General features: G+C 47.7%; 3 protein-coding genes across 3 annotated transcripts; all 3 read left to right on the forward strand.

The window, feature by feature from the left end:
* The first annotated feature begins 96,375 nt into the window (after window positions 1-96,375).
* Window positions 96,376-217,762, forward strand: LOC141242833 (olfactory receptor 52K2-like). Its single transcript, XM_073668872.1, has 2 exons — window positions 96,376-97,309; window positions 217,746-217,762. Exons 1-2 carry the CDS (start codon window positions 96,376-96,378, stop codon window positions 217,760-217,762), a joined length of 951 nt encoding a protein of 316 aa, XP_073524973.1.
* A 10-nt stretch (window positions 217,763-217,772) lies between these two features.
* On the forward strand, window positions 217,773-218,732 carry LOC141242849 (olfactory receptor 52D1-like). Its single transcript, XM_073668874.1, has one exon. It carries the CDS (start codon window positions 217,773-217,775, stop codon window positions 218,730-218,732), a length of 960 nt encoding a protein of 319 aa, XP_073524975.1.
* Window positions 218,733-259,605: 40,873 nt separating this feature from the next.
* Window positions 259,606-260,559, forward strand: LOC141242865 (olfactory receptor 52D1-like). The gene has a single exon (XM_073668875.1). It carries the CDS (start codon window positions 259,606-259,608, stop codon window positions 260,557-260,559), a length of 954 nt encoding a protein of 317 aa, XP_073524976.1.
* Window positions 260,560-288,358: the final 27,799 nt, after the last annotated feature.

Genomic DNA, 288,358 nt, shown 5'->3' on the forward strand with positions numbered 1-288,358 from the left:
AAAGAAACTGGCCCACATGAGGACCGCGCCAGGAAAGGAAGACCAAGAGTTACCTCTGCTTCTGAGGATAAGTTTATCCGAGTAACCAGCCTCAGAAATCGCATGTGAACAGCAGCTCAGATAAGAGGCCAGGTCAATGTCACACAGAGTTCTAGCAGCAGACACATCTCTACAACAACTGTTAAGAGGAGACTTTGTGCAGCAGGCCTTCATGGTAAAATAGCTGCTAGGAAACCACTGCTAAGGACAGGCAACAAGCAGAAGAGACTTGTTTGGGCTAAAGAACACAAGGAATGGACATTAGACCAGTGGAAATCTGTGCTTTGGTCTGATGAGTCCAAATTTGATATCTTTGGTTCCAACCACCGTGTCTTTGTGTGACGCAGAAAAGGTGAACGGATGGACTCTACATGCCTGGTTCCCACCGTGAAGCATGGAGGAGGAGGTGTGATGGTGTGGGGGTGTTTTGCTGGTGACACTGTTGGGGATTTATTCAAAATTGAAGGCATACTGAACCAGCATGGCTACCACAGCATTTTGCAGCGGCATGCTATTCCATCGGGTTTGTGTTTAGTTGGACCATCATTTATTTTTCAACAGGACAATGACCCCAAACACACCTCCAGGCTGTGTAAGGGCTATTTGACCAAGAAGGAGAGTGATGGGGTGCTACACCAGATGACCGGGCCTCCACAGTCACCAGACCTGAACCCAATCGAGATGGTTTGGGGTGAGCTGGACCGCAGAGTGAAGGCGAAAGGGCCAACAAGTGCTAAGCATCTCTGGGAACTCCTTCAAGATTGTTGGAAGACCATTTCTGGTGACTACCTCTTGAAGCTCATCAGGAGAATGCCAAGAGTGTGCAAAGCAGTCATCAAAGCAAAAGGTGGCTACTTTGAAGAACCTAGAATATAAGACATAATTTCAGTTGTTTCACACTTTTTTGTTAAGTATATAATTCCACATGTGGTAATTCATAGTTTTGATGCCTTCAGTGTGAATGTACAATTTTCAAAGTCATGAAAATACAGAAAAATCTTTAAATGAGAAGGTGTGTCCAAACTTTTGGTCTGTACTGTACACCTCTCCATTACTAACCCCAAAACTATTACCCCACTTGCCACCGCACCAGTGCAAGTGGGAAGTGCCAGGAAAAGCGCCAGAATTGCACCAGGATGCGCCTTTTCTGAGGTGACTGTGGGCTGCTATTTTTAGGCTTGGGAGGGCCAACATCCATGGCCACTTCCAAGTCCGAGAATACCAACCTCCAGTTTTTCCACTATAGCTTGGCTGGTTATCAAAAATGGGGGTAAGCCCAAGGCGTTTATTTAAATTATTTATTAAAATAATTTAAAAAAAAACTCTATTTTTGATAACCAGCGAAGATAAAGCTGACAGCTGGGGGCTGCAGCCTGAAGCTTTTAGTTTTACCTGCGCTGGTTATCAAGAATAGAGGGGACCCCACCACATTTTTTTCTTTTATTTATTCATTAGATAAATACATATACAGTAAAATACACATGCACTAGACTAATTATCTCATTGACCTCTTTACTACAATGCACAGGCGCCGGCTGGTAAATACTCTCATCAGTGTATGCCTGCTCTCACTGCAGTCAGCGAGACCAGGCAAAGCTTGATGAGAGTAGTAATCTCATCAGCTGACGCCTGTGACTGGCAATAACCTTTTTACCGCTGGTCACAGCTGCTGTTGGCTCACATGCTGTCATTTGTGTGACGGAAACCACAGCCCTTTGACCAGCGGTAATGAACTTACAGCCGATCAGAGACGGTGTTTCCTGCACTGTCACACAGATGACTGCATTGGGAACATGGGGTTTGAGCTTATGTAACATTCTGGTACCAAAACCGAACTTTTTTTAAAGTTTGGCCAAACCCAATGGACCTGAATATCCACGGGTCCGCCCATCCCTTCCTGGCAGTATGATTCTCCAGGTCAGTACAATTGTGGAGATACCAAATAAGTATAGATTTTGTTTTATTTCAGTGGGGAAAAAAAAATCTGAAATTTGTAAAAAATTATGTATATATTTTACTTGTGACGTCATTTTGCCAGAGTTGTTCACTTTTTGGGATATGGACCTATGTGAGGGCTTGTTTTTTACTCCGAGATGATGCTTTTATTGGTACCACTTTGGGTTGGATACGTTGTTTTGATAGCCTGCTATTAAACTTTTGTGTGTTGCTGCAGCGTTTGATATTTCTGATATTTTGATTTTTTATTTCTCCTTACACCATTTACCAATTGAATTAATTTATTTTATATTTTGATCGGACTTTTACGAACGCAGTGATACCAAATATGTGTATTTTTATTCTTTGATTTTTAATGGGGGAAATGATGGATGATTTGAGTTGTTAATTTTTTTTATTTTTTTCTGATTTTTTTAAATTTTTTTATTTAATTTTCACAGTATTTGATGGTCTCCTTAGGGGACTTTAATATGCAATTGTCACTTCTTTTATACAAAGCAATGCCATAGTATTGCTGTATATAGCAAAATTCACGGTCTTCTATGAGCACCAGCCATATACTGGCTTTCACAGGAGTGCCGTCATGATAGGAACAGGGGTCATCATCAGCAGCCTGAGCAAAAAGAAAAAAATGCCAGATCACCCTTGTTTGATGCTGCAGATCTTGCACGGAAGCTCATGATCCACGCTACCATAGGGAGTCAGTCAATGCAGCGGAAAAAAGGATATGATCCAGCTCCCAATTCATGTTTCCACAATGTGTTAAAACTAGTGTTGAGTGAGCATGCTCGACACTGCTCGGTACTCGCCCGAGTATCACGCTACTCGGGATGTCGGCGAGCACCAAGCATTTCCAGGTTACTCAGGCGGGAACTCGGGTCTCCACCCTGCACGTTTGGCGCTCTTTACAGAGCCAATGAACATGCAGGGATTGCCAGCCAGTCACTGTAATCACGGGATCAGACAGTGTAGGGAGAGTACTGATGAGCTAGGGAGAGATTTATACTGCAAAATAGTTAGTGTAGGGTCTCTAAAGCCTGCAAAATCAAACAAACAGTCCTTCTCAGGGCTAATATCCATCCCAGATATCAGGCAGGCAGGCAGGCAGGCTGTATAGGAGACGCAGTGGTTATACCAGCAAACGCTGCATTACAGTCCTGTGTGCTCCTGTTGCTCAAGTTGCTGGATTTAGCTCCAGGTCTCAGGGGCCAGGAAAAATCCTTTTTTTTTTCATCTAAATCCTCTTTTTTTTTGTCCTTCAGACTGTACAAATACCCGTCTTATTAACCTTTTGGTGTTCCCCCCTCCCAAAAAAAATGTGCGTCTGTGAGTATTCAGACACAAATATGTCTGTTTAAAAGATTCTGGTTTAGGCCACATAACTATAACTGTGGTTTTGCAGTTCCACAGTTCAAATCTCTGTATTATCCACTTTTGGGTCTTTTTTACATAAAAAAAACAGTTTGAGTGTGTCGCTCACTGTTCAGACACAAATATATCTATTTAAAAAAGTCTGGTATACGCCAGTAAATTATAACTGTGGTTTTGCAGTTCCATTGTTCAAATCTCTGTATTATCCAGCTTTTGGTATTTTTTCCGTAAAGAAAAACAGTAATAGTGTCTCCCTGTCTGTTCAGACACAAATATATCTGTTTAAAAATTCTGGTGTAGGCCAGAGAAATAGAACTGTGGTTTTCCTCTTCCACAGTTCTAATCTACTCTTTATTACCCTTTTTCCATTGATAGTGTGAGTGTAAGCTATTTTACTTCATTTACAATGGGCAAGGCGCGTGGCAAGGAACGTGGAACTGGACGTTCTGGTGATGGTGCGTGCAGAGGACGGGGCTGTGGCCAAGGTGAAAATGTGCCACAACCGAATTACTAGGGAAGCACACAACAACAGCAATATTACGAACTCATCAATTTGAACAGGTTATTAATTGGATAGCAGATAATACTTCCAGTCACCTGGGCACCACCACCTCTGGTCTGTCTTCCACACGGTCAAGTTTTAGTAGCCGTGAGTCTCGACCGCATACTCCTCCTCTCCCGGATGCTACTTCCTCCCACCATGCCGAGTGTCATCAGACAGCAACTGATCCCACAGTTGGACATTCTGAAGAGCTGTTCACTGGTCCATTTCCATATTTGTGCCCCTCCCCTGCTCCGCTTGAAGTGGTGGAAGAGGAGATCCCATGTAGCGATGCCCAAATATTTGAACAGCCACGGCCACAGGAAGGCGACGCTGGCAATTTGTCACAAGAGGTGGACGATGACGAGACACAATTGCCACGAAGTGAGGAGGAGGATCGTGGTGTGGAAGTGGAAGAGGAGGAGGTGGTGGATGATCTAGTAACTGACCCAACGTGGCAGGAGGACACGCAGAGCAAGGCCAGCAGCACATAGGGGGAGGGTGGCAGAGTACCCCAACAGGCAGGAAAAAGCTGTGCGGTGGCCGCACACAGAAGGCGGGCAACCATTCCCCGTAACACCAACACGAGGGACGTTGCCAGTACAACCAGTAGGTCTTCCAGAGTCTGGAATTTTATTAAAGACTCTGCTGATAACCCCAAAAAGGCCATTTGTACCACTTGCCAGGCCAGCATCAGCAGGGGTGACAAAACTACCAGCCTGACCACCACCAGCATGATCAGGCACATCTCAGCAAAGCACCCGATTTTGTGGGGCGTACCCCAGGGTCCACGACCAGTGTCAGCGGGTGTCACCACTGCTTCTTCCGCTGTTGTGCGAGTAAGAGAACCCCCTGTTGTGCGTGCAAGGCAATCCTCTGTCCTGCAAAGATGCCCCCTCCTCTCAGTCTTCACTTGTTATGGCAGTTTCTCAAGAAACAGCATCAACGTCTACGTTCCACCGCAGCGTTCAATTGTCCATATGACGCGCCCCTGGGCCTGTGTCGCGCTGCGTTGCGCACGCGGGAGCTTACCCGGAGCCGGATCTCTTGAGGGTTGTAGTCTCGTGGCGGTGACCCGGTCCGTGCCCAGGGAGTCAAACTGGACGGCAGTAGATGTAGTACGACTACGCCACCCGTTGAATGCAGCTTATGGAGCTGCCGCTGCAGGACAGTCCGCTGAGGCCGGTGGATGGATGGTGCAGCGGGGATGGTATAACCCCCAACGGGAGGGGTATGGCCTCAGGGCAGCCGACGTGGATGATGGGGGTAGCAGGAACCACTCAGAGACGGTGCGGTGTAATTCAGGGTCTTTACTGGTAACAACGATAGACCCTCCCGGAGTACTTGCTAGCGAACGGGGCCTGGTCAGTCCTTGAGCAGATGGGATCTCCCCTGGCCAGGCGGAGTTGTAGGCCTCCCAAACTGACTGTACTCTTCTGGCTACCTTGCTAGAAGCGGATATAAGTAGCCCACGTCCCTGAGTGTACCGTGTGGTGCTCACCCGTATGGCCGGTGACTCGGGGCCTTCTAATGGCTTCCGCTCCACGATGGCGGTGCTGGTCCCACGCGTGTGACCGTGCCTTCGGGCTTCTTGGCCAGAGGACCTGAAATCCCCTGCCTGACGGATTCTGCTGCTGGGTAGGAATTAGTCCCCACAGCCTCGGACTCCGGGTCCGGTAAGAAATCTTCTCAGTCAGGGCGAGCTCTGCAGCTGCCAGCCCCTGACTCGTAGTAGTATTGCTCCCACTGAGCTTCTGCTGTTTCTTCCTATGCTGCTTCTTGTCTCTACTCTCCTTGACTGCTCACCCTGCTTCAGCCCCGGGTTTATATAGGGGAAGTCCTTCCCCTCCCAAGACTGGGCAGGAGGTGTGGCATGCACAGGATCCCTGACCAAAGGACCTCCCACCTGCTCTCAGACATAATATCTCTATCACTGTGGCAACCAGACCCCTGGGGTGTCACATTCCCCCCTAGTGAAATTTAGTACTCCGGGACTAAACATATTTTAGAAAAACATAACAAGATATAACAATAACAATACAATAAAGAAACACATAAAGGTGGTCACGGCATGTCCGTAACCGGGTGCAGTCTTTGAAGAAAGCAAGGTGTCCATTTCACCAAAACAGGGAGACGTAACCAGGTAGGGGTCTGTCCTACCCCGAGTCCTTAACAGTCTCTAGTCCATCCTGGGTTACGCTCCAACTATGTACAAGGATTCCCGGTAAATCCACCAAGGATTCCTAAAAATAACTGGAAACACAAAATTATACACAAGCAACAATACACAGATAAACATAAATAAAACAATTTATACACTTCAAATCCTCCAGCGTGCGGGTAACTGGCCCCTAGTGGCCCTAGTGGACCTACGGAGCTGACTGTCTGGCCCTGAACTACAGGGTGTAGGAGCTGTCAAGGGTAAACTGGGCAGCTGTCTACCGGCTCTTTGTCTCACTAGGGGTACGGCAGGCTCACTATAAGCAGAGGGTTGATCCTCCTGTTCTGCTTGTGTGGAGTCTTCTGCCTCCTGGACCGGCTGCTCTTCCAGCTCTACCTGTTGCTCCGTAGGTGCTTGGGATGCTGGTTGGAGGAAGGTGAGTACGGGTACCACAACTGCACCATTGACTTGAGTCCAAGACCGAGGGAAGTCCCCGAGCACAGTACTAACCATATCTTCCCTTTCCTCTACGGGTCGATGGTCTTCTTGTTCCTCTTCAGGGTTCCTCAGTTGTTCGGGACACTTCTTCAGGTGGTCCCGGGATACAATGGCTGTAGTTTCCCCTCCGTCTTTACTGATGGTACAAACCTTCGGGTTCTCGGGGCTTGAGGGCAGTACGGTGTACGGGTCCTTCTCCCACTGGTCGTCCAACTTGTGGAGCCGTCTCTTCCTCTTCAAGACCTGCTCTCCGGGTACCAGGGGAACAGCGGGAGCATACTGGTTGTAAGTTTTCTCTTGTCTTTCCCTAGCCTGACAGAGACTTCGCTCCACGCTCTCCTGTACTCTCCGGTACTGCTGCTGCCTCTCTGTGTCCCAGTCTGCTTCTGGTGAAGTGTCCTCGGGTGTCAGGACTCCCATTTCCAGGTCAACAGGTAACTTACCAGGTCTTGCCCTCATTAGGTAAGCCGGGGTACAGTTGGTGGAACCTACCGGGATGTGGTTGTATAGGTCCACCAGATCGGGCAGCTTCTCAGGCCACAGACTGCGTTCTTCCAGTGGCAACGTTTTCAGAAGATCCATTACCACCTGGTTCATTTTCTCACAAAGTCCATTAGTTTGCGGATGATAGGGTGTCGTCCTTATCTTCCGGCAGCCATACAGAGTGCAGAATTCTTGGAAGACCTCCGCTTCAAAGGCAGGTCCCTGGTCTGTCAACACTTGGTCCGGGTACCCGTGTGGACGGCAGAAATGCTGCTGGAAGGCTCTCGCTGCTGTTCGAGCTGTTAAGTCCTTGACGGGGACGACAACCAAGAATCGGGAGTAGTGATCCACGATGGTTAGTGCGTAGACGTAGCCACTTCTGCTTGGGGTCAGTTTTACATGATCCAAGGCTACCAGTTCCAACGGCTGCCGGGTGACGATGGACTGCAGGGGAGTCTTCTGGCTGGCACGATCCTTCCTTCTTAGGTTGCACGGGCCACAGTCTCTGCACCACTTCTCAATGGTTCCCCTCATGCCTACCCAGTGGAATCGCTCGCGCAGCAGGAACTCCAGCTTCTTCCACCCGAAGTGTCCAGCTCCGTCGTGGTATGCCTCCATCACCATGGCTGCGTCTCTTCGTGGCACCACTACTTGCCAGAGTAGTTCATGCGTCCGGGAGTTAACCATTCTGCGGCACAACTTCCCCTTGTAAAGGAACAGTCGACTCCTCTCCGCCCATAGTTGTTTGGCTTCCTCCGGAGCGTCTGGTTCAAGGCAAGCCTCCGGGCGAGTCAGCATCTCCTTCACCAGTCGGACGGCAGGGTCGCTGTCTTGCGTTTCCGCCCAGTTGTAGTGAGGTAAGGGGTTCAACGTAGCAGCCTGCTTACTCCTTACCCGGTGGGAGTACTGGATAGTCCCATGACGGTGGAACGCAGGGAGTTCAACTTCTTCCAGTCCCTCCGGATCTTCTCCTTCGTCCGGCAGGTTGGGCATCCTGGACAGGGCGTCCGCGTTGGTATTGGAGCGTCCGGCCCGGTATTTGATTGTGAACTCGTAGTTGGACAGACGGGCCATCCACCTCTGCTCCAGGGCACCGAGTCTTGCCGTGTCCAGGTGTGTCAACGGGTTGTTATCCGTGTACACGGTGAACCGGGAAGAAGCGAGGTAATGCTTAAAGCGCTCGGTGACTGCCCATACTACGGCCAGGAACTCTAGCTTAAATGAGCTGTAATTCTCGGGATTCCTTTCGGTGGGTCGCAGCTTTCGGCTGGCGTAGGCGATTACTCGTTCCTTCCCCTGCTGGATCTGGGACAGTACGGCTCCTAGCCCGATGTTACTGGCGTCGGTGTAGAGGATAAAGGGCTGGCTATAATCCGGGTACGCCAGGATTTCGTCCCCCGTGAGGGCCATCTTCAGCTGGCGGAAGGACTCTTCTTCCAGCTCCTCCCATTTGAAGGGCGGCTTCTGGTTCTTGGCCTTCCGGGACTGGCCTATCAGGAGGTCCTGCATAGGTGCTGCCTTTTTGGTGAAACCGGGAATAAACCTTCGGTAGTAGCCTACCAACCCGAGGAACTGCCGCACTTCTTTTACGCTGGAGGGGCTTGGCCATTCCTTAATTGCGGTGATCTTATCAGGGTCGGGAGCCACTCCGTCAGCGCTCACCACGTGTCCCAGGTACTGCACCTTTGGCTTCAGGAGGTGACACTTGGAGGGTTTCACCTTTAGGCCGTAACTCGCCAGAGCTTCGAACACTTCCGCCAGGTGTTTCAGGTGGTCCTCATACGTCTTGGAATATATGATGACATCGTCCAGGTACAACAGGACCGTCTCGAAGTTTCTGTGGCCCAGACAACACTCCATTAGTCGTTGGAAGGTTCCTGGTGCGTTGCAGAGTCCGAACGGCATGCAGGTGAACTCGCTAAGTCCCATCGGGGTGGTGAATGCGGTCTTCTCCCGGTCCGCCTCTGCTACAGGAACCTGCCAGTACCCGCTAGTGAGATCCAAGGTAGAGAAGAAGTTAGCAGATCTTAAAGCAGCCAATGACTCCTCTATCCTTGGTAAGGGGTACGCATCCTTGTGTGTGATACGGTTGATTTTCCGGTAATCTACACACATCCTCATGGTGTTGTCTTTTTTTCTGACTAAGACTAGTGGAGCTGCCCAGGGGCTACAGCTATCCCTGATCACCCCAGCCTCCTTCATGTCTCTAAGCATCCCCTTGGCATGTTGGTAGTGTGCAGGGGGTACGGGTCGATACCTCTCTTTTATGGGAGGATGGTCTCCCGTGGGGATGTGGTGTTCTACCCCCTTGACTCGCCCGAAGTCTAACGGGTGTTTACTAAACACTCTCTCGTACTCTTGAACCACCCGATAGACTCCCTGTTTCTGATGTGAGGGAGTGGAGTCAGTACCCAAATGTAGTTGCTGACACCAGTCCTCCTTTGTTTTCTTAGAGCCATTACCTTCCTCCGGGTGAGATGGAGGCAAGGGTTCCACAGATTGTATAGCATTTTGGTTAATGGTATATAATTTGGCTAGCGTGGCATACCGGGGCAGGTACACTTCCCTCTTCCCGATATTGATTATGCGAACGGGCACCCTCCCATGGCGTACATTAACCACCCCCCGTGCTGTCAAGATGGTGGGCCTACTGTCTGAGTAAACTGGTTCTACCATTGCCTGGTAATCTCTACCTCTCAGACCAATAGCTGCCCGGCACCAAATCATCATTTCACTTTTTGGGGGCATGGCAATAGGAAAAGGGTCACACATTCTTACGCTACCAATCTCACCGCCGGAGAGTTCCACCTGTTGCCGTCGCATCAGTGCCCGGATCTCTTTCTGGAGCACCCGCTGCTCGCCGGAGCTGGCGTTCTTGGCAACCTGCTGTAAAAGGAAAATCACCTCTACAAGACAATTTTCAATTACATTAGTTCCTAGAGTTATTTTTGGGTGACTCTCATGTTTGTCAATATCTACAATGATCAGTCCCTGTGCTGCCAGTTCGACTCTACCGATTTTGATGGTCACCTCTTTAAATCCGATCTGTGGCACGGGCTGGCCATTGCTGGCGATGATACTCAAGTCGTCGTCAGGGTAGCGGGTAATATCCGAGTCATTCCAGTACTGCTTAAAGAGCACGTACGGGATGGTGGTGACCTGTGACCCGGTGTCCAGTAGGGCACTCATGGGAATGCCATCCAGTACCACAGGCAAGACTGGACGTCCTCCCACATATCTGTCGCGCCAGTTCGATGGGCCTGGTGATCTTTTTCCTGGGGGTTGGCCCTCTACCCCAGGTTGTGCCCGTTTAAAGAACAGTACCTTGCCATATGTCCGGGTTGATTGCAGCGGCGGCAGATGGGTCGTCCGTCTTCGCTGTATCGGTCACTGGGTCTTCCTCTGGCCGGTGGGGTCCTCCTTGGTCGACGCCACGGGATGTCCTCCGGTCCGGATGCCAGCTGGATCTTCCCTGGGGTGGAAACCTGTAAAGACTGCACAGTTCGGGTTAGCGCAGCAACGCTCTTAGCTAGCTCTTGGACCTGATGGTGTAGGTCTGGAGCCGGGTCATTGTCCAAAGCCTGCGCATCAGCTCCCACAGGCCCTGCCGACAAGGGCGCCGCCTCCTGGTGGTAAGTGATAGCTGGGCGCCTGTGGGTCACAACGCCACCCGGTGCCGGTTCTCGGAGCACCCGGATGGCTCTGTCCTTGAACTGTGCAAAGCCCAGATGGGGATCCTGTAAGGCCATCGCCCGCAACTGGGTTCGGTGGGCATTACAATATAGTCCCTCTATAAATTGTTCGGTCAAGAGCCTGTCCTCGTTTCCCACTCCATCAGGGTCGGTCTGCTTAAAGGCCCTCAGGGCCTCTTGTAGGTTTAGTGCATAGTCCCTTATACTCTCATGCGCTCGCTGCTTGCACCCATAGAATCTAAGCTTAATCTCGGCTGAGGTGCGGGTATCAAAGGTGTCCTTCAGCCGGGTTAGTATCCCTGCGACAGTCTTCCTCCCAGGTGGCCAGGATTTTACTTCCCTTTTGGCTGCCCCGGTTAGTTGAGCCACCAGGATGCTCACTTTTTGCTCTTCTGTGAAGGGGTACACCTGGAAGAGGCTATCCAGCTTTTCTCTAAAGTCATGCAGGGTATGTGACTCCCCTGAGTACTGGGGTAGCCAAGCTGCTCCCGGGATATAGGGCATAACTGCAGCAGCGGTGGCGCTGGCGGGGGTTGAGGCAATGAAGCTCTCCTCCGCATCCGACATCTTCCTCCCCCCTAGTGGACCGTGGCCTACCTTGCGATGATCCTGTTCCGTAGGCCGCGGCTCCGCAGTAGATCGTCAGGGATGAGGACCTTCCGTCGCGCTCCGGTGACGTCGGCGTCTGCTGGGCTCCTTCCAGGACCTTACGCAACGTCCGGACGTGAGGCGGGGCTTCAGTTCTCGCGCGCTTTCGGAGTCCACGCCCCTCTTCTTCCCGCGCGGCGTCCTCAAGATGGCGTCCAACGGCGGGAAAACTCCACGGATGGCGGGAAGAAGGCTGAAGATGGCGCCGGATGGCGGGAATCTTCACAGATGGCGGGAAGAAGGCTGAAAATGGCGCCGGATGGCGGGAATCTTCACCGATGGCGGGAAAACTTCACGGATGGTAAGTTTTAAAAGTCTTTTTCAGGCACGCAGTACCCGGTGGTTGCGGGCACGAAATCCTGCCGACTACGCCAAAGTTGACGCGCCCCTGGGCCTGTGTCGCGCTGCGTTGCGCACGCGGGAGCTTACCCGGAGCCGGATCTCTTGAGGGTTGTAGTCTCGTGGCGGTGACCCGGTCCGTGCCCAGGGAGTCAAACTGGACGGCAGTAGATGTAGTATGACTACGCCACCCGTTGAATGCAGCTTATGGAGCTGCCGCTGCAGGACAGTCCGCTGAGGCCGGTGGATGGATGGTGCAGCGGGGATGGTATAACCCCCAACGGGAGGGGTATGGCCTCAGGGCAGCCGACGTGGATGATGGGGGTAGCAGGAACCACTCAGAGACGGTGCGGTGTAATTCAGGGTCTTTACTGGTAACAACTATAGACCCTCCCGGAGTACTTGCTAGCGAACGGGGCCTGGTCAGTCCTTGAGCAGATGGGATCTCCCCTGGCCAGGCGGAGTTGTAGGCCTCCCAAACTGACTGTACTCTTCTGGCTACCTTGCTAGAAGCGGATATAAGTAGCCCACGTCCCTGAGTGTACCGTGTGGTGCTCACCCGTATGGCCGGTGACTCGGGGCCTTCTAATGGCTTCCGCTCCACGATGGCGGTGCTGGTCCCACGCGTGTGACCGTGCCTTCGGGCTTCTTGGCCAGAGGACCTGAAATCCCCTGCCTGACGGATTCTGCTGCTGGGTAGGAATTAGTCCCCACAGCCTCGGACTCCGGGTCCGGTAAGAAATCTTCTCAGTCAGGGCGAGCTCTGCAGCTGCCAGCCCCTGACTCGTAGTAGTATTGCTCCCACTGAGCTTCTGCTGTTTCTTCCTATGCTGCTTCTTGTCTCTACTCTCCTTGACTGCTCACCCTGCTTCAGCCCCGGGTTTATATAGGGGAAGTCCTTCCCCTCCCAAGACTGGGCAGGAGGTGTGGCATGCACAGGATCCCTGACCAAAGGACCTCCCACCTGCTCTCAGACATAATATCTCTATCACTGTGGCAACCAGACCCCTGGGGTGTCACACATATCCCAGACCTTTGAACGAAAGCGCAAATTTGCAGCCAATGCCCCACAGGCCACAGTCCTAAATTCGCACATTTCACGACTGCTTGCGTTGGAAATGCTGCCTTTTAGGCTGGTGGAGACTGGAGACGGAATCCTTCCGCAACCTTATGGCGGTGGCCGTCCCTCGGTACTCGGTCCCCAGCCGACACTATTTTGCCCGCTGTGCCATCCCCGCACTACACAAGCACAAGTCCCAAAACATCAGCAGTACCCTCAACAATGCAGTTACTGGGAAAGTCCACCTGACAACGGACACGCGGACAAGTGCTTGTGGCCAGGGACGGTACATCTCCCTGACGGCACACTGGGTAAACATAGTGGAAGCCGAGACCCAGTTGGACCTTGGGACAAAACACATCCTCCCCACACCGAGGATTGCGGGCCCTATTTCAGTCAGAGTTGCCCCCACAGTGTGCAGCTCCTGCGCATCATACTCCTCCTCCTCCTCATGTTCAGCCTCCATCTCAGTTATCACCACATCAGGTACAAGCTGGAAGCACTGCAGTACTACCTCAGCCAAGCGGCAACAGACTATGCTGAAACTCATAAGCTTAGGTGATAAACCTCACACTGCTTGTGAGTTGTGGACAGCTGTGAAAGAGCAGGCAGACCTGTGGCTGAGACCGCTGAACCTACATCTAGGCATGGTCGTGTGTGACAATGGCCGTAACCTGTTGGCGGCTCTGAGGCGAGGCGAGATCACACACGTACCATGCCTGACTCATATGCTTAACCTCGTGGTTCAGCGGTTTCTTAAATAGTACCCCGAGTTGCCAGATCTGCTCGTCAAAGTACGCCGCCTGTCAGCTCATTTTCGGAAGTGAGCAACAGCTTCCGCTGCCCTTGCTGTGTTGCAGCAGCATTTCCAGCTTAAGGCACTCCGACTGGTGTGTGATGTCCCCACACGTTGGAACTCTACCCTCCACATGTTGCAAAGGATTTGTGAGCAGAAGAGAGGAGTTGTGGAGTACCAGCTGCAACAAGGCAGTCGATATTCAGGTCAGACTCCACACATAAGACCTCAGGAGTGGACCTGGATGTCTGACATATGTACCATCTTGACAAACTTTGTCCACCAAGATGGTGAGTGGCGATGACGCCATCATTAGCGTCAGCATCCCACTTGTCTGTCTTTTGCAACGCTCTCTGCAGAGAATTAAAGAGGAGGCATTGCAGCCAGAGTATGATGAGATGGATCAAGAAGCCATAGCGGGCGATTACACACAGCCCAGCCTCATCTCATCCCAACGTGCATTGGGGAACAATGAGGGAGAGGAGGAGGAGAAGGTGAGGAGGAAGAACTGGTATCATGCGCTGTAGACGGTAGTACCTGTACAACTGTCATACCGTCGGTTCAGCGTGGGTGGCCTGAGGACAGGGAGGAGGAGGAGGAGGAGGAGGAGGAGAGCATGGTCAGTCGTCATCTTGGTGAGGACACGGAAGTCTTGCCCGTTACCAGTCTGGCACGCATGGCTGACTTTATATTACGCTGCCTTAACCGTGACCCTCGCGTTGTCAAAATGTTGGGTGACAGTCATTACTGGTTGGTGACACTTTTAGAACCCCGCTACAAGGAGAAATTTCACTCTCTTATTCCTGAGGTGGAGAGGTCTACAAAAATTGGGCAGTACCAGAAGGCCCTTGCTGCAGAATTGTTAAAAAAATTCCCATCTGAACACTCTAGCGGCAGAGTTCACAGTTCGTTGCCCAACCAAGGCGTACAGGCGAGAGAGACGCAACTCCAATCCAGCAGAGGCAGGGGAACACTGTAAATGTTCTGGGACAGTTTTCTGAGACCCCCCAGCTTACAGGCCCTGATGCGCGGGGTACTCTCACAAGGAATGGAAAGTTTCAAAAGATGGTGAGGGAGTACCTTGCCGACCTTACCAACATCCTCCGTGATTCCTCTGTGCCTTTTAATTATTGGGTATCTAAGCTGGACACTTGGAATGAACTCACTCTGTACACCTTGGAGGTCCTGGCCTGCCCTGCCGCTAGCGTGTTATCGGAGCGTGTTTTTAGTGCCGCTGGGGGAATTATAACTGATAAGCGCACTCGCCTGTCAACTGTCAATGCTGACAAGCTGACCCTTTTCAAAATGAACAAGGGCTGGATTGGGCCAGACTTCTCATCACCATCAAATGACAGCACAGTAATATAAAGTCAAATCCACTCTGTTATTTCGGGGGGTGTATTCCCATGCACCGCTTCACACCCACACATGGGTATATGCTTCCTCTTTTCGGCTGTATTTTGCTCTTCTCCTTATCCTCAGCCTCCACCACCACTGTACCACCAGGGTGACCATTTTCCGTGTTACCAGCATTGCAACTTCCTCCGTCCTAATTTTTGGCAGCTTTTGCTTGGAAGTCATAGGCAAAGACTATGGGAGACCCACTCCCCAATAATGGGAATAAGGTTTCTAATATGCTGTACTGCATGGCTCTTGTTTGCCAGCATTGCAAGTTCCTCCGTCCTAATTTTTGGCAGCTTTTACTTGGAAGGCATAGGCAAAGACTATGGGAGACCCAGTCCCCAATAATGGGAATAATGTTTTTCATATGCTGTACTGCATGGCTCTTGTTTGCCAGCATTGCAAGTTCCTCCGTCCTAATTTTTGGCAGCTTTTGCTTGGAAGGCATAGGCACAGACTATGGGAGACCCACTCCCCAATAATTGGAATAATGTTTTTAAGATGCTGTACTGCATGGCTCTTGTAAGGGGCATTAAAACCGTCTTGTTAAGCTACTGTGACCTCCACGTCTCTTCCACGGCGCATTGATATTGTCTTTTCATTTCACTGCGACCTCCACCACTTTTCCAAGGGCCATTGATATTGTCTTTTTATTCCACTGTAACCTCCACCACTCTTCCAAGGGGCATTGATATTGTCTTTTTATTTCACTGTGACCTCCACCACACTTCCAAGGGGCATTAAAACCGTCTTGTTAAACCACTCTGAACTCCACAGCTCTTCCAAGGGGCATTGATATTGTCTTTTTATTCCACTGCGACCTCCACCACTCTTCCAAGGGGCATTAAAACCGTCTTGTTAAACCACTCTGAACTCCACAGCTCTTCCAAGTGGCATTGATATTGTCTTTTTATTCCACTACGACCTCCACCACTCTTCCAATGGGCATTGATATTGTCTTTTTAATCCTCTGTGACCTCCACCACTCTTCCAAGGGGCATTAAAACCATCCTTTTAAGCTACTGTGAACTTCACGTCTCTTCCAAGGGGCATTAAAACCATCTTGTTAAACCACTCTGAACTCCACAGCTTTTCCAAGGGGCATGAAAACTGTCTTGTTAAGCTACTGTGACCTCCACGTCTCTTCCACAGGGCATTGATATTGTCTTTTTATTCCACTGTAACCTCCACCACTCTTCCAAGGGGCATTGATATTGTCTTTTTATTCCACTGCGACCTCCACAACTCTTCCAAGGGGCATTGATATTGTCTTTTTATTCCACTGCGACCTCCACCACTCTTCCAAGGGGCATTGATATTGTCTTTTTATTCCACTGCGACCTCCACCACTCTTCCAAGGGGCATTAAAACCATCTTGTTAAGCTACTGTGACCTCCACGTCTCTTCCAAGAGTCATTAAAACCATCTGGTTAAACCACTCTGAACTCCACAGCTCTTCCAAGGGGCATTAAAACCATCTTGTTAAGCTATTGTGACCTCCACGTCTCTTCCAAGGGGCATTAAAACCGTCTGGTTAAACCACTCTGAACTCCACAGCTCTTCCAAGGGGCATTGAAATGTTGTTATTAATTACCTCTAACCTCCACGACTCTTCCAACAGGCATTGCATTTCCTCTTAATTTTAGTTAGCTTTTGCTTTTCAATGCATAGGCAAAAACTAAGGGAGACCTACTCCCCAATAATGAGTAGAAGGTTTTTAGTACGCTGTAATCGACGTCTGTTTCAAGGGGCATTGCAGTTCCTCATAATTTTTGGAAAGCCTTCCATTCACTGCTTAGGCCAACAGTGTACAGGAGACCCAGTTGCTATAAATGGAAAAAACGGTTTATTTAAGGCCCTCTGACCTCCATGTCACTTCCAAGGGGCATTGGAGTGCCTCGAAATTTTTGGTAGGCATTGCACTCACTGTATGCCCTATAACTGTGTAGCCGAACCGCTCCTTTTGGTACAGAAACATATCCTACAAGACTGGCCTGATATTGATGTCAATGGTCCCTGTTCCTCCTGCTCTTTTTCCTTTGCCACCACCTCATCCATCATTCATCACCTGAAGCTTTGTTTTAACAGGCATCATAGAACTGGCATAGTAGCAGGAAAACATCCAGCAATCTTCAGAGGACGTAGGATATGCGCCAAAACGCTGACCACCTCAGGCCTAGCCGCTACTACATACATGCGCTTGCATTCCAAGGAACAGAAAGCTATGGAGATGGATGGCCTCATGATCATGAATAATTTACTCATTGTGTAGGAGGCCGACCATTGCTACAGTCTACCTTCTGAACCTTGTGTTGAAGCCTGATTGACCCAGGACCCGCAATCCTCTATGTCTGGAGGACGTGTTGCATCCCAGTGTTCAACTGTGTCCCGGCTTCCACAATATTAACCCAGTGTGAAGGCATCAGTGAGATGGACCATCCCTGGCACATTCACTTTTCCATGTGTTTGTGGTTAGGCTGTCCTTCCCACTAAATGCACTGGGGAGGGCACAGGTAATGTTTTGGTATGCGCGCTTGTTTATAAGGCGCACTGGGACAAATAGGGACGGCTGGGGACCGAGTATGGACACACTGCTGCCCCCTAGCGGCTGGGGACCGAGCGTGGACACCCGGCCACCGGGCGGCTGGGGACTGGGTATGGATACCAGGCCGCCGACACAGCCATGACATGGTGGCCGGCGTCTTCCTCCACATGCCTAAAAGGCCCAATTTCAAGTGCAAGCAAGCTAGCAGTATGGTATTGCAGCCTGGGGGTGGGTGGGTGGCAGGCTGCATACTTGTGCTTGCATTGCAAGGAATGGGGGAGGTACAATTGAACACTGCCTTGGGATAAGGACTTGCACAGGGATAGTTGCAAGTCTGCATCTTCTGATGCGGCAAGGATCACTTCTGATGGGCACACTTTTAGGCAGTGACCTGGGTGTCAGAGATGCTTCCAGGGGTCTTCCCCATGCTGTTCCCATGTCTTTTCAGCACTGTATGCATGTGTCACACAGCACATGGCCAGATAAGATTGTAAAATGTTAAAATGACATTTCCCAGTGAATGCATTTGTCACGGTTGAAAGCAATACAAAAGTGCAAAGACGCATAAAAAATGCTACGTGTGAACATAGCCCAATATGTGGAGGAGTATTTTTGTTTTTGGTTATTTATTTTACCTTATACACAAGTCTTTAACCTGGAAAGGAAGTTCCTTAACATATTTCACAGGAAAACCGTTTCAGTTTAGTTTTTGAACGTTTTATTGTGAGCCCATAAAAGTAGCTTAATACCTCTGACCACGTTGTTGACAGCAGTGACCTGGGGGTCAGAAATGCTTCCTGGGGCGATGCCCATGCTGTCTCCATGTCTTTTGAGCACTGTCACTATCGTTTGGGCACTTTTTAGGCTTTCTACAGACTGTCGGAGGTGCAGCCGCAAAAATGCTCGGGTCTCCCATAGACTAACATTTGGCTCGTTGCTCGGGTCGAGCATCCGAGTATCACGGTGAGCTCGGCCCGAGCTTCAAGCACCCGAGCATTTTAGTGCTCGCTCAACACTCGTTAAAACCAATAGTCCTTTATTTTAAACATTTTAAAAATTAAGCGGAAATATGTCAAAATTAATAACAGGTGGTGAAACCTTTGAGGTAGAAGGGGGACTGTACGCAACCAGACCCGTTTTGAATGACGAGCGTTCTTAGGCTTTGGTATCCTGATGCTCATCTTTTCTTATGTTTTATGGCTGCAGTGGAGAAACGTTCCCCACTTTACTGTTAAAAATACAGCTTGGGGTACGGAACAGTGGGCAGGATGGAATAAGGACAAAGTGGAGTTGGCTCAGAAGTTGCACAGCGGAGCTCGAGTGGAACACTAGATGTTTTGAAGCCTTCAGGATAAATGACTCCAGTCAAGATTGGTCCCACCAGTTTTGCAATTGGGTATTACAGACCTGGACGGTTTCTCCTCTATTACAAAACAAATGGGTAACTGGCTGAAGAGTCAACTATGTCCTAGCCGGAGATATAGAACGGTTAACATTTTCCTCCATTTTCTATATTATTTAGTATTAACTAGTCTCATACTCTTATATATGGTTTAATGTTTTTCTTAAGGTTTCATATTTGGTCTCATATTTTCTTTGCTTTTATGCTCACAACAGTGTGCCTTTCTCTTCTCCGAGTGCTTGTAACATAGAGGGGTGAGTCTCTCAGTTCGGTCTCACTGCTGATCCTGCTATATGACTTTGAGTCAGAACACACAGGTACAAAACTGACGACATCCAACCCCATAACAAAGCGCCCGGTATGAGTGCCATGAGATCTCATTTGTGGCTTCCTCCATGTAAATTATGCCTGCACTTACTGACAATGAGGCCTCGCTGCAGCTACCCGCACAGCCAAGGAAGCAACGTACAGGAGATACACTCACACGGCTTCATTACCTTTACTGGTGATGCTACAGGCACGGTCCAGGGCACTCCAGGTGAAGGGCGCACTTGTGGACTCTCCCCAGTGAGCGGGTATAGGGCCTCCTGATCCGTTGCTTATTTCCCTAAGCTTCTGGACTCCTGGAGCTGGGCCTAGCTTGGTTATTGTCTCTCTCGGCACCTGCTGACCTGATGGTAGGGCCTTCTCTTTGGAGATCACGCTCCCTGGACGCTGGGACCTCTGTGACTCCTGGCTCTGGTACTACAATCAGCATTAGGTGGAACTGGGACCTGTAGTTCTCCAGGGGTTCCGGTCGTTCCTACTGGGTAAAAGGAATCCCTGTAGGCGCGGACCCGGTGCCTGGTATATAAATCGGTGTGAGCTAACTTTGCTCCTCTGCCCCCTTAGTTACACTCTCCTTTCCCTCTCGCCGTCGACCACACTCGGGGCCCTCACTACTTGGCAGCTGGCGTGCTGAGTCTTCACTGGTCTCTGAGCATCGGCACTCTCTCTGCTCAATGTGAGCTGTGTTCCTGTCTGGACACTCACAGACTGAACTCAAACTAAGACCAAGACTTAGCTGCCTGGCTCCACCTTCCCTTTATATATCCCTAATGGGCTCCATCTGCTGGTCTGAAGTGGAAGGTGGAGGTTTATGAATGTAGTGAGGGCCTCTTGTGGAGAAGTCCATCCATGCACCCTTCTGGGTTCTGTGGCACCAATGCGCAGCAGGGGCGTCACATTCCCCCCTAGTAAAACTCAGTGCTCCTGGACTGAAGCAATTTTCAAAAACAGGTTAACAATAACATTAACATTTCTTCCCTTTATGGGAGGCACATCTCTTGAACGTTACAGGTGTAAAAACATAATAAATATAAACACATATAGAGCGTCCTCAGAGTCTTATAAGTTAATGGTGTCCGATTCACCGGTAAAAGAACTTGAGGCTCATGAGGGACCCGCCTGAAAACCCTCAATGTAGGCCCTGGGCGTGGCTACAGGGCATAGGTGATCCAGGTGCTGGACCAGGTCTTTGGCCACGCCAAACGGGTTTTTGTTCCGTGGTCAACTAAGGGGCACTCCATGGAGTGCAACTACATACATGACAGTTTTTGGGCTGCTCACAGTCCTCAGCCACTGAGTCCTTTATATATATACCCTTACGGGTAACTAATGTTCATACAAATTGTCCATTGTAAGCTGAAACCAATAAATAAATACATGAAAATCACACAAGAATAACATATCCCAGGGGCAACTATTTATAATGTCAGAGTTTCTCTTCCTACTCTCTGTATCTGACAGGGGTCTGACCTTGCATGCTACGTGTTGACCTACGTAGTACTGGGATGCGTGTGGTACTGGTGTTTGCACTACCTCCCAATCTGTCAGTTCTAGGTGTGGAGGGACTGCAAGATTGACTTGACCTCTCTACGGGACTGGCAAGTGTACCATTGGCTGGGCCTTCTAGCTCTGCTCCAACCGGGGATCCTTCTTTCGGGGATTCTTCTTGAGCAGGCTCTTCTGGGCCACTTACAGGTTCTACTTGCTGTGGAGGGTCTTCTGGCTGTTGGTAGAAGGGGATCACAGGTATTATCACTGCTCTATCCAATTGAGGCCAATCTGCCGGGAAATCTCCTAATTCAGTATGTATTACTGCTTCTTTAGGCTCCTCCTGTACAGTGAGAGGCATTTCCTCATGGGGCTTTAGCAGACCTGGACACAACTTCAGATGGTCTCTAGATACCATTGCAGTCGTTCTTCCTCCGTCCTTGGTAATTAAACAGGTCTTCATGTTATCAAATCTTGAATTTAACACAGTGTAGAGTTCCCTCTCCCACTGGTCATCAAGTTGTGGTTTCTTCTTTTTCTTTTTAGCACAACTTCTCCAGGTGAAAAGGGTTCTGCTGGTGCACTCCTGCTGTACTGTGCTTCCTGCTTGTCTCTTACCCTATTCAGACTGTCTTCGACACAGGCCTGTATTCTCCTGTACTGCTCTTGTCGAGTCGTATCCCAGTCCTCAGTGGACATATCTGCTTCGGGTTCTACTGCACCAAGCTCCAGGTCCATGGGCAACTTTCCGGGTCTTGCTCGCATGAGATATGCTGAAGTACAATTGGTGGAACTCACAGGTATGTTGTTGTACAAATCTACCAGGTCAGGTAGCTTGTCGGGCCACTGGTTTATTTCTTCTAGCGGTAAGGTCATCAACAGGTCGATGACGATGTTATTAATCTTTTCACATAACCCATTGATTTGGGGGTGGTACGGTGTAGTCTGGATCTTCTTACACCCGTACAGATGGCAGAACTCCTTCAACAATTCGGCTTCGAAGGCAGTGCCTTGATCTGTCAGCACCTGCTCCGGGTATCCATGGGGCCTGCAGAAGTACGCCTGAAACATGTTCGCCGCAGTTTCTGCCGTCAGATCCTTGACAGGGGCGACCACCAGGAACCGGGAGTAGTCATCCACCATGGTCAGGGCATAGGAATATCCTGACCTGCTGGGTGACAGCTTGACATGATCCAGGGCCACGCTCTCCAAGGGTCGAGTTGTCTTGATGGGTTGCAGGGGTGCCTTCTGGCTGCTGTAGACTTTTCTTCTGAGGCTACAGGGTCCACAATCCCGGCACCATATCTCTATAGAACTGCTCATTCCAACCCAATAAAACCGACCTTTCAGCAGGGTTTCTAGCTTCTTCCAGCCAAAGTGCCCTGCTTGATCGTGGTAGGCCTCGAACACCATCTGGATGTCCGTCCTGGGCACTACGATCTGCCATACCATCTCATGGGTCCTAGGGTTGACGTACCTTCGGCACAGCGTCTCTCTATAGATGAACAGCCGGCTTCTCTCATTCCACAAGTTGCTTGGCTTGTGGAGACGCATCCTTCTCCAGGGAGGAACCTTCCTGGGTTATCAGTTCTTTAATATGGCTGACAACCAGGTCCCTGTCCTGGGTCTCCTTCCAGCTGTGGTGAGGCAAAGGGTTTAACGTCTTACCGCGATGCCTCCTGGAAGCTTTATGGTGGAAGGCAGGTAGCTCAATCTCCTCCAGGTCATCCACTTCTTCTTCAGTGTCCGACTGGTGAGGCATCCTGGACAGGGCATCGGCTTTGGCATTCTTGCGGCCTGCCCGGTACTTAATGGTGAACTGGTAGTCTGACAGCCGAGCCATCCATTGTTGTTCCATGGCTCCTAACTTGGCTGTTTCTAGATGAGTCAAGGGGTTATTATCAATGTACACAGTGAACTTACTGGAGGCTAGGTAGTGCTTGAACCGCTCGGTGATGGCCAAGACCAGGGCCAGGAACTCCAACTTGAAGCTGCTATAGTTCTCTGGGTTCCTCTCGGTCGGGCGGAGCTTCCTGCTTGCATAGGCGATCACCTTCCCTCGGCCATTCTGCTTCTGACTTAACACAGCTCCTAATCCCTCATTGCTGGCATCAATGTACAGCAGGAACGGTTGGCTGTAGTCAGTGTATGCTAGGATCTCTTCGCCGGTCAGGATCTCCTTCATCACCTGAAAGGATTCAGCTTGCTCCTTACCCCACTGGAACGGGGGGTTCCTGCCTCTCCCAGACTGTCCTACCAGGAGATCTTGCAAAGGCGCCTCTTTGTTGGTGTAGTCCTTCACAAACCTCCGGTAATACCCGACTAGTCCCAGGAACTGAAGTACCTCCTTGAGGCTCTTCGGCTCCGGCCATTTCCGAATGGCAGTGACCTTCTCCCTGTCTGGTGCTACTCCTTCTGGACTGACGATGTGCCCCAGGTACTGTACCTTTCACTTGAGCAGGTGGCACTTGGAAGGCTTCAGCTTCATCTTATACCGGGACATTGACTCAAATACCTCTGCCAGGTGCTTCAAATGGTCCTCGTATGTTTTGGAGTACACTATCACGTCATTCCGGTAAAGCAGTACAGTCTCGAAGTTGTGGTGTCCCAAACAGCACTCCATCAATCTCTACAACATTCCAGGGGCGTTGCAGAGTCCAAACGGCATACTGTTGAACTCGCAGAGTCCCATCGGGGTAGTAAAGGCCGTCATCTCCCTATCCTCCTCAGCAACAGCTACTTGCCAGTACCCACGTGAGGTCAAGGGTGGAGAAGTAATTTGCAGACTTTAATGCAGCCAAGGATTCCTCTATACGGGGCAAAGGGTATGCATCTTTGTGTGTTATGCGATTTACCTGTCTGTAATCTATACATATTCTCATGCTTCCATCCTTTTTCCTGACTAAGACCAGGGGAGCTGCCCAGGAACTACAGCTATCCCTTACTACCCCTGCCTTCTTCATGTCGTGCAACATCTCCTTCGCCTTCTGGTAGTGTGCTGGTGGTATGGGCCTGTAACGTTCTTTGATGGGCGGATGGTCACCTGTGGGTATATGGTGTTGTACCTCTTTAATCCTCCCAAAGTCAAGTGGGTGCTTACTGAATACCTGCTCGTATTCCTGAACCACCCAGTGTACACCCTGTTTCTGATGGACAGGAGTGGTGTCTGTCCCAACATGGAGCTGTTGACAATTCTCCACCTGGGTTGCCGGGTCATTATCCTCTACTTCGTCTGGTGAGGTTAAAGACTCCGCCGTGTGTATGGAGTTGTTATCTACGGTTTACAGTTTGGCAACAGTTGCATAGCGTGGTAATCTAATCTCGTCCTCCTCATAGTTTAGGAGGCGTACAGGCACCCTCCTATTGCGTACATCCACCACCCCTCTGGCAGTCAAGAGTGTAGGTCTATGTTCCGAGCTAAGGGTAGCTCCGTCTTTTGAGACCTATTGCTGCTCCACACCAAATCAGCATCTCACTCATCGGGGGGATCACAATGGGTATTGGGTCTGTCACCTGTACATTACCAATTTCACCACCTGTTAGCTTTACCTGTTGCTGGTACATAAGGGCTCGGATCGCTTTCTGGAGCACCCTCCTCTGCCCTGGTCTGGCAGTGTCAGCCATCTGTTAGAGCAAGAACAACACTTTTCCCAAACAGTTACTTACAATATTTGCGCCAAGTACCATATACAAGTCTGTGTCATCAGGATTAATCTCTACTACAATTAGTCCCTGGTCCTTCAGTTCCACTCTTCCCACCTTTACTGCCACATCCTTAATAGTGTTGAGCCACCCCCGTAGTGTTCGAGTTCGGTTCGGTTCGTCGAACACCCGTGTGTTCGCCGAACTGTTCGTCGAACTGTTCGTCGAACACCTTCGAACACCGTTAAAACCAATGGCAGGCAAACAAAAACACATAGAAACACATAGAAAACACCTTCAAAGGTGTCCAAAAGCTGACAAACTGCTCAGAAGACATAACTAACACATGGAAAAGTGACAAGTACATATAGTCATGCGAAAATAAAAGAGGTGGAGGAGTAAAAGGAGGGGGAGACACAGATATAGGCATGTCATGCCCTTCTAAAATCCAAAAAGTGAGAAGCCGACACGGCCAGTCCGCTCCTGCCCGTGCCACCTCCGTGTCGCCGGGTTTGTGCCAGAGCCGCGGTGAACCCTGACGGCCAGCCCCCCTCTCCCAATACTGGTGCCTGTCCGCTGGTGGGTCGAGCGAGCCCCCCTGTGGTGGAGGCAGCTCTAAGCTTTTTAATTTAAATTGTCTCTCTAATTTGAATGAATACACTTTAAATCCATTTACAAGGATCTATTGGAGGGCAAGTCTCATGCCAGCAGCCGCGGTAATTCCAGCTCCAGTAGCGTCCACTAAAGCTGCTGCAGTTAAAAAGCTTTTATAAGGATCGAGCTCGGCTGTCCACCGCAAGGCATCCTACTGCCAGTCCCAGCCCCCATGCCTTGGGGTGCCTCCTGATGCTCTTCACTAAGTATCCCATGGTCCCGAAGCATTTCCTTTGAAAAAATTAAGTGTCTAAACTACAGGTGGTGCAGCTTGCTTAACAGCCGGGATAATCCGCTTACTAGCAGACACTGCTACTAGGCACAAAGTATTTCCTGGGCTAGATGCAGTTAAAAATTTGTAATTAGATACTCTCGTTGGATGCTGAGAAAGCATTCCATAGAGTCTCCTGGCACGCCATATATGATTCTCTTAAAAAGCTTGGGGTAGGGGTCTAGGGGACCCTTTTATAGCCAAAATCACGGCCCTGTATCGCAATACGTCACCTAGGCTGAAGATAAATGGAACTGTAGCACCCTGAGGGCTCAGTTGCTAAAGACGTATTGCACCTCACCCAGAGGTGTGATATCTCACTCTCAGGTAAGGATGGAGTGTGGATCAGGACCCGACACCTGCATGCATTACACCACATTGCCGTGGGGCAGGGCGACCAATATGCCCCTGAGATGGGCACGACAGTCCCTGTCCCTGGCTGGAGTGGGGGGAGGGAACACTGAGGAAGGGGAACCCTGTAGTGCAGGAGCAGGGAGGAAGCAGTTCCTGGGTGCATTGAGAAGGGAGTATAAAAGGTGGGCACCATCTTAGTTCAGTGCAGAGAAGTCTGAGCAGAAGTGGCAGGGAGCAGGGGCTCTGCATGAGCTCTGCTCCGGAGGCGGGCCTAGTAACAGAGGCCCAGGCCTGGAAGAGGGAGAAGGAAGGAAGAGGAGCGGAGAAGGCTCCAGGAACGAGGAATGAAGGGATCCCAGGGGTGCGGACGGGCGAGTCGCCACCGCACGCCCGAATCCACCTGCGTGGAGGGGTCAGGCCAAAGGGGGAGACCGGTCCCCGAACTAGTGGAGGCAGGAAACGACCCTCAGCTAGAAACCGGAGGCTCTGACATTTTATGTGGCGCAGCCCCTCGCTACACCCGCTAGGAAGGCACCACACAGGGTCAGGGAAACTGGCGCCAAGTTTACCAAGAGGAGGCCCGAGGCAGCCGGACAGAAGTGTTGGTAAGAAAGGCCAGACAAAGGACACACAAAGGGGGTCCTGTGAAGTGCTCCAAAGTTATCTGGGAGTTGTCTGAGCCCCTCACCTGGTGAGCACAGTACGACGTGGGCAGCCGTTACCTGCAGACGTGGTCTGGATAATAAGAACTGTGAGTAAAGGCCCTGAACTGCATCACTGACTCCGTGTCGTTACTGCTGCTGCCCTGCACCATCACCCCCATCCTCCGCATACACTGCCCTGAGGCTATACTCCTCCCGTGGGGAGTTATGCTACGCTCTGCGTCAGAACATTTTCATCACCTTTCACAATCACCAATGGGACAAGGCAGTGATGTCCTCTGTCCCCTCTCTTATACATCCTAGTGACGGAGCACCTGCTCTCATCAATTCGCCATAACCCCAATATTAGGTGGATTGAGGTGGGAGGCACCGAGTACAAGTGCTCTCTATTTGCTGATGATGTCCTAGTATATATCACTCAATCACATATATCCATCCATGCTGTTATGGCTGAAATAGATCACTTTGTTTCATGGTAAAATTTTAAAATCAATGCAGCGAAGTCTGAGGCCCTCGATGTCTCCCTCCCCAAATCCATATAGGATTCCATCCAGTCCAACTTTCCCTTTGCCTGGCCCTCACAGGGTATCAAATACTTAGGAATTCCTATTCATAGAGACCTCTCCCATCTATGTTATCTTAATTTTGGGCCCTTTATTGAACAACTCCATACAGACCACGGTTGGCAAGTTAGAACTGTAAGATTCACTACGTGAACCACTGGTGTTTTGTGGAAAAGCACATGTACACTGCGTTCCAAATTATTATACAAAAAGTGTTTAGGAGTGATAAGGGAAGAATTTGTTTGTTTGTCAGTTAAACTCATTGATGGTGATGTGTGTCAGGGCTCTTTATATCACTGTAAGCAATTGCAGACACCTGTGCTAATTAGTTTGGCAGGTGTGTCCAATGAAAGGCAAGACTACTTAAGAAGGCTCTCTCACATTATTAAGCAGCCTACATTTTCTGCCAAAATGGGAAAGAAAAAGGATGTGTCGGCTGCTGAGAAGCAACAAATTGTGGAGTGTTTAGGTCAAGGCATGACTACAATCAACATTGTGCGATGATCAGGATGAAGTGTCTTGGCAATCAAGAAGTATGTAGCTGATTCACAGTACACACGTGTGCGTGCTGATAAGGGCAAATTGAGGACTCTTTCCTACAGGCAATTACGTCAGGTTGAAAGAGCAGCGGCAAAAGAGCCTTGTCATAGCAGCAGACAAGTTTTTGAAGCTGCTTGTGCCTCCAACGTCCCCCGAACAACAAGATGCAGGGTCCTTCAGAGGTTTGCAGCTGTGCATGCGCCATCCTGTCGACCTCCTCTATCCACTTCACACAAGCAGAAACGGCTCCAGTGGGCCAAACATTACATGAAGACTGATTTCAAAACTGTTTTGTTCACGGATGAGTGCCGTGCAGCGCTCGATGGTCCAGATGGATGGAGTGGAGGATGGCTGGTTGATGGACACCCCACGCAAACACGGCTACAGCGCCAACAAGGAGGAGGTGGAGTAATGTTTTGGGCTGGAATCATGGGGAGAGAGATTGTCGGCCCCTTTAGGATCCCTGAAGGCGCTAAAGATGAACTCCATAATGTATGTGGATTTTCTCAAACAGCACTTCCTGCCATGGTTCAAGAAGAAGAACCGTGTATTTCACAGCAAGATCATTTTTCTGCATGATAATGCACCATCTCATGCTGCACATAAAACATCTGCATCTCTGGCTGATATGGGCATAAAAGGGGACAAACTTATGGTGTGACCCCCATGCTCCCCTGACCTCTACCCCATTCAGAACCTTTGGAGCATCATTAAAAGGAGTGTCTATGATGGCGGGAGGCAGTTCACATCTAAGCAACAGCTCTGGGAGGGTATTCTGTCCTCATGCAAAACAATTGAAGCAGAAACCATCCAAAACCTGACAAATTCAATGGACGAGAGAGTTCAGAAGCTCCTTTCGAACAAGGGGTCCTATGTGAAAATGTAACATCACCTAGAATAAAGTTTTGAGTTGAAAACTGTTTGATTTCAGTTTCTAACAACCTGCTAATGCTTATAATTTCAAAAATGACCATTTTTTTGGTCTTTATTAAAATGAAAAGGTTGATCGAAAAGTTTGGGGGATCTAAGAGTGTGGCAACCCAGTAGTCATGATTACTTCGAATTCTGACAATATGAGGGTCATGCTGCAGGTAGTGCAGCAAGAAGGCACTTATGTGCCTTGCGCATCTCGGAGCCCCAAAATTATTTTCCGGGCTAGATGCAGCTAAAAATTATTTTTAATTTTAAATCTGGTGAAGCTTTAGTATAGATGGCCTAATAGGATCAGTGCTGCACACTGCTACAAAGCCCAAATTATTTTCCAGTCAAGATACAGATAAACATGATTAGTAATTTGAAAGCTTAAAACGGTTGGTAGGGTGATTTTAACCAATCATCAAGCTTTTACTCTCCCCAGGATGACACAGGGGTAGAAAAGTCGTTTCGGATCCATGATTTGTTCATCTTTATGAACGTGAGTCTGTCTACATTATCAGTGGAGAGCCGCGTGCGCTTATCTGTCAGCACACCACCAGCAGCGCTGAACACACGTTCAGACAGAACGCTGGCTGCGGGGCATGACAAGATCTCCAAGGCGTAAGTGGCTAGCTCCGGCCATTTATCCAGATTGGAAGCCCAAAAAGAGCAAGGGTCCAGTGACACAGTCGTGGCTTCAATGTTTACTTGGAGATACTCCTGTACCATCGTCTCTAGGCGTTGACTATGTGTCAGACTTCTTGTCTCCTGTGGCCTTGCAAAGGATGGGCTAAAAAAGTGGTGAAATGATTCCGCAAAATTGATGTTACCAGCAGATACTGTGGTTCTGTCACGGTTTGAGTGCTGAACACTTGACGGTCCCACGGTTGGCAAGTTGGAACTGTGAGATTCACTACGTGCACCACTGGTATTTTGTGGAAAAGCACATGTAAGATTCTGCAACAGTCTCTGCTGATACTCCTGCATGCGTGCATCCCTTTCTATGGCAGGAATAATTTCTGCAAATTTACTTTTGTACCGGGGATCTAACAGTGTGGCAACCCAGTAGTCAGGATTATTTCTAATTCTCACAATTCGAGGGTCATGTTGCAGGTAGTGCAGCAAGAAGGCACTCATGTGTGTTGCGCATCCAGGAGCACCAAGTCCCTGTTGTGTTGGTGGCGAGGTAACAATCATGCTTCCTTCCTCTGTCCTCTCCCCCCAACCTCGCACAACAGAAATGTGATCAAGGTCTCCCTCATCTGATGAGTCTTCCATCAGTTCGTCCTCCACTTCTTCCTGGGCTCCTGCACCTTCCTCACTAGTTTGGCTGCTACCATGCGCCCTGGTAAAACCATCTCCCCCACCCTCACATGCCTGCCGCCTTGGTGCTGCCGACCGTCTGGACCTTGCAGATGTTAGCCCTTCCGCATACAACTCCTCCTCCTCTACTTCCTCCACCTCCTCTTGTGCCACCACCTGACTCCGAATTCTGTTTAACATGTGCTCCAGCATGTAAATCACCGGAATAGTCATGCTGATAATGGCATCGTCAGCACTAAACATCTTCGTCGCCATTTCAAAACTGTGCAGAAGGGTGCATAGGTCCCTGATCTGAGACCACTCCTCCAGCGTGATTTGCCCCACCTCTGAATCTCGTTGGCCCAGGCTATACGTCAGAACGTATTGCACCAGGGCTTGTCGGTGCTGCCACAGCCGCTGCAACATGTGCAGAGTTGAATTCCACCGGGTAGGCACATCGCATTTTAGCCGGTGAAGTGGCAGGCCCAACGACTTCTGTAGAGATGTAAGTCGCTGAGCTGCGGGATGCGAACGGCGGAAGTGAGCACACAGCGACCGTGCCCTCTGCAGAAGGCCATCTAGTCTGGGATAGTGGGCTAAAAATTGCTGGACAACCAGGTTCAACACGTGAGCCATACAAGGCACGTGTGTGACATTGCCCCGGCGAAGGGCCGCACCCAGGTTTGCAGCATTGTCGCACACGGCCTTCCCTGGTTTCAGGTCCAGTGGAGACAACCATTCATGAAATTGGTTCTCCAGAGCTGACCACAACTCCTCAGCTGTGTGACTCACATTTCCCCGACATTTCAATGTAAAAACCGCCTGATGACGTTGAGCCCTACTGCCAGCATAGTAAGGAGGTGTGCAGGATCCCTTCTGCGCAGTTAGAAAGCTTGTGGCATGACCAGACAGGCTTTGGGTGCAGGTGGAAGACCGAGAGGAGGTTGAGGAGGCAGAAGCAGTGGTGGAACTTTGACATAAAGAGGATTGACGCACAACTCGTGGGGACGGCAAGACTTGGACAGCAGCCCCTTGTCCTGCTGTCACCATAGTTACCCAGTGCCCAGTCAGCGACATGTAACGCCCCTGTCCATGCCTACTCGTCCAAGTGTCTGTGGTGAAATGCACCCTGTCACACACAGAGTTTCTCAAAGAAGCGGTGATGTTGTGTGCGACATGCTGGTGGAGCGCAGGCACACCTTTCTTTGAGAAGTAGTGCCGACTGGGCATCTGGTACTGGGGCACTGCGACGGACATAAGGTCTCGAAAATCCTCTGTGTCCACCAGGCGGAAAGGCAGCATTTCTGTAGCCAAGAGCTTGCAGATGGTGAAATTCAACCTCTTAGCTTTCTCATGGCTAGGAGGAAATGGTCTTTTACTTGTCCACATCTGAGGGACCGAGGGCTGGCTATTGTGCTTAGACGGGGTTGATAAGGGTGTCCCCGGCAAACTGCCGGTCTGTGAGGAAGATGCAGGCGGACATGTTAGGTTGCCTTGATCCAAAGGTGGTGCTATCGATGTCGGACAGCGCTCAAGACCAGCTGGTGTTACCACCTCCAAAGAAAATGATGACCTGCCAATCACGCTGGCTGTTGCGGGTAAAGAGGTGGCAGGTCTGCGCCCCAAAACAGGTGTGACTGCTGTCCCCCCAGTCACAGAGGATGAAGAGGCCGCGGATGCACAAGATATGGCAGACGGTGGTTGGCCCGGCCGGCTAGACCGCATTGTAGCACACTGAGCTTCCCACTGCAACTTATGCTTCATGTCCATGTGCCGGTTCATGCATGAAGTACTCAAACTATGTATTTTTTGGCCTCTACTTAGCTTTTGCTGACAAATGTTACAGATAACACGAGTTGGGTCATCTTTATCGATCTGAAAAAATGCCCAGGCTATGCAAGGCTTAGCACCCATGCGACCTGCAGAGCCACCACGACTTGTGGTGAGAGGCAGAGTTGTGTTTGAGGATGCAGTTGTTGACGTGCTTCCAGTACTACGTCTCTGTCCAGGAAGGCGCAACCTGACCTCGTCGTCACTAGCATCTTCCTCCACCTCCTCTGCTGACCTCATCTCCTGGCTGACTGTGGGTTGACAGTAAGTGGGATCTCCGACCTCATCATCATCACCCTGTGCGTTATCACACCCGTCGTCCTCAGAGCCAACCTGTTCCTGCCCTGACAAAAAACTAAAGTTGTCGCTCCAATCAGGTATTTGAGTCTTATCATCGTCTTCCTCATTGTCTCCACCAACAGGAGTTACAGTTTGGGAATGAGGGTCTACATTATGGTCAGAACCTTCTGCGTCTGGTCCTGGATCCGACTCATAAAGATTCTGGGCATCAGTGCAGATCATTTCCTCGTCTGGATTCACAGAAGCGCTGGAGTCGACCTCTGATTCCCAGGCTATAGTATGAGTAAACAGCTCTGCAGACTCAACCATCTGTTCTACCTCATACTCAGACGGGCAGCTGGAGATTTGGGAGCTGTGAGGAAGCAAGTGCGATTTGGGTGACACCTTTGAGGACTGGAGTATTTGTGATGTTGAAGTTGATGTGGAGGAGAGCCCACTTAAAGGAGCACTTGATATCCGTTGAAGCACCTGCTGTTTTTGTGCCTCATCTGGAATTTGTAGCGATTGTCGTGGCCGTAAGAAAGGGATCTTATCACATTGTCCGCTAAAAGAAGTAGACATTTTAGTTTGGCTGGAAGATGGTCTTTCTTCTGCACCTACCCCACGGACACAACCTTTTTTCCCCTTCCCAACACGCCTATTCCCCTTTCCACCAGCAGCAGGCCTTTTTCCACTCATTTTGGTGGTTAACTAATTCACAACTCTGGAGTTGTTTGCACAAAAAAACAATGGATGGTAACCGAGCAGAGCTGAGTGGCCAAACTGTGGTATTAGGCCAAAACTATTGGCTGGGTTAGATGCAGAAAAAAATTATTTTTAATTTGCAACCTGATGGAGGTCAGTATAGATGGACTAATAGACCAAGTCCCACACACCGCTAGAAGCCCAAATATTTTTTCAGAGCTAGATGCAGAAAATTTTTTTATTCAATTTGCAACCTGATGGAGGTCAGTATAGATGGACTAATAGACCAAGTCCCACACACTGCTAGAAGCCCAAATATTTTTTCAGAGCTAGATGCAGAAAAAAATTATTTTTAATTTGCAACCTGATGGAGGTCAGTATAGATGGACTAATAGACCAAGTCCCACACACTGCTAGAAGCCCAAATATTTTTTCAGAGCTAGATGCAGAAAAAAATTATTTTTAATTTGCAACCTGATGGAGGTCAGTATAGATGGACTAATAGACCAAGTCCCACACACCGCTAGAAGCCCAAATATTTTTTCAGAGCTAGATGCAGAAAAAAATTATATTCAATTTGCAACCTGCTGGAGGTCAGTATAGAAGGACTAATAGAACAAGTCCCACACACTGCTAGAAGCCCAAATATTTTTTCAGAGCTAAATGAAGAAAAAAATTATTTTTAATTTGCAACCTGATGGAGGTCAGTATAGATGGACTAATAGACCAAGTCCCACACACCGCTAGAAGCCCAAATATTTTTTCAGAGCTAGATGCAGAAAAATTTTTTATTCAATTTGCAACCTGATGGAGGTCAGTATAGATGGACTAATAGACCAAGTCCCACACACTGCTAGAAGCCCAAATATTTTTTCAGAGATAAATGAAGAAAAAAATTATTTTTAATTTGCAACCTGATGGAGGTCAGTATAGATGGACTAATAGACCAAGTCCCACACACTGCTAGAAGCCCAAATATTTTTTCAGAGCTAGATGCAGAAAAAAATTATTTTTAATTTGCAACCTGATGGAGGTCAGTATAGATGGACTAATAGACCAAGTCCCACACACCGCTAGAAGCCCAAATATTTTTTCAGAGCTAGATGCAGAAAAAAATTATATTCAATTTGCAACCTGCTGGAGGTCAGTATAGAAGGACTAATAGAACAAGTCCCACACACTGCTAGAAGCCCAAATATTTTTTCAGAGCTAAATGAAGAAAAAAATTATTTTTAATTTGCAACCTGATGGAGGTTAGTATACCTAAGTCTTTTTCACATGTACTGTTGCTTAGCTCTATTCCTCCCATTCTGTATAAAAATGAAAAAAGCATATACAGAATGGGAGGAATAGAGCTAAGCAACAGTACATGTGAAAAAGACTTAGGTATACTAATAGATCATAGACTGAACATGAGTCAACAGTGTGATGCAGCAGCAAAAAAGGCAAATACAATTCTGGGATGTATTAACAGAAGCATACAGTCTAGATCACGTCAAGTCATTATTGGTCTTTACTCCTCTTTGGTCAGACCTCATCTGGAATACTGTGTACAGTTTTGGGCACCACATTTTAAAAAAGACATAGACAAACTGGAGCAAGTTCAGAGAAGAGCGACCAGAATGGTGACTGGTCTGCAAACCATGTCCTATGAGGAACGGTTGCAGGATTTGGGAATGTTTAGCTTGCAAAAAATAAGACTGAGAGGAGACTTAATAGCTGTCTACAAATATGTCAAGGGCTGTCACATTGTAGAAGGATCATCTTTATTCTCATTTGCACAAGGAAAGACTAGAAGCAATGGGATGAAACTAAATGGGAGGAGACACAGATTAGATATTAGAAAAAACTTTTTGACAGTTAGGGTGATTAATGAGTGGAACAGGCTGCCACGAGAGGTGGTGAGTTCCCCTTCAATGGACGTCTTCAAACAGAGGCTGGACAGACATCTGTCTGAGATGATTTAGTGAATCCTGCTTTGAGCAGGGGGTTGGACCAGATGACCCAGGAGGTCCCTTCCAACTCTACCATTCTATGATTCTAGGTCAGTATAGATGGACTAATAGACCAAGTCCCACACACCGCTAGAAGCCCAAATATTTTTTCAGAGCTAGATGCAGAAAATTTTTTTATTCAATTTGCAACCTGATGGAGGTCAGTATAGATGGACTAATAGACCAAGTCCCACACACTGCTAGAAGCCCAAATATTTTTTCAGAGCTAGATGCAGAAAAAAATTATTTTTAATTTGCAACCTGATGGAGGTCAGTATAGATGGACTAATAGACCAAGTCCCACACACTGCTAGAAGCCCAAATATTTTTTCAGAGCTAGATGCAGAAAAAAATTATTTTTAATTTGCAACCTGATGGAGGTCAGTATAGATGGACTAATAGAACAAGTCCCACACGCTGCTAGAAGCCCAAATATTTTTTCAGAGATAAATGAAGAAAAAAATTATTTTTAATTTGCAACCTGATGGAGGTCAGTATAGATGGACTAATAGACCAAGTCCCACACACTGCTAGAAGCCCAAATATTTTTTCAGAGCTAGATGCAGAAAAAAATTATTTTTAATTTGCAACCTGATGGAGGTCAGTATAGATGGACTAATAGACCAAGTCCCACACACCGCTAGAAGCCCAAATATTTTTTCAGAGCTAGATGCAGAAAAAAATTATATTCAATTTGCAACCTGCTGGAGGTCAGTATAGAAGGACTAATAGAACAAGTCCCACACACTGCTAGAAGCCCAAATATTTTTTCAGAGCTAAATGAAGAAAAAAATTATTTTTAATTTGCAACCTGATGGAGGTCAGTATAGATGGACTAATAGAATGATGCTATGCCCAAAAGATTTTACTTCACTAGGTGCAGTAAAAAAATTGGTATTCTATACACAGGTGGTATATCTTGCAACACAGATAGGCTACTCCACTGACTAACACACTCTGCAATAGGCCAAAAAGGATTAGCTTTGCTAGATTCAGCCAAATGCTGTGAAAAAAACTTGCACAGCACTGGCACAGACCTGCCTGGCAAAAACTGATAGGAACTGATGTAACCTAGTCCTGAAAAGGACTCCAATTACAATTAGTCTTTACTCCCACAATCTATCTATTTAAGAGCACAGACCTGCCTGATAAAAGTCGTAGGAAATGCTGTAACCTAGTCCTTAAAAGGACTGCAATCACAACTATTCCCTACTCCCAAGCTATCTGTATATTTGTGCGAAAATTGGCTTGAAATTAACAAGGTATAGCGCACACAGCAACAGCGGTGCCGTCTAACACGCAGCTGCAGCAGTGAGAAAATGGTGGCGACGGGGAAAATGGCTTGGTCTTATAGGGCAAGGACATGTGACATACACTGCCAATCACACATGCCCTTGCTTGTGTGAAAAAAAGCACTTCGCTCCGTGTGTGCGCTGCTGATAGGCTGACAGATTGCACCTCCCCACTGCAAATGCGGGAAAGAGAAAAAAAAATGAAGATCTTCATTGTTCCTGCAGAGATCCATCCCCTGCCCCTCCCCCCGCCCCGCTGTACACTCAAACTGCGTATTAACATTAATTTTCATCATTACTGAGAAAAAATCCAGTTATGATTTTGGTGCACGAACAGTTATCGAACATAACCTCGAACAGCCGAATTTTTCTCAAATTGTTCGTGTTCGCCGACCGGCTCGAACACCGCCCAAAACAGCTCGAATTTGAGATTGGCGAACAGTTCGAGTAGAACAACGCTCATCTCTAATCCTTAACCCTGACTAGGTTAAGGGGGAGGCCATTAGAGGCATACACGGAAAGGTTTGGATCTGGCGGGTGAAGTTCGTCTATGGACCAGAACCTTTTGTAGAGGACATCAGGTATGATGGTTACCTGAGATCCTGTGTCCAGCAGGGCAGATGTCGTGATGCCGTCCAGCACAATGGACAGGAAAGGTCTTCCTCCCATGAACCGGCGGTACCAGTTTGATGGGCCTGGTTGGTCTACTCCTGGGTGTTGGCCCTCGGCCCCAGGGTTTGCTCGTTTAAAGGACAGGTCCGCGTGGTGTGGCCTGCTTTATTACAGCGGTAGAAGATGAAGTCTTCTGGAGGGCGCCGTTGGTCGTTGGTCCTCCCATGGGGTGGCGTCGTCCTCCTCAGGGGCGCCGTTGTCCTCCTACGGGGTGGCGTTGTCCTCCTTCTTATTATTCTCATCCAGGGGACATCCTCAGGGCTGTTGGCGAGTAGGATCCTTCCTTCTGGCTCAGGCTCCGTCTGTAGCTGCAGGGTGCTCATGACAGTGGCCAGGATTTTACTTAACTGGCGCACTTCAGAGCACAAGCTGTCCAGCTCGCTAGGGGGCACTGTTTGCATCCTTCTTTCAGTCGTCAATGGAGGAGCAGTGGGTGCTGTGGGCACTGGGGTGGCCCCACCCTGGTAACGTTGGACAGCAGTATCTGTTGTTTCCAGGGGCTGCAGACCCTTTCTAGCCATGTCCTTAAGGGTGTCAAAGGTAGCATCTGGATGATCTAAGGCCCACCACCGTACAGTTCTGCTCTCCTCCTGGAACTTCAACCCCCAGATGAACTGTTCCGTCAGCATTTTATTTTCCTCATGGATGCTGGCTGGACTAACCTGTTTCAGGGCCCGCAGGGCCTCCTGTAAGCGACAGCCATAGTCCCGGATACTGTCCTCGGGTTTCTGGACACACTGGTAGAACCTCATCCGGAGATCTGTCTCAGTGCGGTTTTCAAACGCTGTCTGCAATCTTTTAAAGATGATGGACACTGATACTTGGTCTGCGGCCGGCCAGGTTTCAACTTCTCGCTCAGCGGCACCAGTCAATTGTCCTAACACTACAGTGGCTCTCTGCTTGCCAGTCATAGAATACATATCCAGTATGCCACATATTTTCCTCTTGAATCCGGACAGTGTATCTGGTTTACCATTATACTGAGGGAACCACTTCACTCCCGGGATATATGGCAGGGCCATAGGTATCAACGGAGTTACAACCCCTGCTGGTGGAGCGACTTCTCCGGCCTGTGCGGCGCCGGGTGCAGGTTGGGCATCAGGAGCGTTAACCAGTGCTCCGGCGGCTTGCTGGTCGTCGGCCATGGTTGCATCCCCCTAGTGAACGGGAGCCTACCTTCTTCAACGGGTAGGCCGCAGCTCCGCGGGCGACGGTCTTCTTCCAGGACCTTGAGTCGCTCGCGTCTGACGTCAGAGCGTCCTCTGGCTCCTTCCAGAACCCGACGCTTCCTGACTCGACGTCAGGTGCGGGGCGTGTCCTGGGCTTCGCGCGCTTCCAGCGGATACTCCCCTCTTCTTCCCGCGCGGCAACAGGAAAAATTGCGGATATGGCGGGAAAACTTCCAGAATGGCAGAAAAACTTCACCACAGTGAGTAACACAGTCTTTTAAGGCGCACAGTACCCGGTGGCAATGGGCATGCAATTCTATTCGTGACGCCAGGACGATGACTCACCCCAGGGCCGTGGAATACTCGGCAGCCGGGCCTCTGGTTGCCGGGGGATATCACGGTGGCTGGCCCGGTCCGTGACCCAGGGCGGTCAGTGAAATGGGGGAATACTTTTATATGGGGATTTTTGGTATTTTTCGTGACGCCACCTGTGGTGTCTGGTGAGGATCACCAGCGCTGCAACAGTCCTCTGAGGCAGATGGTATGGCAGCTTGTGATGGAATGGCTCCCCACAGGTGGAGCGGGCCTCAGGACAGCATGGGGGTATACTGGATGGTGGTGCAGGGGAGAGGCGGCAGTACGGTCCCGGATGAAGGACGGACACTCACACGGGAGTAAGCTTCATTACCTTTACTGGTGATGCTGCAGGCATGGTCCAGGGCACTCCAGGTGAAGGGCGCACTTCTGGACTCTCCCCAGTGAGCGGGTATAGGGCCTCCTGATCCGTTGCTTATTTCCCTAAGCTTCTGGCCTGCCTGGAGCTGGGCCTAGCTTGGTTACTGTCTCTCTCAGCACCTACTGACCTGGTGATAGGGCCTTCTCTTTGGAGATCACTCTCCCTGGATGCTGGGACCTCTGTGACTCCTGGCTCTGGTACTACAATCAGCATTAGGTGGACCTGGGACCTGTAGTTCTCCAGGGGTTCCGGTGGTTCCTACTGGGTAAAAGGAGTCCCTGTAGGTGCGGACTCGGTGTCCGGTATATAAATCGGGGTGAGCTTACTTTGCTCCTCTGCCCCCTTAGTTCCACTCTCGTTTCCCTCTCGCCGTCGACCACACTCGGGGTCCTCACTACTTGGCAGCTGGCATGCTGCGTCTTCACCACTCTCTGAGCGTCGGCACGCTCTCTGCTCAATGTGAGCTGTGTTCCTGTCTGGACACTCACAGACTGAACTCAAACTAAGACCAAGACTTAGCTGCCTGGCTCCACCTCCCCTTTATATATCCCTAATGGGCTCCCTCTGCTGGTCTGAGATGGAAGGTGGAGGTGTATGAATGTAGTGAGGGCCTCTTGTGGAGAAGTCCATCCATGCACCCTTCTGGGTTCTGTGGCACCAATGCGCAGAAGGGGCGCCACAACTGCTTTCTGGTCACTACTAGAGATGAGCGGTGTTCGACTAGAACTGTTCGCCAATCTCAAATTCGAGCTGTTTTGCGCGGTGTTCAAGTTGTTCGACGAACCCGAACGATTTGCAAAAAATTCGGCTGTTCGAGGTTATGTTCGATAACTGTTCGTACACCAAAAGCTTGTCCTGCATGTCTGGTGCTATTTAGAGCACCAATCATGCAGGGATTGTCTGCCACTCACTGTAATGCCACAGCCATGGTGGTTATGGCATTACAGTGATTGCCCAAATCGATGGGAACAGTGCCAACAGTGAAACATGAAAAGCCGGCAATTCAGCAGCGGCATACACCGGTACCCGACAATTTAGAACCGAAAGAATAGAGCTTCACACATAGATTAGATAGATAGAAACATGTCAGCCACATATATATGAAGCACAGTGACAGTGTTGATTACTGTACTTGTCATTTAGTGTAAAGGATTTATCAAAAAAAATAAAAGTGTTTTCATGCACCGTCTCTTTAAAAAAGCCGGCCGGCAATTCAGCAGCGGTACCCGACAATTTACAACAAAAAGAATAGAGCATCACACATAGATTAGATAGATATAAACATGTCAGTCACATATATATGAAGTACAGTGATAGTGTTGCTTACTGTACTTGTCATTTAGTGTAAAGGATTTATTAAAAAAAATAATAGTGTTTTCATGCACTGTCTCTTTAAAAAAGCCGGCCGGCATTTCAGCATCTGTACCTGACAATTTAGAATAGAAGGAATAGAGCATCACACATAGATTAGATACATAGAAACATGTCAGTCACATATATATGAAGTACAGTGACAGTGTTGATTACTATACTTGTCATTTAGTGTTAAAATAAAGGATTTATTTAAAAAAAAATTGGCGTGGGGTTCCCCGTAATTTTAGTCTCTAGCGGAGGTTAAGCAGACGGCTGGGGCAGATGTTTGAAGCCTGGGAAGGGGGTAATACCCACGGAGCTTCCCAGGCTACTAATATCAGCCCCCAGCTGAATACCTAGCCTTTACTAGATATTAAAATGGGGGACCCCCCCCAAAAAAATGACGTGGGGTCCCCCCTATTTTAATAGCTAGCAAAGGCTAGTCAGACAGCTGGGGGCTGATATTAATAGCCCAGGAAGGGTGCCATGAATATTGGCCCTCTCCCAGGCTAGAAACACCAGCCGTCAGCTGCCCCAGAAATGGCGCATCCATAGGATGCGCCAATTCTGGCACTTAGCCTCGCTCTTCCCACTGCCCTGGTGCGGTGGCAGTGGGGTAATAGGGCTGGGGTTGATGTCAGCTTATAATGCCAGCTGACATCAAGCCCAGGTTAGTAATGGAGAGGCGTCTATAAGACACCCCCATTACTAACCCCATAGTCAAAGTTAAAAAAAACACAAACACCCAGAATAAAGTCCTTTAATTGAAATAAAGACACAATTCTTTATTGTTCTAAATTAAACCATACTTACCATCACGCCCATTCCAGCTGAAGCCAACGATCTCCTGCAATAAAAGTAAAATAATAAAGCAACCTCATCCTTACCTTCCCATGGTTCCCAGGACAGCTTCAGCTCTGCTACATCGAGATGACAGGCTGGACCGCAGAAGAACGCTGCCATCCAGCCTGTCATCCCGCAGACACTGAGAAGCGCAGGCATGCTTGCGCTCCTCAGTGTCTCGCTGTGACGGCATAAAGATGAGCCGACAATGAACTCGGCTCACCTCATGCACGTCACTGACAGCGTGGGAGAATTCTCACGCTGAAGCGCTGAGTGCAGGAGAATTCTCCCACGCTGTCAGTGACGTGCATGAGGTGAGCTGAGTTCATTGTCGGCTCATCTGGATGCCGTCACAGCCAGACACTGAGGAGCGCAAGCATGCCTGCGCTTCTCAGTGTCTGCGGGATGACAGGCTGGATGGCAGCGTTCTGCTACGGTCCAGCCTGTCATCTCGATGTAGCAGAGCTGAAGCTGTCGTGGGATCCATGGGAAGGTAAGGATGATGTTGTTTTATTATTTTACTTTTATTGCAGGAGATCGTTGGCTTCAGCTGGAATGGGCGTGATGGTAAGTATGGTTTAATTTAGAACAATAAAGAATTGTGTGTTTATTTCAATTAAAGGACTTTATTCTGGGTGCTGTGTTTTTTTAAATACTTTACTAGAAATTCATAGTGGTCATGTCTAATATTGGCGTGACCCCATGAATTTCGGGCTTAGGGCCAGCTGATAATGCCAAGCTGGCCCTAACCCCTTTATTACCCAGTGAGCCACCGCACCAGGGCCCTGGATGAGTTGGGTACAGCGCCAGAAGATGGCGCTTCTATGAACGCGCCATTTTCTGGGGTGGCTGTGGACTGCAATTTGCAGCTGGGGGGACCCAGAAAGCTTGGGCCTCCCTGCGCTGCAGATTCCAGCCCCCAGCTGCCTAGTTGTACCTGGCTGGGCACAAAAATAGGGCGAAGCCCCACGTATTTTTTTTTTTAATTATTTCATGAAATTCATGAAATAATTAAGAAAAAAAGGGCTTCCCTATATTGTTGTGTCCGGCCAGGTACAAATAGGCAGCTGGTGGTTGGGGGCAGCCCGTTCCTGCCTGCTGTACCTGGCTGGACACAAATATAGTGCGAAGCCCCACATCAATTTTTTTTTTAATTATTTCATGAAACTAGATGGTGGCCCGATTCTAACGCATCGGGTATTCTAGAATATGTATGCGGCAGACCCGGCGCAATCAGCAGAGCGGTGTTTAAATTTGGCGCCAAAATCGCTGACTGGTCGCGGCCAGCAACCGCGACCAATCAGCAAAGCGGTGTTGAAATTTGGCGACTATATCACTGATTGGTCACGGCCGGCGGTCGCGACTAATCAGCAGAGCGGGGTTTAAATTTTGCGCCAATAATGCTGATAGGTTGTGGTTGCGACCAATCAGCAAAGCGGTGTTTAAATTTGGCGCCAATAATGGTGATTGGTCACGACCTCGACCATTCAGCAGAGCGGTGTTTAAATTTGGCGGCAACAATGTTGATTAGTCGCGGCCGGCGGTCACGACCAATCAGCAGAGCGGGGTTTAAATTTGGCGCCAATAATGCTGATTGGTCGCAATCGCCGGCCGAGACCAATCAGCAGAGCGGTGTTTAAATTTGGCGTCAAAATAGCTGATTGGTCGCGGAAGGCAACTGTGACCAATCAGCAGAGCAGGGTTTAAATTTGGCGCCAAAATCGCTGACTGGTCGCGGCCAGCAACCGCGACCAATCAGCAAAGCGGTGTTGAAATTTGGCGACTATATCACTGATTGGTCACGGCCGGCGGTCGCGACTAGTCAGCAAAGCGGGGTTTAAATTTTGCGCCAATAATGGTGATTGGTCACGACCTCGACCATTCAGCAGAGCGGTGTTTAAATTTGGCGGCAACAATGTTGATTAGTCGCGGCCGGCGGTCACGACCAATCAGCAGAGCGGGGTTTAAATTTGGCGCCAATAATGCTGATTGGTCGCAATCGCCGGCCGCGACCAATCAGCAGAGCGGTGTTTAAATTTGGCGTCAAAATCGCTGATTGGTCGCGGAAGGCAACTGTGACCAATCAGCAGAGCGGGGTTTAAATTTGGCGCCAATACTGCTGATTGGTCGCGGCCGGCAACCGTGACCAATCAACCGAGCAGGGTTTAAATTTGGCGCCAATACTACTGATTGGTCGCGGACGGCGACCGCGATCAATCAGCAGAGCGGTGTTTAAATTTGGCGCCAATAATTCTGATTAGTCGCGGCCGGCATCCGCGACCAATTAGCAGAGCGGGGTTTAAATTTGGCGCCAATCTCGCTGATTGGTCGCGGCTGGAGTCCGCGACCCATCAGCAGAGCGTTGTTTAAATTTGGCGCCAATCTCACTGATTGGTCGCGGACGCCATTTAAATGTGGCACCCAAATCGGTGATTGGTCGCGGGCAGCGTCTGTGACCAATCAGCAGAGCGGTGTTTAACTTTAGCGCCAAGATCACTGATTGGTCGCGTGCGGAGAGCGCGACCAATCAGCTAATCGTATTGGTAAGGACCGGGGAGCGCCTCTGCCTGGTCGGATACTTCCGTTGCGAGAAGCCGGGAGATGAGCGGGCGCTCGCAGCAGAAGTATCCCGACCCGCAGCGCCGCTCCCCGGTCCTCCCTTGACACCCTAGCCGCTGATGTCCCCACAGTATCCGCATGGTGTTACAAAGATCCGGACATTTGTGTTAAAAATCGCTGATTGGTCGCGGGCGCTGCCCGCGACCAATCACCGATTTGGACGCCAAATTTAAATATCGGCTGCAACCAATCACCAATCTTGGCTCCACATTTAAACACCGCTGTGCTGATTGGTCGCCGACGCTGGGCGCGACCAATCACCGATTTTGGCGCCACATTTAAATAGCGTCCGCGACCAATCAGTACAGCGGTGTTTAAATGTGGAGCCAAGATGGGTGATTGGTCGCGGAGGATATTTAAATTTGGCGCCCAAATCGGTGATTGGTCGCGGCTGATATTTGCCTGTGGAGCCTATCTCCTCCGCTCCCCTCCAGGCCTTCTTAGATAAGGACCTTGACCGGGTAGAGACAGTGGCTAACTCTAACCCACTCCTCGTCTCAAGGCTAGAGATGAGCGTTGTTCTACTCGAACTGTTCGCCAATAGAGATGAGCGTTGTTCTACTCGAACTGTTCGCCAATCTCAAATTCGAGCTGTTTTGGGCGGTGTTCGAGCCGGTCGGCGAACACGAACAATTTGAGAAAAATTCGGCTGTTCGAGGTTATGTTCGATAACTGTTCGTGCACCAAAATCATAACTGGATTTTTTCTCAGTAATGATGAAAATTAATGTTAATACGCAGTTTGAGTGTACAGCGGGGCGGGGGGAGGGGCAGGGGATGGATCTCTGCAGGAACAATGAAGATCTCCATTTTTTTTTCTCTTTCCCGCATTTGCAGTGGGGAGGTGCAATCTGTCAGCCTATCAGCAGCGCACACACGGAGCGAAGTGCTTTTTTTCACACAAGCAAGGGCATGTGTGATTGGCAGTGTATGTCACATGTCCTTGCCCTATAAGACCAAGCCATTTTCCCCGTCGCCACCATTTTCTCACTGCTGCAGCTGCGTGTTAGACGGCACCGCTGTTGCTGTGTGCGCTATACCTTGTTAATTTCAAGCCAATTTTCGCACAAATATACAGATAGCTTGGGAGTAGGGAATAGTTGTGATTGCAGTCCTTTTAAGGACTAGGTTACAGCATTTCCTACAACTTTTATCAGGCAGGTCTGTGCTCTTAAATAGATAGATTGTGGGAGTAAAGACTAATTGTAATTGGAGTCCTTTTCAGGACTAGGTTACATCAGTTCCTATCAGTTTTTGCCAGGCAGGTCTGTGCCAGTGCTGTGCAAGTTTTTTTCACAGCATTTGGCTGAATCTAGCAAAGCTAATCCTTTTTGGCCTATTGCAGAGTGTGTTAGTCAGTGGAGTAGCCTATCTGTGTTGCAAGATATACCACCTGTGTATAGAATACCAATTTTTTTACTGCACCTAGTGAAGTAAAATCTTTTGGGCATAGCATCATTCTATTAGTCCATCTATACTGACCTCCATCAGGTTGCAAACTGAATATAATTTTTTTCTGCATCTAGCTCTGAAAAAATATTTGGGCTTCTAGCAGTGTGTGGGACTTGGTCTATTAGTCCATCTATACTGACCTCCATCAGGTTGCAAATTGAATAAAAAAATTTTCTGCATCTAGCTCTGAAAAAATATTTGGGCTTCTAGCGGTGTGTGGGACTTGGTCTATTAGTCCATCTATACTGACCTCCATCAGGTTGCAAATTAAAAATAATTTTTTTCTGCATCTAACCCAGCCAATAGTTTTGGCCTAATACCACAGTTTGGCCACTCAGCTCTGCTCGGTTACCATCCATTGTTTTTTTGTGCAAACAACTCCAGAGTTGTGAATTAGTTAACCACCAAAATGAGTGGAAAAAGGCCTGCTGCTGGTGGAAAGGGGAATAGGCGTGTTGGGAAGGGGAAAAAAGGTTGTGTCCGTGGGGTAGGTGCAGAAGAAAGACCATCTTCCAGCCAAACTAAAATGTCTACTTCTTTTAGCGGACAATGTGATAAGATCCCTTTCTTACGGCCACGCCAATCGCTACAAATTCCAGATGAGGCACAAAAACAGCAGGTGCTTCAACGGATATCAAGTGCTCCTTTAAGTGGGCTCTCCTCCACATCAACTTCAACATCACAAATACTCCAGTCCTCAAAGGTGTCACCCAAATCGCACTTGCTTCCTCACAGCTCCCAAATCTCCAGCTGCCCGTCTGAGTATGAGGTAGAACAGATGGTTGAGTCTGCAGAGCTGTTTACTCATACTATAGCCTGGGAATCAGAGGTCGACTCCAGCGCTTCTGTGAATCCAGACGAGGAAATGATCTGCACTGATGCCCAGAATCTTTATGAGTCGGATCCAGGACCAGACGCAGAAGGTTCTGACCATAATGTAGACCCTCATTCCCAAACTGTAACTCCTGTTGGTGGAGACAATGAGGAAGACGATGATAAGACTCAAATACCTGATTGGAGCGACAACTTTAGTTTTTTGTCAGGGCAGGAACAGGTTGGCTCTGAGGACGACGGGTGTGATAACGCACAGGGTGATGATGATGAGGTCGGAGATCCCACTTACTGTCAACCCACAGTCAGCCAAGAGATGAGGTCAGCAGAGGAGGTGGAGGAAGATGCTAGTGACGACGAGGTCAGGTTGCGCCTTCCTGGACAGAGACGTAGTACTGGAAGCACGTCAACAACTGCATCCTCAAACACAACTCTGCCTCTCACCACAAGTCGTGGTGGCTCTTCAGGTCGCATGGGTGCTAAGCCTTGCATAGCCTGGGCATTTTTTCAGATCGATAAAGATGACCCAACTCGTGTTATCTGTAACATTTGTCAGCAAAAGCTAAGTAGAGGCCAAAAAATACATAGTTTGAGTACTTCATGCATGAACCGGCACATGGACATGAAGCATAAGTTGCAGTGGGAAGCTCAGTGTGCTACAATGCGGTCTAGCCGGCCGGGCCAACCACCGTCTGCCATATCTTGTGCATCCGCGGCCTTTTCATCCTCTGTGACTGGGGGGACAGCAGTCACACCTGTTTTGGGGCGCAGACCTGCCACCTCTTTACCCGCAACAGCCAGCGTGATTGGCAGGTCATCATTTTCTTTGGAGGTGGTAACACCAGCTGGTCTTGAGCGCTGTCCGACATCGATAGCACCACCTTTGGATCAAGGCAACCTAACATGTCCGCCTGCATCTTCCTCACAGACCGGCAGTTTGCCGGGGACACCCTTATCAACCCCGTCTAAGCACAATAGCCAGCCCTCGGTCCCTCAGATGTGGACAAGTAAAAGACCATTTCCTCCTAGCCATGAGAAAGCTAAGAGGTTGAATTTCACCATCTGCAAGCTCTTGGCTACAGAAATGCTGCCTTTCCGCCTGGTGGACACAGAGGATTTTCGAGACCTTATGTCCGTCGCAGTGCCCCAGTACCAGATGCCCAGTCGGCACTACTTCTCAAAGAAAGGTGTGCCTGCGCTCCACCAGCATGTCGCACACAACATCACCGCTTCTTTGAGAAACTCTGTGTGTGACAGGGTGCATTTCACCACAGACACTTGGACGAGTAGGCATGGACAGGGGCGTTACATGTCGCTGACTGGGCACTGGTTGTCTCCACTGGACCTGAAACCAGGGAAGGCCGTGTGCGACAATGCTGCAAACCTGGGTGCGGCCCTTCGCCGGGGCAATGTCACACACGTGCCTTGTATGGCTCACGTGTTGAACCTGGTTGTCCAGCAATTTTTAGCCCACTATCCCAGACTAGATGGCCTTCTGCAGAGGGCACGGTCGCTGTGTGCTCACTTCCGCCGTCCGCATCCCGCAGCTCAGCGACTTACATCTCTACAGAAGTCGTTGGGCCTGCCACTTCACCGGCTAAAATGCGATGTGCCTACCCGGTGGAATTCAACTCTGCACATGTTGCAGCGACTGTGGCAGCACCGACAAGCCCTGGTGCAATACGTTCTGACGTATAGTCTGGGCCAACGAGATTCAGAGGTGGGGCAAATCACGCTGGAGGAGTGGTCTCAGATCAGGGACCTATGCACCCTTCTGCACAGTTTTGAAATGGCGACGAAGATGTTTAGTGCTGACGATGCCATTATCAGCATGACTATTCCAGTGATTTACATGCTGGAGCACATGTTAAACAGAATTCGGAGTCAGGTGGTGGCACAAGAGGAGGTGGAGGAAGTAGAGGAGGAGGAGTTGTATGCGGAAGGGCTAACATCTGCAAGGTCCAGACGGTCGGCAGCACCAGGGCGGCAGGCATGTGAGGGTGGGGGAGATGATTTTACCAGGGCGCATGGTAGCAGCCAAACTAGTGAGGAAGGTGCAGGAGCCCAGGAAGAAGTGGAGGACGAACTGATGGAAGACTCATCAGATGAGGGAGACCTTGATCACATTTCTGTTGTGCGAGGTTGGGGGGAGAGGACAGAGGAAGGAAGCATGATTGTTACCTCGCCACGAACACAACAGGGACTTGGTGCTCCTGGATGCGCAACACACATGAGTGCCTTCTTGCTGCACTACCTGCAACATGACCCTCGAATTGTGAGAATTAGAAATAATCCTGACTACTGGGTTGCCACACTGTTAGATCCCCGGTACAAAAGTAAATTTGCAGAAATTATTCCTGCCATAGAAAGGGATGCACGCATGCAGGAGTATCAGCAGAGACTGTTGCAGAATCTTACATGTGCTTTTCCACAAAATACCAGTGGTGCACGTAGTGAATCTCACAGTCCCAACCGTGGGACCGTCAAGTGTTCAGCACTCAAACCGTGACAGAACCACAGTATCTGCTGGTAACATCAATTTTGCGGAATCATTTCACCACTTTTTTAGCCCATCCTTTGCAAGGCCACAGGAGACAAGAAGTCTGACACATAGTCAACGCCTAGAGACGATGGTACAGGAGTATCTCCAAGTAAACATTGAAGCCACGACTGTGTCACTGGACCCTTGCTCTTTTTGGGCTTCCAATCTGGATAAATGGCCGGAGCTAGCCACTTACGCCTTGGAGATCTTGTCATGCCCCGCAGCCAGCGTTCTGTCTGAACGTGTGTTCAGCGCTGCTGGTGGTGTGCTGACAGATAAGCGCACGCGGCTCTCCACTGAGAATGTAGACAGACTCACGTTCATAAAAATGAACAAATCATGGATCCGAAACGACTTTTCTACCCCTGTGTCATCCTGGGGAGAGTAAAAGCTTGATGATTGGTTAAAATCACACTACCAACCGTTTTAAGCTTTCAAATTACTAATCATGTTTATCTGTATCTTGGCTGGAAAATAATTTGGGCTTTGTAGCAGTGTGCAGCACTGATTCTATTAGGCCATCTATAATAAGCTCCACCAGATTTAAAATTACTAATCATGTTTATCTGTATCTTGACTGGAAAATAATTTGGGCTTTGTAGCAGTGTGCAGCACTGATCCTATTAGGCCATCTATACTAAAGCTTCACCAGATTTAAAATTAATAATAATTTTTAGCTGCATCTAGCCCGGAAAATAATTTTGGGGCTCCGAGATGCGCAAGACACATAAGTGCCTTCTTGCTGCACTACCTGCAGCATGACCCTCATATTGTCAGAATTCGAAGTAATCATGACTAGAGATGAGCGGTGTTCGACTAGAACTGTTCGCCAATCTCAAATTCGAGCTGTTTTGGGCGGTGTTCGAGTTGTTCGAGGAACCCGAACGATTTGCAAAAAATTCGGCTGTTCGAGGTTATGTTCGATAACTGTTCGTGCACCAAAAGCGTGTCCTGCATGTCTGGCGCTATTTAGAGCACCAATCATGCAGGGATTGTCTGCCACTCACTGTAATGCCACAGCCATGGTGGTTGTGGCATTACAGTGATTGCCCAAATCGATGGGAACAGTGCCAACAGTGAAACATGAAAAGCCGGCAATTCAGCAGCGGCATACACCTGTACCCGACAATTTAGAACCGAAAGAATAGAGCTTCACACATAGATTAGATAGATATAAACATGTCAGTCACATATATATGAAGTACAGTGACAGTGTTGCTTACTGTACTTGTCATTTAGCGTAAAGGATTTATCAAAAAAAATAATAGTGTTTTCATGCGCTGTCTCTTTAAAAAAGCCGGCCGGCAATTCAGCATCTGTACCCGACAATTTATAACAGACAGAATAGAGCTTCACACATAGATTAGATAGATAGAAACATGTCAGTCACATATATATGAAGTACAGTGATAGTGTTGGTTACTGTACTTGTCATTTAGTATTAAAATAAAGGATTTATTATTAAAAAAATTGGCGTGGGGTTCCCCTTAATTTTAGGCTCTAGCGGAGGTTAAGCAGACGGCTGGGGCAGATGTTTGAAGCCTGGGAAGGGGGTAATACCCACGGAGCTTCCCAGGCTACTAATATCAGCCCCCAGCTGAATACCTAGCCTTTACTAGCTATTAAAATGGGGGACCCCCCAAAAAAATGACGTGGGGTCCCCCCTATTTTAATAGCTAGCAAAGGCTAGGCAGACAGCTGGGGGCTGCTATTAATAGCCCAGGAAGGGTGCCATGAATATTGGCCCCCTCCCAGGCTAGAAACACCAGCCGTCAGCCGCCCCAGAAATGGCTCATTCATAGGATGCGCCAATTCTGGCACTTAGCCTCGCTCTTCCACGCTGCCCTGGTGCGGTGGCAGGGGGTAATAGGGCTGGGGTTGATGTCAGCTTATAATGCCAGCTGACATCAAGCCCAGGTTAGTAATGGAGAGGCGTCTATAAGACACCCCCATTACTAACCCCATAGTCAAAGTTAAAAAAAACACAAACACCCAGAATAAAGTCCTTTAATTGAAATAAAGACACAATTCTTTATTGTTCTAAATTAAACCATACTTACCAACACGCCCATTCCAGCTGAAGCCAACGATCTCCTGAAATAAAAGAAAAATAATAAAGCAACCTCATCCTTACCTTTCCATGGTTCCCACGACAGCTTCAGCTCTGCTACATCGAGATGACAGGCTGGACCGCAGCAGAACGCTGCCATCCAGCCTCTCATCCCGCAGACACTGAGAAGCGCAGGCTTGCTTGCGCTGCTCAGCGTCTCTCTGTGACGACATCCAGATGAGCCGAGTTCATGTCCAATGAACTCGGCTCACCTCATGCACGTCACTGACAGCGTGGAAAAATTCTCACGCTGAAGCGGTGAGTGCAGGAGAATTCTCCCACGCTGTCAGTGACGTGCATAAGGTGAGCTCATGTCCAATGAACTCAGCTCACCTCCTGCACGTCACTGACAGCGTGGGAGAATTCTCCTGCACTCAGCGCTTCAGTGTGAGAATTCTCCCACGCTGAAGCGCTGAGTGCAGGAGAATTTTCCCACGCTGTCAGTGACGTGCATGAGGTGAGCCGAGTTCATTGGACATTAACTCGGCTCATCTGGATGCCCTCACAGAGACACTGTGGAGCGCAAGCATGCCTGCGCTTCTCAGTGTCTGCGGCATGACAGGCTGGATGGCAGCGTTCTGCTGCGGTCCAGCCTGTCATCTCGATGTAGCAGAGCTGAAGCTGTCATGGGAACCATGGAAAGGTAAGGATGATGTTGCTTTATTATTTTTCTTTTATTTCAGGAGATCGTTGGCTTCAGCTGGAATGGGCGTGATGGTAAGTATGGTTTAATTTAGAACAATAAAGAATTGTGTGTTTATTTCAATTAAAGGACTTTTTTCTGGGTGTTGTGTTTTTTTTAAATACTTTACTAGAAATTCATGGCGGTCATGTCTAATATTGGTGTGACCCCATGAATTTCGGGCTTAGGGCCAGCTGATAATGCCAAGCTGGCCCTAACCCCTTTATTACCCAGTGAGCCACCGCATCAGGGCCCTGGATGAGTTGGGTACAGCGCCAGAAGATGGCGCTTCTATGAACGCGCCATTTTCTGGGGTGGCTGCGGACTGCAATTTGCAGCGGGGGTGGCCCAGAAAGCTTGGGCCTCCCTGCGCTGCGGATTCCAGCCCCCAGCTGCCTAGTTGTACCTGGCTGGACACAAAAACAGGGCGAAGCCCCACGTCAATTATTTTTAATTATTTCATGAAATTCATGAAATAATTAAGAAAAAAAGGGCTTACCTATATTGTTGTGTCCAGCCAGGTACAACTAAGCAGCTGGGGGCTGGAATCTGCAGCGCAGGGAGGCCCAAGCTTTCTGGGCCCCCCCCGCTACAAATTGCAGTCCGCAGCCACCCCGGAAAATGGCGCGTTCATAGAAGCGCCATCTTCTGGTGCTGTACCCAACTCATCCAGGGCCCTGGTGCGGTGGCTCACTGGGTAATAAAGGGGTTAGGGCCAGCTTGGTATTATCAGCTGGCCCCAAGCCCAAAATTCATGGGGTCACGCCAGTATTAGACATGACCGCCATGAATTTCTAGTAAAGTATTTAAAAAAAACACAACACCCAGAATAAAGTCCTTTAATTGAAATAAAGACACAATTCTTTATTGTTCTAAATTAAACCATACTTACCATCACACCCATTCCAGCTGAAGCCAACGATCTCCTGCAATAAAAGAAAAATAATAAACCAACCTCATCCTTACCTTTCCATGGTTCCCACGACAGCTTCAGCTCTGCTACATCGAGATGACTGGCTGGACCGCAGCAGAACGCTGCCATCCAGTCTGTCATCCCGCAGACACTGAGAAGCGCAGGCATGCTTGCGCTCCTCACTGTCTCGCTGTGACGGCATCCAGATGAGCCGAGGTCATGTCCAATGAACTCGGCTCACCTCATGCACGTCACTGACAGCGTGGGAAAATTCTCACGCTGAAGTGCTGAGTGCAGGAGAATTCTCCCACGCTGTCAGTGATGTGCATGAGGTGAGCTCATGTCCAATGAACTCAGCTCACCTCCTACACGTCACTGACAGCGTGGGAAAATTCTCCTGCAATCAGCGCTTCAGCGTGAGAATTTTCCCACGCTGTCAGTGACGTGCATGAGGTGAGCCGAGTTCATTGGACATGAACTCGGCTCATCTGGATGTCGTCACAGAGAGACGCTGAGCAGCGCAAGCAAGCCTGCGCTTCTCAGTGTCTGCGGGATGACAGGCTGGATGGCAGCGTTCTGCTGCGGTCCAGCCTGTCATCTCGATGTAGCAGAGCTGAAGCTGTCGTGGGAACCATGGAAAGGTAAGGATGAGGTTGCTTTATTATTTTTCTTTTATTGCAGGAGATCGTTGGCTTCAGCTGGAATGGGCGTGATGGTAAGTATGGTTTAATTTAGAACAATAAAGGATTGTGTCTTTATTTCAATTAAAGGACTTTATTCTGGGTGTTTGTGTTTTTTTTAACTTTGACTATGGGGTTAGTAATGGGGGTGTCTTATAGACGCCTCTCCATTACTAACCTGGGCTTGATGTCAGCTGGCATTATAAGCTGACATCAACCCCAACCCTATTACCCCCTGCCACCGCACCAGGGCAGCGTGGAAGAGCGAGGCTAAGTGCCAGAATTGGCGCATCCTATGAATGCGCCATTTCTGGGGCGACTGACGGCTGGTGTTTCTAGCCTGGGAGGGGGCCAATATTCATGGCTCCCTTCCTGGGCTATTAATATCAGCCCCCAGCTGTCTGCCTAGCCTTTGCTAGCTATTAAATTAGGGGGGACCCCACGTCATTTTTTTTGGGGGGTCCCCCATTTTAATAGCTAGTAAAGGCTATGTATTCAGCTGGGGGCTGATATTAGTAGCCTGGGAAGCTCCGTGGGTATTACCCCCTTCCCAGGCTTCAAACATCTGCCCCAGCCGTCTGCTTAACCTCCGCTAGAGACTAAAATTAAGGGGAACCCCACGCCAATATTTTTAATAATAAATCCTTTATTTTAATACTAAATGACAAGTACAGTAACCAACACTATCACTGTACTTCATATATATGTGACTGACATGTTTCTATCTATCTAATTCAATGTGTGATGCTCTATCTTTCTGTTCTAAATTGTCGGGTACCGCTGCTGAATTGCCGGCCGGCATTTTTAAAGAGACAGTGCATGAAAACACTATTATTTTTTTAAATAAATCCTTTACACTAAATGACAAGTACAGTAAGCAACACTATCACTGTACTTCATATATATGTGACTGACATGTTTCTATCTATCTAATCTATGTGTAATGCTCTATTCCTTCTTGTCTAAATTGTCGGGTACCGGTGTATGCCGCTGCTGAATTTGCCGGCCGGCTTTTTTAAAGAGAGTGTCTTCTGAGCAGTTTGTCAGCTTTTGGACACCTTTGCAGGTGTTTTCTATGTGTTTCTATGTGTTTTTGTTTGCCTGCCATTGGTTTTAACGGTGTTCGACGGTGTTCTAAGGTGTTCGACGAACAGTTCGACGAACAGTTCCTCGAACATCCCGGTGTTCGACGAACCGAACCGAACCCGAACACTACGGGGGTGGCTCAACACTAGTCCAAAAGCTGACAAACTGCTCAGAAGACATAACTAACACATGGAAAAGTGACAAGTACATATAGTCATTCGAAAATAAAAGAGGTGGAGGAGTAAAAGGAGGGGGAGACACAGATATAGGCATGTCATGCCCTTCTAAAATCCAAAAAGTGAGAAGCCGACACGGCCAGTCCGCTCCTGCCCGTGCCACCTCGGTGTCGCCGGGTTTGTGCCAGAGCCGCGGTGGACCCTGACGGCCAGCCCCCCTCTCCCAATACTGGTGCCTGTCCGCTGGTGGGTCGAGCGAGCCCCCCTGTGGTGGAGGCAGCTCTAAGCTTTTTAATTTAAATTGTCTCTCTAATTTGAATGAATACACTTTAAATCCATTTACAAGGATCTATTGGAGGGCAAGTCTCATGCCAGCAGCCGCGTAATTCCAGCTCCAGTAGCGTCCACTAAAGCTGCTGCAGTTAAAAAGCTTTTATAAGGATCGAGCTCGGCTGTCCACCGCAAGGCATCCTACTGCCAGTCCCAGCCCCTATGCCTTGGGGTGCCTCCTGATGCTCTTCACTGAGTATCCCATGGTCCCGAAGCATTTCCTTTGAAAAAATTAAGTGTCTAAACTACAGGTGGTGTAGCTTGCTTAACAGCCGGGATAATCCGCTGACTAGCAGACACTGCTACTAGGCACAAAGTATTTCCTGGGCTAGATGCAGTTAAAAATTTGTAATTAGATACTCTCGTTGGATGCTGAGAAAGCATTCCATAGAGTCTCCTGGCACGCCATATATGATTCTCTTAAAAAGCTTGGGGTAGGGGTCTAGGGGACCCTTTTATAGCCAAAATCACGGCCCTGTATCACAATACGTCACCTAGGCTGAAGATAAATGGAACTGTAGCACCCTGAGGGCTCGGTTGCTACAGAGGTATTGCACCTCACCCAGAGGTGTGATATCTAACTCTCAGGTAAGGATGGAGTGTGGATCAGGACCCGACACCTGCATGCATTACACCACATTGCCGTGGGGCAGGGCGACCAATATGCCCCTGAGATGGGCACGACAGTCCCTGTCCCTGGCTGGAGTGGGGGGAGGGAACACTGAGGAAGGGGAACCCTGTAGTGCAGGAGCAGGGAGGAAGCAGTTCCTGGGTGCATTGAGAAGGGAGTATAAAAGGTGGGCACCATCTTAGTTCAGTGCAGAGAAGTCTGAGCAGAAGTGGCAGGGAGCAGGGGCTCTGCATGAGCTCTGCTCCGGAGGCGGGCCTAGTAACAGAGGCCCAGGCCTGGAAGAGGGAGAAGGAAGGAAGAGGAGCAGAGAAGGCTCCAGGAACGAGGAATGAAGGGATCCCAGGGGTGCGGACGGGCGAGTCGCCACCGCACACCCGAATCCACCTGCGTGGAGGGGTCAGGCCAAAGGGGGAGACCGGTCCCCGAAACTAGTGGAGGCAGGAAACGACCCTCAGCTAGAAACCGGAGGCTGTGACATTTTATGTGGCGCAGCCCCTCGCTACACCCGCTAGGAAGGCACCACATAGGGTCAGGGAAACTGGCGCCAAGTTTACCAAGAGGAGGCCCGAGGCAGCCGGACAGAAGGGTTGGTAAGAAAGGCCAGACAAAGGACACACAAAGGGGGTCCTGTGAAGCGCTCCAAAGTTATCTGGGAGTTGTCTGAGCCCCTCACCTGGTGAGCACAGTACGACGTGGGCAGCCGTTACCTGCAGACGTGGTCTGGATAATAAGAACTGTGAGTAAAGGCCCTGGACTGCATCACTGACTCCGTGTCGTTACTGCTGCTGCCCTGCACCATCACCCCCATGCTCCGCATACACTGCCCTGAGGCTATACTCCTCCCGTGGGGAGTTATGCTACGCTCTGCTGCACCCACAACACCAGCCTCAGCGGTCTGCCCTGCAGCGGGGGTTCACTCTGACCGCAATCCACGGGTGGCGTAGTCGGACATTTAAACATCAAAACCACATAAATAGTTCCGCCACTGGTTTGACCACCCTGAGCCACGGAACCGGGTCGCCGCCACGAAGACTACAACCACCAGCATCCACCAAAAAGGGTCCGGCTCCGGGTGTCCCAAGGCCCAGGGGGTGCATCAGAACATTTTCATCACCTTTCACAATCACCAATGGGACAAGGCAGGGATGTCCTCTGTCCCCTCTCTTATACATCCTAGTGACCGAGCACCTGCTCTCATCAATTCGCCATAACCCCAATATTAGGTGGATTGAGGTGGGAGGCACCGAGTACAAGTGCTCTCTATTTGCTGATGATGTCCTAGTATATATCACTCAATCACATATATCCATCCATGCTGTTATGGCTGAAATAGATCACTTTGTTACATGGTCAAATTTTAAAATCAATGCAGCGAAGTCTGAGGCCCTCGATGTCTCCCTCCCCAAATCCATATAGGATTCCATCCAGTCCAACTTTCCCTTTGCCTGGCCCTCACAGGGTATCAAATACTTAGGAATTCCTATTCATAGAGACCTCTCCCATCTATGTTATCTTAATTTTGGGCCCTTTATTGAACAACTCCATACAGACCACGGTTGGCAAGTTAGAACTGTAAGATTCGCTACGTGAACCACTGGTGTTTTGTGGAAAAGCACATGTACACCGCGTTCCAAATTATTATGCAAAAAGTGTTTAGGAGTGATAAGGGAAGAATTTGTTTGTTTGTCAGTTAAACTCATTGATGGTGATGTGTGTCAGGGCTCTTTATATCACAGTAAGCAATTGCAGACACCTGTGCTAATTAGTTTGTCAGGTGTGTCCAATGAAAGGCAAGACTACTTAAGAAGGCTGTCTCACATTATTAAGCAGCCTACATTTTCTGCCAAAATGGGAAAGAAAAAGGATGTGTCGGCTGCTGAGAAGCAACAAATTGTGGAGTGTTTAGGTCAAGGCATGACTACAATCAACATTGTGCGATGATCAGGATGAAGTGTCTTGGCAATCAAGAAGTATGTAGCTGATTCACAGTACACACGTGTGCGTGCTGATAAGGGCAAATTGAGGACTCTTTCCTACAGGCAATTACGTCAGGTTGAAAGAGCAGCGGCAAAAAAGCCTTGTCATAGCAGCAGACAAGTTTTTGAAGCTGCTTGTGCCTCCAACGTCCCCCGAACAACAAGATGCAGGGTCCTTCAGAGGTTTGCAGCTGTGCATACGCCATCCTGTCGACCTCCTCTATCCACTTCACACAAGCAGAAACGGCTCCAGTGGGCCAAACATTACATGAAGACTGATTTCAAAACTGTTTTGTTCACGGATGAGTGCCGTGCAGCGCTCGATGGTCCAGATGGATGGAGTGGAGGATGGCTGGTTGATGGACACCCCACGCAAACACGGCTACAGCGCCAACAAGGAGGAGGTGGAGTAATGTTTTGGGCTGGAATCATGGGGAGAGAGATTGTCGGCCCCTTTAGGATCCCTGAAGGCGCTAAAGATGAACTCCATAATGTATGTGGATTTTCTCAAACAGCACTTCCTGCCATGGTTCAAGAAGAAGAACCGTGTATTTCACAGCAATATCATTTTTCTGCATGATAATGCACCATCTCATGCTGCACATAAAACATCTGCATCTCTGGCTGATATGGGCATAAAAGGGGACAAACTTATGGTGTGACCCCCATGCTCCCCTGACCTGTACCCCATTCAGAACCTTTGGAGCATCATTAAAAGGAGTGTCTATGATGGCGGGAGGCAGTTCACATCTAAGCAACAGCTCTGGGAGGGTATTCTGTCCTCATGCAAAACAATTGAAGCAGAAACCATCCAAAACCTGACAAATTCAATGGACGAGAGAGTTCAGAAGCTCCTTTCGAACAAGGGGTCCTATGTGAAAATGTAACATCACCTAGAATAAAGTTTTGAGTTGAAAACTGTTTGATTTCAGTTTCTAACAACCTGCTAATGCTTATAATTTCAAAAATGACCATTTTTTTGGTCTTTATTAAAATGAAAAGGTTGATCGAAAAGTTTGGGGGATCTAAGAGTGTGGCAACCCAGTAGTCATGATTAGTGTTGAGCCACCCCCGTAGTGTTCGGGTTCGGTTCGGTTCGTCGAACACCGGGATGTTCGAGGAACTGTTCGTCGAACTGTTCGTCGAACACCTTAGAACACCGTCGAACACCGTTAAAACCAATGGCAGGCAAACAAAAACACATAGAAACACATAGAAAACACCTGCAAAGGTGTCCAAAAGCTGACAAACTGCTCAGAAGACACTCTCTTTAAAAAAGCCGGCCGGCAAATTCAGCAGCGGCATACACCGGTACCCGACAATTTAGACAAGAAGAAATAGAGCATCACACATAGATTAGATAGATAGAAACATGTCAGTCACACATATAAGAAGCACAGTGACAGTGTTGGTTACTGCACTTGTCATTTAGTGTAAAGGATTTATTAAAAAAAATATTAGTGTTTTCATGCACCGTCTCTTTAAAAAAGCCGGCCGGCAATTCAGCATCTGTACCCGACAATTTAGAACAGAAAGAATAGAGCTTCACACATAGATTAGATAGATAGAAACATGTCAGTCACATATATAATAAGTACAGTGATAATGTTGCTTACTGTACTTGTCATTTAGTGTAAAGGATTTATTTAAAAAAATAATAGTGTTTTCATGCACTGTCTCTTTAAAAAAGCCGGCCGGCAATTCAGCAGCGGTACCCGACAATTTAGAACAGAAAGATAGAGCATCACACATAGATTAGATAGATAGAAACATGTCAGTCACATATATATGAAGTACAGTGATAGTGTTGGTTACTGTACTTGTCATTTAGTATTAAAATAAAGGATTTATTATTAAAAAAATTGGCGTTGGGTTCCCCTTAATTTTAGGCTCTAGCGGAGGTTAAGCAGACGGCTGGGGCAGATGTTTGAAGCCTGGGAAGGGGGTAATACCCACGGAGCTTCCCAGGCTACTAATATCAGCCCCCAGCTGAATACATAGCCTTTACTAGCTATTAAAATGGGGGACCCCCCAAAAAAAATGACGTGGGGTCCCCCCTAATTTAATAGCTAGCAAAGGCTAGGCAGACAGCTGGGGGCTGATATTAATAGCCCAGGAAGGGAGCCATGAATATTGGCCCCCTCCCAGGCTAGAAACACCAGCCGTCAGTCGCCCCAGAAATGGCGCATTCATAGGATGCGCCAATTCTGGCACTTAGCCTCGCTCTTCCACGCTGCCCTGGTGCGGTGGCAGGGGGTAATAGGGCTGGGGTTGATGTCAGCTTATAATGCCAGCTGACATCAAGCCCAGGTTAGTAATGGAGAGGCGTCTATAAGACACCCCCATTACTAACCCCATAGTCAAAGTTAAAAAAAACACAAACACCCAGAATAAAGTCCTTTAATTGAAATAAAGACACAATCCTTTATTGTTCTAAATTAAACCATACTTACCATCACGCCCATTCCAGCTGAAGCCAACGATCTCCTGCAATAAAAGAAAAATAATAAAGCAACCTCATCCTTACCTTTCCATGGTTCCCACGACAGCTTCAGCTCTGCTACATCGAGATGACAGGCTGGACCGCAGCAGAACGCTGCCATCCAGCCTGTCATCCCGCAGACACTGAGAAGCGCAGGCTTGCTTGCGCTGCTCAGCGTCTCTCTGTGACGACATCCAGATGAGCCGAGTTCATGTCCAATGAACTCGGCTCACCTCATGCATGTCACTGACAGCGTGGGAAAATTCTCACGCTGAAGCGCTGATTGCAGGAGAATTTTCCCACGCTGTCAGTGACGTGCAGGAGGTGAGCTGAGTTCATTGGACATGAGCTCACCTCATGCACATCACTGACAGCGTGGGAGAATTCTCCTGCACTCAGCACTTCAGCGTGAGAATTTTCCCACGCTGTCAGTGACGTGCATGAGGTGAGCTGAGTTCATTGGACATGACCTCGGCTCATCTGGATGCCGTCACAGCGAGACAGTGAGGAGCGCAAGCATGCCTGCGCTTCTCAGTGTCTGCGGGATGACAGACTGGATGGCAGCGTTCTGCTGCGGTCCAGCCAGTCATCTCGATGTAGCAGAGCTGAAGCTGTCGTGGGAACCATGGAAAGGTAAGGATGAGGTTGGTTTATTATTTTTCTTTTATTGCAGGAGATCGTTGGCTTCAGCTGGAATGGGTGTGATGGTAAGTATGGTTTAATTTAGAACAATAAAGAATTGTGTCTTTATTTCAATTAAAGGACTTTATTCTGGGTGTTGTGTTTTTTTTAAATACTTTACTAGAAATTCATGGCGGTCATGTCTAATACTGGCGTGACCCCATGAATTTTGGGCTTGGGGCCAGCTGATAATACCAAGCTGGCCCTAACCCCTTTATTACCCAGTGAGCCACCGCACCAGGGCCCTGGATGAGTTGGGTACAGCACCAGAAGATGGCGCTTCTATGAACGCGCCATTTTCCGGGGTGGCTGCGGACTGCAATTTGTAGCGGGGGGGGGCCCAGAAAGCTTGGTTCTCCCTGCGCTGCAGATTCCAGCCCCCAGCTGCCTAGTTGTACCTGGCTGGACACAAAAATAGGGCGAAGCCCCACGTACTTTTTTTTTAATTATTTCATGAAATTCATGAAATAATTAAGAAAAAAAGGGCTTCCCTATATTGTTGTGTCCGGCCAGGTACAAATAGGCAGCTGGTGGTTGGGGGCAGCCCGTTCCTGCCTGCTGTACCTGGCTGGACACAAATATAGTGCGAAGCCCCACTTCAATTTTTTTAAATTATTTCAGGAAATTCATGAAATAATTTAAAGAAAATTGACGTGGGGCTTCGCACTATATTTGTGTCCAGCCAGGTACAGCAGGCAGGAACGGGCTGCCCCCAACCACCAGCTGCCTATTTGTACCTGGCCGGACACAACAATATGGGGAAGCCCTTTTTTTCTTAATTATTTCATGAAATAATTTAAAGAAAATTGACGTGGGGCTTCGCCCTGTTTTTGTGTCCAGCCAGGTACAACTAGGCAGCTGGGGGCTGGAATCCGCAGCGCAGGGAGAACCAAGCTTTCTGGGCCACCCCCGCTGCAAATTGCAGTCCGCAGCCACCCCGGAAAATGGCGCGTTCATAGAAGCGCCATCTTCTGGCGCTGTACCCAACTCATCCAGGGCCCTGATGCGGTGGCTCACTGGGTAATAAAGGGGTTAGGGCCAGCTTGGCATTATCAGCTGGCCCTAAGCCCGAAATTCATGGGGTCACACCAATATTAGACATGACCACCATGAATTTCTAGTAAAGTATTTAAAAAAAACACAACACCCAGAAAAAAGTCCTTTAATTGAAATAAACACACAATTCTTTATTGTTCTAAATTAAACCATACTTACCATCACGCCCATTCCAGCTGAAGCCAACGATCTCCTGAAATAAAAGAAAAATAATAAAGCAACCTCATCCTTACCTTTCCATGGTTCCCATGACAGCTTCAGCTCTGCTACATCGAGATGACAGGCTGGATCGCAGGAGAACGCTGCCATCCAGCCTGTCATGCCGCAGACACTGAGAAGCGCAGGCATGCTTGCGCTCCACAGTGTCTCTGTGAGGGCATCCAGATGAGCCGAGTTAATGTCCAATGAACTCGGCTCACCTCATGCACGTCACTGACAGCGTGGGAAAATTCTCCTGCACTCAGCGCTTCAGCGTGGGAGAATTCTCACACTGAAGCGCTGAGTGCAGGAGAATTCTCCCACGCTGTCAGTGACGTGCAGGAGGTGAGCTGAGTTCATTGGACATGAGCTCACCTTATGCACGTCACTGACAGCGTGGGAAAATTCTCCTGCACTCAGCGCTTCAGCGTGGGAGAATTCTCACGCTGAAGCGCTGAGTGCAGGAGAATTCTCCCACGCTGTCAGTGACGTGCAGGAGGTGAGCTGAGTTCATTGGACATGAGCTCGGCTCATCTGGATGTCGTCACAGAGAGACGCTGAGCAGCGCAAGCAAGCCTGCGCTTCTCAGTGTCTGCGGGATGAGAGGCTGGATGGCAGCGTTCTGCTGCGGTCCAGCCTGTCATCTCGATGTAGCAGAGCTGAAGCTGTCGCGGGAACCATGGAAAGGTAAGGATGAGGTTGCTTTATTATTTTTCTTTTATTGCAGGAGATCGTTGGCTTCAGCTGGAATGGGCGTCACAGTAAGTATGGTTTAATTTAGAACAATAAAGGATTGTGTCTTTATTTCAATTAAAGGACTTTATTCTGGGTGTTTGTGTTTTTTTTAACTTTGACTATGGGGTTAGTAATGGGGGTGTCTTATAGACGCCTCTCCATTACTAACCTGGGCTTGATGTCAGCTGGCATTATAAGCTGACATCAACCCCAACCCTATTACCCCCTGCCACCGCACCAGGGCAGCGTGGAAGAGCGAGGCTAAGTGCCAGAATTGGCGCATCCTATGAATGCGCCATTTCTGGGGCGGCTGACGGCTGGTGTTTCTAGCCTGGGAGGGGGCCAATATTCATGGCTCCCTTCCTGGGCTATTAATATCAGCCCCCAGCTGTCTGCCTAGCCTTTGCTAGCTATTAAATTAGGGGGGACCCCACGTCATTTTTTTTGGGGTGTCCCCCATTTTAATAGCTAGTAAAGGCTATGTATTCAGCTGGGGGCTGATATTAGTAGCCTGGGAAGCTCCGTGGGTATTACCCCCTTCCCAGGCTTCAAACATCTGCCCCAGCTGTCTGCTTAACCTCCGCTAGAGCCTAAAATTAAGGGGAACCCCACGCCAATTTTTTTAATAATAAATCCTTTATTTTAATACTAAATGACAAGTACAGTAACCAACACTATCACTGTACTTCATATATATGTGACTGACATGTTTCTATCTATCTAATCTATGTGTGAAGCTCTATTCTGTCTGTTATAAATTGTCGGGTACCGCTGCTGAATTGCCGGCCGGCTTTTTTAAAGAGACAGCGCATGAAAACACTATTATTTTTTTTGATAAATCCTTTACGCTAAATGACAAGTACAGTAAGCAGCACTTTCACTGTACTTCGTATATATGTGGCTGACATGTTTATATCTATCTAATCTATGTGTGAAGCTCTATTCTTTCTGTTATAAATTGTCGGGTACAGGTGTATGCCGCTGCTGAATTGCCGGCTTTTCATGTTTCACTGTGAGCACTGTTCCCATCGATTTGGGCAATCACTGTAATGCCACAACCACCATGGCTGTGGCATTACAGTGAGTGGCAGACAATCCCTGCATGATTGGTGCTCTAAATAGCGCCAGACATGCAGGACACGCTTTTGGTGCACGAACAGTTATCGAACATAACCTCGAACAGCCGAATTTTTTGCAAATCGTTCGGGTTCGTCGAACAACTCGAACACCGCCCAAAACAGCTCGAATTTGAGATTGGCGAACAGTTCTAGTCGAACACCGCTCATCTCTATTTTGGACACCTTTGAAGGTGTTTTCTATGTGTTTCTATGTGTTTTTGTTTGCCTGCCATTGGTTTTAACGGTGTTCGAAGGTGTTCGACGAACCGAACCGAACTCGAACACTACTCAAGGCCAGAGAACGAGGACCGTGTATCTTCAGTCCGATGCAGCCTTTTGATGAGCTCTGGCAGACTACCGCAATCCGAGACGAAGACCGCAATCAGGGACGAAGATCACAATCAAAGACCTTGAACTTAAGATGGCCGTAGATTATATATGAAATATTAAGTGTGTCCTCCTCCCTCACCCACTACATGGTTCCCCCTATCTTTTGGTTCCCCCCATCTCCTCTATCCCGGGCAGGGGCAGCACCCTGGTGCATTTAGGCCCCCTTCAGGACAGGAGTGTTGTAGTGTTGAATGGTGAAATGGGGTCCTGAGAGATTCTCCATCCTTACCTGGGAGAGGAGATACCACACCTCGGGTTGAGGTGCAGTACCCCTGTGGCGACAGAACCCTCAGGGGCGCCACAGTAGCAAAAATACAAATTATCCTGCATAAAATAAATCCTCATGCAGCACAAGCCTGATGATAAGTTGGATGCACCAGTAGTGAGCAGGCTCAGTGCATTCATTCTGTGTGTGACCTGATGAGGAGGAAGCTGGACTCATGTCACCGCAGACCAGTCACTCAACTCTAATTGGGTCACACATCTTTATCATTAAATTCTGATTTCTCATTCAGTCCCAATTGCCCCAAGTGTATAACATCTGGACCCATTACCCTGGTGTATAAGATCTGGATCCATTGCCCCTGGTGTATAACACCCAGCCTCTTTGCCCCTTGTATAACATATTTCCCCATTGTCCTCTGTATAACATATGTTCCCATTGCCTCCCGGTGTATAACATCCAGCCCCATTGGCCCCTGTATAACATATGTCCACATTGCCTCCCACTGTATGCAATCTGGCCCCATTGCCTCCGGGTGTATAACATATGTCCCTATTGCCTCCAGTGTATAACATCCAGCCCCATTGCCCCCCCTGTATAACATATGTCCCCATTGTCCTCTGTATAACATATGTTCCCATTGCCTCCTGGTGTATAACATCCAGCCCCATTGGCCCCTGTATAACATATGTCCACATTGCCTCCCACTGTATGCAATCTGGCCCCATTGCCTCCGGGTGTATAACATATGTTCCCATTGCCTCCCGGTGTATAACATCCAGCCCCATTGCCCCCCCTGTATAACATATGTCCCCATTGCCTCAAAGTTAGTGATGAGCGAGTATGTTCTGTTAACCCTTTTGGCGAGCATGCTCGGGTGCTCATCGAGTATCTTCAGCATGCTCGGTGTTATGTTTTAGTCATGCCGTGCACATGATTTGCGACTGACAGCTTTAATACATGTGAGGAATGCCTAAGAAACAGACATTTCTCACATAAATAATAATAATAATGTATTAATGCTGTCAAACAGTCGCAAATCATGTGCACGGCGTGACTAAAACATAACACTCGAGCACGTTGAAGATACTCGGAAAACACCCAAGCATGCTCGTAAATTTGGAATAACGAGCATGCTTGCTCATCACTACTCATGGTATATAGCGCCCGACACCATTGCTTCTGTATAACATATGTCCCTATTGCTCCCGGCGTATAATATCTGGCCCCTCGCTCCTGGTGTATCACATCTGAACTCATTGACCTTGGTGTATAACCTCCAGCTCCTCGTCATGCCATCTGCATTTGCTAACATGTGGCAGAATGGCTGGTGGCAAAGAGCTCACTGAAACCAGCGCTGGTCCTGTAATAGGAGCCACCATTACAAGTCAGGTGAGGAAATTTTCATATTAATGTCTATGAATTTAGAATGGGATGCCATAGAAGCTCCTCTAGGAGTAATGTGTAGGTTTGCCAATAATTTTGTCCACCTAGTATATATTATTGAAGTCTAATTGACCGTCCCTTTACAAGAGCGGAGTGTTGCCACGTTGATCCTCATATTTGCAATAGGCTGAGGTTACATGGTTATACCTGTTGAAATAAGACCTAGGTTCACCAAGTTCAACCTTTCTCCACCACTTATACATTTTGTCTTGTGACCGCCATTCCGGTCATGGATGAGTTATGTTGAGCGCGTGCCTCGTTTTTATTTCACGCTTATCAGTATATCTCTTATTTACGAAGCAACCTATGGCCTCTACTGTATTTGCACATATGGAAACGTGTACAGGTCCAATGGTGGTTTGAGACCAAGTTGGATTATGATATCACAGCCTCATCAGCGCAGGAAACGCCAAACATGGCTGATGAGCACATCTCTACCATCCACCACTGCTGACATCTGCTTTTTACAGTCAGATGGTTCTCAAGCTCGAGAATTGTTCATCCATTCCTTTTCTTATGGAAAATAGATTATTTGTATAATCTTTCCTAAAGCTTCTCTCTAAAGAGGTGACTGCTCATTCATAGACTTCAGGGATGATGGTGAAAGTGAACGTATCACGCCGTACCTCTGGAGACTCCCCGTAGAATATACGAAAAATAGTCTCAATGTTTTCAGAACTTTAGCACCAATTACATTTTCAAGAATTGCAGTATTAGTTTGTCTCTGGATAATTAGTGATTGTATAAAATCCCCTGCTGGAGACGACAGCGAGAAGACGCACGGACCGCAGTCTGCAATGAGCATCTTCAATGCCAGGAGACGGCGATCACCCTAGACTTCTCATCATCAATACACCTGAGCCAGGGCCAACGAAGAGATAAAAAGGTGGAAAAAGCAAGTAATTATTGCTAGTATTTTTTAATATATACGATAGCATTTTAACTATTTCATTGCACTTTATTACATCTACTATTTAGCTTCTTAATTATATTATTATTATTATTATTATTATTATTGTTATTATATCCATTACTGTTTTATTTATTAATTTATTATCACTTTTCATTAACATTTTTATTTTCATGCATTTATTTTTTGTGCATCTCTAAAATGGAAACTAATTAAATAAAATTGATAATGACGATCATGGTTACTATTATTATATTATTATTCTGTTTTATCATTATACTATTATACTTTGTTATTATCATTATTATTTTTATTATAAGTTGTTTTATTATACTTTATAGTATTATTATTATGCTATTATTTATTAATATTTTAATATTTATATTTTATATTAGTTATTAAATTACTTTAATTAGTTAGACAATATGAAAATCAACAAGTTTGCAATTGACTAACTTTTTCTATCTGCTGTCATTCTCATGTAATGACTACTTTTATCTTTTATAGTGTACAGCTGATTTCCATGGAGCTCGGTCATTAATTTCTGCACAGACTCTGGCAGAGTGTGTGCAGTAGTTATATACAGACAAAATTGTTGGATCACTTTTTGTAAAGTAAGAAAACCCCACACTGGTCACTGAAATAACTTGAAACTGAAAAAAAGTAATTTTCAATTTATATTTACTGAATATTATCTAATAAAAATCAAACATTGCTTTTGTGGTGTAACCAAAAAAAAAAAAACTAATGCAAATGTCTTCCAAAAATTATGGTATAGATATTGGAAATAATGTGCCATAGGAATATGTTAAGATAAGGTGTGTCCTGTAACTAGCATCAAAGGTGTCTACAGACTTTTAATCAGTCAACCGCCTATTTACAGGTTGAAAAGTAGTCACTGTGCTGTTTGTTATCATTGTGTGGACCACACTGAACATGGAGCAGAGAAAGCTGAGGAGAGAGTTGTCTTAAGAGATTAGGAATAAAATTAAAGACAAAAATGTTACATTTAAAGACTATAAGACATCTCCACACAGTTTGATGTTCCTATTACTACAGTTGCACATATTATACAGAAGTGCAAGGTCCATGGGACTGTATCCCAACTCCCTGAATGGGGAAACGAGACAAAAACTAAGCCAACAAAATACCTGTGGACGTAGGAAGAAGTCTCACTGAGAGTTACAGAAATTGTTGGTTTGCACCCATTGTCTCAAAAGGTCAGGCAGCAAAATACTAAGGAACCATCATTTTTGTTCAGAGTAGTTTTTTCTGTTAAACCAAACTTTAAAAGCAGTGCCTGATGGTCATTAGCTGATTCAGTAAAGTTAAATTGAAAATTACTTTTTTCAGTTTCAAGTTATTTCAGCGACCAGTGGAGGTTTCTTTGCCTTTAACAGAAGGTACAAACAATTTTGCAAACATGTGCCACATCTTGCAAGGCTATTAATTTCTACACAGATGTTAGCCGCTCCCTTCCCTCCTTCTCCCTCTCACCTTTTGATGAAATTCTTTTGTAAATCTTGCAAAATCACCAGCCCCGCACCATTAGCAGTTTTCAGTGTAGGTCTCCTAATTACGACTCTCTGGAGCCGTGTGATTGTTCAAATGCCCTGTTACCTGTGTGTGTAAGTACAGTGACAACAGTGTAGATTCAGAACAAAGCACTGACAGTTTAATATGTTACAGCAGAACTTGTGCTGAGCTTTATAATGCTACTAAAACGATAGGTCTGCTGCTCATCAGAACTGTCATTCAGCGAAGAGCGCCTATCCCCCTGACGCCAGGAAGTAAGGAGACTGCACAGCTCTGAGCTGAAACAAAATTTTTTTGACCACCAAGGTCACATATACAATACAATAGCAGCTCATATAAAAAAAAAATGACGTCAAAGAACGTAATTTAGCAAAAGAACTCCATACTTTTATTAAATACACATAGGATAACAATGATATTAAAAAAAGGGTTTGCACAAATACATAGATGGTGAGCAAAAACTGAAGACATCAGGACAGAAGCAATCATAGAATAACACCATTGGAACTAGATGCTTGGAGCAGATGTAAATAAGGGCATGTAGACCACACGCTCAAACCCAGCTATAAACAAATTTAATTCAGATGCTAAAGTGCACAGTGCATATGTCAAATAGTAACTGGGATATAAATATGAGCATATGGGCCACATGTCCCATCCCAAACACTCACATATAAGTCATCAGAAAACTACACTGAGATGTCAAAGTGCACAGTGCATATACAAACAAATCCATTAGGCATTAAAAATAGATAACAACAGGATATAACTCACATGTAGAATGCTATTCAGTCCAGATATCATCACCCCTACGCGCGTTTCGGCGCTGTGCCTTCTTCTGGGGGGGCATAGTGTGTCTAAAATCAGTATCCCTTAAATAACACTACTTGATCAATAGGTGAAGGTGAGACAGGTCACAGCTACTGAAAGTAGCCAATCGCTCACCATGATACAAACATAAAGATCACATGTGTCCCTGTATTGACACTCCCATCCGGAAGTGAGGACAGATCTCTTAATATCAAACTCCACCCCTTCATTCATGTGATACCTGGCTCTGCCTTCCAGATCACATGGACAGGGGTTGCCATGATATGTCAGGACGCTATGCCTAAGCATCAGGCATAGCCCCGCTCACGTGATTCGATGGGCGGAGCTTAGTATCACGTGAACTGAGGGGTGGAGATTCACGCCTTGATGCTTAGACTTTGCGTCCTGATGCACTATGGCAACCCCTGTCCATGTGATCTGGAAGGCAGAGCCAGGTATCACAAGAATGAAGGGGTGGAGTTTGATATTAAGAGATCTGTCCACACTTCCGGATGGGAGTGTCAATACAGGGACACATGTGATCTTTATGTTTGTATCATGGTGAGCGATTGGCTACTTTCAGTAGCTGTGACCTGTCTCACCTTCACCTATTGATCAAGTAGTGTTATTTAAGGGATACTGATTTTAGACACACTATGCCCCCCCAGAAGAAGGCACAGCGCCGAAACGCGCGTAGGGGTGACGATATCTGGACTGAATAGCATTCTACATGTGAGTTATATCCTGTTGTTATCTATTTTTAATGCCTAATGGATTTGTTTGTATATGCACTGTGCACTTTGACATCTCAGTGTAGTTTTCTGATGACTTATATGTGAGTGTTTGGGATGGGACATGTGGCCCATATGCTCATATTTATATCCCAGTTTCTATTTGACATATGCACTGTGCACTTTAGCATCTGAATTAAATTTGTTTATAGCTGGGTTTGAGCGTGTGGTCTACATGCCCTTATTTACATCTGCTCCAAGCATCTAGTTCCAATGGTGTTATTCTATGATTGCTTCTGTCCTGATGTCTTCAGTTTTTGCTCACCATCTATGTATTTGTGCAAGCCCTTTTTTTAATATCATTGTTATCCTATGTGTATTTAATAAAAGTATGGAGTTCTTTTGCTAAATTACGTTCTTTGACAGCTCTGAGCTGCTCAAGAGACAACTTGAGAATAACACTTTAAGATTACTTTATTATTACTGATATTATTATTATTTTATTATATTTTTATATATATATTATTATTATTTAGATTGGTTAAGTCTAGTTTTGTTTGTTCATTCATATTTTACACAATGAAAATGGAAAATCTCACCTCACTCATCAGAACACACAGAATGACAAAGAAATGGCCTTTAGGCATCCTGTATCTCCAGTCGGTATAAGTCAGCATTTGTTTCCCTAAACTTTAAGCCATCCAGATAAGATTGGTGTGTGTCCAATAGCTGACATCCCCACCAAGCAGCCAATGGTGACTGGTTCTAAACAATGAGGGAGCTAAGCACTGCAACTCTGTACACAGATTAGTGGTTGCTGCCATGTACTGCAGATTAGCACTAGTGGTGGGCGAGCGCTAAAATGCTCGGGTGCTCGATGCTCGGGTTGAGCACATTGGAATACTCGGGTGCTCAACCGGAGCAATGAGCCCAATGTAAGTCTATGGGAAACTTGAGCATTTTTCAGGCGGCTCCCCCCGGCGGTCTGCAGAGGGCCTAAATATTGCCCAAATCGATGGGAACAGTGTTCAAATGACATGGGAACAGCATGGGGAAGACCCCTGGAAGCATTTCTGACTCCCAGGTCACTTCTGTCAACAACGTTGTCAGAGGTTTTACGCCACTTTTACGGACTCACAATAAAACATACAAAAATGAAACCAAAATGGATTTTCCTGGGAAATATGTTAAGGAACATCCTTTCCAGGGTAATGACTTGTATAAGGCAAAATAAATAACCAAAACCAAAAATACTCCTCCACACCTTGGGCTATGTTCACATGTAGCGTTTTTGATGCATTTTTGCACTTTTGCATTGCTTTCAATCATGACGAATGCATTCACCCGGAAATGTCATTTTAACATTTTACAATCTTATCTGGCCATGTGGTGTGTGAGATATCATCAGACACATCATGTTTCATTTATGAAGTAGGGACTCTGAAACTCACAAAGCCTATTTTTATAGGGCCATCAGACGGCCTTTACTATTCTTAAAGGGCCAGCAGTCGGCCCTCACTATTCTTAGAGAGCCATCAGCCAGCTATGCTTTATTGTTACCATTACTAAAGAGTGGGTCTCCTAAACTGCTATTGCGTATGCAGTGAGTGGCAGGGCTGCACAAAATTCAGACCCACCCCAATACCCCCTTTGAAGAGACTTAGAGGAGGGCCTCCTGAAAACAATGTTTCCATTATTAGAAAGTAGCTCTCCCATTCTGTTTGCCTATGCAGTGAATGCAAGGGCTGCCCAAAATTGGGAGGCCATCCAATGCCCCTTGGAAGAGACATGGAGGAGGGCCTCATAAAAAATGTTCCCATTAGAAAGGAGCGGGCCTCCTATACTTGTAGTGCCCATGCACTAAGTGTATGGGCTGACAAACATTTACCCCTTGGGGGTATACATGAACATACTGTATAAAAAATTTTTTTTACGGGCATCATAAACACCCTTTAAAAAAATTATGTGGGTGTTGCATCATGGACCACGGTCACTCTGGTGATATGGTGGTGGAGGATGAGGAGAAGGAGGAGGACATGAGCAAATAGCCAAAATCAAGAAGCATATACCCATGTGTGGGTGTGAAGAGATGCATGGGCATACACCTCCCTAAAAAAGACACTGGATTTGAGTTTATGTTATGCTGCTATCATTTGGTGGTGTTGAGAAATCTGGCCCAATCCAGCCCTTGTTCATTTTTATAAGAGTCAGTCTGTCAGCATTTTCAGTTGACAGGCGGATGCGCTTATCAGTTCTAATTCCACCAGCGGCACCAAAAACCCACTCTGATAAAACGCTGACGGCAAGGGAGGCCAGGACCTCCAAGGTGTAGAGAGCCAGTTTATTCCACGTATCCAGCTTGGATACCCAATAATTATAGGGCACAGAGGAATCACGGAGGACGTAGGTACGGTCAGCAAGGTACTCCTTCAGCATCTTCCCAAACTTTGCACTCCTTGTGAGAGTACCCTGCGTTTCAGGGCCTGTGCGATGGGAGGGGCTGAGAAAATTCTCCCAGATTTTTGACAGTGTTCCACTGCCTCTGCTGGATTGAAGTTATGTCTCTCTCACCTGTACTCCTTGGTTGTCCAACGAACTGTGACTCCTGCCGCCAGCGTTTTCAGATGGGAATTTTTTTAATCGTTCCGCAACAAGGGCCTTCTGGTACTGCCCCATTTTTGTAGACCTGTCCGCCTCAGGAATAAGAGATATAAAGTTCTCCTTGTAGCGTGGGTCTAGAAGTGTCACCAACCAGTAATGACTGTCACCCAAAAATTTGAGAACGAGATGGTCATGGGAAAGGCAGCTTAACATAAACTCAGCCATGAGTGCGAAACTGCTAACAGGCAAGAGGATGACTGACCATGCTCTCCTCCTTCTCCTCCTCTCTGTCCTCTGGGTATCCACACTGAACAGACGGTATGACAGTTGTGCAGGTAGTACCGTCTATAGCGCATGAAACTAGCTTCTGTTCTTCCTCCTCCTCCTCTTCCTCATTGTCACCCAATCCACATTGGGAAGAGATGAGGCTGGGCTGTGTGTAATCACCCTGTATGGTTCCTTGCTCCATCTCATCGTGCTCCGCCTGCAATGCATCCTCTTTGATTGTGAGCAGAGAGCATTTCAGAAGACAGAGAAGCGGGATGGTGATGCTAATTATGGCATCATCGCCACTCACCATCTTGCTGGAGTCCTCAAAGTTTTGGAGGATGGTACATATATCTGACATTCATGTCCTCTCCTGAGGTCTTATGTGTGGAGTCTGAACTGAATACCGACAGCCTTGTTGATGCTGGTGCTCAACAACTGCCCTCTTCTGCTCACAAATCCTTCCCAGCATCTGCAATGTAGAGTTCCAAAGCGTGGGGACATCACAATACCAGTCTGTGAGCTGGAAGCTGCAAACGCTGCTGAAACACTGCAAGGGTGGCGGAAGCTGTAGGTGACTTTCTAAAATGGGCACACAGGCGGTGTACTTTAACAAACAGATCCGGCAGCTCCGGGTAGGATTTGAGAAACCGCTGAACCACGAGGTTAAGCACATGGGCCAGGCATGGTACATGTGTGAGGGCACGGCTAATGTCTTTGGGACACAAGCTTGTGTAATGCGGGGACAGCACACCGGGAGAAATAGTGGTGGCTGGGGACCGAGGGATGGCAGCCAACATCTGGTTGCGGAATGCTTCTGTCTCCACGAGCCTAAAAGACAACATGGTATGTAGTCGTGTGTGCTATGTCACCGCAATGATGACATCACACCAGATCAGCTATTTAAAGAAGAGTTGGGGATGATGGCAGCTAAGCTGCAATTCTTGGAGCTACCATCCAGTGGTAACGGTTTATTGATCTGGATGCTGGACTGGTGTTCCAGAAATCGATTTTCCTATATCTTCTGATAACAGTTGATCACTGGCAGTGCCAGGTGTTAGACCTCCACCAATCTGATATTGAGGTCCAAAGTATAGGTCATCAATGTAAAACATATACAACTTTACATTCATGCAAAGTATCATGTCATTCAGAAATGTGGCATCACCAAAATCTTTTATCTGATTCAAAATATCTGAAATCTCTAGTACAATGCTATGTTTTGTTCATAAAATTTTTGGAAAGTCCCAAGGATTGATTGTGGTGCTGATTATGTGCAAGTAAAGTTATTTTTACAGAGCCTCAAATTTATTGACTGAACACTGAACATTTCTGCAGATTTTACTGTGAATCTCCATTGCAAAAGGTGAAATCAACAATAAATATCTTTAGCATAAAGTGACTACATTTTCAATGTAATTTTTCTCTACGGTGTGTAAATGAGATCTTGTAAAATCTCTCCGTAAAAAATCCAGATGGACAATAATCTGCATTTCCAACCTGCGTTAATACACTGCTCAAAAAAATAAAGGGAACACTTAAACAACAGAATATAACTCCAAGTAAATCAAACTTCTGTGAAATCAAACTGTCCACTTAGGAAGCAACACTGATTGACAATCAATTTCACATGCTGTTGTGCAAATGGAATAGACAATAGATGGAAATTATTGGCAATTATCAAGACCCCCTCAATAAAGGAGTGATTTTGCAGGTGGGGACCACAGACCACATCTCAGTACCAGTGCTTTGTGGCTGATGTTTTGGTCACTTTTGAATGTTGGTTGTGCTTTCACACTCGTGGTAGCATGAGACGGCCTCTACAACCCACAGAAGTTGCTCAGGTAGTGCAGCTCATCCAGGATGGCACATCAATGCAAGCTGTGGCAAGAAGGTTTGCTGTGTCTGTCAGCGTAATGTCCAGAGGCTGGAGGTGCTACCAGGAGACAGGCCAGTACACCAGGAGATGTGGAGGGGGCCGTGGGAGGACAACAACCCAGCAGCAGGACTGCTACCTCTGCCTTTGTGCAAGGAGGAACAGGAGAAGCACTACCAGAGCCCTGCAAAATGACCTCCAGCAGGCCACAAATGTGCATGTGTCTGCACAAACGGTTAGAAACCGACTCCATGAGGGTGGTATGAGGGCCCGACGTCCACAGATGGGGGTTGTGCTCACAGCCCAACACCGTGCAGGAAACTTGGGATTTTCCACAGAACACCAGGATTGGCAAAATCGCCATTGGCGCCCTGTGCTCTTCACAGATGAAAGCAGGTTCACACTGAGCACATGTGACAGACGTGACAGAGTCTGGAGACGCCGTGGAGAGCAATCTGCTGTCTGCAACATCCTTCAGCATGACCGGTTTGGCAGTGGGTTAGTAATGGCGTGTGGTGGCATTTCTTTGGAGGGCCGCAGAGCCCACCGTGTGCTCCCCAGAGGTAGCCTGACTACCATTACGTACCGAAATGAGATCCTCAGAGCCCTTGTTGAGACCATATGCTGGTGCGGTTGGCCCTGGGTTTCTCCTAATGCAGGACAATGCCAGACCTCATGTGGCTGGAGTGTGTCAGCAGTTCCTGCAAGATGAAGGCATTGAAGCTATGGACTGGCCCGCCCGTTCCCCAGACCTGAATCCGATTGAGCACATCTGGGACATCATGTCTCGCTCCATCCACCAACGTCACGTTTCACCACAGACTGTGCAGGAGTTGGCGGATGCTTTAGTCCAGGTCTGGGAGAAGATCCCACAGGAGACCATCCACAACCTCATCAGAAACATGCCCAGGCGTTGTAGGGAGATCATACAGGCATGTGGAGGCCACACACAATACTGAGACTTATTTTGACTTATTTTAAAGACATTACATCAAAGTTGGATCAGCCTGTAGTGTGTTTTTCCACTTTAATTTTGGGGGTGACTCCAAATCCAGGCCTCCATTGGTTAATAAATGTGATTTCCATTGATGATTTTTGTGTGATTTTGTTGTCAGCACATTCAACTTTGTACAGAACAAAGTATTCAATGAGAATATTTCATTCATTCAGGATCTATGATGTGTTATTTGAGTGTTCCCTTTATTTTTTTGAGCAGTGTATATCCTTAGGGTTTATTTAGAAGCATCAGATTTGTGGCAGATGATCCTATTCACCTCTATGGGGTTTTCATATATCCCTGCACCTGCTGCAGACACAGCCCCATTCAAGTCCAGAGAAGATATAACTAGTGTTGAGCATTCCGATACTGTAATATCGGGTATTGGCCGATATTCGTGGTATCGGAGTTCCGATACTGAGTTCCGATATTTTTACAATATCGGATACCGGAATCGGAAGTTCCCATAATGCCTGCGCTCTGCAGTGTCTCTGAAGGATGACAAGCTGGATGGCAGCGCTCAGCTGCGATCCAGCCTGTCATCAGAATGCCATCCCAGCGTGGGAGAATTCTCCTGATTGTTTAAAAGCCGGCGACTTTTTACCGCCCGCCGGCTTGTTACCGCCCGCCGGCTTTTAAACAATCACTCAGCCCCATACTCGCTTCCCCGCAGCCTCCCACCCGATCCTCCGCTCCCCTCGCAACCTCCCATCCCGATCGTAAGTTAGGACCGGGCGGGGAGCACAGCACCAAGGAGCGGGGAGCGAAGGACCCGGGCGGGGAAGCCGGCAATGAAAAGACTTCACCGCCGGCTTTCCCGTTCTGTGCTGCGCTTTCCCGCCGGTTATTTCAAATGAACAGCTGAGGTATCAGGTGATGCCGATCAGCTGTTCATTTGAAGTCGCCGCGGTGCCCTCAGAGGGTTCATGTGAGTTCATGCTTGACTGCATTGCATGAACTCACATGAACTTTCCCACGGCCGCACAGGTCAGCCTCACCTCCCAGACCATCAGCCGGTCATGATTGGTGTGTGCGGGTGTCTGTGCGATGTCTGCGGGTGTGCGCGGTGTCTGTGCGATGTCTGCGGGTGTGTGCGGTGTCTGTGCGATGTCTGCGGGTGTGTGCGTGCAGGCAGACATAGGCCGATGTGACACTACTACTCCCATCGGCCTATGTCTGTCCCCCGTCCAGCAGGATCAGCTCGATGGGAGCAGTAGTTCCCATCAGCCTGATCCTGCTATTTAATTTGCCCTACTGTGTCCCTAATAAATTTTAAATACATTTCATTGGTGGCCAGTGGTTACCTAAAATAAATTAGTTTATACATTACCTGTCCCCGCCGATCGCCACCTAAAATAAAGTAAAAAATAAAAAAATACACCTATACTCACCTAGACACCTAATTCCCCGAAGCCATCGATCTCCTGTAATAAAATATAAAATAATAAACCACAACCTTATCCTTACCCCTCCGTAGTAGTCCACGAGTGTCCCACGATGATCTCCAGTTTAGAGCAGCCACATAGAATGTGACCACTCTGAACCGCTGCCGCCGCTAGCATGACGGGGCCGTAAAGCAGCCCCGTCATTGCATGAGCGGGTTCGCCGGAGTTCAGGCAGTGCTGCTCCGGTCAGCTCCTTTACGGCCCTGCTGTACCGTGAGAAATTCCCACGGTACAGCAGTGCCGTAAAGGAGGTCTCCGGAGCTGCGCTGACTGAACGCACTCCGGTGACCTCAGTCAGGGGCTCACGCTTCCTGGAGCGGACGTGTTCCCGGCAATGTGAGCTTACAGCAGCCATGCACAGCTGTCACCATCTCCAGATGTGACAGCTGTGCATGGGAGATCAGCGCAGGAACGTGGACAGGTAACTATTTTTTTTTAGTAAACTAAGAATTAAATAAAATGGTGTGTTTTATTTCAAATAAATTATTTTTTTCTGGGTGTAGTGTGTGTGTTTTTTCTTTTTAACACTTTGTAGGTTAGTAGTGGGGGTGTCTTATAGACGCCCATCATTACTAACCTGGGCTTCATGGCAGCTGGCGCTGACATGAACCCCAACCCTATTACCCCCTGCCACCGCACCAGGGCAGCGTGGAAGAGCGAGGCTAAGTGCCAGAATTGGCGCATCCTATGGATGCGCCATTTCTGGGGCGGCTGGTGTTTCTAGCCTGGGAGGGGGCCAATATTCATGGCACCCTTCCTGGGCTATTAATATCAGCCCCCAGCTGTCTGCCTAGCCTTTGCTAGCTATTAAATAGGGGGTACCCCACGTCATTTTTTTGCTGGGGTCTCCCATTTTAATAGCTAGTAAAGGCTAGGTATTCAGCTGGGGGCTGATATTAGTAGCCTGGGAAGCTCCGTGGGTATTACCCCCTTCCCAGGCTTCAAACATCTGCCCCAGCTGTCTGCTTAACCTCCGCTAGAGACTAAAATTAAGGGGGATCCCACGCCAATTTTTTTTTTAATAAATCCTTTATTTTAACACTAAATGACACTTGAGGGGTTAATAAAGATGCAGTCCCTAAATTATTATTTATTTTTTAATTAATTATTCCCAAAAATTTTCACGTGGGCTTTGCCATATTTTTGTATGCCAGCCAGGTACAGAATCCAGGAACGGGCTGCCCCCAACTCCCAGCTGCCTATTTGTACCTGGCCGGACACAACAATATAGGGAAGCCCTTTTTTTTTATTATTTCATGAATTTCATGAAATAAGTTTAAAAAAAAAAATACGTGGGGCTTCGCCCTATTTTTGTGTCCAGCCAGGTGCAACTAAGCAGCTGGGGGCTGGAATCCACAGCGCAGGGTGGCCCAAGCTTTGTGGGCCCCCCTGCTGCGAACTGCAGTCCACAGCCACCCCAGAAAATGTTGCGTTCATAGAAGCGCCATCTTCTGGCGCTGTATCCAGCTCATCCAGGGCCCTGGTGCGGTGGCTCACTGGGTAATAAAGGGGTTAGGGCCAACTTTGTATTATTCGCTGGCCCTAAGCCTGAAATTCATGGGGTCACGCCAATATTAGACATGACCGCCATGAATTTCTAGTAAAGTATTTAAAAAAAACACAACACCCAGAATAAAGTCCTTTAATTGAAATAAACACAATTCTTTATTGTTCTAAATTAAACTCTACTTACCGTCACGCCCATTCCAGCTGAAGCCAACGATCTCCTGCAATAAAAGTAAAATAATAAAGCAACATCATCCTTACCTTTCCATGGTTCCCAGGACAGCTTCAGCTCTGACACATTCACATGACAGGCTGGATCGCAGCAGAAAGCTGCCATCCAGGCTGTCATCCCGCAGACACTGAGAAGCGCAGGCATGCTTGCGTTCCTCAGTGTCTGGCTGTGACGGCATCCCGATGAGCCGACAATGAACTCAGCTCTCCTCATGCACGTCACTGACAGCGTGGGAGAATTCTCCTGCGCATGCGGTGAGCGTGAGAGACTTGGCTCATCTGGATGCCGTCACAGCCTGACACTGAGGAGAGCAAGCATGCCTGCGTTTCTCAGTGTCTGCGGGATGACAGGCTGGATGGCAGCCTTCTGCTGCCATTAAGCCTGTCATCTCGATGTAGCAGAGCTGGAGCTGTCCTGGGAACCATCGAAAGGTAAGGATGAGGTTGCTTTATTATTTTTCTTTTATTGCAGGAGATCGTTGGCTTCAGCTGGAATGGGCGTGATGGTAGGTATGGTTTAATTTAGAACAATAAAGAATTGTGTGTTTATTTCAATTAAAGGACTTTATTCTGGGTGTTGTGTTTTTTTTAAATACTTTACTAGAAATTCATGGTGGTCATGTCTAATATTGGCGTGACCCCATGAATTTCGGGCTTAGGGCCAGCTGATAATGCCAAGCTGGCCCTAAGCCCTTTATTACCCAGTGAGCCACGGCACCAGGGCCCTGGATGAGTTGGGTACAGCGCCAGAAGATGGCGCTTCTATGAACGCGCCATTTTCCGGGGTGGCTGCGACTGCAATTTGCAGCGGGGGGGGCCCAGAATGCTTGGGCCTCCCTGCGCTGCAGATTCCAGTCCCCAGCTGCCTAGTTGTACCTGGCTGGACACAAAAACAGGGCGAAGCCCCACGTATTTTTTTCTTTAATTATTTCATGAAATTCATGAAATAATTAAAAAATAATTGATGTGGGGCTTCGCCCTATATTTGTGTCCAGCCAGGTACAGCAGGCAGGAACGGGCTGCCCCCAACCACCAGCTGGCTATTTGCACCTGGCCGGACACAACAATATAGGGAAGCCCTTTTTTTCTTAATTATTTCATGAATTTCATGAAATAATTAAAAAAAAATTGACGTGGGGCTTCGCACTATATTTGTGTCCAGCCAGGTACAGCAGGCAGGAACAGGCTGCCCCCAACTCCCAGCTGCCTATTTGTACCTGGCCGGACACAACAATATAGGGAAGCCCTTTTTTTCTTAATTATTTCATGAATTTCATGAAATAATTAAAAAAAAAAATACGTGGGGCTTCGCCCTATTTTTGTGTCCAGCCAGGTACAGCTAGGTAGCTGGGGGCTGGAATCCGCAGCGCAGGGAGGCCCAAGCTTTCTGGGCCCCACCCGCTGCAAATTGCAGTCGCAGCCACCCCGGAAAATGGCGCGTTCATAGAAGCGCCATCTTCAGGCGCTGTACCCAACTCATCCAGGGCCCTGGTGCGGTGGCTCACTGGGTAATAAAGGGGTTAGGGCCAGTTTGGCATTATCAGCCGGCCCTAAGCCCGAAATTCATGGGGTCACGCCAATATTAGACATGACCACCATGAATTTCTAGTAAATTATTTAAACAAACACAAACACCCAGAATAAAGTCCTTTAATTGAAATAAAGACACAATTCTTTATTATTCTAAATTAAACCATACTTACCGTCACGCCCATTCCAGCTGAAGCCAACGATCTCCTGCAATAAAAGAAAAATAATAAAGCAACATCATCCTTACCTTTCGATGGTTCCCAGGACAGCTCCAGCTCTGCTACATCGAGATGACAGGCTGGACCGCAGCAGAAAGCTGCCATCAAGCCTGTCATCCCGCAGACACTGAGAAGCGCAGGCATGCTTGCGCTCCTCAGTGTCAGGCTGTGACGGCATCCCGATGAGCCGAGTCTCTCACGCTCACCGCATGCGCAGGAGAATTCTCCCACGCTGTCAGTGACGTGCATGAGGTGAACTGAGTTCATTGTCGGCTCATCTTTATGCCGTCACAGTCAGACACTGAGAAGCACAAGCATGCCTGCGCTTCTCAGTGTCTGCGGGATGACAGGCTGGATGGCAGCTTTCTGCTGCGATCCAGCCTGTCATCTCAGTGTAGCAGAGCTGAAGCTGTCCTGGGAACCATGGGAAGGTAAGGATGATGTTGCTTTATTATTTTTCTTTTATTGCAGGAGATCGTTGGCTTCAGCTGGAATGGGCGTGATGGTAAGTAGAGTTTAATTTAGAACAATAAAGAATTGTGTCTTTATTTCAATTAAAGGACTTTATTCTGGGTGTTTGTGGTTTTTTTTTAACTTTGACTATGCGGTTAGTAATGGGGGTGTCTTATAGACGCCTCTCCATTACTAACCTGGGATTGATGTCAGCTGGCATTATAAGCTGACATCAACCCCAACCCTATTACCCCACTGCCACCACTACAGGGCAGTGGGAAGAGTGAGGATAAGTGCCAGAATTGGCACATCCTATGGATGCGCCATTTCTGGGGCGGCTGACGGCTGGTGTTTCTAGCCTGGGAGGGGGCCAATATTCATGGCACCCTTCCTGGGCTATTAATATCAGCCCCCAGCTGTCTGCCTAGCCTTTGCTAGCTATTAAAATAGGGGGGACCCCATGTCATTTTTTTGGGGGGTCCCCCATTTTAATAGCTAGTAAAGGCTAAGTATTCAGCTGGGGGCTGATATTAGTAGCCTGGGAAGCTCCGTGGGTATTACCCTCTTGCCAGGCTTCAAACATCTGCCCCAGCTGTCTGCTTAACCTCCGCTAGAGCCTAAAATTACGGGGAACCCCACGCCAATTTTTTTTTAATAAATCCTTTATTTTAACACTAAATGACAAGTACAGTAACCAACACTATCACTGTATTTATTATATATGTGACTGACATGTTTATATCTATCTAATCTATGTGTGAAGCTCTATTCTGTCTGTTGTAAATTGTCGGGTACCGCTGCTGAATTGCCGGCCGGCTTTTTTAAAGAGACGGTGCATGAAAACACTAATATTTTTTTAAATAAATCCTTTACACCAAATGACAAGTACAGTAAGCAACACTGTCACTGTACTTATTATATATGTGACTGACATGTTTCTATGTATCTAATCTATGTGTGATGCTCTATCTTTCTGTTCTAAATTGTCGGGTACCGGTGTATGCTGCTGCTGAATTGCCGGCTTTTCATGTTTCACTGTGAGCACTGTTCCCATCGATTTGGGTAACCACCTCCCCCAATACATTCTACATTATTGTTAGTTGTTTTCCTTCATGTAGAATTAACCTACAAGGAAAGAAAGGGTTTATTTTCATTCCGATATTTCTGTCCCATTGACTTGCATTGGTTTCCGGTATCGGAATCGGCGATATCCGATACTTTTTGGGTGTCGGCCCGATCGAATCCGATCCGATATTTCCTGATATCGGAAGGTATCGCTCAACACTAGATATAACGCATAGCAGCAATCCCACGCAATTGATCTTTTTTCTTTCACTTTGTTGTGTTTAGCATGTTTTAATTTTGACTTTACAGACAAGGAGACTGGAGATTGCCGAAAGTACAGTCTGCAAAAGTCAGAAGCATAAAAAATTGGTATGTTAACTTTTTTGGGAATCCCTGGAACAAAAAACACAGGTAACTGAATACCAAAATTTATTTTTCTCAATCTGTAGAAAAAGAGCTGTATCTATATGGGCGCAGAGATAACAGAAGCATCGAATAAGAGGTGTGTGAAAAAAGATCCATTGTTCCCTATATAATATAAGATGAGACCACATGGCACATGGTGGGTGGGGTGCCCAAATTTTACACCGGGACTTAGAAGATTCAAGCTTTATCTATTGGTTTTAGAAACAATTAATTGAGGTTCTAAAAGTTAGAATTAAGATGTTGCAAATGATCCTGGCAGGGCATCATCAACTAAAAGTTCTGCCTTTGTCAAGGTTACTTTTTCAAGCAAAAACAACTTGTGGAAATGTTCCCTTTTGTGGAGTTTTTGGAGGAAGTTTTCTTTTCCTGAAGCAGTTTTGAAAAGCTTTGGAAGAGTTTTTTTCCGGGAGTGTTGTTTTTTTCAGCCTTTTGATTTGCTAATGCTTCATTTAGATCATCATCCTCTTCAAAAATTACATGCAGTTTAAGGTTTTTTTTTCAACATTTTTTGGAAACCCTTAACCCATTTAAAGCCCAGGACGTACTAATACGTATCTGCGCCCCGGGATATAGCCTGATACGTATTAGTACGTCATATCTGTAATGGGGCACCGCGACTGAAGTCGCGGTGATCGCATTAAATTTCCAGTGCCATCTTATCTCTGCGTAGATGGCGCCGTCATCCCAGAGGGTGTCGCCGCCCCCCGCACCAGTAATCGCTGTGATTGGCTGTTCAAATCTGAACAGCCAATCACAGCATTTCTCACTGTTTCCGGCAATTTGATTGTGATCTGCAGCCTAGGATCGGTGCTCATAAGTGCACCGATCCTAGGCTGTTACTAAGAGACCCCAGCCCTGGCCCCAAAGCGCTAAGATCGGTGCGATCACCGATCACATCGATCGCACAGGTCGTAGCGCTACCGGGCGGTGACAGGGCGGTCATGGGGCGGTGACCGGCTTGTGACCTGCCTGTCACCACCCAATGACTTCCTGTAATGAATGTAAAGCCCCCAGACTGCTGTGATTGGAGCGATTGATGATGACATCGATCGCTCCAATCAGAGTACTTGAATACAGGTGACCGGGCGGTCACAGGGAGGTGTCACCTCCCTGTGACCCCCTGCGGTGCGTGCTCTGTCCCAACCATGTCTGATTGGTGCGATCAATGTCACCAATCAGGTGGCTGGGGCAGAACATGCACCACAGGGGGTCACAGGGAGCAGTGGGATCAGATTACCTGACCAGGAGGTGACTGGGTGGTGATCGGCCTGTCACTACCCTATCACCCCCCTATGACCGCCCTGCAGACCCTCACACTTGGTGAGGATTTCTACAGAGTGGTCACGTCTGATCTGTCTGTCACTGGGCCTTGTAGTGCCACAGAATATTCTGTGACACCACAAGACCATCTTCTCACCTGCTCCAGTCGCTGCTGCTGCTGATCCCGGATCTTCTGCTCTAGCTTCCTGGGTCTCCTGCTCCTGACCTGCTGTGGTTCCTGCTCCAGAGCCTGCTGCTGATCCTGTTGCTGATCCTGCTGAAAAATAGAGAAGACTTTGGTAAGTCCATCTCTGTTTTCCCTCATCCACCCCAATCCCCCCTCCCCCCTCTTTTTACCCCCCTTCACACCATTTTTTTTGTGCTTCCTGCTGCGGTCTCCAGCTCCGGTCCTGGTCTCCAGCGCCGCTCCCGGTCTCCAGCGCCGGGTTCCCGGTCTCCTGCTCCGGTCTTCCGATCTCCAGAGCCGCTCCCGGTCTCCAGCGCTGGGCTCCCAGTCTCCTGCTCCGGGGTCCTGGCCTCCAGCACCGCTCCTGGTCTCCAGCGCCGGGCTCCCGGTCTCCTGCTCCGGGCTCCGGCTCCTGTCTGGGTCTTCTGTTCTGGTCCTGCTGCTGATCTTGCTGACACTTTGGTAAGTCCATCTCTGATCTCTCCTCATCCACCCCAATCCCCCTCTCCCCACTCCCCTGTCTTTTTACCCCCCTTCACACCCCAATCCCCCTCAACCCAGCGTCCCTGTTAATTCTCTCGGTTCTGGTCTCCAGCTCCAGTACCGGTCTCCTGATCCGGGCTCCCGATCTCCTGCTCTGGGCTCCGTCTCCTGCTCCGGGCTCCTGGTCTCCTGCTCCGGGCTCCGTCTCCTACTCCGGGCTCTGTCTCCTGCTCCGGGCTCCCGGTCTCCTGCTCCGGTCCTGCTGCTGAAAGAAGAACAGAGAAGACTTTGGTAAGTCCATCTCTGATCTCCCCTCATAACCCCAATTCCCTTCTTCCCAATCCCCACACATCGTTGCGCACATCCAGCAGCCGCTGAGTGTTGATCGGTGACATAGTTCACCAATCCACACTTGTGCTCGCTGTTTGCATCACATACAGTAGTCCCTTTTTCCAAACACTCTAAATAAAGTACTGACACACACGCACCATATACTTAACAAAAAATGTCCCGCTCATCCCAAACTCGCTATTCAGCAGAGGAAGCATACTCTTTTCTTGCCTCCGACACTGACAGCGAGGGCAAGGATCCCATATTTCTTTATTTTTCCGACTCCTCGTCATCCTTCTCCTCCTCCTGTTCTTCCTCCTCTTCCTCTTCCTCCTCAAGTGCTGCTGGACCGCCCCGCAGTCGTCGCAGGAGAGAAGATGATCCAGCGCCCCCCACTACTGATTCCATATGGACCTCACCTCCTGAAAATTCTGAGCCACTGATTCCTGATTTCGTGGCGGAATCAGGAATCAAGTTTGACACCACCGGCCTCACAGAAATTGACTTTTTCAAAGTCTTTTTCTCTGAGGATTTTGTAAACCTCATGGTGGGCCAAACTAATTTATATGCACATCAATTTTTGGGAACAAAACCCCTCTTCATCATTTTCTAACTGGTCTCCTGTAGACGCAGTAGAAATGATGAAGTTTTGGGGCCTAATCCTTCTTATGGGGATCCTGAAGAAGCCAGAACTTCGGCAATACTGGAGTGTTGACATTTTGTATAACACTCCAGTGTTCCGAATGGTGATGATCCGGAAACGTTTTGAGGCCATCCACAAGTTCTTGCATTACCAAGATAATGCAAGGTGTCCTGCACGCGATGACTCGAACTTTGATCGTCTTTTCTGGTCATCGAACACTTCAACAACAAGTTTGCTGAAGTGTATGTGCCCCAAAGGGACATGTGTGTGGATGAGTCCTAAATCGCTTTTAAGGGGCGGCTTGGATTCCGGCAGTACCTGCCCAGTAAGAGGGCCAGGTACGAAATCAAGCTGTATAAACTGTGTGAGAGTATCTCAGGGTACACTCAAAAGTCTAGAGTTTATGAAGGAAAGGACTCCCGGATTGAACCCCCTGAATGCCTGTTCTGGGAGTGAGTGGGAAAATTGTGTAGTTATAGTAGTAGTTTATAAGGCCGAAAAAAGACAAGCGTCCATCCAGTTCAGCCTATTTCTTGTGCACTGCAGCTATTCCGCAGCGTTGATCCAGGGGAACGCAAAAAAAAACAAAACAAACAAAAAAAAAAACATGCGGTATAGGCCAATTGACATCATTGAGGAAAAAATTCACTTCCCGACACCAATCTGGATTAATTAACTATCACTAAGCATAAGATGTAATTTTATTGTTCTCAAGAAAGGCGTCCAGGCCTCTCTTGAACTCATTAAGTGAGTTGGACATCACCACTTCCTCTCCCAGAGAGTTCCAGAGTCTCACGGCTCTGACCGTAAAGAATCCCCTTCTATGCTGGTGCAGGAACCTCCTTTCCTCCAGACGCATAGTGTGCCCCCTCGTCTTAGTCACCATCCTTGGTATAAACAGGTCATTGGAGAGATCTCTGTACTGTCCCCTGATGTATTTATACATGTTTATGAGGTCTCCCCTAAGCCTTCTCTTTTCCAACGTAAATAGGCCTAATTTTGACAACCTCTCTGGGTATTCTAGTCCCTCCATTCCCTTTATTACCTTAGTCGCCCTCCTTTGTACCCTCTCTAGCTCCAATATGTCTTTCCTGAGCACCGGAGCCCAGAACTGTGCACAATATTCTAAGTGCGGCCTTACCAGCGCTTTATACAGAGGAAGAACAATGTTCTCATCATATGCCCCTATTCCTCTTCTGATGCATGCCATGACTCTATTTGCCTTCGCAGCTGCTGCCTGACACTGGGCACTCCAATTTAATTTGCTATTAACCAAGACGCCCAGGTCCTTCTCCATGTCAGATTTCCCCAACGTTTTCCCATTTAATATGTATGGGTGACTGCTGTTTTTCTTTCCCATGTGCATGACCTTACATTTATCGGCATTGAACCCCATTTGCCATTTTTTGGCCCAACTCCCCAATTTATCTAAATCCTCCTGTAGCTGTGCCCTATCCTCATCTGTATTAACTACTTTACAAAGTTTAGTATGATCTGCAAATATTGCTATTTTACTATGCAACCCTTCCACTAGATCATTAATAAATATATTAAATAATATAGGGCCCAAGACAGACCCTTGAGGCCCCCCGCTAGTAACCCTGACACCCCCTGAGCTTACTCCATTGATAACCACCCTCTGCTTTCTATCACTCAGCCAGCTATTTACCAACCTGCACACATTATCCCCCAGACCAAGCATTCTCATTTTATAGACCAACCTTTTGTGTGGCACGGTATCAAACGCTTTGAAGAAGTCAAGGTATACAGCATCCACGGACTCTCCCCGGTCAAGCTGTGAGCTCACCTCCTCGTAGAAGGCCATCAGGAGCGATCCCTCATGAATCCATGTTGATATGGAGTTAGACAGTTATTATCATTAAGATATTCTACAATAGCATCTCTAAGAAATCCTTCAAACAATTTACCCACAACAGACGTTAAGCTGACTGCTCTATAGTTCCCAGGGTCACTTTTAGACCCCTTTTTGAATATTGGTACCACATTTGCTTGGCGCCAGTCTAGTGGGACAGTCCCTGTCCATAAAGAGTGCTTGAATATAAGATACAGCGGTCTGTCTATCACATTACTTAATTCTTTTAGTACCCGGGGGTGTATGCCATCTGGGCCTGGTGACTTGTCTATGTTGATATTATTTAGGCGTTTCTGAACTTCCTCCTGGGTTAGGTGGGTGATATTTAGCGGAGGGTTTACTTTATCACTCTGCATTTCCTCCGATAAATTGTTTTCTTTTGTGAAAACAGTGGAGAAGAAGCTATTGAGTAGGTTCGCTTTACCCTCATCGCCCTCTATGATTTTACCCAGGTTATTTTTCAATGGGCCAACTCCATCAGTTTTAATCCTTTTACTGTTTATATAGTTAAAGAACAGTTTGGGATTCGTTTTACTTTCCTTGGCAATTAGTCTCTCTGTCTCCTCTTTTGCTATTCTTATTTGTTTCTTACAGATTTTGTTTTTTTCCCTATAAGATATTAGCGCTTCCTCGCTGCCTTCTTGTTTAAGTTTACCGAAAGCCCTTTTTTTGTTTTTCATTGCCCTCTTGACCTCCTTATTTAGCCACATTGGCTTCCTCCTATTCCTAGCCCTTTTATTCCCATAAGGTATGTACCTTCTACAGTGACTATGTAGGACTGTTTTGAAAATTTCCCATTTTCTATCCGTGCTCCTATTACTGAAGATACTATCCGAGTCTATAAGGTGAAGGGCATCTCTTAGCTGAAGTTCAGTGTTTTTGTGACTCCCTTGCTGGGCACCTACTGAAGCACATGTGGAATTGTATCATGTTGGGGTCACTATTTCCCAGGTGCCCCCCGACCTGCACCTCAGTTATTCTGTCTGGCCTGTTAGTTAATATTAAGTCTAAAAGGGCCGTCCCTCTAGTTGGTTCCTGCACAAGTTGTGACAAATAATTGTCTTTGATAATTGACAGAAACCTGTTTCCTTTCTGAGATCTACAGCTTTCGGTTTCCCAGTCTATATCGGGGTAGTTGAAGTCCCCAATAATAATCACCTCGTTATTTTTTGCTACTTCGTCTATTTGTCTCATTAATAGACTTTCCGTGGCTTCTGCTATATTTGGTGGTTTATAACAGACTCCTATGATAATTTTATTATTGTTTTTTGCCCCATGTATCTCCACCCATAAGGACTCGACCTCCTCATTTCCCTCCCATACATCCTCCCGTATTGTAGGCTTTAGACACGTCTTTACATATAGACAGACTCCACCCCCTTTCCGATTTCTTCGATCCCTTCTAAACAGACTGTAACCCTGTAAGTTAACTGCCCAGTCATAGCTTTCATCCAACCATGTCTCGGTTATTCCCACTATGTCATAGTTACCTGTAGATATTTCTGCTTCCAGTTCATCCATCTTGTTTGTCAGGCTCCTGGCATTTGCTAGCACGCAGTTTACCCGATTTTGTTTTGTTCCAATCTTCTCCCTGTGGATTGTATTAGAAATTTTCTTACCTCCCTTCCAAGTATCTTGTCTTGGACCTTCTTTGTCGCACTTCATATCTTTCATTAGTATGTCCTCTGGTTGCATGTTCGTGTCCGGCGTTTTTCTTCCCATCCCCTCTTCTTCTAGTTTAACGCCCTCCTGATGAGTGTTGCGAGTCTCCTGGCGAATGTGTGTTTCCCGGGTTTGTTGAGGTGTAGTCCGTCTCTGGCAAGGAGTCCATCATAGAGGTAATTCACACCGTGGTCCAGGAATCCAAATCCTTGTTGTCTGCACCATCGTCTCAGCCAGCTGTTCACATCAAGGATCCTGTTCCATCTCCTGACGCCATGCCCGTCTACTGGAAGGATAGAAGAAAAAACTACCTGCGCATCCAGTTCTTTTACTTTCTTCCCCAATGCTTCAAAGTCCTTGCAGATTGTCGGTAGGTCCTTCTTTGCCGTGTCATTGGTGCCAACATGTATCAGAAGAAATGGGTGGACATCCTTGGGACTGATGAGCTTTGGTATCCTATCGGTAACATCCTTGATCTTCGCCCCTGGGAGGCAGCATACTTCTCTTGCGGTTATGTCCGGTCTGCAGATAGCTGCTTCTGTTCCTCTCAGTAGTGAGTCTCCCACCACCACCACTCTTCTTCCCTTCTTGGCTGTCCTTTTTCTTGTCGCTTCTGGGTGTTTCTGGGTACTCTTTTCTTTTTTGCTTGCTGGTAGTTCCTCATCCTTAGGTGTGCCATCTTCGTCCTCCACAAGTCCTTGGAATCTGTTTCTCAGTTGTGTGGTTGGTGGTGTCTCCATGGTCTTCTTGCTTCTTTTGGTCACTTGCCTCCACTTGTCTGCCTCTGGAGGTTCTCTGACGCTTCCTTCACTTTCCGTGACCAGTAGTGACGCTTCTGTTCTGTCCAGGAAGTCTTCATTTTCCTTGTTGAGTTTTAATGTCGCAATTCTTTCTTCCAGTCCCCGCACCTTTTCTTCTAAAAGAGCCAGTAGTCTACACTTCTGGCAGGTGAAGTTGGTTTCAGCTTCTGGTCGATCTGTGAACATGTAGCACATGTTGCAGCTCACCATGTAGGTTGTCACATCTGCCATGCTGCTCCTTGTCCCTGCTGACTTGATGTCTGTCTTCTTTCTTGTGATACCCTAGGATAAACAAATGAAACAAATTCGCGCGCCGTTTGGCGATGCTTTCCAAGCAGCTGGTCCCGGCTGTACCCAACGATCTTCTAGCTGAAGGAGACTCTTCGCTTTTCCCAGAAGGCACCTGGAATATGCAAATTGCCCTCTTCAAGCTTCAATCCCTGGTTTGGCGATGCTTTCCAAGCAGCTGGTCCCGGCTGTACCCAACGATCTTCTAGCTGAAGGAGACTCTTCGCTTTTCCCAGAAGGCACCTGGAATATGGAAATTGCCCTCTTCAAGCTTCAATCCCTGGTTTGGCGATGCTTTCCAAGCAGCTGGTCCCGGCTGTACCCAACGATCTTCTAGCTGAAGGAGACTCTTTGCTTTTCCCAGAAGGCACCTGGAATATGCAAATTGCCCTCTTCAAGCTTCAATCCCTGGTTTTGTAGGACTTGCTGCACCCACTGCTGGATAAAGGTTATCACCTGTACGTGGATAACTTTTATACCAGAGTCCCTCTCTTCAAGTCCCTCTCTGCGTGACGTACCACAGCCTGCGGTACTGTCTGCAAAAATCAGAGAGGCCTCCCAAAGACACTAATTGGGCAGCTGCTCAGAAGGGGTGAGAGCAGAGCCCAATGTAGCGACCACCTGCTGGTGGTCAAGTACAAGGACAAGAGAGATGTCCTTTTCTTGACCACCATACATGGTGATGGCAGCACCCTCAGCACTTTACGAGGTTCCACTACACAGGTCGCCAAACCAGACTGTGTAGTGGGGTACAAGAAGTACATGGGGGGAGTTGATCTCTCTGATCAAGTCCTCCAGCCGTACAGTGCTTTGAGAAAGGCCAAGGTATGGTATAAGAAGCTGGCCGTGCACATCGTACAGATGGCAATGCACAACGCTTTCCTTCTGTCACAATGTGTAGGCCAGACTTCTACGTCGTACCTTCACTTCCAGGAGACAGTTATCAAGGCCCTAATATTTGGCAGCGGTGACGGAGCGGGCCCCAGTACTTCCGGACTGAAGGATCTCGAATTGTACCAGGCCAGCATTTCCCGGGGGAGATCCCTCACAGCAGAAAAAAAGGTAAGTCACAAAAGAGGTGCCGAGTGTGTTATAACAGGGGAATATGCAAGTACACCACTTATCAATGTGACACCTACCCCAACAAACCTGGCCTGTGCATGAAAGACTGCTTCAAAAGGTGCAATGGACTACTAAATTAATTTCTGACGTATTACAACCTGACGAACACTACACAGCTGACTTTGTGTTCGTCAGGTTGTCATGTGTCAGTTGTGTAGTGTTCGTCAGGTTGTCCTACACAACTGACGTAAGACACTACATTATAAAATTAAAAAAATCAGCTATCACTTCCAAAAAGGGGGCACTTGTTGGGCATTTCCACTTTTTAGGCACATCAGGGGCTCTGAGAACGTGACATGACGCCCGCAGACTGTTCCATCAAAGTCTACATTCAAAAGCGTCACTCCTTCCCTTCCGAGCACTGACATGCGCCCAAACAGTAGTTTTCTTCAACACATGGGGTATCAGCGTACTTAGGAGAAATTGCACAACAGCTTAAGGGGTGCAATTTCTCTTGGTACCCTTGTAAAAATATTTTTTTTAGCATTTTTGTGGAAAAAATGTTTTTTTTTATTTTCACAAGTCAACATTATAATTTTCTGTGAAGCACCTCGGGGTTCAATGGGCTCACCACACATCTAGATAAATTCATTAGGGGTCTAGTTTCCAAAAAGGGGGCGCTTATTGGGCATTTCCACTGTTTAGGCACATCAGGGGCTCTGATAACGTGAATGACGCCTGCAGACCGTTCCATCAAAGTCTGCATTCAAAAGCGTCACTCCTTCCCTTCCGAGCCCAGACATGCACCAAAACAGTAGTTTTCTCCAACACATGGGGTATCTGCGTACTCAGGAGAAATTTCACAACAACTTTTGGGGTCCAATTCTCCTTGTACCCTCGTGAAAATAAAAATATTGCAGCTAAAAGATCGTTTTTGTGGAAAAAAAATGATTTTTTTTTTGCACAGTTCTACGTCATAAACTTTTGCAAAACACTTGGGGGTTCAAAGTCTCACCACACATTTAAATAAGTTCCTTGAGGGGTCTAGTTTTCAAAATGGGGTCACTTGTGGGGGGTTTCCACTGTTTAGGCACATCAGGGGCTCTCCAAAAGTGACATGGGGTCCGCTGTCAATTCCAGCGAGTTTTGCATTGAAAACTCCAAATGGCGCTCCTTTCCTTCCGAGCCCTGCCGTGCACCAAAACAATGGCTTTCCCCACATATGAGGTATCAGCGTACTCAGGAGAAATTGCACAACAACTTTTGGAATCCAATTTCTCCTAGTACCCTTGTGAAAATAAAAATATTGCGGCTAAAAGATTGTTTTTGTGGAAAAAAAAGATTTTTTTTTTCATGGCTCTACTTCATAATAAACCTTTGCAAAACACTTGGGGGTTCAAAATGCTCACCACACATCTAAATAAGTTCATTGAGGGGTCTAGTTTCCAAAATGGGGTCATTTGTGGGGAGTTTCCACTGTTTAGGCACATCAGGGGCTCTCCAAACGCGACATGGGATCCGCTTTCAATTCCAGCGAGTTTTGCATTGAAAACATCAACTGGGCCTCCTTTCCTTTCGAGCCCTGTGGTCATAGGCGGATTATAACGAGGGCAATATGGGCTACCACCCAGGGCCCCGGGGGCACGGGGCGTCCATGGCCAGATTGCCCTCATTATAATATGTGACTACGTGCGGCCTCATGCTGTGTATAGATGGCTACGTTCGGCCTCCCACTGTGTTTAGATGGTGCCGTGCGGCCTCCTGCTGTATATAGATGGCGCCGTGGGGCCTCCTGCGGTGTATAGATGGCACCGGGTGGCCTCCTGCTGTGTATAGATGGCACCGTGCGGCCTCCCGCTGTGTATAGAAGGCTACGTGCGGCCTCCAGCTGTGTATAGATGGCTACGTGCGGCCTCCCGCTGTGTATAGATTGCTATGTGCGGCCTCCCGTTGTGTATACAGTGCCTACAAGTAGTATTCAACCCCCTGCAGATTTAGCTGGTTTGATAAGATGCAAATAAGTTAGAGCCTTCAAACTGCAAACGAGAGTAGGTTTTATGAACAGAAGCATAAATCTTACAAACCAAAAAGTTATGTTGCTCAGTTCAATTTTATTAAATTTTAAACATAAAAGTGTGGGTCAATTATTATACAACCCCTATGTTTAATATTTTGTGGAATAACCCTTGTTTGCAATTACAGCTAATAATCGTCTTTTATAAGACCTGATCAGGCCGGCACAGGTCTGTGGAGTTATCTTGGCCCACTCCTCCATGCAGATCTTCTCCAAGTTATCTAGGTTCTTTGGGTGTCTCATGTGGACTTTATTCTTGAGCTCCTTCCACAAGTTTTCAATTGGGTTAAGGTCAGGAGACTGACTAGGCCACTCCAACACCTTGACTTTTTCCCTCTTGAACCAGGCCTTGGTTTTCTTGGCTGTGTGCTTTGGGTCGTTGTCTTGTTGGAAGATGAAATTACGACCCATCTTAAGATCCTTGATGGAGGAGCGGAGGTTCTTGGCCAAAATCTCCAGGTAGGCCGTGCTATCCATCTTCCCATGGATGCGGACCAGATGGCCAGGCCCCTTGGCAGAGAAACAGCCCCACAGCATGATGCTGCCACCACCATGCTTGACTGTAGGGATGGTATTCTTGGGGTCGTATGCAGTGCCATCCAGTCTCCAAACGTCATGTGTGTGGTTGGCACCAAAGATCTCGATCTTGGTCTCATCAGACCATAGAACCTTGAACCAGTCTGTCTCAGAGTCCTCCAAGTGATCATGAGCAAACTGTAGACGAGCCTTGACATGACGCTTTGAAAGTAAAGGTACCTTACGGGCTCGTCTGGAACGGAGACCATTGCGGTGGAGTACGTTACTTATGGTATTGACTGAAACCAATGTCCCCACTGCCATGAGATCTTCCCGGAGCTCCTTCCTTGTTGTCCTTGGGTTAGCCTTAACTCTTCGGACAAGCCTGGCCTCGGCACGGGAGGACACTTTCAAAGGCTGTCCTGGCCGTGGAAGGCTAACAGTAGTTCCATAAGCCTTCCACTTACGGATGATGCTCCCAACAGTGGAGACAGGTAGGCCCAACTCCTTGGACAGGGTTTTGTACCCCTTGCCAGCCTTGTGACCCTCCACGATCTTGTCTCTGATGGCCTTTAAATGCTCCTTTGTCTTTCCCATGTTGACCATGTCTGAGTGCTGTTCACAAGTTTGGGGAGGGTCTTAAATAGTCAGAAAAGGCTGGCAAAAGAGATCTTTAATCCACACATGTGAAGCTCATTATTCTTGGTGCCTGAACTACTTCTTAATACTTTTGGGGGACCAAACAGAATTCTTGTGGTTTGAGGGGTTGAATAATAAATGACACTCTGAATTAACTTTTAACGTTTTTAAAAAAACAAAAAAACAAAAACAAAATTTGCTGCAGTGCATTTCCCACTTCCAGGCTGATCTACAGTACAAATGTCACAATGCCAAGTTAATTCCGCATGTGTCAACCAGCTAAATCTGCAGGGGGTTGAATACTACTTGTAAGCACTGTAGATGGCAACGTTTGGCCTCCTGCGGTGTAGAGATGGCATGGGGCGGCCTCCTGCTATGCATAGATGGCTACGTGCGGCCTCTCGCTGTGTATAGATGGCTACGTGCGGCCTCTTGCTGTGTATAGATGGCTACGTGCGGCCTCCAGCTGTGTATAGATGGCGCCATGCGGCCTCCCGCTGTGCATAGATGGCTACGTGCGGCCTCCTGCTGTGTATATATGGCTACGTGCGGTCTTCTGCTGTGTATAGATGGTGCTATGCGGCCTCCCACTGTGTATAGATGGCTACGTGCGGCCGCCTGCTGTGGATAGATGGCACCGTGCGGCCTCCCGCTGTGTATAGATGGCACCATGCGGCCTCCAGCGGTGTATAGATGGCTACGTGCGGCCTCCCGCTGTGGATAGATGGCACCGTGCGGCCTCCCGCTGTGTATAGATGGCTACGAGTGGCCTCCTGCTGTGTAAAGATGGCTACGTGCGGCCTCCAGCTGTGTATAGATGGCTACATTAGGCCTCCCGCAGTGTATAGATGGATACATGCGGCCTCTTGTGGTGTATAGATGGCTACATGCGGCCTCCTGCTGTGTAAAGAAGGCTACGTGCATTCTCTCGCTGTGTATAGATGGTACAGTGCGGCCTTCCGCTGTGTATAGAAGGCACCGTGAGGCCTTCCGCTGTGCATAGATGGCGCAGTGCGGCCTCCCGCTGTGTATAGATGACTACGTGCGGCCCCATGCTGTGTATAGATGGCTACGTTCGGCCTCCCACTGCGTTTAGATGGTGCCGTGCGGCCTCCTGCTGTGTATAGATGGTGCCGTGGGGCCTCCTGCGGTGTATAGATGGCACCGGGTGGCCTCCTGCTGTGTATAGATGGCACCGTGCGGCCTCCCGCTGTGTATAGAAGGCTACGTGCGGCCTCCTGCTGTGTATAGATGGCTACGTACAGCCTCTCGCTGTGTATAGATTGCTATGTGCGGCCTCCCGTTGTGTATAGATGGCAACGTTCGGCCTCCTGCGGTGTAGAGATGGCATGGGGCGGCCTCCTGCTATGCATAGATGGCTACGTGCGGCCTCTCGCTGTGTATAGATGGCTACGTGCGGCCTCTCGCTGTGTATAGATGGCTACGTGCGGCCTCTCGCTGTGTATAGATTGCTATGTGCGGCCTCCCGCTGTGTATAGATGACTACGTGCGGCCTCCCGCTGTGTATAGATGGCTACGTGTGGCCTCCCGCTGTGTATAGATAGCTACGTGTGGCCTCCCGCTGTGTATAGATGGCTATGTGCGGCCTTCCACTGTGTATAGATGACTACGTGCGGCCTCCTGTGGTGTATAGATGGCTACGTGCGGCCTCCCGCTGTGTATAGATGGCTACGTGTGGTCTCCCGCTGTGTATAGATGGCACCGTGCGACCTTCCGCTGTGTAAAGATCGCACCGTGCGACCTTCCGCTGTGTATACATGGCGCAGTGCGGCCTCCCACTGTGTATAGATGGCTACATGCGGCCTCCTGCTGTGTATAGATAGCATCGTGCAGCCTCCCGCTATGTATAGATGGCTATGTGCGGCCTCCCGCTGTGGATAGATGGCACCGTGCGGCCTCCCACTGTGTATAGATGGCACTGTGCGGCCTGCTGCTGTGTATAGATGGCTACGTGCGGCCTGCTGCTGTGTATAGATGGCTACACGTGGCCTCCTGCTGTGTATAGATGGCTAGGTGCAGCCCCCTGCTGTGTATAGATGGCTACGTGCGGCCTCCCGCTGTGTAAAGAAGGCTACGTGCATTCTCTCGCTGTGTATAGATGGTACAGTGCGGCCTTCCGCTGTGTATAGAAGGCACCGTGAGGCCTTCCGCTGTGCATAGATGGCGCAGTGCAGCCTCCCGCTGTGTATAGATGGCGCAGTGCGGCCTCCCGCTGTGTATAGATGGCTACGTGTGGCCTCCCGCTGTGTATAGATAGCTACGTGTGGCCTCCCGCTGTGTATAGATGGCTATGTGCGGCCTTCCACTGTGTATAGATGACTACGTGCGGCCTCCTGTGGTGTATAGATGGCTACGTGCGGCCTCCCGCTGTGTATAGATGGCTACGTGTGGTCTCCCGCTGTGTATAGATGGAACCGTGCGACCTTCCGCTGTGTAAAGATCGCACCGTGCGACCTTCCGCTGTGTATACATGGCGCAGTGCGGCCTCCCACTGTGTATAGATGGCTATGTGCGGCCTCCCGCTGTGGAAAGATGGCACCGTGCGGCCTCCCACTGTGTATAGATGGCACTGTGCGGCCTGCTGCTGTGTATAGATGGCTACGTGCGGCCTGCTGCTGTGTATAGATGGCTACACGTGGCCTCCTGCTGTGTATAGATGGCTAGGTGCAGCCCCCTGCTGTGTATAGATGGCTACGTGCGGCCTCCCGCTGTGTATAGATGGCTACGTGCGGCCTCCTGCTGTGTATAGATGGCGCCGTGTGGCCTCCCGCTGTGTATAGATGGCTGTGTCATTAACGTGCAAACCACCATGGGGGGGGTAAAAGGGTTAAAAAAACACTGAGAAAAATTCTCACATGAATTGCATAGTGGCTTTTCCATAGAGATTTCAATATATTAAGAGGATAAAAATTTTGATGGGAGGAGGAGGAGGAGGAGGAGTGCTTCTTTAATGAGAGCGAGCAGAAAATTTGAAATGGTAAGATTAGTCGTTTTTGTTAATTCCACGATCTTTCTTTTATTTTGCAATTTAGTAAGAAATGTTGCCAAGAGCAGAAATGTTAAATTCGACCCTCTTCAATCCCTCCCAGATGAGCCTGGGATTTGGAGACCTCTCGGATGTAGGTTACCTATACAGTGTGATCACATTACTGGGCTTCCTGCTGATTATTTTGTGTAATAGTACGGTTATCTCCACCATCTTACTCAACAAGAGCTTGCAGGAGCCTATGTATATCTTCATATGTGCCCTATGTGCCAATGATCTGTATGGCAGCAGTGCCTTCTACCCAAGTCTGTTCACAAACCTTAGTATGAAGACTCGGAGTATCTCCTACACGGCCTGTCTAATCCAAGTGTTTTGCATCTACACCTTTGCAGCCTGTGAGTCGTCCATATTGGCCATAATGGCCTTCGACCGTTACGTGTGCATCTGCAATCCCCTGAGATACTCAACTATCATGACCCTGTACACAACATATAAGTTATTGTTCTCCGCCTGGGGATATTGCTTTGCCTTGATTACAGTCCTTGTTGTATTAACTGCTCGGTTGCCTCTTTGTGGCAATGTGATCCCCAAAATTTACTGTGATAACTGGACGGTGGTGAGGCTCTCCTGCGTGGACACCACAGTGAACAATGTATTTGGCCTTTTCACCACAGTTTGTGTCATCGTACTTATGCCGCTACTTATTCTTATGTCCTACATTGAAATTCTGAAAGTCTGCACAAAATCCAAGGAAGCCCGAGCCAAGGCCATGCAGACCTGCACTCCTCAGATCATATCCATGCTCATCTTTTTTGCTGACTGTATCTTCGAGGTAATGCTATATCGATTTATTCCCTCCATGGTGCCCTACGGATTAAGGGTAGTCATGTCTGTGCATCTCTTCGTGTTGCCGCCAATTGTCAATCCTATACTTTACGGATTAAAAATGACGACCATAAAAGAGAAAATCTGTCAACTTTTTAACTCATTTGTGTGGTATCTTGGTAATGAAACACCTATGTATAGGCCATCAGTATGTTTTGCAACAATAAGGTTGTGAAGGTCTTGAGACATCTCACTGGTTTTACCCATCATGAGATGTTTCTTGTGTGGCACCTTAGTAATGAGACACCTTTTTATAGGCCATCAACTGAACCAGCTGATATTATTTTTCACTAAGTGTCAGGATTACTTTCTAATTACAGGTACATTTCAGAGGGTGTTATGACTTTCCAGGGTTTTTTGCACCTCTCTCTTTCTTTATGTGTTCAATACTTTTTCCCTGTTTCATTTCTTATTACATAATTTATTGATATCTATGGTGATTTCTTTACCTGTGTAGATTGGACGGGTTGTTATCGGCATAATGTATGGGCAGAGACCCTGATTCTAAGGATATGTCACTTATTAAGCTGCGTGTTGTAGTTTCAATCAGCAGAAGATTATCACTGCAGGACTACGTTTCACATGCAGGCCACTTAGGCTAATCTGTATAACCCAGCCCTTACCACTAATTGGCTGCTTGTTGCCAATGTACACAGGGAGCAGCGAATCATTGGTGTGGGCGGGATTACACAGAGCTCAGCATGCTGAGCACTGCTACATCTAAAGTAGAGAAAACAGGGATTTTATGAAAAATGCAGCAAGCAACCCAGTAAGTGACACATCGCTGCAATCAGATTCTCTGCGCCTACATTATTCTGCTATGTGATACCCTAGGAAAACCCTATTGACAGATTCCCTTTAAATACTATAGCTTCTGATGACTGTCTAATGATTCTTCTGTGATCCTTCTTATTACATTAATATTGTTGTCACTATTAACATTATGCCATCAAAATATATATAATAATATTACTATATGTGTCCATTCTCATGGAACGGGAGAAACACAAAAAATAATATTTATCCAAGCTATAGGGAGCCACAGTGTAACAACAAACCAGAAAAAAACACTAAAATTCTAAATCATTATTAATTAAGAATTTTAAAAGAATCACCCCACGTGTAAGAGTATAATCATCATGGCCAAAAAGGTTAAAAAAAAGCTGAAAACACAGAAGGAGGGGTTATCACCCACTTATAACCAGCTGCAGAGTGGGAGGAGTCCAGAGGATAAATACGCAGCCTTCTAGAGCATTTGATGTGGGGTGGGTCTGGAGGTGAAAGCTCTGGAGTAGTATTTTCTTGTGAAGGAAAGCTAAACCTTGTGTTTTTTGTTCCTGAAGCGGGCGGTTACCCATAGCAACAACGGACTGTGCCATATGTTATGTTTTGTTTTTCCTGTTAGGCAGTGAAGGCTATGTTTGTTTCACTAACGTTGCACTGGCTTATGCAGTACTCTTAATAAAAGAGTGGAAGATTTAAAGAGACAGTGTTCCTCTGTCTACCTCTATGTGCCGCCGAGTGAGCCGATTTACCAAAGTTGGCATTAGAAGTGCGAGCTAGATCCCCTGGAAGCAAGTGTGACAGCTGGGGACAAACTGCATGTCTTGGATGAAGACGGTAAGAATGGAACAGTGGTCAGACAAAATGGAGGAGATGATCAAGCACCAGCACCAGCAGCATCAACAGCACCTTCAACAACTGCAGCAGTACCAGCAACAGCTCCGGCAACACCAGCAGTAGATTGATTTACTCACAGAGGCGGTTCATGGCATGACAGCAGCTCCGACTCCAATGTCAGATGATGATTAGTGTTGAGCCACCCCCGTAGTGTTCGAGTTCAGTTCGGTTTATCGAACACCCGTATGTTCGCCGAACTGTTCGTCAAACTGTTCGTCGAACACCGTTAAAACCAATGGCAGGCAAACAAAAACACATAGAAACACATAGAAAACACATAGAAAACACTTCAAAGGTGTCCAAAAGCTGACAAACTGCTGAGAAGACACAACTAACACATGGAAAAGTGACAAGTACATATAGTCATGCGAAAATAAAAGAGGTGGAGGAGTAAAAGGAGGGGGAGACACAGATATAGGCATGTCATGCCCTTCTAAAATCCAAAAAAGTGTGAAGCCGACACGGCCAGTCCGTTCCTGCCCGTGCGACCTCCGTGTCGCTGGGTTTGTGCCAGAGCTGCGGTGGACCCTGACGGCCAGTCCCCCTCTCCCAATACTGGTGCCTGTCCGCTGGTGGGTCGAGCGAGCCCCCCTGCGGTGGAGGCAGGTCTAATCTTTTTCATTTAAATTGTCTCTCTAATTTGAATGAATACACTTTAAATCCATTTACAAGGATCTATTGAAGGGCAAGTCTCATGCCAGCAGCCGCGGTAATTCCAGCTCCAGTAGTGTCCACTAAAGCTGCTGCAGTTAAAAAGCTTTTATAAGGATCGAGCTTGGCGGTCCACGGCAAGGCGTCCTACCGCCAGTCCCAACCCCTGTGCCTTGGGGTGCCTCCCCGATGCTCTTCACTGAGTGTCCCGGCGGCCCGAACCATTTCATTCGAAAAAATTAAGTGTCCAAACTACAGGTGGTGTAGCTTGCTTAACAGCTGGGATAATCCGCTGACTAGCAGACACTGCTACTAGGCACAAAGTATTTCCTGGGCTTGATGCAGTTAAAAATTTGTAATTAGATACTCTCGTTGGATGCTGAGAAAGCATTCCATAGAGTCTCCTGGCACGCCATATATTATTCTCTTAAAAAGCTTGGGGTAGGGGTCTAGGGGACCCTTTTATAGGCAAAATCACGGCCCTGTATCTCAATACGTCACCTAGGCTGAAGATAAGTGGAACATTTTCATCACCTTTCATAATCACCAATGGGACAAGGCAAGGATGTCCTCTGTCCCCTCTCTTATACATCCTAGTGACGGAGCACCGGCTCTCATCAATTCGCCATAACTACAATATTAGGTGGATTGAGGTGGGAGGCACCGAGTACAAGTGCTCTCTATTTGCTGATGATGTCCTAGTATATATCACTCAATCACATATATCCATCCATGCTGTTATGGCTGAAATAGATCACTTTGTTACATGGTAAAATTTTAAAATCAATGCAGCGAAGTCTGAGGCCCTCGATGTCTCCCTCCCCAAATCCATATAGGATTCCATCCAGTCCAACTTTCCCTTTGCCTGGCCCTCACAGGGTATCAAATACTTAGGAATTCGTATTCATAGAGACCTCTCCCGTCTATGTTATCTTAATTTTGGGCCCTTTATTGAACAACTCCATACAGACCACGGTTGGCAAGTTAGAACTGTAAGATTCACTACGTGAACCACTGGTGTTTTGTGGAAAAGCACATGTACACTGTGTTCCAAATTATTATGCAAAAAGTGTTTAGGAGTGATAAGGGAAGAATTTGTTTGTTTGTCAGTTAAACTCATTGATGGTGATGTGTGTCAGGGCTCTTTATATCACTGTAAGCAATTGCAGACACCTGTGCTAATTAGTTTGGCAGGTGTGTCCAATGAAATGCAAGACTACTTAAGAAGGCTGTCCCACATTATTAAGCAGCCTACATTTTCTGCCAAAATGGGAAAGAAAAAGGATGTGTCGGCTGCTGAGAAGCAACAAATTGTGGAGTGTTTAGGTCAAGGCATGACTACAATCAACATTGCCAAGACACTTCATCCTGATCATCGCACAATCAAGAAGTATGTAGCTGATTCACAGTACACACGTGTGCGTGCTGATAAGGGAAAATTGAGGACTCTTTCCTACAGGCAATTACATCAGGTTAAAAGAGCAGCGGCAAAAAAGCCTTGTCATAGCAGCAGACAAGTTTTTGAAGCTGCTGGTGCCGCCAACGTCCCCCGAACAACAAGATGCAGCGTCCTTCAGAGGTTTGCAGCTGTGCGTAAGCCATCCTGTCGACCTCCTCTATCCACTATACACAAGCAGAAACGGCTCCAGTGGGCCAAACAATACATGAAGACTGACTTCAAAACTGTTTTGTTCACAGATGAGTGCCGTGCAACGCCCGATGGTCCAGATGGATGGAGTGGAGGATGGCAGGTTGATGGACACGTCATGCAAACACGGCTACGGCGCCAACAAGGAGGAGGTAGAGTAATGTTTTGGGCTGGAATCATGGGGAGAGAGATTGTCGGCCCCTTTAGGATCCCTGAAGAGGTAAAGATGAACTCCATGATGTATGTGGAGTTTCTCTAATAGCACTTCCTGCCATGGTTCAAGAAGAAGAACCGTGTATTCCGCAGAAAGATCATTTTCATGCATGATAATGCACCGTCTCATGCTGCACATAACACATCTGCATCTCTGGCTGATATGGGCATAAAAGGGGACAAACTTATGGTGTGACCCCCATGCTCCGCTGACCTCTACCCCATTGAGAACCTCTGGAGCATCATCAAAAGGAGTGTCTATGAAGGCGGGAGGCAGTTCACATCTAAGCAACAGCTCTGGGAGGGTATTCTGTCCTCATGCAAAACAATTGAAGCCGAAACCATCCAAAACCTGACAAATTCAATGGACGAGAGAGTTCAGAAGCTCCTTTCAAAGAAGGGGTACTATGTGCAAATGTAACATCACCTAGAATAAAGTTTTGAGTTGAAAACTGTTTGATTTCAGTTTCTAATAACCTGCTAATGCTTATAATTTAAAAAATGACCATTTTTTTGTTCTTTATTAAAATGAAAAGGTTGATCGAAGAGTGTGGGGGATCTAAGAGTGTGGCAACACAGTAGTGAGGATTATTTCGAATTCTGACAATCTGAAGGTCATGTTGCAGGTAGTGCAGCAAGAAGGCACTCATGTGTCTTGCACATCTAGGAGCCCCAAAATTATTTTCCGGGCTAGATGCAGCTAAAAATTGTTATTAATTTGAAAGCTGGTGGAGCTTAATATACATGGCCTAATAGAATCAGTACTGCAAACTGCTACAAGGCCCAAATTATTTTCCAGCCAAGATACAGATAAACATGATTAGTAATTTTAAATCTGGTGGAGTTTAGTATAGATGGCCTAATAGAATCAGTACTGCAAACTGCTACAAGGCCCAATTTATTTTCCAGCCAAGATACAGATAAAAATGATTAGTAATTTTAAATCTGGTGGAGTTTAGTATAGATGGCCTAATACAATCAGTATTGCACACTGCTACAAGGCCCAAATTATTTTCCAGCCAAGATACAGATAAACATGATTAGTATTTTTAAATCTGGTGGAGTTTAGTATAGATGGCCTAATAGAATCAGTACTGCACACTGCTACAAGGCCCAAATTATTTTCCAGCCAAGGTACAGATAAACCTGATTAGTAATTTGAAAGCTTAAAACGGTTGGTGAGGTGATTTTAACAAATCATCAAGCTTTTACTATCCCCACACAGAGGTAGAAAAGTCCTTTCGGATCTATGATTTGTTCATCTTTATGAACGTGAGTCTGTCTACATTATCAGTGGAGAGCCGCGTGCGCTTATCTGTCAGGACACCACCAGCAGCGCTGAACACACGTTCAGACAGAACGCTGGCTGCTGGGCATGACAAGATCTCCAAGGCGTAAGTGGCGAGCTCCGGCCATTTACCCAGATTGGAAGCCCAAAAAGAGCAAGGGTCCAGTGACACAGTCATGGCTTAAATGTTTACTTGGAGATACTCCTGTATAATCGTCTCTAGGCGTTGACTATGTGTCAGACTTCCTGTCTCCTGTGGCCTTGCAAAGGATGGGCTAAAAAAGTGGTGAAATGATTCCGCAAAATTGATGTTACCAGCAGATACTGTGTTTCTGTTACGGTTTGAGTGCTGAACACTCGACGGTCCCACGGTTGGCAAGTTGGAAATGTGAGATTTATTAAGTGCACCACTGGTGTTTTGTGGAAAAGCACATGTAAGGTTCTGCAACAGTCTCTGCTGATACTCCTGCATGCGTGCATCCCTTTCTATGGCAGGAATAATTTCTGCAAATTTACTTTTGTAACGGGGATCTAACAGTGTGGCAACCCAGTAGTCAGGATTATTTCTAATTCTCACAATTCGAGGGTCATGTTGCAGGTAGTGCAGCAAGAAGGCACTCATGTGTGTTGCGCATCCAGGAGCACCAAGTCCCTGTTGTGTTGGTGGCGAGGTAACAATCATGCTTCCTTCCTCTGTCCTCTCCCCCCAACCTCGCACAACAGAAATGTGATCAAGGTCTCCCTCATCTGATGAATCTTCCATCAGTTCGTCCTCCACTTCTTCCTGGGCTCCTGCACCTTCCTCACTAGTTTGGCTGCTACCATGCGCCCTGGTAAAACCATCTCCCCCACCCACACATGCCTTCCACCTTGGTGCTGCCGACCGTCTGGACCTTGCAGATGTTAGCCCTTCCGCAAACAACTCCTTCTCCTCTACTTCCTCCACCTCCTCTTGTGCCACCACCTGACTCCGAATTCTGTTTAACATGTGCTCCAGCATGTAAATCACTGGAATAGTCATGCTGATAATGGCATAGTCAGCACTAAACATCTTCGTCGCCATTTCAAGGGTGCATAGGTCCCTGATCTAAGACCACTCCTCCAGCGTGATTTGCCCCACCTCTGGATCTCGTTGGCCCAGGCTATACGTCAGAACATATTGCACCAGGGCTTGTCGGTGCTGCCACAGTCGCTGCAACATGTGCAGAGTTGAATTCCACCGGGTAGGCACATCGTATTTTAGCCGGTGAAGTGGCAGGCCCAACGACTTCTGTAGAGATGTAAGTCGCTGAGCTGCGGGATGCGAATGGAGGAAGTGAGCACACAGCGACCGTGCCCTCTGCAGAAGGCCATCTAGTCCAGGATAGTGGGCTTAAAAATTGCTGGACAACCAGGTTCAACACGTGAGCCATACAAGGCACGTGTGTGACATTGCCCCGGCGAAGGGCCACACCCAGGTTTGCAGCATTGTCGCACACGGCCTTCCCTGGTTTCAGGTCCAGTGGAGACAACCATTCATGAAACTGGTTCTCCAGAGCTGACCACAACTCCTCAGCTGTGTGACTCACATTTCCCAGACATTTCAAAGTAAAAACCGCATGATGACGTTGAGCCCTACTGCCAGCATAGTAAGGAGGTGTGCAGGATCCCTTCTGCGCAGTTAGAAAGCTTGTGGCATGACCAGACAGGCTTTGGGTGCAGGTGGAAGACCGAGAGGAGGTTGAGGAGGCAGAAGCAGTGGAGGAACTTTGACATAAAGAGGATTGACGCACAACTCGTGGGGACGGCAAGACTTGGACAGCAGCCCCTTGTCCTGCTGTCACCATAGTTACCCAGTGCCCAGTCAGCGACATGTAACGCCCCTGTCCATGCCTACTCATCCATGTGTCTGTGGTGAAATGCACCCTGTCACACACAGAGTTTCTCAAAGAAGCGGTGATGTTGTGTGCGACATGCTGGTGGAGCGCAGGCACACCTTTCTTTGAGAAGTAGTGCCGACTGGGCATCTGGTACTGGGGCACTGCGACGGACATAAGGTCTCAAAAATCCCCTGTGTCCACCAGGCGAAAAGGCAGCATTTCTGTAGCCAACAGCTTGCAGATGGTGAAATTCAACCTCTTAGCTTTCTCATGGCTAGGAGGAAATGGTCTTTTACTTGTCCACATCTGAGGGACCGAGGGCTGGCTGTTGTGCTTAGACGGGGTTGAGAAGGGTGTCCCCGGCAAACTGCCGGTCTGTGAGGAAGATGCAGGCGGACATGTTAGGTTGCCTTGATCCAAAGGTGGTGCTATCAATGTCGGACAGCGCTGAACACCAGCTGGTGTTTCCACCTCCAAAGAAAATGATGACCTGCCAATCACGCTGGCTGTTGCGGGTAAAGAGGTGGCAGGTCTGCGTCCCAAAACAGGTGTGACTGCTGTACCCCCAGTCACAGAGGATGAAGAGGCTGCGGATGCACAAGATGTGGCAGACGGTGGTTGGCCCGGCCGGCTAAGCCGCATTGTAGCACAGTGAGCTTCCCACTGCAACTTATGCTTCATATCCATGTGCCCGTTCATGCATGAAGTACTCAAACTATGTATTTTTGGCCTCTACTTAGCTTTTGCTGACAAATGTTACAGATAACACGAGTTGGGTCATCCTTATCGATCTGAAAAAAAGCCCAGGCTATGCAAGGCTTAGCACCCATGTGACCTGAAGAGCCACCACGACTTGTGGTAAGAGGCAGAGTTGTGTTTGAGGATGCAGTTGTTGACTTGCTTCCAGTACTACGTCTCTGTCCAGGAAGGCGCAACCTGACCTCGTCGTCACTAGCATCCTCCTCCACCTCCTCTGCTGACCTCATCGACTGGCTGACTGTGGGTTGACAGTAAGTGGGATCTCCAGCCTCGTCATCATTACCCTGTGTGTTATCACACCCGTCGTCCTCAGAGCCAACCTCTTCCTGCCCTGACAAAAAACTCAAGTTGTCGCTCCAATCAGGTATTTGAGTCTCATCATCGTCTTCCTCATTGTCTCCATCAACAGAAGTTACAGTTTGGGAACGAGGGTCTACATTATGGTCTGAACCTTCTGCGTCTGGTCCAGCATCCGACTCATAAAGATTCTGGGCATCAGTGCAGATCATTTCCTCGTCTGGATTCACAGAAGCTCTGGAGCCGACCTCTGATTCCCAGGCTATAGTATGAGTAAACAGCTCTGCAGACTCAACCATCTGTTCTACCCCATACTCAGACGGGCAGCTGGAGACTTGGGAGCTGTGAGGAAGCAAGTGCGATTGGGGTGACACCTCTGAGGACTGGAGTATTTGTGATGTTGAAGTTGAGGTGTAGGAGAGCCCACTGAAAGTAGCACTTGATATCCATTGAAGCACCTGCTGTTTTTGTGCCTCATCTGGAATTTGTAGCGATTGGCGTTGCCGTAAGAAAGGGATCTTATCACATTATCCGCTAAAAAAAAGTAGACATCTTAGTTTGGCTGGAAGATGGTCTTTCTTCTGCAGATGTTACTGTTGCTTTAACACCTACCCCACGGACACAACCTTTTTTTTCCCTTCCCAACACGCCTATTCCCCTTTCCACCAGCAGCAGGCCTTTTTCCACTCATTTTGGTGGCTAAATAATTGACAACTCTGGAGTTGTTTGCACAAAATATTTTTTCAGAGCTAGATGCAGATAAAAATTATTTTGAATTTGCAACCTGGTGGAGGTTAGTATATATGGACTAATAGAACAAGTCCCACACACTGCTACAAGCCCAAATATTTTTTCAGAGCTAGATGCAGATAAAAATTATTTTGAATTTGCAACCTGGTGGAGGTTAGTATAGATGGACTAATAGAACAAGTCCCACACGCTGCTACAAACCCAAATATTTTTTCAGAGCTAGATGCAGATAAAAATTATTTTGAATTTCAAACCTGTTGGAGGTTAGTATAGATGGACTAATAGAATGATGTTATGCCCAAAAGGTATTACTTGGCTAGGTGCAGTAAAAAAATTTGTATTCTATACACAGGTGGTGTAGCTTGCAACACAGATAGGCTACTCCACTGACTAACACACACTGCCAGAGGCCAAAAAGGATTTGCTTAGCTATATTTAGCCAAATGCTGTGAAAAAAACTTGCACAGCACTGGCACAGACCTGCCTGGCATAAAGTGATAGGAACTTATGTAACCTAGCCCTCAAAAGGACTGCAATTGCAATTAGTCTTTACTCCCAACCTATCTATTTAAGAGCACAGACCTGCCTGATAAAAGTGATAGGAACTGATGTAACATAGCCCTCAAAAGGACTGCAATTACAATTAGTCTTTACTCCCAACCTATCTATTTAAGATCACAGACCTGCCTGATAAAAGAGATAGGAACTGATGTAACCTAGCCCTTAAAAGGACTGCAATTACAATTAGTCTTTACTCCCAACCTATCTATTTAAGAGCACAGACCTGCCTGGTAAAAGTCGTAGGAAATGATGTAACCTAGTTCTCAAAAGGACTGCAATCACAACTATTCCCTACTCCTAAGCTATCTGTAGATTTGTGCGAAAATTGGCTTGAAATTAACACTCAAAGTATAGCGCACACGGCAACAGCGGTGCCGTCTAACACACAGCTGCAGCAGTGAGAAAATGGTGGCTACATGGAAAATGGCTGGGTCTTATAGGGCAAGGACATGTGACATACACTTCCAATGACACATGCCCTTGATTGTGTGAAAAAAAGCAGTTTGCTCCATGTGTGCGCTGCTGATAGGCTGACAGATTGCACCTCCCCACTGTAAATGTGGGAAAGAAAAAAAAAAAGGAGATCTTCATTATTTATGCAGAGATCCATCCCCTGCCCCTCCCACCGCCCCGCTGTACACTCAAACTGCGTATTAACATTATTTTCAGCATTACTGAGAAAAAATCCAGTTATGATTTTGGTGCACAAACAGTTATCGCACATAACCTCGAACAGCCGAATTTTTTTCAAATTGTTTGTGTTCGCCGAACGGCTCGAACACCGCCCAAAACAGCTCGAATTTGAGATTGGCGAACAGTTCGAGTCGAACACCGCTGATCTCTAACTGTGACCTCCACAACTTTTCCGAGGGGCATTGAAAGCGTCTTGTTAAGCTACTGTGACCTCCACGTCTCTCCTGAGGGGTATTAAAACCGTCTTGCTATACCACTCTGACCTCAACGTCTCTTCTGAGGGGCATTAAAAGCGTGTTGTCATACCACTCTGACCTCCTCGTCCATTCTGAGGGGCATTAAAACGGTCTTATTAAGCTACTGGGACCTCCACGACTCTTCGAACGGGCATTGCATTTCCTCATAATTTTTGACAGCTTTTGATTGGAAGGCATCAGCAAATACTATGGGAGACCCACTCCCCAATAATGGGAATAATGTTTGTAATATGCTGTACTGCATGGCTCTTGTATGGGGCATTGCAAGTTCCTCCGTCCTAATTTTTGGCAGCTTTTTCTTGGAAGGCATAAGCAAATAATATGGGAGACACACTCCCCAATAAAGGGAATAATGTTTGTAATATTCTGTACTGCATGGCTCTTGTAAGGGGCATTGCAAGTTCCTCCATCCTAATTTTTGGCAGGTTGTGCTAGGAAGGCATAAGCAAATACTATGGGAGACCAACTCCCCAATAATGGGAATAATGTTTGTAAGATGCTGTACTGCATGGCTCTTGCATGGGGCATTGCAAGTTACTCGGTCCTAATTTTTGGCAGCTTTTGCTTGGAAGGCATAAGCAAAGACTATGGGAGACACACTCCCCAATAATGGGAATAATGTTTGTAATATGCTGTACTGCATGGCTCTTGTATGGGCATTGCATGTTCCTCCATCCTAATTTTTGGCAGCTTTTGGTTGGAAGGCATAAGCAAATACTATGGGAGACCCACTCCCCAATAATGGAAATAATATTTGTAATATGCTGTACTGCATGGCTCTTGTATGGGCATTGCAAGTCACTCCATCCTAATTTTTGGCAGCTTTTGCTTGGAAGGTATAAGCAAAGACTATGGGAGACCCACTACCCAATAATGGGAATAATGTTTTTAAGATGCTGTACTTGTATGGCTCTTCTAAGGGGCATTAAAAGCGTCTTGTTAAGCTACTGCGACCTCCACCACTTTTCCGAGGGGCATTAAAAGCATCTTGTTAAGCTACTGTGACCTCCACGTCTCTTCCAAGGGGCATTCAAACCGTCTTGTCATACCACTCTGACCTCCTCATCCATTCTGAGGGGCATTAAAACGGTCTTTGTTAAGCTACTGGGACCTCCACGACTCTTCGAACGGGCATTGCATTTCCTCATAATTTTTAACAGCTTTTGATTGGAGGGCATAAGCAAATACTATGGGAGACCCACTCCTCAATAATGGGAATAATGTTTGTAATATACTGTACTGCATGGCTCTTGTAAGGGGCATTGCAAGTTCCTCCATCCTAATTTTTGGCAGCTTTTGCTTGGAAGGCATAAGCAAATACTATGGGAGACCCACTCCCCAATAATGGGAATAATGCTTGTATTATGCTGTACTGCATGACTCTTGTATGGGGCATTGCAAGTTCCTCCATCTTAATTTATGGCAGCTTTTGCTTGGAAGGCATAAGCAAATAATATGGGAGACACACTCCCCAATAATGGGAATAATGTTTGTAATATGCTGTAGTGCATGGCTCTTGTAAGGGGCATTGCAAGTTCCTCCATCCTAATTTTTTGCAGCTTTTGGTTGGAAGGCATAAGCAAATACTATGGGAGACCGACTCCCCAATAATGGGAATAATGTTTGTAATATGCTGTACTGCATGGCTCTTGTATGGGGCATTGCAAGTACCTCCGTCCTAAATTTTGGCAGCTTTTGCTTGGAAGGCATAAGCAAACACTATGGGAGACCCACTCCCCAATAATGGGAATAATGTTTGTAATATGCTGTACTGCATGGCTCTTGTAAGGGGCATTGCAAGTACCTCCGTCCTAATTTTTGGAAGCTTTTGCTTGGAAGGCATTAGCAAAGACTATGGGAGACCCACTCCCCAATAATGGGAATAATGTTTGTAATATGCTGTACTGCTTGGCTGTTCTAAGGGTCTTGCAACTTCCTCCATCCTAATTTTTGGCAGCTTTTGCTTGGAAGGCATAATCAAATACTATGGGAGACACACTCCCTAATCATGGGAATAATGTTTGTAATATGATGTTCTGCATGGCTCTTGTAAGGGGCATTGCGAGTTCCTCCATCTTAATTTTTGGCAGCTTTTGCTTGGAAGGCATAAGCAAATACTATGGGAGACCCACTCCCCATTAATGGGAATAATATTTGTAATATGCTGTACTGCATGGCTCTTGTATGGGGCATTGCAAGTTCCTCCATTCTAATTTTTGGCAGCTTTTGCTTGGTAGGCATAAGCAAAGACTATGGGAGACCCACTCCCCAATAATGGGAATAATGTTTTTAAGATGCTGTACTGCATGACTCTTGTAAGGGGCATTAAAAGCGTCTTGTTAAGCTACTGCAACCTCCACCACTTTTCCGAGGGGCATTAAAAGCATCTTGTTAAGCTACTGTGACCTCCACGTCTCTTCCAAGGGGCATTCAAACCGTCTTGTTATACCACTCTGACCTCAACGTCTCTTCTGAGGGGCATTAAAAGCGTGTAGTCATACCACTCTGACCTCGTCGTCCATTCTGAGGTGCATTAAAACGGTCTTGTTAAGCTACTGGGACCTCCACGACTCTTCGAAAGGGCATTGCATTTCCTCATAATTTTTGACATCTTTTGATTGGAAGGCATAAGCAAATACTATGGGAGACCCACTCCTCAATAATGGGAATAATGTTTGTAATATGCTGTACTGCATGGCTCTTGTAAGGGGCATTGCAAGTTCCTTCATCCTAATTTTTGGCAGCTTTTGCTTGGAAGGCATAAGCAAATACTATGGGAGACCCACTCCCCAATAATGGGAATAATGTTTGTAATATGCTGTACTGCATGGCTCTTGTATGGGGCATTGCAAGTACCTCCGTCCTAATTTTTGGCAGCTTTTGCTTGGAAGGCATAAGCAAAGACTATGGGAGACCCACTCCCCAATAATGGAATAATGTTTGTAATATGCTGTACTGCATGGCAGTTGTAAGGGGCATTGCAAGCTCCTCCATCCTAATTTTTGTCAGCTTTTGCTTGGAAGGCATAAGCAAAGACTATGGGAAACCCACTCCCCAATAATGGGAATAATGTTTTTAAGATGCTGTACTGTATGGCTCTTGTAAGGGGCATTAAAAGAGTCTTGTTAAGCTACTGCGACCTCCACCACTTTTCCGAAGGGCATTAAAAGCGTCTTGTTAAGCTACTGTGACCTCCACGTCTCTTCCAAGGGGCATTCAAACCGTCTTGTTATACCACTCTGACCTCAACGTCTCTTCTGAGGGGCATTAAAAGCGTGTTGTCATACCACTCTGACCTCCTCGTCCATTCTGAGGGGCATTAAAACGGTCTTGATAAGCTACTGGGACCTCCACGACTCTTCGAACGGGCATTGCATTTCCTCATAATTTTTGACAGCTTTTGATTGGAAGGCATAAGCAAATACTACGGGAGACCCACTCCTCAATACTGGGAATAATGTTTGTAATATGCTGTACTGCATGACCCTTGTATGGGGCATTGCAAGTACCTCCATCTTAATTTATGGCAGCTTTTGCTTGGAAAGCATAAGCAAACAATATGGGAGACACACTCCCCAATAGTGGGAATAATGTTTGTAATATGCTGTACTGCATGGCTCTTGTAAGGGGCATTGCAAGTTCCTCCATCCTAATTTTTGGCAGCTTTTACTTGGAAGGCAAAAGCAAATACTATGGGACACCCACTCCCCAATCATGGGAATAATATTTGTAATATGCTGTACTGCATGGCTCTTGTATGGGGCATTGCAAGTACCTCCGTCCTAATTTTTGGCAGCTTTTGCTTGGAAGGCATAAGCAAAGACTATGGGAGACCCACTCCCCAATAATGGGAATAATGTTTGTAATATGCTGTACTGCATGGCTGTTGTAAGGGGCATTGCAAGTTCCTCCATCCTAATTTTTGGCAGCTTTTGCTTGGAAGGCATAAGCAAAGACTATGGGAAACCCACTCCCCAATAATGGGAATAATGTTTTTAAGATGCTGTACTGTATGGCTCTTGAAAGGGGCATTAAAAGCGTCTTGTTCAGCTATTGCGACCTCCACCACTTTTCCGAGGGGCATTAAAAGCGTCTTGTTAAGCTACTGTGACCTCCACGTCTCTTCCAAGGGGCATTCAAACCGTCTTCTTATACCACTCTGACCTCAACGTCTCTTCTGAGGGGCATTAAAAGCGTGTTGTCATACCACTCTGACCTCCTCGTCCATTCTGAGGGGGATTAAAACGGTCTTGTTAAGCTACTGGGACCTCCACAACTCTTCGAACGGGCATTGCATTTCCTCATAATTTTTGACAGCTTTTACTTGGAAGGCAAAAGCAAATACTATGGGAGACCCACTCCCCAATAATGGGAATAATGTTTGTAATATACTGTACTGCATGGCTCTTGTATGGGGCATTGCAAGTATCTCCATCCTAATTTTTGGCAGCTTTTGCTTGGAAGGCATAAGCAAAGACTATGGGAGACCCACTCCCCAATAATGGGAATAAGGTTTGTAATATGCTGTACTGCATGGCTGTTGTAAGGGGCATTGCAAGTTCCTCCATTCTAATTTTTCGCAGCTTTTGCTTGGAAGGCATAAGCAAAGACTATGGGAAACCCACTCACCAATAATGGGAATAATGTTTTTAAGATGCTGTACTGTATGGCTCTTGTAAGGGGCATTAAAAGAGTCTTGTTAAGCTAGTGCGACCTCCACCACTTTTCCGAGGGGCATTAAAAGCGTCTTGTTAAGCTACTGTGACCACCACGTCTCTTCCAAGGGGCATTCAAACCGTCTTGTTATACCACTCTGACCTCAACGTCTCTTCTGAGGGGCATTATAAGCGTGTTGTCATACCACTCTGACCTCCTCGTCCATTCTGAGGGGCATTAAAACGGTCTTGTTAAGCTACTGGGACCTCCACGACTCCTCGAACGGGCATTGCATTTCCTCATAATTTTTGTCAGCTTTTGATTGGAAGGCATAAGCAAATACTATGGGAGACCCACTCATCAATAATGGGAATAATGTTTGTAATATGCTGTACTGCATGTCTCTTGTATGGGGCATTGCAAGTACCTCGGTCCTAATTTTTGGCAACTTTTGCTTGGAAGGCATAAGCAAAGACTATGGGAGACACACTCCCCAATAATGGGAATAATGTTTGTAATATGCTGTACTGCATGGCTCTTGTAAGGGGAATTGCGATTTCCTCCATCCTAATTTTTGGTAGCTTTTGCTTGGAAGGCATAAGCAAATACTATGGGAGACCCACTCCCCAATAATGGGAATGATGTTTTTAAGATGCTGTACTGTATGGCTCTTGTAAGGGGCATTAAAAGCGTCTTGTTAAGCTACTGTGACCTCCACAACTTTTACGAGGGGCATTAAAAGCGTCTTGTTAAGCAAATGTGACCACCACGTCTCTTCTGAGGGGCATTAAAACCATCTTGTTATACCACTCTGACCTCCACGTCTCTTCTGAGGGGCATTAAAAGCGTGTTGTTATACAACTCTGACCTCCATGTCTCTTCTGAGGGGCATTAAAACGGTCTTGTTAAGCTACTGGGACCTCCACGACTCTTCGATCGGGCATTGCATTTCCTCATAATTTTTGGCAGCTTTTGCTTGGAAGGCATAAGCAAATGCTATGGGAGACGCACTCCCCAATAATGGGAATAATGTTTGTAATATGCTGTACTGCATCGCTCTTGTAAAGGGCATTGCAAGTTCCTCCATCCTAATTTTTGGCAGCTTTTGCTTGGAAGGCATAAGCAAATACTATGGGAGACCCACTCCCCAATAATGGGAATAATGTTTGTAATATGCTGTACTGCATGGCTCTTGTATGGGGCATTGCAAGTACCTCCGTCCTAATTTTTGGCAGCTTTTGCTTGGAAGGCATAAGCAAAGACTATGGGAGACACACTCCCCAATAATGGGAACAATGTTTGTAATATGCTGTACTGCATGGCTCTTGTAAGGGGAATTGCGATTTCCTCCATCCTAATTTTTGGTAGCTTTTGCTTGGAAGGCATAAGCAAATACTATGGGAGACCCACTCCCCAATAATGGGAATGATGTTTTTAAGATGCTGTACTGTATGGCTCTTGTAAGGGGCATTAAAAGCGTCTTGCTAAGCTACTGTGACCTCCACAACTTTTACGAGGGGCATTAAAAGCGTCTTGTTAAGCAAATGTGACCACCACGTCTCTTCTGAGGGGCATTAAAACCATCTTGCTATACCACTCTGACCTCCACGTCTCTTCTGAGGGGCATTAAAAGCGTGTTGTTATACAACTCTGACCTCCATGTCTCTTCTGAGGGGCATTAAAACGGTCTTGTTAAGCTACTGGGACCTCCACGACTCTTCGATCGGGCATTGCATTTCCTCATAATTTTTGGCAGCTTTTGCTTGGAAGGCATAAGCAAATGCTATGGGAGACGCACTCCCCAATAATGGGAATAATGTTTGTAATATGCTGTACTGCATCGCTCTTGTAAAGGGCATTGCAAGTTCCTCCATCCTAATTTTTGGCAGCTTTTGCTTGGAAGGCATAAGCAAATACTATGGGAGACCCACTCCCCAATAATGGGAATAATGTTTGTAATATGCTGTACTGCATGGCTCTTGTATGGGGCATTGCAAGTACCTCCGTCCTAATTTTTGGCAGCTTTTGCTTGGAAGGCATAAGCAAAGACTATGGGAGACACACTCCCCAATAATGGGAACAATGTTTGTAATATGCTGTACTGCATGGCTCTTGTAAGGGGAATTGCGATTTCCTCCATCCTAATTTTTGGTAGCTTTTGCTTGGAAGGCATAAGCAATTACTATGGGAGACCCACTCCCCAATAATGGGAATGATGTTTTTAAGATGCTGTACTGTATGGCTCTTGTAAGGGGCATTAAAAGCGTCTTGCTAAGCTACTGTGACCTCCACAACTTTTACGAGGGGCATTAAAAGCGTCTTGTTAAGCAAATGTGACCACCACGTCTCTTCTGAGGGGCATTAAAACCATCTTGCTATACCACTCTGACCTCCACGTCTCTTCTGAGGGGCATTAAAAGCGTGTTGTTATACAACTCTGACCTCCATGTCTCTTCTGAGGGGCATTAAAACGGTCTTGTTAAGCTACTGGGACCTCCACGACTCTTCGATCGGGCATTGCATTTCCTCATAATTTTTGGCAGCTTTTGCTTGGAAGGCATAAGCAAATGCTATGGGAGACCCACTCCCCAATAATGGGAATAATGTTTGTAATATGCTGTACTGCATCGCTCTTGTAAAGGGCATTGCAAGTTCCTCCATCCTAATTTTTGGCAGCTTTTGCTTGGAAGGCATAAGCAAATACTATGGGAGACCCACTCCCCAATAATGGGAATAATGTTTGTAATATGCTGTACTGCATGGCTCTTGTATGGGGCATTGCAAGTACCTCCGTCCTAATTTTTGGCAGCTTTTGCTTGGAAGGCATAAGCAAAGACTATGGGAGACACACTCCCCAATAATGGGAACAATGTTTGTAATATGCTGTACTGCATGGCTCTTGTAAGGGGCATTGCAATTTCCTCCATCCTAATTTTTGGTAGCTTTTGCTTGGAGGGCATAAGCAAATACTATGGGAGACTCACTCCCCAATAATGGGAATAATGTTTTTAAGATGCTGTACTGTATGGCTCTTGTAAGGGGCATTAAAAGCGTCTTGTTAAGCTACTGTGACCTCCACAACTTTTACGAGGGGCATTAAAAGCGTCTTGTTAAGCAACTGTGACCACCACGTCTCTTCTGAGGGGCATTAAAACCGTCTTGTTATACCACTCTGACCTCCACGTCTCTTCTGAGGGGCATTAAAAGCGTGTTGTTATACAACTCTGACCTCCATGTCTCTTCTGAGGGGCATTAAAACGGTCTTGTTAAGCTACTGGGACCTCCACGACTCTTCAATCGGGCATTGCATTTCCTCATAATTTTTGGCAGCTTTGCTTGGAAGGCATAAGCAAATACTATAGGAGACCCACTCCCCAATAATGGGAATAATGTTTGTAATATGCTGTACTGCATGGCTCTTGTGAGGGGCATTGCAAGTTCCGCCATCCTAATTTTTGGCAGCTTTTGCTTAGAAGGAATAAGCTAATACTATTGGAGACCCACTCCCCAATAATGGGAATAATGTTTGTAATATGGTGTACTGCATGGCTCTTGTATGAGGCATTGCAAGTTCCTCCCTCCTAATTTTTGGCAGCTTTTGCTTGAAAGGCAAAAGCAAATAATATGGGAGACACACTCCCCAATAATGAGAATAATGTTTGTAATATGCTGTACTGCATGGCTCTTGTAAGGGGCATTGCAAGTTCCTCCATCCTAATTTTTGGCAGCTTTTGCTTGGAAAGCATAAGCAAATACTATGGGAGACCCACTCCCCAATCATGGGAATAATGTTTGCAATATGCTGTACGGCATGGCTTTTGTATGGGGCATTGCAAGTACCTCCGTCCCAAGTTTTGGCAGCTTTTGCTTGGAAGTCATAAGCAAAGACTATGGGAGACCCACTCCCCAATAATGGGACTAATGTTTGTAATATCCTGCTCTGCATGGCTCTTGTATGGGGTATTGCAAGTACCTCCGTCCTAATTTTTGGCAGCTTTTACTTGGAAGGCATAAGCAAAGACTATGGGAGATCCACTCCCCAATAATGGGAATAATGTTTATAATATGCTGTACTGCATGGCTCTTGTAAGGGGCATTGCAAGTTCCTCCATCCTAATTTTTGGCAGCTTTTGCTTGGAAGGCATAAGCAAAGACTATGGGAGACCCACTCCCCAATCATGGGAATAATGTTTGTAATATGCTGTACTGCATGGCTCTTGTAAGTGGCATTGCAAGTTCCTCCATCCTAATTTTTGGCAGCTTTTGCTTGGAAGGCATAAGCAAATAGTATGGGAGGTCCACTCCCCAATCATGGGAATAATGTTTGTAATATGCTGTACTGCATGGCTGTTGTAAGGGGCATTGCAACTAGTTCCTCCATCCTAATTTTTGGCAGGTTGTGCTTGGAAGGCATAAGCAAATACTATGGGAGACCCACTCCCCAATAATGGGAATAATGTTTGTAATATGCTGTACTGCATGGCTCTTGTATGGGGCATTGCAAGTTACTCGGTCCAAATTTTTGGCATCTTTTGCTTGGAAGGCATAAGCAAAGACTATGGGAGACACACTCCCCAATAATGGGAATAATGTTTGTAATATGCTGTACTGCATGGCTCTTGTAAGGGGCATTGCAAGTTCCTCCATCCTAATTTTTGGCAGCTTTTGGTTAGAAGGCATAAGCAAATACTATGGGAGACCCACTCCCCAATAATGGGACTTATGTTTGTAATATGCTGTACTGCATGGCTCTTGTAAGGGGCATTGCAATTTCCTCCATCCTAATTTTTGGCAGCTTTTGCTTGGAAGGCATAAGCAAATACTATGGGAGACCCACTCCCCAATAATGGGAATAATGTTTTTAAGATGCTGTACTGTATGGCTCTTGTAAGGGGCATTAAAACCGTCTTGTTATACCACTCTGACCTCCAAGTCTCTTCTGAGGGGCATTAAAAAAGGTCTTGTTAAGCTACTGGGACCTCCACGACTCTTCGAACGTGCATTGCATTTCTTCATAATTTTTGGCAGCTTTTGCTTGGAAGGCATAAGGAAATACTATGGGAGACACACTCCCCAATAATGGGAATAATGTTTGTAATATGCTGTACGGCATGGCTCTTGTAAGGGGCATTGCAAGTTCCTCCATCCTAATTTTTGGCAGCTTTTGCTTGGAAGGCATAAGCAAATACTATGGGAGACCCACTCCCCAATAATGGGAATAATGTTTGTAATATGCTGTACTGCATGGCTCTTGTATGGAGCATTGCAAGTACCTCCGTCCTAATTTTTTCACAGCTTTTGCTTGGAAGGCATAAGTAAAGACTATGGGAGACACACTCCCCAATAATGGGAATAATGTTTGTAATATGCTGTACTGCATGGCTCTTGTAAGGGGCATTCCAATTTCCTCCATCTTAATTTTTGGTAGCTTTTGCTTGAAAGGCATTAGCAAATACTATGGGAGACCCACTCCCCAATAATGGGAATAATGTTTTTAAGATGCTGTACTGTATGGCTCTTGTAAGGGGCATTAAAAGCGTCTTGTTAAGCTACTGTGACCTCCACAACTCTTACGAGGGGCATTAGAAGCGTCTTGTTAAGCAACTGTGACCACCACGTCTCTTCTGAGGGGCATTAAAAGCGTGTTGTTATACAACCCTGACCTCCATGTCTCTTCTGAGGGGCATTAAAACGGTCTTGTTAAGCTACTGGAAAAAGAACTTCGGCACTCCATACATGAATATATAAGAAATATTGTATCTAGACTAATGTCACTTTGAAAAGTGAAGGTTTTTTGCGCATAAGTTGGCCAATTTATGTGTGCCCATCAACCATGACAAGGGCACCTTCGTATGATGGGAAACTACGCTACGCTACCACTGGATATGCCACTCTTGGGCTGTAAGCCTGTATGGACAATATGTCTCTGCTTGGGCTTTTAACCTACAATGTATGGGCTGGTAGAGCTAGTTAAAACCACCTGTGACTGAATGGGAGGGACACATGGTCAGAAAAAAGGCTGTCAAACTTCTAATAGTGTGAACACGTACCTGCTGCAATGCTCCAGGAGCGGGATCCCAAAAATGATTAATAGAAAAAAGAGAGGGGTCGCTCACTGGTCTATTCGGGTGCTCTGGAGAAAAGAGTAATCTCAATTGCAAAAAGAACTTCGGCACTCCATACATGAATATATAAGAAATATTGTATCTAGACTAATGTCACTTTGAAAAGTGAAGGTTTTTTGCGCATAAGTTGGCCAATTTATGTGTGCCCATCAACCACGACAAGGTCACCTTCGTATGATGGGAAACTACGCTACGCTACCACTGGATATGCCACTCTTGGGCTGTAAGCCTGTATGGACAATATGTCTCTGCTTGGGCTTTTAACCTACAATGTATGGGCTGGTAGAGCTAGTTAAAACCACCTGTGACTGAATGAGAGGGACACATGGTCAGAAAAAAGGCTGTCAAACTTCTAATAGTGTGAACACGTACCTGCTGCAATGCTCCAGGAGCGGGATCCCAAAAATGATTAATAGAAAAAAGAGAGGGGTCGCTCACTGGTCTATTCGGGTGCTCTGAAGAAAAGAGTAATCTCAATTGCAAAAAGAACTTCGGCACTCCATACATGAATATATAAGAATATTTTGTTAAGCTACTGGGACCTCCACGACTCTTCGAACGGGCATTGCATTTCCTCATAATTTTTGGCAGCTTTTGCTTGGAAGGCATATGAAAATACTATGGGAGACCCACTCCCCAATAATTGGAATAATGTTTGTAATATGCTGTACTGCATGGCTCTTGTGAGGGGCATTGCAAGTTCCTCCATCCTAATTTTTGGCAGCTTTTGTTTGGAGGGCAAAAGCAAATACGATGGGAGACCCACTTCCCAATAATGGGAATAATGTTTGTAATATGCTGTACTGCATGGCTCTTGTATGGGGCATTGCAAGTTCCTCCATCCTAATTTTTGGCAGCTTTTGCTTGGAAGGCATAAGCAAATACTATGGGAGACCCACTCCCCAATCATGGGAATAATATTTGTAATATGCTGTACTGCATGGCTCTTGTAAGTGGCATTGCAAGTACCTCCATCCTAATTTTTGGCAGCTTTTGCTTGGAAGGCATAAGCAAAGACTATGGGAGACCCACTCCCCAATAATGGGAATAATGTTTGTAATATGCTGTACTGCATGGCTCTTTTAAGGGGCATTGCAAGTTCCTCCATCCTAATTTTTGGCAGATTTTGCTTGGAAGGCATAAGCAAATACTATGGGAGACCCACTCCCCAATAATGGGAATAATGTTTGTAATATGATGTACTGCATGGCTCTTGTAAGGGGCATTGCAAGTTCCTCCATCCTAATTTTTGGCAGCTTTTGCTTGGAAGGCATAAGCAAATACTATGGGAGACACACTCCCCAATAATGGGAATAATGTTTGTAATATGCTGTACTGCATGGCTCTTGTAAGGGGCATTGCAAGTTCCTCCGTTCTAATTTTTGTCAGCTTTTGCTTGGAAGGCATATGCAAAGACTATGGGAGACCCACTCCCCAATAATGGGAATAATGTTTTAAGATGCTGTACTGTATGGCTCTTGTAAGGGGCATTAAAAGCGTCTTGTTAAGCTACTGCGACCTCCACCACTTTTACAAGGGGCATTAAAAGCGTCTTGTTAAGCTACTGTGACCTCCACGTCTCTTCTGAGGGGCATTAAAACCATCTTGTTATACCACTCTGACCTCCACGTCTCTTCTGAGGGGCATTAAAAGCGTGTTGTTATACCACTCTGACCTCCATGTCTCTTCTGAGGGGCATTAAAACGGTCTTGTTAAGCTACTGGGACCTCTCGACTCTTCGAACGGGCATTGCATTTCCTCATAATTTTTGGCAGCTTTTGCTTGGAAGGCATAAACAAATACTATAGGATACCCACTCCCCAATAATGGGAATAATGTTTGTAATATGCTGTACTGCATGGCTCTTGTAAGGGTATTCCACGTTCCTACGTCCTAATTTTTGGCAGCTTTTGCTTGGAAGGCATAAGCAAAGTCTATGGGAGACCCACTTCCCAATAATGGGAATAATGTTTGTAATATGCTGTACTGTATGGCTTTTGTAAGGTGCATTAAAACCGTCTTGTTATGCTACTGCGACCTCCACGTCTCTTCCGAGGGGCATTAAAAGCATCTTGTTAAGCTACTGGGACCTCCACGTCTCTTCCAAGGGGCATTAAAACCGTCTTGTTATACCACTCTGACCTCCACTTCTCTTCTGAGGGGCATTAAAACCGTCTTGTTGAGCTACTGCGACCTCCACCACTTTTCCAAGGGGCATTAAAAGCGTCTTGTTATGCTACTGCTACCTCCACATCTCTTTCGAGGGACATTAAAACCGTCTTGTTAAGCTACTGCAACTTCCATGTCTCTTCAAAGGGGCATTAAAAGCGTCTTGTTAAGCTACTGTGACCTCCACCACTTTTTCAAGGGGCATTAAAACCGTCTTGTTAAGCTACTGTGACCTCCACATCTCTTACGAGGGGCATTGAAATGTTGTTTTTAATTACCTCTAACCTCCACGACTCTTCCAACGGGCATTGCATTTCCTCCTAATTTTAGTCAGCTTTTGCTTTTCAGTGCAATGGCGAAAACTAATGGAGACCCACTCCCCAATAATGGGTAGAAGGTTTTTAGTACGCTGTAATCCACGTCTGTTTCAAGGGGCATTGCAGTTCCTCATAATTTTTGGAAAGCCTTCCATTCACTGTTTAGGCCAACAGTGTACAGGAGACCAAGTTGCTATAAATGGAAAAAACGGCTTAGTTAAGGCCCTCTGACCTCCATGTCACTTCCAAGGGGCATGGGAGTGCCTCGAAATGTTTGGTAGGCATTGCACTCACTGTATGCCCTATAACTGTGTAGCAGAACCGCTCCTTTTGTTACAGAAACATATCCTACAAGACATGTGTGGTTGACTGGCCTGATATTGATGTGAATGGTCCCTGTTCCTCCTGCTCTTTCTCCTTTGCCACCACCTCATCCATCATTTATCACCTGAAGCTTTGTTTTAACAGGAGTCATAGAACTGGGATAGTAGCAGAAAAACATCCAGCAATCCTCGTAGGAGGTAGGATATGCGCCAAAACACTGACCACATAAGGCCTAGCCGCTACTACATACATGTGCTTGCATTCCAAGAAAACAAAGCAGATGCTAACTTCTATCATCATCATGCTCCTCACCTTGGCACTCTCATCTCCACTGATGGAGAAGCCAAGGCCCCCCGAGGAGTCTGGTTCTCTGGTGGGCTCGTCCAATGCTGCCCTAAAGCAGGCCAGTCTAAGAAAAGTGTTTGGGTCGGTAACAGGAGAAATCAGGGCGGCTGGGGACCGTTTATGGACACCCGGCGGCCCCCAGGCAGCTGGGGACCGTGTGTGGACACACGGCCGCGGGGCGGCTGGGGACCGAGTGTGGACACCCGGTCGCACCCTGGCGGCTGGGGACCTAGCGTGGACACCCCGCCGCCGGGCGGCTGGGGACTGAGTATGGATACCTCGCCGCCGAAGCAGCCATGAGGTAGTGGCCAGCTTCGGCCTCCTCAAAGCTGAAAGGCCCCATTTCAAGTGCAAGCTAGCAGTATGGTATTGCAGCCTGCGGGTGGGTGGGTGGTTGGCTGCATATTTGCACTTGCATTGCAAGGAATGGGGGAGGTACAATTGAACACTGCCCTGGGACAAGGACTTGCACGGGGATAGTTGCAAGTCTGCATCTTCTGATGCGGCAAGGATCACTTCTGATGGGCACACTTTTAGGCAGTGACCTGGGAGTCAGAGATGCTTCCAGGGGTCTTCCCCATGCTGTCCCCATGTCTTTTCAGCACTGTATGCATGTGTCACACAGCACATGGCCAGATAAGTTTGTAAAATGTTAAAATAACATTTCCCGGTGAATGCATTTGTCACAGTTGAAAGCAATACAAAAGTGCAAAAACGCATAAAAAATGCTACTTGTGAACATTGCCCAAGGTGTGAAGGAGTATTTTTGTTTTTTGATTATTTATTTTACCTTATACACAAGTCTTTACCCTGGAAAAGAAATTCCTTAACATATTTCACAGGAAAAAAGTTTCACTTTCGTTTTTGAATGTTTTATTTTGAGCCTGTAAAAGTGGCTTAATACCTCTGACCACGTTGTTGACAGCAGTGACCTGGGGGTCAGAAATCCTTCCTGGGACGATCCCCATGCTGTCCCCATGTCATTTTAGCACTGTCACTATCGTTTTGGGCACTTGTTAGGCTTTTAAAAGACTGCCGGGGGTGCCGCCGCAATAATGCTCGAGTCTCCCATAGACTAACATTGAGCTCGTTGCTCGGGTCGAGCACGCGAATATCACGGCGAGCTCGGCCCAAGCTTCGAGCCCCCGAGCATTTTAGTGCTCACTCAACACTAATTGTGAGCCCTTAAAAGTGACAATACCTCTGACCACGTTATTGACCGCAGTGACCTGGGGGTCAGAAATGCTACATGGGGCGATCCTTTTGCTGTCCCCATGTCATTTGAGCACTGTCACTATCGTTTTGGGCACTTGCTAGGCTTTTAAAAGACTGCCGGGGGAGCCGCCGCAAAAATGCTCGGGTCTCCCATAGACTAACATTGGGCTCGTTGCTCGGGTCGAGCACCCGAGCATTTTAGTGCTCGCTCACCACTACTCAACACTATTAGAGAGCCATTAGCCGGTTATGCTTTGCTGTTCCCATTACTAAAGAGTGGGTCTCCTATACTGTTATTGCATTTGCATTGAGTGGCAATACCCCTTTGAATATTTGGATGCACCCCAATACCCCTTTGAAGAGACTTAGTGGAGGGCCTCCTGAAAACAATGTTTCCATTATTAGGAAGTAGGTCTCCCATACTGTTTGCATATGCCGTGAATGCAAGGTCTGCCAAAAATTAGGAGGCACTCCAATGCCCCTTGAAAGAGACGTAGAGGGCCTCATGAAAATTTTTTCCCATTATTAGGAAGTGGGTCTCCCATAGTGTTTGCCTATGCAGTGAATGCAAGGGCTGCCAAAAATTGGGAGACACTCCAATGCCCCTTGGAAGAGACATGGAGGTCAGAGTGCCTCCTGAAAACAATGTTCCCATTATTAGGAAGTGGGTCTCTTATTGTGTTTGCCTATGCAGTGAATGCAAGGGCTGCCAAAAATTGGGAGGCACTCCAATACCCTTGCAAAAGATGTGGAGGAGGGCCTCATAAAAAAAATGTTCCCATTAGAAAGGAGCAGATCTCCTATACTTGCAGTGCCCATGCACTAAGTGTAGGGGCTGACAAACATTTAGCCCTGGTGGGTATACATGAACATACTGTATAAAAAAATTTGATGAGGATGAGGAGAAGGAGGAGGACAAGAGCATATAGACAAAATCAGGAAGTGTATACCCATGTGTGGGTATGAAAAGGTGCATGGGAATACACCGCCCAAAAAAAGACACTGTATTTGAGTATATGCTATGCTGCTATCATTCAGTGGTGTTGAGAAGTCTGGCCCAATCCAGCCCTTGTTCATTTTTATAAGGGTCAGCCTGTCAGCATTTTCAGTTGACAGGCGGATGCGCTTATCAGTTATAATTCCACCAGCGGCACCAAAAACCCGCTCTGATAAAACGCTGGCGGCAGGGCAGGCGAGAACCTCCAGGCGTAGAGAGACAGTTTATTCGATGTGTCCAGCTTGGATACCCAATAATTATAAGGCAAAGAGGAATCACGGAGGATGTTGGTATGGTCGGCAAGGTACTTCCTCAACATCTTACCAAACTTTGCACTACTTGTGAAAGTATCCCGCACATCAAAGCCTGAGCAATAGGAGGGTCTGAAAAAACTCTCCCAGAACTTTGACAGTGTTCCCCTGCCTCTTCTGGAGTGGAGTTGTGTCACTCTCGTCTGTACTCCTTGGTTGTCCAATGAACTGTGACCTCTGCTGCCAGCGTTTTCAGATGGGAATTTTTTTAATAGTTCCGCAACAAGGGGCTTCTGGTACTGCCCCATTTTTGTAGACCTGTCCGCCTCAGGAATAAGAGCTATAAAGTTCTCCTTGTAGCGAAGGTCTAGAAGTGTCACCAATCAGTAATGACTGTCACCCAAAATTTTGAGAACGCGAGGGTCACGGGAAAGGCAGCGTAACATAAACTCAGCCATGCGTGCCAGACTGCTAACAGGCAAGACTTCCATGTCCTCACCAAAAGGATGACTGACCATGCTCTCCTCCTCCTCCTGCCCCCTGTCCTGAGGCCATCAGTGCTGAACAGACGGTATGACAGTTGTGCAGGTAGTACCGTCTATAGAGCATAAAACTAGCTCCTCTTCTTCCTCATCCTTCTCCTCCTCCTCTTCCTCATTGTCACCCAATCCACGTTGTGATGAGATGAGGCTGGGCTGTGTGTAATCACCCTGTATGGTTCCTTGCTCCATCTTATCGTGCTCCGCCTGCAATGCATCCTCTTTGATTGTGAGCAGAGAGCATTTCAGAAGACAGAGAAGGGGGATGGTGACGCTAATTATGGCATCATCGCCGCTCACCATCTTGGTGGAGTCCTCAAAGTTTTGGAGGATGGTACATATGTCTGACATCCATGTCCACTCCTGAGGTCTTATGTGTTGAGTCTGAACTGAATACCGACGGCCTTATTGATGCTGGTACTCAACAACTGCCCTCTTATGCTCACAAATCCTTCCCAACATCTGCAGTGTAGAGTTCCAACGCGTGGGGACATCACACACCAGTCTGTGAGCCAGAAGCTGCAAACGCTGCTGAAACACTGCAAGGGCGACGGAAGCTGTAGCTGACTTTCTAAAATGGGCACACAGGCGGCGTACTTTAACAAGCAGATTCGGCAGCTCTGGGTACGATTTGAAAAACCGCTGAACCACGAGGTTAAGCACATGGGCCAGGCATGGTACGTGTGTGAGCTCGCCTCGCCTCAGAGCTGCCACCAGGTTCCGGCCATTGTCACACGTGACCATGCCTGGCTGTAGGTTCAGCGGTGTGAGCCACAGATCTGCCTGCTGTTTCAGAGCTGTCCACAACTATTCAGCAATGTGCGATTTTTCACCTAAGCATATTAGCTTCAGCACAGCCTGTTGCCGCTTGGCCGAGGCAGTGCTGCAGTGTTTCTAGTTTGTGACTGATGTCATTTCAGAGATGGAGGCTGAAGAGGAGGAGGAAGCTGATGAGGATGAGGTACAGGAACTGTAGAACGTGGGGGAAACCCTGATTTACCTAGGGCCCGCAATCTTTGGCGTCGGGAGGATGTGTTCCATCCCAAGGTCCGACTGGGTCCTCAACTTCCACTATGTTAACCCAGTGTGCCGTCAGCAAGATGCACCATCCCTGCCCACAAGCACATGTCCACATGTCCGTGGTAAGTAGTGTTGAGCCACCCCCGTAGTGTTCGAGTTCGGTTCGGTTCGTCGAACACCCGTGTGTTCGCCGAACTGTTCGTCGAACTGTTCGTCGAACACCTTCGAACACCGTTAAAACCAATGGCAGGCAAACAAAAACACATAGAAACACATAGAAAACAGCTTCAAAGGTGTCCAAAAGCTGACAAACTGCTCAGAAGACACAACTAACACATGGAAAAGTGACAAGTACATATAGTCATGCGAAAAGAAAAGAGGTGGAGGAGTAAAAGGAGGGGGAGACACAGATATAGGCATGTCATGCCCTTCTAAAATCCAAAAAGTGAGAAGCCGAGACGGCTAGTCCGCTCCTGCCCGTGCCACCTCCGTGTCGCCGGGTTTGTGCCAGAGCCGCGGTGAACCCTGACGGCCAGCCCCCCTCTCCCAATACTGGTGCCTGTCCGCTGGTGGGTCGAGAGAGCCCCCCTGTGGTGGAGGCAGCTCTAAGCTTTTTAATTTAAATTGTCCCTCTAATTTGAATGAATACACTTTAAATCCATTTACAAGGATCTATTGGAGGGCAAGTCTCATGCCAGCAGCCGCGTAATTCCAGCTCCAGTAGCGTCCACTAAAGCTGCTGCAGTTAAAAAGCTTTTATAAGGATCGAGCTCGGCTATCCACCGCAAGGCATCCTAGTGCCAGTCCCAGCCCCTATGCCTTGGGGTGCCTCCTGATGCTCTTCACTAAGTATCCCGTGGTCCCGAAGCATTTCCTTTGAAAAAATTAAGTGTCCAAACTACAGGTGGTGTAGCTTGCTTAACAGCCGGGATAATCCGCTGACTAGCAGACACTGCTACTAGGCATAAAGTATTTCCTGGGCTAGATGCAGTTAAAAATTTGTAAGTAGATACTCTCGTTGGATGCTGAGAAAGCATTCCATAGAGTCTCCTGGCACGCCATATATGATTCTCTTAAAAAGCTTGGGGTAGGGGTCTAGGGGACCCTTTTATAGCCAAAATCACGGCCCTGTATCACAATACGTCACCTAGGCTGAAGATAAATGGAACTGTAGCACCGAGGGCTCGGTTGCTACAGACGTATTGCACCTCACCCAGAGGTGTGATATCTCACTCTCAGATAAGGATGGAGTGTGGATCAGGACCCGACACCTGCATGCATTACACCACATTGCCGTGGGGCAGGGCGACCAATATGCCCCTGAGATGGGCACGACAGTCCCTGTCCCTGGCTGGAGTGGGGGGAGGGAACACTGAGGAAGGGGAACCCTGCAGTGCAGGAGCAGGGAGGAAGCAGTTCCTGGGTGCATTGAGAAGGGAGTATAAAAGGTGGGCACCATCTTAGTTCAGTGCAGAGAAGTCTGAGCAGAAGTGGCAGGGAGCAGGGGCTCTGCATGAGCTCTGCTCCGGAGGCGGGCCTAGTAACAGAGGCCCAGGCCTGCAAGAGGGAGAAGGAAGGAAGAGGAGCGGAGAAGGCTCCAGGAACGAGGAATGAAGGGATCCCAGGGGTGCGGACGGGCGAGTCGCCACCGCACGCCCGAATCCACCTGCGTGGAGGGGTCAGGCCAAAGGGGGAGACCGGTCCCCGAACTAGTGGAGGCAGGAAACGACCCTCAGCTAGAAACCGGAGGCTCTGACATTTTATGTGGCGCAGCCCCTTGCTCCACCCGCTAGGAAGGCACCACATAGGGTCAGGGAAACTGGCGCCAAGTTTACCAAGAGGAGGCCCGAGGCAGCCGGACAGAAGTGTTGGTAAGAAAGGCCAGACAAAGGACACACAAAGGGGGTCCTGTGAAGCGCTCCAAAGTTATCTGGGAGTTGTCTGAGCCCCTCACCTGGTGAGCACAGTACGACGTGGGCAGCCGTTACCTGCAGACGTGGTCTGGATAATAAGAACTGTGAGTAAAGGCCCTGAACTGCATCACTGACTCCGTGTCGTTACTGCTGCTGCCCTGCACCATCACCCCCATCCTCCGCATACACTGCCCTGAGGCTATACTCCTCCCGTGGGGAGTTATGCTACGCTCTGCTGCACCCACAACACCAGCCTTAGCGGTCTGCCCTGTAGCGGCGGTTCACTCTGACCGCAATCCACGGGTGGCGTAGTCGGACATTTAAACATCAAAACCACATAAATAGTTCCGCCACTGGTTTGACCGCCATGGGCCACGGAACCGGATCGCCGCCACGAAGACTACAACCATCAGCATCCACCAAAAAGGGTCCGGCTCCGGGTGTCCCAAGGCCCAGGGGGTGCGTCAGAACATTTTCATCACCTTTCACAATCACCAATGGGACAAGGCAGGGATGTCCTCTGTCCCCTCTCTTATACATCCTAGTGACGGAGCACCTGCTCTCATCAATTCGCCATAACCCCAATATTAGGTGGATTGAGGTGGGAGGCACCGAGTACAAGTGCTCTCTATTTGCTGATGATGTCCTAGTATATATCACTCAATCACATATATCCATCCCTGCTGTTATGGCTGAAATAGATCACTTTGTTACATGGTAAAATTTTAAAATCAATGCAGCGAAGTCTGAGGCCCTCGATGTCTCCCTCCCTAAATCCATATAGGATTCCATCCAGTCCAACTTTCCCTTTGCCTGGCCCTCACAGGGTATCAAATACTTAGGAATTCCTATTCATAGAGACCTCTCCCATCTATGTTATCTTAATTTTGGGCCCTTTATTGAACAATTCCATACAGACCACGGTTGGCAAGTTAGAACTGTAAGATTCACTACGTGAACCACTGGTGTTTTGTGGAAAAGCACATGTACACCGCGTTCCAAATTATTATGCAAAAAGTGTTTAGGAGTGATAAGGGAAGAATTTGTTTGTTTGTCAGTTAAACTCATTGATGGTGATGTGTGTCAGGGCTCTTTATATCACTGTAAGCAATTGCAGACACCTGTGCTAATTAGTTTGGCAGGTGTGTCCAATGAAAGGCAAGACTACTTAAGAAGGCTCTCTCACATTATTAAGCAGCCTACATTTTCTGCCAAAATGGGAAAGAAAAAGGATGTGTCGGCTGCTGAGAAGCAACAAATTGTGGAGTGTTTAGGTCAAGGCATGACTACAATCAACATTGTGCGATGATCAGGATGAAGTGTCTTGGCAATCAAGAAGTATGTAGCTGATTCACAGTACACACGTGTGCGTGCTGATAAGGGCAAATTGAGGACTCTTTCCTACAGGCAATTACGTCAGGTTGAAAGAGCAGCGGCAAAAAAGCCTTGTCATAGCAGCAGACAAGTTTTTGAAGCTGCTTGTGCCTCCAACGTCCCCCGAACAACAAGATGCAGGGTCCTTCAGAGGTTTGCAGCTGTGCATATGCCATCCTGTCGACCTCCTCTATCCACTTCACACAAGCAGAAACGGCTCCAGTGGGCCAAACATTACATGAAGACTGATTTCAAAACTGTTTTGTTCACGGATGAGTGCCGTGCAGCGCTCGATGGTCCAGATGAATGGAGTGGAGGATGGCTGGTTGATGGACACCCCACGCAAACACGGCTACAGCGCCAACAAGGAGGAGGTGGAGTAATGTTTTGGGCTGGAATCATGGGGAGAGAGATTGTCGGCCCCTTTAGGATCCCTGAAGGCGCTAAAGATGAACTCCATAATGTATGTGGATTTTCTCAAACAGCACTTCCTGCCATGGTTCAAGAAGAAGAACCGTGTATTTCACAGCAAGATCATTTTTCTGCATGATAATGCACCATCTCATGCTGCACATAAAACATCTGCATCTCTGGCTGATATGGGCATAAAAGGGGACAAACTTATGGTGTGACCCCCATGCTCCCCTGACCTCTACCCCATTCAGAACCTTTGGAGCATCATTAAAAGGAGTGTCTATGATGGCGGGAGGCAGTTCACATCTAAGCAACAGCTCTGGGAGGGTATTTTGTCCTCATGCAAAACAATTGAAGCAGAAACCATCCAAAACCTGACAAATTCAATGGACGAGAGAGTTCAGAAGCTCCTTTCGAACAAGGGGTCCTATGTGAAAATGTAACATCACCTAGAATAAAGTTTTGAGTTGAAAACTGTTTGATTTCAGTTTCTAACAACCTGCTAATGCTTATAATTTCAAAAATGACCATTTTTTTGGTCTTTATTAAAATGAAAAGGTTGATCGAAAAGTTTGGGGGATCTAAGAGTGTGGCAACCCAGTAGTCATGATTACTTCGAATTCTGACAATATGAGGGTCATGCTGCAGGTAGTGAAGCAAGAAGGCACTTATGTGTCTTGCGCATCTCGGAGCCCCAAAATTATTTTCCGGGCTAGATGCAGCTAAAAATTATTTTTAATTTTAAATCTGGTGAAGCTTATTATAGATGGCCTGATAGGATCAGTGCTGCACACTGCTACAAAGCCCAAATTATTTTCCAGTCAAGATACAGATAAACATGATTAGTAATTTGAAAGCTTAAAACGGTTGGTAGGGTGATTTTAACCAATCATCAAGCTTTTACTCTCCCCAGGATGACACAGGGGTAGAAAAGTCGTTTCGGATCCATGATTTGTTCATCTTTATGAACGTGAGTCTGTCTACATTATCAGTGGAGAGCCGCGTGCGCTTATCTGTCAGCACACCACCAGCAGCGCTGAACACACGTTCAGACAGAACGCTGGCTGCGGGGCATGACAAGATCTCCAAGGCGTAAGTGGCTAGCTCCGGCCATTTATCCAGATTGGAAGCCCAAAAAGAGCAAGGGTCCAGTGACACAGTCGTGGCTTCAATGTTTACTTGGAGATACTCCTGTACCATCGTCTCTAGGCGTTGACTATGTGTCAGACTTCTTGTCTCCTGTGGCCTTGCAAAGGATGGGCTAAAAAAGTGGTGAAATGATTCCGCAAAATTGATGTTACCAGCAGATACTGTGGTTCTGTTACGGTTTGAGTGCTGAACACTTGACGGTCCCACGGTTGGCAAGTTGGAACTGTGAGATTCACTACGTGCACCACTGGTATTTTGTGGAAAAGCACATGTAAGATTCTGCAACAGTCTCTGCTGATACTCCTGCATGCGTGCATCCCTTTCTATGGCAGGAATAATTTCTGCAAATTTACTTTTGTACCGGGGATCTAACAGTGTGGCAACCCAGTAGTCAGGATTATTTCTAATTCTCACAATTCGAGGGTCATGTTGCAGGTAGTGCAGCAAGAAGGCACTCATGTGTGTTGCGCATCCAGGAGCACCAAGTCCCTGTTGTGTTGGTGGCGAGGTAACAATCATGCTTCCTTCCTCTGTCCTCTCCCCCCAACCTCGCACAACATAAATGTGATCAAGGTCTCCCTCATCTGATGAGTCTTCCATCAGTTCGTCCTCCACTTCTTCCTGGGCTCCTGCACCTTCCTCACTAGTTTGGCTGCTACCATGCGCCCTGGTAAAACCATCTCCCCCACCCTCACATGCCTGCCGCCTTGGTGCTGCCGACCGTCTGGACCTTGCAGATGTTAGCCCTTCCGCATACAACTCCTCCTCCTCTACTTCCTCCACCTCCTCTTGTGCCACCACCTGACTCCGAATTCTGTTTAACATGTGCTCCAGCATGTAAATCACCGGAATAGTCATGCTGATAATGGCATCGTCAGCACTAAACATCTTCGTCGCCATTTCAAAACTGTGCAGAAGGGTGCATAGGTCCCTGATCTGAGACCACTCCTCCAGCGTGATTTGCCCCACCTCTGAATCTCGTTGGCCCAGGCTATACGTCAGAACGTATTGCACCAGGGCTTGTCGGTGCTGCCACAGTCGCTGCAACATGTGCAGAGTTGAATTCCACCGGGTAGGCACATCGCATTTTAGCCGGTGAAGTGGCAGGCCCAACGACTTCTGTAGAGATGTAAGTCGCTGAGCTGCGGGATGCGAATGGCGGAAGTGAGCACACAGCGACCGTGCCCTCTGCAGAAGGCCATCTAGTCTGGGATAGTGGGCTAAAAATTGCTGGACAACCAGGTTCAACACGTGAGCCATACAAGGCACGTGTGTGACATTGCCCCGGCGAAGGGCCGCACCCAGGTTTGCAGCATTGTCGCACACGGCCTTCCCTGGTTTCAGGTCCAGTGGAGACAACCATTCATGAAATTGGTTCTCCAGAGCTGACCACAACTCCTCAGCTGTGTGACTCACATTTCCCAAACATTTCAATGTAAAAACCGCCTGATGACGTTGAGCCCTACTGCCAGCATAGTAAGGAGGTGTGCAGGATCCCTTCTGCGCAGTTAGAAAGCTTGTGGCATGACCAGACAGGCTTTGGGTGCAGGTGGAAGACCGAGAGGAGGTTGAGGAGGCAGAAGCAGTGGAGGAAAAATGACATAAAGAGGATTGACGCACAACTCGTGGGGACGGCAAGACTTGGACAGCAGCCCCTTGTCCTGCTGTCACCATAGTTACCCAGTGCCCAGTCAGCGACATGTAACGCCCCTGTCCATGCCTACTCGTCCAAGTGTCTGTGGTGAAATGCACCCTGTCACACACAGAGTTTCTCAAAGAAGCGGTGATGTTGTGTGCGACATGCTGGTGGAGCGCAGGCACACCTTTCTTTGAGAAGTAGTGCCGACTGGGCATCTGGTACTGGGGCACTGCGACGGACATAAGGTCTCGAAAATCCTCTGTGTCCACCAGGCGGAAAGGCAGCATTTCTGTAGCCAAGAGCTTGCAGATGGTGAAATTCAACCTCTTAGCTTTCTCATGGCTAGGAGGAAATGGTCTTTTACTTGTCCACATCTGAGGGACCGAGGGCTGGCTATTGTGCTTAGACGGGGTTGATAAGGGTGTCCCCGGCAAACTGCCGGTCTGTGAGGAAGATGCAGGCGGACATGTTAGGTTGCCTTGATCCAAAGGTGGTGCTATCGATGTCGGACAGCGCTCAAGACCAGCTGGTGTTACCACCTCCAAAGAAAATGATGACCTGCCAATCACGCTGGCTGTTGCGGGTAAAGAGGTGGCAGGTCTGCGCCCCAAAACAGGTGTGACTGCTGTCCCCCCAGTCACAGAGGATGAAGAGGCCGCGGATGTACAAGATATGGCAGACGGTGGTTGGCCCGGCCGGCTAGACCGCATTGTAGCACACTGAGCTTCCCACTGCAACTTATGCTTCATGTCCATGTGCCGGTTCATGCATGAAGTACTCAAACTATGTATTTTTTGGCCTCTACTTAGCTTTTGCTGACAAATGTTACAGATAACACGAGTTGGGTCATCTTTATCGATCTGAAAAAATGCCCAGGCTATGCAAGGCTTAGCACCCATGTGACCTGAAGAGCCACCACGACTTGTGGTGAGAGGCAGAGTTGTGTTTGAGGATGCAGTTGTTGACGTGCTTCCAGTACTACGTCTCTGTCCAGGAAGGCGCAACCTGACCTCGTCGTCACTAGCATCTTCCTCCACCTCCTCTGCTGACCTCATCTCTTGGCTGACTGTGGGTTGACAGTAAGTGGGATCTCCGACCTCATCATCATCACCCTGTGCGTTATCACACCCGTCGTCCTCAGAGCCAACCTGTTCCTGCCCTGACAAAAAACTAAAGTTGTCGCTCCAATCAGGTATTTGAGTCTTATCATCGTCTTCCTCATTGTCTCCACCAACAGGAGTTACAGTTTGGGAATGAGGGTCTACATTATGGTCAGAACCTTCTGCGTCTGGTCCTGGATCCGACTCATAAAGATTCTGGGCATCAGTGCAGATCATTTTCTCGTCTGGATTCACAGAAGCGCTGGAGTCGACCTCTGATTCCCAGGCTATAGTATGAGTAAACAGCTCTGCAGACTCAACCATCTGTTCTACCTCATACTCAGACGGGCAGCTGGAGATTTGGGAGCTGTGAGGAAGCAAGTGCGATTTGGGTGACACCTTTGAGGACTGGAGTATTTGTGATGTTGAAGTTGATGTGGAGGAGAGCCCACTTAAAGGAGCACTTGATATCCGTTGAAGCACCTGCTGTTTTTGTGCCTCATCTGGAATTTGTAGCGATTGGCGTGGCCGTAAGAAAGGGATCTTATCACATTGTCCGCTAAAAGAAGTAGACATTTTAGTTTGGCTGGAAGATGGTCTTTATTCTGCACCTACCCCACGGACACAACCTTTTTTCCCCTTCCCAACACGCCTATTCCCCTTTCCACCAGCAGCAGGCCTTTTTCCACTCATTTTGGTGGTTAACTAATTCACAACTCTGGAGTTGTTTGCACAAAAAAACAATGGATGGTAACCGAGCAGAGCTGAGTGGCCAAACTGTGGTATTAGGCCAAAACTATTGGCTGGGTTAGATGCAGAAAAAAATTATTTTTAATTTGCAACCTGATGGAGGTCAGTATAGATGGACTAATAGACCAAGTCCCACACACTGCTAGAAGCCCAAATATTTTTTCAGAGCTAGATGCAGAAAAAAATTATTTTTAATTTGCAACCTGATGGAGGTCAGTATAGATGGACTAATAGACCAAGTCCCACACACCGCTAGAAGCCCAAATATTTTTTCAGAGCTAGATGCAGAAAAAAATTATTTTTAATTTGCAACCTGATGGAGGTCAGTATAGATGGACTAATAGACCAAGTCCCACACACCGCTAGAAGCCCAAATATTTTTTCAGAGCTAGATGCAGAAAAAAATTATATTCAATTTGCAACCTGCTGGAGGTCAGTATAGAAGGACTAATAGAACAAGTCCCACACACTGCTAGAAGCCCAAATATTTTTTCAGAGCTAAATGAAGAAAAAAATTATTTTTAATTTGCAACCTGATGGAGGTCAGTATAGATGGACTAATAGACCAAGTCCCACACACCGCTAGAAGCCCAAATATTTTTTCAGAGCTAGATGCAGAAATTTTTTTTATTCAATTTGCAACCTGATGGAGGTCAGTATAGATGGACTAATAGACCAAGTCCCACACACTGCTAGAAGCCCAAATATTTTTTCAGAGCTAGATGCAGAAAAAAATTATTTTTAATTTGCAACCTGATGGAGGTCAGTATAGATGGACTAATAGACCAAGTCCCACACACTGCTAGAAGCCCAAATATTTTTTCAGAGCTAGATGCAGAAAAAAATTATTTTTAATTTGCAACCTGATGGAGGTCAGTATAGATGGACTAATAGACCAAGTCCCACACACCGCTAGAAGCCCAAATATTTTTTCAGAGCTAGATGCAGAAAAAAATTATATTCAATTTGCAACCTGATGGAGGTCAGTATAGAAGGACTAATAGAACAAGTCCCACACACTGCTAGAAGCCCAAATATTTTTTCAGAGCTAAATGAAGAAAAAAATTATTTTTAATTTGCAACCTGATGGAGGGCAGTATAGATGGACTAATAGACCAAGTCCCACACACTGCTAGAAGCCCAAATATTTTTTCAGAGCTAGATGCAGAAAAAAATTATATTCAGTTTGCAACCTGATGGAGGTCAGTATAGATGGACTAATAGAATGATGCTATGCCCAAAAGATTTTACTTCACTAGGTGCAGTAAAAAAATTGGTATTCTATACACAGGTGGTATATCTTGAAAAACAGATAGGCTACTCCACTGACTAACACACTCTGCAATAGGCCAAAAAGGATTAGCTTTGCTAGATTCAGCCAAATGCTGTGAAAAAAACTTGCACAGCACTGGCACAGACCTGCCTGGCAAAAACTGATAGGAACTGATGTAACCTAGTCCTGAAAAGGACTCCAATTACAATTAGTCTTTACTCCCACAATCTATCTATTTAAGAGCACAGACCTGCCTGATAAAAGTCGTAGGAAATGCTGTAACCTAGTCCTTAAAAGGACTGCAATCACAACTATTCCCTATTCCCAAGCTATCTGTAGATTTGTGCGAAAATTGGCTTGAAATTAACAAGGTATAGCGCACACAGCAACAGCGGTGCCGTCTAACACGCAGCTGCAGCAGTGAGAAAATGGTGGCGACGGGGAAAATGGCTTGGTCTTATAGGGCAAGGACATGTGACATACACTGCCAATCACACATGCCCTTGCTTGTGTGAAAAAAAGCACTTCGCTCCGTGTGTGCGCTGCTGATAGGCTGACAGATTGCACCTCCCCACTGCAAATGCGGGAAAGAGAAAAAAAAATGGAGATCTTCATTGTTCCTGCAGAGATCCATCCCCTGCCCCTCCCCCCGCCCCGCTGTACACTCAAACTGCGTATTAACATTAATTTTCATCATTACTGAGAAAAAATCCAGTTATGATTTTGGTGCACGAACAGTTATCGAACATAACCTCGAACAGCCGAATTTTTCTCAAATTGTTCGTGTTCGCCGACCGGCTCGAACACCGCCCAAAACAGCTCGAATTTGAGATTGGCGAACAGTTCGAGTAGAACAACGCTCATCTCTAGTAAGGAGGTGTGCAGGATTCCTTCTGCGCAGTTAGAAAGCGGGTGGCATTACCAGACAGGCTTTGGGTTCAGGTGGAGGACCGAGAGGAGGTTGAGGAGGCAGAAGCAGTGGAGGAACTTCTAGATAAAGAGGATTGACGTACAACTCGTGGGGACGGCAAGACTTGGACAACAGCCCCTTGTCCTTCTGTCACCATAGTTACCCAATGCCCAGTCAGCGACATTAACGCCCCTGTCCATGCTTACTCGCCTAAGTGTCTGTGGTGAAATGCACCCTGTCACACACAGAGTTTCTCAAAGAAGCGGTGATGTTGTGTGCGACATGCTGGTGGAGCGCAGGCATACCTTTCTTTGAGAAGTAGTGCCGACTGGGCATCTGGTACTGGGACACTGCGACGGACATAAGATCTCGAAAATCCTCTGTGTCCAACAGGCGGAAAGGCAGTATTTCTGTAGCCAAGAGCTTGCAGATGGTGAAATTCAACCTCTTAGCTTTGTCATGGCTAGGAGGAAATGGTCTTTTACTTGTCCACATCTGAGGGACCGAGGGCTGGCTGTTGTGCTTAGACGGGGTTGAGTAGGGTGTCCCCGGCAAACTTGCTGGTCTGTGAGGAAGATGCAGGTGGAAAAGTTAGGTTGCCTTGATCCAAAGGTGGTGCTCTCGATGTCGGAGAGCGCTCAACACCAGCTGGTGTTTCCACTTCCAAATGAAATGATGACTTGCCAATCACACTGGCTGTTGCGGGTAAAGAGGTGGCAGGTCTGCGTCCAAAAACATGTGTACCCCCAGTCACAGAGGATGAAGAGGCCGCGGATGCACAAGATGGGGCAGACGGTGGTTGGCACGGCCCGCTAGGCCGCATTGTAGCACAGTGAGCTTCCCACTGCAACTTATGCTTCATATACATGTGACGGTTCATGCATGAAGTACTCAAACTATGGATTTTTTGGCCTCTACTTAGCTTTTGGTGACAAATATTACAGATAACACGAGTTGGGTCATCCTTATCGATCTGAAAAAATACCCAGGCTATGCGAGGCCTAGAGCCCATGCGACCTGAAGAGCCACTACGACTTGTGGTCAGAGGCAGAGTTGTGGTTGAGGATGCAGTTGTTGACGTGCTTCCAGTACTCCGTCTCTGTCCAGGAAGGCGCAACCTAACCTCGTCGTCAATAGCATCTGTGACGCCCAGCTGCGCTTGGTATCACAGATCCTAGAAGAGTGCATTGATGGAATCCTCCACAAGAGGCCCCCATAAACATTCACACATCTCCACCTTCCACCTCAGACCAGCAGATGGAGCCCGTTAGAGATATAAATAGGGAAGGTGGAGCTAGGCAGTTCAGTTCCTCTGAAGAGTTCCTGCAGTAGAGAAGCCTAAGAGAGGTCAGTCTGCAGTGGAGCTCAGTCTAGTCTAGAGAACTCAGTTAATAGTTCAGCAGTGGAGCACGAGGCTCCTGTTAGCTAGATTCAGGGAGCCCAGTTAGAGCTTAAGGTGTGCTGGTGCCATAAGATCGGTGAAGCGCGGCAAGTTGCCATTAGTGTGTATAGCCTAGTGAGGGCCCGAGTAGGCCGAAGGCGAGTGGAGAGTTAGTACATAGGGGGCAGAGGAGCTTAACCAGCTCACCCCGAAGAATTTACCGGACACCAGATCCAAGCTTACCGGGATCTCTATGACCCAGAAAGGCATAACCGGAATCCCTGGAGAACTACAAGTCACAGGATCGCTAAGGTGCTGATACGTAACAGAGCCAGGAGACGCTTAGGCCCCGCATACTGGGAGTGTGAACTCCAAGACAAGGCCCTACCACAAGGTCAGCCAGGGCAGGACAGAGACAAAGTTAGGCCTAGCTCCAGGCAGGTCAGAAACTTACTACGCAGAGGCAAGAAACAGGAGGCCCTACACCCGCTCATTGGGGAGGATCCTGATATGCACCCTTCACCCTACAGTGCTCCGGGATGTGCCTGAATTTCCACCAGTAAAGTACTGAAGTGACTACCGTGTCCGCTCCCGTTCTTGCTCTGACCCAGCTAGGTCTCGCCTGTCCTGCATTCCCCCTGCATACGCTTTTCTGAGGCCTAACTCCACCTGTGGGGAGCTATACCATCAAGCTGCCTTATCACCGGCCTCAGTGGACTACTGCAGCGCTGGTGCTTCTCACCAGATACCACAGGTGGCGTCACGAACTATTATAAAATTAACAATTATCCACCCTTTTAAAGACTGACCCCAGGGTACGGGCCTGGGAGCCGACCACCGCGACATCCCAAAGGCCAGGCAAAGGCCCGGGTACCCAGTCATCCCCATCCCCTGGGCTAGTCACATCCTCCTCCACCTCCTCGGCTGACCTCATCGACTGGCTGACTGTGGGTTGACAGTAAGTGGGATATCCAACCTCGTCATCATCACCCTGTGTGTTCTCACACCCGTCGTCCTCAGAGCCAACCTCTTCCTGCCCTGACCGAAAAGTCAAGTTGTCGCTCCAATCAGGTATTTGAGTCTCATCATCGTCTTCATCATTGTCTCCACCAACAGGAGTTACAGTTTGGGAACGAGGGTCTACATTATGCTCTGAACCTTCTTCATCTGGTCCTGGATCCGACTCATAAAGATTCTGGGCATCAGTGCAGATCATTTCCTCGTCTGGATTAACAGAAGCTCTGGAGCAGACCTCCGTTTACCAGGCTATAGTATGAGTAAACAGCTGTGCAGACTCAACCATCTGTGTTACCCCATACTCAGATGGGCAGCTGGAGACTTGGGAGCTGTGAGGAAGCAAGTGCGATTGGGGTGACACCTCTGAGGACTGGAGTATTTGTGATGTTGAAGTTGAGGTGGAGGAGAGCCCACTTGAAGGAGCACTTGATATTCGTTGAAGCACCTGCTGTTTTTGTGCCTCATCTGGAATTTGTAGCGATGGGCGTGTCCGTAAGAAAGGGATCGTATCACATTGTCCACGAAAAGAAGTAGACATCTTAGTTTGGCTGGAAGATGGTCTTTCTTCTGCAGATGTTACTCCCCCCCACCGCGCTGGGGCTCGACCCACCAACGGACAGGCACCAGTTTTGAGAGGGGGGGGCTGGCCGTCAGGGTCCACCGCAGCTCTGGCACAAACCCGGCGACACAGCGGTCGCACAGGCAGGAACGGACTGGCCGTGTCGGCTTCGCACTTTTTTGGTTTTAGAAGGGCATGACATGCCTATATCTGTGTCTCCCCCTCCACCTCTTTTCTTTTCACATGACTATATGTACTTGTCACTTTTCCATGTGTTAGTTGTGTCTTCTGAGCAGTTTGTCAGCTTTTGGCACCTTTGAAGGTGTTTTCTATGTGTTTCTATGTGTTTTTGTTTGCCTGCCATTGGTTTTAACGGTGTTCGACGGTGTTCGACGAACAGTTGGGTGAACATACGGGTGTTCAACTAACCGAACCGAACTCGAACACTACGGGGGTGGCTCAACACTAATATAACTCTGCTTTCCGTCACCTGTCTCATCTATTGCATTATTTCTGTGTCCTATTGTGTATAAATATGTGACTCTTCAGATTTTGTGTTATGCTATGCCTGATGAAGAGACCTGCGTAGTCTCGAAAGCTTGCAACTTGTTACCATCTTTTCAGTTAGCCATTAAAAGGTATCATCCACTGAGGACTCTCAAATCTAAATATGTTTCTATCTACTGGCTAACACGGTACAAAGATATATATTTTCGCTGTATCTAAAAGAATGTTACAAACCATACCACACATCCATGGACTACTAACTTACGTATACCAACTTGATGCACTCTACACAACTTATGCATGCCAACCTGATGCATTCTACACAACTTACATATTACAAAATTGGACCCAAAATTTTGTGGTCCAATTTCTCCTTTTATCCTTGTGAAAATAAAAAATTGGGGCTAAACTAAAATTTTTGTGAAAAAAAAGTAAAATGTTCATTTTTTTCCTTCCACATTGCTTTAATTCCTGTGAAGCATCTGAAGGGTTATTAAACTTCTTGAATGTGGTTTTGAGGACTTTGAGGGGTGCTGTTTTTATAATGGTGTCACTTTTGGGTAGTTTTTGTCAAATAGGCCCCCCCAAAGTCACTTCACGTGTTATGTGGTCTCTTAAAAAAATGGTTTTGTCAATTTTGTTGGAAAAGTTTGAAATTGCAGATTAACTTTTAACCCTTCTAACTTCCTATCAATTTTTTTTTATATATATATATATGTTGCACATGTAATGTAGACATATGGGAAATGTTATTTATTAACTATTTATTAGCTGTTTATTAACTATTTATGATAGTTTCACAAATAAACGTCATATCGAACAAATTTTACTACTATCATGAAGTACAATATGTAACGAAAAAAACAGTCTCAGAATCAGTGGGATATGTGGAAGCGTTCCAGAGTTATTACTACATTAACTGACACTGGTCAAAATTGTAAAATTTGGCCTGGTCAATAAGAAGAAAACAGGTTTGTGGGGAGAAGAGGTTAAAGTTCAGAATTTTTGATAAAGTACTATCAAAAAAAACGTACAAAATTGGTATCAGCATAATTGTGCTGATCTGTAAAATTATGTTTTCAGGTCATATATTTTTCCAAAAAATGAATGACATAAAAATGATACCCCACCGATAAGTTCTGGAATTTTTTTCCATAATTTTGGAAAAAAATTTACTGCTTTTTTTTCACTACATTACATGGTAAAATGAATCATATTATAAAAAACTTCAACTTGCCGCACAAAAAAAAAAAAAAGTCTGTCGACAGAAAAAATCACGAAACAGCAAAAGTGAAAAATGGCTGCATCGTTAAGTAGATGATATAATAGTAATACTGTACATATAAAAAAGTAAATGCCAATAAAATTCAATAATAACAGAACAGTAATCCAAATAATTATTATATAAAATATTTAAAAAATCCACACAAAAAGAGTATTACTCTTTTGTATTCCTCTATATTATTAAATTATTACTCTGCAGCCAGTAAAGACATTGAAATAAAGATTAGAAAGAATGTATAAGACACATTCCCCAGGAGAACGGTCCCTGCAGATAAGAAAACTTCAACCTACAACGAACCATTATTACCATCGTTCTTAATTAGGCCCATAATTCAGAATTACCTCTATAAAAAGCCGTGAGACACGAGGAGGACGAGGCGCAACTTGTGCCTGAACCCAACGCCGTAAGTATGATGTGCTACTCGCTATGTTCCTATCATCATTACACTCTTACATTACTTGTAGTTTATTGTAATCTGTAACTTTCCCTAAACTTGAACTGTTTTATTGTCTTTTTGCTTGTTTTTGTTCCATAGTTTAAATTTTACTCTTTACAATATTCACCTTTACGTTTTTAATAGTTTTTTCTACTTTTCTATGAACAGAATCAAGTTATCCTTTGTCCATGGGATAGGTGATAACTTGCTGATCTTTGGAGTTCCAATCGCCGGGGTCCAAAACGATCCAGAAATTGGTGTCCGGAGCACAGAGAATGGGATTCTGTAACCCGATCAGAAAAGGAGAGGTGGTGCGCCTGCTCAGCCACAGCGCCATTCTTTTTTATGGGACTGACAAGTACAGAGCATGGCTTTCTCCTCCAGTCCTATCAACAATGAGAGGCTGCGCACCTCCACTCCATTCTGAAAAGGTTTCCGGATCCTCAATCTTAAGATCGCTGGGGCATCTGATTGCTGGGACCCCTTATACTATAAATATGGAGATAATCTACAGATAACCTGATTTTTTGAGAATATCCTTTTAAAGGTATTGTTCGGACTTTCACCTTATAAAATGATAATCAATTTACCAAGACTAAAGTTTGCTACAAATAGGGAAATTCTCGATGTAGACTAGGACTTTTCCATCTGCACCAATGAGCTTCATATTATGCCACTGCCCGTAACTTTTCATCAGAGGCATAAAATGAAGGACTCAGTGGAAAACCTTTAATAATGGCTTCCACCCACCATGTGTCATGGACATGGGATGACTTTTGGGCCCATTCTTATGTAGCGCCCCGAGGGCTCGGCTGCTACAGGGGTATTGCACCTCAGCCCAGAGGTGTGGTATTCCACTCCCAGGTAAGGATGGAGTATGGACCAGGGCTCAGTTAGCTGCATACAGCACACACACCCCATTTCCGAGGGACAGCTCAACGGTGCTCCCACTAGACAGAAGTGCAGGCACGACCGACTATGTCCCTGTCTGGAGTGGTAAAGGGGGTGGAACACCCTGTGCTGTAGGGGCAGATAGGGGTTGGTTCCTGAGCGTAGGTAGGAGCCCATTGGTTGCTGGTCACCTGGGCTCATGGTCAGAGGGAGGTATAAAAGGTGGGCACCATCTTAGATCTAGGTTCGTTCAGCCAGAGGAGAAGACAGGGAGTAGAGGCTCTGTAGGAGCTCTACTCCAGGAGGGCCTAGTGAGAGGCCGAGGAGGAGGAGAAGGGGAGCTGGGATTTTGGCTCATCTCAGCTCCAAGAGAAAGGAACAGAAAGGAACAGAAAGGAACAGAGAAAGAGAAGGAGACACAGAGAAACAGAAGGGCTCAGGAACAAGAAGGTGGAAGGGACCCTAAGAACCCACGAGAATCCAGAGTGCAGGGTCAGGCAGATTAAGGGTACCGGATCCCAAGTTGGTGGAGGAGAAACAACCCTCAGCCAAAGACCAGTTGTCGTGATCATCTATTGGTGCGACACCTCATCAAACCTGCTAGGAAGGCACCATATAGGACAGCGGAGGACGGGGTGCACGTTTAACCGCACAAGTCCGCGGCAGCTGGACAAAAGTGGGTCACTGGTGAGGCAGGCCAGAAAAAGGATTAAAGGGGGTCCTGTGCCATGCTCTTGACTGCTTGGGAGTTGACCGAGCCCCACACCTGGTGGACGCAGCACGGCTCGGGCGGTCACTACCTGTACAGAAGTGACCCGGAACAAATGAACTGTGAGTAAAGACCCTGGACTGTGACTTGTTGTCTGTGTGCTCCTTCGCGCCTCCAGCACTACCGGTACTGGGACTCTCACCACCATCACTCCCACCATCCACTATACTGCCCTGGGGCCGCACTCTTCCCGTGGGGAGTCACACCACCCTAGCTGCACACGTCATCAGCCCCAGCGGTCTGCATGCAGCGGCGGTTCCTAATAATCGCAATCCATGGGTGGCGTAGTCGGACATAATCCTCAGCACATAACGTACTACCATTGGTCTGACCACCCTGAGTCGCGGGACCGGGCCGCCACTACTACTCCCAGCGTCTCCCTATTGCTCGGTTCCGCGTGCCCCACGGCCCAGGGGGCGAGTCACTTACATCGAGGTTCAATGTTTACAGTAGGTAATAGAGATGAGAGATTTTTTTGAAATTTATATTTGTCAAATTTACCAAATTTTCAAGTTCTGAAAATGTCATCAAAAGTCGTGTGTAACACTCTGAATTCTCCTAGGACTGCATTCAACTTCTTTCAAGCTCTCTAAGATGAACGCAAGTAAGGTAAGGTGACAAGATTCATTGGATTTTTTTTTTTTGCCATATTAACACATCCTGTGTAAAACTAAGTTACAAGAACAATATTTCAAAACTAATTAAAGAAGTGATAAAATAAAAACAGCGAAGATTGAAAAAAGATCAGAGTGGATACATTAGGGGGAGAATGGAAGACATGCAGAGAATGGGACAGTTAAGGGGTGAGATATGTATGAATTTTTGCTGTTTTTTTTAACCCCCACCAGGTGGATAGGGATCTAGTAAAATGGCAGCCACAATCTTATTGGATTTACGCAAAACAAAATATTCAATAGAAGCTGGACATGTTGGGAAACTCTAAACAAATTTGATTCATTTGGAATCGATTCACTCATCCTCAGTAACAACATTTTGTGTATTCATTAGATTTCTTACCATAGAGAACAATAAAAAAAAAGTGTGATTGATTTTCGTGGATCATTTTATTTTGTTTCTGTTTTTCCTTATGACCTAGAAAACCCCATGCAATTATTGCAAAAGTTTAAAAATTGCGATTTTGTAATCAAAGTCACCTAAACAAATGGAAGCTGAAACCTTGATGGGCAGGTAACACAAATCTATCACAGATGAGAATTCTAGAATGTTGGACCCTGGTCCCCAGATAAAGCTTCTTTATGGGTTCTTTGAGATAATTTTTTTTTAATATGAATAGGTCATTAAGTGTAAACAACCCACCCGAGAATGAGCTATAATTGGCAGCGTAAGGCGGTCCTCACACACTTTATACTTGGTGCATTTTTTTGTAGCTGCATTGATTTTTAAAACTTGCTGAAAAAATATTGTGGGTTTTAAGGCGAAAATTGCTACATGTCTACAATAAAGTACTTAAGCAGTCAATGAACAATGTCATTGAGTTCTGCAGAACTAAAGTAAATGAAAAAAATAAAAAAAACATACACTGGGGAAAAAAAGTATTTAGTCAGCCACCAATTGTGCAAGTTCTCCCACTTAAAAAGATGAGGTCGGCCTGTAATTGACATCATAGGTGGTAGACCTCAACTATGAGAGACAAAATGAAAAAACAAATCCTGAAAATCACATTGTCTGATTTGGAAAGAAATTTTTTTTCAAATTTTGTTGGAAAATAAGTATTTGGTTAATTACAAAAGTTCATCTCGATACTTTGTTATATATCCTTTGTTGGCAATGACAGAGGTGAAACGTTTTCTGTAAGTCTTCACAAGGTTGGCACACACTGTTGCTGGTATGTCGGCCCATTCCTCCATGCAGATCTCCTCTAGAGCAGTGATGTTTTGGGGCTGTCACTGGGCAATATGGACTTTCAGCTCCCTCCAAAGGTTTTCTATAGGGTTTAGATATGGAGACTGGCTAGGCCACTCCAGGACCTTGAAATGCTTCTTACAAAGCCACTCCTTCATTGCCTGGTCGGTGTGCTTGGGATCTTTGTCATGCTGAAAGACCCAGCCACATTTCATCTTCAATGCCCTTGCTGATGGAAGGAGGTTTGCACTCAAAATCTCACAATACATGGCCCCATTCATTCTTTCATGTACATGGATCAATCATCCTGGTTCCTTGGCAGAGAAACAGCCCCAAAGCATGATGTTGCCACCCCCATGCTTCATAGTAGTTATGGTGTTCTTTGGATGCAACTGAGCTTTCTTTCTCCTCCAAACATGACAAGTTGTGTTTCTACCAAACAGTTCTACTTTGGTTTCATCTGACCATATGACATTCTCCCAATACTCTTCTCGATCATCCGAATGCTCTCTAGCAAACTTCAGATGGGCCCGGACATGTAATGGCTTAAGCAGGGGGACACATCTGGCTCTGCAGGATCTGAGTCCCTGGCGGCGCAGTGTGTTACTGATGGTAGCCTGTGTAACATTGGTCCCAGCTCTCTGCATGTCATACACTAGGTCCCCCTGTGTGGTTCTGGGATTTTTGCTCACCGTTCTTGAGATCATTTTGACCCCATGGGGTGAGATCTTGTGTGGAGCCCCAAATCGAGGGAGATTATCAGTCGTCTTGTATGTCTTCCATTTTCTAATTATTGCTCCCTCAGTTGATTTCTTCACATCAAGCTGCTTGCCTATTGCAGATTCAGTCTTCCCAGCCTGGTGCAGGGCTTCAATTTTGTTTCTGGTGTCCTACGACAACTCTTTGGTCTTCACTAGTGTTGAGCGAACATGCTCGACACTGCTCGTTACTCACCCGAGCATCACGCTACTCGGGATGTTCGGCGAGCACCGAGCATTTCCGGGTTACTCGGGCGGGAGCTCAGGTCTCCGCCCTGCTTGTTTGGCGCTCTTTACAGAGCCAATGAACATGCAGGGATTGCCAGCCAGTCACTGTAATGCCGCAGCCATGTTGTTTGTGGGCATTACAGTGATTGGCTGGCCGCACAGCATCACCTCGAGTATTTAAAACCGGGCGCCGCCGTCTTGGACACAGTCGCTCCGGATCAGACAGTGTAGGGACAGCGCTGCTGATTTAGGGAGAGATATATCCTGCAAAATAGTTAGTGTAGGGTCTGTAAAGGCTGCAAGATCAAACAAACAGTCCTTCTCAGGACTAATATCCATTCCAGGTATATCAGGCAGGCAGGCAGGCTGTATAGGAGATGCAGTGGTTAAACCAGCAAACGCTGCATTACAGTCCTGTGTGCTGCTCCTGTTGCTGAAATTGCTGGACTTAGCTCCAGGTCCCAAGGGCCAGGAAAAATCCTTTTTTTTTATCTAAATCCTCTTTTTTTTTTCCTTCTTCACAATGTACAAATGCCCATCTTATTAACCTTTTGGTGCCTCCCCCCCAAAAAAAAAAAGTGTGCCTCTGATTTTTCAGACACAAATATATCTGTTGAAAATAGTCTGGTGTAGGCCAGAGAAATAGAAGTGTGGTTTTGCAGTTCTATGGGCCATTTGTATCTAAAAAAAACAGTTTGAGTGTGTCGCTCACTGTTCAGCCGCAAATATATATATATTTTAAAAAGCCTGGTATACACCAGTAAATTATTACTGTGGTTTTGATGTTCCACGGTAAAACATCTCTATTATCCTGTTTTTGGCATTTTTTGCTGTATAAAAATAATAATAGTGTCTCCCTGATTTTTCAGACACAAATATATCTGTTGAAAATAGTCTGGTGTAGGCCAGAGAGACAGAAGTGTGCTTTTGCTGTTCCACGGTAAAAAATCTCTATTATCCTGCTTTTTGCATTTTTTGCTGTAAAAAAAAAAAAATAGTGTCTCCCTGATTTTTCAGACACAAGTACTGTATATCTGTTGAAAATAGTCTGGTGTAGGCCCGAGAAATACAAGTGTGGTTTTGCAGTTCCACGGTATAAACCTCTGTATTATCCACTTTTGGGCCATTTGTATCTAAAAAAAACAGTTTGAGTGTGTCGCTCACTGTTCAGCCGCAAATATATATATATTTTAAAAAGCCTGGTATACACCAGTAAATTATTACTGTGGTTTTGATGTTCCACGGTAAAACATCTCTATTATCCTGTTTTTGGCATTTTTTGCTGTATAAAAATAATAATAGTGTCTCCCTGATTTTTCAGACACAAATATATCTGTTGAAAATAGTCTGGTGTAGGCCAGAGAGTCAGAAGTGTGCTTTTGCTGTTCCACGGTAAAAAATCTCTATTATCCTGCTTTTTGTATTTTTTGCTGTAAAAAAAAAAATAGTGTCTCCCTTCTTTTTCAGACACAAATATATCTGTTGAAAATAGTCTGGTGTAGGCCCGAGAAATACAAGTGTGGTTTTGCAGTTCCACGGTACAAACCTCTGTATTATCCACTTTTGGGCCATTTGTATCTAAAAAAACTGTTTGAGTGTGTCGCTCACTGCTCAGTCGCAAATATATATATGTATTAAAAAGCCTGGTATACACCAGTAAATTATAACTGTGGTTTTGCTGTTCCACGGTAAAAAATCTCTATTATTCAGGTTTTGGTAGTTTTTTCCGTAAAGAAAAACAGTAGTGTCTCCTGACTGCTGTGACACAAAAATATATCTGTTGAAAATAGTCTTGTGTAGGCCCGACATCCCAGTGTGGTTTTGCAGTTCCACGGGTCAAATCGCTGTACTATCCAGTTTTGGGCCTTTGGTATCTAAAAAAAAAGCAGTTTGAGTGTGTCGCTCACTGTTCAGCCGCAAATATCTCTATTTAAAAAAGTGTGGTATACCCCAGTAAACAATAACTGTGCTTTTCCTCTTCCACGGTTCTAATCTCCTTTTTATTACCCTTTTTCCATTGATAGTGCAAGTGTAAGCTATTTTACTTCATTTACAATGGGCAAGGCGCGTGGCAAGGGACGTGGAAGTGGACGTTCTGGTGATGGTTCGTGCAGAGGACGGGGCCGTGGCCAAGGTGAAAATGTGCCACAACCAACAGCCACATCTTCTCGCTCCCACTTCTTGACCGAATTACTAGGGAAGCACAGAACAACACCAGTATTGAGAACTGATAAGTGTGAACAGATTATTTATTGGATAGCAGACAATACTTCCAGTTACCTGGGCACCACCACCTCCGGTCTGTCTTCCACACGGTCAACTCTTAGTAGCCGTGAGTCTCGACCGCATACTCCTCCTCACCCTGATGCTCCTTCCTCCCACCATGCCGAGTATCGTCAGACAGCAAGTGATCCCACACTTGGACACTCTGAAGAGCTGTTCACTGGTCCATTTCCATATTTGGGCCCCTCGCCTGATACGCTTGAAGTGGTGGAAGAGGAGATCCCATGTTGCGATACCCAAATATTTGAACAGCCACGGCCACAGGAAGTCGACGTTGGCAATCTGTCATAAGAGGTGGACGATGACGAGACACAATTGCCAGGAAGTGAGGAGGAGGATTGTGGTGCGCAAGTGGAAGAGGAGGAGGTGGTGGATGATCTAGTAACTGACTCAACGTGGAAGGAGGACATGCAGAGTGAGGCCAGCAGCACACAGGGGGAGGGAGGCAGAGTACCCCAACAGGCAGGAAGAAGCAGTGTGGTGGCCGCAGACAGAAGGCAGGCAACCGTTCCCCGTAACACCAACACGAGGGACGTTGCCAGTACAAGCGGTAGGTCTTCCAGAGTCTGGAATTTTTTTAAAGACTCTGCTGATAACCCCAAAAAGGCCATATGTTCCACCTGCCATGCCAGCATCAGCAGGGGTGACAAAACTACCAGCCTGACCACCACCAGCATGATTAGGCACATGGCAGCAAAGCACCCGACTTTGTGGGGCGAAACCCAGGGTCCACGACCAGTGTCAGCGGGTGTCACCACTGCTTCTTCCACTGTTGTGCGTGCAATAGAACCCCCTGTTGTGTGTGCAAGGCAATCCCCTGTCCATACTGCATGTAAAGATGCCCCCTCCTCTCAGTCTTCACTTGTTATGGCAGTTTCTCAAGAAACAGCATCAACGTCCACGTCCACGTCCCACCGCAGCGTTCAATTGTCCATATCCCAGACCTTTGAACGAAAGCGGAAATTCGCAGCTAACGCCCCACAGGCCACAGTCCTAAATTCGCACATTTCACGACTGCTTGCATTGGAAATGCTGCCTTTTAAGCTGGTGGAGACGGAATCCTTCCTCAATCTTATGGCGGTGGCCATCCCTCGGTACTCGGTCCCCAGCCGACACTATTTTGCCCGGTGTGCCATCTCCGCACTACACAAGCACGTGTCCCAAAGCATCTGCCGTGCCCTCAACAACCCAGTTACTGGGAGAGTCCACCTGACAACGGACACGTGAACAAGTGCTTGTGGCCAGGGACGGTACATCTCTCTGACGGCACACTGGGTAAACATAGTGGAAGCCGGGACCCAGTCGGACCTTAGGACGGAACACATCCTCCCCACACCGAGGATTGCGGGCCCTATGTCAGTCAGAGTTGCCCCCACAGTGTACAGCTCCTGCGCATCCTCCTCCTCCTCCTCCTCCTCATGTTCAGCCTCCATCTCAGATATCACCACATCAGTTACAAGCTGGAAGCATTGCAGTACTGCCTCCGCCAAGCGGCAACAGGCTGTGCTGAAACTCATAAGCTTAGGTGATAAACCTCACACTGCTTGTGAGTTGTGGACAGCTGTGAAAGAGCAGGCAGATCTGTGGCTGAGACCGCTGAACCTACATCCCGGCATGGTCGTGTGTGACAATGGCCGTAACCTGGTGGCGGCTCTGAGGCGAGGTGAGATCACACACGTACCATGCCTAGCTCATGTGCTTAACCTCGTGGTTCAGCGGTTTCTTAAATCGTACCCCGAGTTGCCAGATCTGCTCGTGAAAATACGCCGCCTGTCAGCTCATTTTCGCAAGTCGGCTACAGCTTCCACCGCCCTTGCTGTGTTGCAGCAGCGTTTGCAGCTTCCGGCACACCGACTGGTGTGTGATGTCCCCACACGTTGGAACTCTACCCTCCACATGTTGCAAAGGATTTGTGAGCAGAAGAAAGCAGCTGTGGAGTACCAGCTGCAACAAGGCCGTCGATATTCAGGTCAGACTCCACACATAAGACCTCAGGAGTGGACCTGGATGTCTGACATATGTACCATCCTGACAAACTTTGAGGAGGCCACCAAGATGGTGAGTGGCGATGACGCCATCATTAGTGTCAGCATCCCACTTGTCTGTCTTTTGCAACGCTCTCTGCAGAGAATTAAAGAGGAGGCATTGCAGCCAGAGTATGATGAGATGGATCAAGAAGCCGTAGCGGGCGATTACACACAGCCCAGCCTCATCTCATCCCAACGTGCATTAGGGGACAATGAGGGAGAGGAGGAGGAGGAGGAGGAGGAAGAACAGGAGCTGCTATCATGCGTTGTAGACGGTAGTACCTGTACAAGTGTCATACCGTCGGTTCAGCGTGGGTGGCCTGAGGACAGGGGGGAGGAGGAAGAGGAGGAGGAGGAGGAGGAGAGCATGGTCAGTCGTCATCTTGGTGAGGACACGGAAATCTTGCCCGTTACCAGTCTGGCACACATGGCTGACTTTATGTTTCGCTGCCTTAACCGTGACCCTCGCGTTGTTAAAATGTTGGGTGACAGTCATTACTGGTTGGTGACACTTGTAGACCCCCGCTACAAGGAGAACTTTCACTCTCTTATTCCTGAGGTGGAGAGGTCTACAAAAATGGGGCAATACCAGAAGGCCCTTGCTGCAGAACTCTTAAAAAAATTCCCATCTCAACACGCTAGTGGCAGAGGTCACAGTTCGTTGCCCAACCAAGGCGTACAGGCGAGAGAGATGCAACTCCAATCCAGCCGAGGCAGGGGAACACTGTCAACGTTCTGGGACAGTTTTCTGACACCCGCCCAGCTTACAGGCCCTGAGGCGCGGGGTACTCTCACAAGGAGTGGAAAGTTTCAAAAGATGGTGAGGGAGTACCTTGCCGATCGTACCAGCGTCCTCCGTGATTCCTCTGTGCCTTTTAATTATTGGGTATCCAAGCTGGACACTTGGAATGAACTCGCTCTGTACGCCTTGGAGGTCCTGGCCTGCCCTGCCGCTAGCGTGTTATCGGAGCGTGTTTTTAGTGCCGCTGGGGGAATTATAACTGATAAGCGCACTCGTCTGTCAAATGACAATGCTGACAAGCTGACCCTTATCAAAATGAACCAGGGCTGGATTGGGCCAGACTTCTCATCACCACCAAATGACAGCAGAGTAACATAAAGTCAAATCCACTGTGTTATTTCGGGAGGTGTATTCACATGCACCGCTTCACACCCACACATGGGTATACGCTTCCTCGTTTCGGCTGTTTAATCTTCTTCTCCTTATCCTCAGCCTCCACCTCGACTATACCACCAGGGTGCCAGCATTGCAAGTTCCTCCGTCCTAATTTTTGGCAGCTTTTGCTGGGAAAGCATAAGCAAATACCATGGGACACCCACTCCCCAATAATGGGACTTATGTTTGTAATATGCTGTACTGCATGGCTCTTGTAAGGGGCATTGCAAGTTGCTCCGTCCTAATTTTTGGCAGCTTTTGCTGGGAAAGCATAAGCAAATACTCTGGGAGACCCACTCCCCAATAATGGGACTTATGTTTGTAATATGCTGTACTGCATGGCTCTTGTAAGGGGCATTGCAAGTTGCTCCGTCCTAATTTTTGGCAGCTTTTGCTTGCAAGGCATAAGCAAATACTATGGGACACCCACTCCCCAATAATGGGACTTATGTTTGTAATATGCTGTACTGCATGTGACACACCCCCTGGGCCGTGTGTACACGTGTGTGGGATACCCGGTGCCGGGTCTCTGGGGTCTGTAGTCTCCGTGGCGGTGACCAGGTCCTGTGGCTCAGGCTGGTCAAACCAGTGGCAATCTTTCTTAGGTTTTGAGGTTAATTGTCCGACTGCGCCACCCGTGGATTGCGGTCAGGGAGTATCACCGCTGCGAGGCAGACCGCTGAGGCTGGTGTTGTGTGCGCAGCATAAAATGGGATAACTCCCCTCGGGAGGAGTATAGCCTCAGGGCAGTGAGTGTGGATGATGGGGGTGATGGTGCACGAGCGCAGCAGGAATGACTCAGAGTCTTTGCAGTGCAGTTCAGGGTCTTTACTGATGATTATAAGGTAGACCCTCCTGGGAGTACTGGCTAGCATAAGAGGCCTGGTCAGTCTGTGAGCAAGCAGGAGTTCCCCTGGCCAGGTGGAGTTGTAGGCCTCCCCGTCTGTCTGCACTCTTCCTGGCTACCTTGCTGTAAGCGGGTAGAAGTAGCCCACGTCCCTGAGTGTACCGTGTAGTGCTCATCCGTATGGCTGGTGACTTGGGGCCTTCTGTTAGCCTCCGCTCCACGACGGCGGTGCTGGTCCCTTGCTTGTGACTGAGCCTCCGGGCTTCTATGGCCAGAGGACCTGAAATCCCCTGCCGGCTGGTTTCTGCTGCTGGATATATAAGTCCTTACAGCTTCGGACTCCTGTGTCCGGTTCCTATTGTCTTCTGCCAGGGCGAGCTCTGCTCAGCTTCCAGCCCCTCGTCTTTAGCTCCTAGCTCCTACAGAGCTCCTTGCTGTTACTTTCCCTTGCTCTCACTCTGACTCTGACTGTTCTCTGTTCTCTGACTCACTCAACCCCACCCCAGATCCAGTTTATAAGGGCAGAATTCTCCCCTCCCAGGACTGGGGCAGGAGGATGTTGCATGTTTAAGGGATCCTGACCAGGAAACCTCCCACTTGCTCTCCGACGTAATCTCTATTACTGTGGTGACCAGACCCCTGGGGTGCCACACATGGCTCTTGTAAGGGGCATTGCAGTACCTCATAATTTTTGGAAAGCATTCCATTCACTGCTTAGGCCAACAGTGTACAGGAGACCCAGTTGCTATAAATGGAAAAAAAGGTTTAGTTAACGCCCTCTGACCTCCATGTCATTTCCAAGGGGCATTGGAGTGCCTCGAAATTTTTGGTAGGCATTGCACTCACTGTATGCCCTATAACTGTGTAGCCGAACCACTCCTTTTGTTACAGAAACATATCCTACAAGACATATCTAGTTGACTGGCCTGATATTGATGTGAATGGCCCCTGTTCCTCCTGCTCTTTCTCCTTTGCCACTACCTCATCCATCATTTATCACCTGAAGCTTTGTTTTAACGGGAGTCATAGAACTTGGATAGTAGCAGGAAAACATCCAGCAATCCTCAGAGGAGGTAGGATAGGCGCCAAAACGCTGACCTCCTCAGGCCTAGCCGCTACTACATACATGCGCTTGCATTACAACAAAACAAAGCAGATGCTAACTTCTATCATCCTCATCATGATCCTCACCTTGGCACTCTCAACTCCCCTGATGGAGAAGCCAGGGCCCACCGGAGGAGTCTGATAGTCCGGTGGGCTCGGCCAATGCAGCCCTAAAGCAGGCCAGGCTAAGAAAAGTGTGGGAAAGGTTACCGGGACAAATAGGGGTGGCTGGGGACCGAATATGGACACCCGGCCACCCCCTGGAGGCTGGGGAGCAAGCGGGGACACCCGGCCACCAGGCGGCTGGGGACTGAGTATGGATACCAGGCCGCCGACACAGCCATGGCGTGGTGGCCAGATTCCGCCTCCACATGCCTAAAAGGCCCAATTTAAAGTGCAAGCAAGCAAGCAGTATGGTATTGCAGCCTGGGGGTGGGTGGGTGGCAGGCTGCATACTTGCGCTTGCATTGCAAGGAATGGGAGAGGTACAATTGAACACTGCCCTGGGACAAGGACTTGAATGGGGATAGTTGCAAGTCTGCAACGACAGGTGCAAGGTGGGAGGCATCTTCGCATGTACCATGAACAGGGGTTTGGCATGCACACACTACAGCGGAATAGGCTCTCCTTCCCACTAAATGCACTGGGGAGGGCACAGGTAATGTTTTGGTATACGCGCTTAATCTTATGTATAAGGCACACCAGGACAAATAGGGGCGGCTGGGGACTGAGTATGGATACCTCGCTGCCGAAGCAGCCATGAGGTAGTGGTCAGCTTCGGCCTCCTCTAAACTAAAATATCCCATTTCAAGTGCAAGCTAGCAGTATGAATTGCAGTCTGGGGTTGGGTGATTGGCAGGCTGCACACTTACACTTGCATTAAAAGAAAACATAGCAGATGCTAACTTCTGTCATCATCATCATGCTCCTCAACTTGGCACTCTCAACTCCACCGATGGAGAAGTCAGGGCCCACCGGAGGAGTCTGGTTCTCTGGTGGGCTCGTCCAATGCTGCCTAAAGCAGGCCGGGCTAAGAAAAGTGTGTGGGGGGATGTTCCAAGGAGAAATGGGGGCGGCTGGGGACCGTTTATGAACACCCGACTGCCCCCAGGCGGCTGGGGACCGTGTGGACACTCGGCCACGGGGCGGCTGGGGACTGAGTATGGACACCCGGCCGCCGGGCGGCTGGGGACTGAGTATGGATTCCAGGCTGTCAACACAGCCATGACGTGGTGGCCAGATTCCGCCTCCACATGCCTAAAAGGCCCAATTTCAAGTTCAAGCAAGCAAGCAGTATGGTATTGCAGCCTGGGGGTGGGTGGGTGGCAGGCTGCATACTTGCGCTTGTATTGCAAGGAATGGGGGAGGTACAATTGAACACTGCCCTGGGACTAGAACTTGCATGGGGATAGTTGCAAGTCTGCATCTTCTGATGCGGCAAGGATCACTTATGATGGGCACACTTTTAGACAGTGACCTGGGAGTCAGAGATGCTTCCAGGGGTCTTCCCCATGCTGTTCCCATGTCTTTTCAGCACTTTATGCATGTGTCACACAGCACATGGCCAGATAAGGTTGTAAAATGTTAAAATGACATTTCCCGGTGAATGCATTTGTCATAGTTGAAAGCAATACAAAAGTGCAAAAAACGCATAAAAAATGCTACTTGTGAACATAGCCGAAGGTGTGGAGGAGTATTTTTGTTTTTGGTCATTTATTTTAACTTATACACAAGTCTTTTCCCTGGAAAGGATGTTCCTTAACATATTTCACAGGAAAAAAGTTTCACTTTCGTTTTATTGTGAGCCTGTAAAAGTGGCTTAATACCTCTGACCACGTTGTTGACAGCAGTGACCTGGGGGTCAGAAATGCTTCCTGGGGCGATCCCCATGCTTTCCCCATGTCATTTGAGCACTGTCACTATCGTTTTGGGCACTTGTTAGGCTTTTAAAAGATTCCCGGGGGTGCCACCGCAAAAATGCTCAAGTCTCCCATAGACTAACATTGGGCTCGTTGCTCGGGTCGAGCACCCGAGTATCATGGCGAGCTCGGCCCGAGCTTCGAGCACCCGAGCATTTTAGTGCTCGCTCAACACTAGTCTTCACCGTAGTGGAGTTTAGAGTGTGACTGTTTGAGGTTGCGAACAGGTGTCTTTTATACTGATAACAAGTTCAAACAGGTGCCAGTACTACAGGTAATGAGTGGAGGACAGAGGAGCCAGTACTACAGGTAATGAGTGGAGGACAGAGGAGCCAGTACTACAGGTAATGAGTGGAGGACAGAGGAGCCAGTACTACAGGTAATGAGTGGAGGACAGAGGAGCCTCTTAAAGAAGAAATTACAGGTCTGTGAGAGCCAGAAATCTTGCTTGTTCGTAATTGACCAAATACTTATTTTCCAACAAAATTTGAAAAACATTTTCCAAATCAGACAATGTGATTTTCAGGATTTGTTTTCTCATTTTGTCTCTCATAGATGAGGTCGTCCTATGATGTCAATTACAGGCCTCGCTCATCTTTTTAAGTGGGAGAACTTGCACAATTGGTGGCTGACTAAATACTTTTTTTCCCCACTCTATAGTAAAACCTTGACTATTGCACCTTCTTTTGTCAAGATGCATTATTATTTTAATGTTTCTTTTCTCATTTTATTACAATTTTAAATAGATTTTAGCCCCTTTGCCCCCTAAGGTTGTTTGCACGTTAATGACCAGGCCAATTTTTACAATTCTGACCAGTGTCATTTTATGAGGTAACAGCTCTGTAATGCTTCAATGGATCCCACTGATTCTGAGACTGCTTTTTCATATTGTACTTCATGATAGGGGTAAAATTTATTTGATATGGCAGGCGTTTATTTGTGAAAAAAACAGAAATTTGGAAAAAAAATGTGAAAATTTAGCAATTTTCAAACTTTGAATTTTCAGAGAAATAAGTCACACAAAATAGATAATAAATAACATTTCCCACATGTCTACTTTACATCAGCACAATTTTGGAACCAAATTTTTTTTTTATTATGAGGGTTGAAAGTTGACCAGCGATTTCTAATTTTTCCAACAAAATTTACAAAACCTTTTTTTTAGGGACTACATCACATTTGAAGTGTTTGAGGGGCCTTTATGACAGACAATACCAAAAAGTGACACCATTCTAAAAACTGAACCCCTCAAGATGCTCAAAACCACATTCAAGAAGTTTATTAACTCTCACAGGTACTTCACAGAATTTTTTGTAATGTGGAAGAAAACAATGAACATTTAACTTTGTTTCACAAAAATGTAAATTTAGACTTAATTTTTTTTATTTTCGCAACGGTAACAGGAAAAAATAAACAACACAATTTGTTGTGAAATTTTTTCTGAGCACGCCGATACCCTATATGTGGGGGAAAACCACTGTTTGGGCTCACGGCAGGGCTCGGAAATGAAGAAGTGGCATTTAACTTTTTAAATGTAAAATTTGCTTGAATAATTAGTGAACGCCATGTTGCATTTGGGGAGCCCCCGATGTGCCTAAACAGTGGAAATACCCCACATGTGACACCATTTTGGAAACTAGATCCTTCAGGGAACTTATTTAGATGTGGGGTGAGCACCTTGAACCCCTAGGTGCTTCACAGAAGTTTATAACATTGAGCCGTAAAAATAACATTTTCACATTTTTCCCACAAAAATTTTTTTCAGACCCCAATTTTGCATTTTCATAAGAGTAACAGGAGAAAATGCACCATAAAATTTGTTGCGGTATCTTGTATGTGAGGGAAAACCACTGTTTGTGTGCACGGCAGGGCTCGGAAGGCAAGGAGCGCCATTTGACTTTTTGAATGTAAAATTTGCTTGACTACTTAGCGGACGCCATGTCGCATTTGGGGAGCCCCTGATGTGTCTAAACAGTGGAAACCCCACACAAAAGACACCATTTTTGGAAACTAGACCCATCAAGTAATTTATCTAGATGTGTGGTGAGCAGTTTGAACCCCCAGGTGCTTCACAGAAGTTTATAACTAGTGTTGAGCCACCCCCGTAGTGTTCGAGTTCGGTTCGGTTCGTCGAACACCCGTGTGTTCGCCGAACTGTTCGTCGAACTGTTCGTCGAACACCTTCGAACACCGTTAAAACCAATGGCAGGCAAACAAAAACACATAGAAACACATAGAAAACACCTTCAAAGGTGTCCAAAAGCTGACAAACTGCTCAGAAGACACAACTAACACATGGAAAAGTGACAAGTACATATAGTCATGCGAAAAGAAAAGAGGTGGAGGAGTAAAAGGAGGGGGAGACACAGATATAGGCATGTCATGCCCTTCTAAAATCCAAAAAGTGAGAAGCCGAGACGGCCAGTCCGCTCCTGCCCGTGCCACCTCCGTGTCGCCGGGTTTGTGCCAGAGCCGCGGTGAACCCTGACGGCCAGCCCCCCTCTCCCAATACTGGTGCCTGTCCGCTGGTGGGTCGAGAGAGCCCCCCTGTGGTGGAGGCAGCTCTAAGCTTTTTAATTTAAATTGTCCCTCTAATTTGAATGAATACACTTTAAATCCATTTACAAGGATCTATTGGAGGGCAAGTCTCATGCCAGCAGCCGCGTAATTCCAGCTCCAGTAGCGTCCACTAAAGCTGCTGCAGTTAAAAAGCTTTTATAAGGATCGAGCTCGGCTGTCCACCGCAAGGCATCCTAGTGCCAGTCCCAGCCCCTATGCCTTGGGGTGCCTCCTGATGCTCTTCACTAAGTATCCCGTGGTCCCGAAGCATTTCCTTTGAAAAAATTAAGTGTCCAAACTACAGGTGGTGTAGCTTGCTTAACAGCCGGGATAATCCGCTGACTAGCAGACACTGCTACTAGGCACAAAGTATTTCCTGGGCTAGATGCAGTTAAAAATTTGTAAGTAGATACTCTCGTTGGATGCTGAGAAAGCATTCCATAGAGTCTCCTGGCACGCCATATATGATTCTCTTAAAAAGCTTGGGGTAGGGGTCTAGGGGACCCTTTTATAGCCAAAATCACGGCCCTGTATCACAATACGTCACCTAGGCTGAAGATAAATGGAACTGTAGCACCGAGGGCTCGGTTGCTACAGACGTATTGCACCTCACCCAGAGGTGTGATATCTCACTCTCAGATAAGGATGGAGTGTGGATCAGGACCCGACACCTGCATGCATTACACCACATTGCCGTGGGGCAGGGCGACCAATATGCCCCTGAGATGGGCACGACAGTCCCTGTCCCTGGCTGGAGTGGGGGGAGGGAACACTGAGGAAGGAGAACCCTGCAGTGCAGGAGCAGGGAGGAAGCAGTTCCTGGGTGCATTGAGAAGGGAGTATAAAAGGTGGGCACCATCTTAGTTCAGTGCAGAGAAGTCTGAGCAGAAGTGGCAGGGAGCAGGGGCTCTGCATGAGCTCTGCTCCGGAGGCGGGCCTAGTAACAGAGGCCCAGGCCTGCAAGAGGGAGAAGGAAGGAAGAGGAGCGGAGAAGGCTCCAGGAACGAGGAATGAAGGGATCCCAGGGGTGCGGACGGGCGAGTCGCCACCGCACGCCCGAATCCACCTGCGTGGAGGGGTCAGGCCAAAGGGGGAGACCGGTCCCCGAACTAGTGGAGGCAGGAAACGACCCTCAGCTAGAAACCGGAGGCTCTGACATTTTATGTGGCGCAGCCCCTTGCTCCACCCGCTAGGAAGGCACCACATAGGGTCAGGGAAACTGGCGCCAAGTTTACCAAGAGGAGGCCCGAGGCAGCCGGACAGAAGTGTTGGTAAGAAAGGCCAGACAAAGGACACACAAAGGGGGTCCTGTGAAGCGCTCCAAAGTTATCTGGGAGTTGTCTGAGCCCCTCACCTGGTGAGCACAGTACGACGTGGGCAGCCGTTACCTGCAGACGTGGTCTGGATAATAAGAACTGTGAGTAAAGGCCCTGAACTGCATCACTGACTCCGTGTTGTTACTGCTGCTGCCCTGCACCATCACCCCCATCCTCCGCATACACTGCCCTGAGGCTATACTCCTCCCGTGGGGAGTTATGCTACGCTCTGCTGCACCCACAACACCAGCCTTAGCGGTCTGCCCTGTAGCGGCGGTTCACTCTGACCGCAATCCACGGGTGGCGTAGTCGGACATTTAAACATCAAAACCACATAAATAGTTCCGCCACTGGTTTGACCGCCCTGAGCCACGGAACCGGATCGCCGCCACGAAGACTACAACCACCAGCATCCACCAAAAAGGGTCCGGCTCCGGGTGTCCCAAGGCCCAGGGGGCGCGTCAGAACATTTTCATCACCTTTCACAATCACCAATGGGACAAGGCAGGGATGTTCTCTGTCCCCTCTCTTATACATCCTAGTGACGGAGCACCTGCTCTCATCAATTCGCCATAACCCCAATATTAGGTGGATTGAGGTGGGAGGCACCGAGTACAAGTGCTCTCTATTTGCTGATGATGTCCTAGTATATATCACTCAATCACATATATCCATCCATGCTGTTATGGCTGAAATAGATCACTTTGTTACATGGTCAAATTTTAAAATCAATGCAGCGAAGTCTGAGGCCCTCGATGTCTCCCTCCCCAAATCCATATAGGATTCCATCCAGTCCAACTTTCCCTTTGCCTGGCCCTCACAGGGTATCAAATACTTAGGAATTCCTATTCATAGAGACCTCTCCCATCTATGTTATCTTAATTTTGGGCCCTTTATTGAACAACTCCATACAGACCACGGTTGGCAAGTTAGAACTGTAAGATTCACTACGTGAACCACTGGTGTTTTGTGGAAAAGCACATGTACACTGTGTTCCAAATTATTATGCAAAAAGTGTTTAGGAGTGATAAGGAAAGAATTTGTTTGTTTGTCAGTTAAACTCATTGATGGTGATGTGTGTCAGGGCTCTTTATATCACTGTAAGCAATTGCAGACACCAGTGCTAATTAGTTTGTCAGGTGTGTCAAATGAAAGGCAAGACTACTTAAGAAGGCTCTCTCACATTATTCAGCAGCCTACATTTTCTGCCAAAATGGGAAAGAAAAAGGATGTGTCGGCTGCTGAGAAGCAACAAATTGTGGAGTGTTTAGGTCAAGGCATGACTACAATCAACATTGTGCGATGATCAGGATGAAGTGTCTTGGCAATCAAGAAGTATGTAGCTGATTCACAGTACACACGTGTGCGTGCTGATAAGGGCAAATTGAGGACTCTTTCCTACAGGCAATTACGTCAGGTTGAAAGAGCAGCGGCAAAAAAGCCTTGTCATAGCAGCAGACAAGTTTTTGAAGCTGCTTGTGCCTCCAACGTCCCCCGAACAACAAGATGCAGGGTCCTTCAGAGGTTTGCAGCTGTGCATACGCCATCCTGTCGACCTCCTCTATCCACTTCACACAAGCAGAAACGGCTCCAGTGGGCCAAACATTACATGAAGACTGATTTCAAAACTGTTTTGTTCACGGATGAGTGCCGTGCAGCGCTCGATGGTCCAGATGGATGGAGTGGAGGATGGCTGGTTGATGGACACCCCACGCAAACACGGCTACAGCGCCAACAAGGAGGAGGTGGAGTAATGTTTTGGGCTGGAATCATGGGGAGAGAGATTGTCGGCCCCTTTAGGATCCCTGAAGGCGCTAAAGATGAACTCCATAATGTATGTGGATTTTCTCAAACAGCACTTCCTGCCATGGTTCAAGAAGAAGAACCGTGTATTTCACAGCAAGATCATTTTTCTGCATGATAATGCACCATCTCATGCTGCACATAAAACATCTGCATCTCTGGCTGATATGGGCATAAAAGGGGACAAACTTATGGTGTGACCCCCATGCTCCCCTGACCTCTACCCCATTCAGAACCTTTGGAGCATCATTAAAAGGAGTGTCTATGATGGCGGGAGGCAGTTCACATCTAAGCAACAGCTCTGGGAGGGTATTCTGTCCTCATGCAAAACAATTGAAGCAGAAACCATCCAAAACCTGACAAATTCAATGGACGAGAGAGTTCAGAAGCTCCTTTCGAACAAGGGGTCCTATGTGAAAATGTAACATCACCTAGAATAAAGTTTTGAGTTGAAAACTGTTTGATTTCAGTTTCTAACAACCTGCTAATGCTTATAATTTCAAAAATGACCATTTTTTTGGTCTTTATTAAAATGAAAAGGTTGATCGAAAAGTTTGGGGGATCTAAGAGTGTGGCAACCCAGTAGTCATGATTACTTCGAATTCTGACAATATGAGGGTCATGCTGCAGGTAGTGCAGCAAGAAGGCACTTATGTGTCTTGCGCATCTCGGAGCCCCAAAATTATTTTCCGGGCTAGATGCAGCTAAAAATTATTTTTAATTTTAAATCTGGTGGAGCTTATTATAGATGGCCTAATAGGATCAGTGCTGCACACTGCTACAAAGCCCAAATTATTTTCCAGTCAAGATACAGATAAACATGATTAGTAATTTGAAAGCTTAAAACGGTTGGTAGGGTGATTTTAAACAATCATCAAGCTTTTACTCTCCCCAGGATGACACAGGGGTAGAAAAGTCGTTTCGGATCCATGATTTGTTCATCTTTATGAACGTGAGTCTGTCTACATTATCAGTGGAGAGCCGCGTGCGCTTATCTGTCAGCACACCACCAGCAGCGCTGAACACACGTTCAGACAGAACGCTGGCTGCGGGGCATGACAAGATCTCCAAGGCGTAAGTGGCTAGCTCCGGCCATTTATCCAGATTGGAAGCCCAAAAAGAGCAAGGGTCCAGTGACACAGTCGTGGCTTCAATGTTTACTTGGAGATACTCCTGTACCATCGTCTCTAGGCGTTGACTATGTGTCAGACTTCTTGTCTCCTGTGGCCTTGCAAAGGATGGGCTAAAAAAGTGGTGAAATGATTCCGCAAAATTGATGTTACCAGCAGATACTGTGGTTCTGTTACGGTTTGAGTGCTGAACACTTGACGGTCCCACGGTTGGCAAGTTGGAACTGTGAGATTCACTACGTGCACCACTGGTATTTTGTGGAAAAGCACATGTAAGATTCTGCAACAGTCTCTGCTGATACTCCTGCATGCGTGCATCCCTTTCTATGGCAGGAATAATTTCTGCAAATTTACTTTTGTACCGGGGATCTAACAGTGTGGCAACCCAGTAGTCAGGATTATTTCTAATTCTCACAATTCGAGGGTCATGTTGCAGGTAGTGCAGCAAGAAGGCACTCATGTGTGTTGCGCATCCAGGAGCACCAAGTCCCTGTTGTGTTGGTGGCGAGGTAACAATCATGCTTCCTTCCTCTGTCCTCTCCCCCCAACCTCGCACAACAGAAATGTGATCAAGGTCTCCCTCATCTGATGAGTCTTCCATCAGTTCATCCTCCACTTCTTCCTGGGCTCCTGCACCTTCCTCACTAGTTTGGCTGCTACCATGCGCCCTGGTAAAACCATCTCCCCCACCCTCACATGCCTGCCGCCTTGGTGCTGCCGACCGTCTGGACCTTGCAGATGTTAGCCCTTTCGCATACAACTCCTCCTCCTCTACTTCCTCCACCTCCTCTTGTGCCACCACCTGACTCCGAATTCTGTTTAACATGTGCTCCAGCATGTAAATCACCGGAATAGTCATGCTGATAATGGCATCGTCAGCACTAAACATCTTCGTCGCCATTTCAAAACTGTGCAGAAGGGTGCATAGGTCCCTGATCTGAGACCACTCCTCCAGCGTGATTTGCCCCACCTCTGAATCTCGTTGGCCCAGGCTATACGTCAGAACGTATTGCACCAGGGCTTGTCGGTGCTGCCACAGTCGCTGCAACATGTGCAGAGTTGAATTCCACCGGGTAGGCACATCGCATTTTAGCCGGTGAAGTGGCAGGCCCAACGACTTCTGTAGAGATGTAAGTCGCTGAGCTGCGGGATGCGAACGGCGGAAGTGAGCACACAGCGACCGTGCCCTCTGCAGAAGGCCATCTAGTCCGGGATAGTGGGCTAAAAATTGCTGGACAACCAGGTTCAACACATGAGCCATACAAGGCACATGTGTGACATTGCCCTGGCGAAGGGCCGCACCCAGGTTTGCAGCATTGTCGCACATGGCCTTCCCTGGTTTCAGGTCCAGTGGAGACAACCATTCATGAAACTGGTTCTCCAGAGCTGACCACAACTCCTCAGCTGTTTGACTCACATTTCCCAGACATTTCAAAGTAAAAACCGCCTGATGACGTTGAGCCCTGCTGCCAGCATAGTAAGGAGGTGTGCAGGATCCCTTCTGTGCAGTTAGAAAGCTTGTGGCATGACCAGACAGGCTTTGGGTGCAGGTGGAGGACCGAGAGGAGGTTGAGGAGGCAGAAGCAGTGGAGGAACTTTGAGATAAAGAGGATTGACGCACAACTCGTGGGGACGGCAAGACTTGGACAGCAGCCCCTTGTCCTGCTGTCACCATAGTTACCCAGTACCCAGTCAGCGACATGTAACGCCCCTGTCCATACCTACTCGTCCAAGTGTCTGTGGTGCATGAAGTACTCAGACTAAGTATTTTTTGGCCTCTACTTAGCTTTTGCGGACAAATGTTACAGATAACACGAGTTGGGTCATCTTTATCAATCTGAAAAAATGCCCAGGCTATGCAAGGCTTAGCACCCATGCGACCTGAAGAGCCACCACAACTTGTGGTCAGAGGCAGAGTTGTGTTTGAGGATGCAGTTGTTGACGTGCTTCCAGTACTACATCTCTGTCCAGGAAGGCGCAACCTGACCTCGTCGTCACTAGCATCCTCCTCTACCTCCTCTGCTGACCTCATCGACTGGCGGACTGTGGGTTGACAGTAAGTGGGATCTCCAACCTCGTCATCATCACCCTGTGTGTTATCACACCCGTCGTCCTCAGAGCCAACCTCTTCCTGCCCTGACAAAAAACTAAAGTTGTCGCTCCAATCAGGTATTTGAGTCTCATCATCGTCTTCCTCTTTGTCTCCACCAACAGGAGTTACAGTTTGGGAACGAGGGTCTACATTATGGTCAGAACCTTCTGCGTCTGGTCCTGGATCCGACTCATAAAGGTTCTGGGCATCAGTGCAGATCATTTCCTCGTCTGGATTCACAGAAGCTCTGGAGCCGACCTCTGATTCCCAGGCTATAGTATGAGTAAACAGCTCTGCAGACTCAACCAACTGTTCTACCCCATACTCAGACGGGCAGCTGGAGACTTGGGAGTTGTGAGGAAGCAAGTGCGATTGGGGTGACACCTCTGAGGACTGGAGTATTTGTGATGTTGAAGTTGAGGTGGAGGAGAGCCCACTTAAAGGAGCACTTGATATCCGTTGAAGCACCTGCTGTTTTTGTGCCTCATCTGGAATTTGTAGCGATTGGCATGGCCGTAAGAAAGGGATCTTAACTCATTGTCCGCTAAAAGAAGTAGACATCTTAGTTTGGCTGGAAGATGGTCTTTCTTCTGCAGATGTTACTGTTGCTTTAACACCTACCCCACGGACACAACCTTTTTTTACCTTCCCAACACGCCTATTCCCCTTTCTACCAGCAGCAGGCCTTTTTCCACTCATTTTGGTGGTTAACTAATTCACAACTCTGGAGTTGTTTGCACAAAAAACAATGGATGGTAACCGAGCAGAGCTGAGTGGCCAAACTGTGGTATTAGCCCAAAAGTATTGGCTGGGTTAGATGCAGAAAAAAATTATATTGAATTTGCAACCTGGTGGAGGTTAGTATAGATGGACTAATAGAACAAGTCCCACACACTGCTACAAGCTGAAATATTTTTTCAGAGCTAGATGCAGAAAAAAATTATATTGAATTTGCAACCTGGTGGAGGTTAGTATAGATGGAGTAATAGAACAAGTCCCACACACTGCTACAAGCCGAAATATTTTTTCAGAGCTAGGTGCAGAAAAAAATTATATTGAATTTGCAACCTGGTGGAGGTTAGTATAGATGGACTAATAGAACAAATCCTACACACTGCTACAAGCCGAAATATTTTTTCAGAGCTAGATGCAGAAAAAAATTATATTGAATTTGCAACCTGGTGGAGGTTAGTATAGATGGACTAATAGAACAAGTCCCACACACTGCTACAAGCCGAAATATTTTTTCAGAGCTAGATGCAGAAAAAAATTATATTAAATTTGCAACCTGGTGGAGGTTAGTATAGATGGACTAATAGAACAAATCCCACACACTGCTACAAGCCGAAATATTTTTTCAAAGCTAGATGCAGAAAAAAATTATATTGAATTTGCAACCTGGTGGAGGTTAGTATAGATGGACTAATAGAACAAGTCCCACACACTGCTACAAGCCAAAATATTTTTTCAGAGCTAGATGCAGATAAAAATTATATTGAATTTGCAACCTGGTGGAGGTTAGTATAGATGGACTAATAGAATGATGCTATGTCCAAAAGGTTTTACTTCAGTAGGTGCAGTAAAAAAAATTGTATTCTGTACACAGGTGGTGTAGCTTGCAACACAGATAGGCTACTCCACTGACTAACACACACTGCAAGAGGCCAAAAAGGATTTGCTTTGCTAGATTTAACCAAATGCTGTGAAAAAAACTTGCACAGCACTGGCACAGACCTGCCTGGCAAAAACTGATAGGAACTGATGTAACCTAGTCCTGAAAAGGACTGCAATTACAATTAGTCTTTACTCCCAACCTATCTATTTAAGAGCACAGACCTGCCTGATAAAAGTCGTAGGAAATGCTGTAACCTAGTCCTTAAAAGGACTGCAATCACAACTATTCCCTACTCCCAAGCTATCTGTAGATTTGTGCGAAAATTGGCTTGAAATGAACAAAGTATAGCGCACACAGCAACAGCGGTGCCGTCTAACACGCAGCTGCAACAGTGAGAAAATGGTGGCGACGGGGAAAATGGCTGGGTCTTATAGGGCAAGGACATGTGACATACACTGCCAATGACACATGCCCATGCTTGTGTGAAAAAAAGCACCCACTGTAAATGCGGGAAAGAGAAAAAAAAAATGGAGATCTTCATTATTCCTGCAGAGATCCATCCCCTGCCCCTCCCCCCGCCCCGCTGTACACTCAAACTGCGGATTAACATTAATTTTCATCATTACTGAGAAAAAATCCAGTTATGATTTTGGTGCACGAACAGTTATCGAACATAACCTCGAACAGCCAATTTATTTTCAAATTGTTCGTGTTCGCCGAAGGGCTCGAACACCGCCCAAAACAGCTCGAATTTGAGATTGGCGAACAGTTCGAGTCGACCACCGCTTATCTCTACTAGGGAGAGAATTGGCATTAATTAGGTATAGGTATTCCACATTATATATATATATATATATATATATATATATATATATATATACAGTGCCTACAAGTAGTATTCAACCCCCTGCAGATTTAGCTGGTTTGATAAGATGCAAATAAGTTAGAGCCTTCAAACTGCAAACGAGAGTAGGTTTTATGAACAGAAGCATAAATCTTACAAACCAAAGAGTTATGTTGCTCAGTTGAATTTTATTACATTTTAAACATAAAATTGTGGGTCAATTATTATACAACCCCTATGTTTAATATTTTGTGGAATAACCCTTGTTTGCAATTACAGCTAATAATCGTCTTTTATAAGACCTGATCAGGCCGGCACAGGTCTGTGGAGTTATCTTGGCCCACTCCTCCATGCAGATCTTCTCCAAGTTATCTAGGTTCTTTGGGTGTCTCATGTGGACTTTATTCTTGAGCTCCTTCCACAAGTTTTCAATTGGGTTAAGGTCAGGAGACTGACTAGGCCACTCCAACACCTTGACTTTTTCCCTCTTGAACCAGGCCTTGGTTTTCTTGGCTGTGTGCTTTGGGTCGTTGTCTTGTTGGAAGATGAAATTACGACCCATCTTAAGATCCTTGATGGAGGAGCGGAGGTTCTTGGCCAAAATCTCCAGGTAGGCCGTGCTATCCATCTTCCCATGGATGCGGACCAGATGGCCAGGCCCATTGGCAGAGAAACAGCCCTACAGCATGATGCTGCCACCACCATGCTTGACTGTAGGGATGGTATTCTTGGGGTCGTATGCAGTGCCATCCAGTCTCCAAACGTCACGTGTGTGGTTGGCACCAAAGATCTCGATCTTGGTCTCATCAGACCATAGAACCTTGAACCAGTCTGTCTCAGAGTCCTCCAAGTGATCATGAGCAAACTGTAGACGAGCCTTGACATGACGCTTTGAAAGTAAAGGTACCTTACGGGCTCGTCTGGAACGGAGACCATTGCGGTGGAGTACGTTGCTTATGGTATTGACTGAAACCAATGTCCCCACTGCCATGAGATCTTCCCGGAGCTCCTTCCTTGTTGTCCTTGGGTTAGCCTTGACTCTTCGGACAAGCCTGGCCTCGGCACGGGAGGACACTTTCAAAGGCTGTCCTGGCCGTGGAAGGCTAACAGTAGTTCCATAAGCCTTCCACTTACGGATGATGCTCCCAACAGTGGAGACAGGTAGGCCCAACTCCTTGGAAAGGGTTTTGTACCCCTTGCCAGCCTTGTGACCCTCCACGATCTTGTCTCTGATGGCCTTGGAATGCTCCTTTGTCTTTCCCATGTTGACCATGTCTGAGTGCTGTTCACAAGTTTGGGGAGGGTCTTAAATAGTCAGAAAAGGCTGGCAAAAGAGATCTTTAATCCACACATGTGAAGCTCATTATTCTTGGTGCCTGAACTACTTCTTAATACTGTTGGGGGACCAAACAGAATTCTTGTGGTTTGAGGGGTTGAATAATAAATGACACTCTGAATTAACTTTTTACGTTTTAAAAAAAAAAAAAAAAATTTGCTGCAGTGCATTTCCCACTTCCAGGCTGATCTACAGTACAAATGTCACAATGCCAAGTTAATTCCGCATGTGTCAACCAGCTAAATCTGCAGGGGGTTGAATACTACTTGTAGGCACTGTATATATATATATATATATATATATATATATATTTATTTATATAAATGTGAACTAACAGTCCTTCTAAGGACTAATCCAGTTGCATATATTAATCCTGGTTATAGCAGGAGTTAGGCAGGCAGAGTTTGTGGGGAGGGTATAGAGCACAATAGGGTCCATTGCATGTTCTGTCTGCTACTGTTACAGATACCCATAGCCCTAGATATCAGGGCTAATATTCTTTTTGCTCTTAATCCTGATTATTTGCTTAAAAGGTAAAATAATACACCATTTTAAGTGCTCTATTTGCATGTTAGCAGAATACAGCCAGATTTGGTTGATTTTATTCGTGCTGCTGCTGATCCGATATTACTGTGGTAATCATCATGACACTTTTTGGAGCGTGCCAAATATTACACTCCATTTAAAGTTTGCCAGTTGTGTGTTGTTCAACCTATTCACACTTGGTCGCTGACCAATACCATACTACAAGGCCACTGCCTAAAACTGTGGTCATCAGACATGATCTAATATTACTGCCGTAATAATCGTGACATTTTGGGTAAAATGTAAAATATTATATTCCATTTAAAGTCTTCCAGGTGAGTGTTGTTCAACCTATTCATACTTGGTCGCTGACCAATACCATACTGCAAGGCCACTGCCTAAAACTGTGGTCATCAGACGTGATATGATATTACTGCGGTAATAATCGTGACATTTTGGGGAGAATGCTAAATATTACACTCCATTTAAAGTCTGCCAGTTGTATGTTGTTCAACCTATTCACACTTGGTCACTGACCAATACTATACTACAAGACCACTGCCTAAAACTGTGGTCATTAGACGTGATATGATGTTTCTGCCATAATAATCGTGACATTTTGGGGAGCGTGACAAATATTACACTCTATTTAAAGTCTTCCAGTTGTGTGTTGTTCAACCTATTTACACTTGGTCGCTGACCAATACCATACTACAAGGCCACTGCCTAAAACCTTGGTCATCAGACGTGATCCGATATTACTGCCATAATAATTGTGACATTTTGGGGAGCAAGACAAATATTATACGCCATTTAAAATGGGCAAGGCGTGTGGCAAGGGACGGGAAAGTGGACGTGATGGTAATGGTGCATGCAGTTGTCAAGGCTGTGGGCAAGCTAAAACTGTGCCTGCTGAGGGAGCACAGCAAGCACCCACATTATGTCACCCTACCTTCCTGTCCCACATTGTAGGGGGCCTCAGAGCACCACTATTGAAGCCACAGAAGTGTGAAAAGGTTGTTGGTTGGATAACAGATAATGCTTCCAGTCAGTTTACCACCACCACCTTTCCACCATCGCCTTCGTGTTGCCAGTCCAGCTGTTAGATCTTCCAGAGTCTAACTCTTTTTTAAAGACTGTCTTCCACACTGTCCAGTCTCAGTAGCCGTGAGTCTGGACCATATATTCCTCACCCTGATCCTCCTTTCTTCCACCATGCCGAGTGCCCGGACTTGGTCCCACACTTGGACACTCCGAAGAGCTATTCACTTTTCCATTTATAGATTCAGGCCTCTCGCCTGGCCAGTTTTAAGTGAGAAAAGAGGAGAACGCATGCAGCAATACCAAAATATTTCAGCAGCCATGGTCACACAAAGGCGATGGTGGGAAAGATGATGATGAGACACAATTTCCAGCAAGTCAGGAGGAGGCCAAGGGTATGTACGTGGAAGACGAGGTGGTGGACGATGAAGTCACTGACCCGACCTGGCAAGGTGACATGCATAATGAGGACAACAGCACAGAGGGCGAGGGAGGCGTAGCATCACAACAGGAAGGAACAAGCAGTGGGGTGGCCACAGACACAAGGTGGGCAACTGTTTCCTGGAACACCAACACGAGAGAAGTTGCAAGTCCAGCTGTTAGGTCTTCCAGAGTCTAACTCTTTTTTAAAGACTGTCCAGATAACCCCAAAAAGGCCATTTGCAAATTCTGCCATGCCAGCATCAGAAGGGGCAGCAAAACTACCAGTCTGACCACCATCAGCATGCTCAGGCACATGACAGAAAAGCACCTGACTAGTAGGGCCAAACTCCAGGGTCCAGAAACAGTGTTTGCGGGTGACACCACTGCTTCTTCTGCTGTTGTGCATGCACACCAATCCCCTGTCCATGGTGTAGGTGAAGATGCCTCCCGCCCTGCACCTGTCGTGGCACACTCCTAACCACCAACTTCAACAACCATGTCCACATCCTTGTCCCAGCGCAGCGTTCAGTTGTCCCTGCCCCAGTCCTTTGAATGCAAACGCAAATACGAATCCAACCACCCACAGTCCACAGAGCTACAATGCCACATTTCTCGACTGCTTACACATGAAATGTTGCCTTTTTGGCTTATGGAGACAAAAATCATTCCGCAATCTCATGGCGGCGGCCATCCCTCGGTACTCAGTCACCAGCCATCACTATTTCTCCTGGTGTGCCGTCTCCGCATTACACAAGCACATGTCCCACAACATTATCCATGTCCTCAGCAATGCAGTTATTGGGAAAGTCCACCTAACCACAGACACATGGACAAGTGCTTGTGGCCAGAGATGGTACATTTCGTTGACGGAATATTGGGTGAATATAGTGGAAGATGGGACCCAGTCAGACCTTGGGATGGAACACGTCCAGGATTGCGGGTCCTGGGACAATCAGTTGCCTTTACATTGTACAGATCCTGCACCTCCTCGTCAGCCTCCATCTCCAAAATGATCACATCAGTCAGAAGATGGAAGCACTGCAGCACTGCCTCAGCCAAGCGGCAACAGGCTATGCTGAAGCTAATATGCTTAGGTGACAAACCACAGAACGCTGAAGAGTTGTGGACAGCTCTGAATGAGAAGGCAGTGGCTGACACCACTGACCCTACAGCCAGGCATGGTCGTGTGTGACAATGGCCGGAACCTGATGGTGGCTCTAAGGCGAGGCGAGCTCACACACGTACCATGCCTGGCCCGTGTGCTTAACCTCGTGGTTCAGTGGTTTCTCAAAACCTACCCAGATTTGCCAGATCTGCTTGTCAATGTGTGCCCATTTTAGAAAGTCACCTACAGCTTCCGCCGCCTTTGCCGTGCTTCAGCAGCGTTTGCAGCTTCCAGCTCTCCGACTGATCTGTGATGTCCCCGCGCTTTGGAACTCTAAATTACAGATGTTGGGAAGGATTTGTGAGCAGAAGAGGGAAGTTTTTGACTACCAGCATCAACAAGGCCATCAGTATTCAGTTCAGACTCCACACATAAGACCTCAGGAGTGGACATGGATGTCAGACATATGTACCATCCTCCAAAACTTTGACAACTCCACCAAGATAGTGAGCGGCGATGACGCCATGATTAGCATCACCATCCTGCTTCTCTGTCTTCTAAAATGCTTTCTGCTCAGAATTAAAGAGGATGCATTGCAGGCAGAGCACAATGAGATGGAGCAAGGAACAACACAGGGTGATTCCACAGAGCCCAGCCACATCTCACCCCAATGTGGATTGGGTGACAATGAGGAAGAGGAGGAGGAAGAACAGGAACTAGTTTCCTGCACTATAGACAGTACTACCTGCACAACTGTCATACCGTCTGTTCAGCGTGGATGGCCTGAGGAGAAGGAGGAGGATGAGGAGGAGGAAGCGGAGAAGGAGGACAGCATGGTCAGTTATCCTCTTGGTGATGTCATGGAAGTCTTGTCTGTTAGCAGTCTGGCACACATGGCTGAGTTTATGTTACGCTACCTTTCCCGTGACCCTCGCGTTGTCCAAATTTTGGGTGACAGTCATTACTGGTTGGTGACAGTTCTAGACCCACGCTACAAGGAGAACTTTCTGTCTCTTATTCCGGAACAGGAAAGGCCTAATAAAATGGGGCAGTACGAGAAGGCCCTTGTTGCAGAATTATTTAAAAAATTATTTAAAAAATTCCTATCTGAAAACGCTGATGGCAGAGGTCACAGTTCATTGGACAACCAAGGAGTACAGGCGAGAGAGACACAACTCCAATCCAGCAGAGGCAGGGGAACACTGTCAAAGTTCTGGGACAGTTTTCTCAGACCCTGAGGCGCGGGGTACTCTCACAAGGAGGTAAAAGTTTCAGAACATGGTGAGGGAGGTACCTTGCCAACTGTACCAACGTCCTCCGTGATTCTTCTCGGCCTTATAATTAATGGGTATCCAAGCTGGACAAGTCACATGAACTGGCTCTCTATGCCTTGGAGGTCCTGGCCTGCCATGCCGCTAACAATTTGTCAGAGTGGGTTTTTAGGAATTATAACCGATAGGCGCATCCACCTGTCAACTGCATATGCTGACAGGCTGACTCTTATAAAAATGAACAAATGCTGGATTGGGCCAGACTTCTCCACACCACCAAATGATAGAAGCGTAACATAAACTCAAATACAGTGTTTTTTTTGGGAGGACTAACTCTATTCCCATGCACCTCTGTTTTCACACCCAGACATGGGTATACGCTTCCTGATTTTGTCTATTTGCTCTTGTCCTCCTCTTTCTACTCATCCTCCACATCCTCCTCCATATCACCACCATATCTACCATATCACTATATCTACATCTCTTGCACGGGACATTGGAGTTCCTACAAACTTTTGGCAGCCGTTGCATTCACTCCATAGGCAAACAGTATGGGAGACACACTTCTTTTTAATGGCAACATGTCGTACTCATTATTGTGGCCCAGCTCTATGTATCTGTAAATTGTTATTAGGGTTTTTTCCTAAATTTAGGCAGCAGTTGGACTCACTGCATATCCTATAACTGGATAGCAGATCCTCGCTTTTCTAATAGGAACTTGTCATTACTGTGGCCCAGCTCTATGTGTGTTTAAATTGTTAGTGGAGTTTTTCCTAAATTTTGTCAGCCATTGGACTCACTGCATATCCTATAACTGGACAGCAGACCCTCTCCTTTCTAAAAGGAAAATGTCGCTACTGTGGCCCAGCTCTATGTGTGTTTAAATTGTTAGTGGGTTTTTTCCAAAATTTTGGCAGCCGTTGGACTCACTGCATACCTTATAACTGGATGGCAGACCCTTTCCTTTCTAATGGGAACATGTCGTTACTGTGGCCCAGCTCTATATGTCTTTAAATTTTGGCAGCCCTTTCAATCACAGCATGGGCATTACCAGTATAGGAGACCCACTCCTTTATAATGGCAACATTTTTTTTTACTGAGACCCTCCTCCGTGTCTCATAAAAGGGGTATTGGGTTGCGTTCAAATTTTTGGCAGCCCTTGCAGTCACTGCATATGCTAAAACAGTATAGGAGACCCACTATTTAATAATGGGAACAACAAAGTATAGCCGATTGCAGGCCCTTTAAGATTAGTAAGGCTGCAAAAATAGTGTTTGTGACTTTCACAATCCCTCCTTCATAAATGAAACAGGATGTGTGTTAAGGGGACGGTTGCAAACAACTTTATTAAATAATGGAAAGCAACTGAACCCGGGGTCCGCGATGCACCCTGGTGGACTGCGGCCGAACACTTCCGGGTGAGAAGGTAAAACAACCAACTTAAATAACAATCCCTTCCGTGTTAATGCACACTGAAAAGGGAATAGGGATTCGCACTATCTCCGTTAACTGCACGAAAGATGTGTGATAAATAATGTATCTGTAGTCCTGTTACAGCACAGGGACTACACAGCAGGCGCTAGGATCCGTGTGTGATACACGCCGGCGTATAAGTGCTCCCAGCTGGCGTGCTACCGGACTGAGGAGTATCTCTCCACGTGGCTTACAGGTGGTGCCGGGAATACGGCGTCTGCAGACTGCCTGGGGTGTATGGCGACCCCTTTGTCGGAGCCAGACTGTCAGACGAAGCTACCTGCCTCCCTCCATCTAAGGCTGCCTATCCCCCGCTAAATCTGCCTGAATCAAGCTAAAGCACACGTGGAGCTCAAACGACCAAGCGTCCACACAACACCATCACTGCTCAATAATCAGAGCGCGCCGCCATGTCTGTGGGCGGGCTATTTAAAGATTAAGCCCTGCCCATCGTTGCACTATTGGAGACGTCACCTGTGACCAATCAGGCGGTGCCAGGTCACCGGATCAGCTGACTCCCAAACCACCAATCACGGTCCGCCATGTCACGGGCATGCTCAGTGCGGTGAATCCTGGACTTAGGCTGTAGCAGCCCTGTTTCCCTCCGCAACCTATGCTTCCTGTTGCTAGAAACAAAGAACCAAGATACAACTTGTACATCTCGTGCACCAGCTAGGCGTCGGGACTGACGGTGATGCTGAGCAGCATCTGCCCCAGCTGGACTGGAATGGGAGACCACAGAATCCACTGAAGATTCTGAACCCATTTCAGATCCAGCAAACACCCGACGCCTAACATTATCCCCCCTTCTAATCTCTCCCTCCACTTGATGCTCATATTTCTCAATGAGTAGGGGAGCATGAATGTGGTCCACTGGTTCCCAGGAACAATCCTCAGATCCATAGCCCCTCCAGTGTACTAGGTAATAATTTTTCCCATCACCCCTGGTGTCTGAAGCAGGTTGGGGTTCAGAGAATTTTGTCCGGCGAACCGGCTTAAGGAGCGACACATGAAGAGTGTCGTGGATCCTTATGTAACGTGGTAACTGTAACCGGTACACTACGGGGTTTATTTGGGACAAAATTTTGAAAGGACCAATAAAACAGGGGGCAAACTTAGCAGATTCCCCGCGTACCCTGATATTGCGAGCCGCTAGCCACACCCTGTTGCCCGGAGAGAATACGGGGGCTGGACGGCGATGAGTATCAGCCGACTCTCTCATCCAATTCTTGGAGGCCAATATAGCATCCTGGGTATGATCCCAAGCCTCCCGTGCCTCCAGAGCCCTATCTCTGACCCCAGGTTCCACAAAGGAAACTGGCATAGGAACCGGGACTCACGGATGTGGGCCATTATTTCGAATAAATGGAGTCTGACCTGTGGAATGCGCCACTGCGTTGTTTAGAGCAAACTCTGCCCAAGGGAGCAATATCGCCCAATCATTATGGTTGGCCAAAACCAAATGGCGCAAGTATGTCACAAGCATCTGGTTAGTACGTTCTACCAGACCCTTGGTCTCCGGGTGATAGGCAGTAGAAAGATTCAGTTCAATGCTGAGCAAATTACACAATTCTTTCCAGAACCGGGAGGAAAACTGTGGACCCCGGTCACAAACAATCCTATCAGGCATTCCGTGGAGACGGAAAACGTGACGAATGAACAGTGATGACAGAACCCGGGAAGAGGGAACCCTAGGCAGAGGAACCAGGTGAACCATCTTGGAAAAATGGTCAGAAACCACCCATATTGTCATGTTTTCCCGTGACTTAGGTAACTCAACAATGAAATCCATCCCAACCAGCTCCCAAGGTCTATCCATCACGGCTAAGGGATGAGGAAGACCAGTCGGCCTCTGACGGGACAATTTATTTCTCACACAGGAGACACACGCTTGGACATATTCCTTAACGTCCTGGGGTAACCGTTGCCACCAATACGACCGTTGGAGAAACTCCGTGGTACGTTTGACCCCAAAATGACCTCCGATTTTAGAGGCATGTGCCCAGGAGAGTACCTCATTTTGTAAATTAGAAGGAACGAACATCCTCCCGGGGGGAACCTGGTTTAGGGAAACTGGAGCCACTGTCCGCATACACGCCGGAGGTACAATAAGCCTGGGCTCGTCATCGTCCTCCGCCATACCCATGGATCGGGACAAAGCGTCCGCCCGGGGGTTCTTTTCACCTTTTAAAAAGTGAATGGAAAAATTGAATCAGGAAAAGAAAAGAGACCACCTGGCCTGCCTCGGGTTAAGGCGCTGCGCCGTCTGTAGGTACGAAAGATTTTTATGGTCGGAATAAACCACTCTCAAAAAGTCATTTTAATAGCAAGTAATTCTTTGTCACCAATCGTATAATTCTTCTCTGCTGGAGAGAAGGTCTTGGAGAAGAAAAAACATGGTCTTGTCCCACCCTGTTCATTCTTTTGAGAAAGTACCGCTCCTGCTCCGACAGAGGAAGCGTCCACCTCCAGGAAGAATGGCTTGTCCACATCCGGGCGACAGAGAATGGGAGCTCTAGAAAAATAGGATTTAATCTCCCAAAACACCTCGGATGTCTCCTTAGACCAATTGTTGGGATTGGCACCTTTCCTGGTTAAAGCGGCCAAAGGAGCCACCAGTGTGGAAAAATGTGGTATGAACTGTCGGTAGTAGTTGATAAAGCCCATGAAGTGTTGTACCGCTTTAAGGGAATCGGGCCCCTGCCAGTTCTGTACCACCACCAACTTTTGTGGGTCCATGGCCAATCCCTTACTGGATATGATGTAGCCCAGGAACGGTAGGGACTCTTGTTCAAACTGACACTTCTCCAGTTTACAATACAGAGAATTTTCACACAATCGTTCAAAAACTCTGCGAACATCCTCCCTGTGTGTGGAGAGGTCCGGGGAAAAAATAAGGATATCATCAAGATAGACTACCACGGATGATAGCAGCAAATACCAAAAGATATCATTGACAAAATCTTGAAAAACAGCAGGGGCATTGCATAACCCGAAAGGCGTGACGAGATACTCGTAATGACCGTCACGAGTGTTAAAGGCTGTTTTCCACTCGTCACCTTCATGGATTCGCACAAGATTATATGCCCCTCGCAGGTCCAATTTAGTGAAGATGTTAGCCCCTCGCAACCTGTCAAATAGTTCAGAAATAAGGGCCAGAGGGTATTTATTTTTGATGGTAATGGCATTTAGTCCTCTGTAATCAATGCAGGGACATAAATCACCCTCTTTCTTCTGGACGAAGAAAAACCCCGCTCCAGCAGGAGAGACCGATTTTCTGATAAACCCCCGGGCCAGGTTCTCTTTGATATAATCTGACATAGCCTGGGTCTCGGGGACAGACAGGGGGTAAACCCTACCGCGAGGAGGCTCCGTGCCGGGGACCAAATCAATAGGACAGTCATACGGTCGGTGGGGAGGTAAAGTCTCTGCAGCCTTTTGGAAAAGACGTCCGCAAAACTCTGATATTGCACAGGCAGAGCGGACAAGTCGGTAGAAGGCTCTGAGACTACCCTCCGGGCGGCTGTAACCATACATTGAGAGACACAATTCTCACCCCAGGAAGAAATTCTCTCCGTATTCCAATCAATGTGTGGAGTGTGACGACGCAGCCATGGAAGACTCAATAGCACCTCATCTAATCCCCCGGGGATAATAAGTAAGGAGATAACCTTCCGGTGACCCTGAGGAAACGACATGGTGAGAGGGACTGACTGGTGAGTGATTTGTGTGTCCAGCAGGGAACCGTTGACCACACTAATGTTCATTGGTTTTGGCAATAACTCCATAGGGATGGCATGCCTCTGGGCAAATGTTGATGACAAAAAATTGCCATCGGCACCAGAATCCACCCACTCCCTGGCAGTAACCATGGTTGTTCCAAAGGACAACGTAACCTCATACAATAATTTGGAGGAAGAAACCCCTGAATCTAACACACCCCCTCCAACGGTGGTTAGACACCTTCGTTTCCTGACCGCTTGGAATCCTTATTAATGGGGTACTCCAAGAGATGTGCAGGTCAGAAACGAGGGGACTTAGACTTAGTCCGGGATATATCCATAGCCTCAGACTCTCGGTCGGGAGCCGCGGGTTTGGAGATAGGTCTACAGAATGAAGGTGCCAAGCGAAACCGAGGTCTGGAAACCTCCAGCTCTAAATTGCGTTCTGCATGACGCAGATCTATTCAGTTAGCAAGAGTGATTAACTCTTCCAGAGAGGTTGGGATCTCTCTGCCAGCTAGAGCATCTTTAATATGCCCAGCCAGCCCCCTCCAAAACACCGGGATTAGCGACCGCTCAGACCAATCCAGTTCAGCCACTAAGGTTCTGAACTGGATGGCATAGTGGCTGGCAGTGGCCGAACCCTGGACCAACGCAAGAAGCTTAAGAGCCGTATCATGCGTGACCTGAGGACCTAGGAATACACTCTTTAGGGCATTAAGAAAGAGACCCGCATTAGCCACTACTGGGTCATTCCGCTTCCACAGTGGAGTAGCCCACTCCAGAGTCCTGTGGGAGAGTAACGAGATGACATAACCCACTTTGGCCCTTTCAGAGGGGAACCATGCCTCCATCATCTCCAACTGAATGGAGAATAGATTAATAAAACCTCTGCAGGATTTTCTGTCCCAAGAAAATTTTTCCGGGAGAGCAAAATGGGGTAATGGGGCAATTGCAGCTGTCGCAGCATTCACCGCAGCTGTGTTAACCAGATTGGCTGCTTGAGAAGCTGCCTGGGTAGCTACTGCACTGATATCAGCGACCGGGACAGCTTGTTCCAGAGTCCTAAGTCTGGCCTCAAGATGCTGTATATAGCGCTGCAGTTGCTGGTTGTCAGTGTTAGAACCTTGCTGTTAGGTTTTTTTTCCTTTGCTGGTTACATGACCTTGTTGGCCTATTTAGTCCTGCTCCGCCCTTCTGGCTTTGCTGGACTTCATTGTATATCTACTTTCTAGCTAGCCTGTGCTCTGTATCTAACTCTGTTAGTTTGCTTGGTCTACGGACCTCTATGTTCTATCTATTTTGTTTGTTCGTCTGTCTGCTACTATTTCTGTTAGGAGGTGTCCCATATTCCTCCCAGTCCTTAGTACTTATAGGGATTCCCTCCCCACATCTATAGGTCTTCGTACAGACTAGATTAGGACTTTAGCAGGTCTGATCGCAGGATCAGGTTCCCTGTTACATCGTAGGGATTCAGCTGAGTCTCATAGTAGGGACAGATCTCCTCTCTTTCCTTAGCTTTGGTAGCAGAACATAACAGTAAGTCCAGCCAGCAAATTCTCTAAGGAAAGATTTTTCTGTTCCATCATGGTGTCGGTTCAGGATTTGGCTCATCGCCTGCAGGGACTCTCTCTGGAGGTGGCCGAGCTCCGTCAGCACGTGAGTAACTGTCCTGGAGCACATTTCTTGGAGCCTAAGGTATGTTTGCCGGATTTGTTTTTTGGTGAACACCGAGAATTTTTTTCATTTAGAAATGCTTGCTTATTGTATTTTCGTTTGAGACCTAAGTCCTCTGGGGATGAATCCCAGCGCGTAGGGTTCATAATGTCACTTTTGCGCAAAGAGCCTCAGGAGTGGGCCTTTTCTTTGCAACCTAGTGATTCATGCTTCAGATCAGTGGATAGTTTTTTTTCTGCTTTGGGACTATTATATGATGATCCTGACCGTGTCGCATCAGCTGAGACTGAGTTGAGACGTCTAAAACAAGGATCGGGTAATGTGGAAAAATATTGTACACATTTTCGTCGTTGGTCCACTCAAACAGGGTGGAACGATTCTGCTCTGAAAAGTCTATTTCTTGCTGGGCTCAGTGAAAGGGTTAAAGACCTGCTAATTGCTTATCCTGCACCTGAAGATTTGCAACAGGCTATGCAATTAGCTATACGGGTGGATAGAAGACTGCGTGCTAGGGTTAATGAGAGCAAATCCTCTGCTATGTCAGTTTCTGGTTATGATAATGTGTGTACTAACAGTGGTGAACCGATGGAGATTGGATCGGTGGCACCTCGCTCTCAAGAAAAAGACCGTCGTTTTTCGCAAGGCTTGTGTTTCTACTGCGGAAAATCTGGTCATTTGATTAAAGGCTGTGAGCTTCGTATGAAGAAAGAAAAAAAAATGGTCAGTCACGCCCGTATTGCCTGTTTAAATTCCAAGGGTATATTTTTAGCTGCTTCCACGATTGCTCAGGAAAAATTAATGGAATTTCGGGTGTTTGTTGATTGCGGGTCTACACTGAATGTAATTGATGGGGGATTCGTGGAAAAACTCAATTTAAAACCTGAACCTTTGTCATCCCCCATTGCTGTGGTTTCTGTGGATGGCTCTCCTTTGAAGAATATTACTCTCAAGGTCAGTGAATTTCCTCTCACTATTAATGGTGTTCACCATGAGAAATTGGATTTGGTAGTGTTGAATAACTTGCCTTCTCCAGTAATATTGGGTTTGCCCTGGTTAAAATGTCACAATCCTGTACTGGATTGGTCTACCAGTGAAATTAAATCCTGGAGCCATAAATGTTATGACAAGTGTTGTAACGGGCGTATTGCAGCTTTGGATAGGGGAGAATTGCCTGTTCCTATTCAGGATTTTTGGAGAGTTTTTTCTGAGAAGGAATCGCAGGTTTTGCCTCCCCATAGAGACTATGATTGTTCTATTGAATTTGTCCCTGGAGCGACTCTTCCTAAGAGTCGTTTATTTAACCTTACTATTCCTGAGAGGAAGGCTTTGGAGGAATACATACAGACAAGCTTGGCCGCCGGTCACATTAGGCCCTCTAAGTCTCCTGTGGCGGTTGGATTTTTTTTTGTAAAAAAAAAAGGACGGCGGTTTACGTCCTTGTCTGGATTTTCGTGAGATTAACAAAATTACGGTACGCAATCCTTACCCACTGCCATTGATTCCTGATCTGTTTAACCAGTTATTGGGGGCCAAGTGGTTCTCTAAAATTGACCTTAAGGGGGCATACAATCTGTTGCGCATGAAGGAGGGTGATGAATGGAAGACTGCTTTTAACACTCCTGTGGGTCATTTTGAGAATCTGGTTATGCCTTTTGGTCTCACTAATGCTCCTGCATTTTTTCAGAATCTGATTAATGACATCCTTAGACCTTTGATCGGTAAAAATGTGGTTGTGTATTTGGATGACATTTTGATTTATTCGCCAGATCTGGAGTCTCATTGGCGGAGCGTGCGTGAGGTATTACAGTTATTAATGGACAATTCGCTTTTTGCTAAGCTGGAGAAATGTGAGTTCGCTGTACAGAGAATTAGTTTTTTGGGCTACATTATCTCCAGCAAAGGTTTTGAGATGGATCCGGTTAAGGTTCAGGCTGTGCAGGAATGGCCTAGGCCTATTGGTTTGAAATCGATACAGAGGTTTTTGGGTTTCGCCAATTACTATAGAAAGTTCATAAAAAATTTTTCTAGTATTGTCAAACCTCTGACTGATCTCACCAGGAAAGGTGCTGATGCGGTTCAGTGGTCTTCTGAGGCCATTGAAGCTTTTGTGTATCTCAAGGAGAGGTTCACCTCTGCTCCCATCCTTATGCAGCCTGATGTTACTAGGCCGTTTTTGGTTGAGGTTGATGCTTCCTCTGTGGGGGTTGGCGCAGTATTGTCTCAGGATAACGGGGATGGATTACATCCCTGTGCCTTTTTTTCAAAAAAATTTTCGGAGACTGAATTGAATTACGATATTGGTAATCGGGAATTATTGGCTATTAAACTCGCATTTGAACACTGGCGCCACTTCTTGGAAGGTGCGGAATTTCCCGTTCAGGTTCTTACGGATCATAAAAATCTGATATATCTTGATGCTGCCAAGCGCCTGAATGCCCGTCAGGCTAGGTGGGCACTGTTTTTCTCGCGGTTTAATTTCTCCGTTACTTACATCCCTGGTACTAAGAATGTAAAGGCGGATGCCTTGTCTCGCAGTTTTTCTCCCATAGTCGGTGCTGAGAAAGAGGAAAACATTTTACAAGAAGGTGTTGTGATAGCTGCTTTAGACTCCGTTTTGGAAGATGAGATTCTTAAAGCTCAGGAGAATGCCCCATCTAACACTCCTCATGGGAGGTTGTTTGTGCCTGAGACCTTTAGGAGAGATTTGTTTGTTGAGTGTCACGAATCTCGGTTGGCAGGTCATCCCGGAATCTCTGAGACCAAGAGACTGGTGGGTCGCAGTTTTTGGTGGCCTGGATGGCAGAAGGAAGTCATTAAGTGGGTGCGCCAATGTACTATATGTGCTAGATCTAAGTCCTCACATACTCCTGCTGCGGGGTTGCTTTGTCCTTTGGAGGTCCCCAGTGCTCCTTGGACACATTTGGCTATGGACTTTATAACTGACCTTCCCCCCTCTGAGGGTTTTACTGTCATCTGGGTGGTCGTGGACCGCTTTAGCAAGATGTGTCACTTGGTTCCCTTCGTCAAACTGCCCTGCGCTAAAACTCTCGCTAAGGCCTTTGTCAAGGAAATTGTCAGACTTCATGGCGTTCCTACTGACATTGTTTCTGATAGGGGTCCTCAGTTCGTGGCTCGTTTTTGGCGTGCCTTTTGTGACAGGTTGGGAATTCATTTGTCGTTTTCGTCCGGATATCATCCTGAATCTAATGGCCAGACTGAAAGGAAAAACCAGGATGTTGAGCAGTTCTTGCGTTGTTTTGTGGCAGACAATCAGGAGGGGTGGTCTGAGTTTCTGCCACTTGCCGAATTTGCTCTGAACAATCATACATCTTCTTCTGCTGGTTGTTCGCCTTTTTTTTGTTGTTCTGGGAGACATCCGTCGTTTGGGTCGTTCTCCAAGTTGGGATCTGCCGTGCCTGAGGAGGAGAATTTTTCCGGTGATTTGGAAAGAGTTTGGACGGATGTGCGTGGTAATCTTCAGGAGGCCAACAGAAAATCTAAAGACTACTTTGATAGGAAACGACAGGAGGTTTTGTTCGCTGTTGGTGACATGGTTTGGTTGTCCTCTAGGAATCTGCGGTTGAGGATTCCTTCTAAGAAATTGGGTCCCAAGTTTGTAGGGCCCTTTAAGGTGCTTCAGGTTGTCAACCAATCTGCTGTTAGGTTGGAGGTTCCTACCTCCTGGAGAATTAATCCGGTCTTTCATGTCTCTCTGTTAAAAAAAGTTGTTGTGTCGGATGGTGACGCCTCTGCCTCTGTTCCTCCGGTGGTGGAGGACGGGGAATATGAAATTTCTCGCATCCTTGACTCTAGACGGTATAGAGGTAGTTTGCAGTATCTTGTGGCCTGGAAAGGTTTCGGACCCGAGGATAACTCTTGGGTGAGGTCAGATGATGTTTCCGCGTCCAGACTTATCAGAGCGTTTCACAGGAGATTTCCTGATAAGCCTGGTCCTAGGGGATCCGGAGGATCCTCTTAGAAGGGGGGGTACTGTTAGAACCTTGCTGTTAGGTTTTTTTTCCTTTGCTGGTCACATGACCTTGTTGGCCTATTTAGTCCTGCTCCGCCCTTCTGGCTTTGCTGGACTTCATTGTATATCTACTTTCTAGCTAGCCTGTGCTCTGTATCTAACTCTGTTAGTTTGCTTGGTCTACGGACCTCTATGTTCTATCTATTTTGTTTGTTCGTCTGTCTGCTACTATTTCTGTTAGGAGGTGTCCCATATTCCTCCCAGTCCTTAGTACTTATAGGGATTCCCTCCCCACATCTATAGGTCTTCGTACAGACTAGATTAGGACTTTAGCAGGTCTGATCGCAGGATCAGGTTCCCTGTTACATCGTAGGGATTCAGCTGAGTCTCATAGTAGGGACAGATCTCCTCTCTTTCCTTAGCTTTGGTAGCAGAACATAACAGTCAGCCATGCTCGGAAAGACCCTGGCGCTCTGATACTGTTAAGGGGACAGTTGCAAACAACTTTATTAAATAATGGAAAGAAACCGAACGCGAGGTCCGCGATGCAGCCTGGTGGACTGCGGCCGAACACCTTCTGGGTGAGAAGGTAAAACAACCAACTTAAATAACAATCCCTTCCGAGTTAATGCACACCGGAATGGGAATAGGGATTCGCACTATTTCCGTTAACTGCACAAGAGATGTGCGAAAAATAATGTATCTGTAGTCCTGTTACAGCACAGGGACTATACAGCAGGCGCTAGGATGCGTGTGTGATACACGCCGGCGTCTAAGTGCTCCCAGCCAGCGTGCTACCGGACTGAGGAGTATCTCTCCACGTGGCTTACAGGCGGTGCCGGGAATACGGCGTCTGCAGACTGCCCGGGGTGTAGGGCGACCCCTTTGTCGGAGCCAGATTGTCAGATGAAGCTACCTGCCTCCCTCCATCTAAGGCTGCCTATCCCCCACTAAACCTGCCTGAATCAAGCTAAAGCACACGTGGAGCTCAAACGACCAAGCGTCCACACAACACCATCACTGCTCAATGATCAGAGCGCGCCGCCATGTTTGTGGGCGTGATATTTAAAGATTAAGCCCTGCCAATCGTCGCACTATTGGAGACGTCACCCATGACCAATCAGGCAGTGCCAGGTCACCGGATCAGCTGACTCCCAAACCTCCAATCACGGTCCGCCATGTCACGGGCATGCTCAGTGCGGTGAATGCTGGACTTAGGCTGTAGCAGCCCTGTTTCCCTCCGCAACCTACACTTCCTGTTGCTAGAAACAAAGACCCAAGATACAACTCGTACATCTCGTGCACCAGTTAGGCGCTGGGACAGACGGTGAAGCTGAGCAGCATCTGGACCAGAATGGGAGATCACAGAATCCACTGATGATTCAGATCCAGCAAACGCCCGACGCCTAACAATGTGTCTGATGATGTGTCACACATCACATGGCCAGATAATTTTGTAAAATGTTAAAATGACATTTCCTGGTGAATGTGACGCGCCCCTGGGCCTGCTTGGTGTCGCGTTGCGCACGCGGGGACTACCCGGAGCCGGGCCTGTTGAGGGTAGTAGTCTCGTGGCGGTGACCCGGTCCGTGCCCAGGGAGTCAAACTGTGTGGCTGAGTATTAGCAGTAGATGTTGGACGACTACGCCACCCGTTGAATGCAGCTATGGAGCTGCCGCTGCAGGGCAGACCGCTGAGGCCGGTGGTACGATGGTGCAGTGTAGATGGTATAACCCCCAACGGGAGGGGTATGGCCTCAGGGCAGCCGACGTGGATGATGGGGGTAGCAGGAATCACTCAGAGACGATGCGGTGTAGTTCAGGGTCTTTACTGGTGATAAAGATAGACCCTCCCGGAGTACTGGTTAGCGATCGGGGCCTGGTCAGTCTTTGAGCAGATGGGATTTCCCCTGGCCAGGCGGAGTTGTAGGCCTCCCCAACTAATTGTACTCTTCTGGCTACCTTGCTAGAGGCGGGTAAAAGTAGCCCACGTCCCTGAGTGTACCGTGTGGTGCTCACCCGTATGGCCGGTGACTCGGGGCCTTCTAGTGGCTTCCGCTCCACGACGGCGGTGCTGGTTCCACGCGTGTGACCGTGCCTTCGAGTTTCTTGGCCAGAGGACCTGAAATCCCCTGCCGGTCGGTTTCTGCTGCTGGGTAAGGATTAGTCCCCACAGCCTCGGACTCCGGGTCCGGTGATAATTCTTCAATCAGGGCGAGCTCTACAGCTGCCAGCCCCTGATTCCTTGTAGCACTGCTCCCACTGAGCTCCTGATCTTTCTTTCCTATAGCTGCTCCTCTTCTTAACTCACTAACCCTGCCTCAGCCCCAGTTTTATATAGGGGAAGTTCTTCCCCTCCCAGGACTGGGCAGGAGGTGTGGCATGCAAAGGATTCCTGACCAGGAGACCTCCCACCTGCTCTCAGACGTAATATCTCTATTACTGTGGCAACCAGACCCCTGGGGTGTCACATTCCCCCCTAGTAAAATTTAGTACTCCGGGACTAAACATACTTTTGTAACATAACAAATTACAAACAGAAATAACGCAATAAAGAAAACATTAGGATGGTCACGGCGTGTCCGCAACCGGGTGCAACTTTTGAGGAAAACAAAGGTGTCCATTTCACCAAAAACAGGGAGACGTAACCAGGTAGGGGTCTGTCCTGCCCCGAGTCCTTATCGGTCTTTTAGTCCATCCTGGGTTACGCTCCAACTATATACACAAAGGATTCCCGGTAAATCCACCAAAGACTCCTACAAATAACTAGAAACACATAATTATACACAAGCAACAATAAACAGGTAAACATTAATAAAATAGCTTGAACATTTAGATCCTCCACCGTACAGGCAACTGGCCTCTAGTGACCCTAGTGGACCTACGGAGCTGGCTGACTGGTCCTGAGCTACAGGGTATAGGAGCTGTCAAGGGTAAACTGGGAAGCCGTCTACGGACTCTTTGACTCACTAGGGGTATGGCAGGCTCACTATAAGCAGAGGGTTGATTCTCCTGGTCTGCTTGTGTGGGGTCTTCTGCCTCCTGGTGGTAAGTGATAGCTGGGCGCCTGTGGGTCACAACGCCACCCGGTGTCGGTTCTCGGAGCACCCGTATGGCTCTGTCCTTGAACTGTGCAAAGTCCAGATGAGGATCCTGTAAGGCTATGGCCCGCAACTGGGTTCGGTGGACATTGCAATATAGTCCCTCTATAAATTGCTCGGTCAACAGCCTGTCCTCGTTTCCCACGCTGTCAGGGTCGGTCTGCTTAATGGCTCTCAGGGCCTCTTGTAGGTTTAGTGCATAGTCCCTTATACTCTCATGTGCTCGCTGCTTGCACCCATAGAATCTAAGCTTAATCTCGGCTGAGGTGCGGGTATCAAAGGTGTCCCTCAGCCGGGTTAGTATCCCTGCGACAGTCCTCCTCCCAGGTGGCCAGGACTTTACCTCCCTTTGGGCTGCCCCGGTTAGTTGGGCCACCAGGATGCTCACTTTTTGCTCTTCTGTGAGGGGGTACACCTGGAAGAGGCTATCCAGCTTTTCTTTAAAGTCATTCAGGGTATGTGACTCCCCTGAGTACTGGGGTAGCCAGGCTGCTCCCGGGATATAGGGCATGGTGAAAGGCATGACTGCAGCAGCGGTGGCGCTGGCGGGGGTTGAGGCAGTGAAGCTCTCCTCCGTATCCGACATCCTCCTCCCCCCTAGTGGACCGTGGCCTACCTTGCGATGATCCTCTTCCGTAGGCCGCGGCTCCGCAGTGGATCGTCAGGGTCGAGGACCTTCTGTCGCGCTCCTGTGACGTCGGCGTCTGCTGGGCTCCTTCCCGGACCTTACGCAACGTCCGGACGTGAGGCGGGGCTTCAATTCTCGCGCGCTTTCGGAGTCCACGCCCCTCTTCTTCCCGCGCGGCGTCTTCAAGATGGCGTCCAACGGCGGGAAAACTCCACGGATGGCGGGAAGAAGGCAGAAGATGGCGCCGGACGGCGGGAAAACCTCGCGGATGGCGGGAAGAAGGTAGAAGATGGCGCCGGATGGCGGGAATCTTCACCACTGGTAAGTTTGAACAGTCTTTTTCAGGCACGCAGTACCCGGTGGTTGCGGGCACGAAATCCTGCCGACTACGCCAAAAGTTGACGCGCCCCTGGGCCTGCTTGGTGTCGCGTTGCGCACGCGGGGACTACCCGGAGCCGGGCCTGTTGAGGGTAGTAGTCTCGTGGCGGTGACCCGGTCCGTGCCCAGGGAGTCAAACTGTGTGGCTGAGTATTAGCAGTAGATGTTGGACGACTACGCCACCCGTTGAATGCAGCTATGGAGCTGCCGCTGCAGGGCAGACTGCTGAGTCCGGTGGTACGATGGTGCAGCGTAGATGGTATAACCCCCAACGGGAGGGGTATGGCCTCAGGGCAGCCGACGTGGATGATGGGGGTAGCAGGAATCACTCAGAGACGATGCGGTGTAGTTCAGGGTCTTTACTGGTGATAAAGATAGACCCTCCCGGAGTACTGGCTAGCGATCGGGGCCTGGTCAGTCTTTGAGCAGATGGGACTTCCCCTGGCCAGGCGGAGTTGTAGGCCTCCCCAACTAATTGTACTCTTCTGGCTACCTTGCTAGAGGCGGGTAAAAGTAGCCCACGTCCCTGAGTGTACCGTGTGGTGCTCACCCGTATGGCCGGTGACTCGGGGCCTTCTAGTGGCTTCCGCTCCACGACGGCGGTGCTGGTTCCACGCGTGTGACCGTGCCTTCGAGTTTCTTGGCCAGAGGACCTGAAATCCCCTGCCGGTCGGTTTCTGCTGCTGGGTAAGGATTAGTCCCCACAGCCTCGGACTCCGGGTCCGGTGATAATTCTTCAATCAGGGCGAGCTCTACAGCTGCCAGCCCCTGATTCCTTGTAGCACTGCTCCCACTGAGCTCCTGATCTTTCTTTCCTATAGCTGCTCCTCTTCTTAACTCACTAACCCTGCCTCAGCTCCAGTTTTATATAGGGGAAGTTCTTCCCCTCCCAGGACTGGGCAGGAGGTGTGGCATGCAAAGGATTCCTGACCAGGAGACCTCCCACCTGCTCTCAGACGTAATATCTCTATTACTGTGGCAACCAGACCCCTGGGGTGTCACATTCCCCCCTAGTAAAATTTAGTACTCCGGGACTAAACATACTTTTGTAACATAACAAATTACAAACAGAAATAACGCAATAAAGAAAACATTAGGATGGTCACGGCGTGTCCGCAACCGGGTGCAACTTTTGAGGAAAACAAAGGTGTCCATTTCACCAAAAACAGGGAGACGTAACCAGGTAGGGGTCTGTCCTGCCCCGAGTCCTTATCGGTCTTTTAGTCCGTCCTGGGTTACGCTCCAACTATATACACAAAGGATTCCCGGTAAATCCACCAAAGACTCCTACAAATAACTAGAAACACATAATTATACACAAGCAACAATAAACAGGTAAACATTAATAAAATAGCTTGAACATTTAGATCCTCCACCGTACAGGCAACTGGCCTCTAGTGACCCTAGTGGACCTACGGAGCTGGCTGACTGGTCCTGAGCTACAGGGTATAGGAGCTGTCAAGGGTAAACTGGGAAGCCGTCTACGGACTCTTTGACTCACTAGGGGTATGGCAGGCTCACTATAAGCAGAGGGTTGATTCTCCTGGTCTGCTTGTGTGGGGTCTTCTGCCTCCTGGTGGTAAGTGATAGCTGGGCGCCTGTGGGTCACAACGCCACCCGGTGTCGGTTCTCGGAGCACCCGTATGGCTCTGTCCTTGAACTGTGCAAAGTCCAGATGAGGATCCTGTAAGGCTATGGCCCGCAACTGGGTTCGGTGGACATTGCAATATAGTCCCTCTATAAATTGCTCGGTCAACAGCCTGTCCTCGTTTCCCACGCTGTCAGGGTCGGTCTGCTTAATGGCTCTCAGGGCCTCTTGTAGGTTTAGTGCATAGTCCCTTATACTCTCATGTGCTCGCTGCTTGCACCCATAGAATCTAAGCTTAATCTCGGCTGAGGTGCGGGTATCAAAGGTGTCCCTCAGCCGGGTTAGTATCCCTGCGACAGTCCTCCTCCCAGGTGGCCAGGACTTTACCTCCCTTTGGGCTGCCCCGGTTAGTTGGGCCACCAGGATGCTCACTTTTTGCTCTTCTGTGAGGGGGTACACCTGGAAGAGGCTATCCAGCTTTTCTTTAAAGTCATTCAGGGTATGTGACTCCCCTGAGTACTGGGGTAGCCAGGCTGCTCCCGGGATATAGGGCATGGTGAAAGGCATGACTGCAGCAGCGGTGGCGCTGGCGGGGGTTGAGGCAGTGAAGCTCTCCTCCGTATCCGACATCCTCCTCCCCCCTAGTGGACCGTGGCCTACCTTGCGATGATCCTCTTCCGTAGGCCGCGGCTCCGCAGTGGATCGTCAGGGTCGAGGACCTTCCGTCGCGCTCCTGTGACGTCGGCGTCTGCTGGGCTCCTTCCCGGACCTTACGCAACGTCCGGACGTGAGGCGGGGCTTCAATTCTCGCGCGCTTTCGGAGTCCACGCCCCTCTTCTTCCCGCGCGGCGTCTTCAAGATGGCGTCCAACGGCGGGAAAACTCCACGGATGGCGGGAAGAAGGCAGAAGATGGCGCCGGACGGCGGGAAAACCTCGCGGATGGCGGGAAGAAGGTAGAAGATGGCGCCGGATGGCGGGAATCTTCACCACTGGTAAGTTTGAACAGTCTTTTTCAGGCACGCAGTACCCGGTGGTTGCGGGCACGAAATCCTGCCGACTACGCCAAAAGTTGACGCGCCCCTGGGCCTGCTTGGTGTCGCGTTGCGCACGCGGGGACTACCCGGAGCCGGGCCTGTTGAGGGTAGTAGTCTCGTGGCGGTGACCCGGTCCGTGCCCAGGGAGTCAAACTGTGTGGCTGAGTATTAGCAGTAGATGTTGGACGACTACGCCACCCGTTGAATGCAGCTATGGAGCTGCCGCTGCAGGGCAGGCTGCTGAGTCCGGTGGTACGATGGTGCAGCGTAGATGGTATAACCCCCAACGGGAGGGGTATGGCCTCAGGGCAGCCGACGTGGATGATGGGGGTAGCAGGAATCACTCAGAGACGATGCGGTGTAGTTCAGGGTCTTTACTGGTGATAAAGATAGACCCTCCCGGAGTACTGGCTAGCGATCGGGGCCTGGTCAGTCTTTGAGCAGATGGGACTTCCCCTGGCCAGGCGGAGTTGTAGGCCTCCCCAACTAATTGTACTCTTCTGGCTACCTTGCTAGAGGCGGGTAAAAGTAGCCCACGTCCCTGAGTGTACCGTGTGGTGCTCACCCGTATGGCCGGTGACTCGGGGCCTTCTAGTGGCTTCCGCTCCACGACGGCGGTGCTGGTTCCACGCGTGTGACCGTGCCTTCGAGTTTCTTGGCCAGAGGACCTGAAATCCCCTGCCGGTCGGTTTCTGCTGCTGGGTAAGGATTAGTCCCCACAGCCTCGGACTCCGGGTCCGGTGATAATTCTTCAATCAGGGCGAGCTCTACAGCTGCCAGCCCCTGATTCCTTGTAGCACTGCTCCCACTGAGCTCCTGATCTTTCTTTCCTATAGCTGCTCCTCTTCTTAACTCACTAACCCTGCCTCAGCCCCAGTTTTATATAGGGGAAGTTCTTCCCCTCCCAGGACTGGGCAGGAGGTGTGGCATGCAAAGGATTCCTGACCAGGAGACCTCCCACCTGCTCTCAGACGTAATGTCTCTATTACTGTGGCAACCAGACCCCTGGGGTGTCACAAATGCATTTGTCTTGGTTGAAAGCAATGCAAAAGTGCAAAAACGCATCAAAAACGCTACGTATGAAAATAACCCAAGGTGTCAAGGAGCATTTTTGTTTTTGGTTATTTATTTTGCCTTATATACAAGTCATTACCCTGGAAAGGATGTTCCTTAACATATTTCCCAAGAAAATCCATTTTGATTTTGTTTTTGTATGCTTTATTTTGAGTCCGTAAAAGTGGCATAATACCTCTGACAACATTGTTGACAGCAGTGATCTGGGAGTCAGAGATGCTTCCAGGGGTCTTCCCCATGCTGTTCCCATGCCATTTGCGCACTGTTCCCATCGATTTGGGCAATTTTTAGGCCCTCTGTAGACCGCCGGGGGAAGCCGCCTGAAAAATGCTCGAGTTTCCCATAGACTTACATTGGGCTCTTTACTCGTACCGAGCACCTGAACATTCCAATTTGCTCGACCCGATCAACGAACACTCGAGCATTTTAGTGCTCGCCCATCACTACCTGTGTTGTCTTAGGACTACTTGTTATCAGAAAATAGAGAATGGAAAGCGCAGAGTATTGGACAGTGGACTGCCACTGCGATCTGACAGGTGAGCAGCAAGATGAATATGAGTATTTTTATTATTTTTTCCTGCCTCTCTTCAGGTCTTGCTTAGATGGTTCCTGGATCGAAGATAATATTGTCAGTATGAGGGGACAATCGCAGTCGTGTTAAGCCATTGATGTTTATGTATATGAGACTAGTCTAGACATTTTCTTTCCTACCTTTTAGAATATGCTGTAGCAGGCACTGTTTTGTTGTTTTTGTTGGATCTGCATCAAAAAGCTGATTTTTAAGAGCTGATATAATGAAGAAGAAGATGGATTTTCCTACTGGTGGATTTAGTGGTCAACATGCTGTTTTACACCTTTGTTTAAACCTCTGCACAGTATTGGGCACCAAATCAAAAGATGATTATGACTACCGGAGCCCTGTGTCCTTTAGGTAATAAAGGGTTCTTGCTTTGTAGAATCACGTTTCCTTCCACCTTTAGAAGAACTGTTTTGCCTTCTTGCCATGTGCTGCATTAGCGGCTGATTTAGACGAGTAAATTTGAATTTTTTCTTTATTGTCTCCATCTTCCGAAAGCCATTACTTTTTTTTTCGTACTATAACCATATGAAGGCTTAATTTTTTTGTGGGACAAATTGTAATTTTATTGACACCAAATAAATTCATGACCCATAAGAGCCACATACATTATGTGACCCATAACATCAGCCAGCCTTTGTACTTGTGGCTCATAACAATAAGAATAACACATGACACCTGTCTTTAGCAGCAGCAGTCTGACAATGGCATTTAAGTGGCACATTCATGATAAGGAGTAGTGTTGAGCCACCCCCGTAGTGTTCGAGTTCGGTTCGGTTCGTCGAACACCCGTGTGTTCGCCGAACTGTTCGTCGAACTGTTCGTCGAACACCTTCGAACACCGTTAAAACCAATGGCAGGCAAACAAAAACACATAGAAACACATAGAAAACACTTCAAAGGTGTCCAAAAGCTGACAAACTGCTCAGAAGACACAACTAACACATGGAAAAGTGACAAGTACATATAGTCATGCGAAAAGAAAAGAGGTGGAGGAGTAAAAGGAGGGGGAGACACAGATATAGGCATGTCATGCCCTTCTAAAATCCAAAAAGTGAGAAGCCGAGACGGCCAGTCCGCTCCTGCCCGTGCCACCTCCGTGTCGCCGGGTTTGTGCCAGAGCCGCGGTGAACCCTGACGGCCAGCCCCCCTCTCCCAATACTGGTGCCTGTCCGCTGGTGGGTCGAGAGAGCCCCCCTGTGGTGGAGGCAGCTCTAAGCTTTTTAATTTAAATTGTCCCTCTAATTTGAATGAATACACTTTAAATCCATTTACAAGGATCTATTGGAGGGCAAGTCTCATGCCAGCAGCCGCGTAATTCCAGCTCCAGTAGCGTCCACTAAAGCTGCTGCAGTTAAAAAGCTTTTATAAGGATCGAGCTCGGCTGTCCACCGCAAGGCATCCTAGTGCCAGTCCCAGCCCCTATGCCTTGGGGTGCCTCCTGATGCTCTTCACTAAGTATCCCGTGGTCCCGAAGCATTTCCTTTGAAAAAATTAAGTGTCCAAACTACAGGTGGTGTAGCTTGCTTAACAGCCGGGATAATCCGCTGACTAGCAGACACTGCTACTAGGCACAAAGTATTTCCTGGGCTAGATGCAGTTAAAAATTTGTAAGTAGATACTCTCGTTGGATGCTGAGAAAGCATTCCATAGAGTCTCCTGGCACGCCATATATGATTCTCTTAAAAAGCTTGGGGTAGGGGTCTAGGGGACCCTTTTATAGCCAAAATCACGGCCCTGTATCACAATACGTCACCTAGGCTGAAGATAAATGGAACTGTAGCACCGAGGGCTCGGTTGCTACAGACGTATTGCACCTCACCCAGAGGTGTGATATCTCACTCTCAGATAAGGATGGAGTGTGGATCAGGACCCGACACCTGCATGCATTACACCACATTGCCGTGGGGCAGGGCGACCAATATGCCCCTGAGATGGGCACGACAGTCCCTGTCCCTGGCTGGAGTGGGGGGAGGGAACACTGAGGAAGGGGAACCCTGCAGTGCAGGAGCAGGGAGGAAGCAGTTCCTGGGTGCATTGAGAAGGGAGTATAAAAGGTGGGCACCATCTTAGTTCAGTGCAGAGAAGTCTGAGCAGAAGTGGCAGGGAGCAGGGGCTCTGCATGAGCTCTGCTCCGGAGGCGGGCCTAGTAACAGAGGCCCAGGCCTGCAAGAGGGAGAAGGAAGGAAGAGGAGCGGAGAAGGCTCCAGGAACGAGGAATGAAGGGATCCCAGGGGTGCGGACGGGCGAGTCGCCACCGCACGCCCGAATCCACCTGCGTGGAGGGGTCAGGCCAAAGGGGGAGACCGGTCCCCGAACTAGTGGAGGCAGGAAACGACCCTCAGCTAGAAACCGGAGGCTCTGACATTTTATGTGGCGCAGCCCCTTGCTCCACCCGCTAGGAAGGCACCACATAGGGTCAGGGAAACTGGCGCCAAGTTTACCAAGAGGAGGCCCGAGGCAGCCGGACAGAAGTGTTGGTAAGAAAGGCCAGACAAAGGACACACAAAGGGGGTCCTGTGAAGCGCTCCAAAGTTATCTGGGAGTTGTCTGAGCCCCTCACCTGGTGAGCACAGTACAACGTGGGCAGCCGTTACCTGCAGACGTGGTCTGGATAATAAGAACTGTGAGTAAAGGCCCTGAACTGCATCATTGACTCCGTGTCGTTACTGCTGCTGCCCTGCACCATCACCCCCATCCTCCGCATACACTGCCCTGAGGCTATACTCCTCCCGTGGGGAGTTATGCTACGCTCTGCTGCACCCACAACACCAGCCTTAGCGGTCTGCCCTGTAGCGGCGGTTCACTCTGACCGCAATCCACGGGTGGCGTAGTCGGACATTTAAACATCAAAACCACATAAATAGTTCCGCCACTGGTTTGACCGCCCTGAGCCACGGAACCGGATCGCCGCCACGAAGACTACAACCACCAGCATCCACCAAAAAGTGTCCGGCTCCGGGTGTCCCAAGGCCCAGGGGGTGCGTCAGAACATTTTCATCACCTTTCACAATCACCAATGGGACAAGGCAGGGATGTCCTCTGTCCCCTCTCTTATACATCCTAGTGACGGAGCACCTGCTCTCATCAATTCGCCATAACCCCAATATTAGGTGGATTGAGGTGGGAGGCACCGAGTACAAGTGCTCTCTATTTGCTGATGATGTCCTAGTATATATCACTCAATCACATATATCCATCCCTGCTGTTATGGCTGAAATAGATCACTTTGTTACATGGTAAAATTTTAAAATCAATGCAGCGAAGTCTGAGGCCCTCGATGTCTCCCTCCCTAAATCCATATAGGATTCCATCCAGTCCAACTTTCCCTTTGCCTGGCCCTCACAGGGTATCAAATACTTAGGAATTCCTATTCATAGAGACCTCTCCCATCTATGTTATCTTAATTTTGGGCCCTTTATTGAACAATTCCATACAGACCACGGTTGGCAAGTTAGAACTGTAAGATTCACTACGTGAACCACTGGTGTTTTGTGGAAAAGCACATGTACACCGCGTTCCAAATTATTATGCAAAAAGTGTTTAGGAGTGATAAGGGAAGAATTTGTTTGTTTGTCAGTTAAACTCATTGATGGTGATGTGTGTCAGGGCTCTTTATATCACTATAAGCAATTGCAGACACCTGTGCTAATTAGTTTGGCAGGTGTGTCCAATGAAAGGCAAGACTACTTAAGAAGGCTCTCTCACATTATTAAGCAGCCTACATTTTCTGCCAAAATGGGAAAGAAAAAGGATGTGTCGGCTGCTGAGAAGCAACAAATTGTGGAGTGTTTAGGTCAAGGCATGACTACAATCAACATTGTGCGATGATCAGGATGAAGTGTCTTGGCAATCAAGAAGTATGTAGCTGATTCACAGTACACACGTGTGCGTGCTGATAAGGGCAAATTGAGGACTCTTTCCTACAGGCAATTACGTCAGGTTGAAAGAGCAGCGGCAAAAAAGCCTTGTCATAGCAGCAGACAAGTTTTTGAAGCTGCTTGTGCCTCCAACGTCCCCCGAACAACAAGATGCAGGGTCCTTCAGAGGTTTGCAGCTGTGCATACGCCATCCTGTCGACCTCCTCTATCCACTTCACACAAGCAGAAACGGCTCCAGTGGGCCAAACATTACATGAAGACTGATTTCAAAACTGTTTTGTTCACGGATGAGTGCCGTGCAGCGCTCGATGGTCCAGATGAATGGAGTGGAGGATGGCTGGTTGATGGACACCCCACGCAAACACGGCTACAGCGCCAACAAGGAGGAGGTGGAGTAATGTTTTGGGCTGGAATCATGGGGAGAGAGATTGTCGGCCCCTTTAGGATCCCTGAAGGCGCTAAAGATGAACTCCATAATGTATGTGGATTTTCTCAAACAGCACTTCCTGCCATGGTTCAAGAAGAAGAACCGTGTATTTCACAGCAAGATCATTTTTCTGCATGATAATGCACCATCTCATGCTGCACATAAAACATCTGCATCTCTGGCTGATATGGGCATAAAAGGGGACAAACTTATGGTGTGACCCCCATGCTCCCCTGACCTCTACCCCATTCAGAACCTTTGGAGCATCATTAAAAGGAGTGTCTATGATGGCGGGAGGCAGTTCACATGTAAGCAACAGCTCTGGGAGGGTATTCTGTCCTCATGCAAAACAATTGAAGCAGAAACCATCCAAAACCTGACAAATTCAATGGACGAGAGAGTTCAGAAGCTCCTTTCGAACAAGGGGTCCTATGTGAAAATGTAACATCACCTAGAATAAAGTTTTGAGTTGAAAACTGTTTGATTTCAGTTTCTAACAACCTGCTAATGCTTATAATTTCAAAAATGACCATTTTTTTGGTCTTTATTAAAATGAAAAGGTTGATCGAAAAGTTTGGGGGATCTAAGAGTGTGGCAACCCAGTAGTCATGATTACTTCGAATTCTGACAATATGAGGGTCATGCTGCAGGTAGTGCAGCAAGAAGGCACTTATGTGTCTTGCGCATCTCGGAGCCCCAAAATTATTTTCCGGGCTAGATGCAGCTAAAAATTATTTTTAATTTTAAATCTGGTGAAGCTTATTATAGATGGCCTAATAGGATCAGTGCTGCACACTGCTACAAAGCCCAAATTATTTTCCAGTCAAGATACAGATAAACATGATTAGTAATTTGAAAGCTTAAAACGGTTGGTAGGGTGATTTTAACCAATCATCAAGCTTTTACTCTCCCCAGGATGACACAGGGGTAGAAAAGTCGTTTCGGATCCATGATTTGTTCATCTTTATGAACGTGAGTCTGTCTACATTATCAGTGGAGAGCCGCGTGCGCTTATCTGTCAGCACACCACCAGCAGCGCTGAACACACGTTCAGACAGAACGCTGGCTGCGGGGCATGACAAGATCTCCAAGGCGCAAGTGGCTAGCTCCGGCCATTTATCCAGATTGGAAGCCCAAAAAGAGCAAGGGTCCAGTGACACAGTCGTGGCTTCAATGTTTACTTGGAGATACTCCTGTACCATCGTCTCTAGGCGTTGACTATGTGTCAGACTTCTTGTCTCCTGTGGCCTTGCAAAGGATGGGCTAAAAAAGTGGTGAAATGATTCCGCAAAATTGATGTTACCAGCAGATACTGTGGTTCTGTTACGGTTTGAGTGCTGAACACTTGACGGTCCCACGGCTGGCAAGTTGGAACTGTGAGATTCACTACGTGCACCACTGGTATTTTGTGGAAAAGCACATGTAAGATTCTGCAACAGTCTCTGCTGATACTCCTGCATGCGTGCATCCCTTTCTATGGCAGGAATAATTTCTGCAAATTTACTTTTGTACCGGGGATCTAACAGTGTGGCAACCCAGTAGTCAGGATTATTTCTAATTCTCACAATTCGAGGGTCATGTTGCAGGTATTGCAGCAAGAAGGCACTCATGTGTGTTGCGCATCCAGGAGCACCAAGTCCCTGTTGTGTTGGTGGCGAGGTAACAATCATGCTTCCTTCCTCTGTCCTCTCCCCCCAACCTCGCACAACAGAAATGTGATCAAGGTCTCCCTCATCTGATGAGTCTTCCATCAGTTTGTCCTCCACTTCTTCCTGGGCTCCTGCACCTTCCTCACTAGTTTGGCTGCTACCATGCGCCCTGGTTAAACCATCTCCCCCACCCTCACATGCCTGCCGCCTTGGTGCTGCCGACCGTCTGGACCTTGCAGATGTTAGCCCTTCCGCATACAACTCCTCCTCCTCTACTTCCTCCACCTCCTCTTGTGCCACCACCTGACTCCGAATTCTGTTTAACATGTGCTCCAGCATGTAAATCACCGGAATAGTCATGCTGATAATGGCATCGTCAGCACTAAACATCTTCGTCGCCATTTCAAAACTGTGCAGAAGGGTGCATAGGTCCCTGATCTGAGACCACTCCTCCAGCGTGATTTGCCCCACCTCTGAATCTCGTTGGCCCAGGCTATACGTCAGAACGTATTGCACCAGGGCTTGTCGGTGCTGCCACAGTCGCTGCAACATGTGCAGAGTTAAATTCCACCGGGTAGGCACATCGCATTTTAGCTGGTGAAGTGGCAGACCCAACGACTTCTGTAGAGATGTAAGTCGCTGAGCTGCGGGATGCGAACGGCGGAAGTGAGCACACAGCGACCGTGCCCTCTGCAGAAGGCCATCTAGTCTGGGATAGTGGGCTAAAAATTGCTGGACAACCAGGTTCAACACGTGAGCCATACAAGGCACGTGTGTGACATTGCCCCGGCGAAGGGCCGCACCCAGGTTTGCAGCATTGTCGCACACGGCCTTCCCTGGTTTCAGGTCCAGTGGAGACAACCATTCATGAAATTGGTTCTCCAGAGCTGACCACAACTCCTCAGCTGTGTGACTCACATTTCCCAGACATTTCAATGTAAAAACCGCCTGATGACGTTGAGCCCTACTGCCAGCATAGTAAGGAGGTGTGCAGGATCCCTTCTGCGCAGTTAGAAAGCTTGTGGCATGACCAGACAGGCTTTGGGTGCAGGTGGAAGACCGAGAGGAGGTTGAGGAGGCAGAAGCAGTGGAGGAAAAATGACATAAAGAGGATTGACGCACAACTCGTGGGGACGGCAAGACTTGGACAGCAGCCCCTTGTCCTGCTGTCACCATAGTTACCCAGTGCCCAGTCAGCGACATGTAACGCCCCTGTCCATGCCTACTCGTCCAAGTGTCTGTGGTGAAATGCACCCTGTCACACACAGAGTTTCTCAAAGAAGCGGTGATGTTGTGTGCGACATGCTGGTGGAGCGCAGGCACACCTTTCTTTGAGAAGTAGTGCCGACTGGGCATCTGGTACTGGGGCACTGCGACGGACATAAGGTCTCGAAAATCCTCTGTGTCCACCAGGCGGAAAGGCAGCATGTCTGTAGCCAAGAGCTTGCAGATGGTGAAATTCAACCTCTTAGCTTTCTCATGGCTAGGAGGAAATGGTCTTTTACTTGTCCACATCTGAGGGACCGAGGGCTGGCTATTGTGCTTAGACGGGGTTGATAAGGGTGTCCCCGGCAAACTGCCGGCCTGTGAGGAAGATGCAGGCGGACATGTTAGGTTGCCTTGATCCAAAGGTGGTGCTATCGATGTCGGACAGCGCTCAAGACCAGCTGGTGTTACCACCTCCAAAGAAAATGATGACCTGCCAATCACGCTGGCTGTTGCGGGTAAAGAGGTGGAAGGTCTGCGCCCCAAAACAGGTGTGACTGCTGTTCCCCCAGTCACAGAGGATGAAGAGGCCGCGGATGCACAAGATATGGCAGACGGTGGTTGGCCCGGCCGGCTAGACCGCATTGTAGCACACTGAGCTTCCCACTGCAACTTATGCTTCATGTCCATGTGCCGGTTCATGCATGAAGTACTCAAACTATGTATTTTTTGGCCTCTACTTAGCTTTTGCTGACAAATGTTACAGATAACACGAGTTGGGTCATCTTTATCGATCTGAAAAAATGCCCAGGCTATGCAAGGCTTAGCACCCATGCGACCTGAAGAGCCACCACGACTTGTGGTGAGAGGCAGAGTTGTGTTTGAGGATGCAGTTGTTGACTTGCTTCCAGTACTACGTCTCTGTCCAGGAAGGCGCAACCTGACCTCGTCGTCACTAGCATCTTCCTCCACCTCCTCTGCTGACCTCATCTCTTGGCTGACTGTGGGTTGACAGTAAGTGGGATCTCCGACCTCATCATCATCACCCTGTGCGTTATCACACCCGTCGTCCTCAGAGCCAACCTGTTCCTGCCCTGACAAAAAACTAAAGTTGTCGCTCCAATCAGGTATTTGAGTCTTATCATCGTCTTCCTCATTGTCTCCACCAACAGGAGTTACAGTTTGGGAATGAGGGTCTACATTATGGTCAGAACCTTCTGCGTCTGGTCCTGGATCCGACTCATAAAGATTCTGGGCATCAGTGCAGATCATTTCCTCGTCTGGATTCACAGAAGCGCTGGAGTCGACCTCTGATTCCCAGGCTATAGTATGAGTAAACAGCTCTGCAGACTCAACCATCTGTTCTACCTCATACTCAGACGGGCAGCTGGAGATTTGGGAGCTGTGAGGAAGCAAGTGCGATTTGGGTGACACCTTTGAGGACTGGAGTATTTGTGATGTTGAAGTTGATGTGGAGGAGAGCCCACTTAAAGGAGCACTTGATATCCGTTGAAGCACCTGCTGTTTTTGTGCCTCATCTGGAATTTGTAGCGATTGGCGTGGCCGTAAGAAAGGGATCTTATCACATTGTCCGCTAAAAGAAGTAGACATTTTAGTTTGGCTGGAAGATGGTCTTTCTTCTGCACCTACCCCGCGGACACAACCTTTTTTCCCCTTCCCAACACGCCTATTCCCCTTTCCACCAGCAGCAGGCCTTTTTCCACTCATTTTGGTGGTTAACTAATTCACAACTCTGGAGTTGTTTGCACAAAAAAACAATGGATGGTAACCGAGCAGAGCTGAGTGGAAAAACTGTGGTATTAGGCCAAAACTATTGGGTGGGTTAGATGCAGAAAAAAATTATTTTTAATTTGCAACCTGATGGAGGTCAGTATAGATGGACTAATAGACCAAGTCCCACACACCGCTAGAAGCCCAAATATTTTTTCAGAGCTAGATGCAGAAATTTTTTTTATTCAATTTGCAACCTGATGGAGGTCAGTATAGATGGACTAATAGACCAAGTCCCACACACTGCTAGAAGCCCAAATATTTTTTCAGAGCTAGATGCAGAAAAAAATTATTTTTAATTTGCAACCTGATGGAGGTCAGTATAGATGGACTAATAGACCAAGTCCCACACACTGCTAGAAGCCCAAATATTTTTTCAGAGCTAGATGCAGAAAAAAATTATTTTTAATTTGCAACCTGATGGAGGTCAGTATAGATGGACTAATAGACCAAGTCCCACACACCGCTAGAAGCCCAAATATTTTTTCAGAGCTAGATGCAGAAAAAAATTATTTTCAATTTGCAACCTGCTGGACGTCAGTATAGAAGGACTAATAGAACAAGTCCCACACACCGCTAGAAGCCCAAATATTTTTTCAGAGCTAAATGAAGAAAAAAATTATTTTTAATTTGCAACCTGATGGAGGTCAGTATAGATGGACTAATAGACCAAGTTCCACACACTGCTAGAAGCCCAAATATTTTTTCAGAGCTAGTTGCAGAAAAAAATTATTTTTAATTTGCAACCTGATGGAGGTCAGTATAGATGGACTAATAGACCAAGTCCCACACACTGCTAGAAGCCCAAATATTTTTTCAGAGCTAGATGCAGAAAATTTTTTTATTCAATTTGCAACCTGATGGAGGTCAGTATAGATGGACTAATAGACCAAGTCCCACACACTGCTAGAAGCCCAAATATTTTTTCAGAGCTAGATGCAGAAAAAAATTATTTTTAATTTGCAACCTGATGGAGGTCAGTATAGATGGACTAATAGAACAAGTCCCACACGCTGCTAGAAGCCGAAATATTTTTTCAGAGATAAATGAAGAAAAAAATTATTTTTAATTTGCAACCTGATGGAGGTCAGTATAGATGGACTAATAGACCAAGTCCCACACACTGCTAGAAGCCCAAATATTTTTTCAGAGCTAGATGCAGAAAAAAATTATTTTTAATTTGCAACCTGATGGAGGTCAGTATAGATGGACTAATAGACCAAGTCCCACACACCGCTAGAAGCCCAAATATTTTTTCAGAGCTAGATGCAGAAAAAAATTATATTCAGTTTGCAACCTGATGGAGGTCAGTATAGATGGACTAATAGAATGATGCTATGCCCAAAAGATTTTACTTCACTAGGTGCAGGAAAAAAATTGGTATTCTATACACAGGTGGTATATCTTGCAACACAGATAGGCTACTCCACTGACTAACACACTCTGCAATAGGCCAAAAAGGATTAGCTTTGCTAGATTCAGCCAAATGCTGTGAAAAAAACTTGCACAGCACTGGCACAGACCTGCCTGGCAAAAACTGATAGGAACTGATGTAACCTAGTCCTGAAAAGGACTCCAATTACAATTAGTCTTTACTCCCACAATCTATCTATTTAAGAGCACAGACCTGCCTGATAAAAGTCATAGGAAATGCTGTAACCTAGTCCTTAAAAGGACTGCAATCACAACTATTCCCTACTCCCAAGCTATCTGTATATTTGTGCGAAAATTGGCTTGAAATTAACAAGGTATAGCGCACACAGCAACAGCGGTGCCGTCTAACACGCAGCTGCAGCAGTGAGAAAATGGTGGCGACGGGGAAAATGGCTTGGTCTTATAGGGCAAGGACATGTGACATACACTGCCAATCACACATGCCCTTGCTTGTGTGAAAAAAAGCACTTCGCTCCGTGTGTGCGCTGCTGATAGGCTGACAGATTGCACCTCCCCACTGCAAATGCGGGAAAGAGAAAAAAAAATGGAGATCTTCATTGTTCCTGCAGAGATCCATCCCCTGCCCCTCCCCCCGCCCCGCTGTACACTCAAACTGCGTATTAACATTAATTTTCATCATTACTGAGAAAAAATCCAGTTATGATTTTGGTGCACGAACAGTTATCGAACATAACCTCGAACAGCCGAATTTTTCTCAAATTGTTCGTGTTCGCCGACCGGCTCGAACACCGCCCAAAACAGCTCGAATTTGAGATTGGCGAACAGTTCGAGTAGAACAACGCTCATCTCTAATAAGGAGTCCCTTTGGGCACCTATGGCATCTAACTTGTCCCTCATGACTTGATCAAAGAAAGTTGATGAACTGCAATGGCAGTTGGGGACTTGCTAAAGACAAAAAAAAATATTGTATTACTTGTGTTGGTCAAAGCGACTAGTCTGATTGCCATCGTTGAAGTTTGGAAGGAGTTTGTGGCAATTAGAAATTGTCTCCAGTGGATATCATTCTTCCAATGGATTAATATGCTAAGTTTCAGGTTGAACTGACACTTTTTTTCTCATTCAAACTTTAAACAATGAGACTAAACGTTTCCAATAGAAACTAAATAAAAAAAGTTAAAAGTGAATAAAAGTAAATTTTTAAAAAGTAAAAATAACTTAACAAATTACAATTTAAAAACTAAGTATTTTAAGAATCAAAGCATCCGTAAAAGTATAATTAATCAAAATATATAATTAGCATTGAGCGAGCATGCTTGACACTGCTCGGTACTCACCCGAGCATCTCTCTACTCGGGATGTTCGGCGAGCACCGAGCAGTTTCGGGTTACTCGGGCAGAAGCTCGGGTCTTCGCCCTGCATGTTTGGTTCTCTTTACAGATCCAATGAACAAGCAGGGATTGCCAGCCAGTCACTGTAATGCCGCAGCCATGTTGGTTGTGGGCATTACAGTGATTGGCTGGTCGCACAGCATCACCTCGAGTATTTAAAACCAGGCGCTGCCATCTTGGACACAGTCGCTCCGGATCAGACAGTGTAGGGACAGCGCTGCTGAGCTAGGGAGAGATTTATACTGCGAAATACTTAGTGTAGGGTCTCTAAAGCCTGCAAAATCAGACATACAGTCCTTCTGAGGACTAATATCCATCCCAGATATCAGGCAGGCAGGCAGGCAGGCTGTATAGGAGATGCAGTGGTTATACCAGCAAACACTGCATTACAGTCCTGTGCGCTGCTGCTGCTCAAATTTCTAGACTTATCCTCAGGTCTCAGGGGCCAGGAAAAATCCTTTTTTTTTTCATCTACATCCTCTTTTTTTTCCCTCAGTTAGACTGTACAAATACCCGTCTTATTAACCTTTTGGTATTCCCCCCCCCCCCAAAAAAAAAAATTTAGTGTGTCTATGAGTGTTCAGACACAAATATATCTGTTGAAAAGAGTCTGATTTTGGCCAGATAACTAGAACTGTGGTTTTGCAGTTCCACGGGTCAAATCTCTGCATTATCCACTTTTTTGCCTTTTTTCCATAAAAAAAAACAGTTCGAGTGTCTCGCTGACTGTTCAGACACAAATATATCTATTTAAAAAAGTCTGGTATACGCCAGGAAATTAGAACTGTGGTTTTCCTCTTCCACGGTTCAAATCTGGGTTTGATCCACCTTTTTGCCTTTATTACATAAAAAAAACAGTTTGAGTATCTGTGTTAGGCGCCAGGCGCTTGCTGGATCAGTAATGGGTTCTGAGTCATCAGTGGATTCTGTGGTCTCCCAGTCTAGTCCAGCCGGGGCTGATGCTGCACAGCATCGCCGTCGGTCCCAACGCCTAGCCAATGCACGAGATGTACAAGTGATACCTCTTGTATTTGTGCCTAGCAACATGAAGCACAGGTTGCGGAGGGAGACTAGGCTACTGCAGCCTAAGTCCGTGAGGCGCCGCACTGAGCATGCCAGTGACCGGGCGGACAGTGATTGGTGGTTTGGCAACCACCTGATCCGGTGACCTGGCACCGCCTGATTGGTTCACGGGTGGTGTCACCAATGGTGCGACAGTGGGCAGGCCTTAGTCTTTAAAAGGCTCGCCCACAAACATGGCGGCGCTCTCTGATCTTTGAGCTGTGGTGGTGTTGTGTGTACGCTTGGGCGTTTTAGCTCCCCGTGAGCTGTAGTGGAGGTCTAGTGGAAATAGGCAGGTTAGTGGAAATAGGCAGGTAGCTTCGCCCGGCAGTCTGGCTCTGACAAGGGGGTCGCCATACCCCCCAGCAGTCTGCAGAAGTCATATTCCTGGTACCGCCTGTGTGCCACGTGGAGCGAGTCTCCTCAGTCCGGTAGCACGCCGGCTGAGAGCACGTATACCCGGCGGGCATCACACCCGCACCCTAGCGCCTACTGCGTAGTCCCTGTGTAGTTAACAGGGCTACCGCTACTTTCCCGGTCGCACATCTCCCATGCAGTTAACAGAGATAGAGCGTACCGCTATACCTGTTCCTGTGTGCAGTAACACGGAAGGGTTTTATATTTAAGTTGGTTGTTTTTCCTTCCCACCCGGAAGGTGTTCGGCTGCAGTCCACCCGGCTGCACTGCGGACCCCGGGTTCGGTGGCTTTCCATTTTAATAAAGTTTGTTTGCAACCGTCCCCATAACAGTCTCGCTGACTGTTCAGACACAAATATATCTGTTTAAAAGATTCTGGTGTAGGCCAGAGAACTAGAACTGTGGTTTTCCTCTTCCACGGTTCTAATCTCCTTTTTATTACCCCTTTGCCATTGATAGTGTGAGTGTAAGCTATTTTACTTCATTTACAATGGGCAAGGCGCGTGGCAAGGGACGTGGAAGTGGACATTCTGGTGATGTTGCGTGCAGAGGAAGGGGCCGTGTCCAAGGAGAAAATGTGGCACAACCAACAGCCACATCTTCTCGCTCCCAGTTCTTGACCGAATTACTATGGAAGCACACAGCAACACCACTATTGCAAACTGATCAGTGTGAACAGGTTATTAAATGGATAGCAGATAATACTTCCAGTCACCTGGGCAACACCGCCTCCGGTCTGTCTTCCACAAGGTCAAGTGTTAGTAGCCATGAGTCTCGACCGCATACTCCTCCTCACCCTGATGCTTCTTCCTCCCACCATGCCGAGTGTCATCAGACAGCAACTGATCCCACAGTTGGACACTCTGAAGAGCTGTTCACTGGTCCATTTCCATATTTGGGCACCTCGCCTGCTCCGCTTGAAGTGGTGGAAGAGGAGATCCCATGCAGCGATGGCCAAATATTTGAACAGCCACGGCCACAGGAAGGCGACGCTAGCAATTTGTCAAAAGAGGTGGACGATAACGAGACACAATTGCCACGAAGTGAGGAGGAGGACCGTGTTGCGGAAGTGGAAGAGGAGGAGGTGGTGGATGATCTAGTAACTGACCCAATGTGGCAGAAGGACACGCAGAGCGAGGCCATCAGCACACAGGGGGAGGGAGGCAGAGTACCCCAACAGGCAGGAAGAATCAGTATGGTGGCCGCAGACAGAAGGCAGGCAACCATTCCCCGTAACACCAACACGAGGGATGTTGCCAGCACAACCGGTAGGTCTTCCAGAGTCTGAAATTTTTTTAAAAACTCTGCTGATAACCCTAAAAAGGCCATTTGTACCACCTGCCAGGCCAGCATCAGCAGGAGTGACAAAACTACCAGCCTGACCACCACCAGCATGATCAGGCACATGTCAGCAAAGCACCCGACTTTGTGGGGCAAACCCCAGGGTTCACCACCAGTGTCAGCACTGCTTCTTCCGCTGATGTACAGTCATGGCCAAAAGTATTGAGAATGAGACAAATAGTAATTTTTCCAAAGTTTACTGCTTCATTTTTTGTAATGGCAATTTGCATATACTCCTGAATGTCAAAGAGTGATCAGCTTAACAGCAATTACTGTACTTGCAAAGTCAATATTTGCCCAGAAAATGAACTTTAACCCCCAAAACACATTTCAACATCATTGCAGTCCTGCCTTAAAAGGAGCAGCTAACATCGTTTTAGTGATTAATCCATTAACACAGGTGTGGGTGTTGATGAGGACAGGGCTGGCGATCAATCAGTCATGATTAAGTAAGAATGACATCACTGGACACTTTAAAAGGAGGCTGGTTCTTGGTATCATTGTTTCTCTTCAGTTAACCATGGTTATCTCTAAAGAAACACGTGCAGCCATCGTTGCACTGCACAAAAATGGCCTAACAGGGAAGAGTATCGCAGCTACGAAGATTGCACCTCAGTCAACAATCTATCGCATCATCAAGAACTTCAAGGAGAGAGCTTCCATTGTTGTCAAAAAGGCTCCAGGGCGCCCAAGAAAGAACAGCAAGTGCCAGGACCGTATCTTAAAACTGTTTCAGCTGCGGGATGGGACTACCAGCAGTGCCGAGCTTGCTCAGGAATGGCAGCAGGCTGGTGTGAGTGCTTCTGCACGCACTGTGAGGCGGAGACTCTTTGAGCAAGGGCTGGTTTCAAGGAGGGCAGCAAAGAAGCCACTTCTCTCCAGAAAAAACATCAGGGACCGACTGATATTCTGCAAAAGGTACAGGGAGTGGACTGCTGAGGACTGGGGCAAAGTCATTTTCTCTGATGAATCCCCTTTTCGATTGTTTGGGACATCTGGAAAACAGCTTATTCGGAGAAGAAGAGGCGAGCGCTACTACCAGTCTTGTCTCATGCCAACTGTAAAGCATCCTGAAACCATTCATGTGTGGGGTTGCTTCTCAGCCAAGGGAATCGGCTCACTCACAGTCTTGCCTAAAAACACAGCCACGAATAAAGAATGGTACCAGAATGTCCTCCAAGAGCAACTTCTCCCAACCGTCCAAGAGCAGTTTGGCGCCCAACAATGCCTTTTCCAGCATGATGGAGCACCTTGCCATAAAGCAAAGGTGATAACTAAATGGCTCATGGAACAAAACATAGAGATTTTGGGTCCATGGCCTGGAAACTCCCTAGATCTTAATCCCATTGAGAACTTGTGGTCAATCATCAAGAGACGGGTGGACAAACAAAAACCAACAAATTCTGGCAAAATGCAAGCATTGATTATGCAAGAATGGACTGCTATCAGTCAGGATTTGGTCCAAAAGTTGATTGAGGGCATGCCAGGGAGATTTACAGAGGTCTTGAAGAAGAAGGGGCAACACTGCAAATATTGACTTGCTGCATTAACTCATTCTAACTGTCAATATAACCTATTGGTACTCATAATATGATTGCAATTATATTTCTGTATGTGATAGAAACATCAGACAAACACTAATAAAAACCAGAGGCCAGCAGATCATGGGAAAATATAATTTTGGTGTCATTCTCAAAACTTTTGGCCATGACTGTACATGTAAGAGAACCCCCTGTTGTGCTAACTTCTATCATCATCATCATGCTCCTTGTTAGGCACCGGGCAGTTGCTGGATTTGAAATGGGTTCAGAATCATTAGTGGATTCTGAGGTCTCCCATTTAGGTCCAGCCAGGGCTGATGTTGCACAGCATTAGACATTGGTCCCAACACCTAGCTAGTGCACGAGATGCACAGTTTGTATTGCAGGTGTTTGTGCCTAGCAATAGTAAGTATAGGTTGCGGAGGGAGTAAGGGCTCCAGCAGCCGAAGTCCAAGATGTATCGCACTGAGCATGCCCGTGACATGGCGGACCGTGATTAGTGGCTCTGACAAGGGGATCGACATACACCCCGAGCAGTCTGCAGATGCCGTATTCCCAGTACCGCCTGTGGGCCACGTGGACCGAGTCTCCTCAGTCCGGTAGCACGCCGGCTGAGAGCACGTATACCCGGAGGGTATCACACCCACACCCTAGCGCCTACTGCGTAGCCCCTGTGTAGTTAACAGGGCTACAGCTACTTCCCCGGTCGCACATCTCTCGTGCAGTTAACGGAGATTGAGCGAACCGCTATACCCGTTCCTGTGTGCAGTAACATGGAAGGGCTTATATTTAAGTTGGTTGTTTTCCTTCTCACCCGGAAGGTGTTCGGCCGCAGTTCACCAGGCTGCATTGCGGACCCCGGGGTCGGTTGCTTTCCATTATAATAAAGTTTGTTTGCAACCGTCCCCATAACAGTATCCGAGCGCCAGGGTCTTGCCGAACATGGCCGACAACCACCAACTGCAGCCCTACTTACAGCAACTTGAGGCCAGACTTAAGTCTCTGGAACAAGCTGCCCCGGTCGCTGATATCACTGCAGTAGCTACTCAGGCGGCTTCTCTAGCAGCCAATATGATTAACCCGGCTGCGGTGAATGCTGCGACAACTGTGAGTGCCCCATTACCCCGTTTTGCTCTCCCGGAACAAAATTCTGGGGACAGTAAATCCTGCAGGGGTTTTACTAATTTATGCTCCATTCACTTGTAGATGATGGAGGCACGGTTCCCTTCCGAAAGAGCCAAAGTAGGATATGTCATCTTGTTACTCTCCCACAGGGCTCTGGTGTGGGCTACTCCTCTGTGGGAGTGGAATGACCCGGTAGTGGCCAGTGCGGGTCTCTTCCTAAAGGCTCTAAAGACTGTATTCCTGGGTCCTCAGGTCACGCATGATACAGCTCTCAAGCTTCTTGCGTTGACCCAGGGTTCGGCCACCGCCAGTCACTATGCCATCCAGTTCAGAACCTTAGCGGCTGAACTGGATTGGTCTGAGTGATCGCTAATCCCGGTGTTTTGGAGGGGGCTGGCTGGGCATATTAAAGATGCTCTAGCTACCAGAGAGATCCCAACCTCTCTGGAAGAGTTAATCACTCTCGCTAACCGCATTGATCTGCGACATGCAGAACGCAAGTTAGAGCTGGAGGTTTCCAGACCTCGGTTTCGCTTGGCACCCTCTTTCTCTAGGCCTATCTCCAAACCCGCGGTCCCCGACCCGGAGTCTGAGGCTATGGATATTTCCCGGACTAAGTCTAAGTCCCCGCGTTCCCGACCTGCACATCTCTTGGTGTACCCCGTTAATAAGGTTTCCAAGCAGTCAGGAAACGAGGGTGTCTAACCACCATTGGAGGATGTGTGTTAGATTCAGGAGTTTCTTCCTCCAAATTACTGTATGAGGTGACATTGTCCTTCGGAACGACCATGGTCACTGCCAGGGCGTGCGTGGATTCTGGAGCCGATGGCACGTTTTTGTCATCAACATTTGCCCAGAGGCATGCCATCCCTATGGAGTTACTGCCAAAGTCAGTGAACATCAGGGTGGTCAACGGTTCTCTGCTGGACACCCAAATCACGCACCAGTTAGCTCCCCTCACAATGTCGTTTCCTCATGGTCACCGGGAGGTTATCTCCTTCCTTATTATCCCCGGGGGATTAGATGAGGTGCTGTTGGGTCTTCCTTGGCTACGTCGCCACTCTCCACACATTGATTGGAATACAGGGAGAATTTCTTCCTGGGGTGGGGATTGTGTGCCTCAATGTATGGTTACAGCCGCCCTGGGGGTAGTCTCAGAGCCTTCTCTCGACTTTTCCGCTCTGCCTGAACAATATCTGAGCTTTGCGGACGTCTTTTCCAAAAAGGCTGCAGAGACGCTACCTCCCCACCGACAGTATGACTGTCCTATTGATTTGGTCCCTGGCGCGGAACCTCCTCATGGTAGGGTTTATCCCCTGTCTGTACCCGAGACCCAGGCCATGTCTGACTATATTAAAGAGAACCTGGCCCGGGGTTTTATCAGAAAATCGGTCTCTCCTGCAGGAGCGGGGTTTTACTTCGTCCAGAAGAAAGAGGGTGACTTACGTCCCTGTATTGATTACAGGGGACTAAATGCCATCACCATCAAAAATAAATACCCTCTGCCCCTTATTTCTGAACTATTTGACAGGTTGCGGGGGGCTAACATCTTCACTAAATTGGACCTGCGAGGGGCATATAACCTTGTGCTAATCCGTGAGGGTGACGAGTGGAAAACAGCCTTTAACACTCGTGATGGTTATTACGAGTATCTCGTCATGCCTTTTGGGTTATGCAATGCCCCTGCAGTTTTTCAAGATTTTGTCAATGATATCTTTCGGGATTTGCTGCTATCATCAGTGGTAGTCTAACTTGATGATATCCTTATTTTTTCCCCGGACCTCTCCACACACAGAGAGGATGTTCGCAGGGTTTTTGAACGTTTGCGAGCAAGTTCTTTATATTGTCAGCTGGAGAAGTGTCAGTTTGAATGAGAGTCTCTACCGTTCCTGGGTTACATCATGTCCAGTAAGGGATTGGCTTTGGACCCACAGAAGTTGGTGGCGGTACAGAACTGGCAGGAGCCCCATTCTCTTAAAGCGGTACAATGCTTCATGGGCTTTATTAATTAGTATCGGCAGTTCATACCACATTTTTCCACACTGGTGGCTCCCTTAGCCGCTTTAACCCGGAAGGGTGCCAATCCCAAGGACGGGTCAAAGGAGACATCCGAGGCGTTGCGGGAGATTAAATCCTATTTCTCTAGAGCTCCCATTCTCCATCGCCCGGATGTGGACAAGCCATTCTTCCTGGAGGTCGATGCTTCCTCTGTCGGAGCAGGAGCGGTTCTCTCTCAAAAGAATGAACAGGGTCAGACAAGGCCATGTTTTTTCTTCTCCAAGACCTTCTCTCCAGCAGAGAAGAATTATACGATTGGTGACAAGGAATTACTTGCTATTAAAATGGCTTTTTCGGAATGGAGACACCTCTTGGAGGGAGCTAAACATCCTTTCATGGTATATTCCGATCATAAAAACCTTTCGTACCTACAGACAGAGCAGCGTCTTAACCCGAGACAGGCCAGGTGGTCTCTTTTCGTTTCCCAATTAAATGTTTCCATTCATTTTTTAAAAGGGGAAAAGAACCCTCGGTTGGACGCTTTGTCCTGTCCATGGATACGGCTGAGGACGAGGACGAGCCCATGCTTATTGTTCCGCCAGAGTGTATGCGGACAGTGGCTCCAGTGTCCCTAAACCAGGTTCTTCCCGGGAGGACGTTCGTCCCTCCTAATTTACAGTATGAGGTACTGTCCTGGGCACATGCCTCTAAGATCGGAGGTCATTTTGGGGTCAAGCGTACCACGGAGCTTCTCCAACGGTCGAATTGGTGGCCTCGGTTGTCCCAGGACATTAAGGAATATGTCCAAGCGTGTCTCCTGTGCGAGAAATAAACCGTCCCGTCAGAGGCCGGCTGGTCTTCTTCATCCGTTACCTATGGCGGATAGACCTTGGGAGCTGGTTGGGATGGATTTTATTGTTGAGTTACCTAAATTCCGGGGAAACACGACTATATGGGTGGTGTCTGACCATTTCTCTAAGATGGTTCACCTGGTTCCTCTGCCTAAGGTTCCTTCTTCCCGGGTCCTGGCATCACTGTTCATTTGTCACGTTTTCCGTCTCCACGAAATGCCTGATAGGATTGTCTGTGACCGGGGTCCACAGTTTTCCTCCCGGTTTTGGAGAGAATTGTGTAATTTGCTCAGCATTGAACTAAATCTCTCGTCTATACTGCCTATCACCCGGAGACCAATGGTCTGGTGGAACGCACTAACCAGACGCTTGTGATATACTTGCATCATTTCATTTCGGACAACTAGAATGACTGGTCGATATTGCTCCCCTGGGCTGAGTTTGCCCTAAATAATGCAGTGGCGGATTCCACAGGTCAGACTCTGTTTCTCCTAAATAATGGCCAACATCCGCGAATCCCGGTTCCTATGCCGGTTTCCTCTGTGGAACCTGGGGTCAGAGATTGGGCTCTGGAGGCGTGGAACGTTTGGGATCATACCCAGGAGGCTATATTGGCCTCCAAGAATCGGATGAGAGAGTCGGCTGACACTCATCGCCGTCCTGCTCCCGTATTCTCCCCGGGCGACAGAGTGTGGCTCGCGGCTCGCAATATCAGAGTACGTGGAGAATCCGCTAAGTTTGCCCCCCGTTTTATTGGTCAATTCAGAATCTTGGCCCAAATAAACCCTGTAGTGTACCGGCTACAGTTACCACGACACATGAAGATTCACGACACTTTCCATGTGTCGCTCCTCAAACCTGTTCGCCTGACAAAGTTCTAGGAACCCCAACCTGCTCCACACACCGGGGGCGATGATTTCGAGGTACAGGTGATTGTGGGGTCTAAGATGGTGCATGGGAAAAATTTTTACCTCGTACACCGGTGGAGTCATGGTTCTGAGGATTGCTCCTGGGAACCATATTCATGCTCCCCTGCTCATTGAGGAACATGAGCGTCAAGTGTAGGGGGAGATTATAAGGGGGGATAATGTTAGGCACCGGGCAGTTGCTGGATCTGAAATGTGTTCAGAATCATCAGTGGATTTTGTGGTCTCCCATTCAGGTGCAGCCAGGGCTGATGTTGCACAGCATTGCCGTTGGTCCCAACACCTAGCTGGTGCACGAGATGCACAGGGTGTATCTTGGGTGTTTGTGCCTAGCAGTATGAAGTATAGGTTGAGGAGGGAGTAAGGGCTCCGTCAGCCTAAGTCCAAGATGCATCGCACTGAGCATGCCCGTGACCTGGCGGACCGTGATTGGTGGAGCCAGCTTATCCGGTGACCTGGCACCGCCTGATTTGTGGCGGGTGACGCCACCAATGGTGCGACGGTGGGCAGGGCTTAATCTTTAAAAGGCCCGCCCACAAACATGGCGGCGCGCTTGGATCTTTGAGCAGTGGTGGTGTGGTGTGGTGTGTACGCTTGGGCGTTTGAGCTCCCCATGAGCTGTAGTGGAAATAGGCAGGTCTAGTGGAAGTAGGCAGGTTAGTGGAAATAGGCAGGTAGCTTTGCCCGGCGGTCTGGCTCTGACAAGGGGGTCGCCATACACCCCGAGCCGTCTGCAGACGCTGTATTCCCGGTACCGCCTGTGGGCCACGTGGACCGAGTCTCCTCTGTCCGGTAGCACGCCGGCTAAGAGCACGTATACCCGGCGGGTATCACACCCGCACCCTAGCGCCTACTGCGTAGCCCCTGTGTAGTTAACAGGGCTACAGCTACTTCCCCGGTCGCACATCTCCCGTGCAGTTAACGGAGATTGAGCGAACCGCTATACCCGTTCCTATGTGCAGTAACACGGAAGGGCTTATTTTTAAGTTGGTTGTTTTCCTTCTCACCCGGAAGGTGTTCGGCCGCAGTCCACCAGGCTGCATTGCGGACCCCAGGGTCGGTTGCTTTCTATTATAAGAAAGTTTGTTTGCAACCTTCCCCATAACCCTCCTCACTTTGGCACTCTCAACTCCCCTGATGTAGAAGCCAGGGCCCACAGGAGGAGTCTGATTGTCTGTTGGGCTCATCCATTGCTGCCCTAAAGCAGGCCAGGCTAAGAAAAGTGTGAGGAAGGTTACCGGGACAAATAGTGGTGGCTGGAGACCTCGCTGCCGAAGCAGCCATGAGGTTGTGGCCAGCTTCGGCCTCCTCCAAACTAAAAGGCCACATTTCAAGTGCAAGCAAGCAGTATGGTATTGCAGCCTGGGGGTGGGTGGGCGGTTGGCTGCATACTTGCGCTTGCATTGCATGGAATGGGGGAGGTACAATTGAACACTGCCCTGGGACAAGGACTTGCACGGGGATAGCTGCAAGTCTGCATCATCTGATGCGGCAAGGATCACTTCTGATGGGCACACTTTTAGGCAGTGACCAGGGTGTCAGAGATGCTTCCAGGGGTCTTCCCCATGCTGTTCCCATGTCTTTTCAGCACTCTATGCATGTGTCACACAGCACATGGCCAGATAAGGTTGTAAAATGTTAAAATGACATTTCCCAGTGAATGCACATGTCACGGTTGAAAGCAATACAAAAGTGCAAGAACGCATAAAAAATGCTACTTGTGAACATAGCCGAAAGTGTGGAGGAGTATTTTTGTTTTTGGTTATTTATTTTACCTTATACACAAGTCTTTACCCTGGAAAGGATGTTCCTTAACATATTTCACAGGAAAGCAGTTTCAGTTTCGTTTTTGAACATTTTATTGTGAGCCCGTAAAAGTGGCTTAATACCTCTGACCACGTTGTTGACAGCAGTGACCTGGGGGTCAGAAATGCTTCCTGGGGCGATCCCCATGCTGTCCCCATGTCATTTGAGCACTGTCACTATTGTTTTGGGCACTTTTTAGGCTTTCTACAGACTGCCGGGGGTGCCACCGCAAAAATGCTCGGGTCTCCCATAGACTAACATTGGACTCGTTGCTCGGGTCGAGCACCCGAGTATCACAGTGAGATCGGCCCGAGCTTCGAGCACCCAAGCATTTTAGTGCTCGCTCAACACTAATAATTATTTATTCCATTGAGTAAACTTGTAAAGAAAATAATGAAACCAAAAAAATAGAAGAAAAAGCAATCTAAATGTCATATCAAGCCCTCATACACACTCAATTGATAGAAAAATAGAAAAAAATTCTCTGAATACAGCAACACAAAACTTTTTTTGTAGTTCAGAATTTTGCTAAAGTAATTAAAAAAAAACTGTACAAAATTGGTATCAGCATAATTGTACTGATCTGGAAAATCATAATTTAAGGTCATATTGAGTCCCATAAAAATGAGACCCCATCAAAAAATCGGAATGTATTTTACAGATGTATTTCAGTACATTACATGGTAAAATTAATAATGTCATGCAAAATTCAATTTGTCCCACGCACAAAAAAAAACAAGACCTCGTACAGCTATGTCGACAGAATATAACACAAAAGGGCTAAAGATGTTATAACAGTAATACATATAGAAAAGTAAATGCAAATAAATACCAATAATAAGACAACGGTAATGCAAATAATTACAATATAAAATATTTAAAAAATCCAGAGTTTTACTCTTGTATATTCCTTTACGTTATTACTCCGCACCCAGTAAAGACATTGAAATAAAGATAAGAAAGAATAAGTAAGACGCATTCCCCAGGAGAACGGTCCCTGCAGATAAGAAAACTTCTATGTACAACAAACCATTATTACCACTGTTCTTAATTAGTCCCATAATTCAGAATTACATCTATATAAAGCGGAGGGCCGCGAGGAGGACGACTAGTAACTTGTGTCTGCACCCAACGCGGTAAGTACCATGTGCTACTCGCTATGTTCCTATCATCATTACACTCTTACATTACTAGTAGTTTATTGTAATCTGTAACTTACCATAAATATCAAACGTTTCATTCTCTTCTGCTATTATTTTTTTGCTATCAACACAGTCAAATTATCCTTTGTCCATGGGATTGTTGATCTTTGGAGTTACAATCGCTGTGGTCCCCAGAGATCCAGAAATTTGGGTCCGGAGCACAGAGAATGGGATTCTGCAGCCCGGTCTGGAAAGGAGAGGTGGTGTGCATGCTCAGCCACAGCGCCATTCTTTTTTTATGGGGCTGCCAAGTACAGCGCATGGCTTTCTCTGTCAATACCATAGACAATGAGAAGCTGAGCCCCTCCACTCCATTCTGGAGAGGTTTCCGGTTCCTCAACCTTGAAATCTCTGGGGCATCTGATTGCGGGGACCCTTTATACTATAAATATGGAGATAATCTATAGATAACCTGATTTTTTTTTTGAGAATATCCTTTTAAAGGAATTGTGTGGTGTTTCCTACATAAATATTCACCTTTGTAAAATTAAAATCAATTAACTAAGCTTAAAGTTTGCAACAAATAGGGAAATTCTCGACTTAGACTAGGTATTTTTTCATGGGGACCCATGAGCTTCAAGTTACGCCACTGCCACTAACTTTTCATCATAGGCATAACATGAAGGGCTCGATGGAAAATCTTTAACAATAACTTCCAACCACCATGAGCCAAGGGCATGAGGGAACTTTGGGCGCCTTCATACATCAAGGTTCAATATATACAGTAGGTAATAGAGACGAAAGATTTTTCTGAAATTTATTTTCGTCAGTTTCACCAAATTAGCAAATTTTCAAAAATCCATCAAAATACTTGTGTAACACTCTGAGGTCTCCTATGACTGTATTCAACTTCTTTCAAGCTCTTTAAAATGAATACGAGTAAGGTAAGGCTACAAGATTCATAGGATTTTTTTTTTTGCCATGTTAACACATCCTGTATATAACTAAGTTACAAGAATAATATCTCCAACTAATTTAAAAAGTGATAAAATAAAAACAGCGAAGATTGAAAAAAGACCAGAATGGATGAATTAGGAGGAGAATAGAAGACCTGCAGAGAAAGGGTCTGATAAGGGGTGAGATATGTATAAATTTTTACTGCTTTTTAACCCTTTACTGGGTGGATAGGATGAATCTAGTAAAATGGCAGCCACAATGTTTTTGGATTTATGCAAATCAAATCCCATAAAATTAATATTCCACTAGAAGCTGAACATTTTAGAGAATTCTAAACAAATTTTATTCTTTTGGAATCTCTCATCCTCAGTAACAGCATTTTGTGTATTCATTGGGCTTTTTACCATAGAGAACAATAAAAGTCTTGTGTGATTGATTTTCAGGTGCATAACGTTTTTACTACTATTCCTTATGAGCTAGAAAACCCCATGCAATTACTGTAAAAAGTTAAAAAATTTGGATTTTTTTTAATCACAGTCACCTAAACAAGTTGGAAGCTGGAACCTTGATGGGCAGGTAACACAAATCTATCACAGATTTTAATTCTAGAATGTTGGACCCTGGTCCCCAGATAAAGCTTCTTTATGGGTTCTTTGGGATAAAAAAAAAAATTGTAATATGAAGGGGTCATTAAATTTAACCAACCCACCCGACAGTGATCTATGCTTAGCAGGGTAAGGAGGAAGCCCTCATACATTTTATTCTTGGTGCATTTTTTTTTGTAGCTGACACAAAAACCTACTGTGTTGCTGTTATTTTCAAAACTTCCTGAAAAATATTGTGTGTTTTAAGGCGAAAAACGCTCCATAGCTAAAACATGGTTCTTAAACAGTCGATGAACAGAGTCATTGACTTCTGCATTACTAATGGGAGTCCCAAGTAGGACATGAAGTCACCTTTTGTTCCAAAAGGATCGATAGACTATGCTGGTTCCACTCCCATAAAAGAACCATATGTCAAAACCTTCTTGACTATTGCACCTTTTTTCGTCAAGATGCATTATTATTTTACTGGCTCTTTTCTCATTTTATTTATATTTTGAATAGGTTTTAATATTATTTTGTAATAGATCTCAGCTTTTTGCGCTCCAAAAATCCTAATATATTTCAATTTTCTTTTGCAGTTCTCAACAAATCCTAAGGCCCTTAAAATGGAGAACTCTACTTACCTTCACCCCTCTACGTTTTCTCTCAACTTTGGAGAAATGGCATTTGTTAGATATATCTATAGTGTTATTGCCTTGTTTGCTTATCTGACAATCCTTCTCTTTAATTGTTCCGTCATCATTACTGTAGTGTTACATCAATGTCTACACGAGCCAATGTACATCTTCATATCCATACTGTGCGCCAATGGATTATACGGAAGTAGCTCGTTCCTCCCCAGCCTATTTGTGAATTTATTCTTCAAGATTAACTCCATCTCCTATATTGGTTGTATTACACAAGTGTTCTGTATACACACCTATGTTGTGTATGAGATGACCATCTTAACCATCATGGCCTATGACCGATACGTGTGTATCTGCAACCCTCTGAGATACAACAATATAATGTCCTTAACCTCAGTTGCCAAACTGGTGGTTTCAGCTTGGATATACACAGTTGTGCTGTTTTCCATACATATCATATTGACTATCAGACTTCCATTATGTGACCGAGTCATCCTGAAGATCTACTGTGACAACTGGTCCATCGTAAGACTCTCCTGCGTAGACACAACAGTCAACAATGTGTTCGGTCTTTTCATTGCCTCGACCTTCATTCCGTTGATGCCAGTCCTGATCATTTGCTCTTACATTCAGATTATCAAAGCTTGTGTGAAGTCTTCAAAGGATTTCCGGACCAAAGTTCTTCAAACCTGCACCCCTTACCTCATTATCATTACCTATTATACCTGCAATATACTCTTTGAACTGTTCATGTACAGGTTCATACCGACTGAATTTCCCTTTGAATTGAGGATGGTGATGTCAGTTCAGCCTCTTGTGGGACCCCCAATCATAAATCCTCTAATTTATGGACTGAAAATGAAGGAAATTAGGATAAGGATCATCCAGCTCTATCATTTACAAGGCAGCAAAGCAAATAACTCTAAGATGTTATTGTAATTGTATTGTTCTTATGCAATTTGAATTCTCCGGAGTTGAATTCATTTGGTTGCTTTGTGTAAATTCATTGAGTTTGGCAACATGGCACCCAGACAGCTTTGATGCTAATGGAATTTCTTTGACAATTTGAATAAATTCGAATTTCTCTAATCGCTAATGACGAAATTTACTCTTCACAAGAGTCTTCCTGTTGGGACCACCAGAACAGTCAGCTGTAATGTGAAGAGAAACCTGGCAGCGAGTGTTCAGTTCCCCATAAGTTTTTTCACAGGCAAATTATGGTAGTGCATAATGCCCATTGGAAGCAGCACTTTTTTTGTAAATTTATGCAACATTTTTAGGAATTCACTGAACCTAGCGAATTTGAACAACTTCACTTGGCAATCATTTAAACAAGCCAAAATAATTTTAGAAATTTCAGAGGATTGAATCAGCCAAAGAAAGCTCACATGACCTCGAGTGCGGCTGGGTAGGCTTCAGTATAGGGCATAGTATAGCGGAGGTAATTATAACCTGAAAAAAGCAGAGGCAGGAAATAAAGCAGCCATTTTGTGATCAATCAGAATAGTGAGAGGACGTCACAGTCCACACCTTAGCCGTGAAGATAGAGATGTAAAGCCATAAAACACCCAAGAAACTGTTCAGATAGTGTATGATAGCAAAGCAGTAAAATGGATTAGTACAGGTATGTGAAGAACAGGCTGTTGGTTTCCACCTATTTCCATATGTTTATACATTGTAAAGTTTGTTGAGATGACTTTGACACTGCAAAGGATAGGTTTGCGTTAAAATGCTCAAAGGGTTGGATACATTCTCAGAAGATCTAAGAGTTGTTATGCACACGCCCGGGCTGACTGGCGTGTGCGTGACTTAGTGATTCCACTGTGCCATGAACCGGAGAGTGCCTGGAGGGTCGTAACTAAGTATCTACCCGATCCGACCAAGGTCGCATGACGGCTAACGACGCTGTGCACCAGGGAGGAACCGAGCAGAGGGACAAGGTGCTACTCCAGGCCAGACCCCTGGCACGGCTGTTGACCCACACTGGGGAATACAGGAACAGGCAGGTTAGACTGACACACAGACAGGTGGGTATTGGCCAGCACGGTTAGCATGCAGACTGGTGGGCACTGGCAGGCACGGCTGGAGTGCAGACAGGAGGATACTGGCAGGCACGGCTGGTATGCAGACAGGAGGGTACTGACAAGTACAGCTGGCGTGCAGATGGGGAGGTACTAGCAGGTTGGAGCACAGGCTGGATAGGGTCCAGTACAGACTGAGATTCAGGAACAGAACCACAGATGCGGTAGACAAGCAGAGCAGGGAGAAACCGCCGGAGCGGTGAGCAAGGCAGAGCAGGCAGGAACCGCCGGAGAGGTGAGCAAGGCAGAGCAGGCAGGAACCGCAGGAGCGGTGAGCAAGGCAGAGCAGGCAGGAACCGCCGGAGCGGTGAGCAAGGCAGAGCAGGCAGGAACCGCCGGAGCAGTGAGCTAGGCAGAGAGGACAGGGCTCTGTTCACACTGAACAGACTGGAAGGGAAAAGCAGAACCAGATACACTCAAGGTACTTGCAATGAAGTAGCGAGTGGACTCTAAACTCACAAACGGAAGTACAGCGACAACGAGTACGAGTTAGGTGCAGGTTCAGACTCTGCAGAAAAATGGAAGGTACGGACATAGAGAAAAACAGGTAACAGACTAGGAGAGTGTTCAGACAGGAACTGAGTGTTCAGACAGGAACTGACACTGCAGCGAGATACAGGAGCGGGTTTGGGTATGCGGCCCCCAGAAGGCGGGACGAACAGGCTAGGAGCGTGTTCAGACTGGCCTGGAAATACAGCCTCCAGGAAGGCGGACAGACAACAGGCTAGGAGATAGTTCAGACAGGCCTGGGAATACAGCCCCCAGGTTGGCAGACAGGCAAGAACAGAACAGGACCTGGCACATTCAGAGTCAAGGAGCACACTGAATGTTAGAGTTGCTCAGGCATCAGCTTCCAGGTGGAGCTGGTTTAAATATCCAGTGACAGACAGCAATAGGCTGAGGACGCATTAGGGGTGTGCCCACAGCAGCTACAAAAAACAGGAAGTAACTGGACCGCCACCCTAAGCAGTCAGGCCAGAGACAAACAGACAGCATGAATAGAAGCCAGGCTAGCAGACCGGACTGAAGATCAAGTTTGCGATCTTGCATAGTGAGAGATGGTGCACCATGCAAGCCCGCCACCAGGTATGTTACAGTACCCCCCCCCTTACGCCTCCTCTTCTTCAAGCCTGCAAGAGTGTTCCGCAGAGAATTGGGAGGCCAATCCTTCTCTTCAAGAGGATTACCTCCTCTGTCCACTACAGGAAACAAAACTGGTCTCATCATCTTGGTAACTAGGATGCTTCCTCCCATCAAGCCATCCTCAGCAACGGATGAAGTGGGTGAAGTACCAGGTACAGGGTGTAAGAAAGTCTCTGTCCATTTGTTATCAGGTAGCACCCCAGAGGGTTCAGGAGACAACTGGAGGTCCTCCGCCTGGTTGGAGGGGTGCAGAGACTCGGGGGTAACCAATGCTTCGGGGTCCACTTGGTCAAGCTCACTGGATGAAGCGGGCGAGGCATCAGGTACAGGGTGTAGGAAAGTCTCTCTCCATTTGTTATCAGGTAGCACCCCGGAGGATTCAGGAGGCAACTGGAGGTCCTCCGCCTGGTTGGAGGGGTGCAGAGACTTGGGGGTATCCACCGCCTCGATGGATGCAAGGCCAGATTTATTAAAGATGAAGGGTCCATGCTTTAGGACCATCCTCAAACTGGTTTCAGAGATGACATGTCTGTCAGGCGGGACGGTACCTGAAGCCAGATCATTGGTACAATCATCGAGACTGTGTAGGGACATTGCCTCCACTTTTCTTCCTTCGGAGACTTCAGCGCACAGCGAGTCAGCGACTAGCAGATCTGGTGAAGAAGAAGAAGACATTGCTGACTGTCCTGAAGATATGGGGACTGGACACCCCTTGTACCTCAACAGTTCCCCAAGATACACCATGCAAGGTCTCCAGACCTGAGTGGGCACTAGATCTCTCGGCTCAGGACGACTTGTGGGAAAACCAGTCAGCACCTGAAAGGAAAGCTTCTTCAAGTGTAATGCTCCAATCTGGAGCTTAATTTGTACAGACATCTTTTGACTGTTTCTGAGTAGGGCTCGTCTTCTGCAGACAATGCCCAAACCGGCTTCTGGAGTTTTCGGACGGGAATCAGACACTGACTCTTCAAGGCTTTAAGCCCGAAACTTCTGATTAATCCGAGGCTTTTACTTGCCACGGAGACAGTCATGGTCATCTGTAGAGAGGAAACACTAACGCCCAGGGCAGCCTTTCCTACAGGCCTAATGTCTTGGGATTCTCCAACCTCCACTGGACAAAGACCGTTAAGGGGTCCCAAACAACCGCAGCGGGACTGCAATCCGATTTCGTGACTGAGTTCCGGCCTCTGCTTTGCCTGCCGAACATGGTCAACTTTCATGGATTCCGTGCGGGTAGCTGCTTCTACAGGCTGGGCAACAGGAGGTCTTTGGGAGAACAGAACCTGGAGTGATGGCTTGCGTCTACACCTTGCACGTCTGGACTGCCTCTTGAGGTTGGGAAGAGAAGTATTCTGTGGAGCATAGTAATCCTGTGAGGATTCTGGGTGGGCAGCAGTCTCTTCAGGCTGGAGAACTGGTGAGTTACCCACACACATTACCCATCGGGGCTGCTCCTGGATATTGGGAAGGGAAGCTTTAGCAGAGGCTTCAGGATTGGGGTCATCAAAGACCATTAGAAAGGCCACCAGGAAGGCCTGCAGGTCAAGGACGATAGGATCCCATGCTTCCCATAGGGGGGTGATCCATTTCAAGGCATCACCCGCTAGGTAGGATATCATAAATGCCACTTTAGCCCAATAGGAAGGAAAATAGAGAGGGTAGAACTTGAAATGCAGCATGCATTGCTCCACAAACGCACGGCTTTGTTTAGGATCCCCATAGTACCGTGGCGGATCCGCAGGAAGGGGTGCAGAAAGCTCCATTTGGGCTGGTGCGTACATCGCCTGGGCCATAGCTAGAGAATTTTTTTTTTATTTATTTAATTCACGTATTCGCTGGGCACAGATTCAAAATGTCTCTGAGAGCGAAGTGCCGTGGGGCTCAACGGGAACCATGGCCTGAGCAAACTGTTATGCACATGCCCGGGCTGACTGGCATGTGCGTGATTTTGTGATTCCACTGTGCCATGAAGCGGAGAGTGCCTGGAGGGGCATAACTAAGTATCTACCCGATCCGACCAAGGTCACACGACGGCTAACGACGCTGTGCACCAGGGAGGAACCGAGCAGAGGGACCAAGTGCTACTCCAGGCCAGACCCCGGGCACGGCGGTTGACCCACACCGGGGAATACAGGAACAGGCAGATTTGGCTGACACACAGACAGGTGGGTATTGGCCGGCACGGCTGGCATGCAGACAGGTGGGCACTGGCAGGCACGGCTGGAGTGCAGACAGGAGGATACTGGCAGGCACGGCTGGTATGCAGACAGGAGGGTACTGACAAGTACGGCTGGCATGCAGACGGGGAGGTACTAGCAGGTTGGAGCACAGACTGGGATTCAGTAACAGAACCGCAGATGCGGTAGACAAGCAGAGCAGAGAGGTACCGCCGGAGCGGTGAGCAAGCAGAGCAGGGAGAAACCGCCGGAGCGGTGAGCAAGGCAGAGCAGGCAGGAACCGCCGGAGAGGTGAGCAAGGCAGAGCAGGCAGGAACCTCCGGAGCGGTGAACAAGGCAGAGCAGGCAGGAACCGCCGGAGCGGTGAGCAAGGCAGAGCAGGCAGGAACCGCCGGAGCGGTGAGCAAGGCAGAGCAGGCAGGAACCTCTGGAGCGGTGAACAAGGCAGAGCAGGCAGGAACCGCCAGAGAGGTGAGCAAGGCAGAGCAGGCAGGAACCGCCGGAACGGTGAGCAAGGCAGAGCAGGCAGGAACCGCCAGAGCAGTGAGCAAGGCAGAGCAGGCAGGAACCGCCGGAGCGGTGAGCAAGGCAGAGCAGGCAGGAACCGCCAGAGCGGTGAGCAAGGCAGAGCAGGCAGGAACCGCCGGAGCGGTGAGCAAGGCAGTGCAGGCAGGAACCGCCGGAGAGGTGAGCAAGGCAGAGCAGGCAGGAACCTCCGGAGCGGTGAACAAGGCAGAGCAGGCAGGAACCGCCGGAGCGGTGAGCAAGGCAGAGCAGGCAGGAACCGCCGGAGCGGTGAGCAAGGCAGAGCAGGCAGGAACCTCTGGAGCGGTGAACAAGGCAGAGCAGGCAGGAACCGCCAGAGAGGTGAGCAAGGCAGAGCAGGCAGGAACCGCCGGAACGGTGAGCAAGGCAGAGCAGGCAGGAACCGCCAGAGCAGTGAGCAAGGCAGAGCAGGCAGGAACCGCCGGAGCGGTGAGCAAGGCAGAGCAGGCAGGAACCGCCAGAGCGGTGAGCAAGGCAGAGCAGGCAGGAACCGCCGGAGCGGTGAGCAAGGCAGAGCAGGCAGGAACCGCCGGAGCGGTAAGCAAGGCACAGCAGGCAGGAACCGCCGGAGCGGTGAGCAAGGCAGAGAGGACAGGGCTCTGTTCACATTGAACAGACTGGAAGGGAAAAGCAGAACCAGATACACTCAAGGTACTTGCAATGAAGTAGCGAGTGGACTCTAAACTCACAAACGGAAGTACAGCGACAACGAGTAGGAGTTAGGTGCAGGTTCAGACTCTGCAGAAAAAGGGAAGGTACGGACATAGAGAAAAACATGTAACAGGCTAGGAGAGAGTTCAGACAGGAACTGAGTGTTCAGACAGGAACTGACACTGCAGCGAGATACAGGAGCGGGTCTGGGTATGCGGCCCCCAGAAGGTGGGACGAACAGGCTAGTAGCGTGTTCAGACTGGCCTGGAAATACAGCCTCCAGGAATGCGGACAGACAACAGGCTAGGAGATAGTTCAGACAGGCCTGGGAATACAGCCCCCAGGTTGGCAGACAGGCAAGAACAGAACAGGACCTGGCACATTCAGAGTCAAGGAGCACACTGAATGTTAGAGTTGCTCAGGCATCAGCTTCCAGGTGGAGCTGGTTTAAATATCCAGTGACAGACAGCAATAGGCTGAGGATGCATTAGGGGTGTGCCCACAGCAGCTACAAAAAACAGGAAGTAACCCGGCCGCCGCCCTAAGTAGTCAGAACAGAGACAAACAGACAGCATGAATAGAAGCCAGGCTAGCAGACTGGACTGAAGATTTAGTTTGCGATCTTGCATAGTGAGAGATGGTGCATCATGCAAGCCCGCCACCAGGTATGTTACAAGAGTGTTCACATGTTGAAGACTTTTTAATACTTTTGATTAATGGCTGATTATTTTAGGTGAGAGGCTTGTCACTCTCCACAAGGTAAAACATTACCCCTTATAACCCAGTCGAGAGCCTCTCACCTAGCTAAATCAGATGTCATACTTTGCACTGATGAGGGGCACCACGCCGAAGCACAGTATCTGCAAATTGAGATTTTGGTTTGGCTTTTATCCTAAGTCACATGGCAAGGCTCCTTAAACAGTCAATATTGACTTTTAGGATTGCTGCTTCCTATAGATGGCGCAAGAATTCTAGTCCTCCTTCTCTCTGAAGTGACAATTTGCATATTTAATTTCACAAAGGACCATGCATGGCGTATATAAGTCTCCTTATTCTGACATGCCAGGCCTGGCTTGTCACTCTCCACGAAGAGAAACAATACCCCTTAGAACGGGGTAAAAAAAATTGCTTTGTGACACCATTTTCTGAGACCTCTAACATTTTTGTTTTTACGTCAATGGAGTTGTATGAAGTTCTATTTTTATCACTGCAGTGTTTTTCATTCCCTCTGCAGGTTCAAGGATTTATGCAGGGGGGGGGGGGGATATTCTGGATTTTCCACCTGGATTGTTTGACACATAAAGGGTTAAATATCTCAGTAGAATTTTTTTCAATGGTTTATAGTATTTAATCATAGGTCTTTTTTTTTTTTTACTTTATTATTATTTTTACTTTGAATAACATGTATAAATATTTTAAAAGGCGAGAGCATAGTCTAAACAGGATGAAGATATCCCGTGAGGGATGTCTCAGGAAGCCATATGCTGTAGTATATAAAGCAGTTGGAAAGTTATTTGTCTGTCCTGATGAACGGGAAACCTGATTTGGCTGTTTGTTTACTTTTTATTGTGATGTAAAAGTCTTTTTATCTATTAAATTAATTCTGGGAGTCTCTTGCTGGATTGTTGATCACTTCTGTATATGGTTTAACGTCCACTGAATTTTTCTTTGTGCATGGAGGAGATTCTGACCTGGAAGGAAGGGGAGATATGAATCTTCCTCCACCTACCAAGTCAGTGGAGCTTTAACTCCTTAAGTCCTCATCTCTCTATGTGGACTTACTGTGCTCTTCGGCTGGCGCTCCTTTTTTTGTTTGTTTTGTTTCCAGCTGTTTTTACCTGTGTAAGGCTGTGTGCGTCATTTCTGCCGCGGAAAAGCATTAAAATCGCTTGTTAAGATGTCTGCCATGTTTCCCAATGATAATCCGCATGTGCTGTGCACATGCTACGGAAATTTCCTCTGCGGATTATCATTGCGGAAGAATCCACAGCACAACCACAGCACAACCGTGAAATCCCGCCCATTGACTTGCATTGAACAGCATAACATCCGCATGGATACATGCGGATATTATGCACTTCAATGCGCGGATGGCACCCGGGTTGGGAGAAGAGGAGATTCTCATCCGACCCGGGTACCATCATACCTGCAAGTTAAAAAAGAATTATAAAATAAAAAATAAAAAAAAATATTTATACTCACCTCTCCAGCGGCCTCCGGTCTCCTCCCAGCGGCCATCCTCTCTCCTCAGCGGCCCGCGGTTTACTGGCAGGACCAGCGGTGACGTCATTTAGTCAGCTGATGGTCAGACGACCATCAGCTGACCTCTGACGTCAGCGGTCCCTTGACCATCAGCTGACTAAATGATGTCACCGCAGGTCCTGCTAGTACACCGCAAGCCGTCGAGGAGAGAGGATCGCCGCCGGGAGGAGACCGGGAGCTGCCGGAGAGGTGAGTATAAGGTTTTCTTTTCTTTTTACTTTTTAATTCTTTTTATTTACACTAGATGCACGATTTGAAACAGAAATTTCCTGATAAGTTGGTCGCATAATATTAATCCATGTCAGTTGCATGGATTTATATTTTGTGACCAACTTGTCGAGCCCTTTTCCAAGTGATGCTCAAAATCACTTGGAAAACCGCTTGAAAAAAACGCATGCATAAACGCATGTAAAAACGCTTGAAAAATGCTGAAAAAACTCACGTAAAATCCTTATGCGTTTTTTCTGCCAAGGAGATGCAGAAATGATCAGGAAATTTCTCCTTCAAATCTGCATTGTGGGCACATGCCCTAAGAGGTACTTATCACTGTAATCCTGTCACTGGTAATAAGGAACCTGCTGAAAACTCTTCCTGGAAGTATGAGTCTGAAAACAGCCCCAGAGGTCAATGAGAAAAATGTAAGATTACTTATTTAGTTTTTTAATAAAATTGTGATATGAAAATAAAAATGTTGTCAAAAATTTGGAAAAAATACATTTAACATAAAATACTGACTTAAACAATAGGTAACTTTTAATGATAACTTCTCTTTAATGACTGATACAGATCACCTCTTTAATTATGCCTTTGAGCTTAGGCCATTCTCAGACCATTTCCAGATCATCTTTATTGAGTGACAGCCTGTCTCTGTTCCCCTCTAGAGTAAATCTAAGGTAAGATGATCTTACCAGCATGGCACATCTTATCTTGCTTGTCCTTAGGGAAATTGGACAAGTGTTGAGACCTGCATAGCCTGAGCAGGGCCATAAATATCACCATTAGTGTATTCTCTGAAATAATTGGATAACAGCCTCTACAGTTCTTTTAAGACATCTAGAAGGAGCCACAAGAGGACTATACCTAGCCTACAGTGTCCATTTTAGGACATGATCAGATATCAAAATCAAACTCAAACAAAAGAATGATGTCATTTTGAGGCTAAATACCCTGTATGACAAGTGATTCTGACAAGTTACTTTGATAAGTGACTTTTACAACTGTAATAATAATAATAATAATAATAATAACAAAAAAGTCTCTGTTCACTGATGGGACTTGAACCCAAAATTCTGTGCTCAGAAGCCAGTGCACTAACCACGGAGCTATAAACTCAGTTGAAGAAACCTAGGAGTTCTCTTTTGTTATATGATTTTTCAGGGCAAATCTGTCTAAAACTCATTGGAACTTATGCACAGACTGCAAGCAAGCCAAATTCAAACGATGTTTGATTTTTATGTGTGAGTCTGATGTGTGACTTTCTTCAAGCATCAGAGTCAGAATCACAATGACTTTTAGTCACACTGAGTATTTTCATGGTTGATCTCATAAGACAAGAAAAGCCACCAGTTACTGTCATTTGACTGGATAGCTCAATGGTGAGGCATCAGCCTCTGAAGCTACAGTGTCAGAGTTCAAATCTCAACAGGAATATTATTGTTTTTTTTAATTATGCCTATTTAGCACATAAACTACAGGGGTATTTTACTTTTAATATCTGACATTCTGATTGTCACATAGATGCCTTACCATTAAACTGTAGGTTCATCATTTGATTATTTAGGTAGTGATTATAATAATAATTACATAGCAAAAGTAAATTGGGAGTTTGCAGCCAGTTCATGGGTGGATGGAAAGAAAAATTTACAATAAAGAAATGCTATCATTAGACCCCTTTAAGAAATTATGCAAATGTACAGTCACTTGGAAATAGATATGTAGTAATTTAGTGCCTTCCAATTTGTTTTGGCTATGTAATTTACCATGCAAATAGACAGTGTGTCTGAAACTCTTAACATGTCAGGATTAGTGTTGAGCGAACATGCTCGACACTGCTCGGTACTCGCCCGAGCATCACGCTACTCGGGATGTTCGGCGAGCCCCGAGCATTTCCGGGTTACTCGGGCGGGAGCTTGGGTCTCCGCCCTGCATGTTTGGCGCTCTTTACAGAGCCAATGAACATGCAGGGATTGCCAGCCAGTCACTGTAATGCCACAGCCATGTTGTTTGTGGGCATTACAGTGATTGGCTGGCCGCACAGCATCACCTTGAGTATTTAAAACCGGGCGCCGCCATCTTGGACACAGACGGTGGGGATCAGCTAGTGTAGGGAAATTGCTGCTGAGCTAGGGAGAGATTTATAGTGCGAAATAGGTAGTGTAGGGTCTCTAAAGCCTGCCAGATCAAACAAACAGTCCTTCTCAGGACTAATATCCATCCCAGATATCAGGCAGGCAGGCAAGTAGGCTGTATAGGAGATGCAGTGGTTATACCAGCAAACGCTGCATTACAGTCCTGTGTGCTCCAGTTGCTGAAGTTTTTGGACTTAGCTCCAGGTCTTGGGGGCCAGGAAAAATCCTTTTTTTTCATCTAAATCCTCTTTTTTTTTTTCTCCTTCACACTGTACAAATACCCGTTTCATTAACCTAACCCAAAAAAAAGTGTGCCTGTGACAGTTCAGACACAAATATATCTGTTTAAAAGAGTCTGGTGTAGGCCAGAGAAATAGAAGTGTGGTTTTGCAGTTCCATGGTTCACACCTCTGTATTATCCATTTTTGGGCCATTTTTACCTAAAAAAAAAACAGTTTGAGTGTGTCGCTCACTGTTCAGCCGCAAATATATCTATTTAAAAATGTCTGGTATACACCAGTAAATTATAACTGTGGTTTTGCCGTTCCACGGTAAAAAATCTCTTTTATCCTGCTTTTGGCATTTTTTGCCGTAAAAAAAAAACTTTAATAGTGTCTCCTGATTGTTCAGATACCAATATATCTGTTTAAAAGAGTCTGGTATACACCAATAAATTATAACTGTGGTTTTGCCATCCCACGGTAAAAAATCTCTATTATCCTGCTTTTGGCATTTTTTGCCGTAAAAAAAAACTGTAATAGTGTCTCCCTGATTGTTCAGACACAAATATATCTGTTTAAAATAGTCTGGTGTAGGCCCGAGAAATAGAAGTGTGGTTTTGCAGTTCCACGGGTCAAATCTCTGTATTATCCTGCTTTTGGCATTTTTTTCCCGTAAAGAATAACAGTAATACTGTCTCCTGATTGTTCAGACACCAATATATCTGTTTAAAAGAGTCTTGTATACACCAGTAAATTATAACTGTGGTTTGCCGTTCCACGGTAAAAAATCTCTATTATCCAGCTTTTGGTATATTTTCCGTAAAGAAAAACAGTAAAAGTGTCTCCTGATTGTTCAGACACCAATATATCTGTTTAAAATAGTCTAGTGTAGGCCAGAGAAACAGAAGTGTGGTTTTGCAGTTCCACGGTTCAAACCTCTGTATTATCCACTTTTGGGCCATTTTTACCTAAAAAAAAACGGTTTGAGTGTGTCGCTCACTGTTCCGCCGCAAATATATTATCTATTTAAAAAAGTCTGGTATACACCAGTAAATTATAACTGTGGTTTTGCCGTCCCACGGTAAAAAATCTCTATTATGCAGCTTTTGGTATTTTTTCCGTAAAGAAAAACAGTAATAGTGTCTCCCTGATTGTTCAGACACCAATATATCTGTTTAAAAGAGTCTGGTATACACCAGTAAATTATAACTGTGGTTTTGCCGTCCCACGGTAAAAAATCTCTATTATCCAGCTTTTGGTATTTTTTCCGTAAAGAAAAACAGTAAAAGTGTCTCCTGATTGTTCAGACACCAACATATCTGTTTAAAATAGTCTGGTGTAGGCCAGAGAAACAGAAGTGTGGTTTTGCAGTTCCACGGTTCAAACCTCTGTATTATCCACTTTTGGGCCATTTTTACCTAAAAAGAAACAGTTTGAGTGTGTCGCTCACTGTTCCGCCGCAAATATATTATCTATTTAAAAAAGTCTGGTATAGACCAGTAAATTATAACTGTGGTTTTGCCGTTCCACGGTAAAAAATCTCTATTATCCTGCTTTTGGCATTTTTTGCCGTAAAGAAAAACAGTAATAGTTTCTCCCTGATTGGATTGTTCAGATTGTTTAAAAAAGTCGGGTGTAGGCAGGAGAAATAGAACTGTGGTTTTCCTCTTCCACAGTTCTAATCTACTTTTTATTACTCTTTTTCCATTGATAGTGCGAGTGTAAGCTATTTTACTTCATTTACAGTGGGCAAGGCGCGTGGCAAGGGACGTGGAAGTGGACATTCTGGTGATGGTGCGTGCAGAGGACGGGGCCATGGCCAAGGTGAAAATGTGCCACAACCAACAGCCACATCTTCTCACTCCCAGTTCTTGACCGAATTACTAGGGAAGCACAGAACAACACCAGTATTGCGACCTGATCAGTGTGAACAGGTTATTAATTGGATAGCAGATAATACTTCCAGTTACCTGGCACCACCAGCTCCGGTCTGTCTTCCACATGATCAAATGTTAGTAGTCGTGAGTCTCGACGGCATACTCCTCCTCACCCTGATGTTCCTTCCTCCCACCATGCCGAGTGTCGTCAGACAGCAACTGATCGCACACTTGGACACTCTGAAGAGCTGTTCACTGGTCCATTTCCAAATTTGTGCCCCTCGCCTGCTCCGCTTGAAGTGGTGGAAGAGGAGATCCCATGTAGTGATGCCCAAATATTTGAACAGCCACGGCCACAGGAAGTCGACGCTGGCAATTTGTCACAAGAGGTGGACGATAACGAGACACAATTGCGAGGAAGTGAGGAGGAGGATCGTGGTGCACAAGTGGAAGGGGAGGAGGTGGTGGTTGATCTAGTAACTGACCCAACGTGGCAGGAGGACATGCAGATCGAGGCCAGCAGCACACAAGGTGAGGGAGGCAGAGTACCCCAACAGGCAGGAAGAAGCAGTGTGGTGGCCGCACACAGAAGGCAGGCAACAGTGCCCCGTAACACCAACACGAGGGGCATTGCCAGTACAGCCTGTAGGTCTTCCAGAGTCTGGAATTTTTTTAAAGACTCTGCTGATAACCCCAAAAAGGCCATTTTTACCACCTGCCAGGCCAGCATCAGCATGGGTGACAAAACTACCAGCCTGACCACCACCAGCATGATCAGGCACATGGCAGCAAAGCACCCGACTTTGTGGGGTGAACCCCAGGGTCCACGACCAGTGTCAGCGAGGGTCACCACTGCTTCTTCCACTGTTGTGCGTGCAATAGAACCCCCTGTTGTGTGTGCAAGGTAATCTCCTGTCCATACTGCATGCAAAGATGCCCCCTCCTCTCAGTCTACACTTGTTATGGCAGTTTCTCAAGAAACAGCATCAACGTCCATGTCCACGTCCCACCAGAGCGTTCAATTGTCCATATCCCAGACCTTTGAACGAAAGTGGAAATTCGCAGCCAACGCCCCATAGGCCACAGTCCTAAATTCGCACATTTCACGACTGCTTGCGTTGGAAATGCTGCCTTTTAGGCTGGTGGAGACGGAATCCTTCCGCAACCTTATGGCGGTGGCCGTCCCTCGGTACTCAGTCCCCAGCTGATACTATTTTGCCTGGTGTACCATCCCTGCACTACACAAGCACGTGTCCCAAAACATCTGCCGTGCCCTCAACAAAGCAGTTACTGGGATAGTCCACCTGACAACGGACACGTGGACAAGTGCTTGTGGCCAGGGATGGTACATCTCCCTGACGGCACACTGGGTAAACATAGTGGAAGCCAGGACCCAGTCGGACCTTGGGACGGAACACATCCTCCCAACACCGAGGATTGCGGGCCCTATGTCAGTCAGAGTTGCCGTCACAGTGTACAGCTCCTGCGCATCATCCTCCTCCTCCTCCTCATGTTCAGCCTCCATCTCAAATATCACCACATCAGTTACAAGCTGGAAGCACTGCAGTACTGCCTCCGCCAAGCGGCAACAGGCTGTGCTGAAACTCATAAGCTTAGGTGAGAAACCTCACACTGCTTGTGAGTTGTGGACAGCTGTGAAAGAGCGGGCAGATCTGTGGCTGAGACCGCTGAACCTACATCCAGGCATGGTCGTGTGTGACAATGGCCGTAACCTGGTGGCGACTCTGAGGCGAGGCGAGATCACACACGTACCATGCCTGGCTCATGTGCTTAGCCTCGTCATTCAGCGGTTTCTTAAATAGTACCCCGAGTTGCCAGATCTGCTCGTCAAAGTACACCGCCTGTCAGATCATTTTCGCAAGTCGGCTACAGCTTCCGCCGCCCTTGCTGTGTTGCAGCACCGTTTGCAGCTTCCGTCACACCGACTGGTGTGTGATGTCCCCACGCGTTGGAACTCTACCCTTCACATGTTGCAAAGGATTTGTGAGCAGAAGAGAGCAGTTGTGGAGTACCAGCTGCAACAAGGCCGTCGATATTCAGGTCAGACTCCACACATAAGACCTCAGGAGTGGCCCTGGAAGTCTGACATATGTACCATTTTGACAAACTTTGAGGAGTCCACCAAGATGGTGAGTGGCCATGACACCATCATTAGCGTCAGCATTCCACTTTTCTGTCTTTTGCAACGCTCTCTGCAGAGAATTAAAGAGGAGGCATTGCAGCCAGAGTATGATGAGATTGATCAAGAACCCGTAATGGGCGATTACACACAGCCCAGCCTCATCTCATCCCAACGTGCATTGGGGGACAATGAGGGAGAGGAGGAGGAGTAGGAAGAACAGGAGCTGGTATCATGCGCTGTAGACGGAAGTACCTGTACAACTGTCATATCGTCGGTTCAGCGTGGGTGGCCTGAGGACAGGGGGGAGGAGGTGGAGGAGGAGGAGGAGAGCATGGTCAGTCGTCATCTTGGTGAGGACACGAAAGTCTTGCCCGTTACCAGTCTGGCACGCATGGCTGACTTTATGTTACGCTGCCTTAACCGTGACCCTCGCGTTGTCAAAATGTTGGGTGACAGTCATTACTGGTTGGTGACACTTTTAGACCCCCGCTACAAGGAGAACTTTCACTCTCTTATTCCTGAGGTGGAGAGGTCCACAAAAATGGGGCAGTCCCAGAAGGCCCTTGCTGCAGAACTTTAAAAAAATTCCCATCTGAACACGCTAGCGGCAGAGGTCACAGTTCGTTGCCCAACCAAGGTGTACATGCGAGAGAGACGCCACTCCAATCCAGCAGAGGCAGGGGAACACTGTCAACATTCTGGGACAGTTTTCTGAGACCCGCCCAGCTTACTGGCCCTGAGGTGCGGGGTACTCTCACAAGGAGTGGAAAGTTTCAAAAGATGGTGAGGGAGTACCTTGCCGACCGTACCAGCGTCCTCCGTGATTCCGATGTGCCTTTTAATTTTTGGGTATCCAAGCTGGACACTTGGAATGAACTCGCTCTGTACGCCTTGGAGGTCCTGGCCTGCCCTGCCACTAGCGTGTAATCGGAGCGTGTTTTTAGTGCCGCTGGGGGATTTATAACTGATAAGCGCACTCGCCTGTCAACTGACAATGCTGACAAGCTGACCCTTATCAAAATGAACAAGGGCTGGATTGGGCCAGACTTCTCATCACCAAATGACAGCAGAGAAACATAAAGTCAAATCCACTGTGTTTTTTCGGGAGGTGTATTCACGTGCACCGCTTCACACCCACACATGGGTATACGCTTCCTCATTTCGGCTGTTTTATGCTCTTCTCCTTATCCTCAGACTCCACCACCACTATGCCACCAGGGTGACCGTGGTCCGTGTTGCCATTATTGCAAGTTCCTCCGTCCTTATTTTTGGCAGCTTTTGCTTGGAAGGCATAAGCAAATACTAGGGGAGACCCACTCCCCAATAATGGGAATAATGTTTTTAAGATGCTGTACTGTATGGCTCTGGTAAGGGTCATTACAACCATCTTGTTAAGCTATTGTGACCTCCACCACTTTTCCAAGGGGCATTCAAACCGTCTTGTTAAGCTACTGTGACCTCCACGTCTCTTACAAGGGCCATTAAAACAGTCTTGTTAAGCTACTGTGACCTCCATGTCTCTTCCAAGGGGCATTAAAACCATCTTGTTAAGCTACTGTGACCTCCACGTCTCTTCCAAGGGGCATTAAAACAGTCTTGTTAAGCTACTGTGACCTCCACGTCTCTTACAAGGGCCATTAAATCCGTCTTGTTAAGCTACTGCGACCTCCACGTCTCTTCCAAGGGGCATTAAAAGCGTCTTGTTAAACCACTCTGAACTCCACAGCTCTTCCAAGGGGCATTGAAATGTTGTTTTTAATTAACTCTTACCTCCACGACTCTTCCAACGGGCATTGCATTTCCTCCTAATTTTTGGCAGCTTTTGCTTGGAAGGCATAAGCAAAGACTATGGGAGACCCCCTCCCCAATAATGGAAATAATGTTTGTAATATGCTGTACTGCATGGCTCTTGTAAGGGGCATTGCAAGTTCCTCCGTCCTAATTTTTGGCAGCTTTTGCTTGGACGGCATAAGCAAAGACTATGGGAGACCCACTCCCCAATAATGGGAATAATGTTTTTAAGATGCTGTACTGTATGGCTCTTGTAAGGGGCATTAAAACCGTCTTGTTAAGCTACCTATGACCACCAACACTTTTCCAAGGGGCATTAAGACCGTCTTGTTAAGCTACTGTGACCTCCACGTCTCTTCCAAGGTTCATTAAAACCGTCTTGTTAAGCTACTGCGATCTCTCCCCAATAATGGGAATAATGTTTGTAATATACTGTACTGCATGGCTCTTGTAAGGGGCATTGCAAGTTCCTCCGTCCTAATTTTTGGAAGCTTTTGCTTGGACGGCATAAGCAAAGACTATGGGAGACCCACTCCCCAATAATGGGAATAATGTTTTTAAGATGCTGTACTGTATGGCTCTTGTAAGGGGCATTAAAACCATCTTGTTAAGCTAATATGACCTCCAACATTTTTCCGAGGGGCATTAAAACCGTCTTGTTAAGCTACTGTGACCTCCATGTCTCTTCCAAGGTTCATTAAAACCGTCTTGTTAAGCTACTGCGATCTCTCCCCAATAATGGGAATAATGTTTGTAATATACTGTACTGCATGGCTCTTGTAAGGGGCATTGCAAGTTCCTCCGTCCTAATTTTTGGAAGCTTTTGCTTGGAAGGCATAAGCAAAGACTACGGGAGACCCACTCCCCAATAATGGGAATAATGTTTGTAATATGCTGTACTGCATGGTTCTTGTAAGGGGTATTGCAAGTTCCTCCATCCTAATTTTTGGCAAGCTTTTGCTTGAAAGGCATAAGCAAAGATTATGGGAGACCCAGTCCCCAATAATGGGAATAATGTTTGTAATATGCTGCACTGCATGGCTCTTGTAAGGGGCATTGCAAGTTCCTCCGTCCTAATTTTTGGCAGCTTTTGCTTGGAAGGCATAAGCAAAGACTATGGGAGACCCACTCCCCAATAATGGGAATAATGTTTTTAAGATGCTGTACTGTATAGCTCTTTTAAGGGGCAATAAAACCGTCTTGTTAAGCTACTGTGACCTCCACCACTTTTCCAAGGGGCATCAAAACCATCTTGTTAAGCTACTGTGATCTCCATCACTTTTCCAAGGGGCATTAAAACCGTCTTGTTAAGCTACTGTGACCTCCACGTCTCTTCCAAGGGGCATTAAAATAGTCTTGTTAAGCTACTGCGACCTCCATGTCTTTTTCAAGGGGCATTAAAACCGTCTTGTTAAGCTACTGTGACCTCCACGTCTCTTCCAAGGGGCATTAAAACCGTCTTGTTAAGCTACTGTGACCTGCACGTCTCTTCTAAGGGGCAGTAAAACCGTCTTGTTAAGCTACTGCGACCTCCACGTCTCTTCCAAGGGGCATTAAAAGTGTCTTGTTAAACCACTCTGAACTCCACAGCTTTTACAAGGGGCATTGAAATGTTATTTTTAATTACCTCTAACCTCCATGACTCTTCCAACAGGCATTGCATTTCCTCCTAATTTTAGTCAGCTTTTGCTTTTCAATGCAAAGGCGAAAACTAAGGGAGACCCACGCCCCAATAATGGGTAGAAGGTTTTTAGTACGCTGTAATCCACGTCTGTTTCAAGGAGCATTGCAGTTCCTCATAATTTTTGGAAAGCCTTCCATTCACTGCTTAGGCCAAAAGTGTACAGGAGACCCAGTTGCTATTAAAAGAAAAAACGGTTTAGTTAAGGCCCTCTGACCTCCATGTCACTTCCAAGGGGCATTGGAGTGCCTCGAAATTTTTGGTAGTCATTGCACTCACTGTATGCCCTATAACTGTGTAGCCGAACCACTCCTTTTGGTACAGAAACATATCCTACAAGACATGTGTGGTTGACTGGCCTGATATTGATGTGAATGGTCACTGTTCCTCCTGCTCTTTCTCCTTTACCACCACCTCATCCATCATTTATCACCTGAAGCTTTGTTTTAACGGGAGTCATAGAACTGGGATAGTAGCAGGAAAACATTCAGCAATCCTCGGAGGAGGTAGGATATGCGCCAAAACGCTGACCACCTCAGGCCTAGCCACTACTACATACATGCGCTTGCATTCCAAGAAAACAAAGCAGATGCTAACTTCTATCATCATCATCATGCTCCTCACCTTGACACTCTCAACTCCCTTGATGGAGAAGTCAGGGCCCACCAGAGGAGTCTGGTTCTCTGGTGGGCTCATCCAATGCTGCCCTAAAGCAGGCCAGGCTAAGAAAAGTGTGGGGGAAGTTCCCAGGAGAAATAGGGGCGGCTGGGGACCGTTTATGGACACCCGGCCGCCCCCTTGCGGCTGCGGACCGAGCATGGACACCCGGCCCTATTTCAAGTGCAAGCTAGCAGTATGGTATCACAGCCTGCGGGTGGGTGGGTGGTTGGCTGCATATTTGCGCTTGCATTCCAAGGAATGGGGGAGGTACAATTGAACACAGCCCTGGGACAAGGACTTGGACAAGGACTTGCACAGGGATAGTTGCAAGTCTGCTTCTTCTGATGTGGCAAGGATCACTTCTGATGGGCACACTTTTAGGCAGTGACCTGGGAGTCAGAGATGCTTCCAGGGGTCTTCCCCATGCTGTTCCCATGTCTTTTCAGCACTTTATGCATGTGTCACATGGTTGTAAAATGTTAAAATGACATTTCCCAGTGAATACAAGGTCCATTACACCTAAAAAAGGAAATATAAAAAGAGAAAACAAATTTTTTTCCTTCCTTTCCCCTTTTTTTCCCCCCTCCCCCTCTGTTTACAAAAATATTTATTTCATATTTTTTCTATAAAATGTTATTTTCTCTTTATATTTCCTTTTTTAGGTGTAATGGACTCTTTGGACCATTCATAATCTATCAATAGATTATCCTATATTAGTATTGATATTACACTTCTGTTACCGTTCTTTTTTTCAGACTCTTCATGTTTAGACAAGACATGTCTTCCCTATGCCAGCATTGATCAGGACACCACATATCCGTACATATCGGAATCATATTATTTCCGGATTATCTGATATACTTCTATAGAACTGAATTGTATTGGCTCTATATCTATTATATTATATGTTTCATTTTCCTGTTTTTCTTTTTCCTTTCCTTCTTTATTTTCCTCCCTTCCTTTTTCTTTTTTCTAATCTTCTCCCATTCATATTTTAAACCCACATACATGCCATGTATTTAGGCCAGTTTTGTGAGTGGTGGGCTATGTACCTATAGGATTCTTGCAGTGTAACGCACACTTTGCGCTCCATAGACAGGCTGGGACAGGAAATACACATCTCGCGCATGCGCGGTGATGCGTTCCACGAAACCGGAAGTTTGCGTTCTACCAAACCGGATGTGATGTCACAGAACCCCGGAAGCAGGAAATAGAGTGCGAAATATAGCGCTATTTAAACCCTGTCAGCCTCCCAGCACATACAGCACACCACAGTTCCAGTCTGTATCACCTGTAATACAGCCACAGTCACCTGTGCCCGAGGCATTTGGACACATAGAGGTATGTACCTAATCCTGACTTCATGCGATTAGATAGTTCATTTTAGTTCTGCCAATGAAGATTTATTCTAATCCTCTAGACTGGCAGTATATTCCCCTTCCTTCCTGGTGGCAACACTGGATATTTCAGCCTCTGATGTCATACCTTATACCTTTATTTCTAGGTGGGTATGCTTTTATTTACTTCATTTTGACCTTTGGATAGTTTCTCATATGAGAAAAATCTTTTTCTATCAGCAGCATTAACCATTTAGTGCCTGGATATCCTATACCATTCTCTGAGGGTTCTTCACTCACATGAGATAGAAATCTACCACTTAGGTATTTTACATATTCATGTTATATTGGTCTTATTCATTTACTTTCTCTTGGGTTTATTATTCTTGGTGTTCTATTGTGCATATGTGTCCCATGGGCCTAAATATGTTATATCTGAAGGTGTCGTCCAACACGGTTATTCGGTCCTATGGGATATCATTGTATCTGCATCTCTTCTTTATTTCTTTGTTGTTTCTATTACTATTCAAGGTGGTGATTATTATGATACAAGTCATATTTTTTGATTCTTCTAATATTATTATACCATATTTCTGTCGAATATTAATATCATACTTATTTGTGTTTACTTTTATGATCTAACATTAGTTGATCTGAAGCCCCTGATGAAAACCCTGGTGGGTTGAAACGTTGGGCAATTGGGCAATCATTTATTGAAGAATCTTAATCATTTATTGAAGAATCAATTAAAGGATCTCTCTGAAAGTTATATTATTGATTCTCGATTACATTTTTTGAGTGCCGGAACTTTATAATAACAACCTCTCTGGACTCCTTCATTCTGTATTGGCACGTCCAGTGAAGTTAAGGTTTCTGATGTTACTTTGTCACAACAATACAACGTGCGTAACCTCATGCCTAATGAGCACCATGGATGATGCTCGTCATAACGTTGCGATGTCACGACATGCATTGTGATGTCTTAGACCTACTTGGTGTCAGCAAGTAGAGAATGGAAAGAGGACTGGACAGTGGACTGCCACTGTGATCAGACAGGTGATCAGCGAGATGAGTAAGGGTATTTTTATAATTTTTTTCTAGCTCTCTACAGGTCTTGTTTTGATATTTCCAGCATCAAAGTTGGTATTGTCAGCATGAAGGGACAATCACAGCCGTATTAAGCCAATGATATTTATGTATATGAGACTAGACTGGACTTTTTTTCCTGCTTTTAGAATGTGTTGCAGCAGGCACTGTTTTGTTGTTTTTGTTGGATGTGCATGAAGAAGCTGATTTTTAAGAGACGATATAGTGAAGAAGATGATGTGAAGACTTGAGGTCTTTCATGGGCGTAACACTACTCGTTTAACACAGGGTGTGGGTAAAACAGCGTGGCAATACTTTATTGAACCACAAAGCGGACAAAAAAATGGTAGAAAAGTTCCAGCAAATAACCAAGATGGTACAACATTACACAGTCTCACCCTTTTACTCCGCCCGCCTGAAATAGAACAGATGCGACTTTGGGACTTCCAGGGCCAACTACCTCAGCCAGCGCTTCTGGCGGACCCCTACAGAGAGAAGGTAGCGGCAAGCTTAGGAAGCTAGCAGTCCATAGAGGTACAAGACCAGGAGGTCCGAGGGTCCCATCCTGGCCTCTCCGAGGGTTTCCACTAGAGTTGAGCCACCCCCGTAGTGTTCGGGTTCGGTTTGGTTCGTCGAACACCAGTATGCTTGTCGAACTATTCGTCGAACACCGATAAAACCAATGGCAGGCAAACAAAAACACATAGAAACACATAGAAAACACCTTCAAAGGTGTCCAAAAGCTGACAAACTGCTCAAAAGACACAACTAACACATGGAAAAGTGACAAGTACATATAGTCATGCAAAAAGAAAAGAGGTGGAGGAGTAAAAGGAGGGGGAGACACAGATATAGGCATGTCATGCCCTTCTAAAATCAAGAAAGGCTGGAGTAAAAATCTAAAATCAGCCTACCAACACCCAGACGTCGTGACAAGAAAATTAAAAAAAGAAATATCTTTAGGTAGAATGGCGGTTCCATTCAGAACACTTTCCTTACAAGATGTAGTGGTATCCCCATTGGGAGTCATGCCAAAAACGGAACCCAATACATTCGGACTAATCCACCATTTGTCATATCCTAGGGGCAGGTCAGTAAACGACAACATCGACGCGGAACCAAGTACAGTAGTATATACTGTACCTCCTTTGACAAGGCAATCAGTCGGGTCAAGAAGTTGGGAAGGGGCACCCTAATGGCCCAAACAGACATTGAGGGGGCGTTCCAGTTACTTACTACCTGTGCCTCCAAATAGTGTATGCCTATTGGGCTGCTTCTGGGAAGGAGCATACTATATAGATCGCTGTTTGCCCATGGGGTGCTCCAGATCCTGCTCACTATTTGAGGCGTTTAGTTGCTTCCTCGAATGGGTTGTCATGGACGTTTCTAAGGGGGCACATATTATCCATTACCTTGACAACTTCTTATGCCTAGGCCCAAAAGATTTGCCACAGTGTGAATACACGCGGTAGTCCACCTGTGAGAAGGAGAGCTGGAGGGAGAGCGGACACCACAGAGCCGAGGGGTTAGATGGAGAACGGAAGAAGGAAAGAGGGCGAGGGAGGTAAGGGAGTACGGTGGAAGGCCGACCTGAGCTCCTCCACGTTCCTGCTGGACGGGGAACAACCCTTGGAAGAAAAGCCGCTTGCGCATCCCTTTGAGGTTACGGGCGCGAGCGGGCAGAGGGACTACACTGGAGTGCGAAGCCGACACGGACAGTCCGTTCCTGCCTGTGCGACCTCCGTGTCGCCGGGTTTGTGCCAGAGCCGCGGTGGACCCTGACGGCCAGCCCCCCTCTCCCAATACTGGTGCCTGTCCGCTGGTAAGTCGAGACCCCCCACGGTGGAGGCAGGTCTAAGCTCTGTAATTTAAATTGGCTCTGTAATTTGAATGAGTACACTTTAAATCCTTTTACAAGGATCTATTGGAGGGCAAGTCTGATGCCAGCAGCCACGGTAACTGGAAGTGGAAGAGGAGGAGCCTACCTGCCATGTGCTGCTGTGTGTGGCGTTTGCTGAGAGAGCTCCTGGGAAGGGAGGTTTGTTTCTCCATCTGGGACTTCTGTCTGCCCCCTTCCCAGGAAAGCAGGCTTGTCCTGGGATTGGCCTCCGGGGCTGGGCCCCCGGCTCCTGACACCCGGTTCAAGACGGCGGGGGGTGGGAGGAATACCATCCCGGCTGGGATGACCAGGTCCATAAAAGGCAAGGGGTCCGGCATGAAGACCAGAGGGACCCCCAAGGCCACGGCCGCGGCGGCTCCTCCCCCCCGGAGGTAGGCCGAGTTTGAGCAGGGGTGCTGCAGCGGTGCCCCTTGATTGGGGCACCAAGGTGGCGAAGGAGTCCACGGTCAGCTATGGCTCCCGCATCCATGCGCACCTCTGCGAGTATGAGGACGCCTCTAGGAAGCTAAAATCCCTTTGGGGGGAGTTGAGGGTAGCTCAGGAGAGGTCCGACAGGGCCGCTAGCAGCAAGAAGCCTGAGCTATCCGCCACAGTCAGGAGGATTAAGAAGGCCATCCAGGAGGTGGAGAGCTGGAGGTGTGCCATCCTGGCCGGCAGCGGGGCATTCATAGAAAAACTGGAGAACAACGACCGGTTCAGAGCCGTGGCCGGTGGATCTCTGGAGGGGTCACGGAGCTCAAGCCAGGTGGTGGCGGTGGAGGATGAGGAGGAGGAAGAGGACTGTGAGGAGGAGGCCGTGCCCTACCCGCCATCTGGTGGCCTGGTAAGTGATCTCCAGCCATAGCACAGCGGGACAGCCCCTGAGCAGATGGCTCTCCCATCTGACTCTAGCCCTTCGGAGGGCAGCAGGAGCGAAGGGGAGGATGAGGATGGTGGTAGTAGTAGTGAGGGGGGCTGCCTCGTCATGAAGCAGATCAGGCAGATTGAGTCCCCGGTACGTTTTAACCAGCTGACGTTCGGGGACAAGATCTGCGAGGACGAGGCAACCGGGAGGGGGATGAAGAGGAAAGAGAAAAGAGCTTAGAAAAAGAAAACATCGGTAACACATAAATTTGTGTATGTCCCCCTCTCTGGGGCCCCCCGTTCCCGTTGTGCGGCAACCGCTACCCACCCCGGCTCCGGCCCTGTTGTGGGTCCGCAGTGAGGGAGCGGGGAGACTATAGGCCATGGCACGCAGAGTGCCGCCTCTGTTTGCAGTAATGAAGGTGGTGTGTCGGATGTGTCTGACATGGAGCATGGCACGGAGGGCGGTCCGGCAGCGGGCAAAAACCATGGTGGTGCTCAGGCTGGGTCCCCTGTGAGAGAGGGGGCTGGCCTGGCACCTGGTGTGCCTGCTGGCGTGCGGGGGGCGGCGAGCGTAACTGCCGCTGCTGTCTGCACTGCTGGCGGTACACCGGCAGCTGGGGCCGCATCTCCGGTGGCGTGTGCTGGGAAAGTGTCTGGGTCCCTCACTCACGGATCCGTTAAAAAGTCTGGATCACTTTTGGGGACCCAGGCACCCGGTAAAGCATCTGGCAGGGCAAAAAGTGCGGGGCCTGCAGCTCCAGCAGAGCTGGTTCATAAAAGGAAGGTGGTGGGGCCTGCTCCCCCAGCGGGGTCCGTGGCTAAGTCGGTGCCCCCCGGTGCAGGGGCCCAGTAATGAGTCGGCAGTGGGGGCTCTGCCACCGGTGGACGCCGAGGGGGAGTGGTCTAGCCTGGGGCCGGCCGCCGGAGTCGCTGTGGCCAAGCTCTTTGTGGCCAAGGGAGTGACGGTGGGGGGTGCTGTGCCTCCGGGAATTGGTGCCGCTGGACCAGGGACCCCGAGAGTGGACCCGGCTTCGAGTCGGCCTCCCTGGCGTACCCCGCCCATGTGGGAGTGGCCATGGAGGGCCGCACCGTGCTGCCGGATGCAGGGGGCGTGACTTCACAGGCGGGCCTGCCCACGTAGGAGTGGCCACAGTGAGCAGGGGGCGGGGTTTAGCACCGACGTCGTTGGCTGCTCCTGGAGCAGCAGAGACCGCAGCTGAGGCCAGTGCCAATGTGGGGGCTGCTGCTGTGGCTGATGCGGGTGCCTGTGTGCCAGGGTCCCCTGTGTCTGAGGGCTTACCTGGGGCAGGGGCTCCGGCAGTGCAGGTGTCCGGGAAAGCTGCAGCAGGGCTGGATGGTGCAGGGGGAGGAGCTACACCTGGCTCTCTTCCTGCCAGTAAAGCAGGAAGCACCAGGTATGCTGGGAGCAGTGGTGCTGCACTGCTTAAGTCCAGCAGCATTAAATGTACAGAACCCCCCGGCAGGGAAGACGCCACCAGCAGATGGCAGTACCGGCAACACTGGTAATATGGACGGTGGTAGTGAAACTGTGCCCAGAAAGTGTACTCAAAAAAAGAAAAACATTGACCCCGGTGCACATGGGAGTGGGAGCGGGGCGAGTGGGGTGATTGTGGACACAAATGGGGATGGTGTGGGTACGAATGTGTCTGTGGCTGGGGATACAAAAGGTGGGGTGTCTGCGGTAGGGTGCGTGAATGGAGTGTCTGTTGGTAGCGGGGAGCACGGGGAGGGGACTGGTCCACCTACCCCCCGGCCGCGAGCCCCCGGAGCTTTGCGGGGGTAGTGGCCGGGGCCTTGGGGTCCTCTGGGGGGGTTTCCTCGCCTCTGGACCTCAGGGGCGGTGACTTGCAATGCCGTTTTCTGGAGGCCCTCAAGAAGGGAGAACGGACGATCATGGTAGAGAGAAGAGAGGTGGACCTAGCCTTTTGGCTGGACAGGCACGGCCAGGCTGCCTTCCAAGATAAAAGGGAGGGGGAAATAGTGTGGTCCCTCCCGACAGCTGGGCAGGGGGTGGCCAGGAGGAATATGGTCCGTCTTCGGTGGAGGGGCAGTGAAGCGTGCCCACCTAGAGCGAAGGTCGTGGTGCTCCTCCTGAAGATGGACTTCAGGGCGATTGACACCTTTGCCCTGATCCATCCTTTTGGTACCTCCATCTTTGACATCAGTTTTGTTCGACCGGAGGGCTTAGAGCTTTTCTGGTCGAATTTTGAACTGGTGAAGGGGGAGCCCGGCTGGCGAGACTTTGCCGTACAGGCGGTGTCTCACCAAAATGGCATAAAGAGGGTGACCATTCTAACAAATAACGAGTCACTGGCTGCCCTCGCTCCTTTTCCAACACCATCTCTGGTCAGGCGGGGGAGAGCCGTGGGGGCCCACCAGTGGCAACAGGTGAGGCGCCGAAGGGACAGGGGGAAGGAAAAGCCACAGGCGACTGGGGTGATGACTGTCCCCTCCCCGGAGGCTGCAGCCAGAGCCTCTGAGGCCCTGGGGGAGAAGGCGGTGAGCGAGGAGATCAGGAGGATGGAGAGGGAGGAGGCGGCTGCTTCCGATAACTCCTCCCAGTATGAAAGTCTGGATGAGGAGGTGGTGGAGCAGCCAAAAAAATCGGGTGACAAAAGTACCAGTAGTCGGAGGAAAAAGAACAGGAAAAGGGAAAAAAAAATCTAAAGCCCCCCCCCCCCCGACTGCTGCGGTGCCTATGGAAGGGCTTACCGGCTCCCCTCTGATCCCCCTCTCCAATCGGTTCCAAGCCCTCGATGACACTGCTGTGTCAGAGGTCGGGGGTAAGGAGCCAGAGACAACATCTGGGGTGCCTTCAGATGGCGGCGGGGTCCATCCCTCGGGGGACTCAGTTGCCCCTGGGGGTAGGACTGCCCCGGGTTCCAGAGGTGAGGAAACCTGTGCTGGGAAGGAGGTGTCCGATGCTGGAGGGGTGGGCATGGACACCTTGGTATCCCGAAAGAGTAGGAGTGACTCGGGCTCCTCCTCAGATGGCGAGAGCAAGAAGGGGGGTACGGTGAAAAAGAAGGCCATCTAACTTAATCACCCATGATGGCGGAACCTAACCCGTTGACTTAATGTCGCCAGTATAAAGTCAGATGCGGCCAGATTTACGGCCTTTGATTTTTTCACCCGAGTTGAGGCTGACATTTTATTTTTGCAGGAGACCAGACTAACGGACATGGGGGCCATTTATAAAGCAAAGAGGGAGTGGAGGAGTGGGCCCTCATACTGGTCTCTTGCGGCCAAGCCATATAGCGGGGTAGCGGTCCTTTTTAAGGCCGCTTCGGTGGAATGCAGACGGGTGATTGAGGTAGAAATGGGGAGATGCTTGGTTCTTGACGTCTTCATGAGGGGACAGGAGCTCCGGCTCATTAATATCTACGGCCCGCAGTCTAAGTGGGACCGTAAATGTCTCTTCTTGAAGGTCAAGTCCTATCTTTTTACGAGCCGGCAGGTGGTCTTCGGTGGGGATTTTAACACTATAACTAGATCCCGTGATAGGGGAGGCCCCGGAGACCGGCTGGCTTATGATAGCATAGCCCTGAATAGCATAGCAAGTGAAGCTCGCCGGGTGGATGTCCACATCCGGCACACCCCAGGTCACGGGGGTTTCACCTTTCATAGGGGTAGCAGTAGGTCTAGGATAGATAGGTTTTTTTTGAAGGAGGAGGCCGTCTCTTCTGCAGTGTCCGCTGTTGAGGTGGAATTCTCGGACCACTGTTTCATTTTCTTTTCCTTGAATGTTACAGAGACCCCCCCAGATAGGGAGAGGCCTATGGAAGCTGAATTCGTCCCTGTTGGAAGAAGCAGATGTAAGACAATCCTTTGAGGAGTATTTCTTCAGAGCCAGGTACCTCTCTCTCTTGGGTCTCTGTAGCACTAAGTCTGAGTGGTGGAAGATCTTCAAAAGAAGGGTTGCAAGGTTCTTCCGTCAGCTCTCGAGCTTCAGGGGCCTGAACAGGTACCACCTGTATCGGGATCTGGGGAGGAAACTCGAACAGCTCGTCTCGACTGGAGGGGACCGCAAGGAAATCTCCAGGGTGAAGACCTTGCTCAAGGGGTGCCAGTATGATAGACACACATCCTTGGTTTTTGAGAGGGATTTCGGGAGGTACCGCTCGCCCGACCCTTACAGGAACTGCAGGATGTCAGTGAGTTGTAAGGTAGTAACAGGACAGAGCGACAGTACGGGGTCCCTGAACAGATCCAAATCAGGGATCCTGGAGGTGGTCAGATCCTTTTACTCGCACCTCTTGGGGAGGAGGGAACCTGATCGGGATGAGATGTCGGCTTTCCTGGCTGAAACCATCTCTGAGCCAGGGGATGACCCCTCTCTTCATGTTTTGGCAGAAGCAATCAGGGAAGAGGAAGTTAGACGGGCGATTGATGGGCTTCGGCCCAAATAGTCGCCTGGTCCGGATGGCTTAACATCCGAGTTTTACAAGACTTTTAGGGACTCTTTGGTCCCCCTCTTGACTGAGGTGTTTAATGAGTGTCTCTCCTCGGACCCTCTGCCCAGTTCAATGAGGAAGTCAGCCTTGATTATTCTGTCAAAGGGTAAAGACTCATCCCGTATTGAGAATTGGCGTCTCATAGCGCTTCTCAATACGGACCGAAAGGTTCTGGCAAAGGTGCTTTTTAATCGGTTGGTGAAATTTGCACCCCGGCTCCTTTCGGGGGCCCTGCACTGCTCTGTCCCACGCCGCAGTACATTTAATGCTGTGCTCAGTGTCTGAGAGGCAGTGGAGCAGAGCAGGGCAGGTCACTGGAAGGGGTACTTGCTGTCCTTAGACCAGGCGAAGGCCTTTGACCGGGTGAACCATGTGTACCTCTGGTCTGTCCTTCTGAGGTACGGTCTGCCCGGGAGGTTTGTTGATTGGTTGAGAGTGTTATACAATGGGGCAGAGACTTTTCCGGTCATGAACGGTTGGGTCGGACACCCTTTTGAGGTGAATTCTGGTGTCCGCCAGTGCTGTCCTCTGAGCCCGCTGTTATATGTGTTCGCGATCGACCCCCTTCTAAGCAGGGTGGAGCGTGGACCATTGGTGGGAGTCAGGATGGACCAGGCGGAGCCAGAGACCACCTTGAGGGTAGTGGCATACGCCGATGATGTTTCCCTCTTTGTATCCTCGAGAGGGGAGGCAGATTGGGTCATATCTGAGGTTGAGCGCTACTCGGTGGCATCCGGGTCCATGATCAACCGGGATAACTGTGAAAGTCTCTGGCTAGGAGGGGGAGATCTTAGTTTTGATCTCCCGGACACCCTTCCAGGGCCTCAGGCCACAGCAAAAATTTTAGGAATCAGTTTCGGCCCGGGGGACTATCCCCAGCAAAATTGGGAGGGCAAACTTAAGATCGCCGCCCAGAAGGTGGATCAGTTGAAGGGTTGGTCCTTGACCCTGAGGGAAAGGGTTAGTCTGGCCAAGGGTTATTTGCTCCCTTTATTAATATACCTGGGCAGCTTCTGCATCTTGCCAGAGCCTCTTTGGACGCGGGTCTACAGCCTGTTCTTCCAACTATTATGGGGGAATAGGCTGAACCTAATCAAGAGAGAAGTCACGTACCGCATGAGGAGACTAGGAGGGTTGGGTATGGTCAACCCAGTGGTGTTCCTAGTAAACACCTTTATTAAGGCAAACATTGCCAACCTCTGGTTAGAGAGAGCTCCTCCATGGGTATTCTCCTGTAGGGGGTGGTTTCAGCCTTTCTTCCAGGAATGGGAGACAGGGGGGCAGGTGAAGGACTTTCCAACGCCTCATGGGCATCTTCCGGCTTATGCTACCCTGGTTGTGAAGGTGATCCGCCGGTGGGGTCTGGGAGTGTGGGAGATCAGGACCTTGTCAAGGATGTTACTTGACAATAGGGTCCTGTTGACCCACTTTCAGAAGCCGCTGGCGCTCAAGGATTGCCCAAGCCTGGATCTGGAGGTAGGGCTTGGGTTATTGAACTCTAAACGGAACCCCTTGAAGTTTTCGGACTTGGCTTGGCGCTGCTTCCATGGGAGACTGCATGTGAGGGACAACCTGAAGTACAGGAACTCTGATGACCGGGATTGTCCCCGCAAGAAGTGTGGCGGCATGCTTGAGAGCATGGAGTACTTCCTGCTTCGGTGTCCCTTTAATACAGAGGTCTACAGTAGGGTGGGTGCTTCCATTAGCTGGTCCACGCTGGCAGGCCTTTCCTATGTGGAGTGGGCCTATGGGGCATTCAGGTCCCTTGGTGGCCGAGATCGGGGCACTGTTTTCCTAGTTAGCTTAGTGACTAGGTTTTACACGTGGAACGCACGGTGCTTAGTGTCCACCCAGCAGAAAGCCCTCCCCCGGGAAGAGGTGATTAGGAACATCCTGGGTGACCTGGCAAAAGTGCGCTCGCTGTAGTATGAGAGGCTGGGTGCAGGGAGGGACAGACAGGGACAGTCTTCAGGGATAGGTAGTTAGTATTAGGTTGGTAGTGAGGGTCAGTGAGGGACAGGTAGGGACAGGTAGGGAAAGATTGGTAGGGCGGTAGGGACAGGTTTTTCTTTTCTTTAATAGGGAGGGACAGGGTGTTGTGTGTTAGATTAGGGTGAGAGCCTCTGTAGTCTCCAGTTTCCTGGTGGTGGGCTGCTCCCCTCACATTGTAGGCCACAGACTCTCGTGGGACCTGGGGTGTTAAAGAAAATGGTGGTGGGGGAAAAAAAAAAATATATATATATATATATATTTTTTTTTTTTTTTTTTTTTTTTCTGTGTGTGTCATAGTGTTAAAGTTTTTGGCCAGGTGGCCTATCTCTTATTTTGGGCGATGGGCCAGTTATTTAGTTTCCTTTTTGGGGTTAGGCGTGAATGTGCAGGTATGAATGTTGTGAATGTTAGGGGTCTTGTGCGCTTTTGGGCGTGGCCTGGTCGGTACGGTAAGGTCCTCCCATGCTGGGGGTCTCTTGAAAAATCGAGGACAATTTGTGTCTTGTGTTTAGTGTGTAGCATACCTGGTGGCGGGCTTGCATGGTGCACCATCTCTCACTATGCAAGATCGCAAACTTGATCTTCAGTCCAGTCTGCTAGCCTGGCTTCTATGCATGCTGTCTGTTTGTCTCTGTTCTGACTGCTTAGGGCGGTGGCCCCGTTACTTCTTGTTTCTTGTAGCTGCTGTGGGCACACCCCTAATGCGTCCTCAGCCTATTGCTGTCTGTCACTGGATATTTAAACCAGCTCCACCTTGAAGCTGGGGCCTGAGCAACTCTTATCCTCAGAGGGCTTCTTGCCTCTGATGTGCCAGGTCCTGTTCTGTTTTTCCTGCCTGTCCGCCTTCCTGGAGGCTGTATTCCCAGGCCTGTCTGAACACGCTCCTAGCCTGTTCATCCCGCCTTCTGAGGGCCGCATACCCAGACCTGTTATCTGTGTCTTCTAGCCTGTTTGTCCGGCATTCTGGGGGCCGCATACCCAGACTCGCTCCTGTATCTCGCTGCAGTGTCAGTTCCTGTCTGAACACTCAGTTCCTGTCTGAACTCTCTCCTAGCCTGTTACCTGTTTTTCTCTAGGTCCGTACCTTCCCTTTTTATGCAGAGTCTGTACCTGCACCTAACTCCTACTCGTTGTCTCTGTACTTCCGTTTGTGAGTTTTGAGTCCACTCGCTACTTCATTGCAAGTATCTTGTGTGTATCTGGTTCTGCCTTTCCCTTCCTGTCTGTTCCGTGTGACAGAGCCCTGTCCCCTCTGCTCTGCCTTTACTCACCGCTCTGGCTGTTCTTGCTTGCTCTGCCTTGCTCACCGCTCCGGCGGTTCTTGCCTGCCCTGCCTTGCTCACCGCTCCGGCGGTTTTTGCCTGCTCTGCCTTGTTCACCGCTCTGGCAGTTCTTGCCTGCTCTGCCTTGCTCACCGCTCCGGCGGTTCTTGCCTGCTCTGCCTTGCTCACCGCTCTGGCGGTTCTTGCCTGCTCTGCCTTGCTCACCGCTCTGGCGGTTCTTGCCTGCTCTGCCTTGCTCAATGCTCTTGGGGTTCTTGCCTGCTCTGCCTTGCTCACCGCTCCGGCGGTTTTTGCCTGCTCTGCCTTGCTCACCGCTCCGGCGGTTCTTGCCTGCTCTACCTTGCTCACCGCTCCGGTGGTTCTTGACTGCTCTGCCTTGCTTACCGCTCCGGTGGTTCTTGCCTGCTCTGCCTTGCTCACCGCTCCGGCGGTTCTTGCCTGCTTTGCCTTGCTCACCGCTCCGGCGGTTCTTGCCTGCTCTGCCTTGCTCACCGCTCCGGCGGTTCTTGCCTGCTCTGCCTTGCTCACCGCTCCGGCGGTTCTTGCCTGCTCTGCCTTGCTCACCGCTCCGGCGGTTCTTGCCTGCTCTGCCTTGCTCACCGCTCCGGCGGTTCTGGCCTGCTCTGCCTTGTTCACCGCTCCGGCAGTTCTTGCCTGCTCTGCCTTGCTCACCGCTCCGGCGGTTCCTCTCTGCTCCACCTTGCCCACCGCTCCGGCGGTTCCTCTCTGCTCTGCTTGTCTACCGCATCTGCGGTTCTGTTCCTGAATCCCAGTCTGTACTGGACCCTATCCAACCTGTGCTCCAACCTGCTAGTACCTCTCCGTATGCACGCCAGCCGTACTTGTCAGTACCCCCCTGTCTGCATACCAGCCGTGCATGCCAGTATCCTCCTGTCTGCACTCCAGCCATGCCTGCCAGTGCCCACCTGTCTGCATGCCAGCCGTGCCTGCCAGTGCCCACCTCTCTGTGTGCCAGCCTAGCCTGCCTGTTCCTGTATTCCCCGGTGTGGGTCAACAGCCGTGTCCGGGGTCTGGCCTGGAGTTGCACCTGGTCCCTCTGCTCGGTTCCTCCCTGGTGCACGGCGTCGTAGCATCGGGTTGATACTTAGTTCCGCCCCTCCAGGCACTCTCCGGTTCATGGCACAGTGGAATCACTAAATCACGCACACGCCCGTCAGCCCGGGCGTGTGCATAACACCGGGTATACGTGCTCTCAGCCGGCGTGCTACCGGATTGAGGAGAACCGCTCCACGTGGCTCACAGGCGGTACCGGGAATACAGCTTCTGCAGACTGCTCGGGGTGTATGGCGACCCCCTTGTCAGAGCCAGACTGCCAGACCAAGCTACCTGCCTCCCTCCCACTAAGGCTACCTATTTCCCCTAAACCTGCCTATTTCAGCTAAAGCACACGTGGAGCCCAAACTCTCCAGCATCCACACACCACATCACTGCTCAAATGATCCGAGCGCGCCGCCATGTTTGTAGGCGGGCCTTTTAAAGACTAAGCCCTGCCCACCGTCGCACCATTGGTGACGTCACCCGCGAACCAATCAGGGAGTGCCAGGTCACCGGATAAGCTGGTTGCCAAACCACTGATCACGGTCCGCCATGTCACGGGCATGCTCAGTGCGGTGCATCTTGGACTTAGGCTGCAGTAGCTTAGCCTCCCTTCGCAACCTGTACTTCATGTTGCTAGGCACAAATACCCAAGAGACAACCTTTGTATCTCGTGCACTAGCTAGGCATTGGGACTGACGGCGATGCTGTGCAACATCAGCCCTGGCTGGACCTGAATGGAAGACCACAGAATCCACTGATGATTCTGAACCCATTTCAGATCCAGCAACTGCCCAGCACCTAACATTATCCCCCCTTCTAACCTCCTCCTCCACTTGAAGCTCATATTCCTCAAAGAGCAGGGGGGCATGAATGTGATCCACAGGTTCACAGGGATGATCCTCAGATCCATGGTCCCTCCAGTGTACTGGGTACCGTTTTTCCCACGAACCATCTTAGACCCCACAATCGCCTGTACCTCGAAAACATCAACCCCGGTGTCTGGAGCAGATTGGGGTTCCAAGAATTTTGTCAGGTGAACGGGTTAACGGAGCGACGCATGGAAAGTGTCGTGACTCCTCAGGTGTCATGGTAACTTAGTATTGCGAGCCGTAAGCCACTAATGATTCTGAACCCATTTCAGATCCAGCAACCGCCTGGCACCTAACACCCAGAGGTCATTATCTGACCTCTGACTTGGCTACCATTGGCATCCCATGATTAAGTAGTGGGGTACGGATGGTATACCCATGCAGCCCCTTCCTTCTGGTTATCAATTATATGCTGCTGTCACTACTGACAGCAGCATATGAGGGGTTAAATAGCTGCGATCGGCGCTATCACTGATGGTGGCTGTGGCAGCAGAGCGTCAGGTGTAATATACATCTGACACCCACAACACACCGACTCCTCTAATCTCCTACTGACAAAAGTCAGAGAGACAGCACCATGAATCTGGGAGTGCCGTAATGGGCACATGATCAGGATGTGAACCAATCAGGTCTCAATGATCTCCCGAGTCACTTGATTTGGATCCTGGAGTCTCTGAGAGAGACCGGACAGCTGGTAAACTGCCCACCGCAAATGTACAGCGGCGCTGAACAAAGACCAGCAAGAACTAACGTATATTTACTGCCGGCGGTCACGGATAGGTTAAGGGGATAATATAACAGTAATACATATACAAAGTCAATGTAAATACATATAAATAGTAGAATCACAATACAAATAATAACATTAAAAATATTAACAAAAAATCCATGAATATATAATGATTATTCCTGCTGTGTATTCCTATATATTAGTTCTCTGTTTAGACATTCAAGTAAAGATTAGAAAGAATAAGTAAGATGTATTCCCCAGGAGAACGGTCCCTGCAGATAAGAAAACTTCAATGTACAACAAACCATTATTACCACCGTTCCTAATTAGTCCCATAATTCAGAATTAGATCTATAAAAAGCAGAGGGCCGCGAGGAGGACGAGGCGCAACTTGTGCCTGCATCGAACTCAGTAAGTATCGTCTGTTACACACTATGCACTTATTATATTTACATATATTATTTTTTACCTATATATATATATATATATATATATATATATATATATACAGTACAGACCAAAAGTTTGGACACACCTTCTCATTTAAAGATTTTTCAGTATTTTCATGACTATGAAAATTGTACATTCACACTGAAGGCATCAAAACTATGAATTACCACATGTGGAATTATATACTTAACAAAAAAGGGTGAAACAACTGAAAATATGTCTTATATTCTAGGTTCTTCAAAGTAGCCACCTTTTGCTTTGATGACTGCTTTGCACACTCTTGGCATTCTCTTGATGAGCTTCAAGAGGTAGTCACCGGAAATGGTCTTCCAACAATCTTGAAGGAGTTCCAAGAGATGCTTAGCACTTGTTGGCCCTTTTGCCTTCACTCTGCGGTCCAGCTCACCCCAAACCATCTCAATTGGGTTCAGGTCTGGTGACTGTGGAGGCCAGGTCATCTGGCGTAGCACCCCATCACTCTCCTTCTTGGTCAAATAGCCCTTACACAGCCTGGAGGTGTGTTTGGGGTCATTGTCCTGTTGAAAAATAAATGATGGTCCAACTAAACGCAAACCGGATGGAATAGCATGCCGCTGCAAGATGCTGTGGTAGCCATGCTGGTTCAGTATGCCTTCAATTTTGAATAAATCCCCAACAGTGTTAGCAGCAAAGCATCCCCACACCATCACACCTCCTCCTCCATGCTTCACGGTGGGAACCAGGCATGTAGAGTCCATCCGTTCACCTTTTCTGTGTCGCACAAAGACACGGTGGTTGGAACCAAAGATCTCAAATTTGGACTCATCAGACCAAAGCACAGATTTCCACTGGTCTAATGTCCATTCCTTGTGTTCTTTAGCCCATACAAGTCTCTTCTACATGTTGCCTGTCCTTAGCCGTGGTTTCCTAGCAGCTATTTTACCATGAAGGCCTGCTGCACAAAGTCTCCTCTTAACAGTTGTTGAAGAGATGTGTCTGCTGCTAGAACTTTGTGTGGCATTGACCTGGTCTCTAATCTGAGCTGCTGTTAACCTGCGATTTTTGAGGCTGGTGACTCGGATAAACTTATCCTCAGAAGCAGAAGTGACTCTTGGTCTTCCTTTCCAGGGCTATTCAATAGGACTATCACCTGTGTATCCACCTGACTTCTGCACAACACAACTGATGGTCCCAACCCCATTTATATGGCAAGAAATCCCACTTATTAAACCTGACAGGGCACACCTGTGAAGTGAAAACCATTTCCGGTGACGACCTCTTGAATCTCATCAAGAGAATGCTAAGAGTGTGCAAAGCAGCCATCAAAGCAAAAGGTAGCTACTTTGAAGAACCTAGAATATAAGACATATTTTCAGTTGTTTCACGCTTTTTTGTTAAGTATATAATTCCACATGTGGTAATTCATAGTTTTGATGCCTTCAGTTGTTTTTTTTTTTGTTTTTTTTTTTAAACGTTAAAAGTTAATTCAGAGTGTCATTTATTATTCAACCCCTCAAACCACAAGAATTCTGTTTGGTCCCCCTAAAGTATTAAGAAGTAGTTCAGGCACCAAGAATAATGAGCTTCACATGTGTGGATTAAAGATCTCTTTTGCCAGCCTTTTCTGACTATTTAAGACCCTCCCCAAACTTGTGAACAGCACTCAGACATGGTCAACATGGGAAAGACAAAGGAGCATTCCAAGGCCATCAGAGACAAGATCGTGGAGGGTCACAAGGCTGGCAAGGGGTACAAAACCCTTTCCAAGGAGTTGGGCCTACCTGTCTCCACTGTTGGGAGCATCATCCGTAAGTGGAAGGCTTATGGAACTACTGTTAGCCTTCCACGGCCAGGACAGCCTTTGAAAGTGTCCTCCCGTGCCGAGGCCAGGCTTGTCCGAAGAGTCAAGGCTAACCCAAGGACAACAAGGAAGGAGCTCCGGGAAGATCTCATGGCAGTGGGGACATTGGTTTCAGTCAATACCATAAGTAACGTACTCCACCGCAATGGTCTCCGTTCCAGACGAGCCCGTAAGGTACCTTTACTTTCAAAGCGTCATGTCAAGGTTCGTCTACAGTTTGCTCATGATCACTTGGAGGACTCTGAGACAGACTGGTTCAAGGTTCTATGGTCTGATGAGACCAAGATCGAGATCTTTGGTGCCAACCACACACGTGACGTTTGGAGACTGGATGGCACTGCATACGACCCCAAGAATACCATCCCTACAGTCAAGCATGGTGGTGGCAGCATCATGCTGTGGGGCTGTTTCTCAGCCAAGGGGCCTGGCCATCTGGTCCGCATCCCTGGGAAGATGGAAAGCACGGCCTACCTGGAGATTTTGGCCAAGAACCTCCGCTCCTCCATCAAGGATCTTAAGATGGGTCGTAATTTCATCTTCCAACAAGACAACGACCCAAAGCACACAGCCAAGAAAACCAAGGCCTGGTTCAAGAGGGAAAAAGTCAAGGTGTTGGAGTGGCCTAGTCAGTCTCCTGACCTTAACCCAATTGAAAACTTGTGGAAGGAGCTCAAGAATAAAGTCCACATGAGACACCCAAAGAACCTAGATAACTTGGAGAAGATCTGCATGGAGGAGTGGGCCAAGATAACTCCACAGACCTGTGCCGGCCTGATCAGGTCTTATAAAAGACGATTATTAGCTGTAATTGCAAACAAGGGTTATTCCACAAAATATTAAACATAGGGGTTGTATAATAATTGACCCACACTTTTATGTTTAAAATTTAATAAAATTCAACTGAGCAACATAACTTTTTGGTTTGTAAGATTTATGCTTCTGTTCATAAAACCTACTCTCGTTTGCAGTTTGAAGGCTCTAACTTATTTGCATCTTATCAAACCAGCTAAATCTGCAGGGGGTTGAATACTACTTGTAGGCACTGTATATATATGTATATATATATATATATATATATATATATATATATATACATACACTGTGTGCAGAATTATTAGGCAAGTTGTATTTTAGAGGATTATTTTTATTATTGATCAACAACTATGTTCTCAATCAACCAAAAAGACTATTTGGCTATCTTAGGAGGATATCTGTTTGAGCAGGTAACTATTACTGTGCAGAATTATTAGGCAACTTAATAAAAACCAAATATAATCCCATCTCACTTGTTTATTTTCACCAGGTAAACCAATATCAGTGCACAAAATTAAGAAATAAACATTTCTGACATGCAAAAACAAAAACCAAAAAAATTAGTGATCAATATAGCCACCTTTCTTTATGATGACACTCAACAGCCTTCCATCCATAGATTCTGTCAGTTGCTTGATCTGTTTTCGATCAACATTGCGTGCAGCAGCCACCACAGCCTCCCAGACACTGCTCCCAGAGGTGTACAGTTTTCCCTTCCTGTAGATCTCACCACAGCCTCCCATACACTGTTCCGAGAGGTGTACTGTTTTCCCTCCCTGTAGATCTGACATTTTATGATGGACCACAGGTGCTCTATGGGGTTCAGATCAGGTGAACAAGGGGGCCATGTCATTATTTTCTCTTCTTTTAGACCTTTACTGGCCAGCCACGCTGTGGAGTAGTTGGATGCATGTGATGGAGCATTGTCCTGCATGAAAATCATGTTTTTCTTGAACGATACCGACTTCTTCCTGTACCACTGCTTGAAGAAGTTGTCTTCCAGAAACTGGCAGTAGGTCTGGGAGTTGAGCTTCACTCCATCCTCAACCCGAAAAGGTCCCACAAGTTCATCTTTGATTATACCAGCCCATACCAGTACCCCACCTCCACCTTGCTGGCGTCTGAGTCGGAGTGGAGCTCTCTGCCCTTTATTGATCCAGCCTCTGGCCCATCCATCTGGCCAATCAAGAGTCACAATCATTTCATCAGTCCATAAAACCTTTGAAAAATCAGTCTTAAGATATTTATTGACCCATTCTTGACGTTTTATCTCATGTTTCTTGTTCAGAGGTGGTGGTTTTTCAGCCTTCCTTACCTTGGCCATGTCCCTGAGTATCGCACACCTTGTGCTTTTTGATACTCCAGTAACGTTGCAGCTCTGAAATATGGTAAAACTGGTGGTGAATGGCATCTTGGCAGCTTCATGCTTGATTTTCCTCAATTCATGGGCAGTTATTTTGCGCCTTTTTTGGCCAACACGCTTCTTGCGACCCTGTTGGCTATTTGCCATGAAACGCTTGATTGTTCGGTGATCACGCTTCAAAAGTTTGGAAATTTCAAGACTGCTGCCTCCCTCTGCAAGACATCTCACAATTTTGGACTTTTCAGAGCCGTCAAATCTCTCTTCTGACTCATTTTGCCAAAGGAAAGCAAGTTGCCTAATAATTAAGCCCACCTTATATAGGGTGTTGATGTCATTAGTCAACACCCCTCCTCATTACAGAGATGCACATCACCAGATTTACTTCATTGGTAGTTGGCTCTCAAGAATATGCAGCTTGGAGTAGGACGACATGTATAAAAAGTATCATGTGATCAAAATACGCATTTGCCTAATAATTCTGCACGCGGTGTATGTATATATTTGATTTTACCTAAACATGAAATGTTTTATTGTTCTTTGTATTTGATTTTCATAGTTTTTTTTTCCTATAATACTTAAAGGGTTATTCTCACAAAGTAAAGTTATCCTCTGTTCATGTGATAGGGGATAAATTGTTGATTACAGGGGATTCGACTGCTGGGGCAGACAATTGGGCTTGCTCCGTTCATTGTGCATGGGACTGCTAAGTACACCGCTTGGGTATTTCCAACAGTCCCACACACAAAGAATGGAGTGGATGTCACGCACCTCCAATTCACACCTGATGGGCCTGTAGAGCCTTGAACTTAAATCCTGTGGGGCTTTCGACAGCTGGGATAATGTTATCCCCATATCCTACAGAAATGGCGATAACTTAATTTTTTTAGAATATCCTTTTAATGGAATTTTTCAATCTTTCCTAAATAAATCTTCACCATTATATTATTCAAAGCAACTTAATAAAATAAGAATTTACAGAAAATAAGGACAGTCTTGATCAGATCTAATACTTTTCACAGACGAGGGTTTGTTAGAATTGTATCCAGGCTAGGCAATCTTCTGTGAGATCAATACATCAGAATTCCAACCTTTCCCCTAACCTGATAGTTTTCTTCAGACATGTAACTTGAATGTCTTGATGGGAAATCTTTAAACAGTGGCTTCCACCTACCGTGTACCAAAGACAGAGGGCGCTTTGGGTCACCTTCAGACATCAGGGCCCAAGATATACAGTAGTCAGTAGAGATGAAAAAATCTTTTAAAATTCAAATTTGTCAGCTTTAATGAATTGTAAAAGTACTCAAAATGTGATAAAAAGATGTGTGTAACACTCTGAGGTCTCCTAGGACTGCATCCAACTTATTTCAAGCTCTTTAACACAAACACAAGCAAACAGGCTGAGGGTTACATGATTGAATGGATTTTTTGTTTTCCATATGGAACATTAATATTCTTGTTTGATTGATTTTCAGGTGCATCCCATTTTGTTACTATTATTCCTTAGGTGCAAGAAAATCCCATTTTCAGAAATTAAGATTTTTTTAATCACAGTCACTTAAACAAATGTGTAGTGGGCAGGTAATGCAGATCACAGGTGAGAGTTCTAGAATGTTGAACCCTGGTCCCCAGATCAAAAATTTTTTTTTTATGGGTTCTTTGGGTTAAAAAAATTGAAATTTGAGGGAGTTATTAAGTTTAGCCAACCCCCCAGACAATGAGCTAAAATTGGCAGAATAAGGCAGCCATCACACGTTTTATCATTGGTGGATTTTTTTTTACGGCAGGTAAGATAAAAACACACTGCATTTTAAAACTTGCAGAAAAAATATTGTTGATTTTAGGGCAAAAAAAATAGATCACTGCTGTAACATGGTCCATGAACAAAACATTGAAGTCAACAGAGTCATTAACTTCTACATAACTAATGGGAATTTCAAGTAGGACATCAAGTCACCTTATGTCACAAAAGGATCGATAGGCTATGCTAGCTCCATTCTTACAGAAGAACCACCAGTGACTTATATTGGGACCTTCCTAACTATTGCAGATTCATTTATTCATGATATTGAACATTTGTTTGAGTGGTGAGTTGTGTTTCGATTCTATATTTCAAGCCTCTTTATCATGGATAATCCTAATAGATTTCATCTTTCTTTCACAGTTCTCAACACATCCTGGAGCCCTAAAAATGGAGAACTCTACTTACCTTCACCCCTCGACTCTTTTTCTCGGCTTTGGAGAGATGGCAGTTACTAGATACATCTACAGTGTTATTGCTTTGTCGGTCTACATGACGATCCTTCTGTTTAATTGTTCCGTCATCACTACTGTAGTGTTACATAAAAGTCTACAAGAGCCAATGTACTTCTTCATATCCATACTGTGCATCAATGGATTATACGGGAGTAGCTCGTTCTTCCCCAGCCTGTTTGTGAACTTATTCTTCAAAATTAATGTCATCTCCTATATTGGTTGTATTACACAAGTGTTCTGTATCCATACCTATCTTGGGTGTGAGATGACCATCCTAACTGTCATGGCCTATGACCGATATGTTTGTATCTGCAACCCTCTGAGATACAATAATATAATGTCCTTAACCTCAGTTGCCAAACTGGTAGTTTTGGCTTGGATGTACACTGTTGTCCTTGTTTCCATACATATCGTGCTGACCATCAGACTTCCATTATGTGACCGAGTCATCCTGAAGATCTACTGTGACAACTGGTCCATCGTAAGACTCTCCTGCGTAGACACAACAGTCAACAATGGGTTCGGTCTTTTCATTGCCTCGACCTTCATTGCGTTGATGCCAGTCCTGATCATTTGCTCTTACATTCAGATTATCAAAGCTTGTGTGAGGTCCTCAAAGGATTTCCGAGCCAAAGCCCTGCAAACCTGCACCCCTCACCTCATTATCATCACCAATTATGCCTCCAATTTACTATTTGAACTACTCATGTACAGGTTCATACCGACTGAATTTCCCTTTGAACTGAGGATGGTGATGTCGGTTCAGCTGCTTGTGGGACCCCCAATCATAAATCCTCTAATTTATGGACTGAAAATGAAGGAAATTAGGATAAGGATCATCCAGCTCTATCATTTACAAGACAGCAAAGTGAATGACACTAAGATGTAACAAGTCACACGAGCAATGAGCAGATGGTAAATGAAGTGTAGAGGTTGGAAGGTTTTGCTCAATGTCATTTTTAAAGACAAATTTTTGCCTACATTGGGCATTAATAAAAGTTCATCCATTTTTCCTAGAATGGTCTGTCCAGGGTGTCTTCTAGAGATTAGCACATTGGTTCAAAGCTAATTAAATTTGGCTTGAATTTTACCTAAAAATTCAGATTCTCATGAATCTGAATTTATTTTTCACTTGCTTCATTCACATTCAGCAAAATGGCGACCAGCCGTAGTATATAATAAATAATAATAATAATAATAATAATAATCCAATTTCCTTGCTAATTTGAATAAATTGTCAAATTCAAGTTTCACTTATCACTAGAGATGAGTGGTGTTCGACTAGAACTACTCGCCAATCTCAAATTCGAGCTGTTTTGGTCTTCGCACTATATTTGTGTCCAGCCAGGTACAGCAGGCAGGAACGGGCTGCCCCCAACCACCAGCTGCCTATTTGTACCTGGCCGGACACAAAAATATTGGGAAGCCCTTTTTTTCTTTATTATTTCATGAATTTCATGAAATAATTAAAAAAAAAATACGTGGCGCTTCGCCCTATTTTTGTGTCCAGCCAGGTACAACTAGGCAGCTGGGGGCTGGAATCTGCAGCGCAGGGAGGCCCAAGCTTTCTGCCCCCCCCCCCCCAGCTGCAAATTGCAGTCCGCAGCCGCCCCGGAAAATGGCGCATTCATAGAAGCGCCATCTTCTGGCGCTGTACCCAACTCATCCAGGGCCCTGGTGCGGTGGCTCACTGGGTAATAAAGGGGTTAGGGCCAGCTTGGCATTATCAGCTGCACCTAAGCCCGAAATTCATGGGGTCACGCCAATATTAGACATGACCGCCATGAATTTCTAGTAAAGTATTTAAAAAAAAACACAACACCCAGAATAAAGTCCTTTAATTGAAATAAACACACAATTCTTTATTGTTCTAAATTAAACCATACTTACCATCACGCCCATTCCAGCTGAAGCCAACGATCTCCTGCAATAAAAGAAAAATAATAAAGCAACATAATCCTTACCTTTCGATGGTTCCCAGGACGGCTCCAGCTCTGCTACATCGAGATGACAGGCTGGATAGTAGCAGAAAGCTGCCATCTAGCCTGTCATCCCGCAGACACTGAGAAGCGCAGGCATGCTTGCGCTCCTCAGTGTCTCGCTGTGACGGAATCCAGATGAGCCGAGGTCATGTCCAATGAACTCAGCTCACCTCATGCACGTCATTGACAGCGTGGGAAAATTCTCCTGTACTCAGCGCGTCATCGTGACAATTCTCCCACGCTGTCAGTGACGTGCATGAGGTGAGCCGAGTTCATTGGACATGAACTCGGCTCATCTGGATGCCGTCACAGCGAGACACTGAGGAGCGCAAGCAAGCCTGCGCTTCTCAGTGTCTGCGGGATGACAGGCTGGATGGCAGCGTTCTGCTGCGATCCTGCCTGTTATGTGAATGTAGCAGAGCTGGAGCCGTCGTGGGAACCATGGAAAGGTAAGGATGATGTTGCTTTATTATTTTATTTTTATTGCAGAAGACATTGGCTTCAGCTGGAATGGGCATGATGGTAAGTATGGTTTAATTTAGAACAATAAAGAATTGTGTCTTTATTTCAATTAAAGGACTTTATTCTGGGTGTTTGTGTTTTTTTTTAACTTTGACTATGAGGTTAGTAATTGGGGTGTCTTATAGACGCCTCTCCATTACTAACCTGGGCTTGATGTCAGCTGGCATTATAAGTTGACATCAACCCCAGCCCTATTACCCCACTACAGGGCAGTGGGAAGAGCGAGGCTAAGTGCCAGAATTGGCGCATCCTATGGATGCGCCATTTCTGGGACGGCTGACGGCTGGTGTTTCTAGCCAGGGAGGGGGCCAATATTCATGGCACCCTTCCTGGGCTATTAATAGCAGCCCCCAGCTGTCTGCCTAGCCTTTGCTAGCTATTAAAATAGGGGGGACCCCACGTCATTTTTTTGGGGGGTCCCCCATTTTAATAGCTAGTAAAGGCTAGGTATTCAGCTGGGGGCTGATATTAGCAGCCTGGGAAGCTCCATGGGTATTATCCCCTTCCCAGGCTTCAAACATCTGCCCCAGCCGTCTGCTTAACCTCCGCTAGAGACTAAAATTACGGGGAACCCCACGCCTATTTTTTTTTTAATAAATCCTTTATTTTAACACTAAATGACAAGTACAGTAACCAACATTGTCACTGTACTTCATATACTGTATATGTGACTGACATGTTTCTATCTATCTAATCTATGTGTGATTCTCTATTCCTTCTATTCTAAATTGTCGGGTACCGATGCTGAATTGCCGGCCGGCTTTTTTAAAGAGACGGTGCATGAAAACACTATTATTTTTTTTAATAAATCCTTTACACTAAATGACATGTACAGTAAGCAACACTATCACTGTACTTCTTATATATGTGACTGACATGTTCTTTCTATCTAATCTATGTGTGAAGCTCTATTCTTTCTGTTCTAAATTGTCGGGTACCGCTGCTGAATTGCCGGCCGGCTTTTTTAAAGAGACGGTGCATGAAAACACTAATATTTTTTTTAATAAATCCTTTACACTAAATGACAAGTACAGTAACTAACACTGTCACTGTACTTCTTATATATGTGACTGACATGTTTCTATCTATCTAATCTATGTGTGATGCTCTATTCCTTCTTGTCTAAATTGTCGGGTACCGGTGTATGCCGCTGCTGAATTGCCGGCCGGCTTTTTTAAAGAGAGTGTCTTCTGAGCAGTTTGTCAGCTTTTGGACACCTTTGAAGGTGTTTTCTATGTGTTTCTATGTGTTTTTGCTTGCCTGCCATTGGTTTTAACGGTGTTCGACGGTGTTCTAAGGTGTTCGAGGAACAGTTCAACGAACAGTTCCTCGAACATCCCGGTGTTCGACGAACCGAACCGAACCCGAACACTACGGGGGTGGCTCAACACTACTTATCACTGTTGCCGAAATTCACTCATCACTAGAGGCTTCCTGCTGGGACCACTAGAGATTAAATCAGTTATAACCTTTGGAGAAACTGGGCAGCAAATATTCAGTTCCCCTTTAGCATATTTACAGGCAAAATTTGGTAATGCTTTTTGCAACTAGGTAATCACTAGATTCGTCAAATATGCTTTAAATATTTGTTTCTCAGTGAATTAATTTGCAGTGAATTAAAACTACTATAAAGCCTCCAGTTGCTTTCAAACCCATGTAAGACAATATTCTTTTTCCTCAAGCCATAATAGTCTTCACTGATGTGCCATAGCTCCCAAACGTCCTGGATCAGTGGGACTGTCCCGACTAGAGATGAGCGTTGTTCTACTCGAACTGTTCGCCAATCTCAAATTCGAGCTGTTTTGGGCGGTGTTCGAGCCGTTCAGCGAACACGAACAATTTGAAAAAAATTTGGCTGTTCGAGGTTATGTTCGATAACTGTTCGTGCACCAAAATCATAACTGGATTTTTTCTCAGTAATGATGAAAATTAATGTTAATACGCAGTTTGAGTGTACAGCGGGGCGGGGGGAGGGGCAGGGGATGGATCTCTGCAGGAACAATGAAGATCTCCATTTTTTTTTCTCTTTCCCGCATTTGCAGTGGGGAGGTGCAATCTGTCAGCCTATCAGCAGCGCACACACGGAGCGAAGTGCTTTTTTTCACACAAGCAAGGGCATGTGTCATTGGCAGTGTATGTCACATGTCCTTGCCCTATAAGACCAAGCCATTTTCCCCGTCGCCACCATTTTCTCACTGCTGCAGCTGCGTGTTAGACGGCACCGCTGTTGCTGTGTGCGCTATACCTTGTTAATTTCAAGCCAATTTTCGCACAAATATACAGATAGCTTGGGAGTAGGGAATAGTTGTGATTGCAGTCCTTTTAAGGACTAGGTTACAGCATTTCCTACGACTTTTATCAGGCAGGTCTGTGCTCTTAAATAGATAGGTTGTGGGAGTAAAGAATAATTGTAATTGGAGTCCTTTTCAGGACTAGGTTACATCAGTTCCTATCAGTTTTTGCCAGGCAGGTCTGTGCCAGTGCTGTGCAAGTTTTTTTCACAGCATTTGGCTGAATCTAGCAAAGCTAATCCTTTTTGGCCTATTGCAGAGTGTGTTAGTCAGTGGAGTACCCTATCTGTGTTGCAAGATATAACACCTGTGTATAGAATACCAATATTTTTACTGCACCTAGTGAAGTAAAATCTTTTGGGCATAGCATCATTCTATTAGTCCATCTATACTGACCTCCATCAGGTTGCAAACTGAATATATTTTTTTCTGCATCTACCTCTGAAAAAATATTTGGCCTTCTAGTAGTGTGTCGAACTTTCTCTATTAGTCCATCTATACTGACCTCCATCAGGTTGCAAATTAAAACTAATTTTTATCTGCATCTACAGTACCTCTGAAAAAATATTTGGGCTCCTAGCTGTGTGTGGGACTATTTGTATTAGTCCATCTATACTGACCTCCATCAGGTTGCAAATTCAAAATAATTTTTTTCTGCATCTAACCCAGCCAATAGTTTTGGCCTAATACCACAGTTTGGCCACTCAGCTCTGCTCGGTTACCATCCATTGTTTTTTTGTGCAAACAACTCCAGAGTTGTGAATTAGTTAACCACCAAAATGAGTGGAAAAAGGCCTGCTGCTGGTGGAAAGGGGAATAGGCGTGTTGGGAAGGGGAAAAAAGGTTGTGTCCGTGGGGTAGGTGTTAAAGCAACAGTAACATCTGCAGAAGAAAGACCATCTTCCAGCCAAACTAAGATGTCTACTTCTTTTAGCGGACAGTGTGATAAGATCCCTTTCTTACGGCCACGCCAATCGCTACAAATTCCAGATGAGTCACAAAAACAGCAGGTGCTTCAACGGATATCAAGTGCTCCTTTAAGTGGGCTCTCCTCCACATCAACTTCAACATCACAAATACTCCAGTCCTCAAAGGTGTCACCCAAATCGCACTTGCTTCCTCACAGCTCCCAAATCTCCAGCTGCCCGTCTGAGTATGAGGTAGAACAGATGGTTGAGTCTGCAGAGCTGTTTACTCATACTATAGCCTGGGAATCAGAGGTCGACTCCAGCGCTTCTGTGAATCCAGACGAGGAAATGATCTGCACTGATGCCCAGAATCTTTATGAGTCGGATCCAGGACCAGACGCAGAAGGTTCTGACCATAATGTAGACCCTCATTCCCAAACTGTAACTCCTGTTGGTGGACACAATGAGGAAGACGATGATAAGACTCAAATACCTGATTGGAGCGACAACTTTAGTTTTTTGTCAGGGCAGGAACAGGTTGGCTCTGAGGACGACGGGTGTGATAACGCACAGGGTGATGATGATGAGGTCGGAGATCCCACTTACTGTCAACCCACAGTCAGCCAAGAGATGAGGTCAGCAGAGGAGGTGGAGGAAGATGCTAGTGATGACGAGGTCAGGTTGCGCCTTCCTGGACAGAGACGTAGTACTGGAAGCACGTCAACAACTGCATCCTCAAACACAACTCTGCCTCTCACCACAAGTCGTGGTGGCTCTTCAGGTCGCATAGGTGCTAAGCCTTGCATAGCCTGGGCATTTTTTCAGATCGATAAAGATGACCCAACTCGTGTTATCTGTAACATTTGTTAGCAAAAGCTAAGTAGAGGCCAAAAAATACATAGTTTGAGTACTTCATGCATGAACCGGCACATGGACATGAAGCATAAGTTGCAGTGGGAAGCTCAGTGTGCTACAATGCGGCCTAGCCGGCCGGGCCAACCACCGTCTGCCATATCTTGTGCATCCGCGGCCTCTTCATCCTCTGTGACTGGGGGGACAGCAGTCACACCTGTTTTGGGGCGCAGACCTGCCACCTCTTTACCCGCAACAGCCAGCGTGATTGGCAGGTCATCATTTTCTTTGGAGGTGGTAACACCAGCTGGTGTTGAGCGCTGTCCGACATCGATAGCACCACCTTTGGATCAAGGCAACCTAACATGTCCGCCTGCATCTTCCTCACAGACCGGCAGTTTGCCGGGGACACCCTTATCAACCACGTCTAAGCACAATAGCCAGCCCTCGGTCCCTCAGATGTGGACAAGTAAAAGACCATTTCCTCCTAGCCATGACAAAGCTAAGAGGTTGAATTTCACCATCTGCAAGCTCTTGGCTACAGAAATGCTGCCTTTCCGCCTGGTGGACACAGAGGATTTTCGAGACTTTATGTCCGTCGCAGTGCCCCAGTACCAGATGCCCAGTCGGCACTACTTCTCAAAGAAAGGTGTGCCTGCACTCCACCAGCATGTCGCACACAACATCACCGCTTCTTTGAGAAACTGTGTGTGACAGGGTGCATTTCACCACAGACACTTGGACGAGTAGGCATGGACAGGGGCGTTACATGTCGCTGACTGGGCACTGGGTAACTATGGTGACAGCAGGACAAGGGGCTGCTGTCCAAGTCTTGCCGTCCCCACGAGTTGTGCGTCAATCCTCTTTATGTCAAAGTTCCTCCACTGCTTCTGCCTCCTCAACCTCCTCTCGGTCTTCCACCTGCACCCAAAGCCTGTCTGGTCATGCCACAAGCTTTCTAACTGCGCAGAAGGGATCCTGCACACCTCCTTACTATGCTGGCAGTAGGGCTCAACGTCATCAGGCGGTTTTTACATTGAAATGTCTGGGAAATGTGAGTCACACAGCTGAGGAGTTGTGGTCAGCTCTGGAGAACCAATTTCATGAATGGTTGTCTCCACTGGACCTGAAACCAGGGAAGGCCGTGTGCGACAATGCTGCAAACCTGGGTGCGGCCCTTCGCCGGGGCAATGTCACACACGTGCCTTGTATGGCTCACGTGTTGAACCTGGTTGTCCAGCAATTTTTAGCCCACTATCCCAGACTAGATGGCCTTCTGCAGAGGGCACGGTCGCTGTGTGCTCACTTCCGCCGTTCGCATCCCGCAGCTCAGCGACTTACATCTCTACAGAAGTCGTTGGGCCTGCCACTTCACCGGCTAAAATGCGATGTGCCTACCCGGTGGAATTCAACTCTGCACATGTTGCAGCGACTGTGGCAGCACCGACAAGCCCTGGTGCAATACGTTCTGACGTATAGCCTGGGCCAACGAGATTCAGAGGTGGGGCAAATCACGCTGGAGGAGTGGTCTCAGATCAGGGACCTATGCACCCTTCTGCACAGTTTTGAAATGGCGACGAAGATGTTTAGTGCTGACGATGCCATTATCAGCATGACTATTCCGGTGATTTACATGCTGGAGCACATGTTAAACAGAATTCGGAGTCAGGTGGTGGCACAAGAGGAGGTGGAGGAAGTAGAGGAGGAGGAGTTGTATGCGGAAGGGCTAACATCTGCAAGGTCCAGACGGTCGGCAGCACCAAGGCGGCAGGCATGTGAGGGTGGGGGAGATGGTTTTACCAGGGCGCATGGTAGCAGCCAAACTAGTGAGGAAGGTGCAGGAGCCCAGGAAGAAGTGGAGGACGAAGTGATGGAAGACTCATCAGATGAGGGAGACCTTGATCACATTTCTGTTGTGCGAGGTTGGGGGGAGAGGACAGAGGAAGGAAGCATGATTGTTACCTCGCCACCAACACAACAGGGACTTGGTGCTCCTGGATGCGCAACACACATGAGTGCCTTCTTGCTGCACTACCTGCAACATGACCCTCGAATTGTGAGAATTAGAAATAATCCTGACTACTGGGTTGCCACACTGTTAGATCCCCGGTACAAAAGTAAATTTGCAGAAATTATTCCTGCCATAGAAAGGGATGCACGCATGCAGGAGTATCAGCAGAGACTGTTGCAGAATCTTACATGTGCTTTTCCACAAAATACCAGTGGTGCACGTAGTGAATCTCACAGTTCCAACTTGCCAACCGTGGGACCGTCAAGTGTTCAGCACTCAAACCGTAACAGAACCACAGTATCTGCTGGTAACATCAATTTTGCGGAATCATTTCACCACTTTTTTAGCCCATCCTTTGCAAGGCCACAGGAGACAAGAAGTCTGACACATAGTCAACGCCTAGAGACGATGGTACAGGAGTATCTCCAAGTAAACATTGAAGCCACGACTGTGTCACTGGACCCTTGCTCTTTTTGGGCTTCCAATCTGGATAAATGGCCGGAGCTAGCCACTTACGCCTTGGAGATCTTGTCATGCCCCGCAGCCAGCGTTCTGTCTGAACGTGTGTTCAGCGCTGCTGGTGGTGTGCTGACAGATAAGCGCACGCGGCTCTCCACTGATAATGTAGACAGACTCACGTTCATAAAGATGAACAAATCATGGATCCGAAACAACTTTTCTACCCCTGTGTCATCCTGGGGAGAGTAAAAGCTTGATGATTGGTTAAAATCACCCTACCAACCGTTTTAAGCTTTCAAATTACTAATCATGTTTATCTGTATCTTGACTGGAAAATAATTTGGGCTTTGTAGCAGTGTGCAGCACTGATCCTATTAGGCCATCTATACTAAAGCTTCACCAGATTTAAAATTAAAAATAATTTTTAGCTGCATCTAGCCCGGAAAATAATTTTGGGGCTCCGAGATGCGCAAGGCACATAAGTGCCTTCTTGCTGCACTACCTGCAGCATGACCCTCATATTGTCAGAATTCGAAGTAATCATGACTACTGGGTTGCCACACTCTTAGATCCCCCAAACTTTTCGATCAACCTTTTCATTTTAATAAAGACCAAAAAAATGGTCATTTTTGAAATTATAAGCATTAGCAGGTTGTTAGAAACTGAAATCAAACAGTTTTCAACTCAAAACTTTATTCTAGGTGATGTTACATTTTCACATAGGACCCCTTGTTCGAAAGGAGCTTCTGAACTCTCTCGTCCATTGAATTTGTCAGGTTTTGGATGGTTTCTGCTTCAATTGTTTTGCATGAGGACAGAATACCCTCCCAGAGCTCTTGCTTAGATGTGAACTGCCTCCCGCCATCATAGACACTCCTTTTAATGATGCTCCAAAGGTTCTGAATGGGGTAGAGGTCAGGGGAGCATGGGGGTCACACCATAAGTTTGTCCCCTTTTATGCCCATATCAGCCAGAGATGCAGATGTTTTATGTGCAGCATGAGATGGTGCATTATCATGCAGAAAAATGATCTTGCTGTGAAATACACGGTTCTTCTTCTTGAACCATGGCAGGAAGTGCTGTTTGAGAAAATCCACATACATTATGGAGTTCATCTTTAGCGCCTTCAGGGATCCTAAAGGGGCCGACAATCTCTCTCCCCATGATTCCAGCCCAAAACATTACTCCACCTCCTCCTTGTTGGCGCTGTAGCCGTGTTTGCGTGGGGTGTCCATCAACCAGCCATCCTCCACTCCATCCATCTGGACCATCGAGCGCTGCACGGCACTCATCCGTGAACAAAACAGTTTTGAAATCAGTCTTCATGTAATGTTTGGCCCACTGGAGCCGTTTCTGCTTGTGTGAAGTGGATAGAGGAGGTCGACAGGATGGCGCATGCACAGCTGCAAACCTCTGAAGGACCCTGCATCTTGTTGTTCGGGGGACGTTGGAGGCACAAGCAGCTTCAAAAACTTTTCTGCTGCTATGACAAGGCTTTTTTGCCGCTGCTCTTTCAACCTGACGTAATTGCCTGTAGGAAAGAGTCCTCAATTTGCCCTTATCAGCACGCACACGTGTGTACTGTGAATCAGCTACATACTTCTTGATTGCCAAGACACTTCATCCTGATCATCGCACAATGTTGATTGTAGTCATGCCTTGACCTAAACACTCCACAATTTGTTGCTTCTCAGCAGCCGACACATCCTTTTTCTTTCCCATTTTGGCAGAAAATGTAGGCTGCTTAATAATGTGAGAGAGCCTTCTTAAGTAGTCTTGCCTTTCATTGGACACACCTGCCAAACTAATTAGCACAGGTGTCTGCAATTGCTTACAGTGATATAAAGAGCCCTGACACACATCACCATCAATGAGTTTAACTGACAAACAAACAAATTCTTCCCTTATCACTCCTAAACACTTTTTGTATAATAATTTGGAACGCAGTGTACATGTGCTTTTTCACAAAACACCAGTGGTTCACGTAGTGAATCTTACAGTTCTAACTTGACAACCGTGGTCTGTATGGAGTTGTTCAATAAAGGGCCCAAAATTAAGATAACATAGATGGGAGAGGTCTCTATGAATAGGAATTCCTAAGTATTTGATACCCTGTGAGGGCCAGGCAAAGGGAAAGTTGGACTGGATGGAATCTTATATGGATTTGGGGAGGGAGACATCGAGGGCCTCAGACTTCGCTGCATTGATTTTAAAATTTGACCATGTAACAAAGTGATCTATTTCAGCCATAACAGCAGGGATGGATATATGTGATTGAGTGATATATACTAGGACATCATCAGCAAATAGAGAGCACTTGTACTCGGTGCCTCCCACCTCAATCCACCTAATATTGGGGTTATGGCGAATTGATGAGAGCAGGTGCTCCGTCACTAGGATGTATAAGAGAGGGGACAGAGGACATCCCTGCCTTGTCCCATTGGTGATTGTGAAAGGTGATGAAAATGTTCTGATGCACCCCCTGGGCCTTGGGACACCCGGAGCCGGACCCTTTTTGGTGGATGCTGGTGGTTGTAGTCTTCGTGGCGGCGACCCAGTTCCGTGGCTCAGGGCGGTCAAACCAGTGGCGGAACTATTTATGTGGTTTTCATGTTTAAATGTCCGACTACGCCACCCGTGGATTGCGGTCAGAGTGAACCGCCGCTACAGGGCAGACCACTGAGGCTGGTGTTGTGGGTGCAGCAGAGCGTAGCATAACTCCCCACGGGAGGAGTATAGCCTCAGGGCAGTGTATGCGGAGGATGGGGGTGATGGTGCAGGGCAGCAGCAGTAACGACACGGAGTCAGTGATGCAGTTCAGGGCCTTTACTCACAGTTCTTATTATCCAGACCACGTCTGCAGGTAACGGCTGCCCACGTCGTACTGTGCTCACCAGGTGAGGGGCTCAGACAACTCCCAGATAACTTTGGAGCACTTCACAGGACCCCCTTTGTGTGTCCTTTGTCTGGCCTTTCTTACCAACACTTCTGTCCGGCTGCCTCGGGCCTCCTCTTGGTAAACTTGGCGCCAGTTTCCCTGACCCTATGTGGTGCCTTCCTAGCGGGTGTAGCGAGGGGCTGCGCCACATAAAATGTCAGAGCCTCCGGTTTCTAGCTGAGGGTCGTTTCCTGCCTCCACTAGTTCGGGGACCGGTCTCCCCCTTTGGCCTGACCCCTCCACGCAGGTGGATTCGGGCGTGCGGTGGCGACTCGCCCGTCCGCACCCCTGGGATCCCTTCATTCCTCGTTCCTGGAGCCTTCTCCGCTCCTCTTCCTTCCTTCTCCCTCTTCCAGGCCTGGGCCTCTGTTACTAGGCCCGCCTCCGGAGCAGAGCTCATGCAGAGCCCCTGCTCCCTGCCACTTCTGCTCAGACTTCTCTGCACTGAACTAAGATGGTGCCCACCTTTTATACTCCCTTCTCAATGCACCCAGGAACTGCTTCCTCCCTGCTCCTGCACTACAGGGTTCCCCTTCCTCAGTGTTCCCTCCCCCCACTCCAGCCAGGGACAGGGACTGTCGTGCCCATCTCAGGGGCATATTGGTCGCCCTGCCCCACGGCAATGTGGTGTAATGCATGCAGGTGTCGGGTCCTGATCCACACTCCATCCTTACCTGAGAGTGAGATATCACACCTCTGGGTGAGGTGCAATACGTCTGTAGCAACCGAGCCCTCAGGGTGCTACAGTTCCATTTATCTTCAGCCTAGGTGACGTATTGCGATACAGGGCCGTGATTTTGGCTATAAAAGGGTCCCCTAGACCCCTACCCCAAGCTTTTTAAGAGAATCATATATGGCGTGCCAGGAGACTCTATGGAATGCTTTCTCAGCATCCAACGAGAGTATCTAATTACAAATTTTTAACTGCATCTAGCCCAGGAAATACTTTGTGCCTAGTAGCAGTGTCTGCTAGTGAGCGGATTATCCCGGCTGTTAAGCAAGCTGCACCACCTGTAGTTTAGACACTTAATTTTTTCAAAGGAAATGATTCGGGACCATGGGATACTTAGTGAAGAGCATCAGGAGGCACCCCAAGGCATAGGGGCTGGGACTGGCACTAGGATGCCTTGCGGTGGACAGACGAGCTCGATCCTTATAAAAGCTTTTTAACTGCAGCAGCTTTAGTGGACGCTACTGGAGCTGGAATTACCGCGGCTGCTGGCATGAGACTTGCCCTCCAATAGATCCTTGTAAATGGATTTAAAGTGTATTCATTCAAATTAGAGAGACAATTTAAATTAAAAAGCTTAGAGCTGCCTCCACCACAGGGGGGCTCGCTCGACCCACCAGCGGACAGGCACCAGTATTGGGAGAGGGGGGCTGGCCGTCAGGGTTCACCGCGGCTCTGGCACAAACCCGGCGACACGGAGGTGGCACGGGCAGGAGCGGACTGGCCGTGTCGGCTTCTCACTTTTTGGATTTTAGAAGGGCATGACATGCCTATATCTGTGTCTCCCCCTCCTTTTACTCCTCCACCTCTTTTATTTTCGCATGACTATATGTACTTGTCACTTTTCCATGTGTTAGTTATGTCTTCTGAGCAGTTTGTCAGCTTTTGGACACCTTTGAAGGTGTTTTCTATGTGTTTCTATGTGTTTTTGTTTGCCTGCCATTGGTTTTAACGGTGTTCGAAGGTGTTCGACGAACGGGGGTGGCTCAACACTAGTCCCGACTTCTAATACTCACCATTGCTCTGTAGCGCCTCCTCCTTGGGGTCAAATTTATTTGCTCAGTGAATAAATGACATTATATTATTCACTTCTTCTACTGTGATCAGGTCTGGCAGGACTTGAACTTGCATCTTAAAGTTTGCAGGCAGCAGCTTTATGTATGAGCCACAGCCCATAACGAAGTAGATAGGGGAATTTGATAATCATGACCTGTATTTCAGTCAGTGAACCCAGAAGCAGATTATACTATTACACATAGAGATACATTGTATATAACAGTGTATTTCTATGTTCCCTAGATACTGAGGTTCAGAAAAAGTAAGATTTTTTTGTTCCTATAAAACAACTAAAAAAAAAAATGTAATGAAACCTTCAACACTATAGGTAGGAGGTAATGCTACTGAGGAATAGGCTCTGGTTATGTAATAGCGAGAATTTTGAGTACTTGATCTGTATTGCAGGCTCATACAACCTCAGGCGTGCCAAGCCTGCATCTCCACAATACCTTGAAGCTATCTCATCACATGGTATAGCAAAGTCAATCAGGAGGGACTGTCAAAGCCTGTAAAAAATAAGAAGCCAAGATCCCACCACACATTTTATAGTGAATCTGGATAGTGACAGAATGTGACAGTTCAGCAATAGTGATAAACAACACTAAAGAAACAGTGCAGATAGTGTGTAACAGCCATACCTCCCAACTTTTGACAAATAGAAAGAGGAGCAAATTATGCAGCGTGCTAAGAGAGTCATGGCTAATTTTGGCCATGCCCCTGACCACACCCCAATCCACTCCAATTTACCATTATTTTGAATAATGCAAGAGGGTCCATTCCAGTTCTGTCTGCTGCAGCTTCAAACAGGAAGAGGTGGAGGCGGAGCCTGCAGTGTGCTGTGTGATGTGAGCTGTGTGTTTGGAGAGAGCTCCTGGGAAGGGAGGTTTTTTTTTTCCATCTGGGACTTTTTGTCTGCCCCCTTCCCAGGAAACAAGGCTCGTGGTGAGACTGGCCTCGGGGGCTGGGCCCCCGGCTCCCACCTCCCGGTCTAAGCTGGCGGGGGGGTGGGAGGAACACAAACCCGGCTAAGGCTGCAAGATCTGGCCAAGGCAGCAAGGGTTCCGGCATGAGGACCCGGAGGACCCCCAAGGCTACGACCGCGGCGGCTCCTCCCTCCGGAGGTAGGTCAAGTACCAGCAGAGGTGCTGCAGCGGTGCCCCTGGATTGGGGTACCAAGGTGTCGAGGGAGGCAACCGTCACCTATGCCTCCCGTGTCCATGCGCACCTCTGCGAGTATTAGGACACCTCAAAAAAGCTAAGTTCCCTCTGGGGGGAGTTGAGGGTAGCTCAGGAGAGGTCCGAAAGGGCCTCTGGCAGCAAGAAGCCTGAGCTATCCGCCGCTGTCCGGAAGATCAAGCAGGCCATTCAAGAGCTGGAGGACCGCAGAGGCACCATCTTGGCGGGCAGTGGACCCTTTAAGGAAAAGTTGGAGAACGATGACTGGTTCAGAGCCATGACCAGTGGGGCTCTGGAGGGGTCGCAGGGCCCTGGCCAGGCGGTGGAGGAGGAAAAAGTATGCGTGGAGGAGGTTGCACCCTACCCACCGCCTGGTGGCCTGGTAAGTGATCTCCAGGCATTGCATAGCGGGATAGCCCCTGAGCAGATGGCTCTCCCGTCTGATTCTAGCCCTTCAGAGGGCAGCGGGAGTGAGGGGGAGGATGAGGAGGATGGGAGTAGTAGCAGTGAGGGGGGCTGCCTTATCATGCAGCAGATCCAGCAGATCGAGTCCCCGGTACGTTTTGGTCAGCTTGCGTTCGGGGATGAGATCTGCGAGGATGAGGCACCTGGGAAGGGGACGAAGAGAAAAGCAAGGAAAAAGAGGAGGAAAACATCAGTTGCAGACAAGTTTGTGTATGTCCCCCTCTCTGGGGCCCCCCTGTCCCGTTGTGCGGCACCCGTCACCCGCCCCAGCTTGGACTCTGTTGTGGGTCCACAGCGAGGGAGCGGGGAGAATATAGGCCATGGCATGCAGAGCGCTGCCTCTGTTTGTGGTAATGGAGGCAGTGGATCAGAGGTGTCTGATATGGAGCATGGCGCGGAGGGCGGCCCGACGGTGGGTGTCATCTGTGGTGGTGCTCGGGCTGGATCCTCTGTAAGAGGGGAGTCTGGCCTGGCACCTGGTGCGCCTGCTGGTGTGCGGGGGCCGGCAGGTACATCTGTCGCTGCCTCCTGCGCTGCCGGCGGCGCACCAACAGCCGGGGCCGCATCTCCGGCGGCGTGTGCTGGGGTGTCTGGGTCCCTCACACTGATCCGCTAAATCTGGATCACTCTTAGGGACCCTGGCACCTGGTAAGGTAAACGGCGCGGGGCCTGCGGCTCTGGCAGAGCCGGCTCATAAGGGAAAGGTGGCTCTTGCTCCCCTGGCAAAATCCGCGGCGAGGTCGGGGCCCCCTGCACAGGGGCCCAGTAATGGGTCAGCGCGGGGGGCTCCTCCGCCGGTGGGTGCCGAGGGGGAGTGGCCTAGCCTGGGGCCGGCCTCCGGAGCTGGGGTGGCCAGGCCTTTTGTGGCGAAGGGTGTGACGGTAGGGGGTGCTATGCCCCTGACAGCTGGTGCCGCTGGTCCAGGGGCCCCTGTGAGTAGACCCAGTTCTGGGTCGGCTTCGGGGGTCCCGGCGCGGCCGGCTTTGGGGGGCGTGGCCTCCCGGCCGTTCACGCCGCTGGTGGGAGTGGCCTCTGGGGCCCCCACTGTGCTGCCTGGTGCGGGGGGGCATGGCCTCCCTGTCATCCACGGCACCGGTGGGAGTGGACTCTGGGGCCCCCACCGTGCTGCCTGGTGCGGGGGATGTGGCCTCCCTGTCATCCACAGCACCGGTGGGAGTGGCCTCTGGGGCCCCCACCGTGCTGCCTGGTGTGGGGGGCGTAGCCTCCCTGTCATCCACGGCACCAGTGGGAGTGGCCTCTGGGCCCCCCACCGTGCTGCCTAGTGTGGGGGGCATGGCCTCACAGGCAAAACCCGCCCAAGCTGACATGGCTCCGCCCAAAAAGGGGCAGGGCTTAGCGCTGGCAGCTGCTGGGAGCAGTAGTGCCACGGCTGCGGCTGACAACAGAGGGGGTGCCTGCCTGTCAGGGTTCTCTGTGCCCGTGGGCTTATCTGAGGCAGGGGCGCCGGCAAAAATTGCAGCAGCACCAGGCTCCCAAAACCCCTCCGGCAGGGAAGGTGCTGCCAGCAGGTGGCAGTTGTGGTAATGTTGATGAAAAAAATGCTGGTAAAAAGTGTGTGCAGAAAATGAAAAACTGTGACCCCAGTGTGCATGTGAGTGGGAGTGGGGCAAGTGGGGTGACTGTTGACATGGATGGGGATGGCGTGGGTATGAATGTGACTGTGGTTGAGGATACGAGTGTTGGTTTGTCTGTGGCAGGGGGTAAGAATGGTATATCTGTTGGTAGTGGGGGGAGTGGGGACAGGGCTGGTCCATCTGCCCCCCCGGCTGCTATTCCCCGGAGTTTTGCGGGGATAGTAGCCGGGGTCTCCTCAACTCTGGACCTTAGGGATGGTGACTTGCAATGCCGTTTCCTGGAGGCCCTCAAGAAGGGAGAACGGACGATCGAGGTAGAGGGAAGAGAGGTGGACCTGGCCTTTTGGCTGGATAGACATGGCCTGGCCGCCTTCCAAGATAAAAGGGAGGGGGAGACAGTGTGGTCCCTTCCGACAGCCGGGCAGGGGGTGGCCAGGAGGAATGTGGTCCGTCTTCGGTGGAGGGGCAGTGAAGCGTGCCCGCCAAGAGTGAGGGTCGTGGAGCTCCTCCTGAAGATGAACTTCAGGGCGACTGACATCTTTGCCCTGATCCATCCTTTTGGTACCCCCATCTTCGACATCAGTTTTGTTCGGCCAGAGGGCCTAGAGCTTTTCTGGTTGAATTTTGAACTGGTGAAGGGGGAGCCCGGCTGGGGAGACTTTGCCGTGCAGGTGGTGTCTCACCAAAACGGAGTAAAGAGAGTGACCGTTCTAACCAATAACGAGTCACTCTCTGGTATTGACATTGTGACGTGGCTTTCTCGCTATGGGGAGGTCACGGACGTCCCAAAGAAGAACAGGGACGAGTTTGGCATTTGGTCAGTGGGCTGGACCTTCATGATGAGGTTGAAGGTCTCAGGCGGTACTGTCACCAACATCCCCTCCTCAGCATTTCTGGGGAGGGACAGGATCCTGATCTTCTACCAGGGGCAACCGAAGGTCTGCCACAGGTGCGGTGATCCCCGCCACTTCAGCGCGGCCTGCAAGGTGCAGAAATGTGCCTTGTGTGGCGGGGTAGGTCATCTTGCCGCGGCCTGTGGTGACATTAGGTGTCACCTGTGTGGTGACCTGGGTCACCCGTATAGCCGCTGCCCCCGCTCCGTTTCTAACACCATCTCTGGTCAGGCGAGGGAGAGCTGTGGGGGGGGTCCCGGTGGTGCATCCTCTGCTGGAGCTGGAGGTGGGGGCGGGAGAGGAGCTGAGAGGCCAGTGAGGGAAGGCGAGGCCAGTACATCTACCCACCAGTGGCATCAGGTGAGGCGCCGTGGGGGTAGGGGGCAGGATAAGCCTCAGGTGACTGGGGTGATGTCTGTAGCCTCCCCGGAAGCGGCAGCCGGAGCCCCTGAGGCCCTGGGGGAGGAGGCGGTGAGCGAAGAGATCAGGAGGATGGAGAGGGAGGAGGTGGCTGCTTCTGATGACTCCTCCCAGTATGAAAGTCTGGACGAGGAGGTGGTGGAGCAGCCTAAAAAAAATCAGGTGACCGTAAGACCAGTAAGAGTCGGAGGAGGAACAGAAAAGGGGCAAAAACATCTAAAGCCCCCCCCCTTGGTCACTAAGGTGCCTACGGAAGGGCTCACCGGCTCCCCTCTGATCCCCCTCTCCAACCGGTTCCATGCCCTCGATGACTCTGCTGTGTGGGAGGTCGGGGGTGAGGGACCGGCGGTAACATCTGAAGTGCCTTCAGGGAGCGGCGGGGTCCGTCCTCCGGGGGGCTCACTTTACTCTGGGGGGGGGACTGCCCCGGGGTCCAGGGGTGAGGAACCCATTACTGGGAAGGAGGTGTCAGGTGCTATGGACACCTCTGTGTCACTGAAGAGGAGGGGAGAGTCTGGCTCCTCCTCTGAAGGTGAGAGAAAAAAATCGGGGGGTACGGTCAAAAAGAAGGCCGTCTAGCTCAATCACCCATGATGGCAGAACCTACCCCGTTGACTCTGGCGTCGATTAATGTCGCCAGTATAAAGTCAGATGCGGCCAGATTTATGGCCTTTGATTTTTTCAACCGAGTTGAGGCTGACATTTTATTTTTGCAGGAGACTAGACTAACGGACATGGGGGCCATTTACAAAGCAAGGAGGGAGTGGAGGTGCGGGCCCTCATACTTGTCTCTTGCGGCTGAGCCGTATAGCAGGGTAGCGGTCCTTTTTAAGGCCACTTCGGTGGAATGCAGACGGGTGATCGAGGTAGAAATGGGGAGGTGCTTGGTCCTTGACGTCTTCATGAGGGGACAGGAGCTCCGGCTCATTAATATCTATGGTCCACAGTCAAAGTGGGACCGTAAATGTCTCTTCCTGAAGATCAAGCCCTATCTTTTTACGAGCCGGCAGGTGGTCTTGGGTGGGGACTTTAATACTATAACTAGATCCCGTGATAGGGGAGGCACCAGAGGCTGAAGGCTGGCTTTTGATAGTAATACCCTTAATAGCATAGCAAGCGAAACTCGCCTGGTGGATGTCCACATCTGGCACACCCCAGGTCACGGGGGTTTCACCTTTCATAGGGGTAGTTGTAGGTCTAGGATAGATAGGTTTTTTTTAAAGGAGGAAGCCGTCTCTTCTGCAGTGTCCGCTGTTGAGGTGGAATTCTCCATTCACTGTTTCATTTTCTTTTCCTTGAATGTTACAGAGACTCCCCAGATAGGGAGAGGCCTATGGAAGCAGAATTCGTCCCTGTTGGAAGAAGCGGGTGTAAGAAAATCCTTTGAGGAATTTCTTCAGAGCCAGGTACTTCTCTTGGGTCTCTGTAGCAGTAAGTCTGAGTGGTGGGAGATCTTCAAAAGAAGGGTTGCGGGGTTCTTCCGTCAGCTCTCGAGCCTCAGAGGCCAGAACAGGTACCGCCTGTATCAGGAGCTGGGGAGGAAACTCGAGCAGCTCGTCTCGACTGGAGGGGACCGTGAGGAAATCTCCAGGGTGAAGGCCTTGCAGAGGGGTGCCAGTATGATAGGCACACATCCTTAGTTTTTGAGAGGGATTTCGGGAGGTACCGCTCGCCCGACCCCTACAGGAACTGCAGGATGTCAGTGAGTTGCAAAATGGTAACAGGACTGATCGACAGTACGGGTTCCCTGAACAGATCCAAATCAGGGATCCTGGAGGTGGTTACATCCTTCTACTCGCACCTCTTGGGAAGGAGGGATCCAGATTGGGATGAGATGTCGGCTTTCCTGGCTGAAACCATCCCTGAGCCAGGGGATGACCCCTCTCTTCATGTTTTGGCAGAAGCAATCAGGGAAGAGGAAGTGAGATGGGCCATTGATGGGCTCCGGCCCAAAAAAATCGCCTGGTCCGGATGGCTTAACATCCGAGTTTTACAGGACTTTTAGGGACTCTTTGGTCCCCCTCATGACTGAGGTTTTTAATGAATGTCTCTCCTTGGACATTCTGCCCGCTTCAATGAGGAAGTCTGCCCTGATTATTCTGTCGAAGGGTAAAGACTCGTCCCGTATTGAGAATTGGCGTCCCATAGCGCTTCTCAATACGGACCGAAAGGTTCTGGCAAAGGTGCTTTTTAATCGGTTGGTGAAGTTTGCACCCCGGCTCCTTTCGGGGGCCCAGCACTGCTCTGTTCCAGGCCGCAGTACTTTTAGTGCTGTGCTCGGTGTCCGGGAGGCAGTGGAGCAGAGCAGGGCAGGTCACTGGAATGGGTACTTGCTGTCCTTAGATCAGGCGAAGGCCTTTGACCGGGTTAACCATGAGTACCTCTGGTCCGTTCTTCTGAGGTACGGTCTGCCCGGGAGGTTTGTTGATTGGTTGAGAGTGTTATACAATGGGGCAGAGACTTTTCTGCTCGTGAACGGTTGGGTCGGACACCCTTTTGAGGTGAAGTCTGGTGTCCGCCAGGGCTGTCCTCTGAGCCCACTGTTATACGTGTTCGCGATCGACCCCTTTTTAAGGAGAGTGGAGCGCAGACCGTTGGTGGGAGTCGGGATGGACCGGGCGGAGCCAGAGGCCATCTTGAGGGTAGTGGCGTACGCCGACGACGTTTCCCTTTTTGTATCCTCGAGAGAGGAGGCAGACTGGGTCATGTCTGAGGTTGAGCGCTACTCGGTGGCATCTGGGTCCATGATCAACCGGGATAAGTGTGAGAGTCTCTGGCTGGGAGGGGGAGATCCAAGTTTTGATCTCCCGGACACCCTTCCAGGGCCTCAGGCCACAGCAAAAATTTTAGGCATCAGTTTCGGCCCGGGGGACTATCCCAAGCAAAATTGGGAGGGCAGACTTAAGATCGCCGCCCAGAAGGTGGATCAGTGGAAGGGTTGGTCCTTGACCCTGAGGGAAAGGGTTAACCTGGCCAAGGGGTATTTGCTCCCTTTATTAATATACCTGGGCAGCTTCTGCATCTTGCCAGAGCCTCTTTGGACACGGGTCTACAGCCTGTTCTTCCAACTATTATGGGGGAATAGGCTGAACCTAATCAAGAGGGAGGTCACTTACCGCAAGAGGAGACTAGGAGGGTTGGGTATGGTCAACCCAGTGGTGTTTCTAGTAAACACCTTTCTTAAGGCAAACATCGCCAACCTCTGGTTAGAGAGGGCTCCTCTGTGGGTATTCTCCTGTAGGGGGTGGTTTCGGCCTTTCTTCCAGGAATGGGAGACAGGAGGGCGGGTGAAGGACCTTCGAACGCCTCATGGGCATCTTCCGGCTTATGCTACCCTGGTTGTGAAGGTGATCCGCCGGTGGGGTCTGGGAGTGTGGGAGATCAAGACCTTGTCAAGGAGGTTACTTGACAATAGGGTTCTGTTGACCCACTTCCAGAAGCCCCTGGCGCTCAAGGATTGCCCAAGCCGGGATCTGGAGGTGGGGCTCGGGTTATTAAACTCTAAGCGGATCCCCTTGAAGTTTTGGGACTTGACTTGGTGCTGCTTCCATGGGAGACTGTATGTGAGGGGCAACCTGAAGTACAGGAACTCTGATGACCGGGATTGTCCCCACGAGGAGTATGGCGGCATGCTTGAGAGCATGGAGCACTTCCTGCTTCAGTGTCCATTTAATACAGAGGTCTATAGTAGGGTGGGTGCTTCCATTGGCTGGCCTAGGCTGGCAGGCCTTTCCTATGCGGAGTGGGCCTATGGGGCATTCAGGTCCCTTGGTGGCCGAGATAGGGGCACTGTTTTCTTAGTTAGTTTAGTGACTAGGTTCTACACGTGGAACGCACGGTGTTTAGTGTCCACCCAGCAGAAAGTCCTCCCCCGGGAAGAGGTGATTAGGAACATCCTGGGTGACCTGGCAAAAGTGCGCTCGCTGAAGTATGAGAGGCTGGGTGCAGGGAGAGCCTCCCTTCTATGGAGGGGGTTCTCATTTAATGTGCCCTAGGGAGAGTTAGGTTCTGTGTGCTTGTGATAGGGTGAGTTTAGTCTTTTCATCTTTATTTGTAGGGTCAGATAGATGTGTAGGGACAGGAAGGGACAGATAGGGACAGTCTTTAGGGACAGGTAGTTAGTATTAGGTTGGTAGTGAGGGTCAGTGAGGGACAGGTAGGGGCAGGTAGGGAAAGATTGGTAGGGTGGTAGGGACAGTTTTTTTTTTTTTTTTTATTTATTAGAGAGGGATAGGGTGCTGTGTGGTAGATTAGGGTGAGAGCCTCTGTAGTCTCCAGTTCCCGGTGGTGGGCTGTTACCCTCACGTGTAGTTTTTTGTTTTGAGATATTGGAAACCGGAGTATGGGGCTTGCAATCACCAAACTTGAGTCTGTTTTCGGTTATAAGATTGTTATGTTGTCTAGATATATTGTTTTGTTGTGTATTGTACTGTTATGTTGTATATCGTTTATTGTATGTATGTATATTAAGTGGTATGTGTATTATGATGCGTGTGGGGGAGTTAGTTTAGGTTGGGTGGGGGGCTTTAGGGTGGAGGGGGGAGGGGTTGTGGTGGTTTTGTATGGAAAATTGGACGTCCTGCGGGATGCCGAAAAAGGCAAAAGGACCTTTTTGTGTGAAATGGCCACAAACTGTAGTGGGACCTTGTTGTGTTAAGGCCACAGACTCTCGTGGGACCTTGGGTGTTAAAAAATGGTGGTGGGAAAAAATATAAAAAATAAATGAAAAAAAAGTAAAAAAAAAAAAATTTAAAAATATATATAAAAAAAAGAAAAAAAAAAAAAAAAAAAGGAGAGAGGGTTTTTCATGTGTATAGGTGGTTTTTTTTGGCCAGGTGGCCTGTCTCTTATTTTGGGCGATCGGCCAGGTTTTTTTAGTTTCCTTTTATTAGGGGGTTAGGTGTGAATGGTTATGAATGTGAGTGAATGTTAAAAGGGGATAATTAGGTTTTTTTTTTAAAAAAAAAAGAAAAAAAGGTTAAGGTCTTCCCTTGCTGGGGGGGATTTTGGAAAATGGACATTTTATGTTCTATAAACATTACAGGACATTTTTGTTTACCGGACATTATAATTTTCGACTTGTTTGTGTTTTGTTGGGGTTTTGCATTTTGTTCTTTGTATAGTATTTATTTATGGTTTGTTTTATACTTTTCTAATAAAAAGAGTTCCAGTTCTGTCTGCTGGTACTTTTACAGATATTTGTAGAAATAGACCCAGGTCTCAGGGGCCAGTAATACGTTTTTTTTATCTTAATCCTTTGCTTAAAAAGTAATCCAGGGAACACCGTTTATCTGCGCCATTTACTTGTTGGCACTGCAGAATACAGCCAGGTCCTTTCCATATTACAGCGCTAAAAATCCAGCTATTTAAAACTGTGGTTTGTCCGTCACACGGATCACATATAATTGTGCTGAAAATATTGCCATTTCTGTCCTCCATTAAAATTTTGCTGCAGTGTGTCAGTGAAGCTACTGGCACCCGTTTGCTGTTAAAAATAGTTACCTACAGGCCAGCTATTTAAAATTGTGGTTTGTCTGTCACACGGATCATATATAATTGCGCTGAAAATATTGCCATTTCTGGCTTCCATTTAAATTTTGTTGCAGTGTGTCAGTGAATTGATTGACACAAGGTTGGCACTGTTAAAAATAGTTACCTACAGGCCAGGTATTTAAAACTGTGGTTTGTCCGTCACACGGATCACATATAATTGCGCTGAAAATATTGCCATTTCTGGCCTCCATTGAAATTTTGTTGCAGTGTGTCAGTGAACTTATTGACACGAAGTCAGCGCTGTTAAAAATAGTTACTACAGGCCAGCTATTTAAAACTGTGGTTTGTTTGTCACACGGAACACATATAAGTTTGCTCCAAATTCAGCCATTTGTAGTGAGCATGGAAGATATTGTCCTCCATTTAAAATGGGCAAGGCATGTGGCAAGGGACGGGGAACTGTACGTGATGGTGATGATGGTGCATGGAGAGGCCGAGGCCGTGGACAAGCCAAAACTGTGCCACAACAAACACGCACATCTTCTCGTCTGATCTTCCAGTCCCAATTTCTAGGGGACCGCAGCACACCACTATTGAACCCAGAGCAGTGTCAAAAGGTTGTTGGTTGGATAGCGGATAATGCTTCCAGTCACTTAGCCACCACCACCACCCTGTCTTCCACACGGTCAAGTCTCAGTAGCCGTGAGACTGGACTGCATATTCCTCACCCTGATCCTCCTTCCTCCCACTATTCCGAGTGCCCAGAGACAACAGATCCCACATTTGGACACTCCAAAGAGCTGTTCACTTTTCCATTTATAGATTCGGGCCTCTCACCTGGTCCACATGAAGGGGGGCAAGAGGAGATCAAATGTAGCGATGCCCAAATATTTGAGCAGGCACGGTCATACGAAGACGACGGTGGGAAAGTGTCACAAGAAAGGGACGATGATGAGACACAATTGCCAGAAAGTCAGGAGGAGGACCAGGGTGCGCAAGTGGAAGACGAGGTGGTGGATGATATAGTAACTGACCCAAAGTGGCAGGAGGACACGCAGAGCGAGGACAGCAGCACAAAGGGGAGGAAGGCAGAGCATCCCAACAGGCAGGAAGAAGCAGTGTGTTGGCTGCAGACAGAAGATGGGCAATCGTTCCCCGTAACACCAACAAGACGGAAGTTGCCACTACAACTGCTCGGTCTTCCCGAGACTGGTTGTTTTTTAAAGACTCTGCCAATAACCCCAAAAAGGCCATTTGCACCACCTGCCAAGCCAGCATCAGCAGGAGTAGCGAAACTACCAGCCTGAACAACACCAGCATGATCAGGCACATAGAAGCAAAGCATCCAACTTTGTGGGCCGAACCCCAGGGTCCAGGAACAGTGTCTGCGGTTGACACCACTGCTTCTTCCACTGTTGTGCATGCAAGCCAATCCCCTGTCTATAGTGCATGCGAAGATGCCTCCTGCCCTGAACCTGTTGTTGCACACTCTCAACTTGCACCATCAGCAAGCACGTCCTTGTCCCAGAGCAGCGTTCAGTTGTCCATACCCCAGTCCTTGGAAAACAAGCGCAAATATGCAGCCAATGCCCCACAGGCCACACTAATAAATCCCCCTTCCACCTCATTCTCCTCAGCCTCATCCTCCTCTTCAGCCTCCATCTCCGAAATGACCACATCAGTCAAAAGCTGGATTCACTGCAGCTCTGCCTCAGCCAAGCGGCAACAGGCTGCGCTGAGGCTAATATGCTTAGGTGACAAACAGCACAAGGCTGAAGAGTTGTGGACAGCTCTGAAAGAGCAGGCAGATCTGTGGATGACACCGCTGAACCTACAGCCAGGCATGGTCGTGTGTGACAATGGCCAGAACCTTGTGGCGGCTCTGAGGTGAGCTCACACATGTACCATGCATGGCCCATGTGCTTAACCTCATGGTTCAGCGATTTCTCAAAACCTACCCGGAGATGCCGGATATTCTTGTCAAAGTACACCGCCTGTGTGCCCATTTTAGAAAGTCAGCAACAGCTTCCACTGCCCTTGCCATGCTTCAGCAGCGTTAGCAGCTTCCGGCTAACCGACTGGTGTGTGATGTCCCCACGCGTTGCAACTCTACATTGCAGATGTTGGGAAGGATTTGTGAGCAGAAGAGGGTAGTTGTTGACTACCAGCATCAACAAGGCCATCGGTACTCAGTTCAGACTCCAAACATAAGACCTCAGGAGTGGACATGGATGTCAGACATCTGTACCATCCTCCAAAACTTTGAGAAATCCAACAAGATGGTGAGCGACGATGACACCATAATTAGCATCACCAACCCTCTTCTCCGATTCTCTGTCTTCTGAAACGCTCTCTGCTCACAATCAAAGAGGTTGCATTGCAGGCGGAGCCCGATGAGATGGAGCAAGGAACCATACAGGGTGATTACACACAGCACAGCCTCATCTCATCCCAACGTGGATTGGGTTACAATGAGGAAGAGGAGGGGGAGGAGGAAGAAGAACAGGAGCTTGTTTCATGCGCTATGTACTACCTGCACAACTGTCATACTGTCTGTTCAGCGTGGGTGGCCTGAGGACAGTATGGCCTGAGCGAGGAGGAGGAGGCAAGCATGGTCAGTCGTCCTATTGGTGAGGACATGTAAGTCTTGCCTGTTAGCAGTCTGGCACGCATGGCTGAGTTTATGTTACGCTGCCTTTCCCGTGACCCTCGCGTTCTCAAAATTTTAGGTGACAGTCATTACTGATTGGTGACACTTCTAGACCCACGCTACAAGGATAACTTTCTATCTCTTATTCCTGAGGCGGACAGGTCTACAAAAATGGGGCAGTACCAGAAGGCCCTTGTTGCGGAACTATTAAAAAAATTCCCATCTGAAAACGGCAGAGGTCATAGTTCGTTGGACAGCCAAGGACTACAGGCGAGAGAGACACAAATGCAATCCAGCAGAGGCAGGGGAACACTGTCAAGTTCTGGGAGAGTTTTCTCAGCCCCTCCCATCGCACAGGCCCTGAGGCGCGGGGTACTCTCACAAGGAGTGCAAAGTTTGGGAAGATGCCGAGGGAGTACCTTGCTGACCGTACCAATATCCTCCGTGATTCCGCTGTGCCTTATAATTATTGGGTATCCAAGCTGGATATGTGGAATAAACTGGCTCTCTATGCCTTGGAGGTCCTGGCCTGCCCTGCCGCCAGCGTTTTATCAGAGCGGGTTTTTAGTGCCGCTGGTGGAATTATAACTGATAAGAGCATTCGCCTGTCAACTGACAATGCTGACAGGCTGACTCTTATAAAAATGAACAAGGGCTGGATTGGGCCAGACTTCTCAACACCACCGAATGATAGCAGCGTAACATAAACTCAAATACAGTGTCTTTTCTTGGGAGGTGTATTCCCATGCACCTTTTCACACCCACACATGGGTATACGCTTCTTGATTTTGGCTATTTGCTCTTGTCCTCCTCCTTCTCCTCATCCTCCACCACCATATCACCAGGGTGACCGTGGTCGGTGATGCAACACCCACATCATTTTTTTAAAGGGTGTTTATGATGCCCGTAAAAAAAAAAAATTATACAGTGTGCTTATGTATACCCCCCAGGGGTAAATGTTTGTCAGCCCATACACTTAGTGCATGGACATTACAAGTATAGGAGACCCGCTCCTTTCTAATGGGAACATTTTTTATGAGGCCCTCTAAGTCTCTTCCAAGGGGCATTGTAAGTGCCTCTCAACTTTTGGCAGCCCTTGCATTCACTGCATAGGCCAACACTATGGGAGTCGCTCTCCTTTCAAATTACAATTTGTCGTTACTGTGGCCCTGCTCTATGTGTCTTTGAATTCTTAGTGGGATTTTTCCTAAAATTGGTCAGCCGTTGGACTTACTGCATACCCTATAAATGTATAGCAGACTCTCTCATTTGTAATGGGAATTTGTCGTTACTGTGGCCCTGCTCTGTGAGTCTTTAAATTCTTAGTGGGATTTTTCCTAAAATTGGTCAGCCGTTGGACTCGCTGCATACCCTATAACTGTATAGCATACCCTCTCCTTTCTAATGGGAACATATCGTTACTGTGGCCCTCCTCTATGTGTCTTTAAATTCTTAGTGGGGTTTTTCCTAAATTTGGTCAGCCGTTGGACTCACTGCATACCCTATAACTGTCTAGCAGACCCTCTCCTTTCTAATAGGAACATGTCATACTCATTACTGTGGCCCTGCTCTATGTTTCTTTAAATTCTTAGTGGGGTTTTTCCCAAATTTTAGCAGCCCTTGCAGTCACAGCATGGGCATTACCACTATTACCGCTCCTTTATAATGGGAACATTTTTTTTACTGAGACCCTCCTCTCGGTGCCTTCAAAGGGGTATTGGGTTGCGTCCAAATTTTTGGCAGCCTTTACAGTCACTGCATACACAATAACAGTATAGGAGACCCACTGGTTAATAATGGGAACAGCAAAGCATAGCCAGCTGGCGGCTCTCTAACAATAGCGAGGACCGACTGCTGGCCTTTTAAGAATAGTAAGGGCCACCTGATGGTCCTATAAAAATAGGCTTTGTGACTTTCAGAGTCCCTCCATCATAAATGAAACAGGATGTGTCTGATGATGTGTCACACACATTGCCAGATAAGGTTGTAAAATGTTAAAATGACATTTCCCGGTGAATGCATTTGTCTTAAACAATAACGTAAAAAAAAACAGTATGATCTTTCGCCAATGTAACCTCAATGTAATCTCATTGTTCAGCTCCTGCACCTCCTCCTCCATGTCCTCCATCTCTGAAATTACCTCATCAGTCACAAGCTGACAGCACTGCAGCACTGCCTTGGCCAAGTGGCAACAGGCTGTGCTGAAGATAACATGCTTATTGCTTAGGTGACAAACAGCCCAGCACT

Source organism: Phyllobates terribilis, unplaced genomic scaffold (genome assembly GCF_046119375.1).
Source record: "Phyllobates terribilis strain yellow unplaced genomic scaffold, ASM4611937v1 Scaffold_2__4_contigs__length_985480577, whole genome shotgun sequence".
Classification (NCBI taxonomy): Eukaryota; Metazoa; Chordata; class Amphibia; order Anura; family Dendrobatidae; genus Phyllobates; species Phyllobates terribilis.

Coding starts and splice junctions, on each gene's coding strand:
- LOC141242833 (XM_073668872.1), top strand. CDS start 96,376: ATGTTAAATTCGACCCTCTTCAATCCCTCCCAGATGAGCCTGGGATTT.
- LOC141242849 (XM_073668874.1), top strand. CDS start 217,773: ATGGAGAACTCTACTTACCTTCACCCCTCTACGTTTTCTCTCAACTTT.
- LOC141242865 (XM_073668875.1), top strand. CDS start 259,606: ATGGAGAACTCTACTTACCTTCACCCCTCGACTCTTTTTCTCGGCTTT.